This window comes from Cyprinus carpio, chromosome B5 (genome assembly GCF_018340385.1).
Source record: "Cyprinus carpio isolate SPL01 chromosome B5, ASM1834038v1, whole genome shotgun sequence".
NCBI lineage: Eukaryota > Metazoa > Chordata > Actinopteri > Cypriniformes > Cyprinidae > Cyprinus > Cyprinus carpio.
In genome coordinates, this window is record NC_056601.1 from 32,545,060 (window position 1) to 32,832,283 (window position 287,224).

The following is a 287,224-nucleotide window of genomic DNA, read 5'->3' on the forward strand; positions in this document are numbered from 1 at the left end:
GAAAAACTAAAACTAAGCTAAACTAAAACTAAACTAAACTAAGAGAAAAGAAACAAGACCAGTCATCCAATCCTTCTCAGCAAGCAAAGCACAATGCCAGATACTAAATCTCTCAAAAAACTCTGAATATCTTGCAAATTTCCTGCCAAGATCCACAACAAACACGGTCAAATCTAGAGACTAGTTATCCTCGTAGCAGCCTGGGAGGTGTGTCAGACATTGCAGTCATTCTACATTTGTATTGGCTTCTTCTGTACATGCCCATTACAACAGCTGATCAATAATTATATTGTTTCTTTCTCTTGCTGACTGAGATTTAACGTTTATTGAGTCTGCAGCACGTTTAAAGCATGTGTAATTTATGCACAACTGGAATTGTAAAAATAATGGTTATTCCTTTTTCTCAAACAGTAGAGCAGGCGTTAGCAACTTTATGGGTTCCCAGGGAATGCATGAAATAATAAAATGTGTACCTTAAATGCAATGAAAATCAGAAAAAAATGTCCCATAATGCATACATGCAAATGCATAAAAATAATGGTTATAAGTTAGAAATAGAAAACCATAATGCAGTTTTCAATCTGTACCATGACACATTGTTTAAATGTAATTTTGCATAAAAACCTTGTTACTTTGGGGAGTCTGGTTATTCTTATTCTTATTATCATTCAGAGTACAAAAAGATAATTGTGTAAAAAATTAAATTTAATAATAATAATAATATTTGCATTTTGCATAAAATTATCAGTTTTGCATAAAGTATTAACAATAACTACTATTACTATTATTATTATTGATTCAACTGCTGAAAGTAAAGAGATTTTTATGCAAAACTGAATTTAAAGAATGCATCATACTACCGTTTAAAATTATTTTTAAAATTACAGTCTGAAAAAAGATATTCCACTTCCAGTTCCAAGTCATGCACATTATTCTGTGCAGTTTGTTATACACTGCACTGCACATCTTTACAAATGCAGTTCATGGTATTCTAAATGCATAAAACAGCAAACTGTGCACACTGCAGGAATAGTATGCTAGAATGCTAGTTGAGACAGAAGTTGACATGTCAGACCGCTCTACCAGAATTGAAAGTGGCACAGTGTTAACAGTATTCAGAAAGTCAAGGTCTCACGTCTAAACGTCTGAACATCACACAACACGTACACATTTTCACACACACAAACATACAGCCGCACACATGCTGAGTGTGACAGATTTTGCCTGCGTTTCTGACAACATGGCAGTATTTTAAATATTGTTGAATATGATCTAAGGGTGTTGAGCCTTACCGGTCCTTATGAATAAATCATGACATGGAGAAGTTCATGGTTCACTCTGCTGCTGCAGGGGTCTGTGTGTGTGTCGCCCTTTAAATCAGTGCGACTGTCAGACCGCCCATGTCTCACTGTCTCTGATGAAGAAAACGTCTCTTTCACAGCCACATCTGTCCACAAACCACTCAATAAAGTCCATTCATAGAGTAAAAACATCTCTCAATCCACATTCTGCTCTTTCATACAGCATTTCTTTCCCTCTAAAGTCCACTTATCATGTTTAGAAGGGCTAGGCAATAAATTATTATGCTGTATTATTTTGTTTGGACCAGTGTTGTTATTAATAACAGAATAAAATTATTACAATTGTTTTCCATAATTTAAATCAAGCTGAAATTAAAATACAAATATTACATGAAAATTAACTAAAAAAAAATTTTTGCTTTGGCAAATAACTGAAAAGGTTTAGTTGAAAAAAATACTAAAGTGCTGAAATACAATTATAGAAAAAATACAAAAAAATACATAAAATTAAAACTGAAATAAGTCAAAGCTATACAGAAATAAAAAAAAACAAAAAAATGACATGCAAATAAAATTACTAAAACTCAAATAAAATTAAAGCTATATACAAATATTTTAGAAAAACATTAGCACATAACAAAAGTAAAATAAATTAATAAAACTGCATAGAAATATAAAAAATAACTTTAAAGCATGAGCACATAAAATTACTAAAACTGAAATAAAATTAAAGCTAAAAAAAGCTAGAACTTCAACTAGAATTTAATTAAAACCTGAAAATATAAAATATTAATATTAATAAATACTATAATAGTATTTCAATAATACTAATACTTCACTGAGTTGGCCATATAAAATGAACCAACATCATAAATACTGCATTGATTTTCATACAAGAAAACATTGCTGGTTTTTTAGAATATTTGCAAAAGTAATGTTTACAAACCTTTCTGACTACTCCAATAAAGCATAATACCATCTTAAAACAAATGTTTTTTTGAGTCACCTAATGTGTCTTTTGCGCAGAGCTGGATTGGACCAATCAGATCTCACGTTGGGCGGGGCTACCCTGCAATTCACTAGAAGAATAAAAAATACACCGAAGAGGTGTTTATATGCAAATATGGGCTGTCATATGTTAATGAGCTCAACTGTGACTATTTCTGATTGGCCTAACTCAATGTCTATAAATGGTCTGTGTGAGGAGATCTAAGCACTCAATGTAAGGCGTATGTCTAAATATACTACAAGATGGCCACTTAAAAGTAACTAAACACTCTGTATAATGTGAAACATTTCTATTTAACCTGTTTTGTAATACAGATACATTATTTTTGAGAAGAGAGTCTTTAATGGCTGAGATTTGCAACCCTGACTGGCTGTTTGACCTTTTTTAAGTGGTGATCTAACTACTGTTTGCAGTGTAATTCAATCACACACACACACTTAACCTCGTCTACACTAACAGCGGTTTCAGTAATTGTTTTCAGCTGTTATCAGTAGCCTGTTCTGGTGTAAAGTGTGTAAAAGTCAGATGAAGGCCAGTAACGTGTTCCAGATGTCGTTTTTGAGTGTGTGTGTGTGTGTGTGTGTGTCTCTGCATGTCTTCATTATTCTTGGTGTGCTGACAGCAAGAGGGAAACTTCACTTGAGACATGCTAAACACGCCAGACAGTAGAGGCAAGCTAAAGCCCCTCTCTCTCCCCTCGTCCGGCCATCCGATCCGTTCATCCTGTCCCTCTTTGCTCCATCAGCCACACTGGCAAACGCCACGCATCCAGCCGCCCGTCTCACGCACATGCTCTGAGTCTCACTGCTTCTCATGCTGCGTCCAGCTCATAAAATCAAGCTCATAAACAAGCACCAGAAAGCATCTGACCTCTGAGACACTGCCGGCATAAAACACGGCCTCCAGAACAGCCTGACCCCGAATACTCTAGAACTGGCAAAAGAGCAGCTTTTCTCTCCATAGCATTCTATTCTATTCTATTTACTGGAAAAATGGTGTAGAGTTTACATTGAAACAATTTTCACTCAGAAACTGCTAGTACATTTCATTCAATGTGATTATTTTTTAAGTAGAAAGAATGAAATAGTTTGAAAGTTAGTCTTTGTTAAAAGCTTGAAAAATAACTTTTTATAGTGCTCTATTTCATCCTCTTTGTTATTTTCTGTTTCTATTTTGCTTAATATTATACTTAAAAAATATAACACACACACACACACACACACACACACACATATATATATTATTTGTTCTATTTAATTTTATTCTACTGTCATCTATTTTATCTCCTGTTGTATTCTAAACTTTATTTACTACTTCCTGTTCATTTGTCCATTTGTTCTACTCCACTTTTCATACTTACTGTATTTTATATTTTGTTCTATTTAATTCTGTTTTCCTTAATATACAGTAGACAATACCTTTCAAAAATTCAAATAGCTGTTTTCTATTTGAATATGTTTTAAGATATAATGTATTCATGTGATCATTCTAATATACTGATTTGCTGCTCAAGAATCATTTACTAATATTATCAATGTTAAAAACAGTTGTGCTGCCTCGTATTTTTTTAAATGCATACATTTTTGTCAGGATTCTTGTGATAAATAGAAAAATAACAGCATTTATTTAAAATAGAAATCTTTAGCAACATTATAAATGTCTTTACTGTCACTTCTGATCAAGTCAATGCATCCTTGATTCACCAAAATAAAAAAATAAAAAATAAAACCTATATGAAACTATAAAACATGCTAACATTAAAATGGAAAACAGTATTAAATAAAATATAATAAATATAAAATATTCATTTTGATTCTATTTTAATTTGGTTTCATTTTATGACATGCTACTTTTCTTTCTTCCTTTTATTCTAAACAAAAATTTCTATCAGATCTGAATCAAGGTTGATCTCATCTGTTTTTCTGTTTTGTCTGTGTGTCTGTGTGTGTGTGTGTGTGTGTGTGTGTGTGTGTGTGTGTGTGTGTGTGTGTGTGTGCGTGCGTGCGCGTGTGTGTGGTGTATCTGTGTGTCAGAGTAATAGGTTCTCTCTCTAAAGATAGACTGGGCTGCATACCTCTGTGTGTGTGTGTGTGTGTGTGTGTGTGTGTGTGTGTGTGTGTGTGTGTGTGTGTGTGTGAGAGAGAGAGAGAGAGTGTGTTGGGTGCCTTTGTGACTCCAGTAAACATTCCTGCTGTCCTCCCCAGTCAGCCGAAGAGATGACTTCATCAACACACACATACACATACACACACACACACACACACACACACACACACACACACACACACACACACACACACACACACACACACACACAATCAAAGCCACACAAACACACACATACTCAAGTGTCTCTTGCTTTTGTATTTCTCAATAACAAAAAAAAAACCCGTGCTTTGAAACAGACCGGGTACTTAGCTGATTATTTTAATTGCTATGAAAGCTGTTTGTAATTCGAGTGTATTCTGTGAAAGAAATTATCATAGTTTAAATTTCACAGTATAATCCACTTACCCCGGTCAGTAAGAGAGTGAGAGATCGTCTTACGCGGTCATGTCCACTCTTTCCACTCGCTCGCTTCTGTCACTCAAACACACCACAACAAAAGCTCTGATCTGTCCTGTAATGAGGCTTGGAGTCGAATAAATTAACAGTTGTTGGTGCCACATGAGAGGTGGCTTTGGTGAGTAAATAGAACAGAGAAATTTAAAAACAGCCAAATGATCAAAATCACAGAGGGATAACAGATTTTGTAAATTAAAAAATAATGCAAAACACAATCTACAGCTAATAAGTAAAATTTATGGCTTTGAAATTCACCTGCCACTGGCTTAACTTTGGCAACAAGCTCATTTCCAATATAGATCAAAAGAAAATTCATTTTTAATTTATACAGTGACATAAAGCTTGTTCTTTGTGTCAGGTTCTATAATTTAAAAACATTAAAAATGCAACAAAACACTAGCCAGCCAAATGAGAGGAAAAACTAAGGTGAGTGAATAAAACAGAGAAAAGAAAAAAACAGCTAAATAACCCCAATAACAGAGATATCATTAAAAAAATAAAATAAAATATTAAACGAGAAATATTGCTGGCCTTGTTATTTTTTCAGCTGTAGCAGTAGCAATAAGTTAAATTCAGATAGAAATCAACAGAAAAAAAAGCTGACTTCTGTCTAATTAATACATCTGCAGTGATACAAAGACAAATCATTTTTATTCAGTACCAGTAATTTAAAATAAAAATAAAAATAAAAATTCAAGTCCAAAAAAAAAAAATAAAAAATAACAGACTCTCCGAGAGCCAAATGAGAGGACAACCTGACTTTGACAAGTACATAAAGCAGAGAAAAGGGGAAGAACAGCTAAATAATCCCAATTACAGATGGATAAAAATATTTTAATAAAAAATGCAAAATACAATAATGGCTAGTAAGAAATATTTCTCAATTCACCCTCCATTGGCTGCGGTGTGGCAAAAGTTAATGTCAGACATATATCAACAGACAAAGAGCTGACTTCTGTCTAATACCGTATATGTGTATATCAGTGCAAAGTTTGTTTTTGTGTCTGGACCTAATTTTTTAATTAAAATAAAAAGTACATGCTATAAATTTTTTTTTTTTAAATTAACACAGAAAAACTGATTTTTTCTTCGGCAAGTACATACATTTTTTTATATATAATATATATAATTTTTTTTAAATAATGCAAAACGCAATCTCATGGCCAATAAGAAATTTTAGTTTTTTTTGTGTGTAACAGAATTACAAAAACATTAAAAATGCATGTTACAAAAGCCTAAATTAAGTTGGTAAAAATGACTTTGGTGAGTAAATAAAACAGTGTCTCTTGCGAGTTGCCCAATAACTGTGTTAAGAAATACAGCATCACATGGTTTACATCAAATTCCAACGCTATTTCACGACCAATTCGTACGTATTTTACGAGGTGGCTAATTCGTATGAATTCTTACGACCTCACTCGTATGATTTTGTACGATTTGTCACGACCCCAGTGACAGGCAGGTTTAGGGGCGGGGTTAGGTGTAGGTCATTTGTACAAATTCATACGAATTGTGCAACTCGTAAAATACGTACGATTTAGCACAAATCGTATGAATTTGTGCAAATGAGGTCATACAAATTCATACGAATTAGCCACGTCATAAAATATGTACGAATTGCCGTGAGATCAGGCTGCAAATTCAAATCAGTTCTTGCATCTTCTAACAACTTTGACCGTAGTGAAAAATTTACTATTAGTGGTTTATCCGCTACTTTTTACCTCCATAACTCCATGTGGCGACACGTGGAACATTCCTCACATAGAGACACCAAAACAAAAATATTAAGAACAAAAATATAGGCCTTTCATCTAATTTTTGTGACCGGTTTCACAGAGACAGACCGACTCATTTCATCCCATCGAAATCATGATGTTGCGAGTGACTCATTGACCTATCTGTCACAAATATGCATGGAAAAAAACAGCTAAACCTCACAGCCACTATTCATTGGTTCGCACAAAATGGCACAAACAATGTAAATAACATAAATGCAAATAGTGCATTTATAAAAGTATCACTGCAAAATTTAGCTAGATGTTTAAAAAGCTTTACTTTTCTTTCAAACTCACGTGAGTTGCAGGAAAACAGATTCACTTGTCTTCACTGAGCTGTGGCTATTCACCCGTGAATCAATTAATGAAACTACAGGGAACTAATTACCACATATTAAGACGTATAGCTTGTTACACTGAGTTCTGCTTCCCGCTGATGGCAGCAATACAGTTTAAAGTTCAAAGTGCTATTTCTGTTTCCCGAGAGATCCGTTTCAAGTGGCTCACGCAAATGAGATCTCTTTAAAAAGACCACAATGAAGTCTCAAACTGAGCCAGAGATCTTAATATGAAGTTCTCATCAAATTCTCCCAAGACCAAATAACCTCCACATTCACTTTTACAGCTCTATACTCTTACTGTATGACAACCATTGACTTGCATTTTATATGAATTACAATGAGTCTCATAAGTCTCTGACATCTTGTAACATCTGAGCTATAAACTGATCCTCTTGGACTTGCACCGTAAGTGATAATATCTGCAGATAAAATGATTCATTACGCTCCAGCCAGACCTCTAACGGTGACGTTCACTCGAGAGTCGCGCTGAATTCATTGCAGAATGCTTGCGTTAACCCGAGTTATGTGCCAAATTCTCCATTAGCCCTTTCAGAAGTAGACGATGACAATCTCTCATCTCTTAATTAGCATACATCTCACGCTCCTAATTTCCCGCTGATGTCATTGGCTGCATAATTAAAGTGGAACTGCGCATTTGTGGTTGAGGAAACAGATGATGTTTCAGACTTTGAAGGGGTTAGAGAAAGAAATTAAGCAAATGTGTTAATTAGGAACGGAGCGATACTGAGAGCCGATCATTATTGTGGCCAATAACTATGAGCTACTTTCAGATCTTGACCGAATTACAGTATCAATATCATTTGGCCACAATTATTTCAGTTTATTTTTGTTCTTTTTTCATGCTGTGCCAGCATTGTAACTTTAGAGTGTGTATTAGTTTGAAAAAAGGTAACAAAATCCAACGCCGAAACATTTATATGTCAAACATTATAAGTATGTAAAAAGCTGACAAAGACAGGATATGTAAATTATTTTAAAATTTAAAAGGCACTATTTGTGATCGTATGATATTTTAACCGACCCCTCATCTACAGACAATCTCCTCCCAGACTGGACTCACAGTTGTCCAGATATCCAGGTGATTTCAGTCACTGCTCAGATGTCCATGAGTACATACACATCCTTATCAGTCTCTTTTCCATAAATCTCAGTGCAGTTGCTCTGGCGTGTGTGTGAGATGCCGGCTGTAAACAGTGTGTGAAGATAAAAACATAAACCTACAGCAAAATACAACACAAAACCAGCAAAATAATTAACACAATTTGTGTAAGAGAGTAATACATAACATCATAGAAATGCCGGTGCATTTAATATATCTGTTCATAAAACGCTTCAATAAACTCAAACACGCAGGGGCTTAATTAATTCAGTCTATGCTAATTTAATTAAAGAAAATGCATAAACACACCAATTAGTGCATGCCAACATGCATTCACAGATACAAAATCTATCTATCTATCTATCTATCTATCTATCTATCTATCTATCTATCTATCTATCTGTCTGTCTGTCTGTCTGTCTGTCTGTCTGTCTGTCTACCTATCTATCTATCTATCTATCTATTCATCCATCCATCCATCCTTCCATTTATCCGCATCTGTATTTCTGTCTTTCTGTAAATGGAAATCCTGTCACATATCATAGAACTCTAGAACAAGGTTAAAGATTGATTTTTGTTTTGGAAAAAAAAAAAGGGAAAAGGATAGAAAAAAACAACAGGGATCTGCAGATTCCTTTGGTTGTATTCTGTCTCTTTTAAAAAGCTCCTTGTGCGTAGATGACATTTTAAAAAGACAAAGACATCAGAAAGAGTCAGGATGCTTTTGAGAAGTTCAAAGTCCAAACAACTCCTTTTTTCTCCCTTTCTCTATCTTCAGTTCCGTCACCAAACACTCCCCTAGAGAGACAGACCGAGAGAAGAGACACAATGTGTGCAGATCACATAAAGACAATCTCTGTTTCCCACTGAGAATTTCTGAAACCTCAAACAAGTTTCTACACGAGCACCTGCTGCTGCTAATGAGACAACTACCGCACTGCATCTCTCCCTTAACGCAATCTCTATTCCCATCATGTCCATTGCGCTCGGCCAGTGAGAAAACAATCGTACCAAGGTCAGAACCAATCACTCAATCAATTGGAAATACAACAGATACCATTCACAACCTCATCAAATCTCAGGTTCAGTCAAGCTCTGACATGCACACAACATGCAAGCAGCGTGCAAATCATGTGAGGCTTTTCTCTGTGCGGCATCTGTGGAGTCTGATATTGCAGCAGGGATGAATTTTCATTCAGTCAAAGTGATAAGAACATCTAAACCTGAATGTGAAGCAGAACTGGGAATGAACGGAGGGGGGAAAATCCTCACAGTCAGAGAGCAGATAAGCTCGACCAAAGAGCTCCAACCGGGCCAAAAATGGACTGTTACTGAATATCTGCATCTGCTTCAGTCTCCCAAAACAGAGCTGTGCGAATACAGACCTGGAGGTTTGGATCACAATTCGAAAGCTTTTACAGACCCCATCAAATCAAAATGTGAGTTTTTGGGGCTTTTAGCTCATGTCTATCAATATGCATATATAAGCATTAAAAATTAACATGCTTTCTCTTCTGGGAAATGGTCTACAGTATGTTCAGAATGAAAAACTAACATATTACTTACCTTATACTGTGCAGTACATACAATATACCATATCTTTAAAAAATACTAACTGAAGTAGTAGGCTTCAGATTTTGGGGAATTTTCTAATATAAGTTGCAATTTCAAAATTTTGTTGTGCTTGTTTGTAAGGCTGCACAATTTGGACAACATATTATAATTATATATGATATTAAGAAGAAGAAGAAGAATATGTGTGCATTTATGTACTGTTTGCATGCATTTTTTAGTTAAGATTTTTCTAGTCTTTCAAAAAAGTAAGACTTTTGTGCTCATCAAGACTGCATTTATTGGACTAAAATACATTAAAACAGTGTGAAGTACATTTTTAACTTAACATTTATTTGAACTTTTACTAAAAAAAAAATTATATATTATTTATATTTTACTTAATGTTTATATAAGTTTAAGTTAATGGAAAAAACACTCAAACTACTACCCCAATAATAATAATAATAATCAAAAATTTTGTTGCAATTTAGGGCAGATTGCCACAATGATAAACAGTACTGTATGTCTTCAGTCACTAGCTATATGTATATATATATATATATATATATATATATATATATATATATATATATATATATATATATATATAGGCCTATAAATATAGATACGTAGTGTACCAATGTTCATATGCATTATGGTAAAGCCCTATAAAATTCCTGTGTTATTAGGTCACAGTGACGCTCCTTTTTAGGTCCACAGAGAAGCTTTGTCCCGCCTCTATGCATCTGAGGCCACTGTGAATGGCTGAAGAAGCTGTCAATCTGTTGAAGTGCTCAGGTAATATATGGCACCGGCCGCAGATGTTAGTCCTTTAACTGAAGGGCGTAATTTTTTATCGACTATAATTACCCGTGCACAGAAAAACGTGACACGAACAGAGTGCAGCTTCAGCCGAAGTGCGTTTTTACATTTATCATCTGTGCTAAGAATAGCATCCGCAACACAGCAGAATCACAACGCTACTGCTGACTACTGCGAATGGCCACGATCAAAGGCCTGGGAAACATGCACATCATGTAAATATTCATCTCCGCTGGCCCCGTTTTTCCCTCCAAAACTTCTTGTCCGTATAGAAGTTTCGCAAGGCCGTCTCTCAACACACTCCGTCTTACTGAGACACACACAATGCTGTTATTGTGCGAGCGGCCTACTGCGGGACCGATGGGGCCGTGTGTTGCTGTGTGTGACGGACCGTCTGTGCTGAGCTATTTGTGTGTGCGACGGCGAGAGCTGAGAGGTGATATATAACCATCATAATCGCAGTCATTACAGTCCCTGATGAGCACACTGCCTGGAGAGCACTGAAAGAGAGATTGAGAGAGTTAGGAAGAGGAATTCAACATCAGATCCATGTGGACTCTACAGTAGCTACTTCATTCCTGCTGTTATTGGCCATCTACCAACTAGAGATGTTACACAAACGTTGACCAGTTGACTAGTCGTGTCTTTACATTCAGCTCCTACATTCACTGCTGCAGCCATACACATTTAAACAGACTTTTTGAGTGTCACACCACAACAACTGAATTTATAAAATGTTTTGCCAAGCTAATTAGTTTCAATTGTGCAGCTTGAGAGTGTTACTGTGAGTCTTCAACGTAAACTTTAATAGCAATAAAAAAGTTTATAAGATTCAGTTAAAGGAGTCAGTTCAACTTTTGAAATATTTTTACTTACTGAATTAAACATTTTGAATCTTAATTAGCTAGTGTTGTTATTGGTAACTTAAACTATTAAAAAATCATTTTAGTTAATTGAAATAAAGCTGAAAACTAAATAAAAATATTAGATTAAAAATTAAGCCTAAAAAAAACTAACAAAAAAAGAAAACTAGAAATATTGCCTTGGCAACTGAAGGAAATAAAATAAGTTTAAGTACTAAAATATTTTAATCAATGTATAAGATTCAATTAAAGGAGTCATTTCAACTTTTAGTATATTTTTACTTACTGAATTAAACATTTTGAATCCGAATTAGCTAAAGTACAGTGTTGTTATTGTTAAATAACATTTAAATCTATAAAAAAATCATTTTAGTTATTTGAAATAAAGCTGAAAAACAACAACAAAAATATTATTAGATTAAAACTAGAAATGTTGCCTTGGCAACTGACAGAAATAAAACAAGCTGACGTTTAAGTACAAAAATTACTAAAACTGAAATAAAAAAACAGAAAATATTTTAAGCATTAAAAAAAAGCATATAATCAAATTACTAAAACTTAAACTAAAATTAAAAAATATAAAAAACTATAAATAAAAACCAGATGTGCTTACATCCTTTTTTTTAAATGTTCATAAATGTCCTTGCATTATTCATATATTTAAAAGTTTAAATAAAAACATAAATAGGAAAATATTGCTGTTAAATAAAAAGAATCATATATCATATTTCTTTGTGCATATTTATTGGGAAAAAAAACCTGTGGAAAACAGTGTGTTATTATTTTTAACTAAATTTACCATATTTTCACTTCTCACATAAAACATTTGAAGTTACAGTACAGCTATTAAAATTGTTGTAGCTTAAAAAATATAGCTCAAATTTTTTATATATATATATCTTAAACAAAAAACTTGCATTGACAACTTGAAAAAAAAATGACAAGAAACATAACCAAATTGCTAAAAAATTACACTAAAATTCAAATTAAAACAAAAACTTAAAATATATAAATAATAAACTAATTCAATATATTAGTAAATACTGTAATATTATATAAATAATATAAAATAAAATATACATTTTAAAGGGATAGTTCAGCTGGAAAAAAATAAATAAATCCAACATCATTTACTCACCCTTAAGTTGTTCCAAACCTCTTTCCATAGTGTGGGAAAAATATTATAGAAGTCAATGGCTACCAACATCTGTTTGTGTCATTTTAGTTCAACTGAAGAAAGAAACTCATAAAGGATTTGGAACAACTTGAGGTTAAGTAAATGAGGACAGAATTTTTGTTTTAGAGGGAACTCTCTTTAAGCAGTTGCAAGGGAAATACACAAAACTATACTGAATATTGTCAAAGTTATTATTGTTTTAGCTACATTTTCCAGCCCCACTACCAACCTTGTGATACTGAACCCCTTTGACGCAATCTGCAGCTCTTTTCATTTGGAGGTCAAAGCTGCACATGACGCTTGTGTAGAGAGCCGAGTTCAAGCCCTGACGGGAATCATGTGAAAAGGCCTTTAGATGTTCACAAACACACACACACACACATTATCTCTGACAGTCTTTGTGTGCATGACGAAACAGTTGCATTGCATTCATCCAATTAAAAGAAACAAAGAACAGCATAAAACAAAAGACCTTCCGCGCCACTCACACACTCCTCTGTATTCAGCACGACTCTTCAAACAGATCACACTCACATTAAACACATGCAACTTCAACAGTGAGTGCAGGGATACACTCATGCCCTCAGGTCGCCAGGTTAATGTCAGCCACGCTCATCTCCTACTGGCTGAAAGCCCTCACTTCAAAGGATCATGGGCATTTTTCCCCAAAGCAATGACACACTTTCTATTCCTATTCTTTATCTGCTAATACATTACAAATGAGGATAAGATTCTAAGTTGATATTAGTGGAAGTATAAATGGCAGCAGTCATATTGGACCACAAACTTGACTTCATATCTGAACAAAATTTAAAGAAATAGTTGACCCGAAAATGAAAATTTGCTGAAAATGTACTCACCATCAGGCCATCCACAGTGTACATGAGTTTGTTTCTAAATCAGAACAGATTTTGAGAAATGTAGCATTACATCACTTTTTCAGCAATGGATCCTCTGCTGTGAATGGGTGCCGTCAGAATGAGAGTCCAAACAGTTGATAAAAACATCACAATGATCCACAAAAAATCCACAAGACTCCAGTCCATCAGTAAATGTCTTGTGAAGTGAAAAGCTGTGTGTTTGTAAGAAACATATCCATTACATAAACATGTATAACTGCAAACCATTGCTTCCAGCTAAAATATGCACCGTCTATCCATAACATTGCTTTCTCCAGTGAAAAGTCGCCTCACCTGAATCAGGAGAAAAATATACATGGATCAAGCACCATTTACAAGCCAAAACAGCTCTAAACAAATATATTGGTAGATTCTGATGTGTAAGGACAACAGGTAAGAGACGTTTTTACTAGAGGAAGCATTATTATGGATTATGAACTGGTATTTTGGTCAGAAGCGAAATTTTAAAGTTAAAAACTTTAATGATGGATTTGTTTCTTGAAAAAACACAAAGCTTTTCACTTCAAAAGACATTAATTGATGGGCTGTGGATTATTGTGATGTTTTTATCAGCTGTTTGGACTCTCATTCTGACGGTACCCATTCACTGCAGAGGATCCACTGGTGAGCAAGTGATGCAATGCTACATTTCTCCAACTCTGTTCTTTCCCATGAAGAAACTAACTTATCTACATCTTGGATGGCCACAGAGTGAGTACATTTCCAGCAAATGTTTTTTGAAGCAAATTCATTTTTGAGTGAACTATTCCTTACCTAGGAAACGAGTGCTGATCACCCATGCAAAACTTGCCACCAATGTATGCTAGAGCGTTATGGGTTGTTGCCGGTACAAATTACACTCCAAAGTTTAATACTTCGAGGCAGGGGTTTGTTTTGCCTTAGCAAACACCACCAATGAATGTCCTCTTCAATCATAGTAAACAGCACATCTACAGTCTCTATAGATGGTGTGTGGGCAGCTGTGCTTGGAGAAAACATTAAACCAATTCTACCAAACAGAAGTCACTATTCACGACAGACAGTGAGGTTAAGAACTGCGCGTGAACTCTCGGTCTGTCTCGAAGAGCTTCTCTTACACATTTTTGTCACTCCTAACACAAAAACACACACATTCGCGGGTCGATGTGTGAAAAGTGTGAGCGCAGTGTGAAAAATGAGCCAGACCTGCTGAACTGTACTAGACAAATCCAAGCACCACTCCAGTGATCACAGCTAAATTGGGTTATTTCACTGTTTGTGTACGTGCTGGAGACAATGTGAATGTTTTTCCCTGAGTCAACGTGAAACACTGTCTGCAAGCCTTTTTTTATACATGCACTACTATTCTTTTATTCAGAAAGGATGCATTCAGTTGCTCAACAGTGACAGTAAAGACATTTATAATATCACAAAAAAAATCCTATTTCAAATAAATGCTGTTCTTCTGAACTTTCAATTCAGCAAACCATCCTAAAAAAAATGTGATTTCCACAAAATATTAAGCAGCACAACCATTTTCAACATAGATAATAATGATGTTCCTTAAGCAGCAAATCAGCATATTAGAAGGATTCCTAAAGGATCATGTGACACTAAAGACTGGAGTAATGATGCTGAAAAATCAGCTTTGCATCACAAGAATAAATTACATTTTAAAATAAATTCAAATATAAAACAGTTATTTTCAATTGTGATAATATTTCACAATATTACTGTTTTTATTGTATTTTTGTTTAAATAAATGCAGCCTTAGTGAGCATAAGAGACTTCTTTCAAAAACGTAAAAAATCGTAACAACCCCAAATGGTATTTAATTATAAAATAGGTATAAAATTTGGGGCAGGGCTTAATTTAATTCATTATAAACTGATTGGCTCATGAAAACAGGTGCTACCAACGCTATGACCAATGACCAATTCGTACGCATTTCACAAAGGTGCCTAATTCGTACAAATTTGTACAATCTCACTCGTAAGATTTTGTACAATTTGTTTAGACCCCAGTGACGGGTAGGTTTAGGGATGGGGTTAGGTGTAGGTCATTCGTACATATTCATATACGAATTGTGCAACTCGTAAAATATGTACGATTTAGCAAAAAACGTATGAATTTGTACGAATTGTCATGCGATTGGGGTGGTGCTACATATCTGAATTCAGCTCAACAGGAGGCTCTGATGATGTCAGCAAAAGTGGAAAGTCGTTTTTTCATTTATTTTTTTAATAACAGGCACCAATGAATCACTCACAATGACTCATAGATTAAGAAAATACATAAGAGTCAATTTTGATTTCATGCCGACTTTAAGAGTGCGCCACCAGAATTTAGATTTTCTTTCTTAAATCTTACAGCCCTGTCTCTCTCTCGCTCTCTCTGTGCTCTGCCCTGCTGTTTGTTTGACACACAACACAAACTCGGTGGCAAGAGAGGCGGCTTTAGCTAATGGCTTTTTAATGGGCTGCTGGGTTTTTTGTGTCTCCGAGCTGATGGCCACCACTTACCCTAAGCACACAAACACATACACGCGGCATACAAACGGAGTCATTCCCACTTTGTCTTGTCTCCTTAAAGTGACTTAGAAACCTCACTCCACTAACAACGTCCTGCTCTTCAGCAGACTGGAGTCACATATGAACCCTGATTCCATTACGGACTCATAAAACACTCTGCAAAGACCGAGACACAAGACAGAGGCTCTCTAATTTCATAACTCAACATTACAGCATGCATTCACACAGATGGAAATGGGAAAATGCTTCGCATTGCTATAATAGAGTGATTTAGAGAAGAAATTTAGAACAGAACTTCCTGTAAATCCTGTCACGAGAGCAAAATTGCATTATCTCATACCTGAAATGTAAAGTGAAAGATCAAATGTAGAGAAAAGAGAGGAATCGTTTACTCACTGTCATTTCTAACATATGCAACTTTCTTTCTTCCATGCAACCTGAAGTCTCTGTCCTGCTTTTTTCCATATATCGGAAGTGTATAATGATTTATGCTGTCATACTCTAAAAAGCTCCCTAAAAGTATGACTTATGCACTATTTACCAAGTCATACAACAGATTTGTGCAGCGAAAAGTCCAAAACTGTAGTTGTTGTTTAATTAAATTTCATCCTCCAACGCAGCTCTCAATTCCCATTTGTACTTGTGCCCATTCAGACTTTGTACATATCAAGGATGGCACTTGGCAGAGACACTGTGTGCGCCATGGAAGAAAGTCATACTCATAAGGGTTTGGAATTACATAAGAGTGAGAAAATTATGGCTGAATATTCATTTTTGAGAGCATCGAATAATCATTTTGACTGCCAATGAATGAAAACGCTATTGTCAAATCAGCACAACATAGTCAAATAACGCCTTTCAATGTAAACTTAAAATGTAAATACATAAAAAATTCATTTAATACTAATACATCAAAAATAACTTTTAAACAATTAGGCCCATGTATTTATTTTTATTTTGTTATTGTCTATAGGCCATGTGTCCAAATGCAAGAGATGAAATATGTAAGATTTTAAATCCATCTTCAAAATCTCTGTCTTTCAATAAAACTTATTTGACAAAAAAAAAAAAATGAATGAATGAATGGAAAAACTCGCTTTGAATCCCTGATATAGCTACCGGAGTGTTTAAGTGGAATCTCCTGCTGGAATCCGCAATGACAAAATAACGTGCATGCTTAATAAATAACATATCCAGGGGGGAAACGATCAAATAGTGTATATACCGAACCAGTTTTGCAGAGACAACATTTCAGTAACAACAAACTACAAGTTAAAGCGTGCTAAATAAATGCTCGCGAAGTCGCTTTCGCCCGAGGACGTCACCGTAACAGTACGCTAGAGTTTTCCTTTAGATCGATATCGCACAATACAATGTAAAAACTTACTTAGATTGCTGTCAGTAATTACATGTAGATTTTTTACGGATTGCAAATATTCCACAAATATATTTTGTAAATGTAGGCTATCAGATTATGACGATTAATATGTGCTAGAGACTTTTGCGAAGCGAGAGACAACCCTTAACCTATTTATTAATAATATCCTCATTTTTGACAGCATAAACTATAATAAAAGAGATTAAAAAATAATGAAAAATAAATAAATAAACAGAAAACATGTGTGCTCGGTGTTTTAAATTAAGCTCCTAAGGCATGACTGTGGCTTTGCGGTCTCAAATTCCAGATCAGATCTCCATTTCAATGTCAAAGTACTTCACTGACATGGTGTTTTGTGAGCGAAATTGCCAAAGCATCAACACGTAGGGTGACAGAAAGATAAATCAAATAATGTTGTTATTATAGGCAAGATTCCGGTGATGTGAATAAATGATAAACGCAATGCATGATATAGATTTAAGTACAATAAAATACACTTTCAGCAAGACATTAAAATATCTCTATTACTGGAAGGTGGTCTTACCTTGTGCGTCAACTATTTGGAGCCGAACCCACAGAAAGAGAAGCACTAATCCCAATCTAAATCTCTGATGTCCGTTTTTCCCCATGATTTAGGAGTTTGGAAACTCCTCCGCGCGGAGTATTCGTTCCTTCTTCGGTTTGCTTCGGCCGTTACGGAGGAGCTGCTATGGCGGTGAACGGAGGACCGACGCCGTTACGCGTCCCAAATTCTGCGTGCGCTCCTCACGGAGAGATCAGGAGAAGGTCCCGGGACTGGAGGTGAGGAGCGATGCGTCGCCGCCCTCTAGCTCTCATCTAAACGCGCTCTCCACAGACGCTCTCACACTCCTCTGCATGAGTTGCTCGTTAGTTGAGAACGCGCGCTCATTCACTGTATGGCGATGTGTTTGTGCTGCTTTTCTGTCTCTGGATGCGTTCAGAGGAGCTGCGGGTCGGGTTTTCTGCATCCAGCACCCAGCTGTATGCATGTGCGCTCGGCGCTCGCCGAATATGAGCAGCGTGAGTCCCGTTTCTCGGTTTAACCCGCATCCAGCTGCCCGCCTCTGCCCTCCACCGGCTACTGCGAACACTAGGACCGGATTCACCGACGGATCTTCTGCTGAAATAGATGATTTTGCGATCTGGATGTTACCAAACTTAGGTGGAAATGCACCTAATATGACACTTAACATGATTATCTTTGCTATAGGCCTAATTTAATGTCGTCAGGTTGAGTCAGTCATTAATTCATATTTTTACTTAATAATAAAACAAGTACATATATAATAGCACATGGAGTGGATTTATACATGCTATTACCGTAAATATAAACGTAACTGATTTCGGTTTACGTATACTCTACCTAGGCTAACGTTTCAACAGTTCAGACTGTAGGCTAAGCAAAACTTAGTTGGTTTACAAGGGCCAGCAACCGGACATAATTAATTTTCAGTGAGAGCTTTTCTGTGAACCTGCAAAGCAAGTAAGCTATTTTCGGTGAATGTGCGAGACTTCCGATTTATTTACCGCTTTTGACTTTTTGCGTTAGAGAAACAAGTGCGCAGCCATCTTTAGAATTTTCTTTGAACTTGATTAATTAGCTGGTGAAGTGGAATTTACTTATTGTTACTTACTTATTGTTAAGTTAAGAATTTACTTACTGTATAGTTAACGAAAGTTTTCTTTTATCGGAGTAATCTCATAAACGGCGTAAGCATAAACCGGTCGACACAGGTAGTTTTTTGCCTCTTACCCCGATTTTGAGCGGCATGTAAACGCAATAACCCTTCCGTTTTCTGTCGGTTTATTGAAGTGAGCATGTGTAATACGTGAAAGGTACGCATCGTTAGTGCAGATTTAAGCGCATCTAGACAGAGCAAAAGTTTTGCAGTAACGAAAGAAGGAAATATATAACAAAAGCAGAATCTTTCATGACTCAGAAAATGATAAAAGTGTTCTCAACTCGTGCAGCAGAAGCAGAAGCGGCTCAGTCAAAACGCTGCTATATAACTCCATGAGAGGATAATATGAGCTGTAAATTTCGCGCTGACATGTTGCTTTATTTAACACAGGGGCGTAGATTACGTGGGGGACGTACCCCACACTTTTAATAGCACTTAAATTCGTCCCCGCACTTTTTCGGGCAAGTGTGTTCGCATAGAGGTTTTCAAGAGCTGGTGTGAATAAATGTTGACTGGTATATAGATTACAGAAATGTTAAATTGTAATTTTTATATATACATTTTTAGAGTTCAAAGGTACAGCACACACATCCAAAACAATAAATGTGGTAGATGTCTGATGAAGGGCTTGGGCCCGAAACGTTACACGTGGTGAGCTATCATTAAAATTGCTAGGAGCATTTTCTCCCAACCAAACAAACCATATACCACATATATACATTTTTGTCCCCCTCACTTCTGAAATGATGGCTACGCCCCTGCTTTAACATCACAACTGACAAACGTGGAATAATCGGAGTCAGATACGCAAATGGTTATATTTTGACATTACTAAAGGGAAATAACCTGATTTATTAATAAAGTCATGTAAACGCAGTTTACTTGCGTTGTCAGGTTACTGATGAGCATTTGAACGGGGAAACCTGGTTATTTTAATAATAAATAATACTATAATATACAATAAATACTAATATTTGTGAGATATCAGCTTACTGGTGTGTATGTAAACATACAATGTTCATGAAAACGGGTTACCGCGTTTACATCACCACGTGCAATTTCTGCTTAAGAAACATAATCGGCTTAAGAAAGTGCACGTAAATGCAATGTTCGAATCGGATGTCATAACAAATGTCAGTAGAACTGAGAGTTTTTTAAAGGAGCGGGTCATTCCTAAATTCATATGACTCAGAGATTCGTACGAATTCTGTCGAAATACAGACCGAAAGACAGAAGACAACGACTGCAGTGATAAAAAGGGGCGGGGCTACATAAGGTCTATAGATAGGATAAAATAAAATGCAGTCAAGGGTAAAATTTGAGCTACAAACTGGTATGCTTGTAAGTACTGCAATAGATTATGATAACAAATAATATAATAATAACAAATATCAGTGTGCAATATCAAGCAGCAGCTGTTTTGTACAGTTAAAAATATAGGCCTAACTGAAAACGAATGACAGGAAAACCTTGCACATTAAAGTTACAAATACCGTGCCCGGTTTTACGTTAAAAATAAGATGGATACTGCATATTTAGTCATTTAGCTAGCAGATGCTTTTCTCCAGAGCAACTTACAAATGAAAAACACCTTAAGCAATTTATCATACAAGAGCCATAAATACTTGCAATAGCTCAAACGGCAAGTTTTGAGAGTAGGCTTACAGAATGTAGAACAGAATTTATTTATAGGACCTGCCTTTTACCGTGGTGGTTTAATAAGTGCTCACATAAGAGGTGTCTTTAGCTGTTAGAAGGTTGTGATGGTCTCAGCAGATCAGGTGGAGGTTGGAGGCTGGATCTACCACCAACAAAGGGAGTTTTGGAAAGTGATGTTCTGATGGAACCACCATGTGCTGCTTACTCTTAGAAGTTGAAATGGATCATACACTTTTAGGTGTGTGTTGAAGTTGGAAGATGTTGTTCCAGAGGCAGTCTTGAAGGCCATCATCAAAGCCTTGAATTTGACTCAGATGGCTTCAGGTAAACTTTGGAGCGAGACCAAAAAGGGTGTGACGTGGACATCTTTTGGTTGATTTAAGATCAGATGCATGACAGATGGGATACTCCATGGTATGGCAGAACAAAAGTTATAAAGCATGGCAACAAAATCAACGCAACAGTAAATAAAACTGGTCAAATGTGACTATATTAATGATACGTGCATGCTGGGTAGGAACAGGGCGAATGGGACTGAATTACAAAACAAGTTTTTTGAGTCTAGGCGTATTTGAACTAAAAAATGCATAAATCCAACTCACCTGCTGTGCTTGTTGGTTCGACTTTAAAAATCATATTGAGTATACTGCAGCCGAAAGAATTGCATGAAGATGCAAGACTTGAGTTCATAGAAGTTTGGAAAACTTTGGAATACCTTAAAGTAAAACAAAAACAACAACAACAACATATAACTTGACCTAAGAATAATTTTAACATTGTTAAGAATTAGCTGTTGTTGTACTATTATTATGATTGCAATATTTTTTGTGTTTTTGACGTTATTATTCTATTGCAAAATAGAACCCAAAGAAACAATTAAACCACACATAGGATAGCGTACACAACACTACTGTTGGTCATGTTAAATTTGCTCATGGTCAATAACCAGAATGATGTGCATCGGATTCCAATGGAGGAATCATTTCCAGCCAGTGAAACACTGATATCACTTGTGGCATCACACCTCCAAAATCCAATAGCGATGAATAATATGCAGGCAAACACACACAAGCACATAGACTTGGGCAAACACAATCTTCAGATAGCCCACTGTGCCAGCTTTATCTGTTGTTCATTCTATTCAACATGGCCATAACCGAGTCAGTGCCGCTATTGTGGAGATAATTCAGTTATGGCAGCGATATGATCTTAGCGCGTTTCTTCAGGTAAGAAGTCTATCCCGGCATCCATAACCCCAGCGGACACCCAAAAACATTCGCTATACACCCTCGCGGGTTACAGAAGCAAGTATGCATCATAGTATTTGTATAGCAGTGAGATTGGGTCGCTCCTACGGTTTGTCGAAATCACTCTGCGGCAAAACTCCTCGCTTGACAGGCACTCAGCGCTGGCTGATTGGCATCCTGTCTGCTGTATCTGTGTGTTGCAGCGCTGCACTCTGTGTGTGTGTGTGCTGAGTTTGAGATTTTTTTTACAGTGACATCAGTACATTTAGCTTCAATATATAAAGGCCGAATTGAGTCACCTTGAAGAAAATTACCTCCATAAAATGAGTTTGTGATTGGATTCACCCCATCACACACTCACATACACACACATCAGTACTCTCTGAGTAACAGACACAGCAACGAGAGATCAAGAAATAGAGCGAACCGCTTCTGAACCGGGCTTTCACTCACCCGAGGGTCACGTCAGCACTCGTTCGCCGGTGGACTTCATCAGCATGACAGAACTGTCATTTTAATGAAGCCGCGAGTTGAGTCGGGAGCAGGGTCACCGGCACACGCTCGGATGATAATCAGAGGTGTACGAGTTCACATCCTCACATCTTCACAGTTAAAGTGCCAATATGTTTGTCCGTGACCTGGCAATGACGGTACAAGCGGCTTTTGCTCGAACTGTGCCTAAAATGACATTCTATACACTGTACTTAAATACTCAGTTATCTACTCATTTAAAAGCATATCACTTTTTACTGCTTGAACATTTAGTTTCTAATGCACATTGGCTAACTTTTTTGTCCAAGCATGGCTTTTTGCACAAAATAACAAAACACAACAAGACAGGGTGATGATAACATGAGGCCCCAATGTAAAAAACAGTTGACTAATATTAAATGATTTGCAACTTCCATATCTTATCTTGCTGTCTAGTTTCAACGTTAAACTGACACTTTGCGCTGGAATTCCCGCTCTTCTGTGAATGGTAAACCCCGCCTACTTTGATTTGATTGGCCAAATCAATTAAGCCCCTTTCACACTGCGGCTTTTGGTCACACAGAGCTCGTTCCGGGACTGAACCCATCAATGTTACTAGGTCCCCAGCGTGTTACACCGCCAGTGATTTCCCGGAATATGTGCGTGCGTTCACACACAACCCGTAAAGGTCCCGTATTGACAGCGGTCGAAAGCTGGCAAACGATCTCAGCTTCAGTGCGGATAGTGAGGAGCACATCTAATTCATCCAAGAAGTTACCTTGTGGTCCTAGCGGTCGAACTAACTGATCTCTGCTTCATTACAGTTTGCACATATTTTTTCGGCGCGAGTTTTGATCTGCCTTCAAAACACCTGCTAAAATATAACGTGCGTCATCACTACGTCCGGGACTGAACCCATCAATGGTTCTGGCTTTTGGTCACACAGAGCTCGTTCCGGGACTGAACCCATCAATGTTACTAGGTCCCCAGCGTGTTTGCGTTCACACAGAATGTGATCCGGCAATTTTCCGAGACCAACGTGCAGTGTGAAAGGGGCTTTATTTTGACATTAATGAACGCTGTTAGACCGCAGAGGCAGACCAGGCTGAAAATATAACTTTTAAAGGTTTTTGTCATCCTAAGAAGAGCGCTGGTTGCACTGCGTAATGGAGTGCAGCCGATCAGAGCAAGAAATAAACTTCAAATATTGGGGGGGGGGGGGACTTGGTGGTGGTTACAGCCCTGTGATGAAGCATGTTTTTGGCATAGTTACAAACGCCATATTGACAAGTTGTAACATGTCATGATCAGGGCCGTCCTTTTGGGCGGCGCAACTGAACCCCACCCCCAACCCCATATCTGGTCAAAGGTTTCTATTTACAAAGTGTTTTATGCAGTGTTGAGCAATTTAGCCAATCACATTTATATCTGTTGAACAGAATTGGCCAATCAGAGTTGATTCTTATAGGGATAGTTCACTCAAAAATGAAAATTCCCATCAACTTTTACTCGCCCTCAAAACTGTAGCCAAACAGTTGCTGATAGGCATTTACTTCCATGGAAGAAAAAAATCTTTGGAAGTCATAGGAACTATTAACTGTTTGGCTACACACATTCTTCAAAATAGCTTCTTTTGTGTTCAACAGAAATAAGTTATGACTGTTTGTTGTGAAATAAATCTTGACTTAGAGTACATTATAAGTCCACTTGTGGAAAAAGCACTGTGCTAACGTTTAGAATACGTCCTCTTTAGAGCAGAACTGAGTACAATCAGTGTGCCAGCAGTGGCATCAGATCCGCTCAAGAATCGGCTGTTTGTGTCAGAGTTGCTGGATTTAATGAGACGTCGGTCTCTGGGAGAACAGCACAAGCACACACATACGCCAACGCGCACACACATTTGTCTGAGACATCAGCGAGTGATCAAACGAAAACCTTGTTCCTTATGCTCATTTATTTTCTCATTTGCTTGTATTGCTCTCTCTCTCTCTTTCACTCTCCATCTTTTCTTTCCATGTGCGTGTGTGAGTGTTTCTGTTCACTCCACATGTTGTTCTGTCAATAACGAGCTGGTTTTCATATCGACAGTAACCGGGTCTTTAAATGTCAAAACGACTGCCAGATAATAGTTTAATGCTTTAGCAATATTGTGAACAAACACGCTTATATACGGATCAATCTCAGACTGATTGAAATTGAACTGGGATTTAGAGCAGAAGGTAAAGAATAAGAGTGATATTAATACTTGTATTTAGCAAGGATGCATTTAATTGATCAAAAGTTAAATCTATTGTAAGTAAAAGTTTTTTAATGTCTTTTGAATTTTGCATAATCTTTGCAATATCTTAAAAAGATATAATATATAAAAGCACTGTTTTCAACATTGATAGTAATAAGAAATGCTTTGAGGAGCAAATCAGAATAATTTCTGAAGGATACTGTGACTCTGAAGACTGGAGTAATGATGCTGAAAATTCCAGGAATAAATTATATTTCATATTTTAGTGAAATAGAAAACAGTTATTTCAAATTTTAAAATGTTTTCATAAAATTACTGTTTTCACTGTATTTTTATCAAATAAATGCAAATAAATAAATAGTTCTAGGTTTAAACCAAAAAGCCTAAACCAACGTCAAAGCAGAAGCCTAACTGTGGAAGAACGGGAACTTAAAATGCTAATGGAAAGTGGTTTTATTTATGGTTATGGATTAGTTTTAAGGGCTGGTGGAGGAGGAGGACGTGTGTCTTCAGCTGTTTTTGAAGGTTGTGATGGCCTCAGCAGATCATCTGGAGGCCAGAAGTCGGTTACAGCATTATGAGACATTATTCAATGAAAATCATTAGGTAATAAAATATTAAACCATCTGCATGTATCAACAGCTGCAGGATCTTTTCTTTTTACTTGCTCACTTCATTACTTCTTGCTCAGTGTTTTTTGAATCAGCTGGTGTTTTGGGGATTTTTAGTGGATGTATGAAGTCAATTCTCCTCAAGTTCACACAGGTGTACACCTATTATTTTAGCATTTCAAACCAAACAAATGTCTTTCTGTGAAATGTTGTGCTTGAAATGTGTTTGTGTTATCTTTGTTTGCAGTAAATTCCATTTTGTTTGATACTTTGTATTTAATGGAATGATATTCATATTTGATATGCGAATTTCTAAGGTCTCTAAATTATAAATATGATCAAAACTTTACTGAAAAACCTGATGCTCACAATCTACTACATGCTCTCTGTCATCAGAGTGAGTGTTTATACTTTTTTGACAAGTAAACTGTAAAAACATCCACTTTCAGCTCATGGTTCACATGCCTTTTGCAGTGAAATCTTTACTGACTTTAGTTAAATGAACATAAAAATAGATTTTATATTGTTAATAATATTTCAAGATGAACACTTACTGGTCTGAACCAGTTTAGGTTGACATGATTTTCCTTACATCATTTTTTTTTTTATTTTTTATTTTTTTAAATGATGCTCAAAAATGTCAGAAATGGCTTTTGCATCATTGTATTGTAGTGCATTGCATTATATTTTTTATTATGCTTTGATAATAAAATGTTATGCCACATTACTGGCAGATGTAGAGTGATGACTGATATTTCTATGCATTTTATTTCAGTAGTCTGCTATACTGTTATAAATGTCTCATTGATTTACATTACAAGCTATCAGAATTTCATCTTATAAATATCAGCATTTGCACCAAATTGCATATTTATGTTTTGGCCTCTGGATAAAACTGAGGTGTTTTTCTTCCATATTCACACTATATTGTACTATATGAGCCATTAAATGATGTAGCAAATATGAAAACACATGCAAACTTAATTTTTACTATTAGAGACATGTCCTTAAGTGTCCAAATGGTGCCCGTGTAAAGGCACTTTCAAAATGCAATCTGCAGCATTTTCCAATTATCTAAATGTAAAATGTTCCCCAAGGCCAGATTATTAATAAACTGAAACAGTGCAGTATTAGTATGTCTATTTCGTCCTGCATTATAAATATATTTGCTCCAGGGGTCGCGGTCAGGGTCACAAGTCACCGACAGAATAGACAATAAAATCACCATGGAAACTAGATTCTGTAACCTTGCATAAACTTCAAAACTGATCATCCTAAAGGTGTTTTTTTTTTTCAAATGTAACTTTTACTGTTCTAAGGTTATTTACATTAACATCCACAGCAGCCAAAGGTTACATTTGAAACTCCCACTTTTTGTGGGTGAAGTGTGAAAGATAAAGAGGACTTTCATAACTTTTTCAACTCTGTGCAATATCTAAAACCTTTAAAACAATTCCACCAATGATGAGCCCCAACCATGTGACAGATTATTACATTACTTACATAAAGGTTTGAGTGTCTCTGAATGTGACATTGCTGGGATTTGAGGTTGAAGTCATTATGAGGAAATCAGCACAGTATGAACCATCTCATATCGTCAGCTCATGAACATATACAGACACAGAGATACAATGCATAGCAGAAGAGAACTGAACTGATTGTTTAACGTGTTTCTGCACCATGCGAGCCTCAGGGAGCGAGCACACGTGTACACACAGACTGTGTTGTTGATTGGAAGCACATCTGATTGTGACCTTTTTGACTTACCTTATGTCTGGAGAGAGAAAACTCACAGTGACCCGCAGCCTCTATCCGTCACATTCAATTACTTCACACGTACACACACAAAGGAAAGAAAAATCACAAATGAGCTTGCTTTACTATCTCAGTTGTTCCTTCTAGACTGCACTGAGATTAAAGTCTCCTTCTCCTCAGATGTTTCTACTGCAATGAAGACCACATTAAGCTCATGGTGTCTCCTGCAGCATTTTAAAAGCAATCTCAACAATGTCTCAAACTGTGTTCAGATTTGCCAAGATACTGAAGTCTGCAATCAAAAGTCAGAGATCTCAATTATTCAACTCATATTTCTCATCAAATTCTTCCAAAACCAGGTGATCTAAACAACACATTTATTTTTAGCGATATACTCTTGTCCAACAACTACTGATGTTTTATTGATTTATTTATGAATAAATAAAAAAATATAAATGTGTTTTAGGATAATCATTTAAGGACTCAAATATTAAATATAAAATTAAATATGACAAACCTAAACTTAAAGAAAATCTTTACAGAAAATAACAAATGTTGGCAACTAACTGAAATAAAATGTGTTTTAGTTTAAAAACTGAAATGACTGAACTAAAAATAAAATCTAAATTAGGGCTAAATAGAAATATTGAAAATTAATAAAACTAAATTAAAACTAAAATTCTAATTAATTTATAGTTCTATAGTCTGTATAACAACTATTGACTTTATTTATTTATTTATGGCTAAATATAAATGAGTTAGAAGAACTATGTCCGATTAGAATAAAGTTGATACATGAATGAAATAAATTGCAGTCTCATTTGAGTCTCCTGAAAGACTCAGCATTGTTATTCTTATTAAAAATGATTGAAATTGAAAATAAAATTAAATAAAATTAAATTAAATAGATGGCAAACATAAACTTTATTATTATTTTTTTTAATTACAATGTTGCCTCAGAAACTAACTGAAATTATTTAAGCTGAAGAACTAAAATAATTAGAACTAAAACCTAAAATATTGCAAAATAAATAAATAAATAAATAAAACTTATAAAATTTATTACAATTTAAAATAAATAAAATAATTTAGAACAACATAATTTTCCCTATAGGCTTGCTTTTGCATATGTAAAAAAAAAAAAAAAAAAAAAAAAAAAGCACGACCCAAACAAAAATGAACATTCAGGGGAGTGTCAATAAATTGCCCTTTAACATTAAAGAGTCTATCGTTGGGATCCGTGATGATCTGTAATATGTTGTACTTGCATATTATTTTTAGTTTCATCTTGTTTCAAAGTTGAATAGTTTCCATGTCTGGTCTCCATGGTGATGAAATATTAAACGCTTTATCAAACAAACGTCACTTTTACTTTATCAGAAATTCTGAACAATGTGAAACTTTTAACTTTCCTTTCAGGCTTTATTCAGACATCATGCAGCCAAAAAGCAAATGAAAAGCGCATATGAAGAGTACAGACCAAACGTCACAACAAACATGATATTAGATTACAGTAAACATCACATCAGTGCGATCTTGACGTGAATGCTAACAACAAAACACAAAAAAAGACTGCAATATTTCAGCTTTACAAGCGGAAAGCACTCTCGAAGCAAACACACACACACACACACACACACACACTTTGAGGAGATGCACTCATGGTAATAATTCAAAGTGGTGGACAAATTGAATTACGGCATCTCACATCTTTCCTGTCCTCTAATCTATCTGTTGTGAAAGGTAAACAGAAAAGTACTTATGTAAATATATAAATAAATGTATGAATGAATGCATTAATCTTGTAGTAGCTTTGACTGTGCAGAGTTCAGGATAACATCATCAGACGCTTCACCAGATCAAATGCTTGATTATGAAATTCCCAACTCTCTTCCTCTGAAGATAATGCAATGGTTCATGCAGAGGTTTATGGGAAACTTATAAACATCTACTAGGATGTATTCAGAATAGAACACTATGTACTGCGCAGAATGCGATGCATGCTACTAGCGCACTACTGATCAAAATAAAACGAATTTTTAAAGAAATGAATGCTTTTTCAGCAAGGATGCATTAAACTGATCAAACATGACAGGAAAGGCTGTCAGATAAATGCTTTTTATTCTTTAATGAATCCTGAAAAATTAAGTGCATCACCACAAAAGCATTGGTTTCACCACTGATATAATTTTTTTTTATTTAATATCACATTAGAGTGATTTCTGAAGGATTATATGACACTGAAGACTGGAGTAATTATGCTGAAAATTCAGCTTTGGTTCACAGGAATTAAACACATTTTAAAATATATTCAATTAGATACTGTAATTATTAACTGTAAATTATTTAAAATTGTAATAATATTTCATAATATTAGTGGTTTTACTCCATTTTTGACCAAATAAATGCAGCCTTTATGAGCAGGAGAGTCTTGCAGTATAAAACAAGTGTTTCAAACTATATTAAGCTACTGTGAGGTCACATGACCTCATTGCATGTCTATTTGAGTAAGTTTTGTCTAAATTATCTTAACTGTTGGCATACCTAAACCCTTCTCAGCCCCCTACCATCTTAAAAACATGCTGACTATGTTTTAAATATAGTATGTGAAACATAATGCATTATGCAGTAATAAATATTTCAAACAGTGGTATGCTACACTGTTGTCAGATGACCTCATTACAACACACTCTCAGAAAAAAAGGTACAAAAGCTGTCACTGAGGCGGTCCCTTCTCAAAAAGTTGTATTATTTACCTATAAAGGGTGCATATGAACATATTAAAGGCATATGTTAGTATCAAAGGTGTACATATTAGTATCTTTTGCAATGGTACTGTTCCAGTTATAGCTTTTGTGCCTTTTTTTACTGAGAGTGCACACGATTAATTCTGCAAGTGAGAATAAAAGCTGGATAAAAATATTTCAAACCATGATAAATAAAAATTAGTCAACATCAAGGGCTATATTTACTGAATTATTATGTATACTGTGCACAGTATGCATACATGAAGTTTGCCTACTGTAGTATATTTACAGTATACACAGTGTTAAAGTAGCAGTCCACCTAAAAATGAAAAAAAAAAGTTCTGTCACACAGTGGATGCTCTGCAGGGTGCCGTCAGTGAATGGGTGCCATCAGAATGAGAGTCCAAACAGCTGATAAAAACATCACAATAATCCACACCACTCCAGTCCATCTGTTAACATTTGGTGAAGTAAAAAGCTGCGTGTTTGTAAGAAACAAATCCATCAAGTCATTTTAACTTTAAAACATTGCTTCCAACCAAACTACCAGTCCATAATCCATAATAACGCTTCCTTCACGGATGAGCTGAGGGCAAGTACATGTTCAGCTTCTTTCTTTTATTTCAAATAATAAATGGACACCAACCACAAGCAATGCTATTATTAAGAAATAATAGGCAGTATACAGTAAGTAGTATGCTAGTATTCCATTCAGATGTTAACAAACCACAGACCATATTATTTCCAGTTCATTAATCACACTAAATTAAAGTTCAGGTGAAGTGCATTGCATTGAATCGTAGGATACAGCAGTACAAACAGTGGCACATTTTCACATAAGCAGCAGGTCACACAGGTATTCTGTGCAAGCAGAACATTCACATACTGCACACAGTATACATACTGCAGAAATGATATGAGTGTCATCTCTTCATCTTCCCTTCTCTCTCTCCTTCAGTCCATTGCACAGATCTGCACACACACACAGGCTTTCGTAAAACCACTTTAGTGCTCTCACACACACACCAACCTTCACCTTATCTCCTCTCCTTCTGCTACTTTATTGCTGTGTTTGATGGATAGAGTGACCTGGTTTCCAAAAAAGAAAAGATGCTCAGGTGAACACTCACCGCGACCTCACAGCGCTCTCAAGTTTTCCATTTTCACTTCTAATCTAGTTCAGTCTGAAGGTTTAGTTGGTTTGTTTTCTGTGGACCTCAGACCTCTGTCATGTCGGTCAGTGTTAGATTGCTCTCAGACACTATTCTTCAGCTAAGCCGACGCTTTTACTAGCATGTTTTCCATCTCTGGAACTAATAAACATGACCAGAAATTTCTGTACTATTATATACTCCTGTAAATGTATTTTTTCCTCCCTGAAGTGCACTTATAATGTTAGTCAAGGTCTCTTGCACCAGTGCAAATGACTTTTTCATGATCATTTCTGCTGAAGACTTCTACTCAAATGACCTCTGTTATCTGTCCTATTTCTACTGACAAACATACCTTTATCAATGAACTCACAGACCTTGATGACTGTGGTGAACACTTATCTAAAAATAAAGTCAGCAATCCCAAATAACATGTGAAATCATAGCCAATAGAAAGAACAGCATTTATTTGAAACCTTTTTAACATTATAAATGTATTTACTGTCCCCTTTGTGTAATTTAATGCATCCTTGTTGAGTAAAAGTATTAATTTCTTCATAAATCGTACCGATCTCAATTTGTTGAATGATAGTGTACATACTGTATGTAAACGGTTTTTAAACCGTTTAGCTTTTACTCCATTAAGCTAATACCTCCAGCAAGTACCAGTATAACATGACAGTCACTCTACATCACTTTTTTCATTCTGCATAGCCTTATACCCGAATAAATAGAAGCAATAATCAAAACAAGCTTTCCACATTCTTTTAAATAGCTTTGGGAAGTCGAACCAGCGGCACGGTTTGTTTTAGCACCACAGTTCACTCAAAAGGCTCATTTCAATAGTTCAGCATCATTACTCCACGTCCCTGCACACTGAACTTAATGTTTACTAAAATAAACAATGGTTTTAGTTTTAGTAGTAGTATATTTATGTATTTATGTTCAGTGTTGTCCCCTTAATTTAGAAATGCGTAATGTTTTTGTACCCCCCAAAAAATGGTAATTTTCTAAAACACACATATGGCACAGATATATATTTTAAGATACAATTTTAATATATATTATAAAATATACAAAAATGGACACACACACACACACACACACACACATATATACACGTATACACATTGCCCTCCATATATTTAAAGAAAATACATTGACGCGTCACATTTGAAAAAAATGGCAAAATATATGTATCTATTCCATTCACATTTGCATTTAGCCTGAAATAAATTCATTTTTAAAATACATTTTCAATTTCAAAAATATATTTCATTCACTCTTTACAACATATGTCATTTTAAATATGTATATATAATATAATGCAATTTACTATATATATATATATATATATATATATATATATATATATATATATATATATATATATATATATATATATATATATATATAATTTTATTTTTATTATTATTATTATTATTATTATTTATTTATTTATTTATTTTATTTTTATTTATTTTTTTGCCTGTCTGGGTATTGTCCCCTATCTGTGGAAGTCCGTTTTCACTACTTAATAAAAAAATAAAAAATAAATATTAAAAGGTAATTGCAACTTTTTTCCTCATTCTGACATTTTCTCAGAATTTTTATCTTTTCTAGGTTGTGTGTGTGTGTGTGTGTGTGTGTTATAAACTTGCAATTCCCAATAATGTTGCAATTCTGAGAAATAAAGTAAGAATTGTGAACAAAACAGTTGCAATAACCATTTTTTTTTTCATCCCATGGCTTTCATACCCGTCAGTTTCAATGTAGTTACCAACTAATTTTTTTATATTTCAACTACAGCAAGCATATGAAAGCTTCCTCATCACAGCTGTAGAACACGTCTAAATCTCATCTCGTGCCATTTAACTACATGACATGAATTATAGAAGAGCATGCGGGGGTCTGGCAGTATGTAAATGTGCCATTCAATAATAAGGCTCAGCTGCATTACGCGAGTGCACAAATGTTGAACATGAGCAGACTGAATCAGAAAAGGCCTTAGCAAATGACTCAGCACATTAGCAACACTTCTCAAACTGTTTGTGTTGATGAAGATACGAGCGCCTTCCAAAATCCTGCGCAAGACACTAATGAAGGCGCGAAGAGGAGGTAAATGACAGTCTCGGGTTCCTTCCCCATCTGGAGGAGTTTTTAATAGAGGAACAAACACCATAAGCTACCTTTCCATATCAGTCTTGTGCTCTTGAGCAGTTAATGACACCGTCGCTGATGTGTTTCTTCCCTCGCAGGTAAACTCGCAGCGAGAAGCAGAGACACATGCGAGCGCACCGAGGGCTGAAGCTCCCGTAGATCTTTAAACAGATGGAGAAACATCAGGAGTTCAGGCGTGGCTCCCTGTAGACGGCCGTATTTATGCTGAGGAACATGAAACAGGGACTTCGTCAGACATTCATCAGATCTCATGCATTATAGAAGGAGCAGAAAAGGAGATGAGAGATGGTACTCACTTCAACAGACCACGTGTGAACTTGTTTAAATATACATGTATATGTTGTGGATGTAAATGGAAGACAGACATCTAAGTTTTAGCCAGTTATATACAAGGCTGTGTCTTTTGTAAAAGTAATTGTATTACTTAAAAGTTAAAGGGATAGTTCACCAAAAAACTAGAAATGGCTGAAAGTGTACTCAGGCCATCTAAGATGTAGATGAATTTGTTTCTTCATCAGATTTGGAGAAATGTAGCATTGCATCACTTGCCCAGAATGGATGCTCTGCAGTGAATGGGTGCCGTCAGAATGAGAGTCCAAACAGCTGATAAAAACATCACAATAATCCACAAGTAATCAACACCACATGAACCACATGAACATGAACTACTGTAAAAAATAAAAAAAAGTATGTTTCACAAGAAATACTATTTGTCTTTTACTTTAAAATCCCACATTTAATTTTATGTTATTTGTTATTTCTTCATAATTATTCATGAAATTTATAAGCAATTTCTTTGTGAAAATTGTATAGTTATGCAAAAAAGTTCTGTCACACAGTGGATGCTCTGCAGTGAATGGGTGCCATCAGAATGAGAGTCCAAACAGCTGATAAAAACATCACAATAATCCACAAGTAATCCACACCACTCCAGTCCATCAGTTAATGTCTTGTAAAGTGAAAAGCTGCACGTTAATAAGAAACAAATCCATTATTAAGCTGTTTTAACTTCAAACTGATATTTTCTGCTAAAGTATGAGTCCTTTGTCCATAAAATAGCTTTTTTTTCCCCAGTAAAAAAAAAAAAAGTCATCTCGTCTGAATCCGGAAAGAAATATGCACAGATCAAGCACTGTTTAGAAGCAAAAACAGTCTAAAATATGGATTATGGACTCATATTTTGGCAAGAAGCAATGGTTTAAAGTTAAAATGCCTTAATGTTGGATTTGATTCTTAAACATGCAGCTTCTCACTTCACAAGATGTTAACTGATGGACTGGAGTTGTGAGGATTACTTCATCACTTTTATGCACTTTCGCATTTATCCAAAGCAGCTTACACTGCATTCAGGGTACTTATTATTAACATTAGCTAACAATCTATTTTTAACACATTTTTTTTAGTTCAGGGAAACATATGTAGTGAACTAAAATGAAAGTACTGTACTAACAATAATACAATATAATACAGCATTGAATTGCTATTTTTAGTAATCACCTTCTTTTCTGACCATTAGTGAACAAATCCTGCAGGTAACTTAACTTAACGGGTCATGACATGGGTTTTTTTATTTTATTATTATGGTCCCCTAGGTGCAATTATAGTATTACTATAGTGTTTTTTAAAAAAAAACTTTTAAAAATGTAGTGAATTATGACATTTCCCCACCCTGTTTCTCATCCTTTGATTCAAACAGTCTGTTTTTGGGTTGTGTTTCCCCTTTAAGAGTTCAGTGTTAACGCCCACACTGTTATGATTGGCTAACGCACAGTGCCTATGGACCAATTATTAACACCCCCAGCCAGAACATTTGTGATTGAGCGTAACTGTTTTAGTAGCGGGTGATGCATTCGAAGCGATGGCTCTTGACGCAATGATAAAACGCTTATAGGCTGTGTTTGAGCACATCTGCGTGGCATTGTAATGATTTCCTGTACACAGACCCACCATCGCTGTCCGTCGACTGAACCACGTTGTGAGGCGCGCGGCGCGACAACGATTTGACGAAATGAGCGTAGTTGTCTTGTGCTGGAGGCGGTCATATGCAAATGATTGAACGTCACTTCGCACCGTGACGTCACTTCTACCATGGATCCAGAACGAGCTGTATTTAGAGCTTGATTAATAAATGCTCTTTATAATTGCTAGGACGTCTTAAGCTATGAAACTTGCAGGATGTTTTAATGGTTACAAAGACCTCTTATATTCCAAAAAGATCAAGGCTAATTTTCCCAAAATAAACCTTACTTTAAATTAACTTAACGAGCTGAATGTTAATGATGGTAGTCTTCATTGTTAGTTGATGTTAATTAATGTACATGTAGCTAATTTTCCCAAAATAAACCTTACTGTAAAGTGTTGAAAATAATACTAACAATAACACAGCGTGAAAGCATATTTTATGAAGCTTTGAAAAAGGTAAAAATCATCTTGCTAACAGATTAAGTCATTTCAAGTTCATTTATTTCTGTACTGTCAATTACAGACTCTCAGACTTCCATCTGTGGTGTCGAATTAAACCTGAGAAACTTCTGACCCAAACCCAGAGTGTTTGATGACACTGAACTTTCATAATGAAGGATCGCCCGAGGTCTGCTCCACGCCAACACCAATCACAGTAGAAACCACAGTCGGGAAATTTGATTAACTCCCATTATGCCCTGCAAAAGACCATCTCATAACTCACAACTTCTTTATTACACTGCAGATTTGGCATGCTGCAATTTTTGTAAGAATTTTGAGTGCAGGAGAAGCCAATTTGACACCCGTAATTCTCCGCTTATACAGTAATTCATTTACATGTGTTTCATATTGCAAATACACTTTTTCAAATTGAGTTGCTTATATTTTAACCCACTGCAGTTCAGTCGTCATTCACTCACCTTCTTGATGTTCTTCAGTGCAACACTGTTCAACAATGTTCATGCTGCTCTTTGCTCTACAGAGACAAGACTGCAGCATCATACACACAAACTAAAAAAAAAAATATATATATATATTAATCGATTTGAAAAATTTCAATAAAAACTAAAATAGTATCTTGACTATACTAAAATAAGACACTCTAATCTATAGCAGAGAAAATTTTCAGTAAATATTAACTGAAATCAAATTCAATTTAAGGCTGTTCATCACACTAAGATATAGTATGACTTCATAAGAACTGGAATAAAGTGCATGAGATATGTTTATAAACTAAGCCTGTGCTACTTCCTGATGGCTCTCCCATATACATACACTTATTCAAACTTTTTAAAAAGGGACAGACGTCCATGAATATAAGACATGAAACCAGCACACAGACACAGTTGCCCCTGAAAGCCACAATTTTAAAATTAAAATTGTATCAAAACTAGTTGCATTTATTTTAAATAGCATAAGCTCAACTTTAATGAAAGCATTACACAAAATTTTGAAGATTAAGTTTTAAAAATATGACATAATGGACATATTGTTCAAAATGTCAAAAAGTTTAAGACACTTTGAGATTGAACATATGAACTACTGTAAAAAAAAAAAAATTGTTTTGAAGTTTTGAAGTTTGAAGATTTTCGAAGTACGTTTCACAAGAAATACTATATCAGTCTTTTACTTTAAAATGCCACATTTAATTTTATGTTATTTGTTATTTCTTCATTCTGCAAAAAAGTTCTGTCACACAGTGTACTCTCCACAGAAAATGTGCCCCCACAAAAAGAGACCAAACAACAGATAAATAAAACATCACAATAATCCAGAAGTAATCCACACCACTCCAGTCCATCAGTTAATGTCTTATGAAGTGAAAAGCTGTGTGTTTGTAAGAAACAAATCCTTCATTAAGGCGTTTTTAACTTTAAACTGCTTTTGGCCAAAATATTATTGAACTATTCCTTCAAGCATACCTTTTGAACCCACTGTGTACAGGAAATCAGTTGTAACAATTGTCTACAGTTTAACACAATTATACTTGACCACAGAAGAGATTGCATTAAGAACTGTGTGACAGACATACATTTTCTTCTCTTATTTCAATTATGGAATAAGCTCCACACCGAGACGTCAAACGTCACTGAGAAGTCTGCATGCATCCTTTAACTAGATATTGGCTGGTACTTTTGACAAATGTGGATGTAAAATGTCATTACAGTTCACACACATTCTCTTTGACGTGTGTGTGTCCCGCGTCAGTCCTCAGGGGTTCATGCGTCTGATCGCCGTGTGTTGATCCCAGAGACATTTCACTCTGCTCTGAAGGTGAGAACACAATCACTGTGATGAGCATTATCACCCTCAGCCAGCCACAGCACTGGATGGATGTGATAGTAAACATAGTAAGAATTAATCAATTCGGCAGACTGCTTTTTAATTTACTACATCAGTGTTTTAATGATACTTTGAAGTGCTGTCATCATTTACTCACCCTCAAACTGTTCCAAACCTGTTTGAGTTTTTTCTTCTACTGAACACAAAAGAAGATATTTTGAAGAATGTTGGTTACCAAACAGTTGCTGGCAGCCATTGACTTTTATTATCATTTTTTTTTCTCCATACTATGGAAGTAAATGGCTACCGTCAGCTGTTTGGTTACATTCTTCAGAATAACTTCTTTTGTGTTCAACAGAAGAAAGAAACTCATGCATGTTTGGAACATATACTTCTACATTAGACTGTTTAATTGGAAATAATGCAAAACAATAATTTTTGGCGTCATTTAACTTATGGTGTTCCAGACTTGCATGATTTGCTTTCTACTGTGAAACAAAGCAAAAGTTGGGCAAAGTGTCCTTGTTTTTTTTTTGTTTTGTTTTTTTCAGTACATTCAATACAATGAAAGTGAATAGACACTGTCAAGCTCCAGAAAGGACACTGTTCCTTGATGACTTGTATTCATATGACAAAATATATTCAAAGTCTTCTAAAGAAATATAGCTTTGTGTGAGAAGAAATGTTGTTGCTTGAAACCAAACATGGGGATGATTTTCAGGGAATAGCCATTTATATTTCAGCTTGGTCTTACTGTATAGCTCCAGAATACGTATTATATTTAAATGTTTGGGTCAGTAGTATTTTTTATTATTATTATTATTATAAATACTTTTATTCAGCAAGGATGCATTAAATTGATCTTTTGAACTTTCTATTCATCAAAAAATCCTGAATTGAAATGTATCACAGATTCCAAAGAAAATTATTAGGCAGTATGACTGTTTTAAAAAGTATTTTTAGAATGTATTTTAAGCATATTAATTCGTGATATAACATAAATAATTTAATAATTAATTTGCATGTTAAAAATACGCTGTTCATGATGACAAAAATGATATTTTTGCAATAATCCTATGAAGTATAAATGTAAAATGTAAATAATAAAATAATGAATGAATTATTAATAAAACTAAATTATATATCGATTTATTTCAAAATTATTTATTTATCTATATTATTGTCTTTTTTATGAGTTTAATGGGCCCTTACTCAATAGAAATATTAATTGTTTTTTATTTATTTAATTTTTGTAGTGTATCATGATTTCTTTAAAAAAATAAAATAAAATAAAGCAGAAAAAAAATCTTTCAAATCAGCATATATTATAATGATTTCTGAAGGATCATGTGACACTGAAGACTGGAATAATGATGCTTACATTTTAAAATTACATTTTAAAATATATTCAAATACAAAAGAGTAAATGTAAATTGGAATAATATTTCACAATACAGTATTTTTGATCAAATACATGCAGCCTAAGAGACTTCTTTCAAGAACATTAAAAAAAAAAATACCAACCCAAACTTTTCAGTGGTAGTGTATCTCAGTTACTCAACTTTATGTCGTAAAAAAAAAAAAAAAAAAAACCTGACTTAAGGTGTGGAAGAAGTTTTTAATGAAAAATTATGAAAATGTTTTGTTGATGTTCCCTGATGAATCATGCACAATAACACCATGAACATTAATTAAGCAAGTAAATGTGTCTAGTAGGTACGCTAGCCTGAGGTTGGTGTTAGTTGGCTTTGTGTTGAAGTTTGAGGTGAGTGTTCAGGAAAGCGTTTGGAGTGTTTGAGCTCATTTGTCATGCAGCAGGAAGCTCATGTGAGTTCGTAGCAGGGACAGGCCGGTAATAGGGTTCTGATCTTCAGGGCATGGACAATAGAAACATTTAACAGCTCCACTGTTTCTCTCTCGCTCGCTCTCTCTCTCTGCTGGTGAGTAATTGGAAATGAGAATTACTGTCCAATCGTCTCTTGTGTGAGGAGAGTGAGTGCGTCTCCTGCTTTCTAATGAGAGCGTGGAGGATCGAGAACAACTTCAGCGCTGCCTCTATTAGTCTGTTTGGTCTCTTATTCCCTTTTTCTCTCTGCTGCTTTCCTTTCACGTCAGATGAAGAAATCATTTCTATGTGCGCACACATACACACAAGCGAGGACAGATACAGGGTTCTTGTCTTTTTATCAGAGATGGAGCTGTACCTGTTTGGCTTTGCATCATTTATGCCATACAACTATTCTGTGGTCATACACTACTACTTCTTACTGTTTTTTAAAAGCAAAAAAAAAAAACAACAACAACTCCCTTATACTCACCAAGGCCGCTGCACTACTAAAACAATTAAGTTCTGAAATATTATTACAATTTAAAGTAACTTTTTTGTTTATATGTTAAAACTATTCTAATAAAACTGTTCTAACCTGTTCTATTTTTAATGTTGAAAATGTTTTGCTTCTCAATATTTTTGTGGAAATGATTCTTAGATAAATAAAACATTTATTTGAAATAGAATCGTCTGTAACATTATATACTAATAATATACTAAAATATATTTTTTTAACTAGTTTTTTAAAACTTTTATTTAAAGTTTTTTACTTTTAAAACTATTCTTATAAAACTATTCTAAACTGTTCTATTATTAATGTTGAAAATGTTTTGCTTTTTTCAGGATTCTTAGATAAATAAAAAAGCATTTATTTGAAATAGAATCTTCTGTAAAATTATATAAAAATAAAAAACAAAAATATACTAAAAAAAATAAAACAAATTAAAATATAATTTCATTATTATATAATATACTGTCATTTTTTAAATCAATTTATTGCATTCTTGCTGAATAAAGGTAATAATATACAGTATATTTTTTGAATTAATATTATATGTATATGTTTAATAATTGAATGTAAATATTCTAATAATTATTGTATTATATATGTTATTAATAATAAATGATTAAATATTAATTCTAAAAAATATTTTTTTTAAATAATAGTAATGAAAATATTCAAATAATAAAAATAATAAAATATTAATATATTAACAGAATAAAATATTTTTAATTCATTTTCAAAATAATTCTTATATTAATTAATTTACTGTCATTTCTTTTTTATCAATTTAACATTTCCTTGCTGAATAGAAGTATAATTTTTTTTTCTTTAAATCTTTCTTATCCCAAACTTTTTGAATGGTAGTGCATTGCAGTTTCCATATTAAGCAGCAGATTTTCAACATTAATGGTAATCAGAAACGTTTCTTGGGCAGCAAAACAGCATGATTTCTGAAGGATCATGTGACACTGAAGACTGGAGTAATGATGCTGAAAATTCAGCTTTGATCACAGGAATAAATTACACTTCAATATAATGTATGTTCTTTAAATTGTAATACTATTTCACAATATTACTGTATCTGTGATCAAATAAATGCAGCATTTGTGAGCAGACATCTTTCAAAAACAATAAAAATTGTAATCATTCCAACCTTTTGCCCAGTACATATTGATAAATTCCCTCAGCCAGTGCATCAGGATTGTGTTTAGCTCATAACTGTAAGGAAAAGCGATCACAGAAGTGTCATTTCACCCAGTTTCTGCAGTTAAGTGCCTTGCCGAAGGCTGCAATAGCGCTGCACACAGAAAGCGTGAGAACTCTGGAACAAACAGCCAAATCAAGCCCCTCCGGGGTCCCGACTGGGATTTGAAGAAGCAATCCTCAAACTAGTGCAGATCTCTGCTGCCCCGGCCACTGGCGACAAAACCGCTTCACACAGATTACAAATTTTAGCCTGCACTCAGCAGCAAATTTTATGTCCTGTTTTTTATTCTCAGCTTGCTTTGACCTCCGAAGTAAGCCGACTGGTTTTATAGAAGCGGAGGAGGTGAAAGAACTGCTGTTGCTTTTGTTTATTACTGTTGCTTTTGTGCAGTAAATAGCTTTTGCAATAAAACTTTTTCTCGCCAACAACCTTCCAGCTAACCTTCTGGCTTCAGACTCTGATTGGCCCACATGACACGGCCTCGACTCTAATTGGCTGATTACCCTAAGGAATCTGCGCCCTGATTGGCCAAACCTCTAATTGTTAGATAAGCATTTGGAAACTGACCTGGGGGCTGTTTCATAAACATGGTCCCCACAAGGGGAAAAAATGATTAAAATAGTAAATGATGTTTATCTGAAAGTGGTTTTCTGTAAGGGGTAGGTTTAGGGTTAGGGGATAAAAAATATTGTTTGGTCAGTTTAAAAGTAATAGAAGTCTATGGAAAGTCCCCACAATTCACAGAAACAAATGCGTTTGTGTGTGGTGTGGGCAGTCACTTAGTCATCTTACACTTTATCAGAGACTACTTCGGATCTTGAAAGAGAGACGAGGAAGCAAGAAAGGACAAATAAAATCAATTGTGCGGCCCTCCCTCTGCGGCTCCGTCTCTCAACACTGCAGCATATAAGAGCACAAATCACTGCTCATTTGTGTGTTCAGACACGGACGCATGTGAGTGTTTGCAATACTGTCAAGATGTTGCAGTAGGAATTATGAGAGTGAATATGCATTATTTAGATTATTTGGTCATTTGTCTGTCGTATCGATGTGTGTGTGTGTAGCTATACAATCAGACAGCGGGAGTGCAACATGTTTGCATGTTCCAGATGTTTCATTAACTCTCTTATAAGCACTAAATCACCACAGCTGTTCAATTATTTTCAGATAAACAGTGAACGCTAACAGATACTATCTGCTGTCTTCCGTGTTATTCTACTTCTGCTTTCAGATTCAGCTCCATTTCGTAAAACTTTTCATACAGGAAACTTTGCACTGGAGTCACCTTTGCCAAACATCATACATCACACATGGCACTTAAATGGGGAAATTAATTATTTACTCTACAGATTGAAACACCTTGAGGAATAATCATGCAAACAGCACTTTATTATGAACATTGTCATTAAAGCTGGCAGTGTGCGTCATATCTGCAGTCAGACACTTCATCTGATTTCCCCCTGAGAGCCTGCATTAGAGGAATATATATATATATATATATATATATATATATATATATATATATATATATATATATATATACATATATATATATACATATGATATACACATACATACATATACACATGATGTGTTTTTCATAATCAGATCAGATATACATATAAAATATATTTTATTTTTAAATATACACAAATATACTGTACACATATGTATATTTATATGTATATTTAACACCTAAATATATAACTAATATTACATATAATATTACAAAGTATTACAAATAAAACAATAAAACAATTTACTGAGAAATTGCTTAGATATTTAATATATTTTAAGTATTATGTATTAAAATACATATAAATATATTTTAAAGTTTGTGTGGCTTTAATAAACATATTATTTAATATTTATTAGCCTATATTTTATGTAATTATGTTTATTTCAAAGTAACATTAAACAACATCATACATTTTAATAAAAATATAATTTATATTAAATTATTAAACCTATTAAGATAAAATAATAAATTAAAAATAAAAGTAAAAACAATATACAACTGAGCAATAGTTCAAATAATTTTAATATTTTAAATATTATTTATTAAAATACATTTAAATATATTTAAAACATATATATATATATATATATATATATATATATATATATATATATATATATATATATATATATATATATATATATATATATATATCTTTTAATATATAACATTATATTTTAATCCAAAAATAAATATATATTTTGGGTTGTGTTTCATGTATCAACATTGACTTAATTGTTTCTTTAAATGACATGGACTCAAATGAGTCAATAGTTGAGATCCAGTGAGAGCATAAAGCTGTAAAGTGTATGTGGAGAAGCTCAGATGGTTAATGAAAGTTGGCAATATGAGGTGAAATTGGCAGAAATGACTCTTGTTGATGTGATGTGGGCGTGTCCACTAATGTGGCACAGGTTAGAAAAGTTTTACCTTATGCAAATAAGTGATGATGCAATCAGAGTGAAGACACTAATGATCATGTGATCCGTCTCCCATGCGATGCTGTACACAAGAGGAGAAGTTCAAAGTTACTGCTGGGGGTGATTTCACTATTTGAAATGAAAAGAAAACAAAGAATCCATGAAAAAGCATATTAGAAATTGCCGGCATTCACAGTTTGAACAATGCATTAATAATTAATATACACATATTTAGCTCTGAATGTAATGTGAAGAATGTAACTAACTGATAGGTCGACAAAATAAGTTTATAAACATTCTCATCTAGTCAAAATATTAAAAAGATCTCATTTGTGATTTTTCTTTGTGAGACCAGAAGAGCAATAAACCAAATTCCCCTTCAAATCCCAACTGAAGTGATTCAGAAAGTTGCATATTATCATCAGGGTTCCCACGGGTCCTTGAAATCCTTGAAAGTTTGTGAATATGAAAAAAAAATGTCAAGGCCCTGGAAAGTTTTTGAAAATAAACATGCATTGATACAGGTCCTTGAAAGTACTTGAATTTATTTTGTGCAAGATTATCCCAAAAAAACCAAAAATTATTCACTCCGGTCCAACATCAGGTTATTTTGCCAACACTTCGTGGCCTATGCGTACTAGTATGCTTGATTTACATTAGTTAGGCGCATTACTCATTACGTTAAGTGTTTCCCACATGAGGTACTTTGTGTTGTACATTGCCATGACGTTAGAGTGACCATATTTCCTCTTTTTCCCAGACAAGTCCTCCTTTTGGACCTAAAAAAATGCCTCCAGCCGGGATTTTTGAATCGCACAAAATGTCAGAGATTCGGCCTTTGCTTTCTACAGAGTTTTTGTATTAGAGCGCTGCCAGGGACTCTTTTCTTAATCCCTCTCCCACTGAATTTCTGACCATTATTGACCGTTCCCGTGATTTTTGTGTCCAGTCCCACCTGCTCTAATATTGCATAATTTTCGTGCATCAGGGAGCATCTATCAATATGCAGAGTATTTAAATCTCTTTTGAATGAGCGCTCCCTGTTCACTTTCACTTCTGTTTACGCATTCATACACACTCTGTGTAATGTAAGATCAGATATTTGTCATTTAGCTCAGGATTTCCTCAACCCGTGATCAGTCAAATCTGACTCCTGCAGCTTGTGTTGAATGCAGGGTTGCCAAGTCTGCTTTTTTTTCCTATGGCTACTTTTAAACTGTTAATTGATTGATTTTCCCCGTGAGTTAAAGGTTTCAAATGTTGCTTAAATTACATTTGACTGAAATACTTGTATTGAAACATTTCACATTCTGCCTATGATAAAACTGTGCTAAATCTTAAGCTTTGTGAAGGAGGGCCACTGGTACGAAGCTTTTTAGCTGTGTTTATGATCATGATATGCATAACAGTAACTGTAAAATATGTATTTTAGGTATGGAAATGACTTTCAGTTTTGATATTTGGGATATGGTCATTGCATTACTTTGGGCACTACTTTAACCACCAACCAACCACACACCACCCTCCCACCCCACCCACACCCTGTCCTCTTTTTTGAAAACTAAAATATGGTCACCCTACATGACATTTATGTGCGCACAAAACTACTACAATGGTACCTCAACGTTTCACAGACAAACCGTGAAATTAATGTTGAATTTGTTGCTTTTTTGCTTTGCTTGTTAAGATAATGTAAACCCATGAGGTAAGAAAAACTTAAAAGCATATTCATATCTTAAAACTTCTGGTTACATGAGCCTAAGCTCTTTTCAATAAAATCCATGCAAAAGTTAATATCATTTTAGAATACAGTATAGGATGTACCGAGTATTTTTCAGTTTTATGCAAAACAGAAATACGACAAATAGAATATCAGATCTCTGTCATAAGACCAAAATAAATGCAAAAAAAAAAAAAAAAAAAAGAAAAAAAAAGATTTTTTGCATAGTTGTGTTTGAGACATGAAAACTGTAACAATGTATCTTACAAGATATCACGATGTGACCTCGCTGTCCCTTGAAATGTGTCCCCACATCAAGTCCTTGTATTTGAGGGTATTGGACCTGAAAAGTCCTTGAAAGGTCCTTGAATTTGAAGTTAATCAAGGTGTGGGAACCCTGTATCATATTACCAGACAGCAGATCCTGTGCGTCTGAAGGTCATCTTTTCATTCAGCTCAGCGACACAGTTATTGAACGAGATGTGCTGGTGTTTAAAATGAACATCTTCCACCTATGTGATTCTAGACGACTCCGACCGAGACTCAACAGCGTCATCTGATTAATCAACAACAGCGCAGCTGCTTCCTCAAGATCTTCATTTCTAAATACAAAGCCCTGCTTCTCAAACAAAGTCTCTGAACCTTTTGCCTCTTTGGATTTGACTCTCACGTCTGTTTTGTTTTGTTGTAATTGCTGAAGTACTTGTGTCTTGTTCACGTCTTGTCTTTGTTCCCCAATCCACCACGAGCGTGTCCGCCTGTGTCCTGGTTGTTAAATTGTTAGTGTGCATGTTTACCCCTGTTCTTACCTCTCTGGAGTAAATTTATACCTTGATCTTGTCAGCATGGACACAGAATTATTAAGTGGCATCAGAATTAATAAATTTGTTGGCGTCAATAGCCTTGTGGGCAGTGCACCGACATATAGTGTTTATGCGCTGTTGTTCTTCGGGCGTCCCGAGTTCGAGTCCTGGTTCACTGACCTTTCCCAAACCCGTCCCCAGTAATTATTGTTATTCTTAATGTGAATTATTATGAAAAAAAACTATATATAGTGTGTGTGTTTGTTTGTTTTCATAATAATTCATATTAAGAAAAAATATTACGGTAACCTTGGTGGCATACATTTCTACCTTAATATTTTCTCATTGTTATGGAAATAACAATAATAACTGTATATATTTTTATTAACAAATATATACATTGTTGCTGTTGTTATTATATTATATTATATTATATTATATTATATTATATTATATTATATTATATTATATTATATTATATTATATTATATTATATTATATTATATTATATTATATTATATTATACTCACAATTCCTATTGTTACCTTTGTGGTATAAATTTCTACGCTGATTATTAATAATAATAATAATATTAATATTCCAATTATTTTAACAATATAATTACATTAAATAATAATAATAACTATTATTATTATTATTATTACATTAATTAAAACATTAACTATATTTAATATTGTAAATGTTTTAAATAATACTGATTTTTTATCTGTTCACATATTTTCTAGTTAAAAATTACAGTTCTATGCTTTCAAATCATTTTCATTCATGAATGCATTCAAATGCACTCACTTTAAATTAATTTCAAATTCAAGAATTGAAAAGCTATCCTCAATTTAATAATGAACGACCCTTTGTCATCAGCTATTAAAACCGACTACAATCACAAACCCCTAAACAGCTATAGCCATTAACGTCATCCAGACAGAAGTGAGCTCTTCCCTTTCTCCACTGTGCAGCAGATTTTCACAGACGAAATAAATAAAGTCAGACAAAACTGCAGCATTAGGAAAGCCAATGCTCATAAGAGCCATTAAACAAAGACGGGAGCGTAATCTATTATTCATCCATAACACTGAGGCTAAATTACATATTCTGATGCTAGAGGTCGTAATGTACACTAGATTAATCTAAAGTGCGTTAGTCATGTTTTCTATTAGTCAGTGTCGAAGACTCATTAATAAAGGAGAGATCATCTCTCTCTTCCTCTTCTGCTCCTTCAATAATTAAAAGAATATCCTTCACTCTTCATTCGCATCAACGACATCATGTCTGTGTGTGGTGACAGATATTAATTAAGAAAAACTGGCCATTAGTGTATAATTAATCTCACACACACACACTCGCACCCACTCAGCTGTATGCTTATAATAACTCTTTAAAATAAAGCTTATTTAATGGTTCGTTGAAGCACTTTCTGTTCAGTAAAGAGTCTAGTCTGATCCAGAAAGGTTGAGTACATAATTTCACTAATAATTGCAAAGAAATGGCTAATAACACATTGAATTAAACATGGAATTTTGAAGACGGAAATGGTCATTTTCTTGAAAAGCATATATATATATACACACATTAATATATTTTCTATTGTGCTTTTGCATAATTTTTGCAGCTTTTTTGTCACTATTATTACTATAAAAGTGGCAGTAAAGACATATATGATGTTATAAAAGATTTCTATTTCAAATAAATGCTCTTTCGAACTTTTATTCATCAAAGAATCCTGAAAATATGTTTTATGGTTTTCACAAAAATATTTCAACAGGTTTTCAACATTTATAATAATAAGAAATGTTTCTTGAGCAGCAGGATCATGTGACACTGAAGACTGAAAATTCTTTTTTGCATCACAGGAATAAATTACATTCTGAAATATACTCAAATAGAAAACAGTTAATTTCAAACTGTAATACTATTTCACTATTTTTACTCTATTTTTGAACATATAAATGCATTCCTGGCTGGCATAAAAGATCAATCCATCCCCAAAACTTTAAACAGTAGTGTATGTCATATAATATATATTTTAGAAAATCATATATTCTGCATTAACAGATTTATTCATCACTGGTGATTTATTGATTAATTGTGTGTTTCATGTCTCTCATCAGCTGCCAGACGTGGAGTGGATGCGGTTTCATACTGCGGTGCTGCTAGCACACATCAGAACATGAACGGCGGCAGCAGCGAGGCTCACAGCACAGTGTGTGTCTGCAGGCTGAAGCCGTCTTCTCTTTCTGATACACTATTACACAACACTGATGCTTCCACAGCAGTGAGGGAACGCTGATGCAGACTCACTCTTGATACATTCAGGGTAGTTTCTTAATGAAATATGACCCTGGAGCACAAAACCTCTTAAGTCTTAAGTCGCTGGGGTACATTTGTAGCAATAGCCAAAAATACATTCTATGGGTCAAAACTATTGCTTTTTCTTCATTAGGATATTAAGTAAAGATCATGTTCCATGAAGATATTTTGTAGATTTCCTACTGTAAATATATTAAAACTTAATATCTAATTCATATTATTTACTAGAAATAGTAAAATAACACTGGTAACACCAGCCGGTCAATGACTACCATTATAAATGGGCCTTTTGGAAAGAAGAAAAACAAATGAAAATGCTAAATATGGCATTTTAATTATTCAAGAGCAGGTTTACAATCACTTCTACTTGTGAATTTTACAAGATTAATGTTTTGAAAGCATAACAGATACCGTCTAAATCAATGGCTTACAGTATACTGATTCTTAACATTAAATTAAGGATAAAGCATTAAGGGATACTTTACTAAAAAACGTACATTTAGGTATTTACTGACCTACTAAAACTTGAACTAAAATAAAATTAAAACTGAATATATATATATAGTATATATATAAATATATATATATATAGTATATATATAACATTATAGTATTCTGTATACTGGAGGAGGAAAAAGCCCCTAAAATGCTGTAAAAGTGTAAAATATGGTGTTTTTAATTATTCCAGTGCAGGTTTATGATGAGCTGGAGTAGCATACAGGTTTGTAGTTATGCTTAATGTGGCAAGACTGATCATAGATCATTTGACATCTGGTTTATTAGATTAACAAACTGTTCCAGCTGTCACACATTAAAGGCCGTTTCAGTGCACAATCACAGTCATTACAGATGCAACAGGACGGTGCATGTGATGCAGTGCAGAGCAACAGCACACACAACAGAGAAGCATCTCAGAGGAACCCTGGAGAAGACCTGAGGCTCATCAGCATTACAGCAGCCGCAGCCATCCACAGCTACTGAATATAAAGCAGCGTGTGAGGGTCTCAAGTCAGAGTTTTCATGCACTTCATGTTTGGCTGTACTGGAGATGAACTTTCCTTGATTATAGTCAGTGAGGTCTACAATACACAGAGAAAGCATTCCCTTTCATCTCTATGGCAGATGATTTTAAACGTTTATCATTGCATTGTACTGCTCCTGTATAGTGCATGCAATACTGTTCAAATGTTTGTGGTCAGTAAACTTTTTAATTAATCCTGCTCACCAAGGCTGTATTTATTTGATCAAAAATACAGTTAAAAAAAGAAAGAAATATTATTACAATTTAAAATTATTACAATTTTAAAACTGTTTTCTATTTGAATATATTTTAAAATGTAATTTATTCTGGGATTAAAGCTGAATTTTCAACATCATTACGTCAGTCTTCAGTGTCACATGATCCTTCAGAAATCATTCTAATATTCAGATTTATGCTGAAAATGGAAACTGTGATGCAATATACTATTCAAAAGTTTGGAGTAAGATTTAAAGAAAAAAGCAATATATATATATATATATATATATGTGTGTGTGTGTGTGTGTGTGTGTGTGTGTGTGTGTGTGTGTGTGTGTGTGTGTGTGTGTGTGTATGTGTGCGTGTGTGTGTGTGTACATATATTTATATATATGTATGTATGTATGTATGTATGTATGTATATATTTCAGCAAGGCATGTTAAATTGATAAAAAAATTGACAGCAATATAAAATTAAATATCCATTATTATGTAGCGTGTGCTACATCCTTTTTACAGTGTCTAGATTATAAAACACTGCATTCTGTCAGCAATGTAACACAGCAGTAAAGTATAGAGACCTCAGCTTGTAACTATACTCTAATTACTATTTTGAAAATTATAACGCGTTAGATTACTCCGTTACTAAAAAAGTAATCAAATTACAGTAATGCGTTACTGAGTAATGCTTTACTGCCCAACACTGTATGCCAGTAATAGTCATCATAAAATGTCTTGCATTTGTTAATATATTAAAATGTGCATTTACATCTAGTGCATCTAGTATAATTCATTTCCCCTAAAATGTATTGATTATGATTTAATGTCTAGCCTCACATTTTTCGATTGGAAAGAGGCGATTAGCCAATTAATTACTTCAAAACCAGAAATAATACCCTATGCAGGCACATTTTTGAATATATTATGATTCGTGATGCACTAATCCTAATATCACAGATACAAGATGGAGAGTGCATCACTTGGGCCGTGCTGTTTAATTAGCTCATGTTTGACTTCAATAAATTATAAATATAGCTGCCTACGGTAACATCTGCAGTTCTAAAACTCAACAGCATCAAGAATATAAAAAAGAAATAAAAAGGTAATTATATGCATCATTAATCTCCTGTTTATAAAATCTTCTCTCTTCAATTGTTTTAGTGTTTAGTGTTTATGTCGCCTGTCAGCAATTAACATGACTACCTCTAGTAGATGTAGTGTTCACTCCTCACCCAGCTACACTATAATCAGAACTATATAAAATAAAGAGATATCTTAACATAAAGCCCGTAAAATAGCCATTAAAGAACAGTTCACCCAGTAATGAAAACTGCATCATCATTTACTCACCCTCATGCTGTTCCAAACCTGTATGACTTTACTTCTTCTGTGAAACACAAAGGTGATATTTACCAGAATGACTGAGCTGCAATTAATATGGAGATTTTTACCAGATAGATAGATAGATAGATAGATAGATAGATAGACGGATGGATTGATGGATGGATGGATGGATGGATGGATGGATGTTTGGCCTCTCATTCTGACGGCACCTATTCACTGCAAAGGATACATTGGTGAAAAAACACTTGATCATGCAACACTGTCATTTGCATATAGACATCTAAAAGGTACAGAAGCCAGTTTAATTTGAGATATTATAAACAGCCAGAGAGAGAGACAGAAAATGTTTTTGGTGTAATACATTATAAGTGGACTAGGGAGAAAGAAAAGCTACAAAAGTGAAAAATAACCCTTAAAGTTACAAATTCTTATTGTTTAAACACCAAAAACAAACATCACAATTGATGCATTATCCCACACAATATTATACATATGAGAGATAAATGCTAAACATCGCCCATGAAATCTTACATGTGGATTTATGTATAGCAATATACAGACAAAATAGAGACACGAATGAAAGTGCAGCATCACGCATAAACATGCAGACAAACTCACGCCATAAATTGCATGACTAATAATAACCTGCTCAGTGAAGTACGGTTATGTTGAATCACAGATTGTGAACTCATATTAAACATTATTCATACTCCTCTCATAAATCCTCCATAACATGTTGTTTGACAGTCATCACAGGCTCCGTCGTGTGTGTGTGTTTGCTGTTTGTCTGTGTAATTTTCCAGTGTCTAATTGTGAATAATCTCTGATTGTTCCGCCAGGTCTCTGTTTGAATTGAATGAATCAAGTACCTGTATTTCATATCCACTATCCCCGAGTGTCATTTACAAGTAATTTAGCCGGTGTTATTTATGCAGTGGTCATTTCAGAAAGCAATCATCCGAGCGCAGAAGCGATTAAAGACAGAAACAGAGGACGGTGGGGGAAGGAGGGTTTGTGTTTGCTGTTATTATCGTTTATATTAAAACTCACTTATGTTCATTATTCAGTTCAGCAGGTTTAAATATTGCAAAATGAGTCTAATAAACAACCAAAACAAAAATATAAACATTGAGGGCGACACACACACACACACACACACACACACAAGATAATACACTCTAAGACTCTGTCTCAAAACCTAGTTAGCTGCCTTATAACTCATTATACAAATAAAGATTTGACTCATCATTGCTTTCAATAGAGTTTTCCATTACCAGAAGGGTTATTATAGTTAACTAAAACTAAAATCATCAAAACACCTTTGTTGCATGATATAAAACAAACTTTAACTTAATTAAAATAAAATGAGTAACTTATTTTATTTCATCTATAGCTGCCAAGGCAATATTTCTATTTATTCTATTCTGTTTTCTATTTTTTATTTGTAATATTTTCATGTAGTTTAACTTGATGCACTAAAATAATTAAAAATGAACAAAAACTAAATAAAAATTACAAACACAGCAAAATTGTCAAAACTTTCAAATTAAAATAAAAACAGAAAATATAAAATACACTTATTCAAAAATAAATAAATACTATAATAGTATCTCAATGATACAAACATAATGCTGCCACTAAACAAATAAAGTGCTACTCTATTAAAAACAAAAATATATACAATAGCAGTGCACACAAATATTTGTGAAAATAATGGCATTTATAATTAGCTTGAAGATGCTTTGTTGTACTTTTTAACCATAAATAAATCATATTTATAACTCTTATTTTATCCGTCATATTGAACAGATTTTTTCACTAAACTTGTTGCAATAGCAATTCAGTGTTTTTAAAACAAAAACTATTTAAAATGTCCATTTTAAGTTAAATAAATTTAAGGTGAAGTACTAAAATTAACTGATGTAAAAATAAAACGGACATAAAAATTAAATTAAAAAATTTAAAATATAAAGAAAAATAATGAAATAAATTACAATTATTTAATTGAACTTAAATTGAAATTAAATAAAATAGATGAAACTAAGATTAAAATTACTACTGAATAACTACTGAAATATATATTTTTTAAAATATTACGAAATATATAAAAAAGTCAATATAAATCTTACAGACATAAAAATAAAATACAACTATTTCAAATATAAAGAAAAAAATTATTAAATTAATTACAAATATTTAACTGAAATAAAATAAAATATTGATATAAGATGAAAATTTAAACTAAATTTAGAAATTTTGCCTAGGCAACTAAGTGAAATAAATATCAGTTGAAGCATTAAGATTACTGACTGAAATAAAACTAAAACTGAAATAAAAATATAACTATTCAGCGATATAACAAACTAAATATAATAAAAATAATAAAAAGTATTTTAATTAAATTGTTTTATTATTTTTATATAATTTGCTTTTTATATCTCTGAATAGTTTTTTTTTTTTCAGTTTTAGATGAAAACTAAATATAAATAGATGAAAAAACTAAACTAAATTATAATTAGAATTGTGGCCTTGGAAACAAACTGAATTAAACTTGTAAGTACAAAATTTAATTACTGACTGAATTAAAATTAAAACTGATGCTAAATAAATTAAAACAGAGATACAACAAAACATTATAAAATATAATTTAAATTATAGAATTTAAAATTTACATTCCTTGACAATATAATATATAATATACTGTAGGTATATCAATATCAAAGGCACATTACTAATTAAATTAAAATTACTAAAAGCTGAAAATATAAAAATAAAAGCCAACTCAAAATACAAAAACTCTAGTATCTGAATAAGTCTAAAAACAGTGCCAAAGATAAGGAAGAGAATGAGGTCAGAAGTAGGTATGTAAGCATTACGCTGCCTACCTTTAGCAGGATCAGGAGTATGTGGGCAGCGCACCAGGTTTTGGAAGAGAGCCCATAAGTGAGAAACAGGCATTAGGTTTATGGGGCGCCTACACAAACAAAAGGAGAACACTAAACCTCCTGTTGTGTGCCACGAATGAAAGGAAAGCGTACAGGTTTGGGCTCATACGAGGGTGAGAATGGCATTGTTTAAGGCGGCGTTGAGCTCTGCAGTCTGCGGCGAGCCGAGTCACGCTTGGGTTTCCATTCAAAGCCAATTCAAACACCCACAACACATTATGGGATATTTGCAGTGTATAAAAGACTCCAGTAATTTAGAAGCGTATCGTCAACAGTTCTTGCAGCCCATAAACGCAAAGAGACAGAGATCTGTGTGTAAGTAACTGAAGACATCCCACAATGCACCAAGCTTAGAGGCAGCTTACTTTCACACTCGGGGTTTGTCGAACATCACCACCTACACACCCAACAAATGCTCACCAACTCACTCACATCCATCTAAAACTGAATTATTACAGTGTTTGCAAGGCAACAGATCAATGAAAAACTGAAGTTCTTAGATGATGTCACTGTAATATTTGCATACTGACTTTGCTGAATGATGACTGGTTTTCTGTCTTACATACTGTATATTTGCATACTTAAATATGTAATTACTCTCTTTTTTTTATAGGGCAAGGAAATTATATATATATATATATGTATATATATATATATATATATATATATATATATATAAAAAAAAATAAAAATACAAACCAATAACAAAAAAATTGGGACACTGTACAAATTGTGAATAAAAACAGAATGCAATGATGTGGATGATGTTTCAAATTTCAATATGTTATTCAGAATACAACATAGATGACATATCAAATGTTTAAACTGAGAAAATGTATAATTTTAAGGGAAAAATAAGTTGATTTTAAATTTCATGGCATCAACACATCTCAACACATAACAACTTGGGTTGTCCTTGTCCTCTTTAGTCCGGATGACATGGCGTCCCAGTTTTCCAAAAAGAACTTCAAATTTTGATTCATCTGACCACAGAACAGTTTTCCACTTTGCCACAGTCCATTTTAAATGAGCCTTGGCCCAGAGAAAACACCTGCTCTTCTGGATCATGTTTAGACATGCCTTCTTTTTTGACCTATAGAGTTTTAGCCGGCAACGGCGAATGGCACGTTGGATTGTGTTCACCGACAATGTTTTCTGGAAGTATTCCCGAGCCCATGTTGTGATTTCCATTACAGTAGCATTCCTGTATGTGATGCAGTGCCGTCTAAGGGCCCGAAGATCACAAGCATCCAGTATGGTTTTCCAGCCTTGACCCTTACACACAGAGATTGTTCCAGATTCTCTGAATCTTTGGATGATATTATGCACTGTAGATGATGATAACTTCAAACTCTTTGCAATTTTTCTCTGAGAAGCTCCTTTCTGATATTGCTCCACTATTTTTCGCCGCAGCATTGGGGGAATTGGTGATCCTCTGCCCATCTTGACTTCTGAGAGACACTGCCGCTCTGAGAGGCTCTTTTTATACCCAATCATGTTGCCAGTTGACCTAATAAGTTGCGAATTGGTCCTCCAGCTGTTCCTTATATGTACATTTAACTTTTCCAGCCTCTTATTGCTACCTGTCCCAACTTTTTTGGAATGTGTAGCTCTCATGAAATCCAAAATGAGTGAATATTAGGCATGACATTTCAAAATGTCTCACTTTCAACATTTGATATGTTATCTATATTCTATTGTGAATAAAATATAAGTTTATGAGATTTGTAAATTATTCCATTCCTGTTTTACTCACAATTTGTACAGTGCCCCAATTTTTTTGGGGTTTAATATATAATATATATATATATATATATATATATATATATATCATATATTTGTATATACTTAAAAATAATTTTAATTGAAATAAATCAGTTTTAGTTTATTTCAGTAATTTTAGTACTAAAACTTAAGGTTATTTTCAGAAGTTTTTAATATTTTGAAAAATTATAATTTTTTGAAATGTTTTGAAATTATATCACCATCTATATATACTTATTTTTGTTCAAAGTTTAAACAAAGGATGTTATAAATACAACTTCATCTCAACATGCACATAGTCTGAAATTGCAAAATCATAATGGCCAAATAAAAAGTGCATGAAATCATCACACTACTCATGGCGTGGCTTAATTTTATTTTCCCTGCAAAGTCATTGTGAATATGTTGTGAATATGTAATATCACCTAGAGGTATGTCTGATAGCATTTAGTTTACGCACAATTAAAACCACAAACCAAGACAAAACTCTAACATGATTCATTTTCATTTGGCTTCTAAACTCTGCTATTTCCTTCAGCAAATGCACGTTTAGTTGCTATGTTGTTTTACTAGAGATTTCTGATCTGAGGTAAGTCATACGGCAGGCAGGTGACGATTCACACTGCGCACCGCTGCGTCTGACAGATTGTGTCACTTCCTCTCTCAGCAGGAAGTGGAAGTGGGTGAGTGAACAGTAATAAGGTGGTAAGGGAGCAGATCAGGGAGGCTTAATCAGGCACGCTGGAGCAGGTTTCAGACGGCTCATCCATCTGTCCACCCAACAAACTTTTCACCTTCACTGAGCCTGTGTTTATCTGGATGATGTAGGACGTGTTCCTGGATCAACACCCTTATCTAAACGCGCTTGGCTCAATAAATCCTGGTAACAAAGTTGAGTTTACAAAGTACTGACAAAATGAGCTCATTTGAGCAAGAACTAGTCACTAGCAGTCAAACCTTTTAAAGAAATCTGTTGAGGCATTTAGTAGAGAGTAAACTAGATAATCCATGAACAGAAGCGTAAATTCTGTAATATAATGAGAAAGTCTCATTACACGTATTACCTCCAGTTTCTTCTGTTTACAATTGATTTTGATCCTGGAACTCATCCTAAGCTCGTTGTGGAATGCTTGTCAGCTGTTTTCATCATAACATGCTGATGCTTTTTGACAATCTACATCTGAAACATGAAAACATGCATCTGTATGATCCTGGAGAAAATCGAACACAAATTAACACCAACATCACGTTCTAGAGAGACAGATGGAAAGATGGAACAAACAAAGGCTCAAAACACTCACATAATTACAGCCCTATATGAAATCAGCTTCATTTTTTTTAACCAAATCCTGTTTTTCTTTTTCATTTTTTCTGGATTTCATTTTAAAGGTTAAGTTAAACATTAGTAATCAAGCATGTCTAATTAAGTGAATTTATTTAACATCAATTTATTAAAAAATATATATATTTTATTCTTGTTTTAATTTACCTTATTTGTAAATTTACATTTTATTATGTAAATTAAAAATCCATTTTGTTTTTCCTAATTTCTGTGTCATTGTTTCTGCATATTTCTGGATTTAAATGGTTTAATTAAAATTAATTTTTAGAAATAATTTAAAATAAATAAATTATATAAATAATAATTTAATAAAAATCAACTATCAAAATGGTGGTAATCAAATGAATCATAATTTTTTTTAAATGTAATCAAATTGAAATGTCACATTTCCTTTTATTTTTTGGCAAACAATGAGCTGCACATTGCAAAACAGAGGTTTATGGTTCAAAATAAAAGATGATGTACTTTTTTGTTTTATTATTATTAGTAGTACATTACAAGCACATTATACTGTACTTTAATTGTCCTTCAACCCATCAAAATAAAAGTGAAATACTGGTGAAGTGGCTCTCAGAGCAGCTCTAGAGATGAAGTTCATGTATTCTTGTCTTCAATTAGGCAAGAGAAACAGCTTGAGTTTGACAAAACCTCTTCGCCCATTACACACAGATTATTTAGCATATACAGTAGTGTATTTCTGCTTTAATATTCACAAACACTAGTTCATATTGCAATTTGATTGAGTTGTTCATCCAAAATTAGCAAACTCTGTGGCATTCCAGGTTATACTGTTAATACCATTTTTATGACTGGATTGCGTGAGTCTGCGTTTCCATGAATCACAGAGCTAAAGCGATGCACCTATGTTTTTTGATTCCTATACAGGTGACATACAAGCAGGTTGAGTGTGTTTGGTGAAGTGGCAGGAAGGCTATCTGTGAGTCAGTTCTCACGCGGTGTCAGCGCTGTTCTCCAGAGTAGTCAGACCACAGGCCAGGAGGGACGAGCCAGCTGGCTGACACATGGACCTTGGCCCTGTGCTGTGTGTTAGAGGGGAAGATCTGGCAACACATCCTGTGTCAGGGTCATTATCACTGCTCACAGTTGGACAACTCTCTGTCACACACACACACTGTCGTCTTTCTTAAACAGGACATGATCACAGGTTTGACTAACACAGCATTCATACAGTTTTCAAAATGTAGATGCAATGCAAAAATATGGAGTGCCAAGTGTAACCTGGTGGTTTTTGAATTATGTAACACAAAACACAGTATTTCATGAGAAATGGAGTGCCTTGTACAGAAAAACAAACAAGCAAAATAGAGTGGCATTCCATCAATGGAAATACGTCAGCACTTATTTTGTGCACATAAGGGTAATGCACTTGTCATGCATGTCACAAAATGCATTTCATTCACTAAATTAAAATTTTAATGCGATTAGCATTTCATCCACACATTTTTTTTTTTTGATCAAACAACCCCTTTCCTGGTTAAAATGCGTATCTCGACAAAATGCAATGCATTTCATTCACAAATGCTCATTCTGTGGATGAACCGCAGTTTGCTGGTGCACAAAATCACATTTTGGTTTGACTTCACATTTCTCTTAATAACATGCAACTTTGTTTTGTCTTGAAATATTCTAATTAACATCACATAATGTACATCTGGCACCCATATAAAATATGCATGCTTTATAGCTATCAAAATGGGCTGTTATAATCAGAAAACACTATAATCGTATCCCAAAATGCAATGCAACCGAATCCCATTTCAAGTGTGACAAATTAACTCAACTAATACTGCTTGCTTAAATGTCTTTACTTGATCTGACAGAAGTTATAGAATAAAGAGAGCTGCAGGAATAAGTCCTAAAACCCAGAAACGAGTTTGCATTGTCCTGAAGTCAATGGGATTTTGGTTAAACTCCTGATATAAGGGCTGTGTTTAACAAAAGCTCAAGACATTTTTACCTTTGATTCTATGACATTAAATACACCAGTAATACCCCCTTGTGACTTTTAAGCTTTCATGACTTGAAAAATGCTCCTAAGCGTCTAAATGTGACTTACAGAGACATTAAAAATCATCACACCAAACAGAAAAACTCAACTCACAACTTCATATAGACTAGTTTTTTAAATAAAATTTAAAATTGTCCAAAGTTTGATGTTGGTGATGTTGAAGTTGTGCGACCATGGTGTAATTCATTTATAGCTTAACTACTGTCACACCCATGGATGTTTGGTTGTGTTTTCATCACCCATGATCTCTGTGTGACCCAGTTTTTCCTCGTGTTTGATTATGTTAGTCAGTTCACCTGTGTCCTCATCAGTTGAGCCTCCTCACCTGTCTGTAGCCTGTTCAGTTGTCCCTCATCCAGTACTGATGTTGCTGTACTGTATGTGATGTGCTACGTGTGTCTCCTGTCTGCCTTTGTGGATTTACCCTTGTGTGGATTATATTAAATACTGTTTGAATTCATCTCCTTCTTCATGTGCTCCTCATTCCACCATAGCCGTGATAACTATAGCTTTGTACTTTTGGCAATTGTATACATGCTTCAAAATTCATAAGTAGTCTTCATTATCTTGATGAACAAGACGTGTATCATAAATCATTTTGTTGGTAACAGAACTTTATTTTTCTGCAGTAAACCAAAAGCAAAAGAAAGAATCTTGTGTGCTTTCTGTTATGGGAGAAGGTTCTGCATTGGCCTACAAAAAAAAAAACAAAAAAAAACTGCATCATCACTGCAGCACTTTTTACACAAAGTTTGAGCATGAAAAATTACTGAAGGCTGTTTCTGCCATGGAATAAAAAAATAAAAACCTAACATTTTTATTGCAATTCTGAGTTTATGTTCCCCTCATCATTTTTAACTGTGAGATATAAACTCAGAAAAACAAAGAAAAAAGTCAGAATTAACTTTTGCATGTTTTTATTCCTCTGCGAAAAAAAAAGGAATTGCGAGCAGTTAATCAGAATTCAGAAAAACAAAGTCCTGAGATAATAAATCAAAATACTTTTTTTTCCCCTAGTAACAACATGCAACTTTATTTTATGTAACTGGAATTTGTCACAATCAGTCCAGTTACATTTGGCACCCCATATAAAATATGAATATTTATGAATATTCAAATATTCATAAAGTATGAATATTTTATATCTACCAAAATGTGGCATATATAATCAGAACATAGAGTAATGTATTACAAAATGCAATGTACCTGAGTCTTATTTCAATGCTTTTTTAATTCTCAGAATTTTCAATTGCAGAATTGACAGATTCAAATTTTTTATTCCACAGAGAAAAAAATAAGAATTGCAAGATGTAAATCCAAATTCAGAGGTAAAAAATTCAGAAATGTGACAAAAAAACTCAGAACTGCAAGAAAAATAGTCAGTATTCTGAGTTTATATCTTGATTTTCTTTCACTGAATTGCAAGTATATATTACAGAATTCTAACTTCTTTTTCTCAGAATTGCGGGAAAATCGAATTGTGAGATAAAAAGTTGCATTTTTTTTCTGTGGCAGAAACTTTCTTTCATATAAAATGTTAGAGTTTACATGCAGTGTGTGTGTTTTTTAAACATTTCTTGTTGCATAAGGCATACTGTTTCAGCAGTACACTAGAATTCCCTTCCACACACAACCAGTGCCTCATTGCATGTGTTTTGTTCTTTCCTTCAAAGACACCAAACAGAACAGCAAACATTAAGTGCATTATTTAGAAACTGCGAGACGAGCATGGAAAAAATGTGAAAAGAGCTTGAGCAGAAATGAGTGTGACATTCGCAGTACTTTGAGCTTTCTTCTCCGTATGAACTCTGTCGTTCCGCAGCCTATTTCCATATAAAGCAGCCTCCTGCCTGGAGAAAGAGAGAGAGGGAAAAAAACATCTCCCTCTGAGACACAGACAGAGAAAGAGAGAGCAATACTGCAGCCCGACTCCGATAACAACATTCAACTCAATTAAACTTCAGATTGGGGCCGTTCTCTCACAGAAACGATGAGCGTGGAGATAAAAGTCTAATCACAGGTCCGCTGACCCTACAGGTCGCTCTCTCTGTCTGCTCTGCTACCTGCTCTCTGTGATGATAGCGGAGGCTGTATTTAAGCATGCTTACTGGAGTCTCGTGATTATATGTGCGTGAGGATCATTATACCCCCTGCTGGAGTAGGAGGGAGTGTGAGGGGCTGATAACATGAGCCCCGGCCCATGAACACCCCACGGCCCTCCCTCCGCTCACCATATGACATGTGCTCGCTTATGACTCTCTGAGTGTGGGTTTAATGCTGCTTGCTACTATTATTGCTCACTGAGATAGTGGTTTGAAAAAAGCCCAAACTTAAAGGGACAGTTCACCTAGAAATGTTAATTCTGTCATTTCCTCTCCCACATGTCCTTCCTAACCTGTACGTGTTTCTTTCAGCTGTTGAACACAAAAGCTATTTTGTAGAATGTTGGTAACCAAACAGCTGACGGTAGCCATTGACTTACAAAAATACTATGGAAGTCAATGGCTACCGTAAATTGTTTAGTTACCAACACTCTTCAGAATATCTGCTTTTGTGTTCAGCTGAAGAAAGAAAACCGCACAGGTTTGTAACAAGTGGAGGATGAGTAAATGATGGCAGAATTTTTGGGTGAACTATACCTTGAGTATCCACTTTTGGTGTGAATTATCACATGGCGGAAGATGCATTAAATAAAGTCATTAGAACTGCATCTAGAGAACAGAATATCACAGAGACTAGCACCCTAGCAACCATCAAGAATACCCTAGCAACCATCCAGAACACACTAGCACTGTAACAATAATTTGACTCCCACATTAAATGCCTGATCAAACAAAAATGTACATCATGTATAAAACATATAACTCACACTTGTGTGGAGTATAGGTTAAGATAGATACCGTTCAAAGGTCTGGGCTCAGTATGATTTTTTTTCAGAAATTAATACATCTATTCAGCAAGGATGCATTCAATTGATCAAAATATATTAAAGATCTAGTTTTAAACTGTTATTACAGATCTCTCTGCTTACCTGTAGGTAAGTCACAATCACAGTCTCTTAAATGTCTCAATTGTTTCTCCATGACATCAATGACATTAGTTTGAGAAACTTCTGCTTCTTAGATATTTCTCCTAGAAGAAGACTACAGAAATCTCACTTCTAACATTTCTCATCACATATTTCCAAATCTGAAAGATCTGAGCTGCAATTCACATTCATTTCATCACACTATTACTCTTACAAAAATGGTCTCATTTTGTATAATAAATTAAAACTAAAATAAAATATAATTATTAGATGAAAAACATAAAAAATAAAGCTAAAATAGAAATATTTTAAAACAAAAACTAATTTTACAAATGACAAAAACACATACCAAAATAACTAAAACAAACAAAAACTGAAAAATAAAATTTAAAAAATATATTTCCAGCCTTTTTTATCTTTCTGCATCTTGTTTTCTTACACATTTTAAAATATTCAGTATAAAACAGCACCACTTTACAACAGTTAAATGAAATGTGTGTGTAATGCAAAATAACTATATACATTATTTTATGTATACGATCAACAATATAATTTATATTTTTAGAATGATTATGAAAGAACAACATTTGAGCCATCAGATGTTCCTCAGGGTGTGTTTGTGAGAGCGACTGAAGTTCTTCAACATTAAGACAGTAATGGAGAAGCAGAAGTTGTGGTTGGAGAGTCGTGGGCACAGGGCCAACCAGACCTCAGCAGGAGGAACAGCTTGGCTTAATGACTAATTAAGACATCTTAACGACAATTAACTCCCCAATTGACACATCTCGCAATATGGTGTTTACTTTTAAAAGTCTTCAGCTCTGTTTCTATAAGTCCACTGAGAACGTCGTATCACACGTTCTACCACTCATAACCATTAACATATGCTTACAGAGAGCTCGAATTGAGTTCACCGCAATAAAAGTCCTATCGCACATTGAACAAAAGCGACTATTTTTAGGTTGCCATGGTTAACCGTTAGAGTTCTGGGTTTACTGTAAGACAGCTGGGGTCACAAAAGTGGGTGTTTCATATCAGAATGCCAGTGAATTGTGAGATCTCTCTCAATTATATGCTATTATAAGATTGCTGTCAAACTGCGTTCAAATTAGTGCGTTAGCAATTAGCAAAGGACTGCATGGCCTAAAAAAAACACTAAAAAACAACAGCTAGATATAATGCAACAGTGCTCAGCCACTTTTCCAGTGGCACTGGTTTCTGAGCTATTTTTTCCCATTCATTTTCCCACAGAGAATTTAAAAAGTCTTTGTTTAAAAGTTATAACTCATGAACCAAACCAACCAGATATGTGGCCAGGATGTGCTTTGTAGAAATAGGCTGCCTTTCTGAAATCCAAAATGAAATAAATGTTTTGCATCATGAGTCGTAATAGCAACACTTCAGTGTTTGAAAATACAACTTCTAACCAATTGTCATTACTTTTTAATTCATTTTGCAAAAAAAAAAAAAAAAAAAAAGACAAAACAAATGTGTTACTTAACTTAATCCTCTTCTTCCCAAGTGAGAAATAAGGCCGCAACTAACTCTCTCCATCTGAGTCCATCAACGCTTTCTCTTATGAAGTCTCTAAAGGTATGCCTTAACTGAAGGTGTACCATTTCTAGGCGTGTTCCCTGAACTACACCTTAAGAAGTTGCCTGAGATAAACCTTCTTACGTGCAACGTAACCAGGTGCTGTCCACGGCAGTGGTGCTGAATTGGTTGATATCAATGGCTTGAGAATCGATTATTCATTCTATGCACGGGCTGCTTCCCTGCATTATGTGAGAAAGCGTTACTTTTCAAGAATTTACATTTGCATCTCAAGTACTTGTACCTTTATTTAAGGATATTTTTTTACACTATATATTTTTACACGATATTTTTTTTAAGGTGTTTAATGAGTTAAACATTTAAGTACAGAGTAAAATTAATTAACTACATGTACTTACTATATGGTTAGGGTTAGGATTATGGTTTGACTTAGGGTTACTTGCATGTAATTATGCATGTTTTATTGTTATTATAATAGTTAGATATTTATATTGGAAAACTAAAAATATTGAGGAAGGAATGTGTGTGTGTTTTTTGTTGCAGTGCATGAAACTTTTAATGTCATGATTTTATGCACCAATTAAAGACATTTTAAGACCCTAAATTGTGAAGGGGAAAATTAAGGCTTTTTAAGACCTGCAGGAACCTTACAGTAATTAACACTATGATACTCTCAAAAAATCAGGATGTTGACTTTTTTATCTTGTGTTTTATGTGAATAAATAACAGTTTATTTCTAGTTTCAACAATATTTCTTCTGTAATTACTCTGCTTTAAACTCAGTAAGTATTAGATGTATGCAAAGGGACCACATTTGGTTTTCAGCCATTGAAAATGGGTAAAATTCAACTATTTGGACACAGATCCACATTGAGAAACCAATATCTCTGGGACTGAACCATAGTGCTTTAAAAATGGAGATACCAAATGAAACATCTGTGAAGAACCAGAATCTAAAAGGATATTAAGATATCTTCAATATTTCTTGAGTTACAGTCATGCAAACTTTGGAAAAACAAACAGAAAAATTCCTTTTTCTCATTTTTGAACTGTCACCATTGACATAGAATGCAACAAGGATTGCTGAAGTCAACAGGTTTTACTAATATACCTACCAATCTATTAAAATATTGTCATCTTTCTGAAAGTCATTTTCTCCCTCCTGCAATTTGGTCTAAAATCTCAGTTGAAAATCCCTTCTACAAAATGTGTGGATTAATCAGTAAATATTAATTCATAACATTTAATATTTCTGCTTTCTTCTTCACTTATGTAATTCTTTCACTAGAAAGAAAAAAAAATGCAAAAAATCAAGTTTTTCCCTTTGAGTTGACCCAACTTTGATTGGAAGATTGGGCAAAAAAGACAAAGGAATTAGACTTTGTATTTAACTGGTTAAGTAATGGAAAGAACTACAATAATGTAAAGAATTTCACTAAGCATTGCTACCGACATAAATAAAAACAATGACTAAATACAAAACTAATGATTAAAAGATGTTAATTATGTATATAGAAATAAAGTATTTTATTTATTCCAATACATACATATACATGTATGCATTGGACATGTTTGTGGGATTGGATGGACACTAAATAGTTATTTTTCAGCAATTTGTTTCTGTTTGCTGATTGTTGAAGATTGGCATATAATCATGGGTAATGTAGTTTTTCACCAGGAATTCCATTGCTGACCAGAATTATTAAAATAATAATAATAATAAGTTGAAATAATGCATACTGATGGCTTTAATGAAAGCATATACTATTGATCAACAACCTTGTAGCTCACAGCAGGTCTGCCTTTAATGGTTTATAAGAAAACAAAAAAAACCAATAACAAAATAAATAAAATTAATACTATCTTTACATCCAGAACCCGAATGTTGCACTATATTGATTAACACTATCCAACAGCCACATGACCTAGGTGATGTTCACCTAAAAGTTTTTTGAAGAAAGATTATACCAACAAACTGGCGTTTTGTTATTTGGAGTAACGTGCACCGATGAATTGTACACAATAAGTCCAGGATCGTGCATTAAGAAACAAATGGGTTCAATTTTGATTTCACATTGACTTTAACATCCATAAACTTCATGAGACAAACACACGCGCAGGGCGAGAGCCGCAACAGTGATTTATCTGATTCAATTAGCCTGCAAATGTAAAACAAGTCAGTTCAATAAAGAGCTAAAACCTCTCTTTCTTTCATTTGTTCGTCTCTCGCCCTTCCTCCCTCGACCTCCCTCTCTCTGCTGAATAATGAGAGTGTGTAAATGCTTAATTAGATTAAAAGGGTGTGTATAACGATATCAAGATATTGTGTGTGTGGATGTTGAGATCTCTCTACATTAGCACTGTGTTATTGTGGGCAGGGCTGAGAATTTATGACGCACAAAAACCCTGAAACATCAAACCCATTAAAGAATCCTGATTTATTCTCCGTGAGCACTGGGGAAATATATCACCCATAAAGAGGTTTCTGTGTGTGTGTGACAGGAACTCCTGGGAAGCATGTGTTTAATAGGAGAGGCTTAGCCGAGCTCTTTTTGGAAGTGTGTGACCTGAAAAACAAATTAGAATACAGAAGAAAAATTTAAGACATGAAAATATCACAATTGCATGCAAGGAAGACTGATCCAAATTTCCTAAAAATATTTTAAAACCTGCTTCTAAAAAAGTCATAAATTGCATGTTTTCATATAATTTCCATATTTTATATTCTTCTTTGTTTTGCATTACTGATATTTTTTATTTCATTTTACTAATATTACATTATTGTATTTTTAAACTGAAATACAGAACTCGATCCACAGAGATTATTTATATAATACAGTCTTCATTTAAATAATGAAGAGATTTCTAAATTAGTAATGTTACTTCTTTCATTTTTTATTTTTGTTCCATTCATAGATTGGTACTTTCTTAGTTCACTCTACACTGTGATTGTAAGTTAATTATATTGTTTTATTTTGTATTATTTTACTTTATTATCTTCATTACTTATTGTTGTACACATCAGTAGTAAATAAAAAATCATTTATTTAGTTTTATATACAGCAATGAGATCAGATAGAGAGCAAAGAGAGCATTTTGACCAAATAACCTCATGTCTATTTTTCAACAATTGTTCCCAAGTCTGCAATTAAATTCATTAAATTCTCCCAAACAGTGTTATCTAGTATCACTAAGATACAATTATAGTTTTTATTCATATTTTGAAACAGTTTTTATTTTTATATGTTCCATTTCCATTGAGTTTTTGTCATTTTTAGTAGTTTGTGTGTGTGTGTGTGTGTGTGTGTGTGTGTACAGTATATATATACATATATATATATATATATATATATATATATACACACACACATACACATACACAACACACACACACATATATATATACAGACACATACAAATGCTTTTGACATAAAAAAGTAAATTTACATAGAAATGAAACTAAATTAAAACAGTGAATCTGAGAGCCAGATCTCCTGTTATCCATCATGCAGTGAGCAGACTCACATGCCATTAATGAAACATCTAATTAGCATATGTAATTAAAAAAAAATATGATGCATGTTTTATTTGACCATCTTTGGTTTCCGGAGATCAATTGGCCATTCAGAGGGAATATAATATGAGAGCTCATGCTGCTCCTGTGGTGAATCTGTGTGTAACAGAGATGTTAGTCTCAATCAAACAGACAGGAGAGCAGGAGACAGTCCTCTTTTCTCTTTTCTGAGTCGAACAGACCAATAAAAACCGCAAGAACACCTCAATCACTGAAACTTAACAATCTTAATCAGTCTCACTGACCTTTGACCTGAGTTAGGCACTGCTGTGAGCAGAGGGTTTTCTCAAAGACCTGCGTGAAGGTAAAGATCTCATGCTGGACACCAAAGGATCATGAAGCGTCACGTTGAAGGTGCCTTTCAGAACCGTGTCCATGATGACCGGACTCAACTACAACACACACAGCCAGAGTGTGACACATGATGTAAAGGAAATGTATTTAATACATCTTGTTTAATACATATATTTGATTTTATTTTATCACAGTAAAGTGTTCCAGCCGGTCTTATTTATTTCTAAATAAATAAATATGATTATTGTTATTACTAATATTATATAAAGAATTATATATATAATATATATATATATATATATATATATATATATATATATATATATATATATATAAATTTTAAAATATTTTTATATGCATTACATTGTTTTAAAAAAAAAAACAAATACAAAAATAAATCAATAAATAATTAAAAAAAAAAAAAAAAATGTATACATATATATACACACACACATTAATTATACACATAAATATAAATGTTACATAAATATATGCATTACATACCTCATATGCTCCGGGTCCAGGGGTCTTGTCTTTAGGGCTTTTAAAGCGATCTTCTTTTGAGACAATCATTGCAAGTTTTGAGGCTGATTTAACATCTGGACTATAATGAGCCGGACCTGAAAACCACAAATAAACAACAGCTAGTTTAGCTTGAATACTTAAACATAACTCATGTCTAAAAACGCTGTTTACATGGAGAAAACTCCACATTTTGTCGGTACGGCATGAGCAGAAGATCCCAGGCATTCAACAGCAGTCCCAATTTTAAAGAAAACAAAAACACAACCTTCACATTTCTGCTTTTAATCACTGAATGTTTAGCCCCATAGCCTCCCAGTGTAATATCTCTGCTTTGTTTGTTTCAGCAAATCAACAGCAGGCCACATATGCCATGAAGATGAAGTTAGCGTAGGTTCCTTTAATAACTGTCAGAGCTTGGGTCACCTGGGGTTTCAGGGTCGTAGTGGAGGAAGCCGGCGTCTCTGGGGGCGGTAGACAGGAAGCAGCTCTGTCGTTTGCGTGCTTTCTCGTTCCGCGGTTCGCTGTAGTGATGGTGGCCGTGTATCCTCTCAAACGATTCACTCACGTTATATGAGCCTGGCGGAGGTGTATCCTGCCAAGAGAAATCTCATATCTAACCACAGCATCATAAACATCATCTGCACAATGTATTTACAGCAAGTACATATGAGCCAGGAGGCTGCGTGTGTGTGTGTGTGTGTGTGTGTGTGTGTGTGTGTGTGTGTGTGTGTGTGTGTGTGTGTGTGTGTGTGTGTGTGTGTGTGTGTGTGTGTGTGTGTGTGCGCGCACAGTAAGTGCATTACTGCAAACACAATTTTTGCTTGTTCCTTCAAAATTAATGACAAGTCAAATTGCTACAGATGCTTTACACAGAAATTAAACTGCACAGAACTAGAAATATTCCAGTTATTTAGACGTGTATAACACATTTGTATAATTGCATTCGGATCTTTTTGCCATGACTGTAATCATGTCAGCAAACGAAAATCAACTAACCGCAGAATTCAAAATATAGACGTCAGTCAAGAGTGACACGTCTAATGAATAAATATGCAAAGACAGTTTTGTGAATTAAGCCACAGTCAAATAACACACACACACACACACACACACACACACACACACACACACACACACACACACACACACAGAGTTGCATGTCTTGTTTATAGAGCTGTGTAAATAGACGTCTGTAAGCTGGGCAGACAGACAGAGAGAGAGAATCATCAAGACGGGTGAAGCCAAACAAACCTGTCAGGAACAAGACTATTTTTAAGTGCATTAAAATGTTTTGTATTATGAAATCATTGTCATGAGTCATGATAATTAAACAAAATTCCAAATTCCCTTTTGTGTGATGCAAAAACACAATATAAATTCTACAATATTTATATTTTTGGTGAATTAAAATGTAATGTGTTATTTAAAATAATAAAAATTATTATTATTACTATATTTTTTAAAGGATAGCAACTTCCATACATAAAATGCAGTCCAAAGTGCTTCACATGTCAAAACATAAAAACAAAAGAAGAAAACAAAAACAGAAAAAAAAGTCATCAACAAAGTTAAAGTGTAAAATTAGGATAACAACAACAATATTAACAATAATTATTATTATTATATTTGTTTTTGTTTGTCCATCACAATAACAATAATGTTAACAATAACTGAAAAATAATTACAATTATTAAGAATAATAAGAACTAAAAAGTAAAACTTTCCAAGGTATTATTGTAATTCATTATAAATGTGCTAAACTGTCATGAAAATAATGTTGATGCAAAACATTATAATCCTAACATTAAGCTTCATGCAACATAAAATGTCCCATTTCTTTCTTTTGATTTTGTGGTGAGATTTGGTGGGACTGACGCAGACGGTGGTGTGTATGTGCTGTTATTTGTGAGGGAGCAGACATGTGTCTAATAAAAGCAAGGCGAGGCGCTGGGCTCATAATGAAATATTTGCAGCATCTGCATCAGAGCGTCTGAGTCAGACACTCTCTAGGCTACACACTTTCACATACGGACACTTCTGCGTTCTCATGTCTTGCGCTGTATAATTACTGATGTTAGATATGGACAAGATTTAATCTGAACTCTCCATGAAGCCAAACTATCAGGGCTTTCCCATTGGATTCAAGTTTAGGCAAACACACACACACACACACACACACACACACACACACACACACACACACACACACACACACACACACAGAGACACAGTAAAAATCCATTTTTTTTAGGACAGGCTGTGTTTGAATTATTACTGAGAAAACTTGTAATGCTCAGAGTTTACTCTTTTATAGCTCAGAACATGTAGTTTCAGTGAAGTTTTATTTAAAGTATCAACTTCTTCTTTAGATGTTTCTGCTAAAAACAAACATAAATGAGCAAAAAATAAGTGTGGAGCAATTAAGATAATTTGTTCTGAGAAGAATTTGATGAGAAATGTTAACATCTCTTGTTTTGCTTTTTTTTTTTTTTTTGCAGATTTTAGTATCTTGGCAACTCTCAATATCAAAAAGTATCTCAAAAGTATCAATTTGCTCTCCAATTCATGTCTAGGAGAAACTATTGAGCTATGAAAGAGGTCTCATCTTTGATTTTTCTTCTTTGTGAGAGTATAAATGTGAATTTGGAGTGTTGTGTGTGTCTTACTTTGGCGAACAGTGAACCCACAAGTCTGTCTGTGGCAGATTTAAAAGCAGCTGTACTCTTTTTCTTATATAACGCTTCAGTTGTTTTCTCCACCTGCAGCAAACACAAAAGAAAGAAAATATATAAGATAACTACAAGTCATTACTACAATAAAGTTAAGTTACTCTAAAAAAGTAATTAAAGGGATTGGTTCCCTTGCTGTCTGGAGGGTCAGAAAGCTCTCGGATTTCATCAAAAATATCTTAATTTGTGTAACGAAGATGAATGAAGGTCTTATGGGTTTGGAACGAAATGAGGGTCAGGAATTAATGACAGAATTTTCATTTTTGAGTGAAAAAATCGCTATATTTACTAGCTACTAATTACATCTCCAACAGTGGATCAGATTACTGTACTAATTACTCTAAAAAGCATTACATTACTTATTACTACTAATACATAGGCATAAAACTGCAATTTTAATTCTTTCAAATTAATAACTTTGCAGGAAGTATATCTCCAGGGACAGGATTGGGCACCCTTGCATTAAAACCATACATTTTTACATTAGATGTTAAATACTGATATTAAATCCACTATTGTTTTATATAGAATTGTTCTAAAGTCCATACAGTATATAATGCAATTTCATCAGAAGTAACTGTAATTAATTAAAGCAATCCCTTACTTTACTTTTTCAAGGGAAATGGAATTATATATATATTGCAGTAATTAATAACTTAGTAATGCATTACACCCAACACCGAATACAATACACATCAATAAGGAAGTTTGTGGTTGCTATTACTTCCGGTTCATTTTTCACACTTGCAATGGAAGGTCTAATCAAGTGCACTGCATTGTGGGATACAGTATCCCCCACAGTGTGCTCGGTTTGCATATTGGACATTTTGGCAAATGCAGTAAGTCATCTGCATGTGCACTTGATGGACAAAAGTTTGGGGTCAGCAAGAGGTTTTTTTGCTTTTGTTTTTTTTTAAAGAAACAACTTTTCTTCATTGATGCTACAATGATGTGGTCGCTAGGGTTTTCTAGCTGGTTGCTATGTAGTTGTTGTTTCTTTTGCTCCACCTCCTAAGAATCGACACTCTTGTTAGTTACCAAACTGAGAATGCACAACAGGGACAAGTGCAAATAACAATGAAAGGCGAAGAGCCTTAACCTGTAAGTTAATTAATTTATTTTAGAATAAACAGCATTTAAATAATCCTTTGGTCACAGAGCTTTCTAGATGGATGCCGGGGGAGTTTAAAGTTGGGTAGAACCCAGTTCTGACTAAGTTCATTTGCTGGCTTCTATGGTTGTAATATGGCTGTGTTTTCTACCAACTGGCAACCCGGGGTGTCAAACCCCCCTATTGGGTATACCATCAGTGAACGAAGTCACAAAAACAGACATTCAGACACAGAACGCACATAGAATAACTGATTAAAGCGTTGTTTTTTTCAGAGAAAAACTGAGCATTTTTCCTAAACATTTGAAACATAGTATTTTTATGCTTTAGTACAGTAAAAAAAAAAAAAAGATATACAGCACAGTTAATTCTGACTGCTTGGAAAAGTAAAAGCACACCACTCCTGGAACCAGCCAACAAGCAATTCACGTCTGCTGCATGAATGATTGATACTTCATTTAAAAACCTCACCCTGAGCACCAGCAAAACTAATTAATACTGACATTTGCCATTAAGTGTGGCAATTGTGGTATTTTGGCTAAACCTATAGTAAGTTTTGAAAGGATAGGCTCAATATGGTAGACTGACATTTAGTGAATGCTGAGAAATATTCAGTTCAAGGGGATTTATGGAAGATTTATTTGATTCATTGGATGACACTCTCTGAAAAGTCTGAATAAGCTCGCAAGGGCGCAGGCAGATTAGCACACAATAGACAATAGACAATGAGTGCACACTTTCTGGGTTGAAGAAGTGCTCACCTTGTACTGGGTCGGCCCCGGGCGGCTCACTTCCTCTTTGCTGGGGAGGAAAAGCTGGCGTGGTGCAATAGAGCCGAAGGCGCCCTTCCTCGTGCTCTCCAGACAGGCTTTCTTTAAACTCTCATAAGCCAGGCCATACTCAAACACATTATAGGCACCGGGACCTAGCAAAGACATGCACGGGTTAGACGATTAGTTACTACTGGAGCTGCACTTACTAGGGCTGATTGATATTGATGGTTGTCCAAAAGTTTGAGGTTGGTAAGATTTTACATTTAAGTCTTTTCTGCTCACCAAGGTTGCACTTATTTGATAAAAATACAATAAAAAATGTAACACTGTGAAATATATATACTATTTAGAATAATATTTGTTAAAATATAATTTATTCCTGTGCTGCGTAGCTGGATTTTCAGCATCATTACTCTAGTCTTTAGTGTCACATGATTCTGCAGAAATCATTCTAATATGCTGATTTGCTGTTCAAGAAACACTTTTGGCATACTAGTTTCAATGTACTATGATTTGTGAGGCACTAAATTTAATTTTGCACACTAGACAGTAAGCAATTTAAAATGCATCTTGAGTGTTCTGATTGGTTGCTTTGAAAGGAGCTTGAAATCTGATTGGCTGCTGCTCATGTAAAGCATTTGTGTAGCAGTATGAAATCTGACCTCTCATTGTGTTTCACAGATAAAAGACATTTTGCATTCAGAATACTGCACAAAATCACATTCACAATTACAAACCTGGCGTAGCTTTCGATCTGTTTTCTGGCAGGAATCGTACAGCTGTCAGGCCGAAAGGATTCTTCTTCACCCCTCTGCCTTTCTTCAGGATCTCCAGAGCACAGCGCGGGTCATTGTACGCACCTACAGGGGGCGTCTCATCCTAAACCAAAATGAACAGCCACACAAAACAACAAAACACTTAAATCATATCAAAGTGACATGAAGAGGCATACACAACCAAAACACAATTTAAAAAACACACAAAATTTAACAAAAGATTACAAAGACTATTTAAATGACGTGCACATATTAGATCAGAAATGTGTATTAAACATGTCAGTAAGGTCTAGTTTAATTTCATGTGACCTCAGGAGAGTTTATTCTAGAGTGAGCAGCTGTTATTAGCAGGTACAGTATGCATGTCCAAAAATAAAGAGTTTGTTGTTGCCTGAGCTTGAGACAGGAAGGGTGGACTCAACACAGGAGCGTGTGGGTTACTGGGCGTATCAAACTGACTCTTTATGTAGTATTGCCCTGGTCCTGGAACACCCTAAAAATACACACATGCACACACGCATATGAAAAATGCACACATAATGAAAACCAAAGTTATTTGTACCCAATACAGAAAAAGCATCCATGCAGAAACGCATCTAAATTTGAGCTCAGGTCTTGTTGCAATAGTCAACACTACACACAACACAAAATACAAAAAAAAAAAAAAACAAAACAGTAAATCAAAACAGAACCTTGAACTTTTTGAGTATCATATTTTAAATATCAGGCTTTTATGGCTCATACTGTATGATATAGTGCGAATATGGATGAAAAACACCTCAGTTTTATTCAGAGTGCAGATTTGGTGCAGATGCTGATATGTATATATATGAAACTGATAATAAGTTTGTAATGTAAATAAATGAGAGCAGTATAGCAGATACTTACATAAAATGCATATAAATATCAGAAGGCATGTAGCAGATTGTGTACAACAGGAAAAAAAAAGGCTTTATGAATTTAAGTTATCATATCAGTGTGTTTCAAAATTATTTGTGCATTAAGTAACACAGAATTGAAACACTTTGGCTGTAACTTGCAGCTTCAGTGGCATCAAATGTCTTTTTTAAATAAAAATCCCCAAACGTCCAAAACGTCTTCCTCTGATAGCTACACATATGTAACAGAGACTAAATCCAAAGGATATGAGGTTTAAACCTTCTTCTCCTCCTGTAGAGCCACCAGTTCGTGGTACCGAGGGATGACCAGCTCTGAACGGCCTCTCTGCTCTCGCGTGAGATTCACATTCTCATAGAGGACAGTGTGATCCCTGATAAACACACACAAAATCAAGCATTTAATCAAATACACCATACAGTGCTGCAGGGATGATGTATTTCTGGTACTTCTGGTTCCATCGTCATAAAGTCAATGGGTTTTTTGAATAAATTCCTGAAATAAGGTCTGAGGTTAAACACAAGCTCAAGAATTTTTAATTTTTTTTTCGTGCAACATAAAACAGATCAGTAATACCCCCTTGTGAATTTTTAAGAAGCTTAATGGTTAAACGTAGAAGTCATGTGATTGTGGTGTAGTTCATTAATAGCCAACATTTAGCTTTTTGCTGATTATATGTAGGCTTCGAAATCCATAGAAGTTGTGTTCATTTTTGAAGGTTATCATGATTAACAAAACATGTAAAAATCAAAAACGTTTTTTTTTTTTCTAAATCTTGAAATATAAAGAGTTTTGTGTACAGTGTTTGTCAGACGGTCAGAGAACAGACTGCGGTTGGTCCGTCTGTAAAATTTATTCTGAAGCATCTGCACACGGCAAACCAAGTCCAGATGCTTCAGAATAAATTTTGCAAGACAATGCAAATGCTGCTGTGTTGCAGCTAAGAAAATCTGCATCAATCAAACTCACTCTTGTAGATCATAATGTCCCGGTCCAGGTCCGTCTCCACCCATTACCTGCTCTCTCCGGCCCGACATCTTCCCGAAATGCACACCTTTATACTTCTGAGAGGATGGCAGATCCTCCTACAAAATGCCAAAAAACAAAAACAAAGATATTTTTCCATATATATTTTTGTCATTTCAATCCTTTCCCCTTGAATGTTTTTTTCCTGAGCCCAACTCACTTATCTGCACTTTCATCGAAAAATAATACAGACTTATGTTGTAAAGGGAAACTATTATAGCATATAACATTCAAAGTCCACTTCAGAAAATATTATGATTAGATGATTGAAACTCTCAATACATCAAAAGGAAAACTTCAGCATGTCTTCTAAATAAATATTTGAAATATATAAAATGTTATTTGCATGAGACACCAACTCAAAAAAAAATAATATTAACACATTATCAATATTAATATAAAATTGCTCATATAATTATTCTTTATACAAACACACATTCTTTTTTCTTACAATTTATTTTAACTCTGCAAGATTTTATAAGTAAAAATTGATTTTCCAGTATATTTCACAACCTGATTTCACTTTGGACTTTAAGTTTTAGAAATTACTTTTGAATTATTTAGTAATATTCGAAATTTCCATGAATTTGGGGGTTTTGTCAGATTTCAAAAGTTAAAATTAAAAACAGCTAACCATTTTTATAGTATATTTCATAACCTGATTTCTATGTAAAATTTTCAGAAATTATATTCGAAATATGAATTATAAATTACCTAAAGACAAAACTGATTTATACTGACAGAATGGATTTATATATTTATTATACAGTTTATTTATATTGTACTATTTATTTATATTTGTTATGCAATATTGAGTATTAGCCGTAACAGATGGTTATTCCTCATAATAAATCGTAAATTGCTTTGGCCAAATTTTCAATGTCAGTGCATTCATAATGAAACCTTGATGAAAAGGGTTAATTAACCTTGATGAACCTCACTGAGCTGCATGTTTTATGCACACTATGGCTCATTTTAGGTTTTGGTCAATAAATGGTCTTCAGTTAAACTAAATAAAGTGTAGAAAAGTGTAAAAAAATGTGCAATGTTGGAATGGGTGGAATATGTGTAATCAACAAGCAAAACCTGAGATGAGAGAGAGAAACAGAGATGCCCCATGATGGATGGCCATGCGCTTTGATAAAGAGTTCTTCCCCCTCTAGAGGAAGTTGGCAGCTCAATGGCAAATGAAAGATGATTTGATTAAAGCTGAGTCCAGCATCTGCTGCATTATTGTAAGTGAATATTGAAATATAACATAAAGAATAATTACCCAGGGTTTTCGGTCCTGACAGTAAAATGGATGAGTGCTGCGCTTTGTGACTTTTTAAAATAATGCAGCGATCATTAGTAATGGAAATAGGCCCGGCACTAATGATGCAGAGCAGAGGGGCATTAGACGCTCTTCTGTTAATGCACACACACATCTGACCTCACACACACTCAAAGCACTCCATTAGACATGTAACTTTTTCACTGAGTGCACATCCATTTACACACACTGCTCGTAATCTGTCTGACCTGTACGGGACTGTAGAAGGCCGGGCCGAGGGTCTGGTCTCTGGTGAGGGGTTTGTGCCGGTGCAGGACACCTCGAGCATCCTCTTCATATCCGAACGCCTGTCCAGGAGACGGGATGGACGGAGCATCAGGATTCAGCAGCAACCTCGCCGCTTTAGAGACGGCCTGCAGACATGGTAATGACATATAATCAAATATGCATATCAGACCATTATCAGAGAGAGATGATCATTACAGCTGCAAGAAAAAAGTATGCAAACCCTTTGGGTTTACCAGGAGAGTAGCATTCATTGTGAATAAAATACTTCTCTAAATATTTTGGGGGAAATGTGATTAATTAGTGTTAAAATGTCAAAAGCACTTTATACATACTAAATAAATAAATATATATATTTATATACAGTAATTTGTTAGAAAAAATTATTTATCATTTGTTCTATGATCCTACAAAACTGGGTTTATTTTTAACAACACTTCCTATCGTATGCAAAATTGATATAACAAATAAAATTAATGCAATGATCCTACAAAACTGGGTTTATTATCTATTATTTATTTATTACAGGGTTTATTTGTTATACTTTTATAACAAATATAATTTGTTACAAAATATAATTTTTTTGTAATCTGTTACAAAATACAATGTTATATATAATAAAACATGTCCTTATTATATTTTTATATTTATATTTTATTTTTATTTTTATACATTATAATTTGTTATATTTTTATAACAAATATAATTTGTTATAAAATATACTTTATTCAAATTCGTTACAAAATATAATTTGCTTTATTGTTACATTTTTTACAACACTTGTATAAATGGCTATATCTTTAGAACTCAAAATAATAAAATAAAATTACAGTCCATATGATTATTTTGTTATATATTATATTTTATTTATATTTTTATAACAAATATAATTTGCTATAAAATACGATTTATTATAATTAGTTACAAAATATAACTTGTTATATTGTTACACTTTTAACAACACCTATCATAATTCACAAATTAGTCCATTTGATCACCTAAACTAATGTGTCACCTTTGGGCTCTTCTCTGGATTGGTCTGTCTCTTCTCTGCAGGTGAAACATCATTTCTAACATCGTATGCTCCCGGTCCCGGGACATCTGACACCACGTCATCAAAGCGCTTGGAGCGATTCTGGAGACTCTTTCCTCCCGAAATATGATTCTGCAAGTTAAAAGTTTGCAGTAATCACTGATATTAATTGTTTGCAAGGTGATGCAATAAAAAAAGTTTAATGTACCCTGGTGATGTCACTGTTGTACTGTCCTGGTCCAGGAGAGAGGAGACCACTGCCTGACCCCAGGAACCCAGACTCTCTACTGGACAGCGAGAGGAAGGGGGCATACGAATCTGGAGAAACAGATAGAAATAATAAATAAATACATACATGCATACATACAAATGCAGTAGCCTTGTAGATGATCACAGGTAAGTTACCCAAACAAATAATAATAACCAAAAAAGTTTGCATGCACAAGTCTGCAAGAGAACCACTGAAGAACCTCTTAATACTGCTTAAGAGTAATTTCTGAGCTTCTTGTAAAGTTTAGGTTTTAAAACTAACCATTTAGCCTACTGTCAAAAATGAAACTGACCCCTTTTCCCGCTCAGAGACCTGCTGATATTATACGATCCTGGTCCAATTTTAGACGTGGTGCCGCTTGATGTCAGATGTGTGAACCTGGGAGCTCGATCATACATGCTGGTGAATTATTTATATTTTACAACGATGAAACGCGCGTAATTAACTAATGTAACATTGTGGGAGCAGTGAAGCGTCTCAGTCGCTGAAGCGCGTCGCCGCGTTGCCTGGACGTCGGTGTTCATGAATATTAATTAGGTAAACGGAGACGTTCGTAAACTTCCTGAAGGCGCCAGTCTCTTAACCTGCTTAATATTCATGAGGTAATTCGTTGCCTGGACACTGAAACACGGAGGGTGAAAAAACACTAAACTATGTAGAGAAAAGTGTTCATTCTCTGAGTCTAACTCCATTCAAACCTCAATAAACAAACAAACAAATATTTATTCATTTTTAACAAGGTTAAACACTTAAATAATAATAATAATAATAATAATAATAATAATAATAATAATAATAATAATAATTAAGTAAACCAAAACACAAACAAAAAAAACAAAATAAAAAAAAAAAAACCTATGCTCATCAAGGCCGCATTTATTAGATCAAAAATACAGGAAAAATTTAATATTGTGAAATATTATTGTGATGTAAAATAGCGTTTTTCTATTTTAATATACATTAAAATTTAATTTATTCCTGTGATAATAAAGCTTTATTTTCAGCATCATTACTCCAGTCTTCAGTGTCACATGATCTTCAGAAATCACTCTAATATGCTGATTTATTATCAGTGCTGCAAACTCTTGTGCTTTTGGAACATGTGATACTTTTTTCAGGATTCTTTGATGAATAAAAAGTTAAAAAGAAGAGCATTTATTTAAAATAGAAACCTTTTCTAACAATATGCACTGCAGTTTAAAAGTTTGGGGTCAGTACATTTTTATTCTTTATTTTTTTGAAAGAAATTTAAACTTTTATTCAGCAAGGATGTGTTAAATTGATAAGAAGTGATAGCAAAGATCTGTATTGTTAGAAAAGATTTATATTTTGAATAAATGCTGTTCTTTTTAACTTTTTATTCATCAAAGAATCCTGAAAAAAGTATCGCAGTTTCCAAAAAAACATTTGGCAGAACAACTGTTGCCAAGATTGATAATTCTAATAATAAATCTGCATAATAGAATGATTTCTCAAGGATCATGTGACACTTTATACTGGAGTAATGGCTGATGGTAATTCAGCTTTGCATCAAAGAATAAATATTACTTTAAAGGATATTAAAACTTTTGACCGGTATTTTATATTGTAATAACATTTTGCAAGATTACTTTTTTTTATCAAATAAATGCAGCATTGATGAGCATAAAATACTTTTTTTTAAATACATTACAAGTCTTACTGATCCCAAACTTTTGACCGGTAGTGTATTTATACACTTTAGCACTTTAAATTAATAAATTTAGGCCTATATTACTTTCAGAAATGTGTAAAAATAATTAATATAACTTTATAAATATAAAAGTTATAAATATATTTTATACATGTCACGACACGCACACAAACAGGTAGATCCAATTGCAGTGTTTTATTAGGATAATCCAGAATCATCAATCAGCCAGGCAAAGGTCAAAATCCAGGTAAGCATCCAAAACTAGAAACATAAACTACGGCACGGAAACACAACAAAGCAGGGTGACATTAAACAAGGACTCCGTAACAAAGACAGAAACAAACCAGGTATATATAGACAGGTGCAAACAATGTAAGTGGGAACAGCTGAATACAATGAACAGTGATGAGTACCAACAAGACTTGTGGGAAATGTAGTTCTGAAGTGGGGTGACGATAAGGGGAAGTGAGACCTCTAGTGGACATCCAATTCATACAAACAACGTGTCATGTGACAATACATATGTATTTATAAAATATATAACATTTATAAATATCTAAACGTTATAACTAATATGAGTTAAATTTATAAAACATTATAAATGGAACATAATAGTACAAACAAATGAGGAAAAAAAAAACAAGCAATTTAAATAAAGGAACGAATAGGCTAATATTAGCAGCGTCACAGAAACAGCCCAAAGCAGAAGCGGGACCACAAAACAAATGGAAAACTTGAGGAAATCATGTCATTTCATAATTTAAAAAGTGCATTATTTTATTTCTCATTTCTAAAGTGTTTTTACAGCCAAAATAAACTGAAATGTTAAGTTTATGGCTGCTAACGAAAAACACGAAATTTATAAATAAAGAAACCAATGTTATGAGCGTCACAGTATTGAATTTCAACGGAAATTTCCTAACAGAAAAAATTCCCAAAGCAGAAGTGAAATAACAAAACGAGAGAAATTGGAGTAAATTATATTCATTATATCTTTTTTATCATTTTATAATTTAAAAGGTGTCATTAATTTATGATTATAGTTTCTCTTATGGCCCAAATAAACATAAATGTAATGTTTTGGCTGCTAAAACGAAAACTTCACTGTTCATCCGCACCGGTGTGTGGCGCTGCGGCGACAGATCGCTGTTCACGAGCCTGCGCGAGGATCCCCGAAGAACCGTAAACAAAGAGAGCTAGCAGAGCAGGGTCACGGAACCACGGCTGCTGCTGCTAAAACATCCGCTGTAAGTTCAAATACACCGAACACACTTTACAAATCGTTTAATCTATTTCTGTATACTATAATAGAGTAACGAGAGCGCGGAAAACTCATTGTCGTGGCACTTTTGTTTGTGTATGTGTGTCCCGCAGTGAAAGCAGGACACGTTGTTTGTCGAGCATGCCCAGTAGCACAGCTCAACTCCTGGAGTCAGACGATACTGAACCGGACCTCCCGGTACCGGTACAGAACCTGAGCGGGATGAGCCTCCGGGATGAAGAGAGTCCGTCAGAACTACATGATACTTCTCATCTGGGTGTCCTGGGTGCGGTTTTGGACCTACAGCCCTTGTCCCAAACTGAATCAGAGGAGGAAAACACTAACAATAACAACATCATCAGGCATGATACTGATCTGGAGCAGCTGAGGGCCCTGGCCCTCACAGCCATGGAGGCCCCGGGGACCTGTGGGCTCTTCCTGGACGGGCCGGGCGAGTCCCAGGGTTACCAGGTTCAGGAGAACATGATGATGGCGATGATGATGATGCAGGAGGGTGAGAGGTGTGCGCTCAATACCAGGAGGAAGAGCGTTAACACAACAGAGTGCGTGATGGTGCCCACATCTGAGCATGTGGCGGAAATAGTTGGTCGGCAGGGTGGGTTTGTTCGATCGTTAATGTGTCACGTTTGATATTCTAAAATCATGACTCATCTTGTCTCACTTTTCAACAGTGTTCAACAATAAGGAGGCCAGCTGGATTAGTGATTCATATTTGTACTCGCCCTGCTGATATTCTCACAGACCTCGCCTCATGAGAAAAATAATGATATAATAAATAAATATATGAAAAAAAAATATATATCTAACCAAAATAAACAAAATAATTTAATTATATATATAATTAACACAATTATTAATATAGTATAATTAATTTAATATAGTATATTATTATTATAATGTATATTATTAATTAATATAAGAATATATATATATATATATATATATATATATATATATATATATATATATAAAATAGATTATATAAGAATATAATGCAATATAGTATAACCTTTTTATATTATTAATAAAATAAAAATTGTAATATTATTCTACCTAAATATTTTGTTAGAAAAATATATTTTCTATTTACATTAAAGTGCACGTTTAGTTACCAGAAAGTTTTACCTTTAAAAAAAAAAAAAAAAAAAAAGGTTATCCATCTTTTGTAGTAGCCTGTATTTCAGAACATGAATTAATTTTGAACCAGGGTTATTATAGTTCACTCAAACAGAAACTGAAACCCATTTCAGTACTTGAGCAAAAATAAATGTTAACTGAAAAAAAAGTAAAATATAAAAAACACGTATTTCAGTTGGCAACATTTCTCATTTTATTTTAGTGTAACTAAAATAACTAACTAGATATACTAAAATAACTAAAACTGAAATAAAAATTCATAAATTAGATAATAAAAATAGACCTGTATAAATAAAACAAAAACTACTAAAAATGGCCCAAAACAATTAGTAAAACTTTAACTAAAATTAAAATAAAATGCTAAATATAAATAAAAACGAATTCAAAATATTTGCTTTAGTTTAAAAAAAAAAAAGAGTTAGACAAAACCTTATTTATTTTTAATATTAGTAATAAGCCTGATCATTAGTCCTAATGATTTGTATATTGCGTGAGCCAATTTCTCAATATCAGCACAATGGGTTTAATAATATATGCTTGCACTGACCTCACTGAACTGCATGTGTCATGTACACTATAGATTACAGCTGCCCCAATTATCTGTAATGACGTGATGTTTCTTCACTGCACTGGATGAAAACAAGTTGTGTAATACTAACACACTGACAACCTGTTACCATATCAAGTCTGTTAGTATTGACCAATCAGCATCCAGGACTACTGCACTAATTACTCCTGTGAAGAGCTCACTTGTCTATGCCTGTGACTGATTGATTGATAGAGGGCTTCTTAAGCTGGCAAAGTGTTGACTTGTATTTGTATTTCTGTTTTTCTCAGGTTGCAAAATCAAAGCTCTGAGAGCAAAGACCAACACTTACATCAAAACCCCGGTGAGAGGAGAGGAGCCCATGTTTGTAGTGACCGGCCGGAAGGAGGACGTCATCACGGCCAAGCGAGAGATTCTGTCTGCGGCCGAGCATTTTTCCCTCATCCGGGCGTCTCGGAACAAAGTGGCACCAACAAACAGCATTCCTTGCCATCCGGGACAGACCACCATCCAGGTTCGGGTGCCGTATCGAATGGTAGGGCTCGTGGTGGGGCCAAAAGGAGCGACTATCAAGAGGATCCAGCAGCAAACCCACACTTACATCGTCACGCCAAGCCGCGACAAAGAACCGGTGTTTGAGGTGACCGGGATGCCAGAGAACGTAGACCGAGCTCGGGATGAGATTGAAGCTCATATTGCGATGCGCACCGTGGGAAGCGTGGACACCACTGTGGACGATGACGATTTCCACTACAACGGCACCGATGTTGGTTTCGATTCGGGCAGCAACGGAGCCTGGCTCTTCTCCGGCGGCGTTTCAAACTTCCACAGGAATGCCGCAGGGTATCGCAACGACAGCTCCAGCTCGCTCGGAAGCAACTCTAGCGAGTCTTACTACAGCGGGAAAGGCAGCGCAGTGGCGGATCTCAGTCCCGGGAACAGCGGTGGCACATTCTGGTTTGGCGATTCCCACTTGCCTTTGGGATCTGAAGATCCTGCGGGTTACGATGGGCTAACGATGACAGCGCCATCCGCCAATCCCACATTGTGGAGCACTCTCGAGCGAGGAGGAGCGAGTTTGCCCACTACGCCGAGGTTCTCTCCGTCCCGTCTGTCTCCGTCTCCTCCGGAGGATTATCCGCTGGTTCGGTTGGTGCAGGAGAATTCCCAGAGCCTCCCAGCCTTTGGCTCCGCATTTTCCCCATCTAGCGACAGCACAGGCTCCAGCTCTCCGCCGGATGTGCGCACTTACCCCAAACACAGCCAAGTTCCTGCGTGCGTACGCTGTGGAGACAACGTGGCGACGCTCGTCCTGGGTGCGCAAAACCTCATTTGTTTGGAGTGTTCCAACTCCATCCTGCAAAACGCATAGAGAGAGGAAAAAAATCGGGAGGGGGAGGAGTTAACTGGGTTAATTTTTTACATTGAAATACTTCTTCCTTATTACGTTGAAATAACTGGGAAATGCAGGTTTTTGATTAATAACCACAGTTGAGTTCATCTCAAAGTTTAGCTGTCGCGTCGTTCTTGCGGCGAGCAGCGCTGGGGTTTAGCAGTGCTAAATTGCCATCACTTTTTGTTGTTTTGTTTTCAAAGTTTGTTTACATTTCCATGTGCCTGATTTCATGACGGTGGTGGTGTGGATTGGCGATGTTGCTGCGAAAGCATCTGTGGCCTTTAGTTTCTGTTTCACAACACTAGAGTCGAGCAGTACGCGATCATAAAGAGCTGTCCTGAACTCCACCTAGGGACCGCTTTGAGCATCTCCGGACGCAATACGAAATCTAAGGGCATTGCATGTCCTCATTATAGGAATAGTTCACCCTAACATTAAAATTTGCTGAAAAAGTACTCACCTCACTTCTTCATTAGAACAGATTTGGAGAAATTTATCATTACATCACTTGCTCTCCAAAGCAAAAAGCTTTATTAAGGATAGCGGACCCTTATTTTTGACGTTAAAACATCTTGATTAGGCAACTCTTCACTTCACAAGATGTTAACTGATGGACTGGAGTGGTGTGATGTTTGGACTCTCATTCTGACGGCACCCATTCACTGCAGAGCATCCACTGGTGAACAAGTGATGCAATGATACATTTTTCCCAAACTGTTCTGATGAAGAAACAAAATCTTGGATGGTCTGAAGGTGACAAAATTTTCTGCAAATTTTCAATTTCAGGTGAAGTATTTTGTGAGCAAAATGAATTTGCGTGAATGAATTGCTCAGGAATCAGTTTGTGCATAAATTACTGTGTTAAACTCTCAAATAACACACAGGTAGTTTTTAGATCAATTTAAACATTGCTTGTGTTTCAAGCCGATTTCACATTCAATTAAATGTTTCCATCCACATATTTGTATGCAAAATTTGGGATATCGGATTTAAAAAGCTGGATGGAAGTAGTGTTGTCAAACGATTAATCGTGATTGTGTAAATTAAATGTTTCATGCACGAGGCCCTTTTTCGTAGCTTGCATTACAGTATGTGTTTATGACTCCTCTCGCGCCAGGACATCACACGGTGTCATACTGAGAGGAGCGAGTCATTTAGGACCTGAGAGGAGTGATTTTGTCAAAGATAATGTTGTATAAACCTCTCAAAGTGTAGGTTGACACGGCTACTTGCGCCTGTTTACTTTGTGCAAACACCACTAAACTCCGAGAAACTAAGGCATGAGAGATCCATAACCTCTCAAGATTCACCTTGAAAGTTTTTTTATTTTATTTTACAATTTTGTAGTATTTCTGTAGTTTATATTTCATATTCAAATACATATATATATTAAGATTTAAGATATATATTAAGACTATCTGGCGAGCAGTCGCTGCCGTAAATATTAGCTTGTAGAGTATTGATGTTAGGTACAATAGAGCAGGAAAGAGCACACCTGCATGTTTTATTATCTAACGATTCCTAAACTGCAACAAAAAAAGCCAAGGATCCAATATAGATATAGACATACATGCTGCATTAGGTCTGCATACTACCACATTATGAACAAAATAAAAGTCCTACTTTAAACATGACTAGGAATTTTATGTTTATCAGAGGGATTTTTTACCAACACACTGCAACAATGTTTCTGTAGTTGATCATTTTACTGTTCTTTTAATATGTATATACATTTATGCAGGGACATGAAGGCATATAAGTTGTATTATTAAAGTTTAAAATATATTTTATGATAAATGGCCTTACTGTCCAAAGCACTGATATTATATATTTGCTGTAAAAAAGAATCAAGATTTTTATTTTTCTGATATTAAAAGTTACTTAATAAATTGTTTCATTTAAAACCAATATTATAGTTCTCCCTTATGAAAACTGCCATGGTAACCACATTTTCAGCATAAAGCATGTTGTTGCAAAAATGAATTTATGAATAAAATTCTGATGAAATTCATGAAAAGCACAAAGTTTGGTAGTATAGTTCTCCCTTATGAAAACTGCCATGGTAACCACATTTTCAGCATAAATACTGCAGTCATAAATTATAATGATTTCAGTGCAGTGGAAGCTGTTGCATTTTGGTAGAAACTTTTTGTAGCATGGTAAATTTTCAGCCTTTAGGTAATCCTTACAGCCTCTGATTTTAACACACAAACACTGATGCAAATTTATATAATGACACGTAAAAAAAAAAAAAACAGTTTGTCAAATTTAGTAGTTTCAGAAAGAGCAGCTGGATTGTTTAATGACTGAAAGCCATAAAACATAATTACTGTATTCTCATATCTACAGTAATGTTATAGCATGTTTCAGTCATTATGTTGATGAGCATGAACAGAAAAGTACTAATAAGTGAAGAAACACACCGGAAAATCTTCATCAGCCTGCACAACCTGCTCAACAAGTCACTCCTACACACACAGTCTCTCTGGTTGACACACAGGATGTGCTCAGAATGAAATACTGGTGTACTACGCAGTATACAGGTGCTGGTCATATAATTAGAATATCATCAAAAAGTTGATTTATTTCACTAATTCCATTCAAAAAGTGAAACTTGTATATTATATTAATTCATTACACATAGACTGATATATTTCAAATGTTTATTTCTTTTAATTTTGATGTTTATAACTGACAACTAAGGAAAATCCCAAATTCAGTATCTCAGAAAATTTGAATATTGTGAAAAGGTTCAATGTTGAAGACACCTGGTGCCACACTCTAATCAGCTAATTAACTCAAAACACCTGCAAAGCCTTTAAATGGTCTCTCAGTCTAGTTCTGTAGGCTACACAATCATGGGGAAAACTGCTGTATTGACAGTTGTCCAAAAGACGACCATTGATACCTTGCACGAGGGCAAGACACAAAAGGTCACTTGCAAAAGAGGCTGGCTGTTCACAGAGCTCTGTGTCCAAGCACATTAATAGAGAGGCGAAGGGAAGGAAAAGATGTGATAGAAAAAAGTGTACAAGCAATAGGGATAATCCGCCCTGGAGAGGATTGTGAAACAAAACCCATTTAAAAATGTGGGGGAGATTCACAAAGAGTGGACTGCAGCTGGAGTCAGTGCTTCAAGAACCACTAAAAAAAGTCGTATGCAAGAAAAGCGTCACAACTTTCGCATTCCTTGTGTCAAGCCACTCTTGAACAACAGACAGCGTCAGAATGGGCTAAAGACAAAAAGGACTGGACTGCTGCTGAGTGGTCCAAAGTTATGTCTGATGAAAGTAAATTTCCTTTGGAAATCAGGGTCCCAGAGTCTGGAGGAAGAGAGGAGAGGCACACAATCCACGTTGCTTGAGGTCCAGTGTAAAGTTTCCACAGTCAGTGATGGTTTGGGGTGCCATGTCATCTGCTGGTGTTGATCCACTGTGTTTTTCTGAGGTCCAAGGTCAACACAGCCGTATACCAGGAAGTTTTAGAGCACTTCATGCTTCCTGCTGCTGACCAACTGTATGGAGATGCAGATTTCATTTTCCAACAGGGCTTGGCCCCAGCACACAGTGCCAAAGCTACTAGTACATGGTTTAAGGACCATGGTATCCCTGTTATTGATTGGCCACCAAACTCGCCTGACCTTAACCCCATAGAGAATCTGTGGGGTATTGTGAAGAGGAAGATGTGATATGCCAGACCCAAGAATGCAGAAGAGCTGAAGGCCACTATCAGAGCAACCTGGGCTCTCATAACACCTGAGCACTGCCACAGACTGATCGACTCCATGCCACGCCACATTGCTGCAGTAATTCAGGCAAAAGGAGCCCCAACTAAGTATTGAGTGCTGTACATGTTTATACTTTACATGTTCATACTTTTCATTTGGCCAAGATTTCTAAAGATCCTTTCTTTGTATTGGTCTTAAGTAATATTCTAACTTTCTGAGATACTAAAATTGGGGGTTTTCCTTAGTTGTCAGTTATAATCATCAAAATTAAAAGAAATAAACATTTGAAACATATCAGTCTGTGTGTAATGAATGAATATAATATACAAATTTCACTTTTTGAATGGAATTAGGGAAATAAATCAACTTTTTGATGATATTCTAATTACATGACCAGCACCTGTATACTGCATACTGGTTTTTAAATGTGAAATAGTCTGTAATGCACAATGCTAAACACTACTTGTGCCAAGTTGCATGTTTAATTCAAGTGGCATCCAGTTATCAGTGGAAATGAGTGCACTTATTTTGTATTTGTAATCTAATTTATGTATATCTTCAACTTTTGGCAACTTTTTTCAAATACTGAGACAAGATTAGCTCACATTTCTTTAGTATGTTTATTACTCTAGTTTAGTCACACTGAAAATCCATCAAATCGATCATTATACATTGGGCTATATGATCATGTATGTACTATGAACAATATACTGCAGTGCACGCTGCAAAAATAGAAGTAAGCCATTCTGAACACACCTTCATATTCAAAACTGTTGCCAACTCTTTATCTCAGGTTGCTCCATCTCCATGCCAACATGAACATGCATCACTAAAAAAAATATTAAAAAATGCACATCCATTGAGAGGACAAAACTGGTTAGTACAATGAAACAATCAGTATTGACCGTATCTAATCCACCTGGGCTAAAAGGAGGGAAAGTTTATTATCAAAGACAAAATGGGTTTGGCTCCAACTCCAAGAAATCATAATTCATGTCTTCTAATTGTCTAAAACAGATCTGGATGTAGGATGAGTCCGTTTTCACACTCACACCACAAAAACCCCCCACAGAAAAATTATAAAAAAAATTACACATGATAAAAACACAAAAAGCAAAAATATAACAAAAAAGTAAAAAAAAATCAAAAAAAAAAATAAAATAACACATACACATACTCATTGCAACGATTTGGAAGTGACAAAAGTTACTGTCACACATGCCTTGTTCATCAAAAACGATGTTCATAAAATATAATTTCTCATAAATGTTCAAACGCCATACCAGCTTCTGAGGCTATATTCAGAATAAAGTACAATCAATCTTTTCAAAATCTTAGTGTTCGGATCTCATCTTATCAACAGAATAAAAAAGGTTTCTCACAGGGGCAGATGTAAAATATAATTTCTGATCTGTATATAGCTGAACAGATTTCTGTGTAAATTTTAGTTTGTGCAACCATATTGACATGAACTGCTGCATTCAAATCAATGCAAATTATATAAATATTTAATTCATGTAAATATTTAGCTTGTTTTGTGATTGCTTCAGTTTCATAAAATGATGTAAATTGTTGCATTAAATAAAATAATTTACACTACCATTCAAGTTTTAGATCAGTAACATTTTTACTTTTTTTGTGAAAGAAGTCTTATGTGCTTATGTAGGCTGTATTTATTTGATCAAAAATACAGAAAAAAAATAAGTAATATTCTGAAATATTTTACAATTTCAGCTTTCTGTTGTAATATATTTTAAAATGTAATTTATTCCTGTGATGCAAAACTGAATTTTCAGCATCATTACTCCAGTCTTCAGTGTCACATGATCATTCAGATTAGCTGTTCAAGAAATCGGTAGTATACAAAAAGAATGGTTTTGCTATTTCTGGACTGCGTAAATTGTACGCAGTAAATAAAACCATTGTTACCTAAATTACCTGCATTCAATTTAATGCAATTATTTACAGAGATTTTTACATAATCGTTACTGAATGCAACAATTTACGTAATATGGAATTTTTGCCTACAGAGTTCATAAAACCTTTCAATTCAATGCCATAATTTACAGGAAAATGGTTTTATTAACTACAACGAAAGATACGTTTCTTAGTAAATTAGTCATAAAACTATTGGATTTGATTTTTTCAGATGATTTGCACAAGGTTCAGCTTTGTTGTGTGAATGATCATGTGCACAGAACATCAAACTCTGACATCTGTTTTCCACTGCAGTGTGTGTGTGGCCACTGTGCACATCTGACTGACATTGGATTAAACGCAATATGAAGACTCTACACATCTCCACTTAACCACTTCCTGTTTGAAATTCCGTAGTCAAGGTCTCAAAAAAGGGTGATTTTACTGTTTTGACGAACAGTCCTGTTGGATAGATCAGAGTTAGTGTTGTTTTGTAGTATTGCTGGTTTTCAACGTTTTGCCAGACGGCGAAACAAATCAGTGAAGACTCCGCTGACGTTCGTGGCTAAGGTCAAAGGTCAGCTGAGTGCACTGTAATAAGGTTAAAGGTTCAATGTTCGAGCATCAGTCCAGAGGTTGCGGGTCAGCTATAGGCATGGTGTGCAGAACCTCATCCAAGAGCTGCAGAGCGCGGTGCAAATGAATTTCTATCCAGCACGGGGTCTCCTTGATGCTCTGGCGAGGGTAATCAGGACCCCAGCCCTTCACGAAACTCATGCGCAGAATGCAGAGACGCCGCAGGTCGTCCACGCCGATGCCTGCCGCAGCAGACAGACCTGAGGACAGGCGGAGGGATCATATTATTCTATTAATTCATTATTATTCTAATAATTAAAAAAAAAAAATAAAATTACTAGAACAGAATGTCATAAAAATCATTTGTGACCCTGGTCCAAATGAATTCTTAGCAATGCATATTACTAATCAAAAATTAAGTTTTGATATATTTACAGAAGGGAATTTAAAAAATATCTTCATGGAACATGATCCTTACTTAATATCCTAATGATTTTTGGCATAAAAGAAAAATTGATAATTTTGACCAATACAATGTATTGTTGGCTATTGCTACAAATATACCTCAGCGACTTAAGACTGCTTTTGTGCTCCAGGGTCACATTTGTAGTTTCAGTATTTTTTGTTACAGAACGGTTAACAGAAACGAATACCATAAAATCATTTGCTTTTAAAGAACCATTATAGGACCTGATTGTCATGAAAATGTATAAATAAATAAATAAATAAATAAAGAATCATTATAGGACCAAACATCTTGAAAATTATTTGGTTCCAGTATTATATCTTTTTATATAATTATTATTTCTTTTCTTTTCTTTTTTTTAACGAAGAATCATTATAGGATCCAAACATAATGAATCACTTGGTTCCAGTATATAAAAAAATAATAATAAAATTAACAGAACTGAAAGTCATAAATTACTTAGTTCCAGTATTTAATAAATAAATAAATTAATTAATTAATGGAACCTAACATCACAAAAATTATTTAGTTCCACCAATTAAAAAAAAAGAAAGAAAGAAAGAAAGAAAGAAAAAGTTCACGCATTACTTGCATAATGGCAGAAAACTGATGTATTATGGATTTATACATGTACAAATGAAAGTTATTAAAGGAACACTCCGACTTTTTGGGACTTTAGCTTATTCACAGTATCCCCCAGAGTTAGATAAGTCCATACATACCTTTTTCATTTCAGGGGACTTTTTCATTTCTGTGCGTGTCTGTAAGTGTTTTTGACGCAACCCACCGCTAGCCTAGCTTAGCACAAAGACTGGATGGGAATGGATAATGCTAGCAGAGTAAATCCCAATAAGTGACAAAATAATGCAAACATTTTTCCTATTTACTTGTTGTGATCCTGTATAGTCACAGCGTGTAAAATAACAAGGCTATATGGGACAGAGACCATTTTTAATCGTATAAATACTGGGAACTATATTCTCACTAGGGTAGGAGCAAGCTTACGTTACTTGGGCGGAGTGGCTACTTGGGCGGAGTGATTAGCGCAGCCCCACGAGACGCCCTGTTGATGGTTCCGTAAACAAAAACAAACGTGACTAACTAGGCTAAGACGTCACTCGTGATCATGCTGACTTTAGGAATTGTCAGACTCAAGAGTAATTTTACTGTGTATCAAACCAAGATCCAGAACCATATAGTTTTGAGCCAGTATACACAGACGAGGAGTTACAAAGTGCCTGTAGAACACTCATCTCATCCTATTAAATAATTACACACAGAAATGTATAAAGAATTATTACAGGAATTGATATATTTGAAATGCAATTTATTACAGTGACCAAATAGGATTCAACAGCCAATAAATACAGTAATGTTAGATAATTTCAATTACAATAGCCAAGAAATATGGGGAAAGTATAAGTACTAGCAAAAGGCAAATAGTTTTTTGCACAATGAACCCACAGACAGTAACGTTAGCCTACTATTTCACAAACATTTTCTCAAAAAGAAAAATGCCAATCCCCCTCCAATTCATTAGAAAGTTGAATGTATTAGTCCTGAGAGTTACATTTAGCGCCGCTCATTTGTTATTGAGCGATGTGGTTCACGACAACACAATAATCACAATACTAATAGTCATCTCAAATATTCACGTAATAGTGTCACTACTAAGGTTATATTACATTAGCATGGCACTGTTACAATATGGCTAATGTTAGTCATCTCAAAACATAACGGACACACTTACCGCAGCAACAGGTGATCCAATTTGTCCCATGTCTTTATTATCGATGGGGTTGCTGTATCCTTTAGCACACGTTTCATGGTCCGTGTGGCAACTTGCATTTTTTCAAAATAGTCGTCCTACAGTAAAATGTTCAGAGCAAACGAAATACTTCGTGTGATGGTGTTTACAGGTGTGTTTGGAAATATACCCAGAACAAGTAGCCATCGATTCATCAGGTCAGCGTTTTTGATGGTTTGGAATTCTATGAAAGGTCATAGTATTACCTAGTCTCCCCCTGTTTTATTTTCGCAGCTCTTTAAATACAGCGAACACCCCATGACTGTACACTATAAATGTTGGACTATCTAGTAATTGCTGACTCTATTACTCCAACTCTGAGCGAACTCCTCTGCTCCTCACCACGGCGCGTCTCGGGTGCTGCGCTAATCACTGAGGGGGTGGCCTTGTATATTTGTACACGCTGTGACCTATACAGATCACAACATGTAAATAGTGAAAATGTTTTGCATTATTTTGTCACTTATTGGGATTACTAATGCTAGCATTATCCATTCACATCCAGTCTTTGTGCTAAGCTAGGCTAGCGGTGGGTGCGTCAAATAACACTTACAGAACGCACAGAAAATGAAAAAACCGTAGTGTCTGGACTTCATCTAATCTGGGCAGAAGAATACTGTGAATAAGCTAAAGTCCCAAAAAGTCGGAGTGTTCCTATAAGACTCACTGATAGCAGGGGCGATGCCTCCCAACGAACCTGGGATGTTTCCCGCCACCGCAGCCGCCTGAGCCGTCGCCGCCTGCTGCTGCATCTGCCGATGACACTGACGCAGATCAAACACCTGCAGACACCAAACACAGATATTCAGTAGTGATGCAGATGCTGTGAAGACATGTTGAATTACTCTTAAATGTACACTTTGTGTTAGCTAAAGCCACGTAAAGGAAACTATTAGGATGCAAACTTGTTACACTGCCCTGAAGCAGCACTAACACTACAAAAAATACTTCGACCAGCTGCCCATGCACACAAAATTGACTTTTTCTAATTTTATTAGTTGCGTTTGCTGTAAATGCATCAGCAAGTTCAATGTGGTTACATTAACTGAGATCTTTATTGTTCTTAGGTGCGATAAACCATGATGTTTGTAAACAGAAAAATTATTTTGTAAACAAATAATGATTAAATATTAATATTCTGATTGTAAATATAGACCAAGATCTAATATTGTTAATACTTTTCATTGTGCAAATATAATTTAATTACTAATGATTACTAATTATTATATAGGAATACTAATTTGGTTGAAAACAAATAGGATTTATTATTATTTAATTCTGAATACTTTGGTTGAAAAATCACAAAAATCATACAATTTTTTACATGTAAAATGACATTGCCACCTTAAAGGGATCATATGATGCGATTTAAATTTTTCCTTTCTCTTGCAAAGACTAAAGTCTCAAATCCAAAGAGATATTCTTTATAAAAGTTAAGGGTCAACCACATCCCCCTAAAACGACTCGTTCTACCACACCCCACATGTCTACGTCACAATGTGGGAAGATTTGCACAACAGCGCCCAGATGTTCACACAAAGAAAGAAGGCATATTGTTTATTCTCTCTGTTGCCGCAGCTGCCATGCTGTGGAGTCGCTGTGCGTTTCGTTGAAGTGAAACTTTGTTTGGCCTTCCAAAAGAGGACATGACTAGAAATCAGTGGTTAAGTTGTATTTACAACACTGTTCCAGAACAATTCAACCCAAATATTCAGATGTGTGCTGCGCATTTTATAAAGGACAGGGACTGTTTCCTGAAGCAGTAGCCTGGAATGCATCTGTGACACAACGGCTGTTTCTATAAAGCTGGGCAGTTCAAACTTTGCAAGGACAGTCTGGCGCTTCTTATTCACAGCCTGTAGGTTACGTTATGTTTTTTATATTTAAATAATTTGCCTATGATGATTCAAATGCGAGTTTTGAGCATTAGAGTAGGCTTGTTGTTTATTGTTTCTCAGATCACAAATGCAGACATGGTTTAATGTTTACGCAGCGCAATACACGACTCAACGCGTAAAAAGACAGTATAAATCATTATAATCAGTAATTATGTCCCCATTGGAAGCAACAAATGCCTCGTTTGTAATGGGTTTTATTGGTTTTGTCTCGTCTAGTGATGTCCGGATCGTGAACAAATCTTTCTATTTAACAGGATCTTCTTAGTGAACCAGTCGAACCAGTTCACCAAATATATCTGAATCGTTTGAAACGGTTCACATCTCCAGTACGTACTAATCCACAAATAACTTGTTATTCGGTTTATAAACGTGCCTTACACTCCCTCTAAATAAAACCAATATCCCGAGTTCTTCCGTTACTCCTAACAGTACATTGACTGAACTGCTAAAAGGGGGGGGGACTGCTAAAGAAAACCGATGATGGACGTGGGATGTGCACGCAGCCCAAGGGCATCGATGGATCTGATGAGTCTCGTGCTGCTGGCATATGAGACCGATTAGCTTTGTAAAAATCGACGTGTTTCAGAAGGTGGGGCATAGAGAAGAAACTATAATGTACATTATATATAAAAAAAACTTTGTTACTGGAAATAAAATCATCTTTAACTGAAATATAATAAAACTATATATATATATATATATATATATATATATATATAATATATATATATATAAATAAAATACACACCAAAATTACTAAAACTTTAAAATTACAAATGAGATAAAACAATATTTAAAATCTAATTCAAAATAATGAATAAAAACTATACATACAATCGCAGTGTACTGAAAACCCCCGTGATAAAGGGCCACAGGTGTTAGGGGTTATTTATTGATAATAACGATAATTCTTATCTTGCATTTCATTTAGTTATTAACTTGATGTATTAAATAACTATAATAACGATAATTCTTATCTTGCATTTCATTTAGTTATTAACTTGATGTATGAAATAACTAAAACTGAAATAAAATTAATAAAAACCATATAACATATGTGACCCTGGACCACAAAACCAGTCATAAGGGTCCATTTTTGTTAGGATCGGACAATATTTGGCTGAGATACAACTATTTGAAAATCTGGAATCTGAAGGTGCAAAAAAATCTAAATATTGAGAAAATCATCTTTAAAGTTGTCCAAATAAAGTTCTTAGCAATCTTACACCGGGTTACTAAATTCAAAAATTAAGGTTTGGATATATTTACGGGTGGAAATGTCGTAATTAATCTTCATGAAAACATGATCTTTACTGAGATATCCTAATGATTTTTTTTGCCATAAAAGAAAAATCTAGAATTTTGACCCATACAATGTTTTTTGGCTATTGCTACCCCCAGAGACTTAACACTGCTTTTGTCTTCCATGGTCAAATATCACATATAATAATAAAAAAAAAAAAAAAAAAAAAAAAAAAAAACAAAATAACTAAAACCAAAAAAAAAAATTCAGAAGAAATTCACAATATGAATACAAACTATCATAGTATCTCAATACCACTGACAAGGGTTACCAGTGATTATATAATTCTAATACCATCTCGATGGCCTCTGTGCGATGTACGTTACTCAGCTGGCCGAGGCAGAAGCGATCTCCACCTGACGGGTCAACATAACCATCCACGGTTACGACGGGACAGTTAGACGGCACCTTATACGTCTCGCCCACCTGAATGTCCATCTCAAAGTACGCAATCGAGCACCAGTAATCTGGAGCTGAGAGAAACAGCACGGTTACAAATCAATTAGTCCATTTAACACTTTTAATAAGCATTCTGAAATATGCATATTTAAAAAGTTAAACTAAAACGTAATATTTAAAATGAAAATGTTCTTCACCGCACTAAAATTATGCACTTCACTGATGATGGGAAAGTACATTGCTGCATGTAAAAACACATTACGATACTAATACTACAGTACATGATAAGGTGATGTACTGGGAGAATGAACTCAAGCTCTTCTGTTCTGCAAGGGGTTGTGGGTAATATGAGCCCAAAAACCCTCAATGGATATTAAACTTTTTATTCATATATACTGCATACTACAGATACAAAATTTATCAGGAATAATGTATGAACCACTAATCTTTGATAAGCCAACAGTGTAATTTTAATGTTATTTATATAGTAATATAGTTTTTATTAATATTTGGAATTAGCTTTAGAGATTTTCAGGTTTTATTTTTTACTAATTTTGAAACATTTTCGTTTTTTTTTTTTTTCTAATATTACATTTTAGGTTTTCATTTTTTTAATTCAGATTTATTTTTTTATTAAATTGTTTTATTTTTAAACTAAACAAAAAAGTGAAATGTTGCCTTGGCAGCTAACCAGGTTTTTTATCTATTTAAAATTTATTTTATTTCAGCTTTATTCAAATAACAAAACCGTGGTAACAGTTTACAATGAGGACCCATCAGTTAAGAATAACAATAAGCAATACATTAAACATTCAATTAAATACATTAAATAACAATAAGAAATACATGTGATCCTGTATTTATTAATATTTGTTAATAATAGTTAATAAAAACACTATAGGGAAGTTCACATCACAACTTTAATGATAACAACACAGAGGTATGATGTCATTGGAATCGCTGATGAATGATAAAAAGACTGACAGCCAATCAGAATCCACCTGACTTTAAAGAGCCTGAGCATTTAAAGCGGTAGACAACAAAACTACAGCATGTGCTTTTAATAAACAGGATGTTATCATGCGTTGGTGTTAGCTATTGTTATAGTTATCGTTCTTGATGTGGACAGGCCTCACACACTATAGGATCTCCAGTGTGTTTTATTCCTCACCTGGATGGGTGGATATGGGCGGCTGGAACTCAACAACACAAACAACTAACCATTGGACCAAGACAGACAAAGAGAAACATTTAATGATGAGAGTAAAACAGGCAGTGATGGTAGTTAGGGGTGGTTCTAGTGACTCACAGAAGTGGCCCGTGTGAGGAAGAGGAGGGTGGTGCTGCAGGTGGCCGTTCTGATGAGGGACGCTGGGAGGAATACTGCTTCCTCTGGGCCATGAGCTGGAGGCACCTAACGGAGGAAAACATGCACTCATAGAGCTATATCATCTATATCAGAGCATGATTGATTTATAGCTATAAGATGTATGAAGTGGCGCATGACATGTAAACAGGAGATGCTGGTTGCATAAAAGCATGAAATAATGACTCACTGGTTGGCCCGGCAGACATACTGGTGAATGCGGAAGTGGAGGCGGAGCTTGTGGAGTCAGCTGGTGGCAGGAGGGCGGGGCTGTTGAAAGCATTGGGCGGGGCAGAGGAAGAGGCTGTGTGCTGGATGATTTGAATACTGTGACCTCCATCAGCAGCTGAATGAGACGGCTGAGCATCGAACTCATCCTTCACCAGGACATCTACACTCGGACCTACACATACACACACAAAATCACTTATTCACCAGTCTGCAGTCATCTGATCATTACAGCAAAATCAGCTCCACTAGGAAACAGACTGTATATTATCCTGCTTATTTCACAGCTAATTAGCAAATAAAAGACATTAAATACTGCATTTAAAAGACATTCTTTATAAAGTCACTTCTGCTCACCAAGCCTGCATTTATCTGAACAAAAATACAGTAAAAACTACAATATTGTGAAATATCATTCCCATTAAAAATACAAGTTGAATATATTTTAAAATGCTATTTACTTCTGTGATGCAAAGCTGAATTTTCAGTCTTCAGTGTCACATGATCCTTCAGAAATCATTCTAATCTGCTGATTTGCTGCTTAAGAAACATGTATTATTATCAGTTGCAAACAGTTATGCATTTTTATTTAATAATATTCTTTTGAAATATTTTATATTGTAGTATTCTTTTTAAAATGTTTAACATTTTAAAACAAACCATGATCCTTTTTTTAATTCCTTTTTTTCCAGAAAGTTCAAATGAATAGCATCTTTTGAAATAGAATTTGTTTTTGTAATATTATAAACGTTATTGCTACTTTTGATCCATTTAAAGTCTGCCCCCAAATATTTGAATAGCAGTATTTTACAATTTATACAAAAAAATTATGAATTAAATATAACAATATGTAAATATAAGTATTGAAAATAAATATATATAAAATAAATAAATAATGAAATTAAAAAGCACCCTCACCTGGGCCTCCCAGAGTCAGAACAGACAGATCTGAAAATAGAAAGAGAATATATAAGAATTGTTCTACATGATAAGAAAGTTTGAAATCCCAGCAAGATAACAGAAGGCAGTTCACCGATGCTGGGAGACACGACCCTCTCGTAGTGGTACGGGTTCACACACACTGAGTCACATTTCAGGTCAAAGGCACACTGGCAGTATTTCACGTGTTTCAGCTCGTTCTTGTGCAGGTCTGGCCATCGCCACAGCCGTGCGTATATGACATGAGGAAATCCTTTACGACCGGCCACCTGAGGAACAAATCAAATGCATTCACACATCCCAAGTAAACTGTGGTTACAGAAATTAAGATACGGGACAGAGTTCTCATTTCTAACATCCCAGGAATAGTTCACCCAAAAGTAATAATACTCACCCCCTCAGGCCATCCAAGATGTAGATGAGTTTGTTTCTCCATCAGAACAGATTTGGAGGAATGTAGCATTGCATCACTTGCTCACCAATGGATCCTCTGCAGTGAATGGGTGCCGTCAGAATGAGAGCTGATAAAAACATCACAATAATCCACACCACTCCAGTCCATCAGTTAACATCTCACGAAGAGAAAAACTCTGCAATTGTAAGAAACAAATCCAACATTAAGACATTTTAACTTCAAATCATTGCACCCAGCTACAATACAAGTCCATAATAACTGATTTCTCCAGCGAAAACGTCATCCCTCGCCTGCATCAGAAGAGAAACATGCACCCATCAAGTAAATTCACAAGTGAACACAGTCCAAAACAGTTTTAAACAAATATGCCAGTGGATTTTGATGTGAACGGACAACAGGGGAGGGACTTTTTTACTGGAAGACGTGTTATTATTGATTACGGACTTGCAAGTTAGCCAGAAACGACAGTTTGAAGTAAAAAAAAAACATCTTGATGGATTTGGTTCTTACAAACACACAGCTTATGGCTTCACAAGATGTTAATTGATTGGCTGGAGTGCTGTGGATTACTGTGATGCTTTTATCAGCTGTTTGGACTCTCATTCTGACGGCACCCATTCACTCCATTGGTGAGCAAGTGATGCAATGCTAAATTTCTCCAAATCTGTTCTGATTAAGAAACAAACTCATCTACATCTCGGATGGCCTGAGGGTGAGTACATTTTCATTTTTGGGTGAACTGTTCTTTGAAGGCAGTAAAATCGTTGATTTTTATAATCAAACAACAAAACTTTTGCACTCACTATTCTAATTCTATTAAAAAATAAAAATAAAAAATCTAACTACCTTTCTAATCTTTTTATATTCTATCTATTTTCTTTTCATTTATTATACAATTATAAATAAAGACCTCGAACACTAGCTTGCTCTATTTCTTTTTCCTATTCTATCTGTTTTCTTTTTATTTATTTTATTATTTAAAAGCCCTTGCTACGTGTACTGCGTTTAGGCTAACTGAGACTTGTTATAGCACTTATATATCATTGCTCTTTTGTTGTTTTTGATTGCTTCCATTGTCCTCATTTGTAAGTCGCTTTGGATAAAAGCGTCTGCTAAATGACTAAATGTAAATGTAAACAGACCTGCAGTCTACCGTCTAGGGTGCGCTGTATAGTCACATTTATTGGGATGAGCTCTGTTCGTCGTGATGGCAGTGATCAGAGAGTCTAGCTCCTCCTTCTTCTCCTTCAGCTTCTTCACCAAGCTCTCTATCGCTCCTTTGAAGAACGACTCGCTCTCTCCTCCCTGCCGATGGCACATGAGACTGTGGAGGATGCTCAGACAGGCATCATTACTGGTGGGTGTGCTGGAGACGGACATGCTGCTGGAGTTACATTCGAGCGCAGGTGAGAATAAACAAACCCACGTCCTTCAAACCTCCCAAGAGTCTGTCTTCACACCCTGATGTCGAGACGTGCTCTACAGCAGCCTAAAAACACAGAGAGACTGTGAGCTTGACTTCATATTTTTACTGTGCTTTAGTAAAATAAAATTATGTCATGCCTATATTTGATCTGAATAATTGCATTAGATAGATAATGCATAAAACAAATACAATGAAGTAAATAAATTATGTTCAACACAAGCATATCATTACTTTTTATTCTATAAACTGATTTACACATAATTCTGTTCATATTCATGCAGAATTATTGGTTAATCAGATTAATTAACAATTTAAACAGTGATGATGGAAACACATACCATCCCAATTAAGTCATACTGATCTATTAACAAATTATAAACTCATCAAAAGCAAATCATTACACTTAATTATTACAGCAGTCAAATATGTGAAGGTGACAATAATAAATCACAGTTCACTCTCTTATGACAATACAACTGATCTCACAATGAGGCTTACGAGCTAACTGGCTAGCAGTACTCCTTAAATGTGTGGGGAACGGAGAAATAAAGCGCCTACATTACTGCTAGAGTACGATATGAGGCAGAAATTCAAAATAAAATGAGAAAATAATACAAACAGAAACGCTTACGATTCATGGCGTCAAGGCAGGGAGACTGTCTCTACGTAAGCGCTGTGATGTCATCGCTCGAGTGACGTCGCCGTGAGCGTAAATACGCCCCGCCCACACAGATGCTGAGCGCTGCTAGAGTAAAACAGCTGGTGTAAGATTACAAAAAAACAATCATAGGCTAAATGTGTTATATACTAGACCGAGAATACTCAGTCTTACTAAAAACGGTGCTTTATTCATGATATTTATTTCCAGTTTGATGAACGAGTTGGAAACAATTTTATTATACTTCACACTGTTTCACATAATTTTAAAAGAATTGTAGGCAGTATGTCGTAGGCCTCTATACAGTACATTTCTGAACATAATTCATGATTTGGCACTCCTAGACTGATGGAACTTTTTTTTTTTTTTTTTTTTTTTTTTTTTGAACCAGCAATTGGACAAAATTTAAATAAAACATTTGAATATTAGTTTTATAGGCATTTAAGGACTTTATAGTATGATCTAGGTGGGAAACTATTTTTTTTTTCTTTTTTTAGAGGCCTGAATGAGCAAAATATGTAGTTTGGTGGATATTTATGAGGCTAAAAAGATAATATTCTGATAGCTTGTAATGTAAACCAATAAAATCTTTATAATGGTATAGCAGAAAACCTGCATAAAATTTATATAATTATCAATCGTCACTGAATATATTCCAATAATGTCTCAGTAAGATATGTAAATGCTTATTTTTATGATAAAACAATGCAATGCAATACAAAGTTTACAATCATGCTAAAAAGCATTTTACCTGCTAAAAAGCCTAAACTATCAATCAGACGACAGAAGGCATGTAGTAGATTGAGTGCAACAGGTTTTTCAGAAAGGTTTTGAATGATCATGCTGATAATTTAGAGGTCTGAAACAGTAGGTTTTGTAGGGTAAAGCATCATCATACACAACACTGAAATGGTTTATACCTGTCATTAGACAAACAAGACTTACCAACCTCAGTCCACTGGTCCAGCAGCCTCTGTCTATGAAAATAAAATGATTAACAACTACTAAACAAGTTAAAATCTTACCTGCTCACGGATGTCCAACAGAGAGGCGTACACATTTAACATACCGCTCACTCATCCAATACACATTTACTTAAAAACTCAGCTCTAAATAAACAACACTCAAGAAAATGGTGAAAATGACTTTATTCAAATATTTCCTTGTATTAAAATATAATCAAAAATGCTTCCATGCATAAGATACTACTGTGTCAAATTCTTCTTGAGCCCAATAGTTAGCGTGAGAAAGTCTTCTGCGAGGATGACCTCCACCCCGAAAAATATATATTTTTAAAATCGTAATCTTATAGTTCAATCAATGTTGTAACATATCTGCTTAATTAGTGATATTAAATGTTTACTGTATTAGCAGATGTAGTATATACTGTAATTGGTAGGTTGGATGTTTTAACACCCTGCCAGTTCACTGGCTGTTCACATGCTGCGTAACAGTTGAAAAAGTATAAAAGAGAAATTAAAATCTATAAAAGGTTTTTATTGTTTGCTTTAGATTAAAAAAAAAACTCTGAAATTGATTCAGGGTTGACTCGGTTAAAAATTACTTTTGCTTAGTAATATATTATCATATTTAGCATTTTAAGCCATATCAGCATCAAAGGCTATATTATTAAAATATATGAAATTCAAGAATAATAAGATTTATCAGCCTTAATAACAATACTTCAATAAATTATATACAAAAAACAATTTGCATATAAGTAGAAATTATATGTTTATATATTATAATTTTTTTTTTACAAACTGCTAAATAAATTGATAGTTGATTTATAATATATAATATAATATTATATTATTCACACAAATTTTTTATTCCAGAAGAACCTTAAAAAATGGTCCATTAATGCACTGTGAGTAAAAGAACTTAAAGCAGGACACTGTAATAAAATGTGATTTATAATCAAGGAAGACTTACCAAAAAATAAATAAATAATAATAATAAAATAAAATAAAAAAAAAACACATAGGTAATTCTTCTCCTTTCAATAAATATACATGGGACCAAATCATTATCTTATAAACAGTCTGGTCATATCTATTTTCAAAATAAAAGCAATGATTAAATCTTTCATTTATAACTGGATTCTCTTAATATTCTGGATTCTCTTCATAGGCCTAATTTGTTGTGGATTCATTCATTCCATTCAATTTACCACTTTTCAGAAATATATACATTTAATGAGTCTTGCTGAGTAATATAATTTCCTAAGAGAACTTAAACTAGGACAGTTTAATAAAATATATTTAAAACATTCAGAAACAGCATTCAAATTTTGTTCAATAAAAAATACTTAAGTTATGAAAGTAACAATAACTCAAGAAACTACAGCATATTGGTGCAAACTATCATTTTACCATAGCATTTTTTGTACACATTAAAAGGTAGAAATGTATATCTATAAGCTATATTCACATTTCAGCCTTCTGGAAATCTAGGCTGGTAACTGAAAAAGAAAGACAGTTCAAAACCCCAAATTCTCCCTAATTACTGTGCACTTGATAAAAAAAATATATTTGTGTATACAGAACTGTTTTTTGAAAAAAAGTAAATAAATAAAACTTGTATTGTGCAAGAATTCATTCAATTATAATGAATTAACAAAAAGCACACGCACTTCACTTTCCATAATGTAAAGCAGCACACGCACTTACACACACACACACACACACATATGAACAAAATCACTGAACAAAATTATGAACTCAACACTTTTGTTTTTGCTCCCATTTTTCATGAGCTGAACTCAAAGATCTAAGACTTTTTTTATGTACACAAAAGGCCTATTTCTCTCAAATATTGTTCAAAAATCTCTCTAAATCTGTGTAAGTGAGCACTTCTCCTTTAATGAGGTAATCCATCCACCTCACAGGTGTGGCATATCAAGATGCTGATTAGACAGCATTGTCTACAATCAAGACTGGCTGAAGAAGAAAAGAAAGCAGACGTGCATCAGTGACAGGGACTCACTGCATTAAGACAGCTCAGCATAACATCACACACTAGTCTAATAGATCAGTTTAATCAGAACAGAATTCCCAGGGAATCTCTTATTATTAGTAACCTATTTAACTGTACAATTAAAATGTTCAGTATTTTTTTTTAATAAATCAGTAAAAAAAAGAAAAGAAAATTAAATATGCTAACTGTATATCAGCATAAATTAAAAAATGAGTAGAAGTATATTTTAGTATATACTATTTTAGTATTTTACTATTAACATTCTATTTTTTTCATTTAAATTAATTTTAACCTGTAAAATATTATAAACCAGATATTATAACAGTAATTAATATATACATATAGATTAAAATTAATTTGTATATATATATATATATATATATATTTTTTTTTTACAGAATTCCCAAGGCATCTCTTTTTTTATGTATATTACTCTATAGAATTCAATGTTACGTAATATTAGGATTCATTTAAAATGAAATTAGTAAAATAACCTAATGTGCAAATGTCATATCAGTATACATATAAAGATCAGTGAAAGTATACTTTAGTATACGCTATTTTAGTATTTTACCTAGTATATTTTTCACATAAATTAAATATAAATGTTAGAAAATAAATAATAAAAAACAAAATATAAAATAGTATTTAAAATGTAAAATATAAAAATACATATATATTTGCTTGAAAAAAAAAATCATTTTGTTAACATTAAAATGAATATTAAAAAATATACTCTTAATAGTAAAATTTATTTTACAAAATGGTATCTTTTATTTTTATTAATGCAAAATCCCAGAATAGTATGTTCGTTTAAATTAGCTGGAATTTTTAACCATAACATATTTAAAATAATACAGCAAGACTAGCAGTGATTCAAGTACAAATGTTTATTCTTCACTTGTAACAGCGCACACTGGGTTCTAAGCAGCTCCTAGTGTTCAGACTTTAAAGCAGCATCACATAGCAAAATAATCTCTACCCACAATGCACCTGCTCATCACTTCTAGATGTGAGGAAGGACTGCGTTCAAAAACATTAACTGCATCATCACAGGTGTACACTGATCACAACAACGAAAGTGTCAAAGGACTGACAAATGAAACATCTCTGTGTTGGTCCTGAATACAAGAGTTCACTAGGTATTTTGTACGATATGCTGTCAAAAGAAAAAACCTCCTCTGTGCAGATTTCAAACTTCTGTAAATGATGATAATGCGTTCTTCTGGTGATCTTTGGCTACCGCATTTAAAATAATGTACGACGTGCAGTGAGCGTATGAAGATGTAATAGCAGGCACTTTGGTACTTTTATTTTTCTAATGGACAATATTCTGCAGTCAAATATTTGAATATATTGACTATTTAACTATAATTTACTGCTGTTGCATGAAATGAGATTTGATAGTAAGCTGGGATAGTGCTATATTTCTAATTTCTCTCCATGTTCTTTTTTTTCACATAATTTGAACTTAAATCAATATTTAATGTCCATGTATTGATTTATTTGGGAAGTGGCTGTGTACTAAGACGAATAATGTACAGTAAGCTGGTTATCCTAAGCATGTAAATATTTGCTGGTAAATGCCCTAAAGACTCACAGTGACAAATATATGCCATAATGCAACGATTGTAATATTGTTCAATATACTGAACTCTGCTAGTCCTTCATATCCTGTACTTCCTCCTTCAGTAGGAAATAAACAGATCTTTATGAATTGAATGAAAGTTACAGACACAACAAGAAACAAACACAAACAAATGGAGTATGACTTCATTTTAGAAAAGGTTTCATTGCACGCAGCATATAAAAACAACTGAGAGGAGTGGCAAGTCACGCTATAAAACTCAAAACTGGAGTGATGGCTGTAGAAAACACTGTAGAAAATCAAATCAAATATATTTTGCATAAAGCAAATAAAGCCTAATTAGTACATTACGATTTTTTTTTTTTAATTTTTTTAATGAAAATTGGGCAAATTTACAACCAAATTCTTATTGCCATAATGGACCTGGACATTTTACTTTCCAGTAAATTCTTATTATTCTAAATGGTTGCTTATTAGATTCTCATTACTGTAATTTTTTTTTTTACTATATCAGAGAGAAGAAGTGTTGTACGAATGGCAGGAAATACAACTAAATATTATAATGCATAAATACATTAAAAAGTAAATAAAATATTTCACAGTGCATTTCTGGGTAGAAATGTACCTAATTGTGATAAAAATAATTAAAATAGGCTTCATTTTCTTCATGCAAAATATTATTTAGTATATATTTATTTGGACTCTGGAGTGAAATGTTTCCTAGACATGAACATGATTTGTAAATTTCATCCATAAACTGAAACTGCAATTTAACCAAAGGGAGAAATCTGAATAAATACTAGAAAAAAGGAGTGCCTAAAACTCCCTTCAGACTTCCTGGTTTTTGTTCTGTTTCTCTCTGTCTGGTGTTTTCTCCTGTGTTTGTCTAGTCTACTACAGGGCTGTGAGAAACCCCAGGCCAGTCGTATATCTCAGGCAGAAATGAATCGTAGCTGGTGTTCCACACAACCGATCTGATGTACGCTTCCTTATCCACAGGCTCTGGGTATCGAAACGCCATTCCCTTTGAATACACGTACTCCATTACCTGCACACAAAACACACAGCGTCTCAGTGAGGGCTTGTGACACATCTGTGTCTCTCATTAGGTAAATCTAAGACTTCACTTAAAGAAAATGTAAGCAATAAATTAAAGGGAATACAATACAAAAGTGTGTTCTCTAAATATAAATGTCTAAGGAGCACACCGTGAGCTTCAAAATACAACTTACAAACAAATTTCTCTCACACGCTGAAAACTGCATTGTGAACTACATGTGTGTAAATGAGTCAAGCATATCTTTATTTGATTTAATCACAGTCTGACCTTGATGGCCATCTGCAGTGACACCTCTCTGATGTTGGACAGGGGTGGATACAGTCGGCCCTGACTCAGCTCTTCATCCGTCAGCTGATCCGCCAGCGTCTACAAAACAAACAAACAATATGTTTTATCAAGTTACAATATAAAATGGTAGTACAACAACTGCTTTTCACACACAGGCCATGCAGGTCTAGTAAATTATAAAAAAGAAAAACTCTAGAGAGGAAGATATATATATGGCAATATATTACAAATTCTGCTTCAAATGTTGTCTTTATTATTTAATGTACAGTGTGTTTGAATAAATCTGTGATGAAAACAAGTTATGACACCCACCATTTAAATTTGTATATTTAAACTAGTGCTGTCAAATGATTAATTGCATCTAAAATAAGTTTTCTTTACATAATATGTGTGTGTACTGTGTATATTTATTATGCATATATAAAGACACACACATACAGCATATATTACGAAAATATTTACATGTATATATTTGGATAAATTATATTGTATGTAAATATATTTAATACATAAACGTAACTTTTTTTTCTTAAATATATACACATGCATGTGTGTGTATTTATATATACATAATAAATAAACACAGTACACACACATATAGTATGCAAACAAAATCTTTTATTTGAGTGGTGAAAATTAATTTTAGTGCATCAACAAACATCAACAATTTGTATTATAATCAGCTACAAAAATTCCAGAAAATCTGTTGCGCATTTAAAAAATATTCAATAAAATGTATAAATACATGTGTAACATAACCCCTTTTAAATAAAAAAAAATGCACATTAAAAACCAAAGTATGCTCAGGTCTTAAGTGTGGTTCAGGACTGTATATTTTACCTTTGCAGCCTCAAGGAAGACCGTATCACTGATGTGTCGCACTCCACTGAGTATAACAGCCAGAGCTACACCTGAAATCACAACCTATGGGTCAACACATGATAACCTGAGCAGGCCAAGTTTACACTATTTCTTCTTAAGCATTTCCATATACTTGTTAGTTATTAGGAAATATGAATGTGTTTAGAGCTACCCAGTAAAACCTCCATTACTGCCTGACTATAATCAGTGCATGTTAATACCTGGGAATATATAAGCATTGTTGCCCTGTCCAGGGGTCAGTATTCTGCCATCTTCTAGTGACACAGGTGCGAACGGACTGCCACTGGCAAACAAACACCTTCCCTGAAACAGAAACATATTCACTTAAACCCACATACACTACATGTACACAATTGCAATACAATGATGAGATGTTTTGGTGTTTTGAAACTACAGAGCTTTGATCATGAAACTAAACATTTAAATATCACCTTACTAAGACATATTACTGGAGATGCAGACAACCGATATTTATATGCATTTTTTGTAAGTAGTGTGCTATAAAGATCTCATTTACAATACATAGAATTTCATCTTACTTTTTAGCCATATAAATATCAGCAACTGCACCAAATTACATATTTTTGCTCAGTTTGAGATACTATATGAGCCATGAAGTGCAACAAAAAACATGCAATTTTTTTATTTTATATTTTTCTGGCTATTATTAAATTTGTCAGGCTTTACAGGGTTAATGCGTGAATGATATTTAACCTGTGTGAGGCTGTAGGCGTCTTCAGCTGTACACTCTGCCTTTGCAGTCGGGTTGCTGAGGGCGAAGATTATGGGATGCTCGTTCAAGCTGCCCATTGCTCTGATGACATCATGAGAGAAGAGCCGGCCAGCACCTGCCACACCTGATGCCATTGAGAAAGAGGTCAAAACATGCATACACATACATTAATACAGATTTCAGGGGTTATGTTTGATGCATTCAGCTATATCAGGGTTTTTCCTACATTGAAAATTTTTTGGCGGCCGCCAAAGCGATTTTTTGTCCCGCCAAAGCCATATTTGATGTGTAATAGGGTTTTGTGAGTGAAGCAGGCTACAGAAGGAGTGACGGAGAGAACGAGCACAGCGCCCCTCCCCCGCGCGCGCACTCTCCGTCTTCAATTCTGTCTTTGCTCTCTCCCTCGCATCAAAATCAACTGATCCTAAAGGTAGGGAGACCGAATCCATGTTTTACGTAGTGCATTCGGATAATATTTTTGCTGAATTACCGCTGGGTGTGAATTGCAGTCAAAAAAAATAATCGCCTTATCTTCTCTTACAACTTGTGACAAGCATTCCGCACATGCAGCTGACATAACTTTAAATAAACGCAAAAAAAAACAAAAAAAAAATCTATCCAGTTATGAAGTGTTTTGTGTGTGTGTGTGTTGACAAATCTTTCGCGATGTCCTAACAGCCAGGATTCCCACACAACACGTCCGCTAAAGTCCGATTCGCGACCTAATGACTCCTTTGAGCCGATTCATTATAATGAATATATATAATGTATAACAAATCATTACTTCTTAGAAGAACAGACACATCTGAAATGAGAAAGTATTGTGCTTACCCCATTTAGCAAGAGTGTTTAGTAAAATTTAGCCTTAATAATCCACAGTATGTATAGGCCTATGACAATGTGTAGTAAATTACCTATAAAATCATTTAGTTTAAAGTTAGACTGGAGTGAGATGAAACTAGATCAAAGCACAAAGCAAGCTGTTGCTACCTAGCTGCTAATTTTATTAAATTTTATATGTAAAAACTTACACTGTTTACACCTTTTAACGCTACGTTTTTAATGCTACTTTTTAATTGATATGATATACTAAAATAATTATCAGGTCTATCAAAAAAGGATTTTATCATTCCAAAACTATGAAAGCCAGTCGTGGAAAAATCACAGCTTTTTTTGCAAAGAGGGCAAGAAAGGATGACAGTGAGAGTGACAGGTAATATCTGTTTCTGATAATTTCATAATTTGTAAATAGATAAATTGTGATACCTTTGACATTTCAAATATACTTTGGTATTGATGATGTTTACATGTAAAATAAGTTGTAATCGCTTTCTTTTCTATCTAGCCTGATAGTGATCTTTTTTTTTCTTATATAAATAGGATAAGAAAAGAATCACCAACTGTTTCTTTGTATTTATTTTAAATTTAACATTTATTGTCAATATTGGGCTTGTGGATCATGTGGGTACTAGGGTACTCTTTGCTGTGTGTGGATGACCATGTCAATCAGCCACCACCGAAGACCAATTTTGACCCAGGAAAAACCCTGTATATGCATAAACTATACAGGTCCTTCTCAAAAAATTAGCATATTGTGAAAAAGTTCATTATTTTCCATAATGTAATGATAAAAATTAAACTTTCATATATTTTAGATTCATTGCACACCAACTGAAATATTTCAGGTCTTTTTATTGTTTTAATACTGATGATTTTGGCATACAGCTCATGAAAACCCAAAATTCCTATCTCAAAAAAATTAGCATATCATGAAAAGGTTCTCTAAACGAGCTATTAACCTAATCATCTGAATCAACTAATTAACTCTAAACACCTGCAAAAGATTCCTGAGGCTTTTAAAAACTCCCAGCCTGGTTCATTACTCAAAACCGCAATCATGGGTAAGACTGCCGACCTGACTGCTGTCCAGAAGGCCATCATTGACACCCTCAAGCGAGAGGGTAAGACACAGAAAGAAATTTCTGAACGAATAGGCTGTTCCCAGAGTGCTGTATCAAGGCACCTCAGTGGGAAGTCTGTGGGAAGGAAAAAGTGTGGCAAAAAAACGCTGCACAACAAGAAGAGGTGACCGGACCCTGAGGAAGATTGTGGAGAAGGACCGATTCCAGACCTTGGGGGACCTGCGGAAGCAGTGGGACTGAGTCTGGAGTAGAAACATCCAGAGCCACCGTGCACAGGCCGTGTGCTTTTGAACCAGAAACAGCGGCAGAAGCGCCTGACCTGGGCTACAGAGAAGCAGCACTGGACTGTTGCTCAGTGGTCCAAAGTACTTTTTTCGGATGAAAGCAAATTTTGCATGTCATTCGGAAATCAAGGTGCCAGAGTCTGGAGGAAGACTGGGGAGAAGGAAATGCCAAAATGCCTGAAGTCCAGTGTCAAGTACCCACAGTCAATGATGGTCTGGGGTGCCATGTCAGCTGCTGGTGTTGGTCCACTGTGTTTTATCAAGGGCAGGGTCAATGCAGCTAGCTATCAGGAGATTTTGGAGCACTTCATGCTTCCATCTGCTGAAAAGCTTTATGGAGATGAAGATTTCGTTTTTTCAGCACGACCTGGCACCTGCTCACAGTGCCAAAACCACTGGTAAATGGTTTACTGACCATGGTATTACTGTGCTCAATTGGCCTGCTAACTCTCCTGACCTGAACCCCATAGAGAATCTGTGGGATATTGTGAAGAGAAAGTTGAGAGACGCAAGACCCAACACTCTGGATGAGCTTAAGGCCGGCTATCGAACATCCTGGGCCTCCATAACACCTCAGCAGTGCCACAGGCTGATTGCCTCCATGCCACGCCGCATTGAAGCAGTCATTTCTGCAAAAGATTCCCGACCAAGTATTGAGTGCATAACTGAACATAATTATTTGAAGGTTGACTTTTTTTGTATTAAAAACACTTTTCTTTTATTGGTCGGATGAAATATGCTAATTTGGGGTTTTCATGAGCTGTATGCCAAAATCATCAGTATTAAAACAATAAAAGACCTGAAATATTTCAGTTGGTGTGCAATGAATCTAAAATATATGAAAGTTTAATTTTTATCATTACATTATGGAAAATAATGAACTTTTTCACAATATGCTAATTTTTTGAGAAGGACCTGTAATATGCAACAATGACAAGCCACGTTTAACGGTACATCAACAAAAAGAGCTTGTTTAATCCTAATGAAGAAATAAATAACAACTGTTTTGGTGTAATGCTTGACTAACTTTAAAAAGAAACAAAATAAAATGAAGGTTAAACCTTTAAAGGTTAAGCAGAGGTAGAATGATTAATGCTGGGATTGATTTCTGTACATGACACAGAGGGAGCAGCTCGTCTTACCGATGATGGCTGTGGGTTTAATAACATTGACAGCGTCTAAGAAGCTTTTCACGTCCCCGGGATCAGGATGAACAAAAGCCTCCTGATTACTATCTGTCTCATAAGCTCTGCCCTGAAAAACAGAGAAACGCACACAGGATTACTGGACTGCAGTTTTTAGCATTTCAGACACTGCAAACAACCTCAGCACTAGTACTCAGTGTTATTTCAGTGCTATTTATGTATTATAGCTTTTATATTTTCAGTTTTACATTTTAAATGTAGTTAAATTTAGTTATACTGTAGGTAAATTTTTGTTTTTTTATTTTGCACTTGTAATTTATTTATTTTAATATTACTATTTAATTAATTTTTATTTCAGTTTAAGTTTTAGTTCAGTTAATATTTAAAACTTTTAGCTATGTTTTTTATAAATAAAATAAAAATTTGATGTAAATTTTAAATTAATTTTACTTGTTTAAATTTTATTTAAAATTATTACATTTTTAAATTCATTTTATTTTATTTACCTGTAGTTATGATAATGAAATAACGAAAATAACTCCGGTATCTCTGAGAAGTCTGATCAACATTTAAGAATCGTTTCATTTGTTTCAATGTTTCGAAACCAAGATTGACTAATCACTGTTTATATTCCATTTTTGCAGTAAAATCCACTTTAATTAAAGCAAACATCATTAGCACTATTGCTCATAGTTTAAATGATTTTTAAAAACTCACTAATAAAAAGTATTAACGTTTGGCTTATTAACGTTTGGCTTATAAGTTATCATTAGGAAAGTGATCAGACTTATGTTGGTTTCTGCAAACAAATGATGACAGCCAAGTTTGTGTTTCTTGCAAACACTTTAAGTTAGTTTGATATTTTGTCTTATTATGCAAAGACTTTTAGATATTTCAAACTCTGATTTGGTGTAAAAAATAAAAAAAATTAAATTAAAGCTGTATACATATTTAAGGCACAATCATTCTCTTATGCTCACCTTTACTAACAGACCGTATTTGTCAAACATCCAGATTTTCTTTCTGGCTTCTGCCTGAGACATTCCCGCCTCAATCATCGACATCACGATTAGGTTAGCGATTCCCAGAGCAGCCTAAAAATAAACAATCCCATCTTAAATACACAGGATACACTGAAATTTAATCTCATATCAAACCACTCAGATTAAAAGACTGGGCTTGTGTTTTTGTGTCTTTAAAATGTGTCACTTGTGCTCACCTCTCCAGCTCCCAGAAACAGAACTTTATGTTCGGTTATTGGCTTCCCCACAACACGCTGAGCTGCCAGTAAACCTGCCAGAGCTACTGATGCAGTGCCTGCGGACACACAAACACAACTACTGATTCACAACAGACAAGCACACATCAAAAAAATAAAATAAAAAACAGTAAAAGGTAAGTAATAAGTGCGGTACTGGTACACACCCTGGATGTCATCATTGAAGGTGCAGTACTTCTCACGGTATTTCTTCAGGAATCGGAAGGCGTTGTGATTTCCGAAGTCCTCAAATTGTATGAGGGTGTCCTGTCCGTACTTACCCACCACAGCCTCCATGAACTCGTCTATGAGATCGTCGTAGCGCTGGGAGCGGTCACGCCGCTGATACAGACCCATGTAGAACGGGTCCCTCAGTAACTTCTGCAGAAACACACAAAAACACAGATAAAATAGCAGCTTAATAATCATCTGTAAGCAAACGTAATGTATGTTTGAACACTGAACAAAATACCACAACAGCAGGATTCTGTTATTTTTCTTATATACATGAATGTGTTTGTATTTATATATACGTAATAAATATAGACAGTACACACTCATATATTATGTAAACAAAAACTTTTATTTTGGATGCGATTAATCGAGACTAATCGTTTGACAGCCCTAACAGGGTTTGAATTTAACTTTTTCACTCACCAGTCAATTTGGCTTCTAAATTTTTAAGTTAGCAGCCATTAATAATTCTAGTTGCCAAAAATAAAGAAAGAAATAAAATAACAATAATAAATAAATAATAATTACCGAAATTAACCAACAGCTTGTCCACACTGGATGTGACAAAGCGGCCGTTGCAAATCATTTGAACTTTGTGTCAGTAAGTCATAAACTGAACGAGGCATCAGTTTACTGTCAGGGATTTGTTGTGTCGCACCACATCCAGTGTAGACAGCATCAGTGATTATAATCAGGGGTGCACATAAGTGGTCCGCATGCATGACCAAAATAAAAAATGCGCTATATAAATAAGTTCTGACAGCGCATTTGCATACTGACATGGTTGACAGCTGTTAATACGCAATTACCATTTTAGATCGACAAACTGTACTATATACAATTTCTTTTCAAACTGAAAGCATTAAATCTAGGCTATCCGATGCTGTTTTCAAAGCACACTACAAAACTGTGACATTCATTCACTGACGCTCTTTAATCAGCAGCGGCACTAAATCCGGAAGCGCGTATACTTACTTGCCGGCAACCCGCCAAAATAAAAGCCTGCTGATTTTAAGTTTGAAAATGATGAAAACGCTTTTACTTATTTATTTTTAAAGGCTTTTATCCAAAGCGACTTACAATTGAGGAATACATAAAGCAATTCTTCTTAAAGAGGCAAAGAAAATAGTAGTAAATATTAGCATTTTATTTTTGTTTACTATAAAAGAATCGTATTTATATTTATTACTAGGCCTAGCTTTTATTTTTAATAATATTATTACACATTATTATTTAGTTTATTATTTTATTTAAATAAAAACTAAATAAATAAAGTGCAATAATATTATAACTATTATTAATTAATTTTTTATAGTTATATTTAATGGAACACGCTATATGCAGTGTGAGGACCAAACCAAATCTCCAGGTTCTCTTATGAGAACCAGGCTGAAAAAATTATGTGCACCCATGATTTTAATGGATTCCATCGTATCTTGTAGACACAGTGAGTCTATTTGTATTTAGTTATTTGTCTGGTATGTTCAAGTAAGCTAGATATGTGCAGATGCTGTGCAATTAGGCTGTATTTAATATATCATGATGACTCAGTATTCACACTAAATCTGCTCAGATTTGGCTTAAATGAACTAGCCCAAGAAATTAATGAGTGAACAGCATTTGCAAAATAACCCACCAAATTATCTAGTGATTTGACAGCATTACCCGCAACAGCTGATTTTTACACGCATTTGGTGGGTTGGCAGGTGGTAATTTCAAACACTGTATATGATTTATCATCACAACTTTAACAATTAGTTAAATAAAAAATGTGATATTTATATATAATTTGACATTTTATTTATAGATAGATGTGACTATAAATTTAAGAGGATAAATCATAAAATATTTTGATTTTCTTAAACATTTAATTTAAATGTATGAAATACATTAAAAATAAGTCAAATATATATATAGTGTATTATATGCAATTTTATCATGTTTTATTAATGTATTATAAATAGTTTATTTAATACACTGGTACATGAATATACATGTACACAGAGCTCTATACAGCCATCAAATCTTGTCACTGATGATTGTTTTAGGAATGAATGGTTACTAACCTCGTTATCAGTGCCTACATCAATGCAGACTGGCAGACAACTTTCAGGCCGGATTCCAGCACAGGCTGTATAAAGACACAGCTTTCCTACAGGAATACCCATCCCATACACTCCCAGATCACCCAGACCCAGGATACGCTCACCATCAGTCACCACAACAGCCTGCAAACACACACACAGATGAAAGATCCCTCACCGTACTAACACAAACTCCAACTCTAAAAAACTAATATACACTATACACATCACAATCTAAAAGAATCGAAATGCTGTCACGTGTTTAGAACAACATGAGGGTAAAATGACAAATCTTAATACTCAAAGAGTGTCATCAAACATGCACTTTAATAAAAATCAAAAATCACCAGAACGCTGGAATGCTGAAATCCAATACCTTGACAGTGGTTTCTGGCCAATTATCCAATATGGAACGAACATGTCCTTGGTCCTTAATGGAGATAAATAGACCTCTGTGGAAAAAGACAAAAAATTCAATCTTTCTGCAAAACAAACACCCAAACCAGTGTTTCAGAGTAAATCTCCCCTTTAATGACATTCAAAAAATAGTCCTAAATGAATACTTGACAAAACAATACTTTTCAATACTAAGTTGCTCTCAGTTTCACCGACACATTTATTTGAGCACCAGGTGAGCAGTGTTTCCAATATGCAACATATTTGCCGTCTTGTGCATCTAAAAATAACTTCAAGATCTGCTGAGAATAAGAGCATGCTGGGCAGACAATCACAGCTGGGATTTACACATAAAAGGCTAAATGTATCATAGCTAAATAGGTAATAATTAATCAAGTATAGCTTACTTGGGCCGCCTGAAGATATGTCCATACTGAGTACATGCGAGACCAACAGTAGGCGTGTAGACAATGGGCATGAGAGCCTCGATGTCTTCCATCAGCACGCGGTAGAAGAGACGCTCGTTCCTCTCCTGAATCCCCATCAGATAGATGTACCTGTTCAAATGAACCCATATATGAATCTGCATTTAAAAATTATTTAACTTTTGTAATTGAACAGATTTTCAAACAGAAACAGAATATTGAGTGTCGACTAATGTTGGGTTGGAAATTTTAGATTTGTAATTTTATCTATGAAGGCCATAATTACATATATATATATATATATACACATACACACACACACACACACACACACATACCAATTACAGGTGCGTCTCAAAAAATTTGAATACCATGAAAAAGATACATTTTTTTGAAAGTGAATCTTTCAAATATTCTAGATTCATTACAAGTAAAGTAAAACATTCCAAAAATTTCATTTCAAATGAAAATATTCTAATAATTTGAGATACTGGGTTTTTGACTTTCATGAGCTGTAAGCTCTAATCATCAAAATTAAAACAAAACAACTTTTGAAATGTTCTACTACACATGTAATGAATCTAGAATACATGAAAGTTTCACTTTTTGAAATAAGTTAAAAAAAAAAAAAATTCATGATATTAATTTTTTTTTTTAGATGCACCTGTATATTACTGAGTATTATATATGTTATATATATTGACTAATATTATTTTTATCCACACATCATTAAATACAGAATTTCTCATGGTAAACTTCAGATATTATATGGACATTTTAAATTAAATTTAAATTCAAATCAAATTGTGAAACAGCTCTTGTTTTCTGAAATGGGTATCAAAGTGAATGAATGTACTTCTGCAGGGGGTCGGACATCTTCTTCAGGTTCTTCTGGAAGCGCATAGCCTGAGTGTCCTGCGTCTCAATCTTCGGTGGCAACAGACCATGAATGCCCAAAATCTGCCGTTCCTTCAGAGTGAAGGCCATGCCCTGACAATGCAAAAGAATATGAAGAACAGGTCAATCAAATGAGTATCTTATATATGTTAATTTTAAATAAATAATAATAATACAAGTTGGTCAATCAAATGAGTATCTTTGTTCAGCTGATTTTAGGCATATTTTAATCATACTAGATTTAAATTTTGAATGCCTAACAATAGTTGAATGAAAAAAGTGGCATTACAACTGCAGATGGTCTAGTCTAATGCATTGTCTATGCAGAAGGCTGTGACATAAGGAGTGCACAGAACACAATAGGTCTTACAGAGACCCTGAAACACTGGCTTTATGTGTGTTTGGGGGTGGGCTGGAGCCCTCCTCTGCTGTTCATTAAAACCATGCATGACTCTTTGACCCGAGACGCCATAAATGTACATACATCCTATGTGTGAGGAGGAAATGTCTGCAGGGAGGAGAGCAAAGCAGAACAACGACCAATGAACATCAGAGAGAGGGAAACACCCATCTATAACATACAGGAACTGCCCTCACTTTACATTCCATTTGCCTAAAGTGTGTGCACATGTGTGTCTGAGCATGTTTGAGGACTGGCAACAGTCTTTAACAGGGTTGTGAGGTTGGAGGTCTTTTCTGAACAGCAGGAAAAATTATGTTAAATGCAAATAATAAAATGCAACTACTTATATAATGATGGATATTTAGGTAGAATTAACTTTTAAATGGGAGGAAAAACACTTTGCATATCTTTTGTGGTTGACATTGAAAGCCGGGCAACTAAACTCATCTGTATTTTGTTGCAAATTGACCTCATTTAGCAAAAGCAAAAGCAAAAAAAAAAAAAAAAAAAAAAAAAAGACTACACACGGTAAAAGAAAATGTGACCCAGACGACATTAAATACCGTTCTAGTAAAATAAAAAAAAAGTTAGATTTCGAGTAATCATACAAAATAAAGTCATAAAAGAATAAAATAAAATAATAACAATAGCAATGATCAAAATAAAATTTTAAAATTGTAAAAAAAGAAAGAAAATAAATGAAATAATAAAATAAAAAAGAAATGTGATGTTTATTAAACTGATATTGAACTGATCTTTATTTACTAATTATAGTTAAATAATAAAAATAATTAATGGATAATTAATTATTACAAATAATAATTTGTAATGTGTCAGATTTCAAATAGATATTCAAGAGTACACGGTCTACAAACAGACCAAATTTAATCATTTTAGAGTTGCAGGTTTGTTCAAATCCCAAACCACAAGCATGAGCAATACTAGTGATGCTTAGTTAGTAATTTTGGTGCTAACTAATCTTTGAAATTTCAGTGCAAAATCATCTCATTTGGTAAAAGCTTATCAAGCCAGACAGGTGACGACACTGACAAGCCTTCATCTTCAAAAAAAAAAAAAAAAAAAAAGAAAAAGAAAAATATTACACAAAGTAATATTATATACGACCCAGACCACATTAAATACAACTGCAGCAAGGATAAACATAGTTTGTCAACCACCATATGCTTTGTGAGGAGAATAACTGGCTGCTGAGAGCATAAACCCTCAGGCAGTTCAGTTTAGTTTTGTACAATAAACAATTTTAGATCTGCCCTGGGTCATAGCTTGATCTCCAAAGTAAAATAAGAGTCCTGAAGCAAAACCAGTGGTCTACGGTACACAAACGAAGCACACACCCATGGTTTCTAGGATACGTGGCACTTCTGCTGAGTCACTCCTCTAATGTTTTCCAGACAAAAGAGTTCAGTGCGATTACCAAATTACAAGCAGTGATTTAATTAAATAAGGTTTCAGAGAAAAGTGCGGCGCTGTGTTCATCTACACACATACAGATCATGATATAACGCATATATTTATTTACTCAATTTTTTTATTCTACAGGACATTAGCATAATTACTACAACTTATTTCTTGTTTTAATAATTTATTTGATAATAACCACAATAAAAATCATGAATTATTATTTTATAATAAGCTACTGAATAGTTCAAAAAGAGTGGGAATGTGGCCTATAAAACTCTTTTAAACTCTATTCACTATAAGGTTAATTAAAGAGGTTTGAGTTTATGCCAAAAGGATAGTTGGTATTAAAAACATCTTAATATAACAATATAATTTTATTTTTATTAATATTATTATAACTGTAATAAAAATTATGATAAATTATATTATAAATATACACCAAAGAAACACAAAATATTACAATGCCATTTTTTTCAATCTCGTGCAGCTCTATATTAGTTAACCACATTGTATGGGCTCTTCTCTTAACTGGATCATAAATACTGACTAATATAACTAATATAACACATAGTTAATACTGTTATATTGAACACTACTCAGTATTGTTCCAAGATATCCCTGGATGGTAATTTGTGTGTTACTTTATTAGTAGCAAATTAAATAAATATCTAATGGCTTAGTATTGGTTTATTCTTCATCCTTTGAGTTAGTGATTTAAACACTAACTCACCATTTCTGCACCATTTGTTGTATTTCGTGAAAGTGTATGTGTTTGAGTTTAATGTTGTCATTGCAACTGACATTCTCATTGTTTTGTGCCATTATTATCATTTAATAAAATTACAGATTAGATTCCTCAATGCTCAATAAATGTTATTAGAAACAAGAAAGGACAGAGACTGACAGAGACAGAACTAGAAGGACAGATAGATTGTGTTTAGTCTAACCTTGTTGGTACGTGGGTTGAGCATGAGCGGTTTCCCCTTCTCTTTAGTGTGAACCCATCGGCACACGCTCACGCACGGCCTCACACTCACGCTTAATCTGGACAGCATGGCTGCACTGATACCGATACACACCTGCAAAAGAAAATACTGAAATAATACATGCAAACACACACTTAATGCACTCAGACACATAAACAGATCATTCAGATCAACAGTGTCTGATAGAAGAGCTCTTATCAGCTGATTAGATTGAATTATTATGGCTGATCTGTCAGCAGCACTCGATTCTCACACCACAGTCCTCTCTGGGAACATTATGAGTCACCGCTGTGCTGATAAACATTCATGCCAGAGTCCTTATAAAGGATACCAGCACACTCTTCGTTACATGGTCGCACACACAAGTGAGCACGCTCCCACTCCCACGAGTATTAGTAAATATTAAGCCGCAAAAAGTAATTTTTTTTTCCATAGCAGGGAAAATAATTACTACGGAAGTCAAAGGTTACCATCAGCTGTTCGGATACCAACATTTTTCAAAGGATCTTCTTTTGTGTTCAACAGAAGAAAGAAACTCATACAGGTTTGGAACAAGTTGAGGGTGAGTAAATGATGACAGAATTTTCATTCTGGAAGTGAACTTATCCTTTACCCACAATCATATTAAACCATATTAAACATATTCAAAATATTAGATTATTCTATGTCTCAAATATCCATTTTAATAGAAGGTGGATGTAATATCACTTAAGATTCAATCACATAATCAACTCGAAAACAAAATAATCAGATGTCTCATGACCGCTGGTTTGTATGTCTGTATGTAAGCAGTTAAACACACTCATGTCAGCACTAAAGTCGCCTACTTTGCTGTACGTAGAGGAAGTGAAACCTGTACAATCAGAGCCAAACCCTTATACAACAAATAACACATCACCAGCCACCTACAGTCGCTCCTTATCAATTTATCGTACAGTGTTCTTCTGGGTCATTAAAAAAAGTCAAAGTACAAAATAGTGGTGCATGCTGATATCATGTCGGGACTGTTTCATCCGGTGTGAATCAAAGCAGGCTAAGTTTAAGTGTCTCGCTCTAGGGTTCAACGATGACGGGGCAGGGAGCTCTGGGGTCACTCCAAACTGAGACATGTGCATTTAAAGAAACAGTTCACCCAAAACACGAAAGCCGTATATTCCAAGACATTTTGAAATGCTTAGAACAGAAAGGAAAACAACTACTTACAATGTAATTTTACTTGTATGCATTGTATGGCAGATGCTTTTATCCAAAGCAAATTATGTTGCATTTAAGGCATTCTGGACTAGAACCCATGACCTTGGCGTTGCTATCACCATGCCCATATACACCCAAGTTACCAAACTAAATACAAACTGTTACAGATTATTCACCATCAGGCTACAACTGTGTCCCAAACATAGAAAACAAGCATTCTTTCTGTAAAGCTGTTCCTGCCATGACCTTTGACAAGTGACACCAAAGGTTATTTTAGGGACCAAATAGGAAGTCACACCAGATCTGCCCAACCTCACAGTTGATGAACACATCCTAAGCAAGCAAATGCACTGTTTCCACCATAATTCACCATAAATAAAAAAATAAAAAAAAAAAAATAACACAAAAAAACACATAAAAACATTTAAAGATACAGAAAGACGAAGATAGAACAACATTAAAACAAATTAATACTTCACTAGTTTTCTTTTCACTAGTCTGAAAGAAGACATGTTATGAAAGCAAAATAGCTCAAAATCTCCAAATTGACCAATGCCTGAAAACAAAAACAACAACAACAACAAAAAACAATGCTGCATGTAGTATCTTGTCGTGAGATCTGTAACTGTTAAGCCTATCACACAGATCTACTGATCTGAAACCGTTAGCTAAAGCAGCAAAACCAAAGTGCAACAGGTGGATAATCACGATACTGTTAATGTTAAACCGGAAGGCCATCATTACATTATTTAACATTCATGTAAACACATTGTAGAAATGAGTCTAATCGTTGAATGAGGTGGTCTCGTGAAGTGATGACAGCTGCTGTTTAGCTAAGCTAGCACAAAAGGCTCCAAATACTCAACATACTCCCTCAATAGCTCTTATAAAGGATATATCTGAACCCTTACCCTTTCCTTCAAACGTCTCACAGTCAGTTGGTCACAATAATGCGCGACTAAACATTATATTTTAGATAAATTCACCTGTGCGTCACTGCGTCAGTCCGCGCACAGTGAATGACAGCGAGCCTTCTAGCACGAGACAATACAACCCAAACCACAACACCAAATCAAAAAAGAAAAAAGCAAAAATTTACCGTAAATCTACCAAAAAGCTCCTAAATTGAAGCGCAGGACAACCAACAAAAACCGCCGACCACAGAAGCGGAAGGAAAATTATGAAATCCCCGTAAGTTTTTTTGTACGAACCTCATCTCATTCCTCAGTTGAGTTTTTGCAAGCCAGAGTTAAGCTGCAAGTTAAAGGAAGACTAAAATAGCAGTGTTTTCGTTTTAATCTTCTAGTTTTACAAATAAAGAAAGATTATAATTAATAATAATAATATAATATTATTAATAATAAAAAAAATAATTAATTTTAATTCTTAACATTAACAATATAATAAAAAAATACAAAATTACTATAAATATATTAAAAATTAAAAAAATAGGCCTGCACATAAAAACTTACAAATTATTGTTGCTGGGAAGATTTGAGGAAAAAGAAGAAAATTTTTAAAGTTAATATTTTTCAGTGTAGTTTTTGACTGATTGTTGCTGGGAAGATTTGAGGAAAAAGAAGAAAAGAAAAACTTTATTTGTAGATTTATTTAATGTGTTATTTGCATATTCTAATACATCCATTACATGTGTATTTATTTTTTCTAATTACTTTATTTTTAAGATTTTTTTATTTTAGTTGTACGCTCTTGTTGGTCACTTTAAGCTGATTTTAATATTATATTATATTATTGAGTTTGGTGAACACGTATCCAAATGATATTACTGCTCTGGTGCTCTGAGACAAACATTTCGAGATAAATCAATATACATTTCTGCTTATCTTCATATACGTAAATGCATTTCTATATCGCGCATGACTGTTCGCTCTATGACCAGAAGAGGTCGCAATTAACTAAATTCTAGTCTTTCCAATAAAATTAAAAGTCCTTTCATAACTAAACCAGTCACTGACAATTTGGGATGTTCGTACCTGACATATATGATATACTTTTTAAGGTTTTTATTATTATTATTATTATTATTATTATTATTATTATTATTATTATGCTACAGTATAAATATGTGTTTATATGGTAGCACTTTAATGGTAATATGGTAGTCATTAACAAACTTTAATATTGATCATATCAGCAGTGGATGTATTTTCCAACATGAAATACATCTAAAATACATCTGTTAAGTACTATTATATGGTTGTTGCACAGTTATTTATTGCAGCTAATTCTCCTCCTGGACTGTGCCTTTTTTGGATGACTGTTTGAGTAAAGATACCATCCATAATGATGTCCAAACCTGTAGATCTTTCCCCTCCTGCCCCATTTACCAAACATTTGTTGATCAAACACTCACCTCCAGATTGATCTGTTCTTATATAATCTTCTATTATGTTACGAAACAAGCCCTCATAAGAATTAAAGATGATTGGGAGAAGAAAGCTTTGCAGAAAATTGCAGGGAGAGGCTCCATAGACTCCACCTGATCAGGCTTAAAATGAACGAGTCTGCTTTCATCTGAGAATAATACTCATAGCTGTAATATTAGTGTTTTCACCTCACTGACATACAAACACGATTCCAAAAAAGTTGGGACACTGTACAAATTGTGAATAAAAAAGGAATGGAATAATTTACAAATCTCATAAACTTATATTTTATTCACAGTAGAATATAGATACCATATCAAATGTTGAAAGTGAGACATTTTGAAATGTCATGCCAAATATTGGCTCATTTTGGATTTCATGAGAGCTACACATTCCAAAAAACATTCCAAAAAAGAGGCCGGAAAAGTTAAATGTACATATAAGGAACAGCTGGAGGACCAATTTGCAACTTATTAGGTCAATTGGCAACATGATTGGGTATAAAAAGAGCCTCAGAGTGGCAGTGTAAAACACAATACAACACCTGGCAGAGTTTACCTTACTTAGATTTAATTAGTTATCTTTACTTATGTTATACTTACTAGGTTTTTTAAATTTCAGCTGGAAGGCAATAAAAGAACTTACTGTTTTTAGAGGACACTTCTCTTAAAATATTCAAAGTAGTTTGAAGTTATCATCAAAGTGCAATGACATTAACATCATCTAGGCAGCAGTGCACTAATATCCTCCAAAGATTTGCTGTTTTTTTTTTTTTTTAGCTCACCATTATAGTGATTAGCGTTCCTTAGACGGCACTGCATCACATACATGTTACTGTTATTTCTGTAATGGAAATCACAACAATGCATCATGCATCTCTGATGGAGAAGAATAATGACAATAAAATGACCTATTTTTTAATTAAAGCATTTTTGTGTGTGTGTGTTTAATAATGACATTTTTTGAGATTTTACATAAATACCTTGAATGCTTTTTTATATATCAAATGTGTGAAAGGTAATATGCTGAAGTCACACACAGACTTAAACATTCATCAGGTGAATCCAACATGGTAACATGTAAGTTTAATTTATTTTCAGGGAATTGTACAATAGCTTTTATTTGCTCTTTTTGTTGTGCTAACATGACAAAGCCAGCAAATAAAAACAACAACTGTACTGCAACTCAATTACAACATCATGGGAGTCAGTGCGTAGCTAACTAAGTCGTGAGTAAACCTAAATGAAAGGAAAGTGGCCCCCTACAGTTCTTTTTTAGTTACTAGTCCAGATCTAACTAAGCATTCACAACATACATTCAGAAACTTTACTTTTTTTTCAAGGCAATCATCATACTTTTTTAAGAAGCCCAACTTATTAGTTTTACAAAGAAGAGAGGATCCTTCCCCCAATGACAGCGGCGAAAAATACTGGAGCAATATCAGAAAGGAGTATTTCTCAGACAAAAAATTGAAAGAGTTTGGACATCATCTCCATATTCATAAACTTGAGAATCTTGTCAATCTCTCAACATATGCTCCCCAGACGTTTTTCAGGGAAGACTTGTTATAACTTGAAGCCAGGGGATGCCACAATTACAACATCATGTGGTAAAAGATGGCCTGAGTCCTGACTTTTTTGAGATGTTTCACTTGATGCCATGATATTTAAAATCAACTTATTTTTCCCTTAAAATGATACATTTTCTCAGTTTAAACATTTTATGTCATCTATGTTGTATTCTGAATAAAATATTGAAATTTGAAACTTCCACAATCTGTTTTTATTCACAATTTGTACAGTGTCCCAACTTTTTTGGAATCGGGTTTGTACTTTCTGAAGACTTAAATAACTTACAGTACATTGCTCTTAATAATGTTTTATTTAAGAATGCTCCGAATGAGTGAAAGAAAGATACAGATCTTATGTCCTTTATTTCAAGTGTACATGAACATCACATATCAAATGAACATTAGTTTTTTATTATCAAAATAAACACAAATACTAAGGAAATTATATAATTTGTTAATAAATAGGTACAAACAATAAATATATTGTTACAGTGGGTTTTATCATATTATTCTATGTGCAATATATCTGTAGTGCACTCCACACCAGTGACAGCAGCGTGAATTCTACCTGAAACAAAAACAATTTAATTTATCACATAAAATGTCAACAGGCCTAATAAATTGCATAAAATGGGGTGTTTGTAGACTGTTTTAATGCTAAAGAAGGGACTGGAGTTTTACATGGCAAACACAACCCTTAAAGTCTCTTTTATAATTAGCAATCCATAAATAAATGCCTGGCCTTACTTCCTCTTCACACCATGATGTTCTTCTTCTCTAGTTTCTCTCTCTCATTAGAGGAGCTCAGGAACCCCGCCTGAAAGCGATCATGTGTTCTATAGCTGCAATATAAGAAAAATACAACGAAAAAATATATTAAGTTAACAGTTCTGTCTCAAATCCACTCTTACATTTCCTATTTATTTCCATTTGCTTGATAACTGAATGTATGAATATGTTGTTATTTCTTCATTTTATTTCTTCTTTATGTTAAGTCTGCATTCTTCTAGTAATGTTAATAGAGTGTTCATTCAAAGTTATCTGGTCTTTAATAATGCTCTAAAAAAGTTAACACAAAACTAATACATTTATACATTGTCCATCCCACATTTTATAGATGCACATTCATCTTACATAAGGTACACGTTAAAACATTCAAAAGCAACATTCATGGTTAGAAACAATACAATGGAAACTTAATTAGAATGTTAACAAAATGTTTTGTTAGCTGGTAGAGTAATCTCACAATATTAATAATGATAAAGAATGAGTAGGTGCATCCAAACTGCTGTCACGATGTGTGCCAAGTATAACCCAGGCGTGTGTTTTGTGTGTGAAGATGAATGAGTGTGTGTGGGTGTATATTTAGCATGCATGCACTGAATGTACTTACTGCACGCAGACCATGAGCAGAATGGCTAGGCAGCTGATGACTGACAGGACGACAGCCATAATGACGAGCGCAGTGTGGGTCCGATCAGTGCTGCTCTCGTCCCGAGATGTCCCGAGAAGCTGGATACCACAGCGCTCCCCATCATAACCTCTCTTACATCTGAAACAATCCAACTTTCATTACTTGAACACAACGTTAATGCAACACTGACTGAATTTAATTGATGTGAATTCACTTAGTAAATATTAATGAAGTGCATGTGTGTGGGATGTTTATATGTAGTGTGCATGCAGAAAAATGTGACCCTGCAGCACAAAAGCAGTCTTAAGTCGCTGGGCTATATTTGTAGCAATAGCCAAAAAAACATTGTATGGGTCAAAATTATAGATTTTTCTTTTGTGCCAAAAATCATTAGGATATGTTCATGTTCCATGAAGATATTTTGTACATTTCATACCATAAATATATCAAAACTTAATTTTTGATTAGTAATATGCAATACAAAGGACAACTTTAAAGGTGATTTTCTCAGTATTTTGATTTTTTTGCACCCTTAGATTCTAGATATTCAAATAGTTGTATCTCGGACAAATATTGTCTGATCCTAAGAAACCATACATCAATTGAAAGCTTATTTATTCGGCTTTATGTAAACATCTCAATTTCACAAAACTGACCCTTATGACTGATTTTGTGGTCCAGGGTCACAAATATGGAAGCCTGTTTCTGAAATGGAATAAAATGGTGAGGTGATTGCGACTTTTTTTCCTCTTACAGCTGTGACACAATTCTCACAATTCAGAGATTTTTCTCGCAATTGACTTTTTTTTTTCCTGGGAATTGTGAGATTTAAACTCAGAATTCATACTTATTTTCTCGACTTTGTATATCACAATTCTGAGTTTATCTCACGTTTCAGATTTTTTTTTTTTCAGAATTCTGAGTTTACATCTAGCAATTTCTTAGACAACATATCTGAGGTATTCTGAGGTTAAATCTCACTTTTTTTTTCTCCATAAAATCAAGAATAAAATGTGTTATTTATATCTCACAATTCTCCGTTTATCTCTGTTTTCAGAAAAAAATGTCAGAATTGCGAAACATAAACTCAGAATTCTAACGTTCTTTCTCACAATTTGGTGTTTACATCTCACAATTCTGACTTTTTTCTCTCACAATTCTCACGCATTTACTTTTTTATTGTGGAATGGTGGAAAAGTGTGACTCACACACAGACAGGCTCTCTCAGGCCTTGCAGGTACGTGCAGTGGCCGTGGATGCAGTAGTCCACATGAGAGGTCAGACAGGGGTCAGGGGTTGTGCTGTGGCTCCTGTGACTGAGCGTGTTAATTGGCTGAACAGGAGTGATATTTTTATTCTTTTTTCTCCCTTTGTTCTTTTTGCGTCCAGAGCGCTTGTGATTCTGCTCGTCTCCTTTACTGTCTTGGGTTACTGAAAGATATGAGATGTATGAGAAACTTTAATGTGTGTGAGAATATTTGCTTTCTATACTTAGAATTTTCTTTAAATATAATTAACTGTTCTTTAAATGGCTCTTTAAAAAGAAGTGGCATACACAGCTATACAGCGCATAGAGTTTATATATGTATGTACATGCATCATAAATGAACTACACAGGTTCAGAAATCAACATATCAAGTTAACATAAGTTGCATTGGAGTTACAGGAACATTTGTTTCTTGCGATTAAAGTAGCATTGCTGGAACTGGACAAGGAAAATGCAAACTATTAAATTGAAATATGTGCTTTTTTGTAAGATTATTTTTATATTTAAACGTTGTAGTTCATTAACGATGCATTTATTGCCCTAATTAAAATGTTATTCCAGTCAGTAATTATCATTAGCTTAATCTAAGAACAGACGTCTATGGAAAATTGTCACAAATTTGTGTCAAGATTAAAGAATGACACCTTCACACCTCCTTTACTGACTTGGGTTTCTGAAAATTTTGTACTTTGATTTCTATAATTTGATTTTTTAAAAGCTTAATTAAAAGTTGTCATAAAACCCTCAAAAAGAGATGCAGGTAAGGTCTTTATCACCAAATATCTCTAGACTTGCTGTCTGTTCAATTTATTTAAATTAAAATATAAACTAATGCAAATAAAATCTAAATCTCCAAAATTTTTATAGCAAATCATTTAAATTTAAATGTATAGTTTGCATACTTGATCTTTATATTTTTATTATTTTCTTTTGATTTTAGTGTGAAATATCTTGAAATATTTGTTGTTTTTGTGAAATTGTTATAATTAAACTGTGTTAAATTGATATATTCAATTCCGAATCTTTGCCGTACATAAATTTTGAATTTATCATCCTAATTAAAACGCCAACGATTTTATTAGGTCAGTAATTTTAATTAGCAGAATAATAGATGTCTGCACGAGACTGTCAAGCAGGTGGACGAGTTTGACTGCCTGTATCCTTTTTTTAAGATTTTGCCTTTATTAAGATAGGACAGTGGGATTCGGGATTCGAACTCGGGACACCCGTAACCCAACGGCGTTATATGTCGGGGCACTTGCCAACAAGGCTGTACCTTTAAACAAAGTTGGATCGATGAACATTCCCGATGGATCCAGATCATCATCAGATTCCAAATCTTCACCCACGGCGCTCTGAAGCCCCTCCCCCGATGATGACATCACCGTCACATGATCCAGTGCAGATGTGTGAGCGGCAGCTGTCCGTATGGTGAAAACTGCACTGCAAACTGTACACAGAAACACACGCTGTTATATCACAGCAGAAATGTAATAACTGCTTGTGAGGAATGCTGATTTGTACAGTTTCGGCCCAGTTTGCAAATAATAACCGGATCAAATGCTTCATTATATCACAATGACACATTAACCTCAATTAACAGATATAAAGAGCGGTTAATCTTCTAATGTTGCAGTTGATGTTGAGTCATCTTGTAAACACCCCATGTGTATTGTACTGAGCAGATTAACTGTGCATGTGTGAGAGAGAGGGAAAATAAGAGTGAAAGACATAGGCTTAGCAAGTTGAAAAGTTGAGGTCATGTGAGGTAAAGCTGCACCTGCCGCAAGTACATTACAAAATTAGAGTCCTTTATGTCTCATTTTCTTGACACCTGTTTTTAAAACACATAGGCCTAGTTCAGAATCCGATATGATCAATCCAGCGTTCCATTCATGCACAATAAAATACACAATATAATAACAGGAATGATGTGAAGATAAATACTGCACAGAACCCTTACAAACCAGGTAGGCTAAGTAAATAAACAATTTATATTATGTTTCCTTGTCTTGCACCAAGATATCCCCGTTTACCTGGCAGCAGAAGTTTTGACAGCTGTAGGGCATTTGTAAAAACTACAGATCGTACTTCCGCATTTTTGAATCCCACTTGAGGAGAGTCTGATCACGCCCAGTGCATTATGGGTGTTGATGTTTTTGTACTTTTTTTTTTCGCCACAGCCCTTTTTCTGTTTTCTATAATTGTGTAGCACAGAGGAAAAAAAATCTTGTTTTGCTGCATAAACAGCCAACTTATTAAAACCCCATCTTGCCAGCGGTGAATTACCCTTGACCCTAATTTAACATGTTGGGATTTTATTTTCTAGATGAAGAATGACATGTTTGATGAATAGAACAATGATTCTTAACCAAAGAATGAACTGCAATACAGTGATGATTGAGAAAATAAATATTTAACAAATTTTCATCCAAACATCATTTTCTTTCTTCATCAGAATCATTGTTCTATTAATCAAACGTGTCATTCTTCATCTAGAAAATTAAATCCCAACAAAGTAAATGCAAAATAAATGCAAAGTTTGTTTATGCTGCAAAACAAGATTTTTTTTTCTCTGTGCTACACAATTATAGAAAACAGAAAAAGGGCTGTGGTGAAAAAAAAGTACAAAAACTTCAACACCCATAATGCACTGGGTGCAATCAGACTCTCCTTAAAACAACACAAAACAATGTTTGAATCTAAGGAGGTCTCAATGTTCACAGCCCACGTGATTCGTTTCCACAGTGAAGCATGCTATTCAATGAGAAAATATGTAGGCTGGGAGTTGATTTTATCCATCAGGAATTGATTGGGATAAAAAAAGGTGGGTGTTATATCGTAGAATGGAGCCAGACATGAATGTGAACGTGAAGGACTACTCCCATCCTGACACACAGCCAGCATCTGTTGGCTGAAACTTAAGTAACCAGGGTAACGTTGTTGCATAGGTGGAGTAAGTTTTGATCATCGCATTTTGATGAAACATTACAAAGTCAAACACATTTGTATTTGGAATAACACACAAAAAGACCAGGAACAAACATCCACCAGCCCTGGGTGTGGGGCAAATCGATCCAATCTATTAAACACTAATTGTAATTTTGCATGCCATTTTATTCTGCACACCTTCCTTATCACATTAATCATTACTTCAATGTCTTACAAATGAAGAGTCTCAGAATTCTTCAATTTAGAACATCACTATATTAAACAACAATCTTTGGTGTCAAATATTTTGCTTGAAAACTGTGCATGTGCTATTTTGATTTCTAATAGATATGTGGCAATTCAGACATTTTAAAGTAGTGTATGTGGCTTTCTGTCACAGGTATAAACTGGCGACGTCTACGGTCAAACTAGTCTGCAAGGAGAATGTTTGAGTAAATGCATTTGATCTGAACACTCCTACCGACTGGAATCCTGTATTTAATTGTCAAAGAAATTCACACACACACACACACACACACACACACACACACACACACACACACACACACACACACACCTATTATTGTGTGTAGGGATGACCTTTCTAACGTTAGTTCGTAAAGCTAAATATATATTTAACACGTCGGTTTGACGCCCTAATCCTCCGTCCTTCGCCATGAACAAGAAGCGCTTTGTGACGTTGAACATGACAACAGACAGCTGAGATTTAAACTGTGTGACGTTCTGGCATACACCTATATGGGAAAAGCCAGAGCTCACAGCTATTCAGAGGCATGCTACTACAGGTCGAGTCAATTTCCCAAAGCCCTGCCTGTCTGGAGACACAAACACAATACCACACACACTTCAATCAGCGGCAGAGTTCAAGCTGGTTTTGGAGGAGGTTTACTATCTTGCAATCTTTCAGTTGTCAAAGTGAAATTAAAATACAATAGACAATAATAAGCAAATACATAAAATTTACACTCGGCATGGAAGAAAATATGTTGCAAGTTTTGCTCACTTTTTGACTATATTTTACAGAATTTAAAAAAATAAATATTAATATTTTAGCGCGAAGCATAACTAGAAAACCTTATATTCACACACATAAAAATCCAATAATATTTTAAGATTGTATTCATTTCCATGATTTCCTCAGGATTTTAAATCACAATTTTAAAATCCACTAAGATTTCCAGGTTTTTCACTACCGTGGCACACCTGAAGCTGACAGGTCAAAAATAAAGTAAGACAGGATGGAGCAAACCAAACCAAACTCACCGACACAGAGCAGCAGAGAGGAGAGGCGCTGTAGGTTCATGGCAGCTGACAGCTGAGTTCTGTGTTGAGTTTCTGTTTGTCATGTACTTATCGTCCAGGAGGAGCTTTTATAGGGAGGTTTCCCTTCACACACACACACACACACACACACACACACACAGATAATATGTGTGTTTGTGTGTGTTTGTAGGCACCTTTTGTAAGGTAAATGTTTGACGAGAGTCCTCCTGTAGAATTCATCCACAGGTCATTCATCCACGAGTCATTGTGTGAGATTCATTTTCCATTTCACGTCACTGGACTGTGATGCTGAACAGCTTGACTGTTTTTTCAAGTGTTCCTGAATGGGATATGAGAATAAACAGGAAATACTGTTCATGTTTATTTGTAATTTAATAGTCAATTATAATGACTTCACATGCACTGATGTAGATGTTTCAGATTTGGGGACGCAGAGTCACTGGAATCGAATTTGACCTTAAGTCTTTGGAATATTTGGAATGGAATATGAGATGCATCACGTCTGGAATAAAAAGTCTTAGCTGTCCATCGTGTTCGATGATAACTCCAACACAAAAAAAAAGAATCCAAAACACCCGCAACATCACACACACACACACACACACACACACACTTGTTCGGTGTGAACACAGCCTCATGGGTCATTAAGTATATTACTGTCCCTGTAATTTGAGGCCAAAAAACTATGGTACAGGACGGAAGAGAGGTAGCTGGAAGAACAACCGGTTTTCTTAGATGAAGCCATGAATGAACGTGTTTGTGCAATTTAAATTCTGTTTGAGTCGCCTACCGTGCAACATGCCCCTCACATCTGCATGGTAATGAGTTTCTGAAGAGCCCAAAAGGAAGAGAAGTACAGCTAATGACCCTGAACCGTTAACACAGAACAACCTAAACATCCCATTAGATGCTATCCAGAATTTAAATAAGACCACCATTGGATTCATAAACAAAAGTTACCTAAAAGCAATGCATTTACAATTGCATTGTAATTTTGAAACTACAGGGAACACCCGATGTGTTCATTAAATGCACAAAGAGATCAATTTCACAAAAGTATAGTGAGTGTGCATTCTGATCATATGGAAGATAACTTCAAATTCCATGTAGTCATATCTGATTATATCGGTATTCAGTGATAAGATCAAACATCCTTTTTTGGCTCAAAACTTACATAATATACAGGTCTATATGGATGCAGTGCTACGGTTTTTAAAACAGAAATGACTAAAAGCAGAACTATTCTGAGGCAGCTCCTTAAAACTTGCCTAAAATGTAAACCAACTTGTTGGTTCAGCCCAATGTTATGGGTGTCCTCTAATATGACACACAAATCTGGATTAGAGCATAGAGGTGTTTCACTGGTGTAAAAGTACTGAAAAATGAACATACATACATACTCATGGTTTCATTTGTGAGCTAAAAGGGTTAAAAAAAAGTGCAAAAAAATTCCCTGCAACTTTATTTGTTTAATATTTTGTTAGATTAACCTACCACTATTTGGCCATGTTGTTTAAAAAGCTGTTTATCTGTTTAATTGGCAATAACTTTTTTTTTTTTTTTTTGTCTATACTACTGTTAAGCACTGTCTAACTGATTAATGTTATTTAATGTTATAAATGGAGGTTTATAGTGTTTAGTACATTCCCTAAATTTAAGACTTACATCAAACCTCATTCGATCATTTCAACAATCATTTCTATAGAAATCATTACACAACTAAAGCCACCAAAATAGACATGTTATTGATAGTGACACCGAAACTTTCCATATTGCAACAGAAACAGAAAATGAATAATTTGCAGTTCTGTAACTGGTTACATATTTAGACTAAAATTCAGACCTGCTATAATATTTAATAATGATGTATCATTATTAAATATTATAACAGGTCTAATAAGCCATTAGAATATTTATCACTCCCCATATGGTTTACAAACAGTCTTTAATTTGTAGCAAATTTATTACGTTTGAAACAAATAGTTTTATATGCATTTTTCCTGTTTTGTTAATCCTACTAAAGTTAAATTGTAAAAACATGGCATTTACACAGTAACTATTGTTAAATCAAATTTTGGTAATATAAGGGCAGTACGGAATTTCAGAGAGCTGCGCACGCGCAGTGCAAGTTTTCCGCATTGGGCTCCTTCACGCTTCCTCATTGACAGCGCCTCAAGGAAGAAAGCAGCGATACATTGTTTCATTTACACTCGTAACAGTTTTTATACCGTTTCTACCTGTTACTGACGTCTTAAACAACTCGGAAGTCTTCTTTAAAAGTCTTGGAAAGTTCAGAAATGTCAAAGCCTCCCCCCAAACCAGCTAAACCAGGTAAGCGGTGCGCGTGGAGGAAAAGCCTACCTCGCAAAACTACGAAAGTTTCATCGTTTATTCATACGTTTTTGCGTTTTTTCTTTGTCTGATAGCCTTACAAACACGCTCGTTTCCGATGCCATACAATGAAATGTATAGAAGAGCATGCAATTTCTGGTTATATTGAACTTTCTCCTGCGGGTGGAGTTTGGCGTTTCTCCAGCGCAGCGCAACGCAACTTTCTTTGCACTTTTACGAGTTTTAAACGTTTGTCACCGACTAACATGCGCGAAATCACATCAACTTAGCATAAACGTTCAAAGAGCTAGACGAAAATGGTCAAATGCCTTGCCACAAATGGCGTTTGGAAAGAGAAAATCGCTCAAGCCAGCCATTTGCTGTGGTTCAGAACCTAGTGAGCAGTCTACCTCAACGTGGAGGCACTACGTACGCAATTTTTCCTATAATCGGTGCATTATCTGTCGAGTCAAAAACAACAACAACAATGTTTATATGATGCCCAGAAATGTTGTCTAGATCAATGGTTTTGAGTCACAACTGTCTCATAGAAGCCAGTTACTTCCCCATATGAAAGAGCAGCTTCATTCTGCTTAGTGTGCAAAATAAATGACATTTGGACTGGTGATTTATGATGCTGTGCACGGTCAAAGAGATGTGTTGTAGTTAGAGATAGATCAATATTATCTTTTAAAACTAATACGATGCTTGTTATTTTCATATTTAAACATCGAATTACCGATACGCATAATAACTGTTTAATTTCTGCTTTTTGACACAGGTATACCTAAATCTTTAGACTTTTCATCCAACAATTGGGTTAAATGTTTAACCCAGCCGCTGGGTCAAAACAACCCAATCGCTGGGTTTATCCATAGTGCTGGGTCCCAGCGTTTTTGAGCGTGTACAGAACTAAAAATAATGTGCATTGCCACTATATTGTTTGTTTTATTAATAATGCCATTCAGAATGCTAGATCACGTAATTGGTCTGAAATGTCGCTAATGTATTTTTGATACTAAAGAACCGATTAAGTAGAAAACTCTGAATTCTGAACTCTTTATCGGTCCTGTCTCAAGTTGTAGGATGTCCTCTTAGTATGTGGGTCAGTGACGTCCAGCATGCAAATTTTACTAGTTGTGTGGGATGGGATGTTCGGAATATTTAACACTGTTTTGTTTAGTAGTGGCCAAAACCAAGTTACATTAACTTTTACACTAATAGTGACATATTATAATGTGGTGTAGATTCTAGGTAAACCTTGGAACCTCCAACTTTGGGAAACATTGTTAGTATTGCAGAACAGATTTCCTGTTGGTTGAAATGATTTCTACACTTCTGAACGATTGATCGTATAGTTGTAATTGGTGGCAAACACAATAACCATATCCGGTGGAGGCCAGTGCTTCTATTTCCGAGGCTCATCTGGAAGTTTAGGAGGGACTGCTTGGATCCCGCTCAAATGGAAATAACTTTGCAGACAGGAAATGCCCTTTGTTGTGCTTATAATGGTTTGTTTATTTCTATATTTAGGCCTTAGGGCTTGGGTTCCTCTTAATTTTGTGTCATGTGGTTTGCCCTGCATTTGAGCTGCGTTTAGTTCTGTGATACTACCTGGTTGTAGATGTGATGGTGTTTTGCATTTGGTTGGGCTGATAGGTGAAGATAAGGTTGAACAGGTAAAATATTTACTGCTCTGTTTCGCCTAAAAATAGTGAGCAGAACAGAACTAAAATGTGTATTAAACTGCTTCAGTGTGCAATCATTAGTTATTTAGAAAAATAAGTGTAACATTCATATTTGTGTTTTAAACAGGCCAGGTCAAGGTGTACAGGGCTTTATTCACCTTTGACCCAAGGACGGTGAGTTTCAATCTTCTCTTCAGGTGTTTTGTTTGTTTTAGCTTGCCTGAATTGAGCTAATCATGTGTATTTTCCTCTTTTTCAGCCAGATGAACTGTACTTTGAGGAAGGAGATATCTTGTACATCTCAGATACAGTAAGTTTATGAACTCACTTGGAAGTACTGGTAGTTCCTCCTGCGATCATGGACATAAAGAGCATTATATTCATGGCAGTGTTTGTGATTTTGAACTGATTGCTGGCTCTATGTTTTTAGAGTGACAGTAACTGGTGGAAGGGAACATGCAGGGGAAGGACTGGACTTATTCCCAGCAATTATGGTAAAGAAAGCAAGTGGCAAACTAGAACCTGCAAACCATCAGTCCTTTACTGGAACACCTTCAGTGATTTAAAAAAGACGACTTTTGTAAAATGTGTATATAATATGTGACTTTTACAGTCTTTTATGACATCAGGAAAGTTTTATTCGAGACAATCAGTGCTGTTTCCTACAGAAATCCTAGCTATTACTATTGCATGTATACTTGGGTTCAGGGATTGCAACCAAATCCAACCTTAAAGGGTTAGTTACCCAATAATGAAAATTCTGTCATTTATTACTCACCCTCATGTTGTTCCAAACCCGTAAGACCTTGGTTCATCTTTAGAACACAAATTAAGATATTTTTGATGAAATCCGAGAGCTCTTTGACCCTCCATAGACAGCAAGGATAGTACCACAATCAAAGCACTTCTATCCTTGCTATGTTTCTGTGCCTTGATTGTGTTAGGAGAGCTCTCAGATTTCATCAAAAAAATCTTAATTTGTGTTCCGGAGATGATCCAAGGTCTCGTATGTTTGGAATGATGTGAGGGTGAGTAATTAATGACAGAATTTTCATTTTTGGGTGAACTAACCCCTTAAGTGTCAAACTTCTCTGCATATCGTTTTATGCATTTATTATATTACTTTTCTAAGCTTTACTTAAATTTGTGATGTGATTTGTCTTTTTCTAGTGGCTGAGCAAGCAGAGTCCATAGACAACCCCATGCACGAAGCAGCTAAGCGAGGTACCCAAATATACACCTATCTGGCATTTTGTTTGTTTGATAGCGTGGTGAAACAATCAGATGTTTTGTGTGTGAATGCAGGTAATCTGAGCTGGCTCAGAGAGTGTTTGGATAATAAGGTTGGCATCAACGGACTGGACAAAGCAGGGAACACCTCTCTCTACTGGGCCTGTCACGGAGGACATAAAGGTAAAAGATGCACACATGCTTTTTCACATTTCAAAATTTCATTTTCCAGATGCAGCAGTTGTGCACAAACTCTTTAAGCTGGTTTAAGCCTGTTTTGTCCAATAATGGCACATAAAATAAAAAAAAAGTACAAAAAATAATGGCAAGATGAAACATTTAACCTACGTTGTGTTTGTGATTGCTTAGATGTGGTGGAGATTTTGCTGGGTCAGCCAAACTGTGAGCTCAATCAGCAGGTGAATCTGATGTTTTTGGCGAATCACTTTTCTTGAGATCAAATGCATTTCATTTGAATTGGTTTAAAGCACAGTGAGATCAGCTTACAAATGTCTGTATGAAAAAGTGACAAAGCGATAGCAAGTTTTTTTTAGAAACGGAAGCAATGCTCATGTTCTTTATATTTCGCTCAGTGTAATAAATGGTGTTAAATTTTTGAACAGAATAAACTGGGAGACACGGCTCTACATGCAGCTGCCTGGAAGGGTTATTCAGATATAGTTGAGATGCTGCTCAATAAAAGTGAGTGAAATTTTTTTAAACATCTACTTGTATGTATGTGACACTGGGGTGGGGCAGAGCTCAACAGTGCAAGCACTTGCATTTGCAACTAAAAATAGATGTGTGCAAACTGTAAAGTGCATTCAGGGGCATGTGTGAAAATTAAAAAAGCACCCAGTTTTCTGATTAAAGGTGATTAAAAATCTTAATTTGCTCAATCAATTTGTTATTGAAATGTAAAAATTCCAAGTACAAACCCACATGTCCTTCTTTTGTATCTGTATCTGCATGTTTGATATGTTTGTTTATATTGCAATATGTGTTGCTATAGATGCCAGGACCGATGTGGTCAACAATGAAAAGAAGACCGCTCTGGATATGGCCACCAATGCACAATGTGCCTCTCTGCTGAAGAGGAAACTGGGAGGAGGTGAGTCGCAAGGCGTCTCCTTTCAGTTACCTTCTTCAGATGTCACTTCCTGTGAGAGAGATTCACACTTAACTGTCTCTCTGTTAAATTTGCAGTGATTCTGCGCACCCACAGTAACGCCGAGGAGTATCTTGATGATGAAGACTCCGACTGAGAGACGAGCAGCACTAATGAAGTCCATTCATTCCTACATTCATTCCAACAAAAAAAACCATCACAACATGTATATAGATCAGATATATGTGGGAGAAACATTATTTACAAGGGTGGGGAGGATATGAAAGCTAGTTGTCGTTGTCTGATTGTCTCAACTTTCTTCTTCATTCCAGTTCATTGTAAAAGTATTGCAGTACTTGTCGATTCTGTACATTTTAGGATGGACACAGTGAACATTCGTTCTTCTATTTGCTGCTCCTCTTTAAACTGTATTTATTGCATAGAACTCTCTTTGATTTATAAAGTGCCTTTTTTTAATAGGGAGATCACCCAGAATGCCTCACAGCACTGGGTCTTTTTATTCCAAAAGTTTTATGCGCGTGTATGCCTGAGCATTTTAACCGTTTGATTGTGTTTGTGTGTGTGAGAGATGTGCTTGATGATAGCTTCTGAGATGCATGTAAATCCGAATGTTACAACTATGCAAATAAATCAGTGGCCTTTGCTTGAAATGCAAGACTCAAGATGGAAGCTTGAAAATAATTGTATTTATATTTTTGAGGTAAAAAGGGTAATTGCCTTGACATGAACATTTTTCTAAGATTTTATGTAACGATTTATATATTTTGTATTAGTCTGCATTTTGTATTTTTAGTATTTTACCACTTTGCATAATTTTAAATCAGATGGTGCCATTCAGGAACATGCTAGGGAAGACTATTTGAACCTTAGCTCCCCAAATTGCATGAGGAAACTAAGTTGATAAAAAATACATTTTATTAATCCGAGATATCTTTTATTTTTAACATGTTTTAAAGTGATAGTTCACCCAAAAATAAACATTCAGTCATTTACTCAAACCGTTTCCTTCTGCTGAATATAAAAGAAGATATTTTGGGTAGAATGTGGGTAAGCAAACAATTGCTTGACTTCCTTGAGTACTGACTTTTCATTAAAAATACTATAAAAAGTCAATGGTAACTGTTTGGTTATCTACATTCTTCAAAATATCTTTTGTGTTCAGCAACATGTCAGGTCAACTAACCACAAATTATTGGCAATTTAGTTAAACGATAAGTGTTTATTTTACAGTTTACTAGTTCACTATTACTCTAAGCATAATAATGAATAATGTAGTGTCCGGTCTTTTAAGCAATACAAGTGATTTAGATTCAGTTGTTTCAGAAGATTTAGTTAGGAAATAACAGGGTCAATGAACTCCTTATATTGCATTTACTGGAAAAGAATTCAAAGAGTAATTGCAGTTTAGTGACGTCATGTTACATATTGCCAAATCAACAACAAAAAAGTAGGCTATTCTGCAATAATTTGCTGACTTTTCCACGTTCCACTGCTGAAAGTGCATTTTAGACTGATACTGAACAATATGACCCAGATGGTAAAAATCTGTAGTTTTAATGTGAGATTTATTTAAGCAATTTTATTATTATTATTGTTATTATTAATTCTTTATTATGACCACAGACCTAAGCTCAGACATTAATATTAAATGCATATAAGCATATGGTTTTAAATTAAATCATATGGTGGCGCTAAAGAGACAGATTAGTGTAACAGCCAGATGCTCTTCAAGTTTTAAATTTACTCGTTATCATACTATAAAATGTCATTCTGATTATTTTAGTGGACTGTGGATATTATAAACATGTACATATATGCATTCAGCAGATGCTTTTATCCTGACTTAGATTGTATTCAAGGTATATGCTTCATCAGTCCATGTATTTCCTGGAAATGTAATTTTATACACAGCTGTCAGCTGTTATTGAGATTTCAATGCAAATAAATCAACAACGCATAAATCAGTCATTCAGATCCTGGTATTTATTCAATGTCTTGTGCAGTCCATTTAGACGCCACGTTTTAAATACAATGTGCATGTCATCAGTCAATGTATAATAAAATATGACATCACCTTGAAAAAGAAAATCTTTAAATTATTAATTTTTTGTCCTTTTTCACTGATAATCTGTAAGACTTTAATACATTTACCTGCATACAGTAGGAAATCAGATGAATTGAAATAGGGGGAAATGTGTATCACAAACATTGCATACAAGAAATTAAGACAAAAATCATTGTAAGTAAATCACAAAACATGCCCAGTTGCAATAGGCACATTGTGGAACGCCATTTACTCAACAAACAGGCATCTGGGCCCGAACTGTTATCTTTAAGAAGGCGTTTTATAAGAATAAAATATGTATTATAACAGCAGAAGTGAGTCATTTCCACAGTTAAACTCTCATAAAAGCATAAGGATGGAAGCTCAAACCACTCCATCCATTCAGAAGATCAGAAACCACCCATGCATATAAAAATACAAACAATAGTCAACAAAAAAGGCAAAAAAGCAAAAAAAAGGACACATTTTATAAAGTGATCAGACAGAGAAGTACATGCACTATAAAATCAGGGCTGAGCAAGCTCTCAGAGTACCAAAAATTAGAAAAATATACAGAATATGGCATTGAGATTCTGATGATGCCAAGCTGTTATTGCACCTTTAAGAAAAACCTGATGTGGCCGGAGAAAAGAAGCGAAACAGAATAACAGAGAGTGTCGCTATACCAGAAAGCAGCAAAGAAATGCCTAATATGTGCAAACAGAAGTGTGCATACGTATGTTCAAGTTAAGCTCAGTGTGTGTGTGTGTGTAACGAGTACAAAAATAGATCTTGATTTGTCTGATGCAGTCGATAATATCTAAAATAGCTCCACGCAATTTAAGGACCATAATTTAGTCTCTAGATCCAGGGGAAGCGTTTTAAAAAGGCTGTTAAAAATCGTAATAGCCTCCCTGAAGATCTACAGTGCTTTGGCACAGGAACAAGCTGGTGTAATGCTCACTATCGCCACAAGATGACACTGCGACGAACTGTAAAACTCGACCACTGGGACTTTGGATATTGGTGTGTTATGTTCAAACACTTTCAGACTCTAGCTGAAGAGCTTGACGAAGCAGTTTTGGCAGTAGGGTTTGTCGTTCTGCTCTTTGAACGTGCCCTTGTTCAGCTGTTTAAGGCAGAAGGCGCAGACGAAATGCTCGGGGTGAAACTTCTTGCCCATGGCGGTGATGCAGCGGCCGGTAATGGGCTTCTGACAGCCGGAGCAGAGGGAGCCGCGGTGCTCGTGGTAATGAGCCTCACAGTACGGCTGCCCTTCATGCTCGAAGAAACTGCCGTTCACAAACGGAGTGAAACACTCCTGTGGAGGACAGAATCAGTCAGTTATGCATGAATGATTCAAATAATGCTACAATAAAACAGCGAAGAGAGTACATGCAGCAATTCAGAAACATCTGATATTGAAAAGTGCATGCATCCAAAACACCAAGATAGCAACATAAACACCACACATTTTCCAAAATCTGAATATTTACATATCTAAAAATTTTATTTCAGAATCTAATTACATTTTTGTAATATATACAATTCATTAATGTAATCATCAGATTTACAACTATATACACTATATTGCAGTTTTTATGAATTATTTAGTATACTACATTAATAGACAAATTTTTTATTGCCAGTAACCCTGCTGATTAAATAAAGAAGTTAAATAATAAAAAAATATCTAAAATATAATCCTGACAACAACATAATTTCAATACAAGTATAAATCCCAAATATATAAATATGAATTAGAATATAGAATAATATATTAATAGGCCAATATATGATTTATGAATTAAATCAATTAACTAAATAAAATGTAATATATTCAATGAAATGTAAATTCTGACAATAATATAAAATAAAAATTCATTAAATGTATAAATCCTAAATATTCACTTGTATAAGTAAATAATTCTAAAATACAAAAAATACAGAAAATTTAAGTAGAATATTAGTCTTCAGATTTATAAATATATACACCCTGACTGTACTGTATATATACTCCAAGCTAAATATTGGCCTATTAATTGACTGATATATCAGTACATAAACCCACAAGCACACACACACACACACACACACACACACACACACACACACATACTGACCCTGCAGACAAAACACTCAGGGTGCCAAAGAGCGTTAAGGGCTGAAATATAGTTCTCCAGGATGGCACGAGCACAGCCACCACATTTGGGGGCAAACATGTCGAAGTAGTCCTTCCTACAGTACGCCTTTCCCTCCTTCTCATGGAAACCTGCAGAAAAATTACAGAAAGAGTAAATAAGCTGGTGAAAAAGGAAACATCATCTAAAGAGAAGAAAAGAGGTTGAGAGGAGTGGAAGCTGCTTACCCTCAGGCCCAAAGAATGACCCGCACTGGGCACAGAAGAAATGCTCCGGATGCCAAGTCCGGTCTAATGCAGTCACCACTCTCTGCAGGAGGAAGTAGAAAGCGATTCATTACAATGAAATGATGGTCAAACAAGAACAGAAAGCACAATTTCATTCGAAAGAATGCAAGGAAAACAAAGATTAAGGCTATTATTACTAATTCCTGACAATATTGATTTATTTCCTACATAATTGCTTTAACAATATAAACTAATGTGTATCTGTTATCATAATTTTCAACATAATATATTAATTTAGTTTTGTGTGTGTGTGTGTGTGTGTGTGCGTGTATTATTTTTGTTAATGTGTATCTGTTATCATATAAACATCCAGTCAAATGTTACTTCAGTAATTCATGACTGATTCATTCCAATAAGTTCTGTGATTATGAATCTTCAGAACTGACTCATTAAAAGAATCTTCTCATAAGAATCATCTGTTACAGAACAGACTACACTGATTGCACTGTTTTTGCGTGCAGCCAGCAAATACAAAAGCTCATGATGTTTAGTCTTTTTAAATTTTTTTTGTTTGTGTACTTGTATGTAAAATATTGTGTTTATTTGTATTTGTTTCCTGTCAGTGAGTGATTCAGATGATAACTCGTAACTGATTCAATCATACATCTCGTGTTCATGAATCTCGTAAGAGTCATTTGTTAGTGAATCAGACTACACTGGTTGCTCTGTATGTTTTTGCATGCAGCCAACAAATACAACATACTATGCTGCTTTTGTGTTATGCTGTGGTAGACAATTTTGTAAATGCATCTTATTTTAAGGTTGTTTAGTCATTTTTACTAAAGATGTATTGCTTTAAAATTATTTTAGAGCCTTAAAAAGCTTATTTCTTTTATGCATTTACATTCTCAGCAGACTCTCTGTGTTGAGTTCTACTGCAAAGAACCTATTTAGAGTGTCTTTAAGGGACTGTTTATGTTTACAGGAAATCTGAAGCCAGGCGGCTATAGTAAGCAGCATCTCGACTGGGTGGTGACACATGAGACACTGACACACATGTCCGTGAATGCCCCGTCTGTGACCGCTTAAGGGGCTGATAGGAAGCAGAATCCTTACGTCCAGAATGGGTCCGTTGCAGTAGTAACAGCGTGGAGAGAAGAGGCTGTGGTAGTCCTTTTCACAGTACGGCTGGCCGTCTCGCTCAAAGAAGTTTTTGGAGCCGATTTCCTCCTGACAGTGAGTGCACACAAAGTGTTCCGGGTGCCACGTCCGCCCCATTGCTGTCACCACCTGAACGAATCAAAGAAAATGAGGACGGAAGTGTATGATATCACTTTAAGAAGTAAACAACAAAGGACATAACTGAATATCAGTTGCTCAGAAACTTAAGTCTACAAGCTTACAACATCCGTGAATGCATATTCACACTACCGTCTGAAATGAAGATTTTGTAATGTTTTTGAAAGAAGTCTCTAAAGCTCACAAAGGTTGCATGGGCGAAAACACGGTTTTCTATTTTAAAATGTAATTTTTCCTGTGTGGAAACTGTGATATATTTATTTATTCAGCATTCTTTGGCGAGTACAAAGTTCAAAATCATCTTTTGTAACATTAAAAATTGTCCACACACAAAAAATTAAAAAATCAATTAATGCATCCTTGCTAAATTAAATATCTATAATTGTTTTTTAAAATTGTCCTTACACAAAACTTTTAAAATGGCAGTATATCATGTTTTACACAAAATATATGAAGCAGCACAAGTGTTTTCAACATTGATAATAATCATATATGTTTCTTGAGCAGCAAATCAGCATATTAGAATGATTTCTGAAGATCATGTGACACTGAAGACTGGAGTAATGATGCTGAAAATACAGCTTTGATCACAGGAATAAATTACATTTTAAAACACTTAAACAGAAAACAGTGATTTCAAATCGCAATAGTATTTCACAGTTTTATAATAAATACTTGCAGCCTTGGTGAGCATAGGAGACTTTCAAATACAAATTATAAATAAAATAAAACAGTAAAATAATTCTTAATTTAAAAAAAAAAAAGTGTCTGCACTGACATGTAAAACAGAAACTACAACAACAAAATAATTTCATTCAGGAGACACTTTAGTGGCCTTTTTGGTTCATTTTGGAACAGAGCATCCACTCTAGAGCACAATATCCTAAAAATCCAAAAGCAATATAGGCTTGGATAACCATTTGGGCAGTAAATGTGTACTTCAAGGGATGTGTTACCTGGCCAGCGATGGGTTTCTTGCAGGCTCCACAAACGCCTTTGGCGACAGTCTGGACACCCAGCCGGTTGAGGTCTGACTGCAGGCTGCCCAACATGTTATCCAGTTTATTCCCCTGCTTTGGAACGCTGGTGGGGGAACTCTTGCCCTGAGCCATAATCTACAGGAAAAAGGAAAGAATTTTCACATTTTAAAGACTGTTTCATTAACCCCTTAACTGTCACCGTCCCACCTGTGGGACGCTTGGTGCTCTTTTTTTTGTTGTCCTTTTTCTCTATAAAATCTTTTAGTAATCATCATAAATTATATATCGTTTGAAAGCTTAGAAGCCCAGATTCATCCTGTGAAAACCATTTTGAAATCGGACATTGCGTTACCATGGAAATGGTACTTTAAATTCTTATGGCGGTCTCCTCCCCCTTAGTGGGCAGTGTCAAGTGTCATATTACAAAATGCATTACGGTCTTTTAGAATCAAAACTTTTTATAATCTTGGCAACAAACATATCATTGGAAAGGTCTGAGTCTCAGGATTCCATATTTGGTGGTTATTTTGAGTATTGAAGAAACATTGACAGAGAAATCTAGGGAAAAATTCTTTAAAAAAAATTCAAAGGAGTTTTAATGGCTCCCAGTGGTTGTTTATGGTATGACGCCCTAAATAAAATCTCACAGGAACCTCAATTTTTATCAGATCAACTTCAAATTTGGAACATAACTTATTTAGACACAAGGCTTTAATTTTATACCAATTTTAGAGTAAAACATGTTATGTAAAATATTTATAATAAATCAAATATAATAAAATTAATATAGCGCATTTTATTTACAGTACATTTAAACTTCTATAACTTTTTGATACCTTTAATTTTTTGAAAAAAATCCCACTTTTGGCAAAATCTGCTAATTTTCTTCTTTAAAAAGAGACCAACCTTAGGTCTATATTCCAAAGTGTTCATAAAATACACCCATTTAAGTTTGGATAGTGCACTTTAATGCCTATTTTAAAAAAATGCATTCTTCCAAAGAATCCTTTATCAAAGAAAATGTGGATGCAAATCCCAACACAAAATAAGCAGCTTTCTCCTTGGCGCACATTACTAATGACTACCAATTAGTCACTCAGCAGATGCATTCTTCCAAAGAGTCTTTTGAAGCAGTTTTTACCAGGTCAATCTTGATCAATGCCACAATGCTGATAATTCATGCCTAAACATTTGCAGGGTTTAAAATGATACATTCCACAGAGAACACTGCACTGGAAAGTGATTATAAACGTCCCCTAATGAACGCTGTAGTGGTTCAGTGATTTATTCATGTCCCAAAACTAATGATCAACTTGCACCATACCAGGATATCAAAAATAAATATTTTCTCAATATGACCATCAGCACGTGAAAAGATCTCTTCCAACTTCAATAAAAATTCAGCATGTACATCAATAGCTACTGTACTGCACAAATTTAGTTGCACAATTTATTATTCAATACACTACAGGATGTTAGTGGTTATTAAACAACCGCTACATGCACTTAAAGAAGCACAAGTAGTTCTCAGCTTCGCTGAAACACTGAATCACTTTTGATTTTATGCAACATTTGCAATGTTAAATATCAGTTCATTTCACATAAATAGTAAGGCTTTTGAATAAGGTCTTTTTTTAATCGAAGGAAACCAGTCTCACACTCTCTGCATAACCATCCCCTAAATTCATCAGGATTGACAAGGTGTTAAAGACATAATCAGATGACAAACTGAGTGAGGTTATAGGTTTAAAAGGCCTTGTAACTAGGGATGCACCGATCGATTGGCCAGGGATCGGAATCGGACGATTTTCTGCATGATTTTGAGCCGATCCATCTACATGCGGCTGTGAGCACGAGCATGGCTGCGATGTTGACTTCACAGCCGCGCTCGCGCTCATAGCCGCATGCAAACTAGGGTTGGGTAAAAAATATTGATATCTCGATATTAATCGATTCTCTTTTTTATGGAACAATATCGATTCTTAAATCCCAAGAATCAACTTTATCAAGAATCAAATACAACTTTACAATCCGTATCCTGTCTCATGTAATCTCTCAATCAGTGTTTCAGCCACGCAAAGACATCAATATAACAGCTTGCAAACAATACGTAACGTCACATTTACCTCAGAAGCAAACGTATTCGGTGACCACAAACTCATTAGTCAGATAGAAAAATAAACTGCAGAGAGGGGTATTTTGCTAAATATATCCACCATATAACATTCATTATAATTTTTACTGTTCTTATGTTAAATTTATGTTTGAATAAATCCAATTTATGACATCCACCATTAAAATTTTTATTTAAAAAAATTAAAAAATATGAATTGAAGTAGAAATATTATTATTAACTTTATTATTTTAAAAACTTCATTGTGTAATTTTAACAGATGTATGCTATAGCTTATAAATCAGTCAATTTTAATCAGTCAATATTATAGTAATGTAGTACCAAATGACTCTAATGATGTATATTTTACAGCATTAGTTGAGACATTTTTTTTCCTTGAGAAAATTTGGCTAGTACTGTACCTGATATATATCCAAAATAATTGATATTGAATCTAATCGAATTGGTAATCTAATTGAATCGAAAGCTTGTGAATGAGAATCGAATCATGAAATGTGTGTCAAAACCCAGCCCTAATGCAAACATGTTGTTGGCGTGGAGGTTTTTTACTTTGAGTGAAAAAGACTTTGCTATTTGTGAAACTTGTAAGGCTAAAATAAACCACGGGGGAACCACCTGCCATTAATACTCAAGTAGCATTTTGCCTATATATATGCTGGCAACATTTATAACCCACTTACTGCACTATTATTATTTGGAAGAGTATTGTACACTTCAGTTCTGTTCATTCATAGAATCTTTTGACTTTTGTAAGACAAGTAAAAAAAGAGAAAAAGGTCAATTTATAAAGTTGCTTTGTTTTATAAAGCAACTCATTTTCAGTTAATTGTTATTTCTACTTCTTTCCAGTCACGGAGCACTTTTTTTTTTTTTTTTAAGAGTTGTTTAAGTGAGAGAAGATCCTGTAACTTGGGAAATTATAATGTTTAATAATTTTTTTTATTATGAAAATAAAATTTTGCTTTGAAGAAAGTACATTTTTGTTTGTATATGCTGTCAATTATAGTTCTTAGATAGAAAATCGGAATCGGCAAAAATCGGTATCGGCAGATCACACTTACAAAAAAAAAATCGGAAATCGGAATTGGCCAAGAAAATTGCAATTGGTAGATCTCTACTTGTAACCCCATCTCTGTTCTCCCAATTTAAAGAACCGTGACACAGAAGCATTCTTTAGAAAGCAAAAATAGCAAACCACACATCCTCTGTCATTTCTGCATATGAACTCACACTTAAACAAGCTACTCTCAAAGCACTTCCACACAGCCTTGCTGCAGGATATTCTTACATTTACACAATTCCTTAAAAACTTTGCTTTGCTTTAGAGCCAAAAACCCGCCAAAACAAAAAGATCTTAAGCATCGATTGTTACAAAATTAGTTTTAAAAGACAACTGTAAGTGACAGCCAACAGATCCACAGCCTTTTCTGTGGTCACTAGCACTTCATTTGCAACAGAATTTGTTAATGTACCAGGAATTTACAGGAAAAACAAAGGGAAAACACAAGGACAGTCTGTCTTCATGGGACATGTTGGCACCAGCAAACTATTTAATAAATGCTGAGACACTCCTAGTGCAAACGCTCTATTGAAAACAAACACACAACATCAAACCACACAAAAGCAACATCCTAGAAACCAACATACAAGAAACCATGAGATAGAATAGATGGAAACAAGGCAGAGGGTTCCCACACTATCTGACCAATGTATTTTCAAAATTACCATTCCAGTCATTTTATTAACCAAAACCAAATAATCAACAAATCAAACTGAATTGTGAATTCACTAAAGAATCATTCAAACGGAATTGTGAACCAGTTAAGAGATTCATAGAAAAGAATCCACTGTCAGAATGATTCACTATGGCTTTTGAGTAACTCTATACAAACCCAATATACATCCAGTTTCCTTAGACTTTTTATTCACTTCCATTCAGACTTTCCAGGGCTTACAAATTCCCTCATATTTCCACATTTTCAATGACTGTGGGAACCCTGAAGACAAAGAGGCAAGCTCTGATCAGATGCAGATAAATACAAAGAGCAAGTTCATGCCTGTACCGGTGGAAAAACAGGTTCATATTCCGTTTGGCAGCCAACAGATGCTAAAAGCTTTGGTGGAGGGGGCAGGGTCACAGGTTTGGGAGGAGGGGATGGAGGAGGGGTGGGGTCTTTAGGTGGAGGTAGAGTTGGAACTGGAGGAGCGGGAGGAGGAGGAGGTGGAGGAGGAGAGGGCTCCCTAGGGGGTGGAGGTGGTGGGGGGAGAGGAGGGGGCATCTGTATCACAGGATCCGGCTTTTTTGGGACAGGAAGGGTTAGGACTTTTTTCGAAGGACTGGGTGAGTCTGGAGGAATGATGATCTGATGGACAAAGAAACATGAAACACATAGCAGGAAGTGGAAGGAGCACAAAATGCAGAATAAAGGGCAAAAAATGTGTTCTGGATGTAAAAATCCCATTCATTTTCTACATAGGGAATTTTTTATTTTTTATTTTACGATAACTTCATTATCTAGGGATGCACAATAAATATTGCACGATATTTAATGCTCATCTCGTCAGTAAAGCCGGTTCTATAATCAGCGTTAAATCTCTACATATGCATGCTTTCACGTGGAGCAGCATTTACTACACAGATCCGTTGTTCACTGACAAGCTGCGCACAACCACGATCATATTTACAACATTTTCTCAGCATCTCATCAAAAAATTACCACTGATTACAGAACCGGCTTTACTGACAAGATGCGAAAAAAGGCTTTACTGACAAGATGTGCATTAAATATCGTCCGATATTTATTGTGCATCCCTATTATTATCGTAACTTTTAAAGACAGATCTGGTGTGAGCTCTAAGGTTGTAAAGTCAAAGGTATATGCGTTTGCTGAAGCCATCAGTCGGCATTATTTCGACTTATTTTTAAACAACTGTGTTAAACATTAGAATTATTAATTAAGCACTTAATAATTAAGCACTGCAAGCCTGACTTGATAAGCTCTCAAAATACTTAAATATCTGTGTATATATTAGGGATGTACGCGACGACTTATTTGACTGACATTTAAACGCAAGTTTTGTATCGGACTAGTCTAAAAGCCGATACAAAACATATTTAAACACAAGACAAAAACAATAGGGAATTTTATATAGGAATAGCATTAAAACGGCTTTTAAAAACATACGTCGTCATGTAGGCTATATCATCTAAAAACAAAATGACCAAAAAGAAAGACAGGACCTCAGGTGGTTAGGGATTCCATCCAAAGTTGCGAATTTAACTTATGCGCAAAATTGGAATATCACATAGCCTAAAACATTTGCGAAAAAGCACTGTTTCCATCCAACGCATCAAAGAGAACAAAATCGTCACTTCCTGTTTAACTGGCACTAAATATCAGTAAGAAAACTAGGATTTTCATATATGATAAATTACTTGTGCCTCAGAGCGAGCAGACGAAACACAATAAATGCAGTCATTGCTTTCGGAGGCGGATGCTGCTGTTTGAGAATGCAGTTGTGTAAGACAATTTTACAGAAATACTTTGATGACAAACTTTGCTCAGGCATTTCAGAACGACCGTAACAACATTTCAGACGCTGTGGATCGAGATCATGCAGTCCGCTGCTAGTCACGTTATCCCGCCTCATAGAAATATTTTGCTTATAGGAATTAAAAACCAAAAAAAAAATCCACATCCCACAATATTCACAAAAACCCTTTCACACAAAACAAAAAAAACCACAACAAACCATAAAAAAAACTTTTTTGCGAATTAAGGGATTTTTATTTGAAACAAAATGTTTCCATCACTCATTTCTCATTCGATACTTCAAAATGCACATTAAGGCTCCGTCCACACGGAGACGCGTTTCTGTGAATACGCACAAAAGCCAACATATCGGATAGGCGTTTCGTCCACACGGATCCGGCGTTTTCGTGAAACTGCTATTTTTTGAAACCGGGTCCCAGATTGGATAAATCTAAAAACGCCGCCTTTGCGTTGCCGTCTGGACGGCTAATCCGTATATTTTCTGAAACGATTACGTCATCAGCCCACGTCTGTAATGAACAGTCAGACACCTCTACGTCACGTAACAGCAACAAAAACATGAACACAACACTGAACGATTGTCCTTTTAATTAACTAACATTAACACAGATTAATAAATGTATTGTTCCATGTTCGTTTGTGTACCACGCGCAAGGTTTATGAGCATAGTCCCCGTCTTTTTCTCCGTTTTTAGTGTATCTCTGTGGCAGAATTTACAGCGCCACATACTGGTTTGGCATGTATACTACATCAAATGATGCGGTTTCGTGTGGACGCGGATTTTTTCTTGAGACGAGGAAAAAAAAGATCGGATTGTCAGTGTGACTAGTAGGCCTAAAACAGGGTAATGGAAACATATTCCCCACTTGAAAAAACGTAGTAGATATAACAAAAAGCATCAGCCAAAAGAATTTCGGAAAGCGCTGGACATCACGCAGCACAGTCACGGAAATAATTCAATATCAATATGTCTTCGAGGAATAGATGGCGCGGACAGGATCGCAGCGGCATTACATTAGCTGTTTTGGCCTAGTCTCTAAGCTAACGCCGTTGAATAAACGTGCCTGTAATGAATATGATTATGCATCGCTCCAGTAGTTTTATTGTAAGCCAATTTGACAGGTCCACAGTTCACACAAAACCTTTCTAACTTTCTTCTAATTCAAAATAATCCCACAGCCATGCTCATCTTTCGCGTGGTCACTTTTAAGAGCTCGCCACAACCGACACGAAAGAAAACTATATGCGAGGCTTGTGGTAAAATGTAGTTTACGTCCCGAAACACTTTTTCAAAACAATGTAAAATTTTTCAAATTTTATTTTTACTTATTTAAAATGTTTTAAATGTAACAATGGGAATTTGACAGTAACATAAAAAAGATGTAATTTTAATGAGAATCATTTTTTTTTTTTTTGTTGTGTAATCAACTATTGTTTTCAGTGTCGACTAGTAGGAGCTGTACCATTTAGTCGACTAGACCCGCACATCCCTAGTATATATGCATATTCTGCTATCAACTTAAAATATAAATGATATATTTCTTTCCATCAATAAATTAAGTACACAGCCTTGTACCTAGGGCTGAAAAATAATTCAATATCAATATGTATCGCGATATAATTTTTAAACACATTTCCGATATTTCGATACATTACAGGTGTTTCCCATACATTGATTTATTTTTGACGTTTAACTTCGTTGAATAAACATGAGCACTGCACATTTCAAAATCATAACACGGAGCGGTTGTTTTATATGCAGGGGTGCACATAAGTGGTCCACAGGTCCGCATGAACGACCAAATTAAAAACTGCGCTATATAAATAAGTTCTGACAGCGCATTTGCATACTGACATGGTTGACAGCTGTTAATACACAATTACCATTTTAGATCGACAAACTGTACTATATACAATTTCTTTTCAAACTGAAAGCATTAAATCTAGGCTATGTGATGCTGTTTTCAAAGCACAATACAAAACTGTGACATTCATTCACTGATGCTCTTTAAACACCAAAGACCCTAAACCCGCAGGCAACCCGCCAAAATAAAAGCCTGCTGATTTTAAGTTTGAAAATGATGAAAACGCTTTTACTTCGTTAACACACTTTTACTTATTTAGTATTTTTAAAGGCTTTTTATCCAAAGTGACTTTTGGATAAAAGGGGAACAATTGAGGAATACATAAAGCGATTCTTCTTAAAGAGGCAAACAAAGAAAATAGTAGTAAATATTAGCATTTTACTTTTGTTTACTACAAATGAATCGTATTTGTATTTATTACCATGCCTACCTTTTATTTTTAATAATATTATCAAACATTATTATGTAGTTTATTATTTTATTAAAAAAAAAAAACTAAAAGTGCAATAATATTAAAACTATTATTAATTAATTTTTTATAGTAATTAATGGGACACGCTATATGCAGTGTGAGGACCAAACCAAATCTCCAGGTTCTCTTATGAGAACCAGGCTGAAAAAAATTATGTGCACCCCTGTTTATATGAATGTATCTCTGAAGGAATTAGACTGTCTTCAGAAAAGTTTCGATACCATTTTCAATTTTTCTGATAAAGAAGCGTTCATGAGCGGAGCTGATTTGTTTACAGCCGTTACTGGAGAAAAAACAAGCCCTACACCAACAACATACATTCTATAGTTCTACCGCTCTCACAGCGCCTCCTGCTGGCAGACAAACAGTCTGGATTTTCAAAAATAAGCCTGACTCCAACAACATGCTTTTGTTGTTGCGTTTTTTTTTGTTTTTTTTTGTTTTTTTGCAGCAACTCAGAGCACTTTTCATACTGTTTATACTGGCTGAAGCACAATTGTTTCAGTCTACAAGAATAATCAGCCTACACTACCAGGCAAAATTTTTTTAACTGTAAGATTTTTAATGTTATTATTTATTTTTTATTTTTTAAGAATTCTCTTCTGCTCACCAAGCCTGCATTTATTTGATCCAAAGTACAGCAAAAACAGTAACATTTTGAAATATTTTTACTATTTAAAATAACTGCTTTCTATTTGAATATATTTTAAAATTTAAAACAGTCGAGTACATTTTTTTTCAGGATTCTTTGATGAATAGAAAGATGCTTTAAATTGATCAAAAGTGATGATAAGTCATTTATAATGTTACAAAAGATTTCTATTTCAGATAAATACAGTTTTTCTGAACTCTCTATTCATCAAAGAAACCTGAAAAAATCTGCTCGGCTGTTTTCAACATTAATAAATGTTTTTTGAGCAGCAAAACAATATTAGAATAATTTCTGAAGGATCATGTAACTGGAATAAGGATGCTAAAAATATAGCTTTGAAATCACAGGAATAAACTGTATTTTAAAATAGTTTCAAATAGAAAACAGTTATTTTATATAGCAAGAAAAAAATTCAAAATGTTACTGTTTTTGCTGTATTTTGGATCAAATAAATGTAGGCTTGGTGAGCAGAAAAGAAATCTTTAAAAACAATAAAAATCTTACTGTTCAAAAACATTTGACTGATAGTGTATTTTAGGCTATAGTTTGAAGTTAAAGATATTAATATTAATTAGGTGAGTCTGAGATGATTATTTGACATTTGTTTGTATGAAGGCTAAACACAAATAAAAGGTGAACATTAATTTTTTTTTGCTTTTTTTTTTATTCACTATTATGGATGAATATCTATAAAATCTATCATTTTTCATAAGTTTGTATGCACAGACATCTGTTGTTTGCATTTTTGTCAGTGTTTACGAGGCTTTTTCAATAGTCTTCATATTGATATCGGGATTATATCGTATCGACCGAAATTAAGAAATATATTGTGATATCAATTTTGGCCATATCGTCCAGCCCTACTTGTATCTTTGCCTTTTTACTCAATTTTCAAATGCTTTTTGTTTCAAAAGTTAGTAACATTGTGATTTTCCTCGTTGCTGGTTGGTTTGGCTTATAAAAGACTTTTTAAAAATCCCTATGGAAAAAATTAATGGAAATATACCCACCAGGAACCTCTGGTGGGCGTTGTTGCTCTCTATATGAAAATGTTTATAAAACCTATATAAGAAATGTTGTTTTGCTAGCTTTTTGCGAGTTCCACTATTAATCATGTGACTTGCACTACCTTATCAACCGTTGGTGATACGCCACCTTCCTCTCTTAAGCGTTGTGGATTGGAACAGACAATGACCCCTTCCGTAAGCCAATCATCTGGCTGTTTTTGTGGCCGCACAGTGCGGCCGATTCCCAATTTCCCTTGCAGCTCTTCAATGAGTAGATCCTGTGAGTTGCTCTTGTTGAGAATTAGAGGGCCCATTTTTTTGTGCATGTGACCATCACGAAACATCGGGTGGACGTTGGTCGTTTCCTTTGTGCGTCTGATGACCGATTTAAGCTGCGGAGAGGCAGCATTAATGAAGTGACCACTTGAACGTTCAGAACATCCAATGCTTTCAAACGCCTCTAGAAAGCAACCTCACACTGATCTGGTTTGGGACAATGCATTGCATAGCTTCAAACATCGTCGAGATTAATCTCTAAACAATCAAAAACAACGTGCCAAAACAATCTGAAATAATGCAAGAGCATGTATAAAGACCGTGAAGCAAACACAACGTGCCAAACACAATGCAAAGCAAAACTGACAAAGCAAACAGTCAATTTTAACCTTTTACTTCAGTTGACATTGCAAATAAAATCATTCAGTTCAATGCATTTAAATGTAACATTTGATTCAAAACTAGGGCTGCACGATAAATCATGCATGCGCATCTCATCAGTAAAGCAGGTTTTGTGATTATTAGTAAATCTCTATCACATGCTTTCAGATGGAGTGGCATTTAATACACAGAGTCGTAGATCACTGAAAAGCTACGCAATATCGTGTTCATAATCCCAGATGTATCGCTGGTTTACACTATAATCATATCAGTTACTTGGAAAACTTAAAGCAGTTCAGAAAACGTTTAGATAAGTTCAGATGCAACAGATTTTGCCCAGATATTGTACATTATCGAATTGCAATTAAAGCATAAGCAACATATGATTGAAAAGTTTTATTTCAAGATCATTGCATATGAATCTGCATGATTTTAATGCATTGAGAAAAATTCCTTAGACTTCACACATCACCTTTAGCAAATGCAAACAATTTGCATCATGCAAAACCATCAGACTATGGAATCAGTAAATAACCACTTTGCAGAACATCTCCTGCATCAAGTGCCCTGAAGAAATGGCAAAGAAGTGAAGATGGAATGCAATTGCACAATGAAACTCCACTACAGAACTGCAAAGAAACAAGCAAGCCTAGCCTTGTTGTCTATTTAGCGCCATACACTTCATGGAGGAAGCACGTCAGGGCTTGCATTTGAACATCACAAAGACTCCTTCCACAGAATCATATCCGTTTCATGCACCACACATACTTTGTATTACTCAATTCTCCACCTTTCCAAAAGCATGTGATTCAAAGCAATGCAACAGAAACCTAATTAAATGGCTATCCCTCCAATTTTAGGAGCACTAAGTGACATCTGCACATGCGTATCAGGTTTTTGAGAGGCATATTTAACTTGCTAATGGTGGGTGCTTCTATCTGAGCAGGATGGAAAGGTTCAGATTGGGTATCAACAGGCCTCTTGGCCCAAGGACCAGGCCCATGTATTTGAGAAAGCATAAACAGCCGTACGTGGTTCAGCATGCTTCTCGCTCATGCTCGCTAAATTTAGGGGTGCAAATTGGAGACAGTCTGACAGAGTCGGTGTGCCTCATACTTGTCCAGAAGCGGAAAGCCTTTCAACTGCTGATGGCTGGAGAAGTGGAAGGTCCAGCGAAACATCTGACTCCTCAGGGAACGATGTAGAGTTTAAGGGGTCGTCCATCCAAGTGACATCTTTAAGGCCACCTGATGGCGTCGATTGATGAAAACATGCCAGAATGTCATCGTTCACCTCTAATGAGGCAGGAGTTCCTTCACCCAGTTTTACCGGCTCTGGTTGAGAAAGACTGGACGTCAACAGCTTGTCCAGAGCTTCCTCAAGAAGAGGCTTGGGGCAAGGAAGACTTATTCCCAATATGCCCAGTTCAAAGCTCTCAGGTTTCTCTTTGGAAGCCTTCGGAGTTAATGTTAGGGTTGAAACTGGAGGAGCGGGCAGTGAAATGGTAGTTGGCACCGGACTCTTGCTAGTAATTCCTGGCTCGGGACTTGGGCTCTTGGCAAGGGTCCCAGGGATTGGACTTTTGGTTGCTCTAACAGCTGTAATGAGGCTTGGGCTCTTTCTTACCACAACTGGAGTAGAGGTTTTAACAGTTGTTATAGGACTAGGACTTTTCACATCGACAATTCGATTTGAGCTCTTGATAACCTGTGGAGGACTGGGGCTTTTAGATATCCTTGGAGTTATAACTGGTGAGGAGGCCTTTGGTACCATAGGTGGACTTTTTTTGGTGACTGAAAAGGGACTTGAGATTTTCGGATCGACGGTCTTTGTCGAAATGACTTCACGTTTGTGTAAACTTAATGCCGGAAGGTTTGAGGTTTTTGCAGATGGTTCAGGTGATAAACAAGACTCAGGGGCTGGACTCTTTGCACTGGAAACTACCAGGAGTTTCTCCGAATAGGGCTTAGAGGAAGTGCAAAGCATCATGGAGTTGGATAGTGGAGCAACAGTTGTCGATTCCTCAACAATATGTAGTTCCTGTAAAAGTGGTGCGCAATTTGGGGAAGGCTGGGGAGGAACACTGTGGTCAGATACCTCTGCTTCTGGGATTGAAGGGAATGTGAGGTTCTCAGTCACCACAAGATTGGGAAGTTCTGACCCTTTAGTGGATAATGAGTCCTCCTTAACTGACACAGAGCTAGACTAGACAACCAACAGCAAGACGACAACAACAACAATAAAAAGAAAGTGAGGAAATCATTTGAGTAGAAACATTAAGGAATGACATGCAAAAGAGGAGGCAATGTGACAACATTCAGTCTGATTCATTATCTTACTCTAAAATACGAAAACAATGCAGAAAAACCAGTGGCCTAATGTAATGCATTATATCTCAACATGTTTGGTTTATTTAGTCATTGTAACAAAATATAAGTTGGTTTACCAACCTAAAGGCAAATATAATCACCCGGATTCCCAGATATAACATGACAACACAACAACAGCATTCCAGATTCTCTCTTTTCGACCGCAGTGTGGCTCACATCCAAGATAGATATGCTAACAAGACCTTCCTAATGCACCCACAAGAGCATGCCCTCATACAGGCATATAAACCCCTTATTCATTTTAAAGGCCTTGAATGATAATAATCTACTGTTTACTATCTGATTATCATTATCAGCACTCACATGCATGATAAATCACAACACAGCTGATACAAATGCAAAACCCAATGACAACTCATTAAAACTGCCCTTGTAAAGCTTAAAGGCAGATTATTTGCCAATAAGAATTACATAAGCACTACAAAATAATTTAGCTAATTAAACACTTGTCTATTTCAAACACACAAAATATTCCATCAGAGTGGCTTTTAATATATATATATATATATATATATATATATATATATATATATATATATATATATATATATATATATATATATATATATATATATATATATAAATATATATATAAACATTTAATTTATAAATTCAATTAATTAGCAAAGCAATGAATCACTGTTTAGGGAGATTGTTTGAAGGAAACAAGAAAAGTAATGTCATTTTTCTCTCTGTCTCCAAGACTTACATTGCTCTGAACTTTAAAGTCAGACAGTGAGGCCATGAGTTCGTCGAGTTCTCGTGTCGCTGAGGAGGCGGAGATTCTGGCCTGGTGCTGGGTGGGGGTCTCCTCCTGAACTTCTCTCAACTCCGAAACCACTGGCACTGCAGGGGCGGGTCTATTAATGTCACAAAATTAAAATGATAAATAAAAAAAAGTCCAAAAGACCACAAGGAAAATCTGGGTTTCAAAGTTTAATTTAAACTTAAAAATAAAATCTCAAGGAAAATCTGGGTTCCGACAGAAATATTAAAATAATAAAAAAAATAAAATACCAACAAAATAAAATTTCCGACAGAAATATTAAAATAATATTTTAAAGAATATTCCTACTCATTAAAAGTGGTAAAATAAATATTAAATATTAAAATTATTAAATAAAAATATTAAATATTAATAAAATATACTCTAAGAAGTTTGGAATAAATTACTTTTTTTTAAAAAAAGGTCTCTTATGCTCATCAAAGGTGTATTTATTTGATCAAAAATACAATAAAACAGTAACCTTGTTAAATATTATTTTTAACTATTTGAATATATTTTTCATAATTTCTTTCTGTAATCAAAGCTGAATTTTCTGCAAAAATATAGTTTATTCCTGTGAATTTTCAGCATCATTACTCCAGTCTTCAGTGTCACATGATCCTTTGGAAATCATTCTAATATGCTGATTATTGATAATAAGAAACGTTTCTTATTATTGTCAATGTTGAAAACATTTTTTGTTAATAATTGTTAGTAACTTATAATATTAAGAATGATTATTAACAATTAAGCACCAATAATAACAGAGCAGCAAATCAGCATATTAGAATGATTTCCAAAGGATCATGTGACACTGAAGACTGGAGTAATGATGCTGAAAATTCACAGGAATAAACTATATTTTATATAGAAAACAGAAGACTTTTTAAATGGTAACAATATTACTTTTTTATTGATTTTTTAATCAAATAAATGCAGCCTTGGTGAGCAAACTAGGCTTCTTTTTAAAAATGTGAAAAAAAAATCATAATTCTGAAAAATAAATATATAAATATTTTCAGTAGTGTGCTAGCTTACGCAGAGGCCGGCACGGAGCCCTCCAACTCATTAAGCAAGCTCTCCATACTGGGTCTGACATCATCTATCCCCTGTCCGGGTGCACTGCGTTTGGGTTTCTCTATCATAGAAGAAGGTGCTTTCACTACTGATGAGACGCCATTTTCTGGGACATAGCGGTGGGCGTTGCTGGCTGGTTTGGGTGGGTAGGTCTCTGTAAAAAAAAAACAAATGGAAAAACATCTATTGGATTTTATATACTGTCAAAGATGTGCACATGATATTTGTAGAGCTTTAGCAACCTATTAACCCTGAGGTTTGAAGCGCTCACCTTCAGTAGGGAAGGCTGGTGTGCTGTGCTGGACGGCGTTGAGCTCCAGCAGCAGACGGTCCAGCTCTGACAGGTTACTGCCCAGTGATGAGCTCATGATGGCGGTGGGGGAGTCAGTAGTCTTCTGCTTGTTAGGGAAACTATAGACGTGCTCGTCTTCAGACTGTGACACACGAGGACTGGCACTTTTGGGAGCTGAGCTGAAAAACTTGAGGAAAGAAAAAAATAAAGTTGTTTTACTTTAACTAAGCACTTTGAGAAGAGCAGAAATAGCCAAAATGGGTAAACATTATGAAACAAAAAAGTTTTGACACTGTACATCTGGGGTCTCAAGGCACCACTTTATGTAGTCTCTCAAATTAATAAATTTTTGTTAACTTTGTGTAACAAGGGTTTGGATGAAAATGTAACCTTTTGTGTGCTATGACAAAAACAACAGCATAGACTTTTGGAATTACAAGAGGTTTTTTTTTTTTTTTGCATGAGGATCAATGTATCAGTCCATCCACTTTTTGGAATATGGACCACAATGCATTTTTTTGCGATACGGCATAATTTGCCATTTAACCACAAAATCATTTTCAATTATAACACTAAAAGCACTACTTCTAAATGTTAGTCTGATAAAGAAACATGCATGAATGAGAAAAAGCATGGGCAGTGCTTTAATGTTAATAAAGACTTGTTAAATTGCAATAAGCCACAAAAAATAACTAAACAAGCTTCCTGCATTTTTTTTTCCCTGTCATGCATGACTATTGTGCATCTAGAGTCACATGTAATATGGTAAACATGGTATCATAATAATAGAAATAACAGCTACTGTCACAAATGCAACAGTCATGTTGATTTCAAAAAGTCACCAAAAGTGAAATTCGGATGGGACTGATATGTAATGACAGAACATTTATTTTGGGGTGAACTATGTCTTTAAATAATTCCTGTATTTTGATTTGGACTCTATATATAATCCAGTAGAGCAAAAAACATACATTTAAATACCCAAATGTATTCAGTGTGACAGCTATCAAAAACACCTGATGCCTTTCACAGAATATTTAAAGAAATTAAACTACAAACACATTAAAATATGACCACCTATATTCACTTATCAAAGCATTTTCGATATTGAGCAACTTAACCCACCCTGATGTGTTAATTATAACAGACATTAATCAAATCAAATTGAACAATGTACTACTCCAATGCAGTCACATACCTAAAAGCTGAAAAGCATATAATAAACTGGGCTATTTAATTATAAAACGGTTGGCCAGTGCATTACGGCTTCACACAGCCTTCCTCAGAGCACCTAATCGAACCATCTTAAAGGTGCAGCCGCGAAAACAGTCAGATTCATTCTCTCGGTCACTGCCAGAGTGGAAGGTGGTTGTGAAAAACTAAATTATCACTGTTTTTACATTGAAAGTGAACTTAGATGCTACAAATATGTATAATATGGCCCCATTCGAGAAACCCTGAATATGTTGAACCTACAGTACTTAAAGTCTCTGGAGCAACTGGAGATGAAGTGCTTTGCTCGAGGGCACAACAGAAAGTGGAACAGGCCGGCTTCTGGTATTTGTCATAAGGTTAAAGGATAACCGAGCAGACTCGTATAAAGACAAGCAGACAGCTCTGGGGATTTAAGAAACCCTACAGGAAGTAAAGGTGCCTTTTACCTGGGTTGATGAGTGCTTCGATTCTGGCTTTTCTACCCAAGATCCATTCAGTGTTTGAGCAGGAGGAGAGGCTACTCGAGGTGGGGAGGACACATCCTGATATGAGTCACTTCCTGTGGGGTAGGAATATGGCGTCTCTTCTGGCAGAAAAACAGCTTGTTTGGAAATGTGGGAGGCTGTGTTCTCCAAATCCGCGAGAAGAGCATCTGTAAAAAACAGAACAACTGAAACATTGGTTTGACTCTCAGGGATGGTTGTTTTTTTGCGCCACAAATCACTGATCAGGATGGTGAAATCACTGCAGGGGGTGTGGTGAGAGCGATAACCTCACATGTAAAGACTGCTCTGAAACAACATGCCTACAGGGATAGATTCAGCAGGACGTAAAGCGCAAAATGCATGTGCATAAATGGACACACCTCTAAATGCACACATAAAATCAATATTCAAAATCCATAAGCGCAGGAATAGAACAGAAAGCACTTACACAATCCACACACTACTATGAAAGCTTGTAAGTGACTGTCAACATCTCTGGTCTAAAAGTCCATCATTTAGTAATTACTACTATGATAAGGCTCTTTTAGATCTCGGTTGCATCATAATCTTTGCTACAGAGCGTGTCAAGCCGTGTGTACACAGGAAGTGATTGATGTCACATTGCAGCATGACAGAAGCAAAGCGACATGTCACCTTAATATATTTGTCAAACTGAACCAGTGAGCCATGATACGATAAATAATAATACTAATGAAATTCTAAAACTGATGGATATAAAAAAGGACTTTTTGCAGAATAGCAAAACAATTTTATATATAATGTGTGCATATGTTTAGAATAAAAAATATATATATTTAAATCAGTGAGCAAGAAATATTAATTCATGAATTAATTTTATTAGCTATAAATATTAATTCATAGCTACTAAAATTCAGAGGAATTTATAAATTAATCCATAAATATAAAATGCATAAACTTCAACCCAAATTACTTTTTAAACATATAACTCATAAAATATAGAGAAGATTGATTAATTAATTAATTAATAAATACAGTATAACACACAAAATTCAGAGCAAATAAATCCATAAATTTATCATAAAAATCCATTCATATAATTATTCCTAAATATAACACATAACGTTCAGAGCAAATAAATTAACAAATATTATATATATAATATATATATATATATATATATAATATATATATATATATATATATATATATATATATATATATATATATATATATATATATATATATATATATCATAAAATCCAGAGTAAATCAATCCAAAAATATATAATGCTTATATTCAGAGCATATTATTTGAAAATACATAACACAAAGTTCAGAGAGAATTAATTTATAAACATAAAGCACATAAGGTGTCTGTCATATGAAGCATCGGTTGTCAGTGTTTGGGATTTGATTTGATGGTCATTTTTGATGCTTTTCGACACACCAATCATGTCCAGTGTAGAGATAATGATAATCCAGACGTTAGGCGTTAGGTTCATCTTCTATTATACATGTTAAACAATCCTAACTCACACAAGACGAGTGCAACAAAATCATCAAACTCAACAAGCAACTTGTGTAAGCAGGTCAACTTTGGTCACCAACAAAATCACCATTACAGCCACAAACACATGAAGGCCACAATCCCAAAGAAGAAACAACCAGTTAAAGGCAAATAACAGGAACGGAGTGAAGCTGGTTACTTACACTGTGAGCGGGACAGACAGAAACGCCCTGCTGAGCTCGGTGTCTTTACCTTCGCACTTTATCTCAGACAGGAGGAGCTACGACAAAGAGTGGAAAAAACAGATAGGATAAGGATGGAATATCAAAGAGAGAAAGAACGATCTAGACAGAAGAGGAGAAGAGAGAGGACAAGGAACACGGAGCAGTTTGAGACAGGACAAGTATCGTAAACTCTTCTGCGTTCAGTAGCAGTGACTGTGGAGTCCTTCGAGGGAAGGGCGGGCTTCTGTTTTTCGACAGGTGCTAACTTTAACTTCCCCTCCACATTCCAGATACTAAAAATGCTGCAGTATATAACCTGCCTGCAGCTGTGTACAGGTCACTAATCTGGTCAAGCCAGATAACTTTAGGATCACGATTATGTCGTCTGCCAAATAAATGTGAACATTATTTACAACAGCAAGGACTGCAAGACATTGAGACATGAATCTGATCATATCTTGACTGTGTTCAGCACTCGGCCTGATGAGGGAGTGGCAAAGGAAACATTAACTCATATTTCTCTCTCGCTCTTTCTCCAGTCCTCTCTACTGTTTCTCTATCTACATCCATTACACTGATTATTGCAATCACTCTTCCTCACACTGAAAAAAAAAATGATAGTCCATTTTTAAATACTGTCATCCTTTACTAAACCAGCTTCTTTCTTCTGTTAAACATAAAAGAGGGTATTCTGAAGAACATGGGTAACCAAACAGTTGACTTTACGATGCTATGGAAGTCAATGGAGACCAAGAACTGTTTGGTTACACACATTCTTCAAAACATGTTTTGTGTGTGTGTTCAGCAGAAGAAAGAAATTCATAAGATTTGGAACAACTTAACGGTGGATGAATTATGATGGAATTTTTATATTTGGCATCATATAGCATTAGGCATCATATCAAATCATTTGACAAAAAAAAGGCTGTATCACTTTTTTTAAGCAAAAAATATGATTACTGGATTAGTGACAATTTCTAGTCACTGAAACATGCATGGTTGGAGATCCAAATTCTTAAAAGTCCAAATCTTTCCAAGTTTTATGACCATGGGGACTATTTTCTGATAAACATCTTAATATAAGCCAATTCTAAAGAATAAAAGCCTCAAAAACACCTTTGTCTTTGCTTGCTGCCAAATTAGGCCACAAGTTACTGCTGTATATGAGTAACAAAAACTATAAATAGAAAATGGAAGCATAACTGTATATATTCTTCCTTTTTTCTATCAACTGTATATGATCATGCCACTAATAAACGAAGCAAAAATTGAAACCGCTGAACTTTTTTTTGTTGGTAAAAATCATATAATTATTACCCCCCCTTTTTTTTTTTTACAGTCAATTGTCTGTAACTTCTGAGTACTCAGTTACTCATGTCCATCCATTAGTATTTATTACTAAGTCTTACTAATGTAAATGTTTCTGTTGTCATGTCAGCTGTGTATGCATGTATGTACCAAGAGCTCCTTAAAAAACACAACAAATTCCTTGTGTGTTTGCACATACTTTGCGGATAAAGCTAATTCTGATTCTGATCCTCATCACAAAGGAGCAAAACCTCAAAAATGACAGTGTCAGAATGAAAACCCACAGACCAGTCAGCCATATCTGTAAACATATGTGCTAACAAAGATTCTGGGAACTAAAATACACGCATTAACCTAACTCAGAGACAATAAGAGCCAATCCTACCTCCCCCTGTCACCCACTCCGGGTCGGGGATCATGTATGTCCCGTCTGAATCAGTTGTGCCGGTCGTTCCCAGAGCGGCATGTGTGTCTGACGGCTTAAACGCAGCTGAATCTGGGGCTGGATGTGGGTCAGGAGCAGATGTTAATGAGGAGACTTGTACGGATGGAGTGACTGAATCCATTTCTAAAGCCGAAACTAAAACAGAATCAGAAATCGCCTGCAAATCTAACATATCATCCACAGCATCTGCTACCGAAGCTGACAGAGGTACGAAATCGGCTGAATCTGGTGACGTCTTCTCTGGCGAAGCTGACATATCGGCATCATACGTCGGCTCTTGGGCCCGTCCCGCTTCTGGTGTGAAATCCTGCATATCGAATTCCCAAAAATCCTTGTCGATCTCCTCTACAGCTAATGCTGATGAAGTTTCTCCATCCATCGAGGAACAAAAAAGGAACCACACCCGAAGAAATTGAGCACAGGATCCGGAAAAGTCTGGAGTGGGATGAGGAAAGGAAGGGTCGTTCCCGTTCCAAAGCATTCAAAACATTCCACTGGGCTCGTTTATGTATACAGCCAGCAGCTCGCTAGATAACACTTTCTCTCAGGGGGATTTGCTTACATAAGCTATGGACACTATGCAAACCCATATATGACCACGTTTTAGGGTCTACAAAAAATACTACGGGGTTAAACATTCCCAGACATTATCTAGGAAGAAAATTATTCTGAAAAAGAGCGAGCAGAGGACCGTTATTCCTTTAAAAGACTTTACAGGATGCCACTTATTTAAACATCGTTTATCACTGAAAACTCATCAGACGAGTTCTGCCCGGCTTCAGAAGAGGGACAGCCCACTTAAATCAGTTATCATCTGTACAAATCAAGCCAATAAGGGCCAGTCATCAAGGTTTCTGCAGGATTTATAAAAAGTTACATTTTTAAGACCAAGTAAAGAAACCGTAAGGAATGAATTGAATACAACGGTTTAAAAAAAAAAATCAACTTTCAACTTATTACTTTTACAAAAAGAAAGCTTACGGCTTGGATAGCTATACTTCCAACTACTAGAATATGAGAATAAGCGCTTGAGAGCGCTTCTTTTCAGTTGAGATGCTGTGATATGGTTGCTGTGATATAGCGGATGCATTGTGACTGAAATGTTTCTTCAAACATCATTTTTCATAATATCGAGGCAGTCCAGGAATTCCATCTGGTAAAGAAATGAATATTTGGAGACAAGCGATAGTCAATTCACCATTGTTGTTCAGTCGTAGTACAAGCAGGGTGTGACGGTTGGTCGGTGTAGTTTTAGTCCCGCCCTCCTCCACTGTGATTGGTTAGCTGACCAAAAACTAACAGTGACGAGCTCTGCGTTTTACCCACCCAAACTTGGACATTCTTCAATGAAAAGTGATGAACGCACAGCGCTCCGTGTCAAATAAATGCTCACGACTCATCACAACCCTGCCGTTTTAAAAATGCATTGCTCCCATTGAAAACAATTGAAAAAATATGGTAGCCTAGGTAAAAACTGCTTTGGTGGACACAGCCTAAAATTTACTGATCCTTCTGATTTTCTGAAAATAATTAAATAAATTAACATGCAGTCAGTTTTTCTAAACATCTTGTATTTTGTCAAGTAAGTATTTTGTCCTTAGAAGCAATGGTTGTGTTTGCATTGGTACATTTTAGTTTGAGACTCGGCCTCCAACATTTACGACTCTATTACCATCTCGAGCATCAAAACACACGCATGCTGTAGAGAAAAAGATGTAATGTCCCTTGAAATTAAGCATTTGTGACAGAGTCAAAATAAGGATAGAAAATGATCACTTTTATAAACATAACCTCCAGATATATAATATAAAGATCTAAAAAAGCATTTTATGACTTCTTTAACCAGTTGGCTCTATGCTATTGCTAAGCGAGCTTGTTAACCAAACAACTTAATGATTTTTAGTTTTGGCAACATTATTATGATGTAGGGCTGTACGGTAGCATGATACAAATCCTGGCCATGATATAAAGCATCTATTAACAGATATTTTTCTGTATTACGGTATATATATCCACACATATACAGAGCGCAGTACTACTTAAAAGCGATAAAGAAAAATTTCTATAGTATTTCTACATCGCTACTGTTAAATAGTCCAACTGCACATGAAAAAAATTCTTCTTCTTCATCTTTCTTCATCTAAGCTGGTTGGCTGGTCTTAGCTGGTTTAAGCTGGAAGTAGCTGGTTTTGCTGGTCTCCCAGGCTGACCAGTTAAGGAAGTGGCCAAAACCTCTCTAAAACCAGCCTGCTGACCAGCTTTGACCATCTGTATTGAGTAACTTATATTTTGGCAAGTTACACTGAAGTGCACTGCCAATGCAAATATAACTGTAGCATAACTTCACGCTGACACAACCTCCTCTGGCACGAACGTCTGTAAACAGTGAACATCTCTTGTTTAACATTTAAAACATTCAAACAGTGGTAAGAAGAGAAGGAATCACTCAATGGACTGGGATTATAAGTGGAAAACAGTGACTATGCATTGCATAAAATGATGAATAATAGAAACCGGAACTATTTTATTACACATCATTTCACAGTCCACCAAATTCATACGCCATATGTCATTAAATCAATATACAAAGCTGGAAATACAAACTGCTATTTCTTTGCCTTGAGGGCTCGTTATTATTGCCTATTTCATAATCCATCTATCTCCATTCACATGTATACTTGTACGTCTCCTTCTGGTCAACAAGTAGAAGTGCAGGAAACACCTTAAAAATGACTCCTACAACTCACTCCAGTCTACACTACAAGAAACTCAATCTGCACACACAGATCAAAACTAAAGAGTCTGATGTTGGTCATTTCTCAGAGTGAAATATAGAGTTCTCGACTCCAAAGTCCTGACCTTCATAGGTTTGAGAGCACCGGGGTGGTTGAGCCAAGGAGGGAGACCCAAGACCCCCACGCTAAAATAAGAGCCTCCAGTCTTAAACCTGCCATGGAGAGTCAATGAAATACATCCCATGCTGTAAAACCTGATAGAGCAGAGGGAGTAAAACATTAATAACCCAAAATTCTTGAGCATTCTGTTCTTGACATGTGACACCTTGCAAGAATGAGGGCGAGTATCTTGATTACACAGCGAGGAAATGTCACAATCTGTTTTTCCATCACAACAGAGCAAACGTAGTGAGGCAACAAAAAGACTGTCAGGGAATCACACAAAAACACCAAAACAGACATGAAGCAGAATGTTGAAGATGCTTATAAAAAAAACTGATGCTTCCATTCACAATCTGTGTATTATATTGACATTATAAGATGTTAATTTAATTCACACACACACACACACACACACACATATATACAGTATGCATATTTATCTATTTTTATATTATATAAAATTTTAATAGTTATAATAATATTTAACATTTTAATAAAGTTTATTAATCAAAAAGCAAGTCTAATTAATTAAAACCATGAAACTTATACATTTTCACATAAATTTAATAAAAGTTTAACAAATAAACCATATTTTTTATTGTTACAAAATTCTGTGTTTTATCATGTCTAATTATCTGAATCCATAAAACAACTTAATTTATTCATTTTTTTCTTAAAGAAGCCTTATGATTTTTCCCCCTCAAAAATTCTGTGTTGAGTATTAAAAAAATTCTGGTTATCAAATAAAGTCATGAACCATTAATTTCATTTCTCTTTTAATTACTGAAAATTAAGCAAACTTTTATTGGCAAACAAAGGGGATTTACTATTAAAATTAAAACATGGAAGAAATGTGTGATTATTCCTTAAAAAATAATGTTCGTTTCATTTTAGTAGTAGTAGTAGTAGGCTATATACATTCCACTGAAAAATAGACCAGACTTTTATTTTGACGGGTTGCCATGAATACCTTTACTGTTCTGTGTATGTGATATGAGGCTAGTTTTCCTCAAATCAAACAGTCAGAAGCTCATGAAAGCTCTCTCAGAGCAGTTCTGGAGATGTTGTTCATGTGTTTACGTCCTCATTTAGAGAGATGACAGAAGCCATTCTCGCACTGTATAATGAAAACAGACCCTTCTCAGCCGCTCCAGCAATGGACACATCCCAGAAAACTATCGGCATGGATTTTTGCCGATAACCGATTGTTCCCGCAATCAACTATCAGTGCCGATTAATCGGCAAAACCGATACATCGGTCGACCTCTAAAAAATATATTCTCAGATACTCCAATTGAGCAAACATTCAACGTTGGCCTGTTAATTACTTAAAAGTGCTGTTCCTCGATAGAGATCGTGTCCTCTGGCTCCTCTATATTTAAGGCTGTATGTTTTTTAATTATGATTCTGTCAGAGAGACGCCATATGGGACCAATTACCAGCTCTGAGTCAAACACACAGACAGAAAGAGAGAGCGACAGTCCGGTATCATTATCAAACTGCTATTTATACTAGCGGACCATCTCATTAATAAACTGAGAGTTACAGTATAAGTCACAGTTAATCTAAAATGATAGCCTTCTCATGAGAAGAATCTGCTGCAGGCTACAGTACATTTGTGTTACTTGTGGAAAAGATCTTGAAATTAACCAGAAACCCATGATGAAGAAATGCAGCTGATGACACAGATGTGAAGTCATAACGTATGTGGTCATACGGAGGAAGTGAACACACACAGACAGGCAGTGACTCCGAGTCGAAGAACAAAAGATCCATGCTGAACATCGGCAGACAACAACACAGCTCTTCTGACTTATCTAAAAACATGACTAAGTTGTTACTGGCCACTGTGATTGTGATTTTCACTCCTAAAAAGGAATTCTTTAGCAATGTTGGTTAATGGAAACTTAAACATTTTCTTAATTTCCTCATTTTCTCATAAAATAAATTGAAATAAAATAAAATAAAATAAAATAAAAAAGTACTAAATAAATACAAAATATAAAAGAAAAGAAAAAGATTAATGACAAAACAAAATAAAAAGTACAAAACAAAAATAAAATACATAATATAAATAAACAAAACAAACAAAAACAAAAACTAAACTAAACACAAAATAAAAAAATAAAATAAAATCATTAGATAGGAAGTCAAAGAACATGTGAAGTAGTTACTGTTCCAGAGAAAACAAGAGCTCAGGCCCAAACTATCTCCGACTGCAACCTATGGGATCCAAGGAAATAACGTAAAGAATTTGTAAGTGGTTAAGCACATGCTACCCAGCCTTGGTCACAATATGCCTGGGATTCAAAGCCTAAACCTACAGATCAGACAAGACACATTCAGCATCACGCATACAGACATGTGACCTGAGAGTTACTGTACGGTCAACGAGAAAAGCACAAAGACGGAACAGGAGAATAAATGTGCAAGTCTCTACTTAACATTCCTGCATCCAGCCGTTCTCCCATGAGCTTTCTCGCCCTCCCCATCCCTCTGTCTCTATATCTGATGGGCAGAAAGGTGTGCTGGGAATTCCTCAGATGCTTTGGCCTGTTTAGACTCGTGCAGAACATCTCTGATCATCATGTCACATGCATCACTTAGATTAAAGTCAGGGAAAATGCAAAGCCAATTCTGGGCATAGAAAGCATTTACAGAGTAGCCCAGTAATTATCCTGAGAGAAGGACTTGACAGAGGCGTGTAAATTTATCTAACTAGGTTAACAGAGATATCCAACATTTGCATGTCGGTTGTGCTGTATGCTGATGAGATGCATTTCATTTCTTTTGAACCGGTTTAAATGACGAATGACTCATTGAAATGCAGTCACTTGGTCATCTGGAAAAAACAACTACATGGAAAAAACAGGAATGGCGATATTTGTTCTCTAAAGAAAGCATTTCCAACTATATTTAGCACAGACCAGAGCATACTATTGCCACAAACTATACAGCATGTGTTCAACACAACATAAAAATAAACCTTTTAACAAGAAAAAATAAATAAGAACGTATTTACAATATTTAAGAATATATATATAGAGAGAGAGAGAGGGTCGTCGTGATTTTACCAAGTAAGACATGTTCCTGGATCAACACCTTTTGATGATCCTGGATCAACATTATTGTCCAAAAATATAGACTTAACCCAATCCCTACCCCTAAACCTAACCCTACCCATAATTTATTCTTAAAATCAGTGGGAAATGATAGCTGATTAACAAGGGTGAGGAAGAACCTAGCCCTGATTGTATGACTGAAAAGTTATATCTCAATTCTGATTGGTTGATTGTAATGTTCTTCCAGGATCAACAATGATGTTGATCCAGGAACATGTTGTACTTGGTGAAATCACACTCACCATATATATATATATATATATATATATAGAGAGAGAGAGAGAGAGAGAGAGAGAGAGAGAGATAGAGAGAGAGAGAGAGAGAGAGAGAGAGAGAGAGAGAAAGAAAGAAAGAAATATATAATATTGAAAGGAGAAAAATATATATAATATTTGAGAAACAAAATAAAAAATTTTTTATTTATTTTCCCCTCATATTTATTTTTACTCCTTTAACATTATATTTATTTTTCTTCTTAAAATATTATAAAAAAACACACATAAAAAGGAGAAAACAAATATACTAAATATAACAAATAAATAATATAATGAATAAATATGTAAAGAGAAAATAAAATATTTTAAGGGAAAATAATCTATATAATATTACAGGAAAAAAATATATACATTTAAGGAGAAAAAACAATAAATATACACATATATTTTTACTTTTCAATAAATAATGTACTAATGTATTTTTTTTTCTACTTAATCTATCTTGCCTTACAACATTACTTAAAATAATAAATGTATCAAATGAGAAATTGATAAAAAGACTTAACTGCTCAGTAAGGCATCTCAAACACAAAACCTACTGTTTATCACAACACAGAATGTGGTATTCACAACAAGACAAGATAAGCTTTCAGCTGTGAGAAAGTAGTCAGCTAAGTGTTGAATAGGATGCCTTGCAAATAGGTGATGCTCTAATAAATTCAAGTTAATCTGAGTCTGAAAGTCATTCACAGCACAAAAACACAGAATAAAGCTATACGAGGAAGATAAAATGATCACATTCTCTCACCATAACACATACAAATACGTCACAGTTTGGAACTGTGCATTTTACCATGAAGCCTCTGTGTGTGTGTGTGTGTGTGTGTGTGTGTGTGTGTGTGTGTGTGTGTGTGTGTGTGTTCAAGTTGGAGTGTTTCACCATTCACCAAACACTCAGTGTTTACACATCACAACCAAACGCTCTTTCCCAGAAAAGGAACCGTCGCGAGAGTGTTTGCAATGTGACTAACAGTCACCAAGGGAAGTTCATACAGTCTCATCCAGAACAACACATCAACATTAGTCTGCTTTAAAACAGTGACTGTAATTGTAACAGTAATTCTAACGCTTTTTCTTAGAATTGCAAATTATAAATAAAACTCAAATTGCAAGTTATAATCTCTGAATTGTGAAGAAAGTCATAATTGTGCAAAATAAACTCGCATTTGTGAGAAAAGTCTTAATTGTTAGATAAAAAATCCAGTACTGTCAAATGATTAATCACGATTAATAGCATTCAAGATAAATGTTTTTGTTTACATAATATATGTGTGCGTACTGTGTATATTTATTAGGCCTATGTATATATAAATACACACACATGCATGCATATATTTAACAAATATTTTGTATATATATTAAATACATTTATATTAAATTATATAATATAAATATATACATGTAAATATTTTCACTTCACAAAACAAAAAGTTTTTTATTTTGTCCTTTTCAGAAATCCCCATGCACTTTCATCATATGGAAATGAGATGCTTAGACATTCTGCTAAACATCTCATTTTGTATTTCACAGATTAAGTGTGAGAAATTAGGAACTTTCTTTTTTAGGTTAGCTTTCTTTGACTCACATACAACACATCACCATACCGCAGTGTTGCATCTTAATGCATGCAGCAAACTCAACGGTTGCGTGCTAATGTGCTCATTCTCCATGTTTTGAGTTCAAACCACAGTTTAGCCCTACAAACATCAGCAAACTCACAGAGCATCTGAGATGGTTTAGGTCAGACATAAAAGAATGCTTAATTACACACAATCCTTTCTGATTCTCACCAGATCATTTAGATAAATGCCATCTTGTGCACACAAGGGTGGAGTCGGTGGACCAGGTTAAACATCCAGGCCTTGATCATACAGACTATTACCATCTAGCTTGGACTAAAACTGAATGACAGCTCACTCTTTAACCCAATTACTGGACAAAAACATATTCAGTGTTTGAGAACATTTAAACATTTGAGAACATAATCATGAATAAAGTAAAAACAGTAATATTGTGAAACATTTTTACAACTTAAAAGAACTGTTTTCTATATGTTAAAATGTAATTTATACCTGTGATCAAAGCTGAATTTTCAGCATCATTACTCCAGCCAACATTGATAGTTATAAGAAATGTTTCTTGAGCGGCAAATCAGATATCAGGCTGATTTCTAAACGATCATGTGACACTGAAGACTGGCGTAACAATGCTGAAAATCCATCTTTGATCGCAGGAATAAATTACATTTTAAAATATATTCAAACAAAAATAATTTTAATATCAAATCATATTTTTTTATCAAATAAATCCAGCCTTGTTAAGCATATAATACTACTTTCAAAAAACAAAAAAAACAATCTTTAATACTCCTAATATTTGAACGGCAGTGTAATCTGATTAGCTGCGATGAATCAGACTCCTCTACATTAAGAGATGCACACAGACAGATGTGTTTGTTGAAGCACATCACATTAACTGCCTCAGGGAACAATACACTGCAAAGGTTTTTTAGGTTCAAGCGGTCCTCCACAGCCCACAATGCATGCTTATGGTTACAGGAGAGGCCTGGCTAAAAAAAAACGCTCACACCTGTGATCTCAGTGCCGAGGAGAAAGACACCACTGTTTGTGTACCATTTAGGACACAGTCGAAGCAAGCCTGATTAGATGAGGTGAAAGTGAAAGTCAAGTCAACAGGAGACTTATTACTTTCTTCATGCACACTCTTGGTCTTATTGTGCACAGTTTGCACAGAACAAAAGCAATTGAATTCAACAAGTAAGATCCGCACACCTCCATTGCTGTTGAATATTTGTGCAGAGATCCACTTGAAATGGTTTTGGAATTAGATTAAAATCTAGAAGAAAGCCAAAATATTAAATGTCATGGATGTAATTCCCTATTTTGTGGGTCAAAATGACAATTTTTACCTGAGATTTGGAACCAAATTGCAGGAAGGGGAAAATTACTTTAGAAAGATGGCAGTATCATTATTTTATTTCTACACAGAGATTGTCAGGTCTATTAGAAAAATCCATTGACTTTAGCGATCCTTGTTGCATTAAATGCCAATGGTGACAGTTCAAAAATGGAAATAAGCACTGAATGCTTGTAACTCAAAAATATATCGTAATATCCTTTTGGATGTTGGTTATTACCATACCTAACTAAATTATTAGATAGAAAAACAAAAATAGTGACGAAATAATGACCAAAATATGTCATGGATGTATATTTACAGAGTAATCCACTGTTTTGTGGGTCAAAATTACCATTTTCACCTTAGATTTGGAACCAAATTGGAGAGGGGGAAACTTCTTTAAGTCTGAATGCTTGTAACTCAAGAAATATTAAAGACATCTCAATATCATTTTGGATGCTGGCTCTTAACAATCTTTTCTCTTGCTGCTGTATCTTAATTTTTAGGCCCCATATGGTTCAGTTCCAGAGATACTGGAATCTTAATGTGGCTTCATGAGTAAATTATTAAATTTTACACATTAACAAACCCCAAAATTTTTGACAGAGAAGTTTCTGAAAATTGGATGATTTGGCAGAGGATGACCCAAAAGTATAATCAAATTCCAGCAAAGTCTAGCAATGAAAAGTCACTTGAGATGACCAGCTCCTGTGTTCAGTAAGAGAACAGACGAGACGGACACTAAAGCGATGTCAGGATGACACATATCACTGCTAAATATAGGCTTGTGTGTTTAAAGACTGAAGCTTTGCCCAGCGTCTTGACTCATTTCATGAAAAGAATTCTTTCTGTCTAAAATCACATGACGATTAGCTCATGCAAGACTCTTTAGTTGCAATACGACACCCAAACTTGCTCTAGTGAAACACACTGGACATGAGACAATAGCTACAGTACATCTACATGCAATAAAACATGGTTGTGTAAAAACCTCGATCTGAAAATTTCTGGTTGATTAAAAAAAGACAGTGGCGCAGATCTTAAAATCTGTTAAAAAGCAGAATAGTCATGTTAATCAATGCATCGGACACTTTTCATCAGCCTAAATGTTGAGAACGCAATGCATAGGCTACATCTGTTGAGTTATGAAGTACGTTCTGATGCATTTCAGAATGCAACAATGGCACAAAATCGAGCTTGTGAAGCATTTGAGGTTGCATCTATACAAACCTAGAAAAATCAATGCACGTAAACACTAGCTTTCATCAATAAAGACATCTTGCAAGCATTCCCTCTAGCTACGATAAAAATCTCAATATGCATGCTTTATGCAAGACTGTTCTAACATACAACAGTTTAATCTGATGTGTAAAGTTGAAGTACAACACTAAATACACATTAACTGGTTTACTCCCCACGTAGCATCAGAAATGAACTTAACGGACAATATTCATTTTCAATGGCAACTTTTACATTTATGAGTGCATTTTTCCATTGTCGTCCGTAAATGTCAAACTTGTTCCTTTCAAACTAATTTCTAACAAAGTAAACTGAAGGCAACACTTGACAAGCCTAGATAAAAAATGTAATTAAATTAGTCAAAAAGAGTCACCAAATATATCTAATAAAAAGAGGAATGCACCGTATCTAAGGCCATTTTGTTAGTTTAATTTTGGCATTTTAGCCGCCAGTCCTGGTTTATTTCTGACCCTGCTCCCACATTCATGTCTAAACTCTCTGAGCTAAACAAATGCTCGCGATTCGTCTTGGAACATAACTTTACTAAACAACATGTCACTCATGAAAACTCCACTCAACAGCCTCAAGGCAGTAATACTGAGATGAGCGAGATTAGGCTGCAGCTCATTTTCTCATTGCCTTGGGCAACAAAGTCAACAAGTTACAACATCAAGCTGAAGATTATGGGATCAACTGTCTCTCAGTACACTACCCCTACTAGTTAATTGTCAACATTAACAACTACTAGTTTTGAAATAAAAGTGTCCTGCAAACCCATGTGTGCCGATTCCTCCATTAAAGTCAATGCAATCACATGCACACTATAAAAACCAACAGAAAGTTTTAGGTACGTAGCCTATTTGTGAAGTTTTTTTTATGTTGGGTGTAAAATGACACATTGTTGTTTTGTTGACACATTGCAGAAGTTGCAATAAAAAACAACTAGACGGGAACTATGCACAATAATCAGCAACAAAAGAATGCTCTGCACTTCTGCATTTAAGGACAAATATAAAGCTCAAAGCGGCATTGCGCTAGTAAGAGTCTGGTATTAATCAAGGGAAGCCGCTGTAAAGAATGAATCAGTCGGAGTCCTGCAACACTGCAGCATCAACACACAACACCAAAACAGCTGGAATACATGAATATAACGCGTGGGAGCAGCTTCAAACAGGCGTCCAGCGGCGCGAGTCGCGCTGACGTTGGCAGCGGCTCCATCCGCTTCTACAGCGTCAATCCAGCGCTCTAGCGTCGCGTCAAACTTATTCTTTCGCGATGATCCGATGTCAAACGTCAAAGCGGCTCGTACTCACCTAAGTCGTCCATGTTTCACGGTGGTTCTGACTCGGGAACGGGAGCAGAAGCCCGTGATTTACCGCGAGGCGATGTTTCGTGTCTCGTGCGCGCTCCGCAATCGCACGCGGAGAAGTTTTTAACTCAAGTGCACGAGCTGCGCGAGCCCGAGGTGAGTCGAGCACGCGCAGCGCTCGCTCACTGACCCACAGTACAGAGATGGATTAGGAAAAGCGCATAAAACTATGAAAAGATGATGCAACTGTTGCAAAGACATAATAACCAAAATTTACAAATAATTATAACTGGTGCTAACATTTAATTTGATAGGCCTGCTATTTGTTCACACACACACACACACACACACACACACACACACACACACACACACACACACACACAATTAATTTAGAAAATATTAACAATTATAATAATGAGTGCTAATATTTAATTAATTTAATTTATAAAAATAATATAAGCATGGTAATAAAATATTACTGGTAATATATAATATAATATTTAGCCTATGTATGAATGAAATACTAAAAGTAATTATATTTAATTTCATTTCATTTTAATATGTGTGAATCTGAAAGACAAAAAAAATAAACTTTCAATTGATGTATGATTTGTTATGATAGGACAATATTTGGCCGAGATACAACTATTTGAAAATCTGGAATCTAAGGGTGCAAAAAAAAAAGTTGTCCCAATGAAGTTCATAGCAATGCATATTACTAATTAAAAATTAAGTTTTGATATATTTACGTTAGGAAATTTATAAAATATCTTCATGGAACATGATCTTTACTTAATAACCTATAACTTAATAATGATTTTTGGCATTAAAGAAAAATCAATAATTTTGACCCATACAATGTATTTTTGGCTATTGCTACAAATATACCCAAGTGACTTAAGACTGCTTTTGTGCACCAGGGTCACATATAATTACCTTAGATATAAGAATATAATTAGGCCTGAATAAATATTACAATACAATAATAATGGGTTCTAATAGTTAATTTTAGAATAAAAATATACAAACAATACATGGTAATAAATTCATACATATAATATGTAAATATTTAACATTAAATATTTAAATAATATATAATACTACAATAAAATAATTTAACAAGTAATAAAACAACTACTAATTGTGATAATATTTATTGTAATAATGCAATTATTAAACTTATATTAAAACAAAACATGCAATAATATGCAAATGATGATAATGATAATAATAATAGCCAAATATAAAATAATGATTATAGAATTATATATAAACTAATAATATATAAATGAAAAATAAACAAACAAAAATAAATAAAACATTTATTTAGATGAAGTGTGTGTGAATACACCTCATCAAAATACTAATAAATACATACAAATTGATTTAGCATTTTTTTTAATTACAAAATATTATCACAAACATAATTTGATTGAAGTTATGCATATATGTGCAGTATCTGCATGAAGTCGTGGCAATCATATGTGTTTGATGAAGCAGTTGGGTGAAGCTGTCTTTGCTTTCCCATGTGTTTAACTCAGTTAGACTGCATTAATAGCACACACATGAAGTCTCATGCAATGCCTCGTCAACTTATTCAGAATCAGCACTGTTCTTATGGTGGATCATCCAGTGCACAGTTACACAAATGACAACAGATAGGCTATACGGTGAAGATCAGACTGTTATCATCTGTAGTGCTTTCTGCTGTGTTGAGGGTGAAGACTGTGTGTGTTGGTGTGTGCGGCTCCAGTGGCTATCATTAGACACTGGGATATCCCATGTTTCAACAGCTGTGAACAGGCTGCTGAAAGCTTCAGGCTCTTTGGGAATCTACTGAACACACTCTAAATTCACACGTTCATGTCTTTGGTGAAGTGAGCGGCGGTCACTGCGCTGCAGGGGAACCGCGTGAGGAATGTAAGGACATCTGTGTTTACCATGGGCTATTCCTGCTCTCCAAAACAAGCACACTTCAATACTGAATTAATGCAGGATTTACTACTTAGAACTGCTTTCTTTTATGCAATTAATAATTAATTAAATCAACAATAATACACAAAGAAAAAATATATATATATTATATAATTTAATATATTCTATTTTAATTAATATTATTTTATTTTTTTTTTATTATTTATTTTATTTTATTTTATTTTATTTTATTTTATTTTATTATTTATTTTATTTTATTTTATTTTATTTTTTATTTTATTTTATTTTATTTTAATTAATACTTTCATTTACCAAGGGTGCATTAAATTCATCAAAGGTGACAGTAAAGACATCTATAATATTACAAAACATTTCTATTTTGTTTAAATGCTGTTCTTTTGAACTTTCTATTCACAGTTTCCACAAAAATATGAAGCAAACAAGACTTTCAAAAACACACTCTTTCACCATGTTGACTGGTTTGGTCAGCCACAGTATTTCTCTTTTCCATTATTTCATCAGACTAGCATAGCATTGGGTTCAGAATGTAAACTAAGAAAGAAAGCAAGAAAAACATTTCAGTTTTTTTCTACTTCAAAATTTCAGTTTCTTTGTAATTATTTGTGAAATTTGCTGTTTTAAAGTAAATTCTAAAAAGCAGTTTGTTTTAACAATAATTCAAAAGTTAAATATTAAAAAATTATTACTATAAAACAATAATTCAATTAAAAATAGCAGTTAAAAATGATTATTAGCATTTAAAAATAATGATTAAAAAATCATTAAAAACCAAAATGAAGCTGGTTAAGTTACTAATGTTTCAGTCAAGATGTTAGATTTTTAGCAGTAATTATCTGTTGCACAATAATGTGAGATTCACAGTAGCTTGCGAAATATTTCGACATCCACAGTACATTGATTATATCAGAGTTTAGTCACAGTTGTGTTTTCCTCACCACAATCTGCCTGCACTGTAGGAGTTTGGTGAGGCACAGAAAGGCCTGTGTCTGGTTTGGTATAACCTCATCAATATGTTTTGCAGAAAGACTCCAATAATGTGCTATAGACACTTCTCAGCTACACACACTGTTTTCAGGACAGCAAAGGCCTGAATACAAAGCAGAAGAAATGTTCTAATGACATCATATTGTGTGTAATGATTTAAAATGCCAGGAAATCTCATAATTTCACAACTGCTGAAGCCAACTGGATGAGCAACAAAACTATCTGAGCACCAGAGCGCAGCTGACTGGCTTCACAAAAACATCTACACAATGACCCGGATCAGTGTGAACCTTCTCAGACAGAAGAAAGAAACGTATAAATGAACAATGAAAGGGCTATTAAAAGCCCTTGGAGAAACTTTGTTTGATTCTAAAATAGAATTTTAAATTGTTCTGTTTTTAGGAACTGCTTCCTCTTCAATCGGGAAACTGAACTGACACATGCTAGCAAGAATGCAATTATTTAAAATCTCATCTGAATAAACATCAAACATCTGTTCTGTCTTCCAGTGAGGTTGTTGGCAGCAGCATCTAACTGTTATAGAGAGAAAATAATTGTATTTTACAAGCTAACACATCAAAATAAATGGATGGAAAATTCAGGTTTTTAGTCATATAATAAGATATTTAGCTTTGAGTGCTCATGGCTTGAATTAAACATGCCTGGTTTCTAGAATAAGAATAAGACCTTCAAACATACTGTAAAAATTATATTTTTCAAATTTTTCAAACAAGCAAACAAATAAAGATTATCAGAGTATGTTTTACAAATATATATATATATATATATATATTTCAAGCTTTATTTGCCATTTTTTGTAACAAGTGAAGTTAATTTCTGAGTGAAAATTGATTCAAAGTAAATCCTACACAATTTTCAGTGTATAAAATAGAAAAATAAATTTGTTATAACGATAATTAAAAAAATAATAATTAAACATAATTTAAAAAGAATCATCAGCCATTAAAAATAATAATAAAAAATAGCAAACAATAATAATTAAATTAAAAAGAATCATTAGAAGTTAAAAGGAATAATGAAAAATAATTAGTAAAAATAGTAATTCAATTAAAAACATTATTAGCAGTTAAAATAATTAGATAAAATTCTTACAATTAATAATAAACACCTAATAATAATTATTATTACAATTAATAACAATAAAATAAAAATAAATAAAACAATTATTACTAAATAATATCTAAAAATTAATAATGCAATTTAAAAACAATTATTTTTTAATTAATAATTCAATGGAATTATTTAAATTAATTAAATTATAATTATATTTTAAATAATAAGTGAATTAAAAATCTAATCATTAGCAGTTAAAAGTAATAAATAATAATAAAAATAACGGAAGCTGCTTTAGTTTACCACTAGTCTGCAAAATGTTAGATTTCATAATTATCTGTTGCACAATAATGTGAGATTCACAGTAGCTTGCAAAATATCTAGGCAGTTCAACATCTACAGTGATGATATCAGAGTTTAGATTCACATCTCTGGTTTCTTCACCACTGTTTTCTTGCTTGTTTGGCGAGGCATAGAAAGGTCTAGTTTGGTTTGGTAACCCCATTGGTATGCCATGGATAGGATTTGGACCAGCAGTGGGAGCTTGCCATATTTTTTCATCACCATTCGTCACCATTCGTGACAAGCCCAGCCCTGGCCTGCCCACATCAGACTAGAGTTATTTCACTATCGTTGTCATTTCTGGAGGTTGCCACGCTTTGTTCTCCGTTCACATGAACTCCTGCCAAGAGCCAACGACTAACAAAGAGACAGGAATTGTAATAATATTTAACATTATCACTGATTTTACTGCATTTTTATTGTATCAGATTAGTGCAGCATTTTCATCTTCAAACTTGTGTTATTTTCAGTGTTGTATCAGTCTAGTAGAAAAAATCAAATCAGACACGAGCCAAAGGTCAGAGATCAAAGCATGGGGCCGAGGCCTTTATTTCCAATGATAGACACACAAGAGGCAAGACAGTCACTTTTGCTTTCGAGCTTTCCTCGTGGTCCTCTGAGCAGGCGCAGGGCAGAGGTCACCGGCAGGGCTGGCCGTTCTCCTTCAGCTGCTGGCAGCCGTGGCGGATGGGGCGGCGGGAGCGGGAGCGGGAGCAGGGGCTGGATTGGGGTTTGGGTTGGGATTGGGTTTGGGAGCTGGGTCGGGGACGGTGAAGCAGCCCCGTTTGTGCCACTGCATGTCACGCACACGCCGGATGGACTGTAGCTGTGGTTCTGTGGCTCCCCAGTCGTTCCAGTGTTTGTATTCGCCATGTTCAAACACGAACTGACGCCCGCGGTAGCCTGGGTACATGTAGCCCACCCAACTGAGGAAAGAGATTGGAGTGCGGAAACAATGTCAGAAAACATTAAGTACATTTTTAGGATATCTACACTCTTAAAAATAAAGGAGGCTTCCGCACAATGCCATAGAGGGACCATTTCTGGTTTCCCAAAGAACCTTTCAGTGATCAGTTCTTAAAAGAACCACTTTTTTTCTCAGTGTGAAGAACTTTTTTTGTAATCGAAATAACCTTTTTTTTCTATTATAAAGAACCTTTTGTGCAATGGAAAGATTCCATGGATGTTAAAGGTTCTTCATGGAACCAAAACGACAATAAAATAACCTTTGTTTTTAAGAGTGTGTTTATAACTGATGAACTTTTAAATAAGAAATTAATTTAAGATATCGCTACATGAGTACAAATTAATTTGGAAGACACTAGTTGTTTGTAGATTTACTTGCTGTACTAAAAGACAGCATGAAATAGATTTGCAGTTTACTTCTGCCACGTGAAACAAACTATTCAACAAGAAAAAAAAAAGAAAAAAAAACATGAAGATGATAGAAATTGATTGCTTTGTAGGTTTACTTGCCATACTAAATACTGCCATACTCAACATGAAACAGCATTCAAATCCAATCCAATTTACTTTTGTCATGTAAAAAAGAATATTTAACATAAAAAAAAAACAAACACCAGACTTGTTTTTATGATGAGATCAAGTAGCCATTTTTTTTTTATCATCCTTTATTTGTTATTATTGATGTAACCTTTATTAAATGTAGCCTATACTTACTAATTACTTTTTGTTAATATTTTGAATATTCTATTGCTATATTTCCTTTTTATATATTTCCTTCTATTTTATATTCTATATTCTTATAGAATATAAAGAATTGAAATTCTTTTATTTTATATTATATTTTAGTTAAAGATTTACTAAATTTGATACTTTTGTCATTTTTACTTTGGATTTAAAACATGCCTATATAGTTTTTCTTCAATCTAAAAAAAATGAGAAATGTTGCCTTTGAAAATAGTTATATAATAAAATACATACAAAATACTAAAAAACATTTCTATGTATATTCTGTTTTATTTAAGTTTATGTTATTTTAAACATTTTGTTAGTGGTTATAGTTTTAAATTTAGTTACCAGTAATGAACCAGTAGAGCAAGGTGCCAAGAACAACAAAGTCATGGGTTTGATTTCCGGGGGGTAAAGCTTAAATGCATAATTATTAATACTAAAATCAGTTTGTGCTGTTTAATATTTTTGTGGAATCAAAGATTCTTTGATAAATAGAAAGAAAATCGTTTGATTGAAATAGACATCTTTTAAATCTAAATGTCTTTACTGTCACTTTTGATCAAATAAATGCATCCTTGCTGAATAAAAGAATTGATTTCCTTTGAAAAATCTTTTTTCTTTCAAATAACATTTACTGATGAACCATGCACAAGACCAGATGTGTTAAGGAAGTAAAAAGAATCAATTTTGAGATCACGTTGACTTTAAACATATACAGACTGTCTGTAATCAGGAAAACTATGGACTGAAACAAAAATCAAGACCATCTTGAAAAATCAAGGTTCATGAGTTAATGGTGTTTGGACAACAGCAGCATGAAAGCGCTCTCAAACAAACACTCAAACTCACGTTCCGTTGACAGCTTTGGCACTGGCCACACGATCCTGGAAGCCGTGAACCCACAAGCTGGGAATGTCATCATCCACGATTTCCATCTTTCTCCCGGCAAAGCTGGCGTTCTCAAACAGATGAAGTTTGTGGTCGGCGCTGTCCTGTTAATGGAGCGTATACACAGGACTCAATGGGCCGTGACAGCAGAGCAGATCTTTAAGCAGGTGTGAGGTGTGAACGTGTCTCTCACCACTCTCAGAGGTCTAATGGACAGGAGGCAGGAGCTGCTCTGGCTGTTGGTCCAGGTGGACCAGCGAGGATATTCTCCCTTCTCCAAAACAAACTGCTCTCCCAGAAAGCCCTTCTGCTTAAAGGCGACCCACCTAGAACAAGATCATTAAGATCAGGATGCATTAATGGATGATTCCTTTTGATTAAAGCAGGGAATTTACAAAAAAAAAAAAAAAAAAAAAAACACCTGAATCCCTTTGAACATACCCAAGTAAAAAAAAGTAATATTTTTAAATGCATTTATTTCTTACTAGTTCAAATCTATTAACATATTTGTTGACATATTGCTTGAGATTTGCTAACTTTAAAAATTCGAATTAAACTTTATTTGGAGTGCTACTTTTTGACAATGCACATTTCTTAATATAAAGCATAAAATGTGTTTGTATGAGCTTTGAATATTATTGGTCTTTAAATGCACAATCTACCTAAAGTTTACTTGCAATAGTTCCACTTAAGCACAAATAAAAAATATTTTTTAATATATATTTAGTTGAACGTCAGCACTACTTCTGCACAATTAAAGTGCATTCAGCCAGAATTAGTCATTCCAGTTTAGCAGACTTTAAGTACACCAGTTAAGTATACTAAAAGTACAACTGCTGGGGATTTTTATTAACTACATAAATATGTAAATATATTTGTAGTATACTTAGCAAAAATAAATGTATTTCAAATATATTTCAGTATATTTATTTTTTTCAATAGGGTAAATATTTACTTAAAGTACTCCTGTGATTTTAAGTTAATATTTCAACAATACATTTGCATGTTGACGGGTAAACCAGTGTTATTTTAGTTTCATGTATATACTATTGTAGTTTTGTTAGCATTTTGAGGTTGATTTTATATGTATATTTTTATATTCAATTTTGCTGTTTTTATTTGTTGTTTTTAATATCTTTATAAAGCTTTTATTAAGTTTTAGTTTATTTAGTCTTAGTAATTTTAGTACCTAGTAAATGGAAATGATAATTTTTCACTTGGCAACTAGCTGAAATGAAATAAAGTTAAAGAAAAGGTTTAATTTTTTTTCTATTGTTTCAGTTAATGTTGATTTTATTTCAAGTAAGTTTTATTATTAATCAAGGATAATAACACTGAGGTAAACAAATCAAATATTTAAAATATTGCAAAACAGCTGTTATAACTTTTTGACTTGAAAGCCACCTATATAATATAACAATATAACAGAATTATGTTCAGAAACTGGCTGTAATTTATGTTTTATTAACTGTATAGGTAGATTAAATCACAATTTGTTTTGTGCTTGCAGAGGTTTTAAGAACTGGATGTTCTAAACAAATATTATAGAGGGGGAAAATAAATATAATTTCATCTTTACATGTTTATTGTATTTTTGCATTTTTTTTCCAGTTAGATTGTTTTAATATAGTATTAATAATTATACTATATTATATTATATTATATTATATTATATTATATTATATTATATTATATTATATTATATTATATTATATTATATTATATTATATTATATTATATTATATTATATTAAGAAATGTCTGGTTAAGAAGCACTGATATACAGTGAGTAGTCCATTGAGTTGTATGTTATAATTTTTTGAAGTCATATGCTATCATTTGTGTACAAAACTTACTGAAAACCTTCTCCTATTCTCCTTCTCCTTTCTCCTAAATCCAATTTGCATATACTCAAACTTTTGCTTTCAAAAACAGTCGGAACATTCTTCATCGCTCCTTTTGTGGTTGTAGATAATGTGGTTTGACAGAACAGAGCATGTACTCACGGGCAAGACTCAACTATGATTGATCCAACTTTTTCCAAGTTCTTCTCAATCAAGTCCTTGCATTCTGCTGACAGCTCGACCTTTTTTCCTCGGAAGTTCTCGAATTCAAACAGTGAGGCCTATTAAGAGGATTCAACATATTTTAAGTCATAAACTGTTTGGGTTTCATTCATGAAATAATGTGAATTGTCACATTCATTTTAATGAAGAACTTCATTCTGCTCTTGTTTCCCCTGGACAGCAATGACATTAAACGAAGAACAAATGTTAAGTGTCTTAAACGAAGACATTTGCTGTTCAGAATTTTCTCCTCATGAAGTGTCTCCTCTATTAAGAAGAGATTTCAACATTGTCTCAAACTGTGCTCAAATTTGTCAATATCAAAGTCAAGAATCTCAGTATAAAAGGAATAGTTCACCATAAATTGAAAATGTCCTCACCCTCAGGCCATCCAAGATGTAGATGAGTTTGTTTCTTTGTTGCAAAAGATTTGGAGAAATGTAGCATTGCATCACTTGCTCAGCAATGGATCCTCTGCAGTGAATGGGTGCCGTCAGAATGAGAGACCAAACAGCTGATGAAAAACTGTAATCCACAAGTACACAATACATCCAACATCACAATAATCCACAAGTGATCCTCACCACTCCAGTCCATTAACATCATGTGAAGAAGAAAACTGTGTGTTTATAAGAAACAAATCCATGACACCCCCCAGTGCCAGATATGTGCAGAAACATCTCCAAAATAATACAAAATTACTTGACATTTTTTAACAGGGCCAAAATACTCCAAAGTCCATAATCCATAATAACAGTGCCAGATATGTGCAGATTTCTCTCCTGATTCAGACCAGATGACTTTTTCAACTGAGAAAGAATAATTACGGATAAAGGACTCATATTTTTACAGTGGTTTGAAATGAAAAACATCACAATGATGGATTTGTTAATTACAAACACACAGCCTATCACTTCATAAAATGTTAATTGAGTGGTGTGGATTACTTGTGGATTATTATGACGATTTTATCAACTCTCATTCTGACGGCACCCATTCACTGCAGAGAATCCATTGGTGAACAAGTGATGCAATGCTATATTTCTCCAAATCTTTTCTGATGAAGAAACAAACTCACCTACATCTTGGATGGGCTGAGAGTGAGTAAGTTTTCAGCAATTTTTTTTTTTTTGTTTAACTATTCCCTGAACTCAAATATTTCTCATCAAATTTGTTCAAATTAAAATGACATTTATTCTCCACATTCATCTAAAGCCCAGTACTCTTACCGTGTGTCAGCTATTGGCTCATTGTGTCTTTTAATGCAAGTTTTAACTGATACTTTAATGAAACACTGAAAATCATTCAGTCTCATGAGCTATAAAAGTGTTTCCTCTGGGCTTTTTGACTGTGTAAAATAACTGTATAAATAAGTGCATTTGGACCTTGTAAACCGCTCCTGCTCCTCCTTGGCTCTTCCCAGCGACTTGCTGATCTGGGACTCCCTGCTGATCCGACATCTCTCTGCCTGTCAAACACATAAGCACACATCAGAGATGAGAAAAAAGCCATTCTGAATAGGGTCACACACCAGCCATTGCTGTGTGAGTGCTAAAAACATGAGAAGAGTAAATAACTTCAATTAAATGGTGAACCAAAAGAAAATAGGAGACTTAATGTAAAGTGAATGGCCACAAAACACATTTGGAAGCTTATAAATGCATTATTATTATATTATTGCATTAGATCACAAAATATTAAAAAAGAGGCATTTGTTTAAAAAAAAAAGCATAATTATGCAAAATATTTATAACTGATATGAACATTATTATTATTATTATTATTATTACTTATACTTATTATTATATTATTATTATATTATTATTATACTTTTTTTTTTTTTTTTTTACAAAACACAACTTGCCTTTCCCCAAAAGTAAACAGATAAACACATTGCTTAAGCAGCAATTCATACAACTAGTATACGGAAAACAAAAAAAAAAGCAATGACTGAAAACACTTCAGAAGGGACACAACTGAAAATAGCTCATTATGCTCATTATCAAATATATATTGTGTTTTTCAAAAAATGTTTTTGATAGGACAAAAAAAAAAACATTTTGTAAACTTTCTTGTTTTAGCAATAAAAGTTTGGATCAAATAGATTAGTCTTGATCAAGGAAAAATCTCTCCAAAAATGACTTTCTTTCTCTTTTATAGCAATTTCCAATTCAAATGTCACTAAATAAGTCTCCAAAAAAAACCAAAAAATATATTTATGACAACAATAATACTTCTTTTTTTTTTTTTCTGCCAGCACACATGTGAAAAGTAAGATTTCAGATGAAGGCTGAATGCATCTTTACCTGTTTCTCTCGTCCTTCACCTTCAGCAGTTCTCACCCCTCCTCTTTCTCTCAGCGTGTGTGTGTATGAGTGTGTGAGTGTGTGTGAGGAGTGTGCATGGAGGTGAGGGTGTGCCGGGCAAGTGGAGGGGACCTGGGGGGTATTTATGGTTTAATTCCGTCCACAGCAGCAGAAATGGGTTGGGCATCGATTGCTGTTGATGCAGCAAGTCTGTCGTTCGCATTTGTGTCCGTCAGACTGCCTCTCAATAGGCTGTGAGTTGGCAGGAGGTTCCCGCAGCCACCAGCCTGCTCTGCTGCCAGCGTGGGTACAGTGGGCACCGACAGGGCATGAGCCAAGAGGATTCAGACAGGATCAGCTGCTGTCATCACAACCCTGCTCACTATCCCCTCACTCTCTCTCTCTCTCTGAGCCCAAACCCACGCCACAGATTTGGACCATTCATCCTCATTTGATCGATTCTCAAAATAAGTGATTGTTTTCTATAATTGTTTGCCCAAGAAAAACATGGATGTAAAAAAAAAAAAAATATACATGTAAAGAAAATAAATAAAAATAAGCTTAATTTAGGTTTCAAATTGAAATTTAAAATTAAAATGGCACTTTATAAAGATTTGCTGGATGCAGTTTAATGGCTTAATTTAAATGTAGGTAAATGTAACAATATGTATATCCCACTACCCAATATATATATTAAATTAAATTCAAACTGCATTTATAAAAGACTAGGTACGCACCTTAAAAAAAGATTATTATTTCATAAATAAATAAATAAATAAATAAATAAACACTGAAGTCAAGTTCGCAATTGATAAATAAATTAAAAATGGATTAATTCTGGGATAAAACGCAGTTAAAAGTATCAATTAATTAATATGCATTTTTTTAAATTAATTTTAAATTGTATTTACAGAAAACAAGGGATGCACCTTTAAAAAAGGAAATCAATAATAAAAAACAACAACAACAACAACAACAAAAAACCCTCAATGATATCACGTTTGAAATTGACATCTGGTATAAATGTAATTAAATGTAACAATAAATTAATGTGTATATTTTCAAAATTCAACTTAAATTTCTAAAAGACTTGGAGTGCAACTTAAAAAAAGTTATTTTGAAACTGACAAATACATTAAAAATGGCTTAATTTTGGTATAAAATATATGAAATGTAACAAATTAATAAGTATATTTTTTTAAAAAAAATCAGCTTAAATGGCTTTTTAAAAATACTTTTGTTAAAAGAAAATAATCAACAATAAAAAAAAAAACATAAAAAAAAATTAATCCATAATCAAAATTCAAAAAATAGATAAAACAAAACACCCTAAAAAAACTACTTTATACATAGCTCTGTCTTTGTCTCTGCTGCAGTCCTACCACACATAAGAAGGTAATATATACAAAAACAAACTGGCTTCCCATTTAGAAAAATATTTAATCAACATGATTGTAATTCATCATTCATATTTTATAAAACACAACTCCCGTTTCCCAACATTAAACAGGTAAACATTTTCCTCAAGCAGCAATTTACACAGCTGTGGTCTAAAAATAAATGACTGGAGAGAGAAAGAGAGAAAAAAAACATTTCAAAAGAGCTCAATTAAACACATCTTATTATCATACATTATAAGTCAGATTTGTGTTTGTAAAAGTGTTCTTGGCAGGACAGTAAAGGCACTGGCAATAAAACAAAACCTCATAAATGATAATCAGCCCAATCCAATCACATCAGCTGATGCTTTTCTGCTCACTATAGCTTTAATAAAAGAAAAATATGGAAAAGAAAAGATTAAAAATAGAAAAGAAGTGAACAAAATCAAATGATGTTTATAAGCTGGTCTAAAAGGAATGGCACATGTTGTAAACAGAACAAAAACAATTTAGAGAAAGAAAAAGTAGTTTCATATAGCAATGAACATCTTAAGATCAGACTTTTTTAAACAAAGTTTAAGAAACACAATATTTAGATTCTGATTTTAAAAAACCTCAAATGCAATAAAATGCCTAAGAGCCCTAAGGCACCTTTTCCAGTGATCCAACTCATTTAAAGTGCATTGTAGCATTGTTTCTCCACGATCAGAGATGAACAGAAGATACGCGCATTAGGCCCCTGATTGATGGATAAATCAAACTCACTTTGGATAAAAAGATCTGTTGGATTCATGAATGTAAACAAAATTAAATAACTGTAAAATTAACTTGGTTCAAGACTGACAGTAAACAGCACTTGCTTTTCAAGCACACCATCTCTAATGCTGCCAAACAATTATGACAGACTTTCATGTAAAAATAAAAATGTGCGTAAGAGGATGTTATCTTGGCAAAGCCTCCAAACAGTTCAGTCCAGGACTCGTCCCCAAAGTAGTGTGATACTCAGTCAGTATGAGAATGAAAGATCATTCATGTAAGTCAGTTCCTTTGGCATCTTTGTGGCAGAGGACTTCCTCTCAACAAACCGCATCAGACCTGTGAAACAAGACAGCAGGGTAAAGAGCCTTGAAACTGTGAGAGGAACCAAATGAAGTGATATAAATGTGGAATTTGTCCCCATCTTCTGGAGATGAAGGGAGCAACATGCAAATATTCCAGGGCTTTCAGGGAAATTTTCAGAAAGCTTGATTATTTAAAGGGGTCATCGGATGCTCATTTTCCACAACTTGATATGATTCTTTAGGGTCTTAAATAAAAGGGTCTTTGGTTAAAATTGCTCAATGGTAGTGTAAAACAACATCCATTTTACCCTGTCAAAATCATCTCTGTTCACAGCAAGTCATTTCAGCCCATGTTCCTTTAAATGCTAATGAGCACTGCTGACCCCGCCTCTTTCTTCCATGAGCAGACAGTAAACTTCAGCCGCGAAACTTGCAAACTAGCACATTAATAGGAAAGGCGATTTTCAAAGATGGCGGACTGATGACAGCTCACTCAGGGTGGGTCTAAGATAAAACGCTAGTGTCAGTCAACAATTGTGGGAGGGGCCTAGGTCTGGGTGACATCAAACACAGAAAAAGGAAAAAAAAAAAAAACTAGTAAGGGAAAAACACATCTTTATCATTATAGGGTGGTTGTGTACACACTCTGTTGAAACACATTTGAGTTCAAACAACTTGTAAAAGTGCATTTCGCATCCGATGACCCCTTTAAAAGGAAATCAGAGGACTGGACACTGACCTGAGCTTCACGCTTCACTCTCAGGTTGACTCATTCGCTTCTTGGATTTGAGCTCAAGCAGCCAGGAGGGTGAAGAGCGGGACCTGGATTTACATTAATCACATTTATTACATTTGACATAATTCAACAAATTCTTATTCAATTCATCATTATGTATTCAGACAAATGTGCTAAATGAAGCACCATAACGTGTATCAAGGATAATTAGAGCAATAAAACAAACATCAAAATGAATCCGTTGACATATGAAATAATAGTCAAAAAACAAGGCATGCAATAGATTGTGTTCAACAGGTTTTTTGGTAAAGTTTTGATCATGTTGATCATTTAGAACCTTTAGAAATGTATCAGATATGATACAGTAGGCTTTATAGAGTTATAAATCTGCTCCGTCGTAGAGTTATAAAATGCACTCATCTGTCAATGAAAATGTGATTGCATCACATTCCATAAGCGAAATAAAATAGTTTTTTACTAAAAGTTTCTGGTCACACGTACCCACTGTCCTTGGCGTCAACAGGGGGCAGCACTCTGGGGCCGAGGGCCATGGTGGGTGTGCGGGGTGAGCGTGAGGGGACAGATGGAGGCGTCTGTGCTTCTGTTGGACTTTCTGTTTCTATCGCTGCACTTCTCCGCTTTAGCTGGGCCTGTGAGAGAAAGACGAGACAAACTTAGAAATGGATGAAATTAATGTTTATGTTAGCTGAGGCTGATTTATGCTGGTTTGTCATCATTGCCACATACCAATATTAAAAATACTTTACTCCAAAGTAAAATAAATCATTTAAAAAATCTGTTATTTTATTTTAAACTGAAACCAGAGGCATAAAAACTATCATTATATATATATTGTTTTAGTAATTACATTATTTTAAACAATTACTGCTACTAAAAAGGTTGTAAGCAAAATATGATTTAAATAAGTAGACAAGAAACCACAAACACAATCTGGCTTTGATAAAAACAACTGTTTTCAACATACATAAAAAAGTTTCTCTGGCAGCAAATCGGTATATTAGAATGATTTCTGAAGGATCATGTGACACTGAAGACAGGACTAATGATGCTGAAAATTAAACTTTGATCACAGGAATAAATTACATTTCAAAATATATTCAAACAGAAAACTGTTATTTGAAATTGTAGTGATATTTCACAATATTACTGTATTTAGGGGCAAAGAAATGCAGCCTTGGTAAGTAGAAAACTTTCTCAAAAACATTAAAAACTATTGCTACTCACAGTAGTGTATTTCAGACAGCTGGGTAAAATAAAGTTGCTTTGTCTGCAGAGCAGTGTGTCAAATATAGAAACTGGGAGTGTGGTTATGTGAAGGTGTAACCGGTCTTTCATGAGTCACTGCAACACTACATTTATTATAGGCTTTTTGAAAAGTACGGTCTTTTCAATTCACCATGCATAAACCTAAACCTAACCCTAGGTGGTTTAGTTAGTTAGCCATCCAAAACTGGACATATACCAGCAGGGACACACCATGAGGGCAGAAGGGTCCATCCCAGGAAACACAGGGACTCTCTTGGACTGGCTTGGGGCTGGAGAGGACGTGACGTCCCGGGATGGTTCCTCTTCTGATTCAGAGTCCGCTCCATTGGAACACTGATCTTTCGCATCTGTAACAGATTACTTTTGTTCAATCAGTCAAAGGTGTGTAGAGTTCTTACAGTTGAGTCACACAGATTCAAAAGGATTTAGGCTGAAAATGTAACATCAAGTGACAGAGAGTTACAATTCGGTGTTGAATGTAAAATGATGCGATGTGTTGACCCCACCTGTGGAGTCGCAGAACCTCCAGTCGGGTTGCGTTCCCTCTGTCAGAGCGGGCAGGGCGGCTTTCTGTCGGACGGCACGTGACGGTCTGGTGCGCTTTATGCTCCGTTTCTTTCCCAGATCAACCTTCGAACGGAAAACGCTGGAGTCCAACAGAGGAGCTGCAGACTGATCCAGCAATACACATGCAAAAATATACAAAAATACACACATTAACAGGTGCACAATCAGCTATATTATATTATATTATATTATATTATATTATATTATATTATATTATATTATATTATATTATATTATATTATATTATATTATATTTAAAGATAATTATACAACACAAAAAAAAACTACAATATATAATACAAAATATAATAAAATCTTAACTGAATGGAGATAGACTGAATTCTATATATATATAACTATATTAATATATATATATATATATATATATATCATATAATAAAATCTTAACTGAATGGAGATAGACAATATGAATGGTACTGTATATAATCCTTATCCATTACATTATATTACTGTAATATATAATACAAAATATAATAAAATCTTAACTGAATGGAGATAGACAATATGAATGGTACTGTATATAATGCATATTAAGGTATAAATAAGTGAACAGTTAAAAATAATTAGTGCTGTCAAACGATTAATCACGATTAATCGCATCCAAAATAAAAGTTTTTTTACATACTATATATTTGTGTGTGTTCTGTTTATATATTATGTATATATAAATACACACACATACATTTGGAATATATTAATCAAATATATTTAATATATAAACATAACATATTTTTCTGAAATATATACATGCATGTGTGTGTATTTATACACAGCACACATACATATATTATAAAACTTTTATTTTGGATGCGATTAATCGCGATTAGTGTTTGAAAGCATTAAATATAATATAAATATAAAACATAACATATATATATATATATATATATATATATATATATATATATATATATATAGTAGATGTACACACACACACACACAAGCAGACACCTCGTAACTGAAGTGTACCTCAAGAACCGGTAGCGGTTCGAGCTCCTCCTGAACCTGAACGTCTGCTGTATCTGAATCAGTAGATGTATTTCGTCGTCTGGCCTGAGTCAGTCTCTGCAAAGCTTGATTGATTCTGATCTGTGTAGCGGGACTGAACAGATAAAAACATGAAATCAATCCACACGTAACACTACCCAGAGAGAACTGATGTTTGATGCTTTTCATGACCACTAGGAGACAGTCTGAGCAAAACTGATGTCTGATGACTGTTGGTGTAAAGGTAAATACATATACTGCAGCGTTGGGAAGGAGAGTTTAAAAACAATTTATATAAGTTAATCTCAAAATTAATATTTATTAATTTCATTAAATTAAAAAAAATAAAATAAAAAAAAAAAAAAACACATAGAAATAAATTATTAAAAACTACATGGACATAAAAATAAACAATAAGTACAAAAAAAAATTATTAACATTTAACTAAAATTAAGTTAACCCTAATTTTGAAAAAAAAAAAAAATATTAATATTATATCAATAAAAACAAAACTAACACTGTCAAACTACAAGCTATACTGGATCTGTTAGTGTAACGCTGCAAGTTATGTAATTCCTTTGATTAATAAAAACAAAATTTATCCAAAATATAACAAGTGTGGATCTCATGTAGGATGACATCAACCTTGAACACATACATTTACAGTAATACAACTATAAAATGCTAATTTATATAATTTTGATAATAAGCATATAGATTAAAAAAAGCAGCATTTAACAAAATAATTTAATAATAAGATTAAATATTGAGTGATTAATCACTGAATCTCTTTTTTTATTTTCAGTATAATGAATCATCTAAACAAAATTTGCTGAAGTCAGTTGAGGGGTTTTTAGGAGACTTGAGAGTTTTATTATTCCCCCATAAACTCATTCGGCTGCGAGACTGTGTACACACACTCTCAGAAAAAAGGTACAAAAGCTGTCACTGGAGCGATACCTTTTCAAAAGGAACACTTTTGTACCTTTTAAGTACTAATATGTACACTTTAGGTACTAATCTGTACCTTTAAGTTACCAATAAGGACTCTTTAGGTACAAAGCTGTGCCTTTTGAAGAGATACCGCCCCAGTGACAGCTATTGTACCTTTTTTTCTGAGAGTGCAGAACATAAAAACACAGCAATATAGTAATTTTGTCACCTGACACCGAGGGAAATGAAAATGACTTGTTACTGGAAAAGCGATTTGCTCTGAGACACTGAAAAAGTCAGTAGCATTGCTAGTTTTAGTTAGTAGCTCCACAACGCCGCTCTAAATAAGATACTCAGATGTTCGAAAGAAAACTGAAGGTTTATTGTTGCAATGAAAGCGATGATGAATCATGCTGTAGATATTTCTTACTCATCAACAGTGTCATTGTTTTCAGTTTGTTCGTCAGTTTCCCAGATGAGATTCTCTGTGTCCTCCTCGGGTTCATCGTCCTTCAACTGACCCTGAAGGGTTTAATGAGAGCAAACAAAAACAGATGTTTGTCAAAACTCAGATTACAGTGAAGTCCTGCTGAAAAGACCAGCTTTATATGTTGGGTTGTGGATGCTGGTGTAGCCAGCAGGCTTTTTAACTAGCTAAACCAGCTCCACTAGGAAGACCATGCTGGTTGATCAAGTTACTTTTAAAGACAGCTTGCCACCAAACCTCCAAAAAATATTACTATTGAGGTTTAATTTATTTGTATTTCAGTTGCAGGGTTATTATAGTTAACCAAATCTAAAGCCTAAACTAAAAAACAAAACAAAAAACTTTTGTTACTTGAAATAAAATTAAGCAAAATATATAAAAATAAAATTATTTTATTTTAGATATTTGCCAAGGCAACGTTTGTCATTTTGATTTAGTATAATGATGTATAAAAATAACTAAAACAATATATATTAAATATATAAATTACTAAATATAATTAACATAATCTATAATAGTATCTCAGTTATACTAAAATAGCATTGTTCAGCTTTAATGATTTATTTTCAGTTAGAAAATTTAGTGCTTATACTTGCAACTTAAACATGCACATTTCACTTAAATTAAAATAATTTTAGTTTAGTATGTTTTCATCTAATATTTACATTCCAGCTTTATTGCAATTAACCAAAATGTTTTGTTTGTTTTTTGTAGTCTTAGTTTTTTTTTGTTTATAACTTTCTATAATAATCTTAAAGTAGTCATTAACACAAAGGAGTATATAAATATTTTGGACTATGAGGACAGACTTCTTAAAGTTGCAGGTTTTTTTTTACATTTAGCTGGTAGAAAATGAACAAAACAACTACCAAATGAGTAAAACTGAAATTGAACTGAAATTGAAGCATAATACATAAATCAAACTGTAGGTATAATAGTCATCCAAAAGCTAGAAATCCCATAGAATAATAAAACACCCTATTGAAGAAGATCAATGTCACGCTACGCTGCTGGAAGGAACACAGAGTCCAGAATAATCGAGAGTCTTTATTAATCCAACACAGGGTAAATCCAACATGTAACAGGATGAAGACACACGTACTGACTTGTAGACCTGACAAACAGACTAGGACCTTAATACATAAGAAAATTGGGGAAACACAGGTGAGAGGAAAGACTAAATTAACTGGGACATGGAACACATGGGGAAGAAACTATACACACCTGGAATCAAGTTAACCAACCACGGGAGACAGAAACTGGGTCACAGGAGCAAAAACACACATAATGAGTCCAGGGGTATGACATTACTCCCCCCTCCTGGAAGGTGTGACCTCGCACCGTAGAAACAGAGGGAGGCATGGGCGGAGGTTCCAGTGGAGGACGGACCCCCGGGAGGAGGCCAGCAGACAGAGACCATGGAGGAAGGAGCCAGGGAGAAGACGACGGAGGGAGGAGCCAGGAGGGACCTGGAACAGGAGGAGCCCAGCAGGACCCAGGCCACAGCCATAACAATGGCCCAAGGTGGAGCCGACGGTGGGAGGAGGATGGGAGGGAGCCTTGGAGGAGGAGAATGGCCATCGACTCCAGGGGGCCAACCAACGGCGGCGGAGCAGGTAGAGGAGGAGCCCAAGAGCCAGGCTGACGGGAGCATCCAGAGGTCCTAGGCGGAACCGATGGTGACCCAGAGGCACCGATGTGGAGATGGGGATCCGGGAGGCCACGGTGGAGCCAGAGCGACAGAGGACTGAGTGTGGAGCCGAGGGGATGAAAGAGCATGACGGAGCCAGAGGGACGGAGGGATGAGGCAAAGCCAGAGTGGAGTCCCGAGGCGCAGGATGGTCAACATCAGACCAAGGCGGAGATGGAGGGACGAGGGAGCCAGGCGGAGCTTGTGGACTGCCGGGCAACGGTGGAGAGGAGAGAGCTAGGAGACATGGTGGAGCCGACGGGTCAACGGGCAGAGTCCAGGCCTCGGAGGCTGGAGGTGAGGGAGACACCGACCATGGCAACACTGGAGGATGGCAGACCCATGGAGCTCGCACTGCAATGATGGTGGGCTGAGGGCGAGCAGAGGGGCTGTCAGATGACAGCGGTGGAGGATGCAGGAGCGGGTGGGAGGGGATTTTGCAAGAAAACCAACAACAAAAAAGGGCTGGACGAGACAACCAGAGACGAACACATTCTAGGAGCAGGCACTGGAGAACTGGAAGCCCCCTCAGGGCTGGACGAGGAAACCAAGGACGAATAAGGGCTGGACGGGACCAGCGGAGAGAGAAGAGGGGACAGTTCAACTTCCAGTTCCGATTCCCAGTCTATAAGATCCTCCTCCTCATTTTGGCCCTTTTGGCGTGTCATATCCAGCTCACCCTCAGCCGAGGGCTCTGGCTCTCCATCAGTGGTGGGCTCGGGCATGCGCTCTGCACATTGGGGAGATGGTGGGCTGGACTCTGGGTCCGGAGTGGCACTGGCGATCAATCCCTGGGAACAGGTGGGGAACAGATCCATTTCATGCCAGTGTCCACTCCATGAAGGCGGCAAAATTCACTCGGGGACCGTCCTCAGTCGATGGCGCTCTGTGCGTCGTCTGGGTAGTTGGTCCAGAACAGCCATGATCCAGAACAGACCAAATTCTTCCCCCTACCAAATCATCACCATGATCCATCAGTGAGCAAAAGATATTATCCACCAAAAAGGGAAAGAAAATTGAACGAAAAAAAAACTTAAAACAAAAAAACCGAAAAAAAAACAAACAGAGGGGAGACAAGCAATTTAAACTCTTTTGGTCGGGTCTTCTGTTACGCTACGCTGCCGGAAGGAAAACGGAGTCGAGAATAATCAAGAGAGTCTTTATTAATCCAAAACAGGTGTAAATCCAACATGGAACACAGGAGGAAGACACACGTACTGACTTGTAGACCCAACAAACACAGACTAGGACCTTTATACATAAGATAATTGGGGAAACACAGGTGAGAGGAATATCTAAATTAACGGGGACATGGAACACATGGGGAAGAAACTAGACACACCTGGAATCAAATTAACCAACCACGGGAGACAGAAACTGGGTCACAGAGGCAAAAACACACAAAATGAGTCCAGGGGTGTGACAATCAATGACGCAAATAAAAGTTTAAAATATACCACTTACTAAAATTAAAAAAAAAATATTTGTTCACTTGCATGTCATGTGACAGTTAACTGACATTAGAGACCATGCAAATGTGCTGTAAAATTATCAAAATATTAATTTAAAAATCCTCAAGTATATACTTAAGATAAAAGGGATTCAGCTGATGAAAAAACAAAAAAAAAAATATTTTGCTGTCATTTCATAATGAACCTCATGGCATGACACAATCCTGAAGTCATGCTATTAAAACGAAACTCTGAAGACCAAAACATTTGTAGGTCTCAGTGTTTTTATGATAGATGACATTTCACCAAATGGCTAGAATATATACATATTTTGAAAATGTATTGTATTGTAACTGCATGTAACAGAATTGCAGTCACACTTCAGTTTGTGGACCAATTCTCACTATTTATGACTTTTATCTAGGTAAACTTCCAATTTGCTGCTTATTAATAGTAAGTAAGGTAGTTGTTAAGGTTAGGATTAAAGGATCTAAAATATTGTCATGCAGAACAAGGCATTAATACTTTATCAGTACTACTAAATGTAGTGATATGCATAAGCAACTAGTTAATAGTGAGAACTGGTCCCTAAACAAAAGTGTTACTAGAATTGCATAATGCATAAATCAACTTCAAAGCAGGCAAAATAAATAAATAAACAAATAAATTATGATCAGTAAATTGTCAATTCACATTCTGTTGGCAGGTATGACAAACGTTAGCCTATCATTTTGGTGTTAAGTGATAAGTTAAAACTCACACTCAGCTACAAACACTCACACACACACACACACACACACACACACACACACACACACACACACACACACACACACACACACACACACACACACACACACACACACACCGTTACTAGGAAACAAAACACTTCCTCGTAAACAAGCTCTCTGTGAGCAGGACATTGAGTAATGTTCATTCTACAGAGACAATCCTATGAGTATACAGCAATGACTGCTGGACTATATCCTGATCTGAACACATTACTCAGAATAAACAGACCCTCTTCTGATTCACTTCTCTTATACTGACACACAGCTGGAGGCTCTTAAAAATGCTGCTTGTAATGTTTTCAGTGTTGAAGTATATTACCAGACAAAGCCTCATATGGTAGCATTTATTGTAGCTGTCAGAAATAATACAGATAAAGTAAATGAAATAAGTTCTGAATTAAATATATATATACTAAAATATATATCAACTGATAAGCCAAGAATGGTTTTTAAAAAGATACTCTTTTGAAATAATGTTAATGGTCAACTGATACATCAGCTAGTATTTCCCATTTCTTAATTATCGGCATTGGCTGGTTGCAAATGGGCGCAAAAGTGACCTGAAAGTGTCCAAAATTTCTGGACAGTCCCCTTTGCAATCCTAATCGGCCAACATGTTTTTCTGTTTGGTCGATGTTTTTTTTTTTTTTTTTAATAACAACTGTAACTATTTCATCTTGCATCACAGCTAAGATGAAACTTTGCATACTAGTGCCTACCTTTTTAACATTCATCATTCATGCTAATGTTTAACTGAAAGCCCACAGATGAAATAGAAATGAACTTGGATTCAAAGGCATGTGAAAGTAGTAGAAATACATAACACACAATAAGTTTTGGCGGAACTAGATTTAAAGGAGTAAGGAAATAGTAGAGGAAACAGCCCTGTTGCAATGACTACATGTATATGACCATGAAAATCTGATTATTATCGGATTTTGGTCATTTTCCAATTATACGCCCGATATTTAACACAACTATCCAAGTGGAATTCACTTGAATTCTTGGTCATGTAAGCACCTTATATTTGTAATGTTCTATAGTATTGAATATTAATTGACATCTATTCATTTCCAAACATAAATGATCTATGTGATAAAGGAAACTGTAAAAAAGCCTAGAAATAGACTACATGCAGAATTGCTAAAAATGCAGCATAATGCTAAACCAGAATTTGCATGCACATCGGAAAACCATGTGCATGTAAACATAGATGATGAGTTTTAAAAATTACAGTTCTGCTGTTCTATGAGCACTATTAGAGTCGTCCCGTGATGTTTTAGTAACAAGCCATGAGTCATGCAGCAACTACTGAACTAAAACACACCGTCAAACTTCACCATTCAAAAGTTTGCAGTCTGGAAGATTTAAAAAAAAAAAAAAAAATTAACACTTACAGTTTAGACATTTTAAAGTGTTGCCTCACAGTTTAGACAAAAAAAGAAGCAGCACAATAGTTTTGAATGCTGATAATAACATACAAAAATCCTGATGAAATATGCCTCACAGTTCAAAAAAAAAAAAGAAGCACAACAAATATTAATGACATACAAAAAATAAATAATTTATATCATCAAAACAAAATAACAGAATAATATATGATTTCTGAAGGATTATGTGACACTAAAGATTGATGCTGAAAAATCAGCTTTGCATCACAGAAATAAATTACATTTGTAATTTGTAGTGTATGTCTAAATGAACTTCTGTAAATTAACTTCTATCTAAAACTTCTGTACACACACACACACACACGCATGTCTCTGGGATGTATGCCATATTCACCAAGTTAATCAAATTCTTTGAGTTGAAAAGACCTGTCATGACCGACAGAGATGCACATAGGGAAAAAAAGATCCAAAATGAGAGGATAAGCAAATTTACGAGTAAGTAAAAACAAGCCTAGACAGCTCGAGATTGCGAATTATTCCAGAACGCCACACATCCTGTTTAACAGTATTTGATGTGAATCCACTGACTCGTGTGCAGTGACAGGAATTGGATTTGGATTCTATTGAATAATAATAATATACTTGTTGCTTCTTACTATACTTTTTAGGTGCTGATTCCAAATATAGTGCCTGTTTTACACCTTCTCACAAAATACGATGCAGTTTGTAGCATTTTTGCTTTCCGACAAGGTGAAGACGTTTTGTATTATCCCTAAATCAAAAGAAAAACTGCACAAAGACATGAGACAAATTACAACTGTTTCTTCAATTCTCAGCTCATTTTTTTTTAATGCATGAATTATTCTAAAATACATAATCTCATATCTAAACCTGATAACAAAGTCCAGAAACAATAAAAAAAAAAAAATAAAAAAAAAAAATGCAAACATGACCAGTTTTACTACATCCAAAATACTTATTTCTTTGATATTATATGGAGTATTCGAACTTATTTTTCCACGCCTTTGCAGATTGTAAGTTAAATTATACATTTTGAATACTTCTTTTTATCATTAAAGCTGAACCTTTTGACATTTGACTGCTTTTGTTATTTTAGTGCATTAATGCACACACACACACACACACACACACACACACATATATATATATATATATATATATATATAGATTTAGAAAAATCTTCATTCTTATTTTGGGGGGAAAAAACCTGTAATAATCATTTTAGTGTCAACAATTTTGGTGAAACCTTTCACAAATCAAATTGTAAACATAACTTTCTAAATAACATTTCTGCTTTATGCATATTTTGAGAGCATGCAGTAAAAACAGTCATGGATGTTTTGTAACGCACTGTTGAAGACCTGTCAAAGATCGGCTGATAGAGCATGAAGCATCAGAAGAAAGCGAGCAGAGAACATTCAGCATAGTCTTACATTATTTGAGCTTGCCGCAGTCGTGCGTTTGCGTAGGGAAAAACGCTGCCGGCCTTGTTGAGAGAGATTTCGAAGGGACTGTCGACCACGAGTCGCAAAACTTCTCAGTGGAGAGATGGCCCTCTCAAACCTTCCCACTCGTTCTTCATCCTCCTCTTCCTCATGCTCCTGAGCACCCGACATCAGCTCTACAGCCTCCTGTAAGGAGCGACGCATGTTGCCGACCCATCCTGACACCTGCGTCTGCGCCTCGGACAGTTTGTTACCCAAGAACTGCATCTTATTTCACCCAATTGACAAATTATGTTAGGAAAGTCTGATGGAAATCAACTAGTTTTTGGGGAAATAAATCCCAGATATGAGGTCTAGAAGGTGTTATAGCCGACATGCATTGGCAGCTCTGCAGGCATCTTGATTTGTGTTCCAAACTGGACCAGATTTTACACCAATGTCCATCACAGAAAGCACTTCAAGTTGTCGATCAATCCTTGATGCTCTTCTAGCACGTTCTTCCGCAACACACACATGTAAAGTCAATCAATCCTCTAGTTGATCTCCTCCGGTGAAATCTTCTTGTTTAGATGAGGTAGAAACACAAATCTGGGAATACAATCTTCTGACATCCAGATATTAAAGTCTCGTAAGCTTCCTCTTGTGCAATTCCCGCAGATCCCGATGGAAAAACATAGCAGCACTCCGGCAAGCCCACCGCTTACGCTTGACACGCTGCAGGTACGAACAGGTACCGGAAACAGACACAGCCCTCGAATGAGTGACAACATCCCGGCTCAGAGAAACAGAGAGAGAGAGAGAAAGGGGGAAGGGATGAAAGAAGATCAAGGACATTTATGGACACTGCATTTGAAATAGAAAAATACAGAAATAGAAAACAGGAAAAAGTTATGTGGGAACCTTTCTGTATCCATGAACTTTGGAAGAGAAATGCTAAACCACAAAACCCTTATGCAAACCACTGCTGAATCAGATGCTTTATACTTGACTGTGCATTAGTTTGACTATTTGTCATGACTAACAGGCCGTGTTTATCTAATATGAGCCATATATAGCATGAGTGGCTGCAATAAACGCTCCTTGACACCAGCTGTTACGCTTAGAATAAGTATAGGTTTAACTGGAGGACATTTATTTCACATTAAATAATCATACAGGATAAGAAACTATGTAGTAGCCATTGTAAGCATGAAATAAAGAAAGGAAGGATATTGCATGAATTGGCTTTCACAATGCAATTTGCGATAGATAGATAGATAGATAGATAGATAGATAGATAGACAGATAGATAGATAGACAGATAGATAGATAGATAGATAGATAGATAGATAGATAGATAGACAGATAGATAGATAGATGATAGATAGATAGATAGATAGATAGATAGATAGATAGATAGATAGATAGATAGATAGATAGATAGATAGATAGAAAACTGGAGTAATATCTGCTGAAAATTCATTTCCCCATCACTATTACATATACTTTTTTATATTTTGTTTAATTATATTTATTTAATTACATATTAATGTTAAATATTTCAGAGACTTCTTTTCTTTCTTTCTTTCTTTTTTTTAAATCTTACATCACATGCATTTGAATGGCATGTATATTTTTTTTACACATTTAACCACCTGGCAATGGCATAGAAGCTAAACAACTTAAACAGGGTCAGTTTTGATTCTGTGTCAACTTCGAGCACTTGGAAGCATGAAAAAAAGTAAAAAAAAAAAAAAGTTACAAATATAACAAGAACGTCTGAGAAAACTCCTCAGTTCAAAATCCTCTGATTGATTTAAGCAATAGTGTTTGTTAAACTTAATGACCCTGTTGGTTAAGTAAAGCACCAATTTACAAGTTACAAGTAATTTACTGGTTAATTGAGAAAAGTAATCTGATTATGTAGCTAACTCACAATACTTGCAGTACATAAAGTATCATGACTCTAGGTAAGTTGAACACTGTTCAAGAGAAGTGAAATTAAAGACGTTTCCTCAGGCGAATAAAAACTACTAGAGAAACAGATCCACTTTACATTACTGAGAAATCATATTTCATAACCCTTTCTGAACAGCTCCAATGGCTTCTTTGGACTACATTAAATTGAATCCTATTACAAGAGCTTAAGAGGTAGAAATACTGTACCATACTGTAATCATAATGAATTTCATAGCAACCAGTAAACATTCACTTTTGTTATGATATTACTTTACTAAGCATATCAAAGAACAATTTTCACCTGGCAGGCAATAAAACAGGCAAATCCTAGCAACCTTTGTAGAAATAAATGATATTTAGAGTATGGCAACACCATAGCGACCACCTAGCAACCACATTCATCATGCTTAAAATTCTCAGAACATAAAAAAGACAAAAAATTTATTATGTTACAAAAGATTTATATTTAAAATAAATAATGATTCCTGAATGACCATGTGACAGTGAAAACTGGAGTAATCCATTTTTTCCATCACATTTACATCACAATTATATTTTGTTTAATTTTATTTAATTATATTTAAAATATATATATTTTTTATATTATTTCAAAATATTACAAATTTTAGCAAATTTCAGCACCTTTTTATTTTTATTGAACCTTTTGTGTTGCTGGGTGCAACAAAATAGCAACAAAATGGCTGTTAAACAATCATATATTTCTTAATGAATAATCAAAATAATTTCAATATGCATGTGAACAACTGAAGAGGTTATGTTTAATAATAATAATAATAATAATAATAATAATAATAATAATAATAATAATAATAATAATAATGGTCTAATAGACAAAAATACACTTAATAACTAATAAATATAATATATTTGGGAAGGTTTTTAATTTTTACATGTATTTGTTTTATATTATAATTGTTAATAGGCCTATATATATAAAAACTAGTGATGCTGACCTTTGTACCACAAAGAAAATGTAAACACAGTATTTTTATGAACTTAATTTCTTTAAATACCCTCCAAGCCCACATTCAGATGGATGCTGAACATTTTAATAAACTGTTCTGTGAACAAAAGTATACATAAACCAGAGAAATCCCACACATGCACAGATATTTTCCCGATGTAAACACACAAAGACCCAAGAAAGTCTTAATCTGTAGACCTACAAATTCAACCAGTAGTTCACATGAAAATATGGAAGCCATTATAATGTATATTATATATTATAATATATTCAAATAATTTTACATTATTGCAAATTTGCTATTTCTGTTTCAAACATTTTGGAGTTTAAACTGTAGGATAATTTGAAGCATAAATCACCCTTTTCTTCTCTGCTTTGCTTTGCAGATGAAAGTAAACATCCAAACCTACAGGGCTTTGCAAATGATTTACATGAAGATCGGCGCAGAGAAACTTCCTGTCTGGCCCCAAAACTTTTCACAGGAATAAAGTTCAGCTCAGTAAACCATCATTAGTGGTGCTTACTAAACTAAACTATATAGCATACTAAGAGTTTGATCCGATCCAGTGTGTCCTCAGCTGAAAGCACTGTTATGTTAAGGCAGTGATTACACTGGTGCTCATGTCATCAGAATATTGTAAATGATGCAATTCTGATCATAATTACAGTAACCATAATCACAGTAAAATATATGGAGCACTGTGGTTTTAATTGCACTATACAGGTAAGTATACTGTGCAATTTAATTGCATTTTTGCCACTCGGATAAATAAGAACCAAGGGCTATTTTGCATTTGGATCAGCAAATAAAAACAGCAGCAACAGACAAACCTACTGTATTTGAATCAGGCAATTTGTGTTGCTGTTTCCAAGAAAACAGAGACGAAATGGCTGTAAAAAATATATTAAATTACCTTATTTTTAATCAAAATAATGGCAATGAGCACATAAACACAACTGAAGATATGTAGACATCCTAAAAACAATATAATATTCATTTAATCTGGATTAATCGCATAGTAATCAGACATATCAGATTGGTGTACATGTAATCATTGCCAATGTTTGTATAATCTGTTGCTCAAATACAGTCGATAGGTGTTGTTTGAAAATACCACAGGCCTGACTCAAGGACAATGTCATGTAAAAATAAACACATCTATACACACACACACACCCAACACAAAGCAGAGTCGCCTGCGGTGACATCACTCTATGCCGTCATAAGGCACCAATGGGAAATTCCAACATGACAAGATCAATGGAAACAAAGGCCCTGCCCTGAAGACGTGGATCAACCCTACCAGAGCAACATCAGTTGAACAGAGTTTCTCGAACCACGACTGTGAGTTCAGACTGAGATTAGGTTTGCTTTCACTAAAAAAAAAAATCACACAATCCAGGTGATAATGCAAGCTAGATTTTTGACTTTTAGCAAGTTTGGTGCATGTAAGTTGTTTTATACAAGTCTGGACAATTACAGTTCTTGCAGTTTTCTTATTAAGACACAATGCTTGTGAAGTTTGGTGAATCCAGATACTATTTTTCTTCCTCAGAACAAACATAAAAACATCCACTGAGCAAATTACAAACATTTGTCTTTAGATGGGGTTAGAATGACAGTGTGTATAGGTTGTATATTATAAAGATACAAGCATCTGTAAATGTGACTGAGATGAAAACTAATGCTAACGGATGAGATCCGCTTTGTTGAACAGTGTATTTAACACTGTTAAGAGCCCTTAAAAACAAGATGTGGGACTTGTAAAATGTTTACAATGACATAACATTTTAGTGATTAATACTTTGATTACAAAGACTTTCAGGACATCTGGTTACTTTGAACGGCTGGTTATCAAGGCAGGTGTTGTTTGCCCACATAATGTATTGACTAGCAGGGGTTAATTGCTAAAGCTAACCAGCTAGTAACCCCCTATTGGCTGCTGTGTGCATTAAACTACTGAAAGCCAAAAAGGCCAAAATTGTTGAGTGTGTTCAACTAGTGTTTACAACCAGCTGAGGTTAGAGGGGCCTGTTTTCATAAAAATTTCAATATACCTTATAACTGATTCTGATTGCATGAGCCGTGTTTGAAATGCAGATAATTGCACACCTATGACTGCACATTATATATAAAGGTGCCAAGTTAAAATTAATTAATAATTTTTTTTTTTTACATTATAATTATATACTCTATATTACATTTTTTATATACTTTATGTATTATTATTATTTGTATATATTTTATATTATTATTTTAATTTATAAATTGTTTTAATATGATAAAATATTTAATATTATTTGTATTTATTTTATATTAATTGTATATTTTATTTAAAATATTTCATTTTATATTTTTATATACTTTTTATATTAAGATGTGCCATACTATAGTTGCTCTGATTATTATTATTCATAAATGTAAACATTTTGACAAGTTTTAAATTTTTATATTTTTATATTGCATCATTTATATATATATATATATATATATATATATATATATATATATATATATATATATTATATATATATATATATATATATATACTTTTTTATATATTTTAAACATATTTCATAATATTTTTATATATTTTATAGAATATTAAGATTGGACAATAAATACACTGATTGTTATTAACAAATGTAGATCCTTCAACATTGTTTTTCACTTTTATATTTTTATATTAAGATGTGCCTGTAATGTAAAGTCTCTTGTTGCTTATTGTTTTGTTAAAGTCAAATATATATCACAGTGAAAATCTATAACTATATTGCAATATTTAATTAACCACCATTGGTCTTACCTCATCAGTTTCTGGCTCCAGCAGATCCCCTGGTTTGGACTCAGTTTCCACCTCAAATAAATATGTGTGCATTCTGCTTTCTGTAGAGTTGTGTGGACTGGAAGCTTCAGGTTCAAATCCGATCAGATCATGCACAGACACCTGATCTCCGCTTGGTTCTTGGGGTCCAGGATGACTGGACTTTGATTCTGGCTGTAGACTGTGGTCAGGAGCAGCAGGAGTTTCTCTGGTTGGAGACGGAGTCGAGGAACGTCTCGCCCTAGTTCCCCATCTTCGGGGTTTCACTGAAAAGTCATCGTAAGTCACTTGTGCGAGCCGAGGCGAGACGTCCGCGAGCTGGACGGTGGAGACCAGAGTCTGTGACGCCGCCGGCTCCTCCGCGTCAAACGATATTAAATCATAACTCGTGGAAACTTTCTCTCCTGATCTCTCAGCTGCTTCACACGTTTCCATCGCCATCTCATGTTCTCGTTCCTGTCTCCGTTTTTGTTCTTCTTTCTGTCTTTCAATCGCTTGAGTTCTTCTCCTCTCTTCTTCCATCTCTTTTTCTTTCCTTATTCTCTCTAGTTCTTGTTCTTTTCTCAATCTTTCCGCCTCTATTTGTCTTTCAATCTCTTGAGTTCTTCTTCTCTCTTCTTCTATCTCTTTTTCTTTCTTTAAACTCTCTAATTCTTGTTCTTTTCTCAGTCTTTCCTCCTCTTTTTGTCTCTCCAATTCCTGAATTCTTCTCCTTTCTTCTTCCATCTCTTTCTCTTTCCTTATTCTCTCTAATTCTCGTTCTTTTCTCAGTCTTTCCTCTTCTTTCTGTCTCTCCAATTCCTGAATTCTTCTCCTCTCTTCTTCCATCTCTTTTTCTTTCTTTAGTCTCTCTCTTTCTCTTTCCTGTCTCAGTCTTTCTTCTTCTCTCTGTCTCTCCTCTTCCATTCGTTTTCTTTCTTCAATTTCTCTCTCTTTACGCAGTCTCTCTATTTCTCGTTCTTGTCTCAATCTTTCCTCCTCTTTCTGTCTTTGAATTCTTTGTCTCTCTTCTTCCATTTCTTTTTCTTTCCTGATTCTCTCTAATTCTCGTTCTTTTCTTAATCTTTCCTCCTCTTTCTGTCTTTCAATCTCTTGAATTCTTTGTCTCTCTTCTTCCATTTCTTTTTCTTTCCGTATTCTCTCCATTTCTCGTTCTTGTCTCAATATTTCCTCTTCTTTCAGTCTCTCTTCTTCCATTTGTTTTCTTTCTTCCATTTCTCGCTGTTTCTTTAACCTCTCTTCTTTTTCTCGTTCTTGTCTCAATCTTTCCTCTTCTTTCTGTCTCTCCAACTCCTGAATTCTTCTCCTCTCTTCTTCCATCTCTTTTTCTTTCTTTAGTCTCTCCTTTTCTTGTTCCCGTCTCAGTCTTTCTTCTTCTCTCTGTCTCTCCTCTTCCATTCGTTTTCTTTCCTCCATTTCTCTCTCTTTCTTTAACCTCTCTACATTTTCTCGTTCTTGTCTCAATCTTTCCTCCGCTCTCTGTCTCTCCAACTCCTGAATTCTTCTCCTCTCTTCTTCCATTTCTCTCTCTTTCTTGACTCTTTCTTCTTCTCTCAGTCTCTCTTTTTCTTCTTCAATCCTTCTCTTCTCCTCTTCAATCTGTCTCTCTCTCTCTCTTTCGGCTTGCCTCCTCCTCTCCTCCTCTTTTCTTGCTTCTTCAATTCTTCTCTTTCGTTCTTCTTCTTGCTTTCTCCTTTCTTCCATCTGTCTTTGCTTTTCCTCTTCCTGTTTTCTCTCTTCTTCTGCTCGTTTCCGTTCCTCCTCTTTCTGTCTCTCTATTTCTCTTGCCTTCCTCTCCTCCTCCAAAAGTCTTTCCCTTTCCCGCTGTTGTCTTTCTTTCTCTAACTGCTCATCTTTTCTCTGTTTTTCTTCTTCTTCCCTTCTCTTTGTCTCCACATCGAGGCTCATCCCAACCCTTTGGTAAACGGGAACAGGGACATAGTCCTCCTCTTCATCTTCGTGGTCTTCCTCTTCTTCTACACTGTCCACACTAGCAGCAGAGTTCTTGATTTCTGCTGTACTTACAGGCACCTTCTCTGTCGCTGCAGGTTTTTCAGATGATCTCTCACTTGGAGTCTCATCTGAGGTGCTTAGTGTCTTCTCGGATGGTGGACTGCAAATGTAAGAGTTTGGAAATATGTTATAGCTTTGAAAATAAGGACAACATAAAGCTAGAAACATATATAAGCATACATACTTAAGATTCCTGCCAACATTTCCATTGACCCCACCACAAAATAATTACATTTTTTATGTTTGCTAAGAATAATATTTATATTTGTCATTAAATGTTTTTTTGTGTGTGTTACCGCCACAGTAGGCCAATGTGAAAAGAATATTTGCAACAAATTATTCAGCTACATTATTCATAAACACACTTTTTTTCTGATAAATGATTGCATAAATCATAATTGATTGGTTTATACTGGTGTTTTGAAGACTCAAATCACTTTTGCAATTTTTAACAAAATCAGTTAGGCAGCTAGATAACATTGTCTTGGTGACAAATCAGCAAAACTGACACAAACATTTAGGTTAACTGCGAAACAGGTTCTAAAGAAAAATGTTTATGTTAGGATACTAAATAAATGAAAAGAAAGAACATTTTGTCACATATTAAACTTAAACATTCGTTCCTGAAATATACAGTTTTTTTTTTTTTTTTTTTTTACGAATCTGCTGAATGAATGGCTCATTGAGTCATTCGCTTAATTTGTTCCTGAATGATTCAACGCTATTTCGAATGAATCCTCTGAATGAATGGCTCATTGACTCATTTGCATGTTTTGTTCCTGAATGATTCAGCACTTTTATGAATGAATCTGCTGAAGGAATGGCTCATTGTCTCACTCGCTTTTTTCGTTCCTGAATGATTCTGTGCTTTTTTGAACGAATCCACTAAATTAATGGTTAATTGACTCACTCCCTTGTTTCGTTCCTGAATGACACAAGCTTTTTCAAACAAATCACGATTCAATGACTCGCTCGGTTGTTTTGTTCCTGAATGATACAAACTTTTTCAAATGAATCTGTGTAATGAATGGCTCATTGAGTCACGCCTTTGTTTCGTTCCTGAATGATACAAGCTTTTTCAAACAAATCATGATTCACTGACTCGCTTGGTTGTTTTGTTCCTGAATGATTCAGTGCTTTTTAAAACGAATCCGCTGAAGGAATGACTCACTGGTTCGCTTGCATGTTTCGTTCTTAAATGAATAAGAATGAATAATAATAAAAAAAAACTGTCATGATGTTTGTGAAGCTGTTTCTTCTGGATCAACGACTTGAACTTGATTTGATCACCGGTGTGATTGTAGGCTACGTGTCAAATCATTAGTCATAACAGACATAGCTGAAGCAGAACCATAGCTGAAACGTTTTCTAATATGACTGAAATACAAGTATCGAGAGAGAGATGAAAAGAGATGAAAATGAAACAGAAACCTTTTAGGACCACCAGTGGATGGCAAGCGTGTCCTGGGCACGTCCAAGCTCAGATTCTGGATTCTCTGTTTAATATCAACAGATATTTCAGCAGCTGGATTGTCTCTTTTGTTGAAAGTGTCCCTGTGCTGAGCTGCTGTAGATCGATCGAAGAGAAGGCTGATCCTTCTCTTAATGCTGCCTCCGCTGACGTCCTCGTCTCCCATCTCTCCTTTATCCACTGGAAGCTTCGAAGGCTTGGACTCAGAAGGAGAATGTGGCGGCCACTCTTTCTCCGTCTTGCTGGTTTCAGCGTCTCTCCTCATCTCCTTCTCGGGTCGAGACGCTGACTCGAACTTGGAGGTCAGCTCAACGGAGAGACGATTTCGAGGTGGCCAGCATCGTGATGGCACTTTGACGTCTGCTTCAGTCTTGGCTGCTTCTCCTCGGTCCTTCTGATTGAGAATCTTTTGATCCTGAGAACCCAAAGATTTTGCTCTGCTCCTGGGCTGAACGTCCTTCAAATCTTCAGCGTTCACAGCAGGCTTTGAGTTTGGACCAGTTTGGTTATTAGAACCAGGACTCTTAGTGGGTTCTGGTTTAGGCTTAGCCAATAAGTCAGGTTTTGGGCCGAGTGGGACAGGTTTAGGAGCTGCAATTTGATTAGACCCATTTACGGTGCCATTTGAACCTGATTTTTGGGATTCTGATAGATTTGGACCACCAGCACCAGGTTTTTTGATATCCAAAAGTGCTTCAGAAGAGGCAGCTCGATGGAGCTCTCTGCTAAAGTTGTTTTTTGGGGCCCGGATTGGGTGGACGGTGGCGTTCCTTTGCAAGGCAAATGGTTTAGGCATGAGGTGGGGTTTTGGGCCCAACGCTGGCTTCCCAGTGTCTCCAGGGAGTGCAGAGGCGGAAACTGAAGGTTTGTCTGGGTTGATGAGCGATTGGCCCATTTCCCTTGTGGTTGCCTCCACCCTTGCAGCCATGGCTACACACTGCACCTGGATGGGAAAACAAAAGAGAAACACCCCTGTGGGATCTCAGTGGTATTAACATACTTCTTTGGGATGTTACCATAAACATGCTTGCAGAAGACTGACATGTTTGAATAAAGAAAGAAGAAAAAATATATCACAATATAAAATAATTACAAAAAGCATATAAATAACATAAAATAAAATACTTTCAAGATATATTCTCTTATCAAATCTTTTCTCATCATTCATTGCACTTTTGATCACTGGTTGAGCTGAGAAACTGAAAACTTGTGTCAGTGTTTTATGCATGCAAATGTGTCTGCAAAGGGAAAAAACACTGTAATTTGATATTTCAAATAAAAACAGCTGGAGTAAGTTTTACAAGAAAATACTATTTTAGTCTTCAAAGCTTCTTGTTTAATTCATGTGTGTTACTTGATGTCTCTTAGTAATTATTTGTAAAATTTACTAGCAATTTCTGATTGAAAAAAAAAAATTGTTCCAGCACCAATTATTTTTCAATCTCAGTGCAATTACCGGTAAGCATTATCATTTAGCTAAATGCATTACTAACTTTAACCCATTTAAAACTTAAGGATTTTTTTTTTTTTTTTGAGGAATTTTCAAGTAGAACTATATCTTTTAAAGCTAACATTTTTTTTAAATAAATAAATAACACCAATGAAAATTTTAGCCAAGTTTGTATAGCAGTCATGAAAATCTGAGGTTAAATGTCAGTCAGATTGCTAGGCTTTTTTTTGGCACTTTTCAAATGTAGTGTCATTGCATTTAATTTCTTTTTTTATGATGATATTCTTTCCTCTTAAAGCAACCTAAAAACGCTGATCACATCAGTAGCTAGCAAGACAACAAGGAAACCTCTGAGCATCAATATGAATGCAGTACAAGTGAGATAAGGAAAGTGTTACGTAATATCCACAAAGTAGTCAAATGTTTTTGGATGGTTTAATCAATTCTGGAAAGATTTGTTTGGATGTTCTAAGCCAGCTCTTCTGATTTAGATCACTAAGTAAATAAATAGTCACTTAGTGGACACTTTTAGGCATCATGAAGCATTTTCGCTTTCAGTACGGACAGAAAAAGATGTTAGGACCTGCTGAGGAGGACTTTAGTTGGTCGTTGTGCTCTGACCAACACAGTGGTTTGTATGGTTAGTTTTAGAAGTTTGCCCCATTTGTTAGCTGCATGCTGTAACTATAACATTACATGAGCAAAAGTTTTTTTTCTCAGTTAAAAGCCATTCAAAATATCTTCTAAACAGAATATCTAAACATGCTTAAAATAAAATGAATTTACTTGTAAAGATGTTTTCAGAGAACATATCCTGAATTCCATTTATATTTTATCTCACCATTGGTAAAAAATTTTTTCCATGTTTTAAGCACAAACCCTAAATATTATAGATTCATGCTATATATATATATATATATATATATATATATATATATATATATATATATATATATATATATATATATAAATAAATCTATTTAATATAAATAAATTAAATTTAAGATGCTCTGGAAATTTTCTTTTTATATATCTTTTTATATCATTATATCATGTAAATCATCATTTTGTGTTAAGCATGTTGAATAAGACAAAATGCTGATTAAAAAATTCATTTTTTACATTGTAAATAGAAGAAAAGTCATTATATCATAGAAAGTGTTTCATTAGAGCCACATTGTAACTTCCTGGCTATTGCTATGCAGGCTAATGGAGATCTCTAGAGCTATATCAGACCTTTTTGTTGGAGACAGAATGAATGAATTAATGAACACTTTGAAGCAGGTATAAACGTATTAATACAGTGCTCTCTGGGAAAGACACAAAAGGCCAATCCAGTTGGTTGAGCTCTCTGAGGCCATGTTACTCTGGTTGGGCTAGATTTTTAAGTTTTTTCATCCAACTAGAGTTACTCAAACAAGAAATGACTAGACGTTTCACTGCAGGCTATTTATACACACCCTGCATGACCCACAATACATGACCAGCATCACTTTCACCTGGCGTTTGACTCTGATATCAGCAGTCTGCATGCAGACAAACACCATCACATGGAGAAATTACTCATTTGCAACCAGTCATGCACTAGCCTGAAATGAACTGAAGCAATCCGAATGTTGACATTTCGAAACCATCGCCCATGTTCTCTTATCATTGTGCAAAACTCACAGTGCAAAACAAGTTCGAGCCTGGCTTATTGTGAGAGCTTTGAAGAAATCCCTTCCCCAGACTGCAAACAAAGTTAGGCAAAGCTGAGCTAACTTTCTGTACTTTCTGACTTCTACTGGCCACAAATGCTTCAGGCGAAGACACTGAAACATTATCCACAGGTGAAAAAATGCTCACTTTTTGGCTTGGTGTAAATCTGTCTTCGTTCAACAAACCGGTCCAACAGCAAGCCAGTATTGTCAGATGAGAAATAGCTAGACAAAATGTGTTATACTTAAAATATATCGCAATACTAATAGCTTACAGCCAGCAGTTATCAGACAATCCCTTATCGCTATTTATTGGAGTTGCTGACAAAGCAGCATTTCTACACAAAATACTGAAAATGACAGCTTAATTACTTGAGAAACCTTACCAATCATTTTGACCTGGGATGGTCAAAGGACAGAGCTAATGTTCAAGGTAAGTAAGTTCACAGCATGTAAGTAGATTTGCAGAGCTTTCACTCACCAGGAACACATGCAAATTATTATGCACAAATTTACATGCTGAGCTTATAACATGGCCAGTGGGTGTCTGGAGAGGAGCAATATACCCTCCTTATGTTCATTAGCCAGGTTTATTTATTTAACTGCGTTTCTGTCATGCTTCTCTGAATTTACATAGTTCAATTTCACAATAACCTTTTAGTTAGAAACTTTACTAATAACTATAATTTATTAGTTAATCAATTAAATGCACAATCAAATATCTCTAAATGGCATCAAACTCAGATTCATATATTAATGTTAATGAGCTATTAAAGTTAAGCATTATATAATGTTATCAACTTGTTAATAAGGCTTTTACATACATAAAAAGCAAAAAGTGGGGAAATAGAAAAAAAGAAAAGCTTATATAACAGGAGCACAGTAATCTGCACCTGTTGGTTGGTAATAAGTAACTTATGAATAAGTGCCTCTTACAATAAACCTATATAAAGCTGTATAATATAATATAAAATAAAATAAAATAAAAAAAACACAATTTTGGCAGTTTAGTCCGGAGGTACTATTAAGTATACAGAATGATTAACAAAATAAATATTACAACCGAAATAAGTATACAGTTTATTTACATTAGAGAGTAAATGAATGATGTCATTGGCATATTAAATACACAAATAAACAAGTTGAAATAATGTGAATTTACCTGTATAGTGATAAAATTATTCCATAAGATATAGATACATATAGATTCCAAGCTCAAACACACGTCTGCGTCCTTTTGGATTGTAGGTGTGCAGCTCAAACTTTAAAGAAAAGAGGGCGGGTCGCAAATGTATGAATCCTACTATGGCGACTGTGTATCTCATGAATATTAATTTTACGTTCTTTGAGAAGGGGAGTGTCCGCTCCTAGCTAATATTCACAAGACTTCGGCAGAGCCTGAATCGTTTATTTGATAACTTTTTTTGCCTTTCGTCCAATCATCAAGTAGCTTGGCGAACGTCACGGTACGTGATTAATATTCATGAGCCTGGCCTGGAAGGGCGATTCCTGTCAGCAGCACGCGCAGCGGCGGTCTCGAGGTGTTGCGCGCGGCCACTCCTCTCATAAACGTGCTCAGCCTTCAACCGGAAAAACCAGTTAAGCTGAATGGAAGGAGAAAGACACGGGGTGTGTATAAAACCCGGTATGAGATGGGAGACACACAGATATAGGTACATGTCCCATGATAAGCTATTATATGAAGATGCGTGGGAACTAATTAAACTGGCATGAATATTTGTTAAAGGGATACTACACCCAAAAATGAAAATTCTCTCATTATTTACTCACCCAAATTTCGTTCCAAACCCGTAAGACCTTCATTCATGTTCAGAACACAAATTATGATATTTTTGATGAAATCTGAGAGTTCTCTGACCCTCCATAGACAGCAAGGGAACTACCAAGTTCACAGTCAAGGCACAGACCCTTATAAAGGACATCTTTAAATTGGTCCATGTGACATCAGTAGTTCAACCATAATTTTAAGAAGCTACGAGATAATTTTTGTGAAAACAAAAATGATAATAATAAAAAAAATAACGACCTTATCAATGTTCTCTTCCGGGACAGTCTGCATGCATTATCAAGAGTATGGCACATACTTGTGCATTGCTCTGCTGTAAACAAGGCACAGCACATGCCTTGTTTACAGGCAGGAAAATCATGCATGCATCGTGATACTCCCCATAATGGAGCCAGGTTGGTGCGGAGTAGAATTGTTGAGTAAATTCGTTATTTTTGTATAACTATCCCTTTAAGGCTGTTAAAGCTGTTTAACAGTACTTTGTCAGTCAACATCATCGTTGATCTTTACGAACTTTTATTTTCTAGCTAAATGCTTTTTGTTTTTGTCTTTTTTTAAATACTGTTTAACAGATTTAGGGTGAAATATGGCATGCCATTTGTCTATATTTTATTGACAGTAGAGTATAATATGAATATCTATCTATCTATCTATCTATCTATCTATCTATCTATCTATCTATCTATCTTAAATTTGGTGAATCATAAGCAAAGGACATCAAAAGTATTGTTTATTTTGTTGTTGCTAATTAACCATGCAGTTAGGGTTGTCTTAAGACTTAATGTACATTTGGTGTGACATAACATACAGTTAGACTTTGGTCAAATGTCAACGTTTTACAGGCTAGTTAGCGGTATAATATCTAACTAGAGTAGAATGATTACAGTTATCTATACTGTAATGTTAGCACTCTCACTTTGTTCAAACAAATTCTATAACAGCGCCAGCTGGATTTATATGATTAATATGCAATCCAGTCTGATTTAATATTATATATAATCTAAAATGAATTCAAGTTTATAGTGAATTTTCAATATATTTATGCCTCCACTGCAGCTGTGTACAGATGATTTTTTCCCCTTGACAGAAGTCTATAGGAATTACGAGTGAGGAACATAAACAGGAAACACAAACGACTAGTGGACTAAACAGAGACAGATTTCAGAAAATCCATAGAGTAGATGGGTCAGATAAATATAGTGCTATCATATCGACCTGTAGATTCATGATCAATAGAGCCATGCATGTGAGTTAATAAATGCTGTTAGTGACCATGAGTTGGTGTCTAAGTATCTTTGATATATTGTTATAGTTTTTAAATTAATATTTTTACATTTTTCATTTCCAACTACATATATATATATATATATATATATATATATATATATATATATATATATATATATATATATATATATATATATATATATTACAATCACATGTATATAGTCATTTATTGGACTAATTCACCCAAAAATACACCCTGTTCCAAACTTTCTTTTTTTGCATGGAATACAAAAAGTACTATTTCATAAGCGTTTGATATAACTTTTGTGCTACATTCCAAGTCTTCTAAAGTCATATGACAGCTTTATGTGAGAAACAGAACATAATTTAAGTCATCATTGCTGAAGATCTGCCCGTCTGTCTTAAATCTCATTATTTCTTTATTCATTTCGTTTTATATATATATATATATATATATATATATATATATATATATATATATATATATATAGTGTGTGTGTGTGTGTGTGTTGTGTATTTGATAAAAAACAAACACAAATACAAAAAAAATTCACATATATATATATATATATATATATATATATATATATATATATATATATATATTTTATTATTTATTATTTATATATTATTTTTTTTTGCGGTTATCTCAGTCATGCTATAGTGTTATTTTGTTTTAACACATTTTTTGTTCTATAAAAATTCAACCAATATGTGTTACCAGGTTTGATATCACTTCATTGGCTGCAAACCTGGTGCAATGCAATATTTATATGCCATATTTTAATTTAATGTGAATAAGATTTAAGAACTATGACAGGGAGAAAGATCTGAATGAAGGATTTGTTTCCTACAAACACTCAGCTTTTTTCTTCACAAGACGTTAATTGATGGACTGGAGTCATGTGGTCACACTTTGCTTTGTTTGAAAAGAAAGATTATGGTCTTACATTCTGGTAAATCGCTTGTTTCCACAAGGACAGGATGAAAGTGATAACTACTGCACAGACTTCCTCTTTTTACATCTCCCAGATAAAGTTTCAGACACCAAGTGCTGCAGACACTGAGTGAAATGACTCATCAAAATGATTCCACTTCCTGCTGAAATGGTTATTATCATAATCACATACTTATTGTTATCACATAAACATAAATATAGAAAGTAAACCTGACTTGGCCTGTGAAACAGCCGTGTGTGCAGTTAAATGAGGCCATTGGCTTTTTCTGCAAATTTCTTTTGCATGTTTGCTGTCATCTGGTGGAAAGTCTTTGCTGCTGCGGTTTAGGTTTCCTCTTCAGACAGGGGTATCTTTTTTTTTAGGTCAAGGACCCATTGATGAAAATAGACAGAGCAGGGACCCTTGTTACAAACTGTGAATGCAAAATTTGTTATTGCATTTTTAGCCTAACCTATAATATCATGTGTATATTACCATAGTCTCATATTTACTTACATTACGCCCTTAGAAATAAATGTTCCAAAAGGAGACATTCCAGAATGAAAATATATTATGTAATATTTTAATAATATAGCAATTATGTATATATAACTAATTTTTGTGGAAAAAAACATACGTATGTGAGTGTAAACAATTATTGCATGACATCCAGTTGATGTTCTTTGAATTAAGCCTTTCAGCTTTGTATGGTTTAATATTTCATGCCAGGTTAAAAAATTTTTTTTTTTGCTTATTGGATGACAACATTCAATAATTTAGGAATAGCAGTAGGTGCAGTTTCCTCCCCGTGCTCATGTTACCTGCACGCCACACCCAGTAATCACAACTGATGGCCTCCATTAGGTGTTTGATCCATTTTTTTATGACATCCAAACAAAGATCAAATGGGTGGAGTCTTCTCAGTCCATGACTGGGCATGTGTTTTCTGTGTGAATCTCATTAAAATAAATACATAAGACATTATTTGGAGAATAGATTAAGGCATAAAATTAGACAACATTTACAGTATGTATATATATATATATATATATATATATATATATATATATATATATACATATATACATTTTCTGAAGAAAATGTGAGGTCTGGTTGCCTGTGCAAAATTCTGAATGTTGCTAAATGGTCAAAAAGGTATTGTAGGTGGTTGCTAGGGTGTTTTCTGGATGGTTACTAGGGGATTGTTTACTGGCCCAAGTTAAAAGAGCCCACCCTACACAGCAAAGTTTACTAATTTATCATACTACATACTTGAGTTTATTAGTTATGAGCAATAGTCTTTGCAAACACTGTTAACAATATTTTTCCTTTGCCACAATGAACTGAGTTTATTTATGTCTCTTAGCCATTTGTATTATCTCTTAGCCAATTTTATAATTTGTATAATTTTTAGGCAGATCCCTGTCGATTTGGATAAAAGCGCCTGCTAAATGAATAAATGTAAATATACATTTGTGCACTTCTGTCTTTGGTCTAAAGAGGGCGCAAGAGGAGAGGAGACCCCATTCAACTCCATTCAACTTTCCCAACTTATCCAAATTACATTAAGTAACTTTAAGATGTGTTCGAAATATGTTTTAACACTGTAAAGCCTGGCATAGTAGTCCAAAAATAGAACTGTTTATTGAACATTTAGATAAAAAAAAAAACTAAAAATGTTTTTTGCTCTATATATTTCCCCAAAAGAAAAATGCTTAGTTCATAATCAAAGCTCTGTAGATTCAAAACATATAATGCAGTGCAATATAATGATGATTGAGAGATGAACGAATAAACGTTCCTCAAAACCCGATGATCATATTTCATATTGACATCTAAAAAAAATTGTGTGAATAATCAAGTAGCTAAATCTTAGTTGCTTCAGTCCAGTAAGTGTTCATCTTGAAATATTACTAACAATATAAGATATTCTTACGTTTACTTTATAAAAATAAGATTTTCAAGAAGAGCAAAAAGACAACCTGAAGGTGGACATTTTTACAATTATACTAAAAGAGCTTGCTAAAAAAGTTTAAACTATCAAACAAACGACACCTGTCACCAAATAATCATTCAGTTAGTAAACTAAACTACGTCTTGGCCAAACTTACTTTTTCAGAAAACATATGAACACAGAAAAGAAAACGGCAGTTTTTTCTTAGACCATAAGGTCTTTAAATATATTGTGAATTTTACTAGGCTAGATCATGCTGATCACAAATGATTCAAGTTATGTATTTCATTATGTTTCTGCTCAGACCCCTCCTTCATTTCAGAAGGATACTAAATCACTCGTTCATACTGCGGTGATCCCATCTTTGTGTTAACAATTCATCCTGTCTTCCTCTTCCCTGATCTCCCGTTTCTCTCTCGGCACTTTTGCGCCCCTCCCTCGCGCCGTCGTTGTGTTTTTCTTCCTTTCTTCCACTCTCACCAGGTAACCAGACCTCCTGTGGGGGGTGTTGAGTTTCCACTTTCCCAGAGAAGGAGACAATTTGAGCCTCACAAAGCCCACAAAAGCTGTACGCCACCGTCCCTTCTCTCTCACTCTCGGCCCTTTCTGCCTCTAATTCGCCACTGTCCGTGGGCCTTCCTCACTATTCCCTTGACGGTTTATTTCTTTGCGCTCTTTCTCTCCCTTTTATCTGTGTGAATCTGATAAACAGACAAAAATAATTGCAGGGCAAACTGTGAAACACATCCACACATTGGCAAAAATCACATCAGGCCTCACAAGAGATGGGAAAGAATTAAAAAATCTAATAAAATGAACAGTGATTGGTATCTTCTCTGCTGCTTCGCTCGATACAAAACACTCGAGTGTGTGTGTGTGTGTGTGTGTGTGTGTCCAGCTGGTCAGCAAAGAACAAGTGTAACTGAGTCGATGTGGCGGGGGGGGGGGGGTTGTCTATATGAGTGTTGGTTTACATTGTGCAACGATGGCCGAGCCGAGATTCACCCTTTGACCTCTCATGCTGTCACTCATCCAGAAAAATACTGCGTCATTATTGTTGCTGTTAAAGGAGTCATTTATCAAGAAATGAAATTTTGGCCATTGTTTATTTACCATTATAAAACGGATAGTTCCAGTCCTTGATTCTGATTGGTTGAGCCGCGTTTGAAGCTGTTGTAAATTACTCTACAAACATACACCTTTGTTTACATCTGTGTGTTGCTCGGCAACCACTTTGTTGGAACCGCAACTGTTTCTGAGGAACTACATTGTTTGGTGGAAGAATACTGTTTTTATTTATATCATTACACTTTATTTGCTCTGCTTTTATTCTGTGAAACCTTACTACGTATATGGAATAACTGTTTTATAAAAGCAATATGCCCCATGAAGCCATGGTTTACAGTGAATTTATAACAGCTAAAGGCTTTGCGTCGTGCCTAACAACACCCCTCAGCTGTTATAAATTCACTGTAAACCCCGGCTTCTTGGGGCTTGTTGCTTTATTCTGTCTTTGTCATCTGTGAAACTCGAGAGCAGATGATTTATAGCATGTTTGTGCTGCACTTTTCCATGCAGTGAAGGCATGCAGTGACCACAGCGGAGAGAAATACTTTAATTTTGGTCAGTTACTCACAAATGCTTATGAATTAAGAAGACTTGGAAATTTTGTGCACTGGCAAAGCAGCATGTTTCCTATTAATATTTCTGTTAGTAAGTTCTAGGTTGCTTAAATGTTTTTAATGTAAAAGAGTATTTTAAACATGCTTTAAAACAAAATAAATTTACAAAAGTAGCAAAAGCGTGCACGTGTGTGTGTGTGTGTGTGTGTGTGTATATATATATATATAATATAGATATATTATATATATATATATAATATATATCACTTTTTTTTTACTTTTTTAGGCACAAATCTAATCTCATTTTAATGATGGTTATACTTGAAACTTTTTTTTTACCAGTTTTGTAAAAACATTGCTTCTCAAAAGTTTGGGGTTAGTAAGATTTTGTTTGTTTCAGCAAGTTCACATTAAATTTATCAAAAGTAACAGTAAATACATTTAGAATGTCTTCTTCTCTTTCAAATAAACTTTTAACTTATCAAGAAAATTGTGAAAAACCACAATTTCCACAAATATATGAAGCAGCACAACTGTGTTCAACATCAGCATATTAGAATGATTTCTGAAGATCATGTGACACTGAAGACTGGAGTAATGATGCTGAAAATTCAGCTTTGATCACAGAAATAAATTACATTTTACAATATATTAAAACAGAAAATAGTTATTTTGAGTTACAATAATATTTCAAAATTTTACTGTTTTTATTGTTGTTGTTTTTTTTTGATCAATGAATGCAGCCATGGTGAGCGTAGAGACTTCTTTCAAAAACCCCAAACATTTGAACGATAGTGTGCATTGATTTTTTAAAAGGATGATATTTTTTGTGGTGCTTTTTAAGTGTTTTTCTGGGTTGTTTTGCAGCTCAACTGCCCTGTATGATTTCATTGTATGGAAAGCAGCTTGGACATTCTTCAAGTGTTCTTTTGTGTTCCATGGAAGAAAGAAGAACATGAAGGTGAGTAAAAGTTGAGAGAATTTTTTGAGTCAATTATTTCTTAGTCTATTTAAAAGAGTTTATATTAGGTTGATGTAAAAGTATATTGGGAGGCTGTGTTGACGTAGTGGCTTTTCAAAAATAAAAAGAGGAAAAAACATAATGAATTCAGTTTTCACTTAATAAGTCTGGGCCTTTCCAGCAGCCGAAATGGCAAAAATCAAAAGAAATGACAAGTCTGTTAAAACAATCTCTCTCTAGATGAATTGCACAAACTGTTAAATGCTTTTGCAGGTTTGGAACAACATGAAGAAACTGGGAAGAAATGGATATTCAGATTCAGATAATTATTATCAATTATGTTTTTAAATCTTCTGAAGAAAATATGATTCCTCATGCAAAACTCACCTCCAAGATAGGGAAAGTGGTTGCCAAGACATTACTTGTGGTTGCTAGGTGGTTGCTTTCTGGCTGAAAGTCATAAAAGTTCACCCTCAAAGTCTCTGTTATATTCTGGTCTCTCTCTGTGGCCCTGTTCCCTTCTTATGTAGGATTTTTGTCACACATTTTATTTTACCGTAAGTCTACATATATTTTACAGTTTATAGAGCTAGATGGAATGTGTAAGATATATATTTATTTATTTATTTTTACAAATTTTTTTTTGTTCCCATGCTACTTTATAACAATTAAAAAAAATTCACCTCATTACTGTTGAAAAGTTTGAAGTCAGTGAGATTTATAAAATCAGTATTAAATTATTTAACTATTATTAAATTATTATAATTATTCAGCAAGGATGCATTAAATTGAAGCCATGTGACAAACAGAATCTATGTGGCATTAATCATTTAGTCATTACAGCAAGATTTTTTAGTGAACAATGACTAAAATATCACACAAGTTACATTTACGTTGCTTTATCAGTCTTTTTAAAGTTTGACAGCTCTTATACTTTAATTTGATGGAAAAGAGCTGCATGTTCATTTTGCCTAACATCTGTTTTTATGCTCCACAGATGAAAGAATTTGACACAGGTTTGCAAAACAATGACACAATGACAGAAAATTAAACAATGACAGAATTTTCATTTCTAGGTGACCTATCCCTTTAAGATCACACCTGATCGGATGGATGTTAAACAAATAAAAAGTAAAAATAAATATGCCCTGGTCAGTAGGGGATTCTCATGTCCTCCGTCTTGACCCCAACCGAAACCTGTCACTAACCTGTTCACTAACCAGGCAGGGTGACGCTCCAAATGAACCCGCAAAGAGAGGGAACGCTGTGACCCTATAAATAGAGGCGAGGAATGGTGCTGATGTGTTGAAGGAAGGAGGGGGGCATGGAAAAAGGATTAAGAGAGATATTCGGCTGGTGATCGGGTTGTTCTTGCAGCCTTGGATCTCTGACTCAGGTAATTTGGATAGCAGGAATGTCACATGGGAATTTTGTGCGATCTTGATGACAGTCCAATTGGCCTTGATGTGCTCGTTTGCGCTCCATCTCTCCCTCTATTTCCCTCTCTTCCTTTTGGCAGCAATGCTGCACCTTCCCCTGAGGATGGGAAGTGTGTTCATTATGGGAGGTAAAGGTGTGATGACTGTACGTCTTGTTCAGGTGCTTACTTCCTGACTGGAAACATTCAGACTTCCTTATTGGCTCATCGGATGCTCTTATCCAATCAGAAACTGGCCAAGTTCACTCCTTGGCAAATTAATGTTTTTGAGGGAAAGATTTACAGGTAGTCTAGATCTAAAGTGAACCTTTTGCTGCAATCACTCACGCAAACAGATACACGTTCAGCTGTATCTGTCAGTCAGCTAAGGTTTATTGGCATGACTGTAAACATTTACAATATTGATAAAGCATTTACAGGTAAGAGATCTCAATATGAACTGAATATAGACTGTAAAAATTGGAGTACATTTGACAAAAAAAAAAATCACATTTAATTGAATGTGTTACTTGCCATTTTTGTATAATTATTTTATTAAGTACATGTGTGTGTGTGTGTGTGTGTGTGCGTGTGTGTGAGACCCTGGACCACACAACCATTCATAAGGGTAAATTTTTTGAAACTGAGAGTTATACATCATCTGAATAAATAAGCTTTCCATTGATTTATAGTTTGTTAGGATGGCTGAGATACAACTATTTGAAAATCTGGATCCTGAGGGTGCCGAAAAATCAAAATATTGAGAATATTGCTTTTAAAGTTGTCCAAATTAAGTCCTTAGCAATGCATATTACTAATCAAAAATGAAGTTTTGATATACAGTATTTATGGTAGGAAATTTACAAAATATCTTAATGGAACATGATCTTTACTTAATATTATAATGATTTTTGTCATAAAAGAAAAATCAATAATTTTGTTACTTTGCTTCATCAAGTATGCATCCAATTGATTAAAAGTAAAAGTAAAGAAATTTATAATGTTACAGAATAATTGTATTTTCAAATAAATGCTTTTTATATTTAAAAAATACTTTTAGGCAGCAAAAACATCATTTTCAACATATAAAAAAAACCTATCTTTTCAAATTGATAAAATAGCAGCAAAAACACAACATTTCATCAATCAATGTGACAATGATACTAATAAGAAATGTTTCTCAGAGCAGCAAATCAACATAGAATGATTTTCTGAAGAAATCCATGTGACTGGCTTTGGTCACAGGAATAAATTATTAAAATATGTTCAAGCAGAACATCATTATTTTATACAATAATAACATTATTAATATATAAATAAAAATTCCCGGGTTTTGTGTTCATTGTTATAATATTTCACTTGTGGATGGGTGTTTACAAAAACAAAAAAAAAAAACAAAAAAAAGAACAAGTATGAGCATAAGTGATTTCTTTCAACAACAACAACAACAACAACAACAAAAAAGTACACAAAGGAGGAAAAGGCCAAAAGTTAGGCCTCCTTTCCTGCTTAACAGAATCAGTGAGTCGGGGAGCAGGTCTCAGGGTTGACCGAGGTTAAAGAGCAACAATAGCATTATAACAATAGCAAGAGCCATAGGAGTGATGAATGGCCAAGAAAATCACACTAGTTTGTATGACTGTGCAAATTTGGGTCAAAAAAGAGTGGGAAGAAACAGAGCAAAACATCACGTCATCATGTTTCATAGGACTTTTTTATGATATTTTAAACTTTTATAATGCAAGGCTAAATCAATAAACATTATTGTGGAAAAAAGCATAGTGGTGAGTCCCGAAAATATTTCTCTGGGTGGGTTTCATTTCTGAAAGTCCGTTTCTTTTCATTTACCACAAGTTGCCACATTATATGGGGTACGTTGTCACTTTAGGTTGGCAAAATGTAATACTGTATATCATGTTATAGATATTAATATGAAAGGTAACATGCATATTAAGCCAACATAAATTGTAATTCATAAATTATATATAATCAGAACACTATTTTAGTGTTTTAGTGTTAGTGTTTGATAATTAGAACATTAGAAACTATGAAAATGGGTTTCCACCATGGGAAAAATAAATAAATAAATGTAAAGGTAAAAAAAATAATAATAATTTCAAATTTTTCTCACAGTTCTGATTCCCCACCCAAGCAAATGCAAGTTTATGTCTTCACAATTCAGTTTTTTCTTCTCAAAATTGAGTTTATATATTAAAACTTATTTTTTTAAATCCTTTGGCAGAGACAGCCTTCCAGGTAAAATGCAGTTAAAAAGTGTGCCATTATTAATTTTCTTGTTGAATGTGATTTAAGAAGACAGAATAATCCTCACAAAAATAATCCTAATTTATGGCAGTTTTGAACTAGATGTCTGAAAGCAATGTAAAAGCACTGCTAGAGAAAACAAGCATTTGTATAATTGAACTTCTGACTCAAAATTTCATAGCCTCTGTGACAACTAGCCCCAGTCCCCTCTTTAAAGATACCATGGCTCTGTTAATCTTATTTATCTGTGTTATGACTTATTTTGCTTTCTTTATCTCCTTTGTGCCATTCCAGCACCTGCTTCATCGACTCCTGTCCAGTCATGTCCTAACCAGACAGTGTTTAAGCCGTCAGCAATGCAAAACTATAAAAGTTGCATATGAAAACAGATGTACATCAGTAATTTTCACCCACTGTTCATGTACTTTCCTGTGCAGTTCTCATAATGAGGCCTGTGCATGAGGTCCAGATATGTCATAAATACATCCTGTCTCATCATTCTGTTTTCAACCTCTCCTCAACCCCCTTTCAAACTAATTCCTTCCCCTCCCCCTCTCCCTCTTTCTCTTTATTCAAAGCCATTGATCATGCATGCAGAAATTTAGCACGCCCATAGTTCCAGTCGGGAGCACTGGGGCGCTGTCCTACATACTGCTTCTCCACACACACACTCATCCTGAGACCACAATCAAATACACAAGCATGCACACACACACACACACACACACACACACACACACACACACACACACACAGGGCAGCCACGCTGACAAAACTCTTGAGCCGTGATAAATAAGCATGCAAATTTTTTTTACAGATTGTGGCATGCATTCCTACCTGTTCAGCCTACGAACTGCTCTCAAAACTTTTGGAGCATAAGTTTTATTTTGAATCTGATCATTCATATTTCCACTTTGCATCTGTTTTCTTGCCTTCTACTGTAATATTGGGGTTCATATATTTAAGTTGTACTTGCATTTCTGCTCTAGATTTTGTGCTCTTAACTGCTGATATCGTTGGCTTTTGTATGATAAATTAATTTAGCTTTTTCTCAAGTCGCTTTGGATAGCAATATGATTTAATATAGATGTCATAGAGATGCATGCATTTTGCATACAGATGTCATTTTTTCATGTGCTTTAATGAAGTGAACAAATTGGGAAGCATAAAATCCACATTTTATTTACTTGAGATGTTTTGTGAAAAACATAGTTGTTTATTTTTAAATTATGTTTTAAAGTAAATGTGTTCAGAGACAGTAAATATATTTTTGAAACGGGCTTTAATATTCCAAATGATTAGACTAATGATTGTTTCTAGTCTGTCTTCTCCATGTCAGTACTTATTTTCAACAAATCACGAAATAACACAACATTAAATTGACAACAATATATTGTATATCATGTGAGATGCTGTTGTTTATGAGGAACAATGCACACCTCCCTGAGGACTACAAATGGTTGTGGTCAGTCTGTTGGCCCCACCCACTCATGCAAACCACCAATCACCTGGTCCTGACTTAGTGCCAATTCAGGCCGGCAGGAATCCAGACTATCTATCTATCTATCTATCTATCTATCTATCTATCTATCTATCTATCTATCTATCTATCTATCTATCTATCTATCTATCTATCCGTTTGTCTGTCTGTCTGTCTGTCTGTCTGTCTGTCTGGCTTTCCCTTTCTTCAGACTGACCACGTTTCTGCTCCGCTACTGTACGACAGCAGATGAAAGCGGGCGGGGCCGGGGAGAAAGAGGGGCGGAGCAAAATACGAGAGTCCGGGAAAAGTCAAACGGGAGGCGGTGCCTCAGTGTGTACGCAATCCACGCCTGGCCCGTCCTCCTCCAGACGGGCCCTCCCTCCCCCACCCCCTCGGGCCACCCGCTCTTGAGCTGGAGACTCCTGGCTCCCGTTCGGCTCACAGTCCGGGCAACAGAGGGACACAGGAATGGACACAGAAGGGAGTCAGAGCAGCCTGTCGTCCTCCACGCAGGACTCCCCACACGACCCCTGGTAAAGCTTCCTCTCTGCGCGCTCCGTTCGACTTTTCCTCGCGAACGGGAGATCTGTATATATATCTATTCATTTAAACCTGAGTTTTGGAACCAGGAGGAAAACACCACTGGAAACAAAAGACACAAGCGCGGGTTCCTTTACGAAAGAGCGAAAATGGAAACAATGTAACAGCCAGGAGCCTCACTGTTACATTGTTTCCATGTTCCCCCTTTCCAGGACGCGCGTTGTTACATTGTTTCCATCTGTTACAATTGGAAGTGTTACATTTTTCCAGCACATTATGTTATTACGTTCCATTTCGCTTTTTCAAACGGGGATGATCGAACTTGTTACTTTTTAACGGAGAGGAAAGAATCAATTCTGCGTTTTCAATGGAAATAACGGCACCCATCCATCCATCATGGCCGAATTTCACTTTTCCACTTGATTTATTACGATTTTGGGATGTTGGTTACTGTATTTACACATGCACCAGTAATCAATAGCGTTTCAGAGGACTTTCAGATGTCTGATCTGACTCTCTTTTTCACCTTTCAGCAAAATGTTCATCGGCGGGTTGAGCTGGCAGACGACACAAGGTGAGACACGCGTGATCTTCTGTCCTGCGTACTACTTCCACAAAAAGTCTAATGCATGGGTTGCTGTGAACTCGTAGGAGCATTTCTTCTTTCTATGTCTGTTTGGTTAGAAACAGAAAGCAAATAGTTATGCACCGTGAAATCAAAGCGTGCATTCAAAGCACGAGCCTAGAGCGTTATAGATATATCGTTTACATAGGTAGATATTTATAGATCAATGGGATGTTTTATCTTAAAACTTCTCTTGCAATACTTCCTCGAAAGCTCCAGACGATATATATAGTGAGCTGGTGGTGATTTGAGGTGAAAGCAAGGGCGCTAGTGAGGAAGCACTGATGTGGTTGAATAAATGCAACATGCAGTGTGGAAAATCTCTGGCTGCATGCACACTATGCATGCCTGTGTTGTTATTCAAATACTCAGCTTAGCTTAGAACATTGAAATAAGAATGCTTACCAGAGCTTTATAATGAGCACTATTGTTGAGATGCAAAGTGGTCACAGATGGGCAGTTTCAATGCTGATCTAGTAGCAGCAATTAAGCTTTTTGTTTAAGGTACATCAAACATGATTTGCGTCACTAAACTGCTGTTATGAAATAAATGCATTGTGTTTTTCTTTCTCCAGAGGGGCTGAAGGAATACTTTTGTAAATTCGGCGAGGTGAAGGAGTGTATGGTGATGCGGGATCCGGTTACGAAGCGCTCGAGGTGAGGGGGAGGCGCGCGCACATCCACTGCTGACTTGTTTGTTTGTGTGTTTGTAACTTAATTCTTATGCGTAATGTTATGCTTTTGCTCAGGGGGTTTGGATTTGTCACCTACGTAGACCAGATCGGTGTGGATAATGTTTTGGCCCAAAACAGACACGAGCTGGATTCAAAAACAGTGAGCTTTTTAAATCGTTTTTTATTATTCTGTATAGCAGTGATTTGTTTGTTTAACATATAATTAACATATAACTGCACACAAGAAGTAGTTCTGCTTGCTCTATGAGGGTCAGTATTTCATCACACCTGCATCAGGCTTATTCTTTGTTTTTGAAGCAGCTGCTTCATATTCTGCAGTTTGTTTTTTAAGAACTTCAGTCGGATGAATGCTTCTCCATGGTTTTTGTTTCATAAGATCATTTTGACTCCACATGCACGAGGCGCGAGGTCCGTTCCAGCAGGTCTGTCTGGCGCAGAGCGCGCCACATGAAAGCGTTCTTTTGCGCTTTTCATCGTCATAGCAACCAGGGGAGCGAAATGGGGCAAAATCAAACTTTTCAAAATCTTCTAGTATTCGATCAACACTCCAAAAGCCTCGTGTAGATGCGTCTACATACTTTAAGAAACTCTGAAGAAGTTAGTTTTATTATTATTAAAAAATAACATGCTGTTATTACACAAATATATCATGATTATGCTAATGCAATGGTATTCTTTGAAGTACCATGCATTACCAATTCACTATCTTGGTATCAATCAAAATATCTCAGTATTACCATTACTAAACCAGACTTAGAGTCTGTTTTTGTTTTTGGTAATTTACTGCAGTCACATTTGAGACTTGTATTTAAGTGTGTTTCTAGTATTGTTATTAATATTATTCATATGCATTAAGATGGTTTAGATATTCTTCACAATCTAATTTAATTTGCATCATGTTTCTTAACTGGTTTTGCCTCAGGAGCCAGATTTGACAATCTTAAATCAAACACTGAAATGTATTGAACAAGCGGCATAGATCAAACAATATGCAAAATTATTAACATGACATTGGCTGAATAGGAAAACTGAAACTTTTGTAAATGCATAACCAACAGCTGAAGTGATTTAGCAGCCAAACACATTTATATACAAATGTTATTTTGGAATTAGCCATAGTGATAGGGAATTTGTTGTACTGTAAAGATTGATTAGACGGACAGACTTTGACGTCAGCAACAAAACATCACAAAATAGCTTTTTCTCCTCCATTTTAATTGTGAATTTTGCTGTTATGACTATGCATGGTTGTATGCTAAAATTTTGTTATATTAGTTTTGCCTGATGTCGGTGTCCCCCGATCAGAACAGATGTGTAACTAACCACCAATGCAAATGGCATGCGGTATAGTTTGAATATATGCTAATATATGTTTCAGAATACTTTAGTATTAATATAACACAATTACCAAACCGTGGGGATTTTAATGGACATTAAAGCGGCCTGTAAATCTATGAAACCTAATACATGTTGAGCTCCTGAACTTTTTGTCCAGTTTTGACCGCATTGCACAGAGTAGCGTGCTTGCAAGTAGCTGTATTTGAATAAGCACCCAGGTTGTGTTTGAATATGTGAGTCCTGGGACGTCACTGATGGTCCTTTGTCAGATCTGTGTGGGTGTGTCAGCAGACAAAACCAGAGCTTTACTACAGAGATGCCACAGACCCCTTAAAAGATGTGTGTGTGTGCTTGTGTGCGTATTTGTTTGTTGTAAAATTTGGGCTGTGTCGTGGCCTGTTCCCAGTCCTTTCACATTAAAGAATGAGGCTAGCCGAATCATGTTTGGATGCATGTTTTTGCAAGAGTATTGACAACTATTGATGGTGACTTAAACACTACTGCTGCATGGAGAGACTCAGCCTGGCAACACTTCAGTCTCTTGGGTTCGGTCGCCATGTGGGACTATCATCGCCATAACAACTTTGTTGGTTATATCCGAGAGTGTCACACACTCTTAAACATGCCCAGTAACCGCTGTGACTCTCCATAACAATTGATGGTGTAGATGTGTAGAATAATGCATGTGTACAATCTCTTTGTTTTCTGTTTTGAAAAATCTATGGCATCAGTGTTGCGTCATTCATAGTTTCAAATGATTATGCAATTCAAGAATAAGTCTAAAGTATTTTCCACTTTAATTCATGAGTAAGAAGGACAGACTGGCATGTATAAAGACCAGATTTATTTTTAACAGTCGAGAGAAATTCTAGTCTAGAATATAATACTTTGTGGCTTCAAATCAACATTTGCATGCGATCTGTTTTATTTTCTTAATCTGATGAATTAATTGGTGAATCTTATTAAGATTAGGTCCAGAATTTAACCTTTATTGAAAAAGTTGGAATAGGTTAGGTTAGAAATGATAACTAGAAAAAGTTTTTTTTATTCTTCAACAATGTGTCTATTAAGAAAGTAAATATAATACTAATTTATGCCTAAGGTCTCCTGTGTCGTGAATTGTGCTGGGGACATTTTTATGCAAACTTACACTAGTGTTCAAAAGTTTGGGGTCAGTTTCATATATATTTTTTAATATATATAAATTGAAACGTTTGTTTGGTAAAGGTGCATTAAATGATCAAAAGTGAAATGGTTAATAAAGGTTTGTTTCAAATAAATGCTGCTGTTTTGAAGCATAAAATGAAGCAGAACAAGTGTTTACAACACTGATGAGAATAAGGAATGTTTTCTGAGCAGCAAAACAGCATATTAGAATGATTTCTGAAGGATCATATGACACTGAAAGCTAGAGTAATGATGCTAAAAATTCAGTTTTGATCACAGGAATAAAATAGTTATTTAAAATTGTAATAATTTTGAATAAATATTAATTATATTGTATATTAATATTTATACGGCAAAGCTGTGTGAAGGCTAATCAGTGTGTTAATTGTGTATTGATGGATTTGAATGGCCTTTTCGTATGATATTTGAGGCTCTATGTTTTGGTGGGGTTGCTGTGGGTTATTAGGTCACTCCAGTGGGGTCTGAAAGGCTGCGTGGGGAGGGATTCGCAATAACAGGAAGCAATTTTCATAGATAAGACTATTGTGAAAACAGCTCCTCGTTCACTTCAGCAGAACTGCAGAGGAATCGTCAACAGTCTGTAACGCAGATGGCAGTATGTGCTGTTTTATTTGATATTTGATGTGGTACTGTAAAGTTTTGCATCCTTATTCCACATTTTCAGTCCTTCTGTAGTCTTTTCTGGGTGTTTTCCTATTCCTTGCATTTTCCATCCATGCGAGGAGCTGAAAAGAAGATATTGTGAAAGGGTCCGTGTTGAAAACAGAAAGAATGTGCCATGCTGAGAGTGTTTTTTTCGTGCTATCGGCCCTCAGAAGAACGAGTGAAAGAGGATAGGTTGGTAGAGGGGTGTCTGAGCTCTGGAAACGAGAGGTCATATTGTCAAATCTCATAAAAATAAGGCTTAGGTGGTTCCCAAGGTGTTGTTAAATAGTTGCTAAGGCATTCTGAGTGTTTTTTTACGCCTTTGCTGTGTGCAAAAAACTATGTGGGAGTTTTATTGGTGTTTAAAAAAAAAATATATATATGTGTACACCAATATTTTGAAATGTGTAAAAGCTGTATCTTAAACCCTATAAAGGACAGTGTAAATCTTGCCTAAGGCATTCTGAGTGTTTTTTTTTAGCAACCAATCTGATTTTAAATATTTACCAAGGCATTCTGAGTGTTTTTTTTTAGCAAGTTGCAATGTGGTTTCCAAGTTATTCCGGATGGTTGCTAATAGGTGGTTGTTTACTGAGTCTATAGTATAAACAGTCTAGGACAGCTACGTTAAACATTTAGGGTATATTTAGTAATGCATTAGCAAAGATACTAGTAATAGCATGCCTTTCTTCCATTTCTTTTAAAAATGTAAACAAGAGCAATGATAAAAAGACAAACTGCAAATATCAAACCAGAGCAAGTGCAAATGTGATCCACATCTGTCAAATAAACTAAGTTTGGCTCAATATTTGAACAAGTTCTTTAATTAAACATATTCGTGTAGCAAAAGCGATTATAAACTGCTGCTTAATAAACAAATTTGCAATGAACGCATAAGCAATTTGTCTGTTCATTCATTCCTGAAATTGCTTTTTCAGTTTTATTGCACATTCAGCTCTGATATGCTCATTTAGCCATGTAGTTACAAGTTGAATCGATCATACACTGATCAAATCTGCTAGACTCAATGATTATTTATTCTTGATGGAGGCCTTTGGTGGAAATGAGCTGCTGTTTTGATAGAAATACACACAAAAATGAAAGCATTGTAAAGAACGTATGTCTCTTTATAGCTTGCGGCTTCATGTGTTTATGTATTTAACTCTGCTTTTAACATGCAGTGCTTGTGCATAATATGCTTTTTTTTTCAGATAATTTTAGCTTTTTAAAAGTTTTCAATTTGTAATTCAACACCAGAGACAGTCCTTTGTTGTGTGTTGTGAAGAACTGGCACAAGGACACTTGAAATGGTTTGGATGAGAGTCCCGTCGGAGGCCTTGAGTGTGTCACTGACGTGTACAAGTGCGTATGATGGTTTTGCAGTAGATTCCTGAGATAAGCTCTCAAATGCTGACGGCATGGGTGAGATGCGGGCTGCGGGACGGAGAGAGAGAGAGAGAGAATTCCCTGTCCGTAATTAGTATGGATCGCCAAAGCAACTAATCGGATTGAGGGAAACAAACTGGATTGCATTTCCGATGTAGCAAAGCCTCTCCTGAGATTTTGCATCATGTCAGCACACACACACACTCACCTTTGTTCCATCTTGGTCACGGTGTGGGGTTGTTGAGCCTCATTAACGAGCATCGTTAGCTAATTGCTTTGCCATTGTTCACTCATGCACAGTGACCTTGATGGCCCAGTCCCATATACAACAGCAGGTCTGCCTCCACCAGCACAATCAAACACCTTTAGTTTTAACATAGTGGTGCAGTGATATATAAATATTTGCCTATGCTGATAATGACTGTTTTGTGTAAACTGGTTCATACATGTGCCAGCTTCTTGATTTCTACTTAAACATCTTTCTTCCATCACTGTTATGTTGCTCACTACTAATATTCCCTGTAAATCAGCTTAGGAACAATATACATTGCTATTGTTGCTGTACAAAAATAAATAAATAAATAAATAAATAAATTATAGGAACTACCATTAACAAAAAGGTAAATCACTTCCACAGAAATGCGGCACCAAAACATTAAAATATAAAGTATTAAATATTGATTATTGTTTACTACTCTTATAACCTTTTATGTTAACCTTATAAAAAGGAATAAAAATATATTAAATGTATATATAGAGAGAGAGAGAGTTAATGAAAAGCACTTTCAAAAATATAACAATATAAAATGTAATATATTTAATGGATAAAAATATAATATTATTATTAAAATATATTATTAGTATATAATACTTTTGTATAATATATTACATAGAATGTTATATAGATTTGTATTTTTATATAAATGTTTGAAGGCTATGTAGCTAATAATATCAGGACTTTCAAAAATCTAGTCTAATTTATAATATATTAGTATTTTTTTAATAAAATATACTTATTTTATACATTTATCTATGAATATGTAAATATATTAGTTTATATTTACATATTTATATTGATTATATAATAAAGAATTTTATTTGATTTATTTAAATACACACACACACAAACAAACACACGCTATTATATATATATATATATATATATATATATATATATATATAATAATATTATATATATATATAGATTATCTATATATATATATATATATATATATTCAATTAATCATTTTTTTTTCTGATATTATTTGCTTACAGTTTTAGCCTGGTCATACAGATGCAAATTTACTATATGTGATACAACATTACAGTATAAAGTCTAACAGCTTTCCTCATAATTATGATTTTCTTTTTTCTTTTTTTACTGTTATGTTCTTTAATGCTATTAATGCTTAACTAAATGTAAATGAAATTTAAAGTGTAGGCCTACATGAGCGCTTGTGTGTGTAACAAACTCTGCAGGATGCTGAACTCGCTGAGTTTTAATATTTGACAATATCAAAAAGTCAGCTAACTAAAGTGTAGGCATACATAAACGATCATAGTGATGCTTAACTAAATGTAAATGAAATTTAAAATGTAGGCCTACATGAGCTCTTGTGTGTGTAAAGTGATGTGGAAGCAGATGTAAAGAGTGAATATGAAGTATACGTGGTTTAGTTTATTGATGACTGTGTGGAGTAAAAGGCAGTGTGTGTGTGTGTGCGCGCTCAGGAGGGGGTGGACCTCTCTCCGTCCCATCTGTTTGGGGTTCATCTTTGTCCTCATAATTAATGAAAGTGGAGGGGGCTTCCTGACACACACACACACACACACACACAAACACAAACACACACACACACACACACACACACACACACACACACACACACACACACACACACACACACAATCAACACCCTCAGCTTTTCACTAGCAGGTTTTGTTTTAGCTGAATTGCTCCCTCTCTCTCTCTTTCTTCTCCTTTGTTGTTTTCATTCACTTTTTTGTCTTTGCTGATTAATTTGCCCTCACCCCTTCCTCTCTCTCTCTATCTGTTTTCTCCGTATCTCCTCCCTCTCGGCTCCGAGCAGAGATTGGATGTTGGGATAGGCTTTGCCTGCCCCCAGGCCTGAAAAGAGGATTGTCTTGGATTGTTTGGAAACAGATCTGTTCCAGTAACCTGTAAAAAGAGTAGCCTTTGACAACACACACACGCACTTGTGTTTCTATCAGTTTGTTCTCTCGGTCTGATAGCAAAAACTGTAGCAGTGTCATATCTGACCTCATTTTGGATTCCGGAAAGTTTTGCTGATTCTCGGATGTTGTGATGTTTTGAAGGAAGCAGAATGTTCAAATATCTAAAACAACAGTATGTTTATATATTTTTAAACCTCTAGGAATGAAATCTTTCACACTTAAATGGCACCATTTTAAATGATTCCTCAAATTATACATCCTTTTAAGAAGAGGTGTGTTATTACAAATAACACACAGAATGCCTTACTTATATAAGTCAAAAAACTCCAAACTTTTCAACAGTAGTGTAAAGAAAATGTAACTACTAGATAAATAGAAAGTAATGCTGACCTACTTATCGTCCATCAATAAAAAAACAGAGGATTTCACATAAAAAATCACTTTAAAAGACCGTAAAGACTCCTGAAGATAACCAACGCTTTACAGAATCCCGTGAAAAATGAGGTTAAATGATGGTGCTGCACGAGTGACACTGTTTCATTGTGAGACTGACATTTTACATCATGTTTTTGTGTCTGTTTGATATTTTTGGTGCACAGGTTGGGACGAGGTTTGGGATCAAAAGGTGACTATGAGTGTAGAGCTGAAATCATAGAACTAAACCATAGACACCAGCAAGATCACCATCATAGAGTCTTGCTGGAGGACACTAATAGTTCGCTACAGTATGCTTGCAGTACATATGAATCTAGCTGGTGTAGAAGGACATTTAGATCAATGGCAGTGCGTAACAGCATGGCATGGGGTGGCTAGAGATGGTTATAGAATTAGGATGCCGATACTCTGGTCTAGTGGGGTTAAATGAAAATCTTCTGATTTCTGTTGATCGTTTCTTAATGCTGAATTGTATAAGGAAATTTAAATAAACAATTTAGACCCTCCAAATATGGCTCACTAGTTAATATTAAAAGTGCTGTAACTTTTTCCTTTTCAAAGTGTTTCTTTAATTTAAGTTATATCTTTAGGAATCTGTTATGGTTGCAAGTTTTTTCAGTTTTTAAGTTTACTGTAAATCTAATTGCTAAAAAATAAACAAAAAAAAGTCCTAAAAAAGAACAAAAACACAAAAAAAAATAAAACATTTATAAATAATAATTATTAACATTAAAATCTTGTTTTTAAATCGAAAAACCCTTAAATCAAGAAACGTTAATTTGAGAGGCAAACTGAACATTTTTTGTGAAAGAAATTAAACGTTCAGATTTTCATGTATAGTACTTCTCACATGACTTGCGGTGGTCAGATGATTCCACGCTGGCCTGAAACATGGTGGGAATTTGATATAATTCCTCTTGAAATATTTCAGAGGATTTGTCTGTAGTACCTTTCATTTTCTGCCGGATTCTGCAAGACTTTCCTTTTTTTTGTGTACAACATTTTGTTGAAATATCAGCTGCATTAAATTATGTTTTCTGGCATTAATCAATAAAGAAAGTAAAGAGGATATAAAGCAAATATAGTAACTTACATTTTCATGGTGAGGATTGCTTAAAGAAAACATGGACTGAGATTAAAAGCAATCTGCTAGATCAGTAATTTTCTACAGATTAAGGTCCTGACAAACTGCTTATTTTTTCCTATAATGATTACATTATACATGTTAGAAGTGCTAACATCCTTTGGGAAACACTGACTAGCCTGTTTGTGAAATAGCTGTGAGTGGATTTTGAGAATATTTATGAAATACATAAATCGGAAGTCTGAAGTCTTTGTCCTTCAGAATCCGTAAATACATGACATTTCTGGTCAGTCATTATTCCCTCTCAGGATTCAATGAAGCTTTATTCACATGCTAAACAAATCTCTCGCTCTCTCTCTCTCGTTCTCTCTCAGATTGACCCTAAGGTGGCCTTCCCACGCAGAGCTCAGCCAAAGGTGAGTGCCAAGTCTCCGTTCAGGTTAACATCACGCAGGTTCTGTTCTGAAACCTAGTGAGTGTTTTAAAGCATCATCTGTGTTTTCTCGATGTGACAGCAGAATTCCGAAGATCCTGCTTTTTGACTGTATTGCATAGAAGTTGCTTGAAAACCTTAAGAACAATAAGTAAAAAGAGTTAAAAAGAGACACTAAACAACTGGTCACAAACATTACCTCTAAAATGTTTTGAATAGGGCTGTCAGTCGATTAACATTTTTAATCTAATTCATTACAGGGTGCTGCGAAAAGCGAAAATAAAGCTATTATTGTGTTCAATGTTTAGGCTACAATGGCCTAACATAAAGTATGGAACATAAAAGAAGATAATTTGAGAAACATCTCAGTATTTTGTTGATGCAATGAAAGTTACTGGTAACCCAAGCAACTTTGTTACAAACAGTCTTCAAAATACCTTCTTTTATGTTGTGCAAAAGAAAGTCAGTCGTTCAGGTTTGAGATAACACAAGAGTGAATAAATGATGACAGAATTTATTTATTTTTTGTGAACTATCCCTTTAATGTTTTTTATTTTTTTTTAATAAATTAAATAATAAATTAAATGATACTCTAAAAAAGAAAGTAAAACTACCAGCAGGTGGCTGTAAATGTCTTTCATTCAGGAATTAAGTAAATGGCTCTCTTTGGCTACGTCTACATTAATCCGGATACATTTGAAAACAACGTTTTCATTTTAAAATGCTCTCTGTCCATACTAGCATTTTCAAGCATTTTCCAAAAGTGTCTCATCCACACTGAAACATCAGAAAACGTTAAATTAGCTTTCTGCGCATGCGTAAAGCCTCAAAAAAGCTCACTGCAGATGATACGTTTTCATGCTGTTTTTCTGACAGGATTATTTTATTTACGAAAATAACTCCCCATTCACTGACGTGTCCAGGTCGCACACACTCACGATTGTATGTCTGATCTAAAATGCAACTGTCCTTAAGTTTTGCCGCAAATAGCGATCATGAGTAAATTTCTTTTCATCTTTGCAGGACTGTGATATAAAGATTGTACAAAGTAACACATCTATAGCAATAGTGTGAAAGTGCATAGCACATAACGTCCACAATACCAGTATAAACACGGATATCTGTTGGTATAATATGTGTCACATGACTAAACTTGCGTCATCATTTTCAAAAGCCTCCGTTTTCACAGTCCACACTACAATGCGAAAACGGCATTTTCAAATTTATCCACTTTGGAGAGCGTTTTCAAAAAGTGTGGACGGAAGGCCAAAACGGAGAGAAAAAGATGCGTTCTCAAACGAAAACATATTAGTGTGGACAAGGCCTTTATGAATGGGCCTTTGAATCATTGGTTCAAACGATTCGTTCAAAACGCGGATTCCGTCATGTTGCTCAGAGACGCCCAACAGTTCTGCTGTGGCTGTATAGGTAATATTTTCATTGTCAAAATTGAACAAAACACACAATATTGTGTTTAAAATTTAACACAATATAAATGTATTATTTACTGAACTGTTGTATCAAATCACATTTGCACTCAATCGGGACAAAAAACAGGATCTCAAATCAGGACAAAAGCAGCACTCGTGTGATATTGGGGCATTTTTCCCTCCCATTATCTTAAATTTTAGGGTATAACTGCATTTATGGAGTTGTTATCCTGCATCATGTTTGTCAACAGTCAATGTTGCATACATTAGCCTACTATTTAAAAGCTTTGTGGTCGGTAAGATTTTTTAAAAATGTTTTTTAAAAATGTTTCTTAATCTCACCCAACCTGCATTTATATGATCAAAAATACAGTAAAAACAGTAATATTGTGAACAATTATTGCAATTTAAAGCAACTGTTTTCTAATGTGTAATATATTGTAAAATGTAATTTATTTCTGTGATCAAAGCTGAATTTTCAGCATCATTACTCCAGTCTTCAGTGTCACATGATACTTCAGAAATCATTCTAATATGCTGATTTACTGCTCAAGAAATATTTCTTACTATCATAAATCCTGAATACAGTTAACTTAATGCTTAATGTTCTGTGGAAACCTCATCTTTTCTGATGAATAGAATGTTAAAAAAAGTACAGATTTTTTTTAAACTAATTTTATGTGTCCTTGCTAAATAAAAGTATTAATTTCTTTGAAAAAGTAGCAAATACCTTTCAAGGATCAGATAAAGTCAGAATGTATTGCGACCAACTCAGTGAATTTTCATCTTAAGTAGCATACGAAAAATAGGTAAATTAAAATAATTTTCTGTCAGTCCATTTTCCTGTCTACACCCAACTGTCCTGTAGAAATTAAGGCAAGAAACACCAAAAATATGCATGTTAGTGCATTGTTAGCTTCCTGTGAGTCACAGGAAAAGTGGTCATTGTAAATACATTGTTGAACTTTCTCCCTATGTGGAACGTCCCAAATCAGAGTCCTTTCGTTTCCATTTCTGGGTTTCCATTTTTAGCTAATATGCTCCCTTAGAAGGCAGCTGTGCAGACAGTAAAGTAGCTCACTAGGTTTTGGAACAGAGTCATACATAACTACTATTTATGTAATGAACACACACTTTTGCATACATTACCTTAAAAATATGCAAATGCCATGCTAGTTTTCAAGTTGAAAGTCCTGTAGTTGCACTTGATTATTTCTTTGTCTCATTATTTGTCCCTTTTCTGGTGTTTTCAGCTGGTAACAAGAACAAAGAAGATCTTTGTTGGAGGACTGTCTGTCAACACCACCATCGAAGATGTCAAACAGTATTTCGATCAGTTTGGAAAGGTGAGTTCAAGGGCCATATTCTACACCAGTGTGTCATTTCGTTCATTATTTATTTTAGTTTTCATTACCACACTGAGAAGGTTTGATGTAGAAACAAGTTTCAGAGTTGTGAAGCACTTTGGGCAACTTAGTTGCTATTAAATGTGCTATAAAAATAAATGAAGTTGAAGTTGAATTCACATTCAAGTAACACATTGAAATTTAGAAGTAAAAAATTTTCTCCTAAAACATACTCCAGTAATCTTTTTCAAGTCTCTCTCTGATCATTAGGTTTAAAAAAATCAATTTTTGCTACTGTACCTTTTAAACTTACATATGACATAAGTCATAACTTTGGTGAAAAGGCCAGGTCCAGTCTAGTTTCTGAATACCGAATAGGTCTTATTTAAATATGGGCGGTCATATGTTAATGAGCTGTGACACCAGTGGCATCTTAGTTTATATAAATGTTAGAGTATGTCTACATAACACAACTTTTAAAAGAACCAGAAAAATACTGTTTGTCCCCTGTAGTGTCACCCAATAATGTGCTCTTGATGTTGGTGTGTTATTTGACATTTTCAATTACGAAAAGGTCACGTAAATTTGTCTGTGTGTTTTGATGCACACATGATATCTCTTTTATTCTCCGTCGGTCTCCACTTGTTCCATTTGTTACTGTCATATTCGGTGTCGGCGGTAAAGAATTGGTGTCCCAGTTGGAGTTGGAGTCCTTGTTCTTTCATGAGAGAGTGGCTTGCTGAGTTGAGTAGTAGACAACAGGGACTAAAGAAAGAGAAGAGCGTATGAGATGAGTGAGGGAAGCCGTGTCACCTCCTGTGGGTCGAGAGCGAGAGAAGGGGACAGCCTTGAAAAAGAGGAGAAAGATTGAGACGCGCAGTACAAAGGGAAGTTTTAGATGTGGGCGTCCTATAAATCTGTTCTAAACTAACCAGAACTATTAGAACAACAAGTAAAAAGGACTATAAATAGACACAAAACAACTGGTCGGGACCGTTTCCTGTAAAATGTTTAGGGATGATTTTTTAAATAAAAAAATACAGTAAAAACAGTAAAATTATGAATTATTTTTATAATTTTAAATAGCTGTTTTCTATTTAAATATATTTTAAAATGCAGTTTATTTCTGTAATGAAAAACAATTTTCATTTTCAAATTTCATTTTCAGTTTATTAAATTTATATATTAGTATTTTACAATAAAATTACAGTAAATTACTGTTTTAACTGCATTTTTTTAAATCAAATAAATACAGCCTTGGTGTGCATAAGAGACTTTTAATGTTTCAAAAACATTTAAAAATCTTACTGATCCCCGAATTTTGAATGATAGTCTTTTGTAAATAGGCACAGTTTTCTTTCATATTGCCTTTAACTCATTCATCTATTGCATTGAAGTTTTGTAAAAATATTCTATGAAAGTTTTTCATGTTGTAATGATCATTTTGACTTTAAAACACAAATATCCATTTGAGGGTTTATCAAGACCATGATTGAAACATGCTTGGAAGACACTTCAAGTAGCTCCTCTCTACAGAATCACTCTTATATGAAGTGTGAAGGTAGGAAGGAGGGAATGGTGTGAAGGTGCTGCTGGTAAAGGGGGAGGGTCTCCGAATCTTAACTAATCTGATGCAACAGCTGCTGCCCCCCCACCCTCTCAAGCTTGTTTCCACGGTGACCTGCTGGGCCTATTGTCTCCGCACACATCTCAATGTGACACCGGGTGCATGTGGGCTCTTTTTTTCCAAATATGTAAATGCACGTGTGGATTCAGCGGTGCACACACTCACAAACACGTATTAGTGTCCTCGTGCACCTGTTGGCCTGCTGGATAGACTTTATAAGGCACTGCTAAAAGTTTAAAGACAACAAGAAATCCATATTCCTATTTATACTCAACAAGTTTGGAAAAATTAAGCACCAATAAAAGCTCACCAAGGCTACATTTATTTGATAAAAAATATAGTTAAAACAGTAATATTTAAGATAAATGTAAAATAAATATTATTATATATATATATTACAGTAAAAATAGTAATATTACAAATAAATGTAGAATAAATATACATGTTTATAAATATATAATATGTGTATACATTTTATAACATTTACTTTATATTTATTTTAAATGTTGCTGTTTTTACTGTCTATATATGTCTTTTACTATTATATCATATTTACATCTATCTTAGAAATTATATCATTATTACTTCAGTTTTCATTGTCACATGACCCTTCAGGAATCAACCAATGATGGTCAATAAATATTGTTATTATTAATAGTATTATTAGCAGTAATATTAATATTAAAATATATTTAACAAAATACATTTTTACTGTATTTTGATCAAATAAATGCAGTTTAAAGAAATCATTCTAATATGCTGATTTTGTGCTCAATTATAATCAATTATTATTGGTGCTCAAAAATTAATAATGGTATTATTATTATTATTATCATCATCATCATCAATGTTGTAAAGGTTTTTGCCTCTTAATATTTTGTGGAAGCATTTTTTTTCAGGATTCTTAGATGAATAGAAAGTTCAAAAGAACAGCATTTTTAATAAGAAATCTTTCAATAATTCAATTTTTTTTACATTATGAACTGTCACATTTGATCAATTTAATGCATTTAAATTGTTATTAAATTAAATTGGTATTAAATAATTGCTATTATTTGAACCCTATTATATTGAACCCTAACTGTTTTCAACATTGATAATAATCCGAAACGTTTCTTGAGCAGCAAATCAGCATATTAGAATGATTTCTGAAGGATCATGACGCTGAAGACTGGAGTAATGATACTGAAAAATAACAAAAAAATCCCATAGACAGAAGTGAAATGTGTTGCGAATGCAATTTTGGGCGTTCAAGCACAAAGGAGCATTTGTGAAAGCAAATTTGATTCCTTTTAGACAAAGTTCAACTTTACAAAGGAGATTTTTTCTTCCTTTAATCTCTGAAAATGCGTTTCCTCCACACTCCTCTCACTCAGCGGCTGGATCGATATCAAAAACACCCAGCACATGCAGTGGCGTATCTGTTCGCAGTGTTCGGTGGGAGAAGCCCTTGTTGCTGTGAACACAATCTGGCCGTCCGTGCCTGTCCGGGAAAACTCACTGCCCTCCATTGTCCTGATCTGTTAGGCACAATCCAAAATGATTGGAATATGATCAGCTCCACAAAAGCGAAGTACAGTGAGAGTCCAAGCGCTCCGACCCACAACAATGGATATAATGAAACATTGAGAGGGAGAGGGCCACTGGAACGGACAGACTGGAAAAGTTAGTCTCCAGTCAGCCATGAGAGGTGTCGATTAGAGAGCTTCACTGGAGTTTTTGTCCGCTGGCCTGTTTAAAAGGAGAACGAGAGATGAGGATAGCATAAAAATCAAGTTTTATCTGGAGATCTTACCTTCTTCTTGTTTAATAAAACAGAAACGGGACACTTGCCGTTGCATCCCTGAGTGGTTTTTGGAGAGGACAGAGAGAGAGTGTTTTGTTTTTGAGATGACTATAGACTAAATAACTCAGTTTATTCTGTCTGATCATCCATGACAGTTCACACAAACATATCTCTTTTAATTCGCCTCGAAGGTGTCTCTTGATCGAATGTCTAAAATAATTTTAGGCTGTGTTTTAGCTGTCCACTTTCAAGCATTGTCTTCTTAAACTTTTATTTTTTACTATTCACTTCCTTCCGTCCTTCATCTATTTAAACATTTTTTTTAAAATAGAAATCTTTTGTAACATTATAAATGTCTTTACTGTCACTTTTGATCATTTTAATGCATCCGTGGTGAATAAAAGTATTAACTTCTTAATAAACAAACAAACAAAGAAGCAAACAAACATTCAAATGGCACAAATGCAAAATGAAACAATATTAAAAATTATGTTTTGTATGTTTTATTTCATTATAATTATTATAATTTTTTATAGTTTATTATATTTAGTAAAAGTATATCCATCTATTTATATTTGTTTTAATTGTAATTTAATTATTTATTTTAACTTTATTATTTAAATTGCTATTAATATTATTTTATTATTTAATTATTTTAATTAATTTATTTCAATTTCATTTTTACAATTTTTTTTGACAGCTCTCAAACCTTTTTTTTATGCATTCTGTGTGGGGATGCTATATCTTTGACCATATCTTCCTACATAGTTTGTTTATTTGTTTTTTATTTTGCAATCAGATAATATCTTTTTTTTATTCAGATAGTATTTTTTACATGCCAGTGCATGTGTAAAACTCGCAAGCACAATGCGAGTGTGAAGTGGGTGGTTGCTATGCATTTGCTAGGGTTTTCTAGTTTGTTGCCAGGGCATTTCTAGGGTGTTCTGGGTTCTTTCTTACTAGTCCAGATGTAAAGAATCTCTATGAAGATGTTCTGTTCTCTAGATGAGGCTCAAGTCTAAATCTATGGGATTTTTCAATCGTTTTATCATCTTCCAGGTGCTTAGGAAAGTAACAACACACCTCTCCTCAGGAATCTGAGGTTTCATTCATGTTCATAGAACAAACAGTAAACAATTATTTATATCCTAAAGTTTGAAATTACAGTATGAAAGTCAGTTTAAATTTAAATTATCCAAAAATCAGTATCGGTTCATCCCTTATTCAGTTTTAGAACGGTTAATAGGTGACTAGAGCAAGTTTTTCATCTCTCTCACTTGTTTTTTCATTGTTTGTAACAAAACACAAGCATCACACTGGTCATTTTTCATATCAGACATCATGCTAATGCTCACAGCAGCTGTCGGCCCGCTGTCTTCTCCTGACTTTGCAGTGTCATTGGATTTGGAAGATGGGGAGGGTGTGTGTGTGTGTGTGTGTGTGTGTGTGTGTGTGTGTGGGACTGACTCAATGAAGGTTTGTATAGGAGGGGGGCAGAAGAGGCTTATAGTTAAATGTCAGAGTCTAAGAGTGTGTGTTTGACAGCGGCTCATCCGGGCTAAGAGTGTTTGACCTTTCCCATGGTCATTAAACCAGGTGGCACTGAAAAGCGCTAGCCGGCCACGTGACCCTGGAGCGCTTCGACTGGTGCCATCCTGCCGACAGCTCTCTCGCAGACAGAAGTGACAGTATAATCCTGAAGAGAAGGCCATCGCTCGCTGAATAACGAGGCCTCAGGTCTGGAGAAGAGACGGTTAACAGTTGCTTCACGATGCTCGTGTTACAGGTTGTGTTGAGTTTCATCAAACGGTTGAAAGCTGACAGACCCGCCAACAGATTCACACACTCATTATCAGCTCGCTGTCGCTCTGTGGTGAACAAAAGCAAAGACTAAAGTGAGTGTGCTGTTAGGCAGAGATGCAAGATGTCGATACTGAATAAAAATTGTTTATAATACTAGTATGATTAACATTTATAACAACTTTTTATGTCCCTCTATTAAGTATTTGTTATTTTTTTATATATTTTTATATTATAATATTTTTGTTTTTTTATTTTATTGTTAATTTTTTATTTTATTTTATTATTTATATTATTAATACTATTATTTTATTATTTACATGTTTAAATTATTTTATTCATTTATTTATTTACATTTTTGACAGCTATATATATATATACACACACACACACATACATACACACATTTATTATTTACATATATTGTTGTAAATACATATAATATTATAAATGTTATATATAAATATGTATTTATTATATAAATAAAATAAATAAATATAAAAAATATAGAATAATATTTTCCATATATATATATATATATAAATAAAATAAACATATATATATATATATATATACATATATACTATGTGTATATTTAAATAAAATAAATAACAATCATAACTAGTTTCTGTATGTGCAAATAGTAATAGTGAGTGATGCTTGCCACTAATAAACAATTCTTTCACAAAGTAATAATATTGCTCATTAGTCTAACTGCAGGCAGTTTATGGGTTGCCAAGCAACATTATGATCAAAGGTTATGCTGTAAACAAATAATTGTAGCAGCAGTATATAATTTAATTGAGGTGCGGCCATGGATTTAAATATGACCCATCCAAACAGATTTATAAATGTTATGAACTGTTTTTGATTGATTCTGTGAACAGCATATGATATTATGTGTAATCAAGCGTTAGATGGTATGTCTTTAAATTAATTTGTGCCTGTTGATGGGTAGAATACTTATGAATTTTTATAAAAGGTTTATAGCTTTAGCAAATTTCTCCTCTGTTGTAATATTTTCAGCCTGATCTTTGCTTCATCGCTGAAAACATATTGGTCTCTCTAAGTTTATTTGTCCAGTACTATTCGCTGCAGCCATTATCCAGCTCCTCGTCTCTCTCTCTCTGTCCTATTCATGAAAGGAGAAGCGAAGGAGGGGGTCAATTCTTCTAATTGAAATTCTTTGCAGAGTCTCCATGGGAATAGTAAACTTTGGAGAGGGTTTGAAGAGAAAGGGGGAACAGGACAGAGAGAGTTATTGAAAAGATTTCCCCCACATACTCAGAGGCGGGAGCGATCAGAATGAGAGATGTTCGTGGACATGGACGTCCGTTTAATGAGAAAGAGGGATAAGTGTTTGCGCCTAATATCCAGGGTTATTACATTAATGGAAAACCTATAGAGATGTCAGGGAATTTGAAGGAAAAGTCTGAAAAAGTCTTGAAAAGTTATATAGCAAAAATAAATTTACCTGGTTATGCTTTCCTCTAAAATATTTTATTTGATTGAATTGCTTTTTGTTTGTGCAATATGTAAAATAATATATATATATATATATATATTAGTTTATTTCTCTCTAAATTATTTTATGAGTTTGAATTGTTTATTGTGTGTGAATCACTAAAAAATTATTTTTTAAAACTTGCAATGTAATCACACACAACAGGATACCAGGGAATTTTACAAGCTGGAAAAGTAATTGAAATTCATATAGTCAGTATAAAATTGTCTATAAAATTGTCTAATTGTTATACTTTGCTCTAAAATATTTGATTAGCTTGATTTGTTTCTTGTGTGTGCATTTCGTTCCTATCGTATAATCATGCACAGCAGGATATTAGTTAATTTTAAGATCTGGAAAAATAATGGAAATTTCTATGGTCAATTTTTACTTTGCTCTAAAATATTTTATCAGCTTGAAATGCTTCCTGTGTGTAAATCACTGTTTATTTGTTGTTGTTATTATTATTACACAAAAGGATATCATAGAATTTTAAGAGTCATGAAAGTTTTTAAGTAAAAAAAAAAAGATCTAGGTATATTTCACTCTAAAGTATTTTATCAGCTTCAATTGCTTCTTGTGTGTGAATCACTGTCAAATTAGTATTATTATTTTTTAAATCCTCATCATGTAATTACACACAACAGGATATCAGGGAATTTTAAGATCTGGAAAATTTTGGAAATGTTTATAGTCAATATAAAATTGTCTAGTTATACTTTGCTCTAAAATATTTTATCAGCTTGATTTATTTGAATTTATATAAAATTTGAAAAATAAATAAATAAATAATTCTTATTATATAATCATGTACAACAGGATATCAGAGAATTTTAAGACCTGGAAAAAGTCATGGAAATTTTTAGCCGATAATAATTTCTAGATATCCCTGTAAAATTATTTTTAAAAAAATCACAGAAATCATGGAAATTCTTGGACAAAATGATCCGGAATTTTGCCTTTCTTTCAACATTAAAAATGTATGTGAAAATAAATCAAGCATTTAAATTAAGCACAGTTAGGCTTTTTGAAGTTCCAGAAAGAAATTTTATTTTGTACCACAGACAATTTTGGTAGTCTTTTAATTTGCCATTTGATGTCCAGTGTAACATCTGGGTCTTAAAGCAAAACCAGTTGTGATCTTATGAAACAACAAGAACAAAGAGAGTTGTTTGCTGAAGCTGAGGTGCTTCAAAGTGTTCACAGCCATCGTTTTCTCCTCTTTTATTTCAGCTCCTTTCTCTCGCTTCCATCCATATTCTCTTTCTTCTCTTTCTCTCCGTCCATCTCTCTCTCTCTGTTCCCCCTCCCTGTCAGCCCCTCCATCTGCTGCCCCTCTCTGTTTCTCCAGAGCCTCACAATAGAGCCTCATGCTGGGTAATGGCTTAGAGTGTCTCATCCCTCTCTTTTGTGTGTGTGTTTTGTCTGCAGGTTGATGACGCGATGCTAATGTTTGACAAAACCACCAACAGGCACCGAGGTAAGCATTCGGGCACGCACACACGCAAATGCACACACTCGCATTCAAAGCCTCGTTGAGTCATATAATTATACAACAGCAGTCAAGTGTCTACATGCTTCTGCAGTCATTCAGAAGCTGATGTTAGGCAAGGCAAGGCAAATTTTATTTATAGTGCACAAGTTTAACACAAACATAGTTGAGCCAAAGTGCTTTACAATAAAAATAACTGAATTTAAAAGACAAAAGGGGTGAAAAAAGACAACCGAAAATAAAACAAGTATCAAAAACAATTAAAATAAAAACTCATTAAACACCAATTTAACACCAATTATACTATTCAAAGTACACACACAGTGTCACTCAAATGCTAATGAGTAAAAATAATTCTTTAAGCTAGATTTAAAAGCCTCCAATGATGGAGAAGCTCTGATGTTCAAAGGTAGACTGTTTCACAGCTTCGGTGCAACTACTGAAAAAGCTTGATCACCTTTTGTTTTACAATGTGAACATGGGACAGATAAAAGTAACTGATCACTAGATCTTAATGACCTAGAGGCTGTATATGGCCTAATGAGATCACAGATATAATCCAGGGCAGAATTATTCAATGCCTCGTATGCTAAAAGTAGGATCTTAAAGTCGAGTCTAAGTTTTATAGGGAGCCTGTGCAATGAGGCAAGGACAGGGGAGATATGATCCCTTTTCTTAGTTCCTGTTAATAATCTGGCTGCTGCATTTTGAACCATCTGTAACCGAGACAGTGTAGATTTAGTTAGGCCAGTGTACAAAGAGTTTCAGTAATCCAATCGAGAAGAAATTAATGCATGAATTACAATTTCAAGGTCTTTACTAGAGAGAAAGTGTTTTGCTTTAGCCACTGATCTGAGATGAAAAAAGCTACTCTTTACAACTGGATATACATGCTTGTCAAATTGGAGAAGAGGATCAAAATGGACTCGAAGATTTTTTTGCATAATTGTGTAGGTTATTACTTAGAAAACCTAACTGTGTTTTAATGGAGTGGTTAGTAGCAGCAGGGCCCAGTAGAAGCTTTGGTTTTTATTTTCATTCAATTGCAGAGAGTTTTTTGTCATCCAGGTCTTGACTTCATTAAGGCACAAGAAAAGATGATCTAATAAAAAGTCATTTCCTGGTTTGACTGGAAGATACAGTTGGAGGTCATCAGCGTAACAATGATAATTAATGTTAAGTTTCTGGAGTATTGAGTCCAAGGGAACATGTAAAAGGAAAACAAAAGAGGGCCAAGAATGGATCCCTGAGGAACACCACAATAGATAGGCACAGGGGGTGAAGTAAATGACCCAACATTGACAGAAAAAGTCCTCCCCTTTAAGTATGAGGCAAACCACTCTAAAGCTAGTCCCTGAATGCCAACAACACACTCAAGTCGTTTTAGAAGAATATCTTGTTCGACAGTATCAAATGCGGCACTTAAATAAGTAGGCTATCAGGATTCGGGATAGCAGATGACCCAGAATCAGTGGACAGCAGAATGTCATTTGTAACCTTCAATGAACAGCACTGCTATGCAGTGCTCTAAAACCAGATTGAAATGGGTCTAAAATATTAAAAGTATCCAGGTATGAAGTAAGCCGTGAGAGTGCCACTTTTTCCAAAACCTTTGAAATGAATGAGAGTTTAGAGATAGGGCGATAATTGTTATGCGCAGTGGGGTCAAGATGAGAGCCTTTCAATAGGGGCTGTACAATAGCATGTTTAAAACTTTCCGGAAATACCCCATTTATTAAAGAGCTGTTTATAATAGCTAAGAGGGTGGGCCTGATTGTGTCTAAAACCTCTCTAAACAGTCCACCACGCAATACATCGGATTGACAAAATGTAAATTTCATCTGAAAAATTATTTTGAGTAATTGAGATGAAGACCCTGGCTGTAAAGCTACTGGATAAATGAACCAGATAAGAGTGATCTATGTCAAAAGGAGAGAGGTGGGATCTAATATCTTCTGAACAAAAAATTCTGATAATTGTGTGCACGTCTCAATATTGACATCAGGAACTGAGCAAACAATAGGATTAAGTACAGAATTTATGGTTTTGAAGTGAACTTTAGGCCTATTGGCATTTAAGAAAAAAAAATACTCAAAGGTTGCTTTTTAATAACTTGATGAAATATTAGAGATCTTCTCTTCTCGTCAGTCTTCTCTCCATTTAGAGGCATTGCTAAAAAGTTCATGCAGGGTAATGCTGAGCTGGTTAGTAGTTCAGAGGTTAAACCGTCATTCACTTCGGCAAGGAGAGTCTGACTGACAGACGTTGGGCGGAGCCTGTAGTGAGTGACAGATGAGTGGGCGGGATCGAGTAGGACAGGTAAATGCAGCAGGTGAGGAGCTAACCTCCTGATAGAATGGACTGAATATATGAACAGATGGCAACAGAACAAAAGAGAGTACAGGGAATGAGAAAGTAGAAGGGGAAAGGTCACGCCAGGATTGAACTGGACAAGATAAACACACTAGATTCAGTGTTTGAAAGCAATGCTATGTTTGTGATTGGTAAAGAGTGCATGTGTGTTCTTGCTCTGCAGGTTTTGGCTTCGTGACCTTTGAGAATGAAGACGTGGTGGAAAAGGTCTGCGAGATCCACTTTCACGAGATCAACAACAAGATGGTGAGAGTGTGTCCTGCTATGAAACACTGTCTGTATGTATGTGTGTGTGTGTGTGTGTGTGTGTGTGTGTGTTTGTGACTGCGTGTTTAAAACACCTTTTTAATACGTTTATGATATCTATCTATCTATCTATCTATCTATCTATCTATCTATCTATCTATCTATCTATCTATCTATCTATCTATCTATCTAAAATACATAAAAGATTGACATTTGGAAATTTAAATTACTAGGTTATCCAAAAATATGCATTATATATCAAATGTATTATGGCAATGTTATAAGTACATATAGTATTTAAATAATTGGATTATCAAAAATATGCATTCTCTTACTAAAGGCAATTTTAATTGTTCAAAAATGACTCTTTTATAGAATTATATATACGTTTCAACTTTGTCGCAGATGCTTCTCCAAAAATTTTGATTGACAAAATTCTTGATTGGTGTCTAGAAATTACTACAATAACTTGATGAGATATTAGAGAGATTTCATTTGTGATTTATTTGAGGAATATTTTACTGCTCAAATGTTGCTGATTAAGACCTCCATGGACTTCGAGTTTCTCAGTTCTTATTCATTTAAAGTGTCAACTTTGTCTCAAATGTAAAATTCATTTGAAGATATAAAAAGTGAAGAAAAAAAAAAAATCTGGTCTCAAAAGTTTCTTCATTCATAACTCAGGATAATATAATTGACTTTTTTTGTAATTATTCTTCAATATCACTTTCATCTCAGATGTTTCTTCTAAAACTCTTTTCTAGAATTAAACATTAAAATAAAAGATGGAATAAATACTCTAATGGAAAATGGAATTGTATTGTATTGTAATTTTGTCTCAGATGCTACTCCTAATTTTTGTTTGTTTGTTTGTTTGTTTAAACAAGTCTCGAAAGGTGTCTAGAATTAACTAGAATAACTTGATATTAAAGAGAACTCGTTTATGATTTTGAAGTGGAGTGCAAAAAAGCGCAGCCGAAGGAAGTGATGTCACCGACAGGTACGGCGCGAGGCCGCTCCAGGGTGATGCCCTACGGCATGGACGCCTTCATGCTGGGTATTGGCATGCTGGGTGAGTTAAAAGAAGGAAAAGGCAAATAATCTCAGTGAACTCATCCATATGAGCAAATCCAGTCAGTGCAGCGCTGCAGTCCAGTCTGGTGACAGTCTGGCGCTGCCTGCTGTTTACAACAGGAAACTGCACTTGTGTCTGCGTGTTTGTGAGTGTGATACAAATCAGAGTTGAAAACAAAATAACCTATATTACAATTAAAATGCCTGTTTTTATTTTATTTATATTCACAATTAATAATTTAGCAGTCACTAAGGCAAATGCAATAACAAGGAAAAATGACATAAAATAAATAATATTTAAATTTATAAGTAAGTTAAATTAATTTAGGAAGGTACATTCAATTGTGATTTAGTGCAATAATTAATAGTGAATTAAATTCTGAGTTACTAAAAATATTATATTAGGAATTATTGCTTTCATTTATCATTTTATATGACGTGCTGTATAAATAATTGGTATAACTTTGTAAACATTAGTTAACTGCCTTAGTTAAAGGGGTCATATGATGTTGCTAAAAAGAACATTATTTTGTGTATTTGGTGTAATGAAATGTGTTTATGTGGTTTAAGGTTAAAAAAACACAATATTGTCCACATTATGTACATTATTGTTGCTCCTCTATGCCCCGCCTTTCTGAAACGCATCGATTTTTACAAAGCTCATTGGTCTGAAAAGCAAGGTGTGCTCTGATTGGCCAGCTATATCTCAAGCATGTGACGGAAATGTTATGCCCCTTAAATATGAAAACGTACTTACAGACTGTGAGACAGAAGCACCAGACTGTTCTTGCAAAGTTGAAATTGCCCCACTTTATAGAAAACTGCATTGTAGGCTATGGTTCAGGAAACAGTCCTCGTCCTCCCTAAAATGCGCAGCACACATCTGAATATTTGGGTTGAACGAGGCGTTTTATGGGGGTGTGGTTGACTCTTAACTTTTATAAAGAATATAAAATTGGATTTGAGATTTTAGTCTTTGCAACTTTACAGATCGTCTTTATGCACCAAGAGCTTGTAACACTCCAAAGAGAAAGAAAAAATTGAAATCGCATCATATGACCCCTTTAACATGAACTAAAAATGAAAAATATTTCAAAAACATTTATTAATCATAGTTCATGTTAATCTCAACATTTACTATGAAAAGTTGTTAACATTAGTTAATGCACTGTAAACTAACAAAAACAAACATTAAAAAAGGTTAATGACTGCTGTAAAAATGCTCATTATTACTTCATGTTAAAGCACTAACTGATGTTATCAAATTGGAAATTGTTATTTCCAGAAAAGAAACCTTATTGGAAAGTGTTACCAAATAATCTGGCCTTACCTTAAACACTATGTTTTCTCTGTTCAGACTACCAATTACTCCAGACGTCCACACACAGGAATCACACCAGGATACACATACCAGTTCCCAGGCAAGTCCATCCATCCATCCATCCATCCATCCATCCATCCATCCATCCATCCATCCATATCAATCCATCAATCAATCAATCAATCAATCAATCAATCAATCTATCTATCTATCTATCTATCTATCTATCTATCTATCTATCTATCAAAATTTATTTATTGTATATATCATAATATATAATATACTAACAAATTAAAATTAATATATATTGATATATACTATTTATACATTCATACATATACTGCATTTAAATCATTGGACCATATGTGTGTGTGTGTGTGTGTGTGCGTGTATAGACATAATTTCATTTCATTTTTTTTACTAAAATGTGGCGATGCATAGTTTAAATTTATGCATGCAAACAAAAAAATGATTCATAACAAATGTATGTTTTTTTTCTGACATTAGTTCAGAAACAGCTTCACATTATTAAACAAAACACACAAAAACAGTCAAATGAACACTATAAAACCTATGGAACAGAATCTAAAGTGTGATTGGATGATCTATGACATTGCACCTGTAAACAATTACCCTTGGCTTTAATAACAAGTTCAGCTTGACTTATTAAAACTAATATCCATGCATTTGGCTCTAGCAGCATAGTAAAATGTTTTGCGTTGCATGAAACCATACTAACCGTTGTGTGTTACGGCTCCATGTATAACTAACTCCACATCTTAAGATCAGTGATCTAACGACATCCTCCCGTTTTTCTCTCTTCCTTGTGCTTTTTGTTCCTCGTGTCCTTCTGCACCTCAATCTGTTCCCTTCCTTTCCTCCTGTGTAGCAGCTACACCCGGCTGTAAGTGCTTCGCTGTGTGTGTATCTGTGCGCATAGACGTGTCTCTCCTCTGCCGCTTGAAAGCCTTCTTTCATGGTGTACGTCAGTGTGTTTGCGTAGATAGGACTACATGTGGAAAAACACTCACTGTGTGTGTGTGTTGGTGTTTTAGCTCTGAGCTGGTTTACGCTAAGTTTGTTCACAAACCGCTCCTTTGCCGTTTCTGTTCTAGAATTCCATTTAGAACGGACACCCCTTCTGACTTCCTCTCACCCCCCAGAGATCACAGGTTAGTCGCTCGTCTGGCTTTACAAGCAGCTCTCTGTGTGCAAACACACACACACATGAACACCCGGCTGCACACGAAACACACATGCTGCTGATTTTCCCCAAAAACGGCTTGTGTTCTCCTTCATTACAGACAGTGCTGCAGTGTGTCATTTCTGCAATGCAATCATGTGTTTTCAACCAAGTTTTCCTAAACTAGTCGCTGGTTGAGCCTTAAATTAACATGCAAGACTGCTTAAAGAGAGTAATGTTACAGCCAGCCTACAAAAGCTGCATATAGATGTTTCATTAAAGAAATTAATACTTTTATTCAGCAATGATGCATTAAATTGATCAAAACTGACATTAAGGATATTTATAATGTTACAAAAGATTTCTATTTCAAATAAGTGTTATTAATAAAAGAATCCTAAATAAAAAATTAGCACAGTTTGCACAAAAATATGAAGCAGCACAATTGTTTCCAACATTCATAATAATCAGAAATGTTTCTTGAGCAGCAAATCTGCATACTAGAATGATTTCTGAAGGATCATGTGACACTGAAGACTGGAGGAATGATGCTGAAAATTCAGCTTTGATCACAGGAATAAATTACATTTTACAATGTATTTACATAGAAAACTGTTCTTTTAAATTGTATTAATATCTCACAATATTACTGTTTTTACTGTATGTTGATCAAATGAATGCTACCAATTCCAATCATTTGGACATTAGTATTTCCGTCCTGCTGTTTTCTATTCCTGTTTTTCATGAACATTTTTGGAAAATGAGTCACACAACAAACACCATAAGAAGGTGCCATCAGAAGTTTTCAAAATGTATTGCTTTTAGTGTTTCCTACAATTTGAACAAACAGGAAATATTTCCAAATCTATACCTCATGTTTTACTTTATACAATGAAGAAACAGAATATTCACAATTTGTAAATAAAAATCTTTATTCAATTAAATTTTTCTGGGTTTCTGAGATTAAGATCAGACTGGATAGTTAAGGAAAAACAGCCAATATAATTTATTTTATCAATAATAAAATAAAAAAAATACAATTATAAATATATATAAATATACTATAAATATATACATAAAAATATATATATATATAAATATATATATATATATTATATATATATATAGATGTACTTTAGTATGCATGTATACAGTTTTTATTAAAGTTTATTTATGTATGTATATGTACTTTATATATATACTGTAATGTGACATTAGTAAAAGAACATGAATATATAATACATAATATAGGGTGGGGCTTGATTTCAGTCATTTTGGGTTTGATTGGATCATAAAAATATTACATTATTATTACTTTCTGCCAAATGTCAGTGGTTACATCAGCAGAATTGTCAGAGGTGGACATTTTGACAAAAAGATTTCAAAAGCAAGCATTAGAATAACATGCACCGAACACACGGCTTAAGATTCATTTTAATTTGACTTCTCACCATAACATGTAACAGGATATTAAAGGATGGCATGATGTGACGATTTCAAACTGACATGTATTTGTGTGGTATCCTGTGTCTCTCTGTCCCACAGCCATTCCACTGACGGCCTACGGACCAATGGCAGCGGCCGCAGCTGCAGCGGTGGTCAGAGGTACCCAAAATCACATTTACTGTCAGTTTTTGAGATTTATTAAACTCTTTCCACTTGTAAAGCATCTTCTGAATATTGAAGACGTCTGTCGTTTACCGTAGGTTCCACCCCCTCACGTACCGCTGGCTTCCTGGGCACCAGCAGCCCTGGGCCAATGGCAGACCTGTATGCAGCAGCCAATCAGGATTCAGGAATCGGCAGCTATATCAGTGCGGCAAGTCCCGCCCCCAGCACAGGGTTCGGACATGGACTTGGGGTAGGTTCAAACAGATATACAGACACATACACACACATTTAGAAATGTAACTTTATTGTCGAAAAGGACAAAGGTAATAAATATTAAAATCCACTGGACTCGATTTATATGCCACATTTAATTCCATTGATTACTATTACACTGTTATTTGTATTTTATTATTTGCATTTATAATTGTTTTTTCCTACTGTTTGTGGCCCGAAGTAGCAGTGTTATTTTAGTCTTTACATAATATTGTAGTATTTATTTAATAATTAGCTTTATATTAGCTTAATATTTTTTTACATTTTATTTTAAGTTTTTGTAATTTTGTTATGTGCTTTTCTCATTTTTATTAGTTTTAGTTTTTAAATATTTCCCTTTAGCTTTCTTTTTATTTTAGATTATTGATTTCAGTACTTATTTCAGTTAGTTGCAAGGCAACATTTCTAATTTCTAGTTTTTTTAAGTTTAGGTTTTTCATCTAATAATTTTATTTTATTTCAATTATTGAAGATGATTTTTTAAATAGTTTTAGGTAACAATAACAGCGCTGCTAAGAAAAGACCTCTCCAATTTTAAAGACTTATGTATACACTGTTGTAATATTTAGTAGACTTTTTAATTTTAAATTTAGCTAGATTTTTCTTTATTTCTATATCAATTAATATTTTAATGATTTTATGTTTTTTTTTTTTTGTATTAGGTTTAACATATATTTCTACTTCAATTTATTTTTATTTCAGTTTTAGTTTTAGTAATTTTAGTATCTTAACTTACTATTTCAGTACGCTGCCAGGACAATATTTTAAATTTTTGCCGAAGTTTTTTAAGTTTAGGTTTTTCATTTAATATATTTATTTTATTTCAGATTCTTTTAAATTGCAGAAAATTATTTTTAATAGTTTTTGTTTTGGTTAACAATAACAACACTAATAAGAACACACTGCACCAGAGATGACAACCACTGAGACAACTAAACACATTTCTAACACATTTTATACAGAAAAATTGCAATGAGCAAAATGCAATAAAAATATGAGCTTTGCATTTCTGCTTGAAATCTCTCCAGAATATCTTGCCACAAAAACTTCCATAAAAACAAGCAAAAAGTTTTTTTTTTTTTTTTTTTTTTTTGCTCAAAAGATTTTTGAACCCCTCTTTTTCTCCTCCAAGGGTCCTTTGATTGCAACGGCCTTTACCAATGGCTACCACTGAGGGGCGTCCAATCAGGGTCCAGCGTGGGAGGAGAAACTCACACACTTGTGACGATGTGATGTGCTTATGGGACGAACCCCACGGGCGGCTGCGGTCCCTCCTGACTCCGCTCTGGAGTTTCCACCTTTTCTTTTTCTCTATTCTCTACTAACATCACTTTTCGTTTTCCTCATCCCGTATTTTCTTCCTGATGTATCCAACTCATTTACTATATGCTGCCGTCTTTTGAAAGAAAAAAATGAAGAAAAAAAAAAAAACATTGTCAAAACAATATTGTTTGATTGTACATGCGGAAACACACAAGGAATTTCGCTTTTTTTTTTCAGAAAATAAGTTTTTCTGCATTTGTTATGTATTTTTGCTAACTGTGTTTTTATGTTTTTACTGTACTCATGCTGTAACGGATTACGTCAAGATAGAGAAATAGAGAGAAGGAGCACGAAACTGAAAACAAAAAAAGATTTGTTTGGTTTGTAAACAAATCTAAACAACACAGAACAAATACGTGAGAATGAATCAAATTAACGAAGAAAAAAAAACAGGACAAAAATGTATATTTTGGTCGTTTTTACACAGCATTTATAACGTATTACGAACATTCGTAAGCTGAATCTGTTATTTTTTTTCTCAAAATTGATTTTTACATGAGAAACATCGGGCCTCATTCATGAATTTTCTTCGTGAATCTGCCTTCTTTTCAGATGTAATAATATTTGACACATTTTTACACAGAAATGGGTTCTGCTCATGTTGAGGCTCATTGTTTGGCTTCTTTTTGTAGATACTGTACATATTGCATGGATTTTGGGAGGGATCGGATTGAACGATGGGCTGGGGGTTGCGGGAGGGTTGAGGGTCCTTTGTGGTTTTTAACATGCAAACATCTTTCTTCACATTGAATCTTGCGTTTCTGAGACTAGTTTCATAACCAAGTTGGACCGATGTGGGTCTTTGGTTGTGCTCCTCTCACTTTCGACTCCATTTGTACTACGATCAAACTTTTGATGCTTTTTCGGTCTAAATTGTCCTAATCAACAGACCTTTCGGTTGTTTTGGTTTTGTATGAATCCTCACGCTCGTGAATTTTAAACCATTCGGAAACCAGGTTGTTTGATGTTTGCTGTCATTTATGAGGCCTCAAACCGCATCGCTGACAAACCAGGTTGCGTTTTCCATTAGAGCAAATGATTTGGTCCCGTTTTTGGGAAACAGAAACGCGGTCTTGATCCACCTCAGTTTCGAAGAGCACGGCTGCTGGGCTTCTCTTCATGCTGTTTTTGGAAATATATATTATATGTATAATTTTTTTGCGCAGTGTACTTCTATTGTAAATCTTTCCCATTCTACTTTTTCTTTTTGTTTTTCGATGGTACAATGCTGTTTTTTGAAGAAATGAAGGACAAATTTACAAAGCAAAGGAGTCTGAGCGCTGTTACACCTGTCGTTGTGTGTTTGGATGCGTGTGTGAGTGTAACTGAAGTATGGATGTTAGTTTACATGCATTCAACTGCCACCTTTGAAACTGTCTCGTCTCTGCCAGTAATGGAGAGGAACGTCTCTGACAACACAGCTCTAATTGAGGCCTTCTGGGAAAATTGTTACGCTTAACTAATAACACGCATCCAGAGTGATTTTTTTGGATCTGTTTGATTTCTACTGAATTGCATTCATTTCCAGTCTTCCATTTGACACTTGTACCCTCTTTTTGGAGCAGTTGTCACGTGACGACTGAAACTTCAGCTGACAGGGACGCCTCACAAAACTACTGCACGGCACACACTGTAACTATTTAACCAACAAAAAGCAATAAGTTATTTTTACACTCAAGTAATAATGAACGCCGTTAACGGTGGTACGAATACGACGGCGGTTATGTGGCATTAAGAATTATTTTTCAGAAAAAAGCTATATTTTTCAAGATCCGTTTTAACCCCTTGAAAGTTTCTCAGATTTTTACCGTACATGTTGGCTGTTTGTTTGGAGGATTTGTTGAAGGGGGTCAGCGGCGGAACTGGAAAGCATCAGTGGGCGGCGCTCCGTCCCGTTGCTGTGGAGCTGCACGTCAACACTGTGACCTGATGCTCAAATACGCTGGTCCGCTGTCCCTTTACTGTATTTTTTTAGTTTTCACTTCTGGAAATTTTCAAGTAAAAAGATCCTAATAAATTATTTTAAAACATTCCATTTGATGGCCTCTGCGTTCATGATTTTCTTTGTGGTTTGTTGCATTTTCAGGGAGTGTGAGCAGAGATTGTTGTATTATGTTTTGGTCATATGCAGAATGGATTGTGCTCTTTGTAATGTAAATTTGAGATGTTAATGCAAAATCTAAAATAGTCTGTGGAAAAGTGAATATGGATTTTGAATATGGAATGTTGTAAACCCTGAACATTAACACATTTCATAAAAATAGAATATAAAATAATAAAAAATATGGACAAATATCTACTTTTTAAAGATAACATAATTAAAAATATTTAAATATATATTAAAGTTTTGACACACACATGTGTATGTGTATATAATTGTTTCAGAATAAAGTAATAAAAAATAAGGAATCCTTAATAAAATAAAAAAAGTCTGCTTTTATATTATATCAAGTATTTTAAGGTATATATATATAAGGTTTCAATATTAAAAAACACTTTAAACAAAGTCAACTTATTATATCAGGGTTATTATAGTTAACTAATGATAAAACTAAAACTATAAAATAAAATTATTGCCGGTATTTATATTTCAGCAAGAATAAGCTAGAAAACTAAAACAGAAAAAAAAAAACTATTCGCAGATGTTAATAAACAACAAAAATGAATAAATGTAAAAAAAAAAAAGAACTAACTAAAATTGCAATGAAAACAGAAAATATAAAAATAAAAGCCTACAAAAATCAAAATATTAAAAAATAATAGTACATCAGCAATACTAGAATAATGTATATATATTATCATAATTATTCAATACTATAAATAATTATCAATAACATAGAATTAATAAACATAGAACCTTTAACATTTGTTTTGAATATTCAGTTTCTCCAGTGTATAGCTTTTGATATATTTTCTGTTTATACAAATGGACAGGAACATTCACAGCAGTAAAATCCTGACAATGTTTCCTGTTGTGGTGCAAAATGTATATTTTCATGAAAAATGTAATATTAGTAGATATTTTAAATGCTCTCTAACATGTTAGCTAGAATGTACACATTTCTCATTTGCTTTGCAACATTTAACCATTTAATAACCATTGTTCATAAAGCTAGAGGGATTCCAGTGCACCAAGTAAACAAACAGGTGAAAAGACGTCCAAAACTTGATGACCAAACATCCAACACTTCAAGACACGGGAACAGACGTGGTTGATCTGCCCCTCTTGCTCTGTTATGTTCATCTCTGTCCCATAACACACACCTGATACCCTGTGACCCCAATACCATGCGATGGCCCCATGCCAAGCACACACACACACACTCACACACATAAACACACACGGTTTCTCACCATTTCTGCATTTGACTCTATTATTAGTCTAGTTCTGTGTGATCGTCCTGGTGTCATTTGACAGTTTTACATATTTGCCAAATTTTAGTGTGATATTGAAAAACAGAAAATCATACAACCTTAAACTTTGCTGACCTGGAATCCATCCATGGGAAAGTGTCTCATCTCCCTGATCCTGTTACACATGGGTTCTTCTTGCCCAAACACCCTCCTGCCCAAAATACTCTTCATTTCTTCTTGTTTCCTGACAGCCTGCACAGTTCTCATTGAACCTTGGTGTATTTAATAATCTCTTGTAACTTTTTTAACCCGTTTTTCTCCACACTCGAATATCTGTGTGGTATCAGAGTCTTCGCCTGCCATCATGGCGACGGGCGGCTCGCAGACGGATGTGAAGAGCTCTCTGAACGGGAGCTTGGATTTATATCACAGCTGGTTCGGTTCTACGACTCCACGACCTCCTCTAAGAAACTATCTGCTCCTGACCATCCTCACCTGCTTCTGTCCGGCCTACCCTGTCAACATTTTAGCCCTGGTCTTCTCTGTAATGGTGAGTCAAAAATCATAAGTGTACTGGAAACCGCTCAAGATTTTATCTGCATTTATATTCATGTCTGCATGGAATCAAGAGTTCACATACTTTTTTCACAGAAGAAAAACAAACAAACAATGCTACAGCCAGTTACTCTGCTTTGAAATATGTATTCCATGTCAGAATGTCTGTTTTTGTTTTGGTCTGTGTGCTTCTGCCTACTGCTGAATTACCCAACAGGATTTCAACGCCCCCTTAAAAATCTCAGCATCCAACTAAAAAGCATATTTAAACACGCATTAATCAATTTATCAACTTGCAATGTAAAGCTCGTTGCCTCAATCTGGCAGCCCGCGTGAGCTTTGAGTCTGAAGAGGAGAAGGGCAGGAGAAACATCTCTCTTCAATATTTTGATTTTGGACTGTAGTACTATTTTAACCGCTAGCTAGCAACATTATATACTGTACCTTTAATTTGATTTTGAACAAACTTGTGTTAAATGCTTAAATTATTGGTCTGGTTTCACAGACAGGGCTTAGACTAAGCCAGGATTAGGCCATAGTTTAATTAGGACTTGCTCTAAAAAAAAAAAAAACATTACTGGTGTCCCTCTTGAGACAAAACAAAGGCATAGATATATTTTAGGATCAATCGGTGCAAGTTTCTTTCAGTTTAAACGAATAGTGCCTTTTGTAAATTGCAAAATCTTAATCCAAATCAAAAAAACAGGGGACTATCTCTTTGTGTTATAGACATGATTCCTGCTGTAATTTGTTGAAGAGAGGTGCTTGTTTGTTACTTTGTTCAAGCAATCAGACAATTTTAACCTAGCTTTATAAATAAATAAATAGCCACCCAAAGCTAGAGAACAGTATGGAAGCCCATTTCCGCCACAAAAAAAAAAAAAAAAAAAAAAAACAAGGTAATTGCTCAGAATTGTGTGATATAAACTCGCAATTATGAAATATCTAATTGCGAGTTATAAGTCAGTCAGAATTGCTCGCAATTGTGAGAAAAAAATTGTGACTTTATATTGTGATTTATTTCTCAGAATTGTGTATTCTCAAAAAAAAATTCATAATATTCAGTTCTTATCTTATATAAACTCACAATTCTGAGAAAAAAAGGTCAGAATAGTCAGTTTTTTTCTTGCAATTGCGATTTTTTATTTCGCAGTTCTGATTTTATAAGTCCCAATTTTGACTTTATAACTCGCAATTGCATAAACTCGCAATTCTGATAAAAAAAAAAGTCTGAATTGTGAGATAAAAAGTTGCATTACCTTGTTTTATTTTTTATTCAGTGGCGGAAACAGGCTTCCATAGACCAGAATATCATCACCTACCTACGACTCCTTACCCTGATAGTGCAAATACATATCAGAGATATCTTTTTGATCTGCGTGTTTACATCTGTAAGTCGTACTTTTTAGAGTGTTTGCTCACTTGCAATACGTCTCTATAGAACATTTCCTGGTAGATGTCAAACAGACATTTAGAAAATGTCTTTAAGATTGTAGAATGTATGTAAAAGTGAAATCTTAAAGATGTTTATCAGATGTTTGTACACAGCAGATGTTTTCCAGATGAAGCGATCTTTAACAAGGTGTGCTATCAGGGCAGCAACTGCATGCAAGACACAATCACACATCACAAAGAAAGTGTGAAAGGCTTGGTCATGTCTCTAAATATTTTAATCTGTCTTTTATAGTCCAGAAACAGTTATGATCAGGGGGATTATGAGGGATCAAGGCGTTTAGGGAAGATGGCGCTCTATGTGTCCATCGCATCCATCATCATCGGCATCCTCATCATCACCATCTTCTGCGCTGTGCATTTCAGCACGGTAACATATTGTCATTTAACATTTTAATATTTTCCCCCAATTTTGATGGCATTTAAATTGGTTAATGAAATTTAAATAAATAAATCTAATAAAATGAACTAGGCTGTAATGCTACAGGAACAGAACTGGAAAATCTTTCTCTGATTTCTTTGTGTTTCTGTTTCCTTAGAAGGATGTGTAAGATGACAGTATTTTTGTCATGCTGTGCTCCGGGTGAAGGATGTCGACTGGGTCGCTCTGTCTGTTGAACTGAAACCAGGAGCAGGACAGATCCAGCACCGGACATCAGCTCTCCTCCATCTGCAGTCCAGCTCTGAATGAACATGCTTATAAAAGAAAGGTAGATGAAGGGGCTTGAAACGTTATCAAGAAATGTTTTCAGACAATCACATTCAATGTATGCACTTTTAAATCACTGAATAATATGCATCCGTGGAATATGTAAATAATTTTGTAATCCATGCACGCCTGTTCTTTTTCTAATTCTTTTTCTGGCAATCCTGTATTGAAATGTACAGCTACAATGGTTTCAGGGTTGAATTTCAATGCATAAATGATTAATAATGACCTTAACTAATAACTATCATTTCAACACATCACACGGTTTACAGCCTTCAGGTCTTAAAAGCTCTCATAAATTCTGTAAAACTAATCATGGACATACTGAATATGTAAATATGACTAATTTTTGGTGCTTAAAGCTTTCCTCTGCCAGTAGATCATGAAAACAATGAAAGGGGTCTTAATTTTTTATAACAACCTAAGTATTTTTTGTTTGTTTTGTTTTTAAATACTGATTCTGTGTATTTGAGGTTAAAATGTATTCATGCAGACTATTTAGTCTATAGTAGAGATGTTTGTGTTTAACTGAATATTTTACAAATGAAAAACGCTAATTCGGAATTACATGTTTTGATGAATTTGTCCTTATTAACTAATAAAAATAATTTATAAAGCACCATTCATACAAAGCTGAATTATGTCATTTTTGCATCACTAATGCCATTCCATGAAACTGCCCACAACTGTGTGTGGAATTATAATAATAATAATAATGCCAATTTCCAAAAAAAAAAAGAGAGAAGCAAATGTGTTGCATGTTTTGCGTCTTTGAACAGCTTCCATAAATATGGATTATAAAATGAGATTCACATTGACTTTAAAGCTGATCTAATATCAGACTTATACTTATGTAGGCCAAATCAGATCAGTAATGGAAGTGGAAAATGATAGCGTTATATTGAGAATAAGGCTATTGACCCTTACGTATTTTTCGATCTTTCTCGACCCCTTAATCTTGAAGCCAGAGAGCTGGTGTATTTGGAGATGCACATTCAGCCCTCATCTGTGCTATATATAGTGTTGGGTGGTGTCAGGGGCCTCTCGTTATCCCAGCGTGTTCACATGACACGGGATAGCTGGTTTAGCACTGCCTGTGCTGAAAAACACAAGAATGGAAAACAGGTTGTGAAATGTGTTATGGGACATCAGAGGTGGCTCTGCCCTCACTAGACCTGTTGTCTCCTTCCGATAAAGAGCTTGTTGTAAGCTATTTCTCATTTATAATTTGCTTTGGATAAAATCTTCTGCTAAATTAAGAAATGTAAATGTAAAAATAGATATAAGTTGCCTTTACCTGCAGTACCTTCTCAGAATGTTTGGCTAAGGTTCTCACAAAGTTATGAACAATTATTCTTCCAGTTAGCAGAATGTTCATTTAAAGTTATGTGTTAAAAACATTCTCAAAACTTTATCACACACACACACACACACACACACACACACACACACACACACACACACACACACACACACACACACACACACAAAGTGCAATATAAATGCCTCATTCATTCATTCAAAACACTATTTATACATTGTTCAGATCTTTTTCTTTTTTTATAAGGATGTACGTTCTGTTTTTAAACTTAACTACTTATACTTCCCATAATGTTTGCACAATGATTCAATGGAATGTTCCCTTAATGTTTTCTCTAGCATTCGCATAACCAACAAAAAGCATTTTTTAAAACATTTAAAAATTGAAGGTCTTGATCTTTCTTAACATTTTAAAAATACAGTTTACTCAATGTTCTTACAGCTGTTTTCTGGCGTTTCTCTACGTTTGGTCTGGTTGCTTTTTCATTAGAATGAGCTTTTCTGGAGCTGAAAAAGCTGGTGCCAGATAAAAGGTCAGCTTCACCAGCTGCTGTTAGTGAATAACTACACCTTTGCCTTGAGGGCAAAGCAGCATGAACAGTTAAACAATCGTGGGGTCAGACGTTCAGCAGGTGTTCTTTAGATGGACAAACGGATGTTTCCTTTACATCCTTCAGTAAACAGACAGAAAGACACCTGAGAACTTTAGCCAGACCTCTGCCTGACCATCAAAGTGTTTTTCAAAGGATGTTAGAAAAAAAAAATATTTACGCATCTGGGAGAGTAAAATCAAACAATAAAACATTTTAACAAAAATGACACCCTGATTATCTTTATTAAGGAGTCTCAATGCATTAAAGCGAAAATGTACTTGAGGTCATGTTATAATACATGTTGCTCTGTCCATCCTGAAGTGTTTTTCAAACAGCTTTGTCTCCTCCTGGTGGTGATGTATTAAACAACATCCGGTGACGTCAGAGTTGCATTATGCCATTCATAAAATAAAGGCAATTTTAAGGTCTCATTTTTGTAAAATGAACAAAACAAATAATTACAGTCAAAAAAGACTGATCGTCTTGATCTTCATCGTTCTCCAGAGGAATTTAAAAAAAATGCTGTGAAGATCTTTTCCAAAATCTGTTAGATTCGGGATGAGCTAAAATATCAAATAAAACTTTTTTTTTATTTAACTGTTTTTATGAACCTGTCGCAAGCTCACATTAATTAGACAGAATCTTATTGTGGCATATGATTAGTGACTAATCATTGACAGTGACAACCATTTCCCTTAAAATTGTCATCAATATTTATTTATCTGCTACAATTTCATTGCAGAATTTTTATTCACAAGAAAGTTATAGCTGTAATACTGACCTGCAGATGACATCTAAGCACAAAACACAGATGTTAAGTGCACACTTCCAGCTGAAGCAGGAACAACAGCATTCCTTAAACCAGCCACACTTAGTCCTTCATGAAGCAGTAGTTTGGTATCTCTGATGACAACCATGTGCATTCATGATTGTAGTTCTCCCTGCAGATCTCACACGCTTCTCAGCAGCACCCGCAGCTCATTCTTCATAAAGCCTGGAAACCCTGGCACATGTTTTTTTTTTTTTAATAATAAAGTTTGTATATGCGTTTTTGTCAAGCATTATATCTTGTACATCATTCTTTTTTGACTCATGATATAGTGGAGCTCAAACTTGAGAAGGAAAAAACACCTCAATTGAATTTAGAGGCTCAAATTGAGCAAAAATATGTGCATTTATATGAACATTTGATGCAATTCTGATAATGTGATGCTTGTAAAGTAAATCAATTTATAACAATATAGCAGACTACTTACAAAAAACGCATATAAATATCTGTATCAGTATTTTTAGTTTGATAACCAAAACTCTGTATAGTTTCAAAACATACAGCATAATGCACTGCAATACAATGATGATTGAGAGATGAACAAAAAACGTTCAACAAAAGCCTGATAGGCATATCTGATTCTGATATTTTAAGTTGATTTTTCTAAATATGTCCTGGATATGTTAAATATGCAGTTGTCAATGTATTTAAGCAAAAAAAAAAAAAAAATAAAATAATAATAAAATAAAAAATAAAAAAAATAAATAAATAAATAAAATAAAATGCACTTAAGGTTATGTTATCTCGCACGAGGTTATGTTTGAAGTTATGTTTGCAGAAAGTGATAGGCCTATCAGCTGTAGAGAACTGAAGGAAAATTTCTTCCTGTTTTACTTTAGAAATTTTAGTGCTGGTCATTTTTGAGAAGAGGTGTGGTTAGATGATCTGTAGTTTAATAACTCCTTATTTCCTCTCACTCCAACTGCATTTTTTAAAGGTTCTGGCTGCTGGGAATATGTTCTTGGCATGGCAGAAATACCAGCTCAGTGTGGATGTATATTATCGCTCTGTAAAAGTCATGATTTGTGTGTGTAAAGTCAACTAAACTGCATCCAAATAATCACAATTGACATGCAAATTCTATCTATATTGTGCCCAAAAATATTGGCAGTACCATGGTACTTTTTTGTTAGTGAAAGACGGATTAGGTATGTGTGTGTGTGTGTGTGTGTGTGTTGATCAGGAGAGATTATCTGTCCATGTATTAGAAGTTTATCTGAGGTCAGGTGACTCAAAATGGGAAACAACACATGCTGGATGTTTTGTTTGTCATGTGACTTATTTTGGGACACTCTGTTGTGTCACTTGTCTCTGTCAATGACAAACATTTAATGCTGAACCTTTAAAATATGTTTTAAAACATAATTTATGTCATATCTGGACATGGGTCGTTAAATAAATAAGTTAATAAATAAGTTTTTAGACTGAAAATAAGCACATATACGGCCTTCTTATGAAAAAGAAGGGAATGATGTCAATATTTACCTCCTGCTGAAACACGTGGGGGAAAAAAGAGAGATTACTGCATTGACGTCATAAAAACAGAATAAACGCGGAGAATGGCAATCCAGCAAATCTCTCTGAAACCAGAGGAACTAAGGGCGGGGCGTAAAGCCCGGGAGTTGTCTCTGATTGGTCAGCAACGACAGGTGCTTAATAATTATTATTCTGTTTCACCCCTTTCCCAATGTTTTTAAATAAAATGCTCATTAAATATATCAAATGTCACTATTCAGGTGTAAATTAGACCAGACGGTAAATTGCATGGTCATTTTTCACAATTATTTATGTTAACTTAAAACATATGATTTTTTAAACTAATTTCAAAAGAATATTCTCGTAGCATGTCATATGAATACTTTTAACTTTTCAATTAGTGATACACAATAATTCAACAACACAAAAACGTGTGGTTTAATTGTGAAGTCTCGGTTTTGTGAGCCATCGAGCGCCCTCTGGAGGAAGGAGAGGAAACGTCCTCTAAAAAACAGTGATTAGCGAGATTTATCCACTCAAACACACACAATAACAGTGTTGACAACACACACAGAGGAAACACGGGCACAGAGAGTCGAGAGGAGCTGAAGTCAGTGCATCTGCTCCTGAACTCCTCTGTCCCATCATGGCTCTGTCAGGATCTCAATCACCAGATGATGCTTTGCACGGTAAGACCACCGCATATCTACATAACACTGCTTAATTGTTATAACCTGTGATTACATATATTTATATTATATATAGACCTATTTATGTATATATATATATATATATATATATATATATATATATATATATATATATATATATATATATATATATATATAATGTTAATTTTTAATTCGATTGTATAGCCACAGTATATAACTGTACAGCCTAAAAAATTAATTTACAATTATTATTATTATTTTTTTTATAAAGTAAAATAACACGAATGCACATTAAATATTTAAAATATATTTTTACATTTAATAACAAAATAAGCTGGGATACTTTTGTAAAAATAATTACAATTAAAGACTATTGATCTTGAATAGTATTTTTTGTACTAAGAATGTTCTGCTATATCTGTCTGTTGTTATTTTGCTGTGCCACTGTTTTTGTCTCTATTGTTATGTAAATAGATTCCATGACTCGCCTGTTTTGTCTCTCTCTAAGCCAATTACTGTGAAGAGGGTTAACAGCTCTTATAATTTGATCAGGAGCTTAAACTGTCCGCAGGGTGAAACATGAGAACAACAGTGTTTGCAGAACACAAATTCTTCATAAAAACAAATCCCTGTCATTATCATTCATAAAACACACAAAAGCATGCGCATTCTCTCGTCCACACTCACAGCTTGATATTATGCTCTGTATACGTAACACGCGGCCCTCGTCTGTGGTTATGTCACAGTTCCACATGCTGGAGAATCTGGGGCAAGGGCAAAACCCCGTCTCTGAAAAACAAACCCAAAATGACCAGGAAGGGCAGAAAGAGAGGATGCTCAAGGCATGGGGAAAGGTGATAAAGATCAGAATTAGAAAGAAGACAGGGAGAAAGGGAGTGAGAGAGAGAGAGAGAGAGAGAGAGAGAGAGAGAGAGAGAGAGAGAGGAGAGAGAGAAAGAGTGATGTGACTGGCTAATCTCTGACAGAAATAAAATGCTTATGTAAGCAAGCTCTTGTTTGGGCAACATTACTGTATCCTAATGTCCATGTGTCCATGTGTCAACAATCAAGATAGATAGATAGATAGATAGATATCAAGTCCTGTTCTACAGTGAATGTCTAGTTTTACCTGGAAATATGTCACAATATGGAAAAAAGGTGTATTTTAAGTTGACTTTAACATATAAATTCACATAAATCGACTCAAGTGAACCCATTTTATTAATCCAAGTCCGTGTCTTTCACATGTCCCTCAGGCTCTTGGGTGGAGCTGGAGGGTCTGGTGGCTTCTGCAGGTCTAACAGAAGCACAGGACACCACAGCCTCCTTCCTGCAGGGGGAGCTGGAGAGGATTCTGCTGGAAGCTCAGCTGGAGTGTGAGAGGAGTAGTCAAACAGAAAGGTGTGGAGCTGAAGGCCCGTGTGAGCTTTTTCATTTGAACCAGTGCACTTGGAAGTAAACAGATCTGCTCTTAGGAAAGAAAGATCACAAATAAGAATCTTTATTTTCTGTGTTTCTCCAAGACATTAAGCTGTGTGTTTGACACTCATACCATACCTTTTTATCTAAATATTGAAAAGTATATAAAAAATATATGAAAGTCGTCATCAGAATACTTCATCTGCCATCAGACGTGCAATCTGGGTTATATGAAGCAATAGGAACATTTTTTGTAAGCGAAGAAAACAAAAATAACGACTTTATTCAACAATTCCTTTGTCATTGGTCTCCTCTGTGTCTCTCCATATCACCATATGCTGCGTATGCTCTTCTGTATCAGCATCACAAGGATGCACTGTTTCTACGTGTATTTAGCCTTGATTTGAAAGAAAACAGTGCATCCTTGTGGCACGGATGATACAGAAGAGCATACGCAGCATACGGGTTTGCATCCAAAATATCTTAAATTGTGTTCCGAAGACGAACAGAGCTTTTACGGGTTTGGAACGACATGGAACGACATTAATGGTAAGTGATTAATTTTCATTTTGGGGTGGAGTATCCATTTAATTGCAAACTTGTTTGGAGCACATGTGGGGATTTTAGAACTTGGAATGTTTTTTTTTTGGTTTGTTTCTAGTATGTTTAATGACTAATGAGTGATAACATACCACAAATTATCAACCTAAAAGCACATTCAGTGAAGTAAAAGATAATGCACCATTACTTTCCATGCTTGGTTTCTGAGGGTTAGTAAGCCTGTAGTGTAAAACTGTGTTGTTTGATCAGGAAAATGTCACATATTTTTTCTTATGACCTCAGTTTTGCCCTGCAGGTGAACAGCTTAACCAGCACTTTTTGTTCAATGACTGCCTGTTTTGTGTGCATGTCTGTTTATGTTTTGATGTCAAAACTGGGGAAAACCTAATAAAGTAATACTTTTTGTGTTTAATGAGCTGATTTTTGATAGTTTCGCTTATGCTGCTGACCTGTTTCTCAAATGTTTCATCAGTGTCTCCTAAAGAGTTTGCAGTGAGATCTCAACAACGTCTTAAACTGCATGTACTCTGCAGTTAAAAGACATTTCAGTATGAACTTAAACATTTCCCAAAGAATTCTCCCTAGATCAGAATATCTGAGCTTCTCTGTTATTGGATCTCAGCAATTTACTCATTTATATCACCTGAGACATTTTAGGAGAAACATCTGAGACAAAGCTGTATATGAGAACTGCAGTTCATCTGAGTGTGTATGTGTGTAGGGGAGAAATTACAGTGCATCCAGTCTTCGGTAATTATTTTGTGTGCAACTCTTATAACACAGGTTTCCTCTCTGAATTCAGTCCTCCGCAGGTCGTGACCCCGAGAACATCTGGATCCCCTAAACCAGGCAGTGAGGGCAGCAGCAGCACAGATTGTGTGACTATACAGGTAACAGACACCCGAGACACTGTTCAGTGTATGTTCGTTCCCACAATACTACACAATACTGCCAAATAAAGGAGGCTGTCTTATATTCACAAGCAATGAGCTGAATCATGATGATGTTTTTGAAAGTCTAATGAACTTATTATGGTTACAATCATAACCGTACTTTAATTATGACAAACTGAGACAGACTTTGCAATGGTAATTAGTCTCATGGTTTATGTATATGCTCGTAAGTTTTTGATTAGTCACTCAATAATCAAGCTAAAACAATCTACCTTTACACTACCTGTCAAAAGTTTGGAATAATTTTTTAATGTTTTTGAAAGTAGTCTCTCATGCTCACCTGCATTTATTTGATCAAAAATACAGTAAAAAACAGTAATATTGTGAAATATTATTAGAAATTCAAATAACTTGTTGCCAATGTGGTTTAAAGTATTAGTCATTTTCAGTACACTTTACATTATTGTACATTAGACAGTTTTGATCCTGAAGCTACTGATTTAAGGCAAGTAAAGCATGTAAATGATGCACTCTCACAGTCAAGTTTGTCTTTCAGTCGGATGAGAATGATAGGCGAGTGAGTGCTGAATGGGTGTGGGATTGGTCCAGTCGGCCAGAAAACCTCCCGCCCAAGTAAGATTTACCTTGTAATTTTGTTTTTCACATTTTTTTTGTCCTGATTTTGGCATGCAATATATATATATATATATATATATATATATATATATATATATATATATATATATAATATATATATATATATATATATATATATATATATATATATATGTATGTGTGTATGTTTATATATATATATGTGTATGTGTATATATATATATATATGTGTATGTGTACATATATGTGTATATATATATATATATATATATATATATATATATATAATATATATACATGTGTATAATATATATATATATATATATATATATATATATATAATACATATATATATATATATATATACATATATATATATATATATATCTACATACATATATATATATATATACATACATATATATATATATATACATATATATATATATATATATACATACATATATATATATATATACATATATATATACATATATATATATATATATATATATATATATATATATATATATATATATACATACATATATATATATATATATAATACAGTAGGAGCCATACATTTGAGTATCAATATATATATATATATAATTTTATTTATTTATTTTTTTCACAATACTGAAACAAATCTCTTGTTCACGGATGGTTCATGTAATTAATTTATGTAGTTTTATTAGACCAGAAAACAGTTGAAATAGACAAAAGTAAAGATTGAAAAATGTGAGTTAATTATAATAATAATAATTATTATTATTTATTTATTTTTATTTTTTTTTGCACATGATGGCAGTTTGCAGTCCTTGATAAATGTATGCTTATTAAGGATGCAATTACATCATGAAGACCATATGGCATTATGGGTAAAAATAAATGAGGTGTTATTGTGTGCTGAAGTGTCCTTTCAGAATGCTTCACAGATCGCCATGACTTGCAGTGGAGCGTTTGACCTCCTGCATACCTCTGCTTAAATCTCAGAGAGGATCATTGAGTCGCCACACAAAAATAGCTTGTGCGCCCCACCATGAGTCAGCGAATCTGAGCCTCACTTGTGCGGCGTTTACCGAGAGGTTCACTCTCTAGAGGAGAAAGTTCTTAATCCACACATCATTCCAGATAAAACCTTGTCACAAACTTTTTGAATTACAGTGTTTAATGATGTAGGATTGCAGATTGTAGCAATAGAGACTGCTCCGATATCATTCATGATGCTATTAAAAGCAAAAAGCTTTGAGAAAGCACAAAAAGCTTCACTTTGTCATGACAGTGCATATACACACGTTGCAAAATATACATCTTGCTGGAAAAACATTTCAAAGGTTATTTGAAATCAATCTTTAGAAATAGAGCTAATGTAAAGTCATTTAGTGTCCGTCCATCCAGATGTTTGTATTGCTTGATCAAAAAAACTTTTAGACAGGGTCAGTGTATAGTCTTTCTGACTGGTTATATATATATATATAAGCTTAATGCACTTATCAAAATAACAAAAAAAGTCAGAATTTTCATTTTCAAACTATTTAAAATGCATTGGAAATTGGAAAAATATGTTCAAATAATCCATTTAATGTCAAATAACTTTTCAAAATAAGGAAAATCTGCAAATTTCTGTCACTATTTGTATGTAGTAAAACACCCACAGATGAAAGAGAAAACATCTGTGCTTAATGTCAATAACCTTGAAATTCTTGAAAACCTAGAATAACCATAATTCTAACCTTAAAATCAGGATTGGGAATTAAATATATTTAATGTACAGTATACTGTCTTCAGAATCTTTCATGCATGCAGAGGAAGACAGAAATCATGTCTTTGTGCAGTTTTTCTACTAATTAATGGATAGACTTCTTCACCTTACAAATGGTTGTCAAAAGCAAAAATGCTATGAAATGCGTTATATTGTATGAGAAATGTAGGCAAGTTATCGAGCAAAATTAGTAAGAAACAAGTACTGGGTTTTATTCAGCTAATATGATGCAGAATGGTTTAAGCTGTTGTAACCATGCTCCTAAATCGCAAATCAAAAATATTTCTGTTTTTTTCTTTTTAATAAATTTACAGACATTTCTAATATTCCCTTTGTAATTATGAGGTACGGAGTGTAGATTAATGAAAAAAAAAGAATGTAAACAACTGTAGTATCAGGCTGCAGCGTCACAAAATTGAAAAAAGTGAAGGGGGTCTGAATACTTTATGAATGCACTGTATGCTTGCATTCCTGCATTTGCGTGTTTATGAGGCAACAAGCTTTATATGATAGGATAGATGAGGTTTAAATTGGGATTACAATGCTGAATTTGGCTTAATCTGTTTCAGAGAAATTTATCTTAAAACACCTTCAGGTTCACCTGGTGCACGCTCTGTATCCAGCCTGATAGGATGTTTGTTTCAAAGGCATCCTGTATATGAAAGGACGAATGAAAATGTGTGAATGAAACAAAGGATTTTTAAACATTAGAATTTTTTACAACCAAGGAATGTTGATGTAAAATGAATAAGAAAAATGTTTTAAGAAATAAGTTCTATGTGACTAATCAAATAGTTAATTTGTGACACTGATCATATGATTCTCAATAATGCTGGAGAACATCAATAAAGCAAAAGAGAAATACTGAGACATTCACGGATTGATTTGATTTTAAAAATAAAACTTCTCTGAAATTATGCTGATAATATTGTGTAATCAGAATTTTGTATTAAAAGGCTTGCAAAATAGGCGTCATGACTGCACTGTGCAAATAAACTTGGATTGAATATTTTATAGTCTCTAAACTTTAATATTCCAAATGCATATGTACATGTCTAGATTATATTGCTGAATGACCCTGATTTATCTCTCTTTCTGTCTTTAGGGAGTTTGTGTTTCATCACCCAAAGCAGTCTGGCTCTCTGAGCGTGAGGAAGACTGAGGTGATGAAGAGGGGTTTGTTTTCTTCAGATGTGCTCCTCATCCTCCTGCCCTCTCTGCTCGCCTCACACGCTCTGACGCTGGGCCTGGGGTGAGACTTTTCTCATATTTCATCATATCTTCTAATATTTTAAATTTAATATCTCTGCAAATTTTTGCTTTAAGACTCCACAGGAAGAATGTGAGGCCAAATTTTGTCAGATGTGTCAGTGAGGTTTATCTATGTATAAATAGTCTATACATATTGCCTTTTGTGCATTTCAGTATTTTGCAGAATTAAAGGTAATCTGTACAAATAAAAGCATAGGGTTCTGTGGATATATGGCCCAGACAGCCCCAATGAAGTCAATGGCTGTTCCACTGATTTTAATGCAAAAGATGATTGGAAAGAGCCTTTAAACAGGCATTTTCAATCCCATTATGAGGCCTATTTGCATTAAAAGTCCCACGACTGACAGCACTTGGAATTTAAATACACTGCTGTACATATAGTACACATTTGCCATTAGTAAGTGACAGCAGTCTGTTTTTGTTTGTTTGTGATTGGGTGTGTTTATGCATTTAAATTATTATTCTGCATGTGAATGTAATATAGAAGTCTGTGACATTGACTGACATACTATACGATAATGTGATTTACTACAAATATATGCCGTGACTGCATAGATGAGTGTTTGTTTTAGGGATAAAATAGTATCTCTGATGGTGACTGTTATGGTATTTGGGCAATATAGCCATCTCTTCACTTTTCTTTACCTTTCAAGTGAGTGTGTCCCTGCATAAGGCCAGGGTCCCGTTGCAGCCCCCGAGTCCCATAGGCCCTTGCTTGCAATAAATCACAGACAATTGAGAAATCTTTGTTCTGTTCAAACTCTCTAAAATGTTGTATTGAGTCATACAAACCGAATTTTTGACTTCCATTTTCATTACCGGCATTGATGTTACCTAAAAAAAGAGCGTAAATAAGATCTCCGATGCTGTCTGACAGAAGACAAAAGATGACAGATTATCTCTTTCTTTCTATTTCTTACTTTCTTTCTCAGAATATACATAGGGAAACGGCTGGCATCCTCCTCCACCAGCACACTGTGACATGTGACATTTGGCACCTTACTGATTGGCTGAGGCTGCTGCCAATAGCACTGCAGCCCAATCACGCTTCTCTTCTCCTCCTGGGATGGGCAACAGCCTCTTCTGCCTCTGTCTGTGTTTGTCCTGTTTCACCACGAAACTCTCTCTCTCTCTGTCTTCATGTATTTAAAGGGGTTAAAAACTTATTCTGAACTCCTCTGAAGACGTAAATGTAAGATTTATGTATTTGAACTGCATATAAAGTTATCATTGATTTGCATTAGTTTTTAACATAACCTAAAAAACTTAATCTGATGTGTATTTTTCAGTCAAACATGAATTTCTGTAATTGTGCTAAACTGAATGTTTTAAATACACAATAACCAGGTTTATGTATTTTATCATCAATAAATCCGATTTGTTTCAGTCTCATACATTCTGTCTAAATGAATATTGCTTGCTCCACAGATAGCCATATTTAAATCATGTTTATACTTTTTAAGTGAATAAATGTAATTGTTTTCACAGTGAACAGATTTATGCAGATTTTAAGCTATTTGAATACATTTTAAAAATATGATTTTTTTAAAATAAAATAGATGCAGAGAGTGAATAATAAAATAATAATGAAGTGCAGAAATCTTACCTGTTTCTTAGCCATTTGATTTATGTATTTGTATGTATGTAGTTTTTGGTCAAAACTGTGTAACCCAAATGAACGGAAATGTTATATGCAATTCAAATGCATAAATATTATATACTTAGGAAAATTAGGCCTAAAAAGTGTTATTGACCAAAAGAGTCAAAACAGGTAAAAAAAAAAAAAAAAATTTCATGCAAAGAAAATTAGGATTGCTATTTCCGTACACAATTATAAGTGGAGCTCAGGGAAAACTTTATGTATGGTATGACCCCTTTAACCCCATGAGAGTGTCTTTTAAAAGACTAAACTGTCCCTCTAAATCTTTTTGTAGTTGTTTAGTCCACAAAGGACTGTGTCCACATGTGTTCAGGTCTAATACAGTACAATTACTACAGGGAACACAGAAACAGTAAAGCACTGAAATCTAGCTGAAAGAGTGTAAGAGAGGAGAAAACTGACAGTGAGCGAACAAACAAACAAACAAAAAAAGTATTATTTTACATCTAAATCAATTAGTCATACATTCAGTTTGAGAGATTTGTGTTTAGTCATGGATAGTGTATGACTGAATCCTTTCGTATTTGTGTGGAGCAAAATAATGTGAAAAATCTCATGTTGCAGTAACGTGTTTGAGATATAGATTCATTCCTTGGTCAAATGAATCTTGTTTGTAACAACTCGACCACAATAAATGTCACTCTTACCACCTTCTGCTTGGTCTGGTGTGTAAAAATTAATAGATGTAGGTCTCTTGAAAATAGATGTGAGACTTTTTACCTTTAACTAAAAAATACAGAACATTACCTTGTTTTATTGAGTGTATAATCTTTAAAGTAGCTTGGAATAGAATTGCCATGGTAAAGGAATATGATTATCATGCATAGTTATAAAATATATGACTTGTGTATAATTTGCCTATTTTACATGGTCACCATTTCTTTTTTCACTATTTTTTAAGTCACGATTTTCCTTCGCAGGTGTATTTCAATGGTCCTGTGATGTGACAATTGAATTTTTAAAAATGCTAATATTTTATGTATTCATTGTTAACTATGAAGAAGTATTTAATATCAGCTTCCCATAAAACAAAATATGGTGATATTTCCATCTGGTACCTTTACTGTTTATAAAACAATGAAACGACAAAATACGAATTGTACAGCTCATGTAACACAGCAGTGTGATTCCCTGAATATGCAGCAGAGGTCAGAAATGCTCTAGTGTGCACTGCAATGCATATTAAGACATCTGCAGTTAATATGGGAGTTATGGCAGGGCTCTACACATTTTTTTCTTTAGAGGAAGATGTGTTCCTAATTTAAAATATTTAGGAGCACAGTCAGAAATTTAGGAGCACCTTCTGATGAATGATAGAAATCAAATTTCCCATTATAGAGAATTGGGGATTTATATTTTCAGTTTAAATTGAATTCCAGGGGCTTTTTTTTCTTTACCTTTAATAGTGGTAACCTTAAATGAGTAATTTTTTTTTTATGTCAGACTCTTAAATTTAAATAAATTGGTTTAAATATTTTAATTAAAACAGTAAATTCAATTAGAATAGTAAGAGAATTTAATTGTTTGAAATTACATTAGGTGGCGGGAAGTGTTTGTCACTGAATCATTCATTCAAAACAGACAAAACTATCACTCAAACAAAACATACAAAACATTATCTTAAATGTAATTTACTGAATAATATAAAAAACCCATATCAAATTAACTTGTATGAAAAACCTATTTGATATCACACTGTGAAAACAGCACTCTTGCTCGTGTCGTGTGATAGCTTAATTGTGTGTATATATATATACATAACTAGAACTCATATAGGAGCACAGTTAACAGAATATCTTGAACTTTGGGAGCAGTTTTGTTGATTTTGGTGTTATTTTTGTCCCAAGCACAATTAACTGTCGACCCTACGTCTGATAATCAAATATTAACAACAGCTTTTAAATACATTTGTACAAAAACACAATGTTCAATAATTAGTCTTGAGCATTAAGTGTAGCTGACACTGTTAACTTAATTGGCGCTTGCTATGTGGACTGATTGCATGAGTGAAACGTAGCCTAACTGAGGAGTTGTAGTTTTTAATCCAATTTTAAAATACAACTATTCATGAGCTTGTATATCGCTGGTACTTGGGATAGTAATTTGAACAAACTTCAGAAACTAAGTAGCCTACTAAACTTTGACCATAGTAACTGCATTGCGATGCATTGGCAACCACCCACAACATAATTTTGCTGTTGAGTTTTGTTAATGAGTAGTGTTTCATTAATGACTGTATTCGTATAATTTTCCCTATTTTCTCAGAAGCCAGAATTTTTTTCAGCATGGTATTCCTTTTCTCCTTGTCTCTTTCACTTTCTTCTGCCTCTTGAACTTCTCACTTGTGATGGAAGGGTGGCAGAATTCGATTTAGTGCAGTAAAAATTAAGACAAAGAGGCCAGAGTTTGGCTTGTCATTTTTACGGAGGCACAGATTTAGATAAAGAGGGAGGAAAAACAACAGCGACGCATTGATCAATGCCTGTCGGCCTCTTGTTCAGGAAATTGATCGTCAGGAATAAAAAGCCCTGGGAGATGAAGGATGAAGGGGTAGAAGCTCTTGGCATCAAATCCAATAACTTCATAATGGCTTGAGCAACTGCAGAACCCAGCAGAACCTGTTGCTTCTGAGAGATGAGCTACTGATAGTTGTTTAAGAATCTCCTCATGGATGATCTCATGAGAATATATCTGGGTCGTATTTCATTCCAAAGTCAAAAGCAAAGAAATGAGAAGTTTTATTTTGCCTAGAGCCTACAGTATTTTATAGGACCATTAAAATTTCTTGCATTGTGACATAATTATGCAATGTAATGCATTTTTTACTTGGCTTCCTAATTCATCATGATGTATAAATATGCATTTATTTGTTTATTTTATTTATTTGCAAATTGCAGTAATGAGAATTTGGGTTTGCATTTTTATTTATATTTTTGCAAAATAATATTACAATGAAAAAAATTCTTAATTTATCATACTTTATGCTGAATGTAATACAATTTCTTATTTCTTTCTTTTGAAATTGTATTGCTAAATTAGTATGCATAACCTTCAGATCAGGGGGTGAATTATGATTATTCATAAATCTGAATCCTGCTGAATGTAGAAAACATCTAATGGAGGAGTTTGTGTCTACATGTTTGTGTGTGTATTTTCTCAGACTTTTCTTTGTTCTTCGTGTCAGAACACATTACCTGTTCTCTAAGAATCTGTTCACATCTATAACCATCACCAGGGGTGTGAAGTCAACACACACACACACACACACACACACACACACACACACACACACACCCACACACACACACACACACACACACACACACACACACACACACACACACACACACACACACACACACACACACACACACTCACTCTCTTTCTTCACATATTCTGAAAATGGACATGAAAGGATATAAGGGTGAATCTCTCATAACTTGTCATGGAATATGTTCAGGTTATATTTCACCTATATTTAATTTTATGTTTTATCATTTAGATTTTGGTGTGAACTATGCCATGCTTTTATGAGATAAACTCATTAAATGGACAATATTTTTGAAGCATTTTTTTTCAAGTCCACTGCTAATGTTATACAAGTTTTCTTGTAGTCATAATTTAGTTTTATATTAAATTTTATTTGTTTTTTTATTGCTGTACCTTTAAGATGTCTAATGACTTCTGTTATGATTGACTAACCTGTGCGTGCTGGTCTAGCTCACATTGCTGTTCATCAGAATGAGTCAAGTTGCAAAATACTGAATCTGTGTTAATATGTAAATGTGCTTGGTCATATGTTAATGAGAGTATGCTTGTGACTCAGTAACATTTCTGAATGACCAGTTTTTACAAATGCCTACAAAGTACATCAAAGTGTTTTCTCTGAAAAATCCAGTTATGCCCCTTTTAAGCCACTACACTTTGAAAAATGAAATCATATTTGCTTTTTAGAGGTAAAATTTGACCTGAATATAGGGAATTGAAGGTGAAATGCCATCTCGTATGTGTCTAGTCATCCTTTCTTCTCATCCATCACATTTAGAGTCCAGATGTGACCTAGTGATACAGAGGCGTCGTCGTACACACGCTGCTCTCCGATGATTGATTGGTTGACCTCTGTCCAAGATAAAGGTGATATTTAGGATTCTTTTCTTTCACCGAGGCGAAGTACTCCAGATGATTTATGAAAGGAAATAAAAGATGCTTCTTTGACTATAAACTACATCATTATCATGGCAATGAGAAACTATATATGGAAATATTGCTATATTTTGTGAGAAGTTTTGAGAAATAAGTCAGTGTTGACCGTCTTCTCAGTAGTCATACTTAAGTCACTTTCCAAAAAGTTATCTTTACTTTTACTTAAGCAACAGATTTTAAATGTACTTCAGTTTCAAAAGTACAAGTGATTGGATAATTATGTATATGGAAAAGTGGCGGAACCAGGGTACTAGTTTGTTGGAAAATTCTTGCATAGTTTGGTCCATTTTGCAGTTTTGCAGAAAGGAACAGATTAATTCAGATTAACAAAACTTCTCAAAGCTCAAAAAAAAAAAAAAAAAAAAAAAAAAAAAAATCACACATCAATGTTTTCTTGTCTATCCTATTCTTGGAAAAAAGGAAGAAAAAAAAACATTGCTATGGGTTTTGTGCTAGACTAACTGAGACTTGTCATGGTACTTGTATACTGTTTTTCTCTGGTTGGTCTGATTGCTTCTATTGTTCTCATTTGTAAGTCCCTTTGGATAAAAGCATCTGTTAAATGATTAACTGTAAAATGTAAATGTAAAAATGGAAAACTTATTTATTCAGCTTTCAGATGTACTATAAATCTCAATTTCACAAAATTGACCCTTATGACTGGTTTTATGTTTCAGGGTCACGTTTGTCATATCACTTTAATAACATCATCTTCCCGGAAATGACATCTTTTTGGAGGGAAACCAACCATACAAATATCACTAAGTTTAGAACATTCCTTACTGTATGATAAAATCCCGCAAATAAGTACAGTAGTATGACTGTTAAGTAAAAACAAGGGTTACTCTGCGAAACTGACTTTGTTCACCGCAGTAGATGTGTGTTATTTCAGCTGACGCAGCTATTGTGATCATATTGAAGGTTTTGAACTTTTGCTTGTCCTCTCAGGAGTGATGTACCTGAAAAAGAAGTCTCTTAAAATCACTGTTCTGTTCCTCAGACCTCTGAAGAGCCGCAATCGCATGTGACGTTAATCAAGTCTTCTTGCCCGAGGCTCGTGTATATCAGCTCAATGCAGCAGGTGAGAGTTCTTTACACAGAAATTAGGTTTTCTGTGTTACATCAGATAAGAGAGCGATAGAGGTAATACTTTCATCAGGAGAAAAGATGACAGAGATGCTTTGGCTTCAGAGCTGTGGAAGAACGAGAGTCGGGACAGAATAAAGGCATCGTGTTTTATGATCACTAGGATGGGCTGAAAGAGAAAAAGTCTAAAGATATTCAAAGACAGTCTCACATTCTGTAGTAAAATCCCAAATAAACTTAGTCCAGACATGTTATGAGTCACAAAAAGGCTTTAAAAGGGGAAATATGTGTGGAATGTAATGTAGTTCAGTTATTTATTTATTTTTTTTGGATAAAACATTCACTACCTTTCTAAATGTTTAAATTTTTTTGTATTATTTTATTCAGCAAGGATGCATCAAATTGATCAAAAGTCAACAATAAAGACTTTTATCATGTTACAAAAGATTTCTTTTGAACTTAATATTCATCAAAGATCCCTGAAAAAAAAAAAAAAACCTTGCATGGTTTCAACAAAAATATGAAGCAGCACAATTATTTTCAGTATTGATAATACTCATTAATGTTTCTTGAGCAGCAAATCATTATATTAGAATGATCTTCTGAAGGATCGTGTGACACTGAAGACTGGAGTAATGATGCTGAAAATTCAGCTTTGATCACAGAAATAAATCATGTTTTTAAATATTCAAACAGAAAACAGTTATTTGAAATTGTAATAACTTTGTTTTAAATAATTGTCTTTTTTTTTTTTGATGAAATCAATGCATATTAGCTTTTTGTGAGAGTCAGACTGAAATTTAATTTGTTATTATTCCCCTCCCAATATAGTTTTAAAATTTCAACGTGTTTGTGTATTTTCAGATGTCATAAGAAACCACGTTGCATTAAGTTTCAGATCTTGCGGGTTTGAAATTGTGATGTGGTTGGAGGATTTTAAAATTTTTGGAATGATTTCAATGAATCACAACTTAAAAGACTTGGAATATAATGCATACTTTTGTGGCCTTTTTAGAGCGCAACAGCATCTATCCTCATTGACTTCCACCGTATGACAAAGAGCCGTGTAAACGTTCTGCCTCATACAAATTTGGAAGGACAAAAGGGTGAGTAAAAGAAGCCAGAATTAAAAAAATTTGTATCCCTTTAATCACATCAATTGAGTGTAATCTGCCCTCATCTGGCCATGACTGGAATTTTACCATATGTTGCTATGACCTCAACACATAAAATGAATATGCCAGTGTTCTTCTTCATACCTTCATACAGTCCTTCATTTACCCTTCATCTGTTCCACCTGCTCTACTCATTCCTGGTGTTTTTTTCTCCGTGTGTTTCCCAGCAAGACCACATGCTCCTGCCTGATGACCCCCTCATATCCTCCTGTCTGACCATGCTGCACCTCCCTCCCCCTCCTCTCCACTCCTCCTCCTCCTCATCATCATCAGTCATCTACCATGTCTCTCCATGTCCCTCCTGTGCAGCTCCAGCATCCTCTGGTTTAATTAAATGGCTAGGCACACACACACACACACACACACACACACACACACACACACACACACACACACACACACACACACACACACACACACACACACACACACACACATACACACACAAGCTCAAGCACTGATGATGATGTACCCAGTCTTAAAGGCATAGTTCACCCAAATATTAAAATTAATCATTTACTCCTGCCATTTCAAACTCATATGCTATTACTTTTCCGTGCAGCACAAAAGGAGATTTTCTGCGCAATATTCCTAGTCTTCTGAAATCATATGTGACCATGGACCACAAAACCAGTCTTAAGTGTTAGTTTTTCAAAATAGAGATTTATACATCATCTGAAAGCTGAATAAATAAGCTTTCCATTGATGTATTGTTTATTAGGATATGACAATATTTGGCCAAGATACAACTATTTGAAAATCTGGAATCTGAGGGTGCAAAAAAATCTAATGCTGAGAAAATCGCCTTTAAATATGTCCAAATGAATTCTTAGCAATGCATATTACTAATCACAAATGAAGTTTTGATATATTTATGGTAGGAAATTTACAAAATATCTTCATGGAACATGATCTTTACTTAATATCCTAATGTTTTTCGGCATAAAAGAAAAATTGATAATTTTGACCGATACAATGTTTATTTTTTGGCCATTGCTAAAAATATACCCCAGCGACTTAAGACTGGTTTTGTGCTCCAGGGTCACATATGATAGTGTTTGTGTGACATACAGACTGAAATTGATCTTGTAAATAGTCTGCCATAGCTCACAAATCAAATATGGCACAGGTTGGACATCAGTTATGTCAAATGTCATTGGTTCTCCTGTGCCTTGCAACCTAAAAAGTAATTGACATCAAACATGATGCAAAGGTGCTATGCTTGATTGGAGTGCTGCTGTGAAGGGGAACATTTTTAGTCAATAAAGGCTAACATTTTGTTCTGTTTCTCCAGTGCTGTTGTAAAATAAACTAAAACTGTTAAAGTCACTGTTTTCGTTAGTTGAAATAAAGCTAAAATAAAATCTAAATATTAGATGGAAAACTTAAATTAGAAAAAAATTATTGGAAATGTTGCCTCTGTAACTAAAATAAAAATTAGGGCATTTTAACTGAAGATGATGTACTGAAACGAAAACTAAAATAAAATAATTATAATAAAAATAATTATATCTAAAAAACTGATAACAAATATAAAAGCAGATTACAAAAGTACTAAAACTTGAACTTTAAAATGACAAATGAAAATAAAAGATAAACACAGTATTGAAGTTAAATTGAAATATTTAAAAGATACTGAATAAATTCAAAACAAAATGTGTTCATCCATATGAATGAATTTTATTCCTCCAGTGTTGTTGTTTTTAATTAAATTAAAACTTAACACAAATATTAGACAAAATGCAAAAATGTAATTGAAAATGATAAATGCTGCTTTAAAATATTTAAAAATAAATATTTAAAATCACTACAACTAAAACTGAAATAAAAATAAATGAAAGCTAAATAAAAATAATAAAATTATTAAAAATGACAAAAGCCTAAACAGAATTGGTAAAACTGAAAATAAGTTAATTCTAAAAAATTATCACTAATAGTATATAAATGTTACTAAAATCACACTGTATCTATTGAACAGCTTCAGAAGACC

At 34.6% G+C, this 287,224-nt stretch overlaps 13 protein-coding genes and 2 long non-coding RNA genes across 21 annotated transcripts in view; 7 read left to right on the forward strand and 8 right to left on the reverse strand.

The window, feature by feature from the left end:
• Positions 1-17,991, reverse strand: part of LOC109080976 (netrin receptor UNC5C-like) — a 124,911-nt gene extending 106,920 nt beyond the window's left edge. For both annotated transcript variants that reach the window (XM_042723184.1, XM_042723183.1), the window contains exon 1: positions 17,859-17,991. In XM_042723184.1, the coding sequence (XP_042579118.1) occupies positions 17,859-17,943 (85 nt within the window). In that variant the 5' untranslated portion in view covers positions 17,944-17,991. The remainder of the gene's footprint in view (positions 1-17,858) is intronic.
• Positions 17,992-65,819: 47,828 nt separating this feature from the next.
• Positions 65,820-78,556, reverse strand: LOC109090924 (sperm-tail PG-rich repeat containing 2). The gene is given in 14 exon segments (XM_042723185.1): positions 65,820-65,963; positions 67,216-67,362; positions 67,769-67,884; positions 68,213-68,381; positions 70,456-70,548; positions 72,391-72,554; positions 73,140-73,297; positions 73,568-73,671; positions 74,337-74,448; positions 75,045-75,160; positions 76,623-76,787; positions 77,675-77,824; positions 77,901-78,010; positions 78,256-78,556. Coding segments are annotated over 13 exon segments (1,698 nt in total). The 5' UTR covers positions 78,362-78,556; the 3' UTR covers positions 65,820-65,963; positions 67,216-67,227.
• Positions 78,557-80,735: 2,179 nt separating this feature from the next.
• LOC109090926 (RNA-binding E3 ubiquitin-protein ligase MEX3C-like) lies at positions 80,736-85,905 on the forward strand. The gene is made up of 3 exons (XM_042723186.1): positions 80,736-80,882; positions 81,010-81,512; positions 82,892-85,905. Exons 2-3 carry the CDS (start codon positions 81,038-81,040, stop codon positions 83,971-83,973), a joined length of 1,557 nt encoding a protein of 518 aa, XP_042579120.1. The 5' UTR covers positions 80,736-80,882; positions 81,010-81,037; the 3' UTR covers positions 83,974-85,905.
• Positions 85,906-89,481: 3,576 nt separating this feature from the next.
• Positions 89,482-99,321, reverse strand: LOC109072940 (mothers against decapentaplegic homolog 4-like). Its single transcript, XM_042723461.1, has 9 exons — positions 99,271-99,321; positions 98,718-98,892; positions 98,603-98,632; positions 98,146-98,193; positions 97,647-97,859; positions 97,400-97,504; positions 95,986-96,164; positions 93,158-93,359; positions 89,482-90,477 (listed from the first exon to the last, which is right to left on the reverse strand). The coding sequence occupies exons 1-9, from the start codon at positions 99,319-99,321 to the stop codon at positions 90,266-90,268; spliced, it is 1,215 nt and encodes a 404-aa protein (XP_042579395.1). The 3' UTR covers positions 89,482-90,265.
• Positions 99,322-104,976: 5,655 nt separating this feature from the next.
• Positions 104,977-122,359, reverse strand: LOC109057944 (NAD-dependent malic enzyme, mitochondrial-like). Of its 2 annotated transcripts, none has more exons than XM_042723189.1 (15): positions 122,289-122,359; positions 120,070-120,201; positions 117,257-117,390; positions 116,383-116,532; positions 115,956-116,031; positions 115,562-115,723; positions 113,429-113,642; positions 113,223-113,320; positions 112,984-113,097; positions 112,001-112,112; positions 108,634-108,776; positions 108,120-108,222; positions 107,878-107,948; positions 107,017-107,115; positions 104,977-106,737 (listed from the first exon to the last, which is right to left on the reverse strand). In XM_042723189.1, exons 2-15 carry the CDS (start codon positions 120,175-120,177, stop codon positions 106,576-106,578), a joined length of 1,746 nt encoding a protein of 581 aa, XP_042579123.1. In that variant the 5' UTR covers positions 120,178-120,201; positions 122,289-122,359; the 3' UTR covers positions 104,977-106,575. The 2 variants fall into 2 exon arrangements, with proteins under 2 accessions (XP_042579123.1, XP_042579122.1); XM_042723188.1 differs by having other exon boundaries at positions 122,214-122,353.
• On the forward strand, positions 120,334-126,794 carry LOC122137315. The gene is made up of 3 exons (XR_006154768.1): positions 120,334-120,473; positions 120,547-120,670; positions 126,662-126,794. It is a non-coding gene; the product is annotated as an uncharacterized LOC122137315 (long non-coding RNA).
• LOC109057943 (proheparin-binding EGF-like growth factor) lies at positions 125,761-132,303 on the reverse strand. The gene is made up of 6 exons (XM_042723190.1): positions 132,156-132,303; positions 129,217-129,390; positions 127,882-128,104; positions 126,653-126,811; positions 126,007-126,101; positions 125,761-125,827 (listed from the first exon to the last, which is right to left on the reverse strand). Exons 1-5 carry the CDS (start codon positions 132,193-132,195, stop codon positions 126,014-126,016), a joined length of 684 nt encoding a protein of 227 aa, XP_042579124.1. The 5' UTR covers positions 132,196-132,303; the 3' UTR covers positions 125,761-125,827; positions 126,007-126,013.
• A 1,968-nt stretch (positions 132,304-134,271) lies between these two features.
• On the forward strand, positions 134,272-139,204 carry LOC109057961 (osteoclast-stimulating factor 1). The gene is made up of 10 exons (XM_019075184.2): positions 134,272-134,507; positions 136,323-136,369; positions 136,455-136,505; positions 136,626-136,689; positions 137,366-137,419; positions 137,501-137,608; positions 137,795-137,844; positions 138,049-138,127; positions 138,438-138,536; positions 138,632-139,204. The coding sequence occupies exons 1-10, from the start codon at positions 134,474-134,476 to the stop codon at positions 138,688-138,690; spliced, it is 645 nt and encodes a 214-aa protein (XP_018930729.1). The 5' UTR covers positions 134,272-134,473; the 3' UTR covers positions 138,691-139,204.
• A 1,311-nt stretch (positions 139,205-140,515) lies between these two features.
• LOC109095202 (paxillin-like) lies at positions 140,516-177,200 on the reverse strand. 5 transcript variants are annotated; one of them, XM_042723194.1, is made up of 14 exons: positions 177,043-177,198; positions 163,504-163,580; positions 161,773-161,978; positions 160,091-160,298; positions 159,781-159,973; positions 158,686-158,836; positions 156,703-157,791; positions 155,052-155,321; positions 149,443-149,742; positions 145,222-145,380; positions 144,083-144,256; positions 142,967-143,048; positions 142,722-142,870; positions 140,516-141,919 (listed from the first exon to the last, which is right to left on the reverse strand). In XM_042723194.1, exons 4-14 carry the CDS (start codon positions 160,185-160,187, stop codon positions 141,653-141,655), a joined length of 2,931 nt encoding a protein of 976 aa, XP_042579128.1. In that variant the 5' UTR covers positions 160,188-160,298; positions 161,773-161,978; positions 163,504-163,580; positions 177,043-177,198; the 3' UTR covers positions 140,516-141,652. The 5 variants fall into 5 exon arrangements, with proteins under 5 accessions (XP_042579128.1, XP_042579126.1, XP_042579125.1 ...); XM_042723192.1 differs by lacking the exon at positions 163,504-163,580 and having other exon boundaries at positions 177,043-177,200; XM_042723191.1 differs by lacking the exons at positions 163,504-163,580; positions 177,043-177,198 and adding an exon at positions 165,218-165,925.
• A 4,715-nt stretch (positions 177,201-181,915) lies between these two features.
• LOC109094824 (beta-crystallin B3-like) lies at positions 181,916-188,495 on the reverse strand. Its single transcript, XM_042723433.1, has 6 exons — positions 188,352-188,495; positions 187,431-187,513; positions 185,986-186,104; positions 184,174-184,306; positions 183,942-184,084; positions 181,916-182,323 (listed from the first exon to the last, which is right to left on the reverse strand). Exons 2-6 carry the CDS (start codon positions 187,503-187,505, stop codon positions 182,062-182,064), a joined length of 732 nt encoding a protein of 243 aa, XP_042579367.1. The 5' UTR covers positions 187,506-187,513; positions 188,352-188,495; the 3' UTR covers positions 181,916-182,061.
• Positions 188,496-189,768: 1,273 nt separating this feature from the next.
• On the reverse strand, positions 189,769-216,256 carry LOC109060243 (trichohyalin-like). Its single transcript, XM_042723196.1, has 10 exons — positions 216,140-216,256; positions 211,791-212,773; positions 208,329-210,459; positions 195,753-195,844; positions 194,372-194,504; positions 193,321-193,486; positions 193,025-193,161; positions 192,029-192,177; positions 191,531-191,613; positions 189,769-190,825 (listed from the first exon to the last, which is right to left on the reverse strand). Exons 2-9 carry the CDS (start codon positions 212,756-212,758, stop codon positions 191,538-191,540), a joined length of 3,852 nt encoding a protein of 1,283 aa, XP_042579130.1. The 5' UTR covers positions 212,759-212,773; positions 216,140-216,256; the 3' UTR covers positions 189,769-190,825; positions 191,531-191,537.
• LOC122137316 lies at positions 216,157-224,092 on the forward strand. The gene is made up of 3 exons (XR_006154769.1): positions 216,157-216,606; positions 223,414-223,507; positions 223,781-224,092. It is a non-coding gene; the product is annotated as an uncharacterized LOC122137316 (long non-coding RNA).
• Positions 224,093-229,004: 4,912 nt separating this feature from the next.
• Positions 229,005-261,661, forward strand: LOC109076295 (RNA-binding protein Musashi homolog 1-like). Its single transcript, XM_042723197.1, has 14 exons — positions 229,005-229,205; positions 229,746-229,786; positions 230,413-230,494; positions 230,587-230,671; positions 239,179-239,220; positions 241,921-242,013; positions 250,162-250,210; positions 252,759-252,841; positions 253,796-253,914; positions 255,257-255,336; positions 256,352-256,408; positions 257,965-258,024; positions 258,126-258,280; positions 259,436-261,661. The coding sequence occupies exons 1-14, from the start codon at positions 229,141-229,143 to the stop codon at positions 259,475-259,477; spliced, it is 1,053 nt and encodes a 350-aa protein (XP_042579131.1). The 5' UTR covers positions 229,005-229,140; the 3' UTR covers positions 259,478-261,661.
• A 1,366-nt stretch (positions 261,662-263,027) lies between these two features.
• LOC109076299 (transmembrane protein 233-like) lies at positions 263,028-266,233 on the forward strand. Its single transcript, XM_019092029.2, has 3 exons — positions 263,028-263,530; positions 265,223-265,357; positions 265,527-266,233. The coding sequence occupies exons 1-3, from the start codon at positions 263,345-263,347 to the stop codon at positions 265,536-265,538; spliced, it is 333 nt and encodes a 110-aa protein (XP_018947574.1). The 5' UTR covers positions 263,028-263,344; the 3' UTR covers positions 265,539-266,233.
• Positions 266,234-270,445: 4,212 nt separating this feature from the next.
• LOC109076294 (BCL2/adenovirus E1B 19 kDa protein-interacting protein 3-like) lies at positions 270,446-279,424 on the forward strand. The gene is made up of 6 exons (XM_042723199.1): positions 270,446-270,603; positions 271,842-271,986; positions 273,368-273,455; positions 274,015-274,091; positions 276,944-277,090; positions 278,043-279,424. The coding sequence occupies exons 1-6, from the start codon at positions 270,561-270,563 to the stop codon at positions 278,089-278,091; spliced, it is 549 nt and encodes a 182-aa protein (XP_042579133.1). The 5' UTR covers positions 270,446-270,560; the 3' UTR covers positions 278,092-279,424.
• The last annotated feature ends 7,800 nt before the right edge of the window (positions 279,425-287,224 follow it).

Excerpts from the sequence above, each read along its gene's own strand:
- LOC109057943 (XM_042723190.1), bottom strand. The coding sequence starts at position 132,195 with ATGAACCTACAGCGCCTCTCCTCTCTGCTGCTCTGTGTCG. Across the intron at positions 128,105-129,216 it reads CGATCCAACTTTGTTTAAAG|TAACCCAAGACAGTAAAGGA; the intron begins GTACAGCCTTGT and ends CATATCTTTCAG. Across the intron at positions 126,102-126,652 it reads CTGCTCATGGTCTGCGTGCA|CTATAGAACACATGATCGCT; the intron begins GTAAGTACATTC and ends CTTATATTGCAG.
- LOC109076299 (XM_019092029.2), top strand. The coding sequence starts at position 263,345 with ATGGCGACGGGCGGCTCGCAGACGGATGTGAAGAGCTCTCTGAACGGG. Across the intron at positions 263,531-265,222 it reads CCCTGGTCTTCTCTGTAATG|TCCAGAAACAGTTATGATCA; the intron begins GTGAGTCAAAAA and ends TGTCTTTTATAG.
- LOC109072940 (XM_042723461.1), bottom strand. The coding sequence starts at position 99,321 with ATGACGTTTTCGCTGGAGAAATCAGTTATTATGGACTTGTATTGTAGC. Across the intron at positions 96,165-97,399 it reads TCCTCACACGGGCCACTTCT|CTCCAGATTACTGGTGCTCG; the intron begins GTGAGTCACTAG and ends TGTTTCTCTCAG. Across the intron at positions 90,478-93,157 it reads AGGCATCGCCCCTGCTATCA|GTCTGTCTGCTGCGGCAGGC; the intron begins GTGAGTCTTATA and ends GCCTGTCCTCAG.
- LOC109094824 (XM_042723433.1), bottom strand. The coding sequence starts at position 187,505 with ATGTCGGATCAGCAGGGAGTCCCAGATCAGCAAGTCGCTGGGAAGAGC. Across the intron at positions 186,105-187,430 it reads GAGCAGGAGCGGTTTACAAG|GCCTCACTGTTTGAATTCGA; the intron begins GTCCAAATGCAC and ends TCCTCTTAATAG. Across the intron at positions 182,324-183,941 it reads GCCAAAGCTGTCAACGGAAC|TTGGGTGGGCTACATGTACC; the intron begins GTGAGTTTGAGT and ends CTCTTTCCTCAG.
- LOC109060243 (XM_042723196.1), bottom strand. The coding sequence starts at position 212,758 with ATGGCTGCAAGGGTGGAGGCAACCACAAGGGAAATGGGCCAATCGCTC. Across the intron at positions 210,460-211,790 it reads TCCACTGGTGGTCCTAAAAG|TCCACCATCCGAGAAGACAC; the intron begins GTTTCTGTTTCA and ends TTACATTTGCAG. Across the intron at positions 191,614-192,028 it reads GTTGACGCCAAGGACAGTGG|GTCCCGCTCTTCACCCTCCT; the intron begins GTACGTGTGACC and ends ATGTAAATCCAG.
- LOC109057961 (XM_019075184.2), top strand. The coding sequence starts at position 134,474 with ATGTCAAAGCCTCCCCCCAAACCAGCTAAACCAG. Across the intron at positions 138,128-138,437 it reads TGAGATGCTGCTCAATAAAA|ATGCCAGGACCGATGTGGTC; the intron begins GTGAGTGAAATT and ends GTGTTGCTATAG. Across the intron at positions 138,537-138,631 it reads GAAGAGGAAACTGGGAGGAG|TGATTCTGCGCACCCACAGT; the intron begins GTGAGTCGCAAG and ends TTAAATTTGCAG.
- LOC109057944 (XM_042723189.1), bottom strand. The coding sequence starts at position 120,177 with ATGCTGTCCAGATTAAGCGTGAGTGTGAGGCCGTGCGTGAGCGTGTGC. Across the intron at positions 117,391-120,069 it reads TCAACCCACGTACCAACAAG|GGCATGGCCTTCACTCTGAA; the intron begins GTTAGACTAAAC and ends TTGCATTGTCAG. Across the intron at positions 108,223-108,633 it reads ACGCCTACAGCCTCACACAG|GGAAGGTGTTTGTTTGCCAG; the intron begins GTTAAATATCAT and ends TTTCTGTTTCAG.
- LOC109095202 (XM_042723191.1), bottom strand. The coding sequence starts at position 165,758 with ATGCTTTGGAACGGGAACGACCCTTCCTTTCCTCATCCCACTCCAGAC. Across the intron at positions 158,837-159,780 it reads GGCTCCGTGCCGGCCTCTGC|ACCCGCCCCTGCAGTGCCAG; the intron begins GTAAGCTAGCAC and ends TGACATTAATAG. Across the intron at positions 143,049-144,082 it reads GCAACGGACCCATTCTGGAC|AGAGTGGTGACTGCATTAGA; the intron begins GTAAGGATTCTG and ends TTCCTCCTGCAG.
- LOC109090926 (XM_042723186.1), top strand. The coding sequence starts at position 81,038 with ATGCCCAGTAGCACAGCTCAACTCCTGGAGTCAGACGATACTGAACCG. Across the intron at positions 81,513-82,891 it reads GGAAATAGTTGGTCGGCAGG|GTTGCAAAATCAAAGCTCTG; the intron begins GTGGGTTTGTTC and ends TGTTTTTCTCAG.
- LOC109076294 (XM_042723199.1), top strand. The coding sequence starts at position 270,561 with ATGGCTCTGTCAGGATCTCAATCACCAGATGATGCTTTGCACG. Across the intron at positions 273,456-274,014 it reads CAGATTGTGTGACTATACAG|TCGGATGAGAATGATAGGCG; the intron begins GTAACAGACACC and ends TTTGTCTTTCAG. Across the intron at positions 277,091-278,042 it reads GCTCTGACGCTGGGCCTGGG|AATATACATAGGGAAACGGC; the intron begins GTGAGACTTTTC and ends TTTCTTTCTCAG.
- LOC109076295 (XM_042723197.1), top strand. The coding sequence starts at position 229,141 with ATGGACACAGAAGGGAGTCAGAGCAGCCTGTCGTCCTCCACGCAGGAC. Across the intron at positions 256,409-257,964 it reads TCACCCCCCAGAGATCACAG|CCATTCCACTGACGGCCTAC; the intron begins GTTAGTCGCTCG and ends TCTGTCCCACAG. Across the intron at positions 258,025-258,125 it reads AGCTGCAGCGGTGGTCAGAG|GTTCCACCCCCTCACGTACC; the intron begins GTACCCAAAATC and ends CGTTTACCGTAG.